Genomic DNA, 225,208 nt, shown 5'->3' with positions numbered 1-225,208 from the left:
TGTTTAATTGTGAAATAATACTGCATTTCACTGATACATGTCACTAAGAAATTATTTTCATAATGAAAGAAAAAAACATATCACAAAAAACTAAAAATGGCCTAAAACTCCAGTAGTGGCCCCGAGAGAGCTGTTCATTGCACCCCACATTAAAGACTTGGACATAACAAAGAACAAGTGGATTTTATTGTCAGACATTACCAGTAGACGGACTTAAAATATCCTTTGTGAACTGCAAGATTAAGTCAAGGGAGTGTTCAAATCAAAAGAGTTTGTTTCTTTCGAGACATAAAAAGGCAGTGAGCATAATTGGGATACATCTGTGAAATTTATGTTTTCCTGTTTTAAGTGAAAGACTCACTAAGTGTCCAAAATGAGACAGGACTGTACACTGTGGGAAATTAATGTGGCTAGCAAATTAAACAAACACACAGACAAAAACAATTTATTTTTCATGAAAAATTGCAGCCTGGTGGCTGCTCTACAAAAACATATTTATCATATTAGCCAGTAATTCTCGAGACAGACTTGGACGATAATGAGAGTGAAGGAAAATGTGACATTTGCCTGCAACAGCTTGTAGACAGGAGTTACTGGGAGCTGACTGCTAAACCTGTTTCAAATACACAGTTGTTGGCCAATTCCTGTTAGTTATAGATGCCAGTGGCAGCCTCTGGAAAGATCATTTATGACAATAAATGTCCACATTTAGTGAGGATAAAAGTACAGCCAGTGGGCTACATGTCAGGATACTATCAGCCAAGTAACAGTAATTCTAGGCTAACAGTGAATCCAACAATTGACTACCACATGTTTCAACATCTGTGTTAAATCCGATTTCTGTGCAGATGAAATTTCTTTTGAGCCACAAACTCAGGCAAACCCACAGCCTACAAAGCTGCTCATGTGTATACAACATCCTCATTTTCTTCTGACGCGCCAGATGCTTCCTGTGCTGTTACCTTAAAGTTACACTACAGCACTGCACAGTTTAGCTGTCTCCTCTCTGACCTGCTGGAACACAGCACGTTGTGATGGGACGGGCTTGGCATGCGGCACCCTGATTCGCTGTTGTCTCCGGATACTAAAGCCTCGCGCACAGTGCATGCCTGCTCTCTGTTCTTTAGCTGTCAGTCCGTCCGGTCGGCTAGCAGCAGTCGGTGCTCGATTGGCTTGGTCTGGAGAAACCATGGCAGACCTGGGAGATAATGTTACAATTCCTGAGTTCAGCTGCCTTCTCCAAATGGATCCCTACCTCAAACCGTACGAAAAGGACTTCAGGAGGAGGTAAAGCACGGCTCAAACGGCGGTTTTGTAAACAGCTTGTCGCCAAAACCAGTCCCCAGGCAAGCGAGCAAGACCCACGCTCGCAGTGGCATTCGTGTCTTGAATTAAAAACATACACACACTAGAAAAAAACCGTTGTTTACAACACAACCTCGTCTTCAGGTTTGACACTTCAAGCGAATAGAGGTCGTATAGAGCTACGTTTCCCACCCGTGCGCAGTAGCTTTACACCCCCGCCCCCCTTTTCTCCTCCCAGTCAGCCGAATAAAACGCGTTCATAGGAGATAAGAGGTGTTCGGCTTATGCAAAAATAATAAACCGCTACCAGAAACTCTTCGTTTTACATGACAAGTTGCTGATAAAGGGCAAGTCGTCTCCTAACTTCCTGTGCGTGATACTTCGAGAGCAGGCACGTATTTCTCAGTCAGCTGACATCCACGTTGCTTCCTGAGGTGATGCTGTCAGATGCGTGCTTGTTGTTTAGTGGGTCCAGCATCTTCAGGGCATCTTTTTCTTTCTGTTGGCCTTGCTCTTCATAACAGTGGGTTTTTTTTTTCTTTCTCCGTTTTAGTATCCCGCCTTTAGTAGCTCTGCAACGTAGGAGGCTTGTGGCTAGAAAAGATGCTGCTGCAGCTAGTGGTTTGTTTATCAAGGTTAAAGGTTCTACAATACGAGTTACCCTTCATGCAAAGTGGACTAGGTTATGCTATGTTGCATGATGTTCTTCTCCAGCTTAGACTTGAACTCCGGACATATATAAGTATGAATGCACGACTTCAGAACTCGCCTTTGTGTGTGTGTGCGTGGTATTTGTAAATGTATAAAGTGTGAGTGGGTTAATGAATTCAGTAGCAGTTTAGATCATGTTACTTGAAATGCACAAAGAAGAAGACTCCTAGAGTTTTATGACCAGGCCACACTGAGTCATATGCTTATGATTTAAAAAAAAAAAAAAAAAAAAAAAAAATCAGTGGAAAGTTTTGACAAATCCTAAAACAGATTAATTTGTTCAACTTTAATTAGCTCAAGTTAAAGTTCAGCTAATTAATGTCATTTTTCTTTTCTAATTAGAGACTGCTAGTTTTGTTTATTCTGTCACTTTTATCACCCAAGGGAAAGGGAACACAGTGAAAATTACAGGGATTTATAGAACGACTGTTTGCTTATTGTGACAATTAAAACAAACCTCAGTTAAAAAGAATAGAAGCTTGCATTTCTGGAGCACTTTACACGAGATGGTAAAAGATAAGATAAGATAAGATAAGATAGAACTTTATTAATCCCTCGGGTGGGTTCCTCTGGGAAATTCGATTTCCAAAAAAGCACAGCACCGACAGAAGTTACAGAGTTATACACACACACATATATATAAATACAGAGACAATATAAATAAAATATACGAAGGGGATAAATAGAATAAATAGGAATAAAAATAAAAATACAAGTGAATTGCACATTTCAAGTATTGAGTCTATTGCACCGTTGACTATTTACAAAAGTATTGCACAAAAGGTATTGCACAGTGAGGTGAAGAGGCACTACAGCTTAGTTGTTCCCTCCTTTGTCCTCCTGTTTCCCCTCCCTCTCCCCTCCAGAGAGGAGTTAAACAGTCTGATGGCGTGTGGGGGAAAGGGGGAAACAAAACCTTGTCCTTCATTGGTACATGCACTGACCTCATGTACATGAACCTCCAACAGTAAATAGACACTGTAAGTCAATAAATTGTGCAATCTTTCTGCTTGCTACTTAAATGTCCTTCTTATTTTTCAAGTGTTTTTAACCTGATAATCCGACTAGATTTCAAAGAAGGGATGGATTTTGTTAAAACAAAGCCCTGCAGAATGAGAGAATATTACACAATGATGATCATAGCATGAACTGTTTTATAGGTGTGACGGCATCAGGCTCATTTCAGTCATTTAAAAACGGTGGGTGGGGGGGAGTCATGCTTATGTTCTTTTTTTAACTTGCTGCCAAATGGTGATGATGATCTACAGCTCAGATTGCTATCATTTCTGCTCACCGCAGGGTCAGAGCCTGAAACTAAGCTTTAAAACTCTGCTTAGGGGCTATATAGTTTTATCAATTTTCATTACCATGTCAAATCTGGTTTCTAATGTGGCAGGTAAGGGACCGCCTGCTTTGTATTTCAAGCATGTAAGCAGGGCTCTAGCCTTGCAGAGAGATGAGCGTGTCAGCTCCATCTCAGACACAGCTTGGGATTTTTAGGCTTCACCGAGCCCTAGACGTGTCTCAAACACCTGTCCCGCTGATGAAAGTTGCACAGAAATTATTTTACATATAGGATCGCTGCTGTGTGAAGGTTAATTCTTGATAAGCCCCTGGTGTTCTAAGGCCCAGAGTCCAAACACCGTATCATGAACGCAGGCACAGAAATCAGGAGCTTTCTCAGGCTGTGGTGTCACGCTGTGTCCCAGTACTAAGAATTTAGCTGGCTTATCAGAAAGAGACCTATGACCACAGAGGCTGATGCTTTAGATTTCACTGTGATGTCATTGCTCAAGGCTGCTCAGGCTGTGGTTTGTTGAACTGTGGTTCAAGACAGATACTGTGCACAGTTGAAATGACTCCAGTAGATTTTGCAGGTCTGCCATTCTAATTAGTTATTCTGTGGTTGCAGGCAGCTCTCATTTTATCAGGATGCTAGTTTCAGATTGATTGTGAAAACAGCCGTTGATATTGCACGCAGGTTACAACCCCAGTGAGCAGTGCCGTGTTGATATCGTTCATTATTTACTCTTCCTGTTGCGCAAGTCTGTAGGAAGTGCTGCTAGGATTTTGCAGCTCTGGGCCCTATGCATCTCTTAAATTGGATCAAATGAAAGTAGGGAGTATTGGGAATGCTCCTTAGTACTGCACAGATTTGCGTATGTCATCAGAACTCTTCTCAAAGTAAAAGGAATAATTCTCAGTTTTCTGCTTGTGATGGTGATGTAATATATTTACAGAAAAGCTAATTATTGACTTTGAAGGGATGACTATGAATGCAGATGCTCTGACTGGGGGAAATGTAAAGGAGGAGTTAAAGCTGGAAAAGGGGATAACATGCACACTTGGTTGGTTAATAAGAATTATTAGAAGAAAGGCTAGAGAAGATTTGGAACACTGCCTGTTGTTTTAAATTAAATTGATGTTTTATGTACCTTCTTTGAAAGTGGCTTCGGAAGCATTTATTGTCTTTGCCTGAGGGTCGACAAAGATGTGAGTTAAACAGAGGAATTTTGCTTTCATCAATCAACTTCTGAGCAAATGTTCAGGTCTCTCTTTAGCCCCATTAATGCTTCACTAGAAGAACGTTAATGACATTAGTTGAAAGTCACCTTGCTCCTGGCCTGTATGGAAGCCCCTTTTTTATGTGAGCGAAGATAAAAAGCAGAAAAGCTTATTCTTGTCTTTCTCCAGGCTATTGCAGACTTTCTTGACACTTCTGTGCTTCAGCTGTCACCATCAGTCATACACAACACAACAGACCTTAACACTCACTCTAAATTTAGATGTCCAATTGTATAACAGTGAGTGTGTGAAAAGGGTGCAGAGTTCAGCTCATCTGTGGAGAGAATTTCAAGACGTGCTTTGTAATCAGACGGAAAATATTAAACTGGGACTTTGATTTGGTTAAGATATCAAAATAACACCACTTTTATAGTCCCCGAATCCATGGCTTAAAGGAACACGACACATGAGATGCCACAAAGTTGCTGCAGAGAATTTTTAATCAGACAAAAAATATTTACTTGCAAAAATCAAACGCAAATAAAGAAGATGGAAGCACCAGCTCGGGGGGGGGGGGGGGATAAAAGGGAAGACCTTGAACCAGCAATGCATTGGACTGTTAGGGTTAGACTTTACCCCTAAATTAATAACAAAAAGCAAAACTAATGAAATCTAGACTGAAAGCAAGACTGTCCATAATTCCCATCTGAACTAATAATTAATAAACAAAATTAATAAAAGGCAGCTTAAGCAAAATCCATTGCTAGCGCAGGAGAGGTGTCTTCCCACTTCTTAAATGTGCCAGTTAATTGAGGCGTGTGGAACTTCTTCAGCCTTAAGTGTTGAATTACAGGGTTGCATTAACCATTATTCAACACCACTAAGACTCTTGTCTTTTCTTCTGTCTTCAGCATTAGAGGACTGTAAAAACAACATCCAACGCATTATTACCAACCTACTTTTCAGTGGTGTATCACCTCATCAGTGCGATCTTGCAACAGGACTGCACCAGAATGCCAGTGAAAATAATGGCACAGCACACATGGGTGTGCAACTCAGGAGGGCTTTAATGCTCTCAAACAGAGGAATAAGTGAGTGGAGTGAGTGGAGCAGCAACAGAAGTTCTTAAAGAAACTTCAGTTAGAGCTACCATCCTCCAAAAAGGACTAAATCTTACTCTTGGAGGAGGCCACTAGAAACATCTTGATTGCCTTTTGTGTTTATTTTTCTAAGATGTACCACTGTTGCTTGACTCAACCAGCCGTCAGCCCTCAGCCACCCAGCGTGCTTATTCTACAACATTAGGTACATAACAGTATCATTTTAGGTACGCTTTGCATTCATGCCAAAAATGTGTTGCTCATTCTTTGAAATGTGGCAGGTGTTTGGAACACATGAAAGGGCATGACTGTATACTGCATGAAAGCATTTTGTTTCACAAATGTAGATATACCTCACTTTGGGAGTCACTTGCGCATGGAATAGACTTTCAGGATGTCTGGCCTGGTCACAAAAGCTGCAAAGCCAATTCAACACTGTCTGCATGTTCTTCCATTTTAAGGACGAGGGTAACAGTTTAACTTTTGTGACACAACTGGCCACCTATACAGAAACAGCCACACCCACTCAGAGTTATCAGCCAGGAGACGAGATGAATGCTGTGACATTCATGCAGGAGGAGTGTGTCCGGCATGAATGTCATGTTGCAGATATGAGTTTGGGTTGTCACATCAGAAAATAAAGAACTGAACTGATACATGATTAGTCCTTCTTAGAATTAGAATTCAACTTTATTGTCATTGCACATGCACAGGTACAGGGCAACAAAATGCAGTTTGCATCCATCCAGAAGTGCTTTAGTGATATAGATATATTACAATATATATTAGCAATAGTATAGATATGTAAGTATATTACAGAAATGGGTCTATTATGGTATGTTATAATGTACACGGTATGAAGTATGTTGTGAATATTCTATAACTATAAGTATGTACAGGCTGTAGTGAGTACAAGCTATGAACAGGATATAAATATGAAAAACTACAGAATATGAAATAAATAACTACAGAATCTGAAATATACAGCTATACAGAAATGGGAACTATGCAAGTTGTAAACGGTTGTAGGATTAAAAATTATTGAATGTACAGAATGATTATTTACACAGAGCTATACAGTAGTGCAGTTAAGATAAGTGAGGGTGTAGATAGTTTCTACAGAGGCTATATAAAGTGCTAGTGGTTGTGAGTGGTGGTTCAGTCCATGTTATTATTGTGTGTTTGAGGGTACAGTTGTCCATTGTGGGTGTGTGTATGTTCAGTCCGTGTGTTAACGTGGGTCAGATGTCAGGAGGCAGAGTTCAGGAGTCTGACAGCTGTGGGGAAGAAGCTGTTCCGGTACCTGGTGGTCTTAGTCCGGAGGCTCCTGTAGCGCCTCCAAGAGGGCAGGAGGGTGAAGAGTCCATGTGATGGGTGACTGGGGTCTTTGATGATTTTCCCAGCCCTTTTCAGACACCGCTTCCTGTAGATGTCTTTTATGGCAGGAAGTGGTGCTCCAGCGATGCGCTGGGCAGTTTTCACGACCCTCTGCAACGCCTTCCGGTCCGAGGCAGAGCAGTTCCCATACCAGACTGTTATACAGTTGGTCAGGATGCTCTCGATGGTGCAACGATAGAAGTTCACCAGGATGTCTGAGGACAGGTGGTTCTTCCTCAGAGTCCTCAAGAAGAAGAGGCGCTGGTGAGCCTTCTTGACCAGCTTGGCGCAGTTGGTCGTCCAGGTGAGATCCTCGGAGATGTGGACTCCCAGGAACTTGAAGCTGCTCACACGCTCCACAGCCGTCCCCTTAATGTGGATGGGTGGATGTGGGTCAGCATTCCTCCTGTAGTCCACGATGAGCTCCTTGGTCTTCTCGGTGTTAAGCAGCAGGTTGTTTCTGTCGCACCACTCAGCCAGACGATCCACCTCCTCCCTGTAGGCGGCCTCATGCATGCATCTTCACCAACCCTCTTTAAAGGATTGACCCGTATTTTAGTTACAGTAGCTATTATCTCTTTTGAGAGGGTAAAACTTACCTCAGGGAAACAAACACACAACAAAAATCTAAAAATAATAATAATGATAATAATAAATTAAACATGGTTAATGATTCACTGTCTGATCTAAAGACACCTGTATTCACTGGGATTTGATCGGATGTGTACTACAAGTTTCAAGCAGTCCACCTCCTCACTACTAAAGTCCAGAAATGCAGGAAAACTACATGGTTGCAGCAAAGGAAATGTCAACACCCGATTACGACACAGCAAAAGTGCAGCAGAGGACAACATCAAGGCAGCTTTACTATTTTTGACAAGAGTTTGAATCAGACACAGTCTTCTCTCGGTAATGATATGCTTTTAACTTATTCACGTGACATTGTCTGCTTCAACACAGCTAATCCGATGTGGTGATAATCTAAATCCGTTCACAGCATAGGGCCTGCTGTAACACCCATGCAGACTGGAAAAGAATTGGGCAAGAAAACTGACACTTTATCTGCTGTTTCAAATTGTCTGGCTTTGGCGCTTTTTTTTTTTTTTGTCAGTCCAACCTTTCATCATCATCTGTGCTGTAGACACATTTTTCTTTCCCAACTTGCGCACCTGGTGAAGTTCAGAACAGCAACGACGTGATTAAGAATACTTTGTGGTTCTTTGTAGCAGTTTGAGAGGCCGCACACGCATACTGGATTCAAGCCAAGCAACTCCTGAACCACTTCCTTCGTGCCAGAAATGAGAAGATGACTGTCTTCAGTAATCTGAACATGAGCTACAGTATAATGTTCCATTCATTCATTCTTGCATGGACACAGACAGCAGTGTCCAGCAGTGATGCCATATTTACAAAAATAATCAGATGCTTTTTTTGCAACCTCGTCCTCGGGCACAGCAAGGTCATACGAGGAGGCAATGGAAGAATCACGATTCTGCTCTGTCATGAGATGTAGTGACAAATGCACATCGCCGAGGCCTTCACTTTGGCCATCAGGCTCTTTAACAGATGATTCAGAGAACTATTTCCATCTACTCCATCATGATTGGGGAGACAGAGAGAAGAGAGGAGAACAAATAATTTATCCTTAGTTTCAGAATTTTTCTACACGCACATTCAGGCTCAGCCATGAAACTACATGAACACATGATTCCAATTATAATCCAATTATTGTAGTTAGTAGATTCATTAAGGACATTCCATAAGGTCAATTTGATATATATAATGAAGACTAGGTAAAGTCTGCTGGTTATCATTATTATGTTTCTGGTCAACACCAGAAAGAAAATTCTGCATTGTTATGCTTTTATAATTAGAGCTTTGAGGCAAGATAAAGGTTTGTGCAATGTCTAATCAAGTGAAGGTGACCCTCACATGTACTTTGAGTTAACTGCTCATTAGCACAACAAAACACAAAAATAGATGGTTGTGTGGTCGACATTAGACCTTGTAACATTAACAAATTAGCATTGTCACTGTGAGCACTGTGAAACTGTGTTGATTTCTGTCAGATAAAGTAAAACGTACTGATTGTGCTCACCGTAGTGCGTTTTCCAAGGCAAGAAAAACCCTACTACCAAAGCATGTTGTTTTAAGCTGTCTTGTTTAAATGCTTTATTAATTTCTTACTTACTTTAACTGCTAAGATATTTCTTTGAACTTGGTTCATTTTCTTAATTTCAAAATTAACTGTCATTGTACAGTTGCACTGAAAAAATGGCGTTTGACACTAGAATCAAAAGAAAGGTGCCATGGTAAAGTATAAGTGTGTTAAGATGAACAACAGCTCCTTGAAAAAGGTTTTCAACCAAGCCCAAGTTTTGTAACTTAATATAAATGTGACAAAATCTCCAAAGAGACCCTCCTGCCCAGCTCCCAAGAGAGAAATTCTAGTTGGCATCCATTCCTGCTGCTGGGCATGGGAAGAGCTTGACTATTCAACTTTTCTTTATGGTCTTTTTGTCTTCGGATTATCCAATCTCGACGTCATGCTGCTCTGCTTTTTTGCCCACTCCACTTCAGTCTCCTGCAGAGTTTGTTTCTTTTGTGGCCCAGAGGAGGGAAGATCTCCCACTGGAGATGATCGATTCTCCACTGCTTCTCTGTGTGCTTCAGAGTTGAAGTCAAGTTTTTCCAGCTGTTTCTGAGCCCCATTTCTCGTATTCAGGAGAGTGTCTCCAGCTGGTCTGCTTTCTTGGACGATATTTGAGCCTCAGATTTCTCAATGGTGAGCTCTTTTCTGGCTTACCTTCTCAAGCACCTGCTAAACCCTAACTCTGATTTTCAATAGAGCTGTTGCCAGCTCATTAGCTTCCTTTTGTGCCTTCTGGACTTTGGTCTTGCTTTCAGCAGAGCTTTATCCAAAGGTCTACGTTTTCCCTCTTGTCCTCATGGTCTCAGCATGTAACTTTGAGAAAAAGAGCAAATATTTTTACTTTATTTTTACTGTTTGAAATCACAGCCTTGCATAAAGGAAGTGGTACCTCAGTGTATTTGAGGGACACATAAAATTAATGCCATACAGTAGTTTTACTAATTTATGACTTCATAAGCACAAAGTTCTGTCCATGTGTAGCGAGACCTTATTTAATTAATGATACTATTAAGTGTTTATTGGCGTCGGTTGCTGTACTTTGGTACTTGGGGTAATTACCAATAAAGTGTAAAACACCCATGTGCACAATAATGTTAAAAAAAAGCCTGAAAAGGAAAATGCAGATTTTTAGTATTGAATAGAAACTACCAAAACATAAACCAAGAGGACTTGACACCACATGGGATTTAAGTAAAAGCTTGGCTGTTTATTTTGACAAGCTTTTGTAGCCTAGAAGACCCTGGAGGGCTGTGATCACCATCCAAGTCAACTGATTGTCAGCAACATTATGTCAGTACCACCTCCCAAGACAGTGAGAGTGAGAACATAACTCTAAAACATTACATTTGATTTACAGAAATGTATTAAACATAAGGTTCTGACTGATCTTTTCTTTGTGTCCGGAGTCATTATTAGGTATGGATGATTGATGAAGTTATGGATTAATACCTAGAACTCACTTTGGTTGTGACCAGTTAGTACTCTAAAGTTGCAGGCAATTTAATAAAGCCAATGAAGACTACTACAAGACTACTAGGTACAGATGCCTGCTGTTAATTAAACCATGTATATCCCACAGATATGCATATATCATATATTCTAAATTAATCCATATTTGCTCATCTTGTACAAAAATAACATTCTTATGGTGTCCTTATGCAGTTGTACATAGCAACAACATAGTTACTTTCTAAACAAACATTGATGAATGAATATTCTGTCTTTGCAGTTTAAACCAAACTTATAGCCTTTAAGGAATATTTGGCCAACTTGATATTTTAAGTGAAAATGTGTTTTCTGTCTAAAACTGTCAGTTATCTGACACGGGGATGAGAATTTTGTTGTATGAAGTGGTGTTGCAGTAAGTGTGATCTCTCAATTGTGCCACAGGATATTTTTCTTTTCCAATATCTTTGTAGATAGAGAAGTTATCTAAACCAAAAGATAAGAGATCCAGGACAGAAATCTGTTCTTCACATCTATAATCTCCCACTGCTCTATTACCACTGAATGGGAGACGGGACAAAACACTTTTGTAATTTCAAGCAACAGGGATTAGTAGTGTCTCTAGTGGTTTGCTACCTCAAAATGAGCAGCGGTGTATCTCTCGGAAACTGAAATATTGCTTTGCACTATAGAGAAGCCTGTTATAAAATTCAGCCATGTACCAGAGGTCTGTCTCATCTCTCTTAGTCCATAATCAATATTTTGGTATTGATAATGGACCCCAGCATTATGTAAAAGGAGTGGATTAGTAAACAGTGTTCTTTCATATCATACTTTAAGCTTCACTAAATATTATATAGAATTTGTTAGTTTGGGCATATTAACAGTGTACAGCTTCTTTCCACTGTGGTCAAAGGGCTAAGAACGGCATTATTTGGGTTCATGGCTCTTAATATGCAAAGAGATCAAGTACTAATAAGATATATCACATTGCATAATGATTATATTTTTTTAACCTCCTAAGACCCGAACTCTTCCTTGGCATGCATTTTTAATTTCTCTGTGATATTTGGGCATATTGGGACCTGATGAATGTAAAAACGAAGAACTACCCGATTTTTTTTTTTTTTTTTTTTTTTTAACCTAATTTTTGTTTCTAAGAAAAATGAGAGCCACATATGAGATATTCATTTAAAATTTCGATAGAACAGTTGCAGTATAATGTCCTCGTAAGTGGATATCAGGCCCTTGTAGAGCAAGATTGAGTATTTTGGTCTAAATAACCCAAAATGTGATGTCCACATATGTGGACGCCAGGTCCTAGGAGGTTAAACATCTGACTACAATTGAAAATATAAAATACACACATATTTTCATTGTCTGACAAATAATCTAGTTTTCAGGGAATGTAAGAAGGAAGAGAGAAGTTGTGGGGAGACCGCTAGTTTTGCAGTCATGATTCTGATCTGCTAGCTTCAGGACTTCATGGCTAACAGTGAAGAAAAGTGGGTGGAGATGGTAGAATGTTTCGCAGACAAATTTTGACTATGGATACCATGTGCAGTCCAGTACTGTAGTAATCTGTAGAATTTGCAACTAATGTAAAACATTTGGATATTTATGGAAATATAAAGCCAGTGTGAGGATTGAGGTGAGGAGAGTTAACAACTTAATCCAAACTCAATTTTTAGATAAATGCACAGGGCGGAAAGGAGAGATATACTGCATGTGTTTGATTTATATTTGATAAGAGTAACATTTGTTTTTGCTGTACCTTTAACCCATCCAACCAAACTCACTATCTTTTATCTGAAGTAGAACCAATGTAAAAGATGACTGCATTCATACACTACTGGATTTTGGCTCTTGAGTCCCTCTGCTCCAACCTCCTTGAACCCATTAGTAATGATAACAGACATGACTTTCATGCCTTCTAATACTGTGGCACTGAAGCACTGCCACAGTGTGAATCCATCCTTTGTCCATTTTCTCAGTATATTCTTGAAACTGTGACAAAATGGCAAAGGAAGCATGTGGCAGCGTTCGTTGGACTTAAAAGGTTTACATTTGGCAACCACTGTCTGTACCCACTATGCTCAACACAGGGAGCAGCTGCTGAGAAATGGCGCTGTTACTTCAGCCCATCATCACTAGCCCCAGGGCATTCATAGGCCAGTCTGAGCTTGGCTTCAGGGCTATAGGGGAGGGAGTGCACTTAACTCTGCTGGTTGCAAGAGGCTTTCTTTACCGGGAGGGGATCTGATATGGACACCGGCTTGGCTGCTGGAACTTAAGTGAGATAAATTGCAAAGTAGTTAGTCTGTCCTTTGCAGTTGAAGGTAACGGACAGGTTTATCTCTCAGGATATGTCTGTAGTCACACATTCTTGATGCTATGAGGCAGGTTTGCATCCTGAGGGTAGACCTTGGAACCTTGTGAGCACAGAAATATTATGAGCCGCTGAATGTGCTTGTTTTTTGGGTCCCTCCCCCAAATATATCTTCTATGGACGACTTTCATATGCATATCGATACATGCATGAAGTGCATAAGAGAATGTTTTAACAGTTATGATGTATGATCTAGCGTAGAGCAACACAAATGAATGGTGAAACCTTCTGACTGTGATTGTTTTTAGAAGAATTTTTGAACATCGACAGAGTACAGCAGAGGGACTTCATTTTCTCATACCTGAATCAGAATCAGAACACTTTATCAATCCCTAAGGAAATTATGTATGATTTTGATTTTATAATTTGGTGCTTAGCGATGATTTTTTTTGTGTGTGTTTACATGCCCTTGCTCTTGTGTTGCTCTACTTACAAGTAAATAATTGAATCAATGTAATTTCAAATGATCTTTTACTTTATATAACTTGGAAAATGTTTATAAAATAATATATGATATTCTGTTTGTTTTGTTTTTATTTATATGTAAATTATGACACTAGAATGAAATAGAAAGCCTTTGTATGGTACCTTTCAAAATACAATTAGCAGAAATTAGGAGAGCTACTCATGGTTAGTGCACAGTTACACAGCTAGCTAAAAAAATAATTAGATAAATATATACACGAATACACAGTTAAATAAAAAATAATAACTGCACAGTGATGAATTTCGCAAGAATGATTTTATTGCATATTTTAAAAGTTACACAACGGTAATTCTTCCACTTACAGAGATTAAACATTAATAAAAATGAAAAATCTTTTAAAAGAAAACCCAAATGAGATAAATGGGTAAGTTTTTAAAGAATTAACCTCAGATTTATTATAAATCCACAGCTGATTCGATCCAGAGAAAGTTAGTGTGGAGAAAAAAAGGGAACATGCCCGCTGAAGTAGAAGCAGAGGAGACAGCTTGATGCAATGGGAGGAAAAATCAGTTGCAAGTTATTCTGTGCAGAATTCCTGAAATCTATTCAGCATAATATACTGTATAATATCAGATATAATCATCAAATGGTACATTAACTGGAGGACTTTCATTCATGCATGTTTTTATGTGTTCTCTGTGCTTTGAAGGTATGAGTTGCTACAGAAGCAACTTTTCCTGCTGGAAGAGGCTGAGGGAGGCTTTGACCAGTTCACACGCAGTTATAATACCTTCGGTGTGCAGCGAAGGCCTGACAACAGCCTGTATTTTAAAGAATGGGCTCCAGCTGCAGAAGCCCTCTTCCTTACAGGCGACTTCAGTAAGTAGCTTGAGAAGAACCGTCTGTTCTGTCTGTGACACCAGGGTGCTGTGCATGTGATATCCGAGTTTGTTTCCTTTAAGCTTAGTGAACTTTCTTGCTGTGTATAATTCTTGACACAATGTGGATGTGGACACCCTTAAGGTGGAAAGTTGTCACTGTCACTTTAATGCTATTTCTTTTTCAGTGCTTCATGTGTGCTGGGGAATCTGCTTTACTCCCAGCAGAAATCCTCATTATCCTTAAAATAAAAAACATTCTGGTAAATTTCTACAGTAGCAATCATTTTCTAAATAACATTAAAATACAGAAAATGCAAATTAATTTGAAGCTGCATAAACAGTTTGACACCCCCTCCCCCCAAAAGAGAAGAGATTTCAGTGCAGAGCGAAAGGTTGCATGTCTCCATAGTGCATTAAATAAAAAATTTGACATTTTTGCGCTCCTGAACACAAAAGGGCAAGAAATTAAGAAAACACAGTGTGCCGTGTTTCAACAGTATCATCACTTTTGAACAGCCGACATGGGAGTTGGAAATGTGGAAGATATTGATTACACAGGATAAACTTGCATACTGAAGGGTAGCTTTTGAATGTTGGGAGTGTTTGTTAATATTTTAGCAGCTAGTTATTTCATCATCGCTTGCAAAGTTGTTGAGAGTGCAACCTCTGTGTTTGCACTGAAATCTCTATTCCCTCTGGTCCCAACTTTGGAAGTAATTTAATGGACTTTCGGATTTTATTTTTAGTTAATGGATGTAGTGGGAAAATAGAGCAACATTGTTTCGTTGTATCATCCTTAAGATGATTGACTGAGACAAGCTCTCGTCTCTCAAGTGTTTTTCACAACCATTATTTTTATTATTAGTAATATTATTATTATTGGTCCCTGTCTCTCCCCCAATCAATCCTTTGATTTTTCTGAAAATCGACAGTGCCCCTTATAATCCCGTGTGCCTTATGTATGAATTCTGGTTGTGTTTACTGACCTTGAAACGATTTTATGTGGTACACGGCGCTCGAAAATCTGTCAAATGTTTTAGTACGACTTTGCTAAGCTACGAAGCCGCACCGCTTGATGGATTGTCGGAGCATTACGGCTATCGTAGGCAGGAGCCTCGCAGAGTGATACGTACTGTGCTTCAACATAATATTACCTTATTGTGTGTGTGTATTAGGGCTGCCACGATTTGTCGACTAGTCACGATTACGTCCACTATCAAAATCGTCGACGACTGATTTAATAGTCGACGCGTCGTTTGAAGCTTTGTAAGATCCCAAAAGACGCAGGAATAAGTAGCAGGATTTAAGAGTGTAATAACGGACTGAAACAGAAGATGGCAGCACTGCATGTACAAGGATGCCAGCTGCCGTTAAACCCCGAAGAAGAAGAAGCAGCTGTGTCCCAGAATTCATAGCGCGGCCCAGCTTAGTTTCCAACAATGGCGGCAGCTAGTTAGTTTTAATATTACTCTTATTATTCTTTCTGGGTCACAAAATAAACGTTTAACATATTTTCAGGCGAGAATGTAGCTGTGTAAACCTCAAATATCGGCTCAGTTTATCAGGACACCACATATTTTCAAAAGCGCTCCGACGTTTTCGGAGACGTCTGTTACCCACTAGCTCGATAGCTAGCCGGGGGCTAGGTCACTAGCGCGGTGAGAACACCGGACTCCCGGCAAATTGTTTTCAAACCCACCGCCGTCTTTCGCTACTCAGGTTAAATATATGAGTCACTTAGATAAATTAAAAATGTTGTTGTTTGGCTTTTTTTTTTTTTTGTATTTTATTTGTTCCTGAGTAAATCGGTTTGTCTGAGATTAAAGTTATAGTTTTTACACAGCTGAATAAACGTCAAGCAGACAGCTGATTATCAGAAGTGTGAGATGCTGGAGAATATACTCCGTTGTCCTGTTATATTTTAGATAGCAAGGAGTTTATTAAACTTCACCGAAACAATCTGCAAATTTCATTAAAATTTAATAAACTATCATCTTGTCTTTATTTTTAGTTAGCACCTTAAAAGCTTAAAGCTGTAAGCTAATGATAGTTATATAAGAGCAGATGCTGCTGGTGCAATAAGCTGTAGTTTTACGTCCAGTGGATGATGATCTGATTAGTCGACTAATCGCATAAATAATCGGTGACTAGTCGACTATCAAAATAATCGTTTGTGGCAGCCCTAGTGTGTATAACCTCTTTTTAAGTTTTGTGGATATTATACAGGGAGTGCAGAATTATTAAGTTGTATTTTTGAGGAATAATTTTATTATTGAACAACAACCATGTTCTCAATGAACCCAAAAAACTCATTAATATCAAAGCTGAATGTTTTTGGAAGTAGTTTTTAGTTTGTTTTAAGTTTTAGCTATTTTAGGGGGATATCTGTGTGTGCAGGTGACTATTACTGTGCATAATTATTAGGCAACTTAACAAAAAACAAATATATACCCATTTCAATTATTTATTTTTACCAGTGACACCAATATAACATCTCCACATTCACAAATATACACTTCTGACATTCAAAAACAAAACAAAAACAAATCAGCGACCAATATAGCCACCTTTCTTTGCAAGGACACTCAAAAGCCTGCCATCCATGGATTCTGTCAGTGTTTTGATCTGTTCACCATCAACATTGCGTGCAGCAGCAACCACAGCCTCCCAGACACTGTTCAGAGAGGTGTACTGTTTTCCCTCCTTGTAAATCTCACATTTGATGATGGACCACAGGTTCTCAATGGGGTTCAGATCAGGTGAACAAGGAGGCCATGTCATTAGTTTTTCTTCTTTTATACCCTTTCTTGCCAGCCACGCTGTGGAGTACTTGGACGCGTGTGATGGAGCATTGTCCTGCATAAAAATCATGTTTTTCTTGAAGGATGCAGACTTCTTCCTGTACCACTGCTTGAAGAAGGTGTCTTCCAGAAACTGGCAGTAGGACTGGGAGTTGAGCTTGACTCAATCCTCAACCCGGAAAGGCCCCACAAGCTCATCTTTGATGATACCAGCCCAAACCAGTACTCCACCTCCACCTTGCTGGCGTCTGAGTCGGACTGGAGCTCTCTGCCCTTTACCAATCCAGCCACGGGCCCATCCATCTGGCCCATCAAGACTCACTCTCATTTCATCAGTCCAGTCATTAGACCACACCCCTTCTCATTACAGAGACGCACATCACCTAATATGCTTAATTGGTAGTAGGCTTTCGAGCCTATACAGCTTGGAGTAAGACAACATGCATGAAGAGGATGATGTGGACAAAATACTCATTTGCCTAATAATTCTGCACTCCCTGTACATGGTTATGCTGAGGATGTGTCGGCCAATTTCCACTGGAAATGCCTTTTGGTTAAACTGTCAGCAAGGAATTTACATTCGCACTGTTACGTTTTTATACAACTTTAATGCAGAAAAAAAACAGCTGCTTGTTTAAGTGAAAATACATTGATGTTTTTTTTTTTTTTTTTAACGAATATAATTGTGGAGTTGTAAAGTATTTTGTCTAGTGTCAATTATATCGTCAGTTATATCATTATCACAAATTTTCAAATGTATATCGCGATAAATATTTTTGGTCATATCGCCCTGCTCTACTACTTAGTTCTGTCTCTGCCACCCCCTCTTTCCATAGTTCTTCTGTTCCGTTTCCTTCTTTAATTATCTTCCCAGGACCTTGGGCAGCAGCCCAATTCCAACATTCAATTCTGTGAGAGATTACATTTTGACACGGCTCAGTTATATTATTTGATTTCAGTTTCATAGTAAATGTGGAAACACCCCAGTAGCCCTAGTCATGAATATGGTGCAGGTTGGGTGCATAATGCACTGTTTTTTTTTTGTTTTGTTTTTTTTCAGAGGAGTTTAAGAAAAGCGAGATAAATAAATTGTTAAAAAAATATGACTTGGCCTCCCTGTGGAAAGTGTTGCTGCAGTATCCGATCACTTCTCGAGCATCTCTTTTGATTTGTTCTCTATCCTGCAACTGTTATTGCTCATGAATAACAAGAAGATGTGGGTTTACAGAATAAAACATCCTAAAATGACATGCCGAGGTGGTCACTTTTCAATAAATGTTTTGTGTCCTAATGTGTTCCTCAGTCAGTGGCAGTTGTGAGTGTGGAATCGGCACATTATGAATATGCCTTTTTGTTGTTGTCTCAGAGATAAAATTCAGTGAGCAGTGAAGTGGTGTTTTATCAGTTTTTCTTTTAGATGACTGAGCCTGCTGCTTTTACTCGGTGTCGCAAAAGTCACAAGATACTGGAGAACAGTGCTGGGGAAAAAAAACAAAACAAAAAAGGGAGGGAGGAGGGAAAAAAAAGCACAACGAGGAATTATGTAAGAGAGTTTGGAGGGCGGGGTGGGAGTGGGGGGGATAAATTGTGCAAAGACAGATTGTACAAGTCAGAGAAATAAAGTGGTGTTTGGACCACAGGGGGGGATATTGAAATGGAACAAAAGCCACAGTGATGACTACAACTACAAGCTGTTGTTAGCACAAGGCAAAGTGGCAACACACTGCAGTAATAAGGAAGACTGAAACTGCTAATTGTTATATTTACTATTAAAATTAATGAAACACCCTGTGGTCTGACTAAAATTTCTCATTGTGCCTCCTAGTGGTTAAATAAAGCACAGACATATAGGACACATGGATTTTCAGTGTCTTTCTTCTGTAGAATGAAAAGTCTGCTATAAGATGCTGTTTTCACAAAAGCGATAATAACAATAATAATTTTAAAAAGACCACAAGCAAAATGGAAGCGAGATAGCGGTATAACATGCAGCGAAAATAATTTGATATGTGTGTACAGTATGTTTACTATTTGGCTACTGAAGTGTCCAGTACTCAAATTGCAATACCATCCCAAAGAGCCACCCCTCATTTCTTCACATTTTTAAGGAAAAGGGGAAATGGGTACAGCAGATTATTGAAATATTATGCAAATATACATGGAAATTTAGTATGTAATGCAAAACCAGAGGTCGTACAATTCTAACAAGCTTGAAAATCAATATTTGGTTTGACCACTTTTATTCTTCAGCACAGGCTGAGCTTTCTTAGGCAAGCTTTCTTGTCATTTCTTTAAGGAGTCTTCAGGAACTCACTACACCAGCTCCTTCTTTGGATGTTGGCTTCCTTTTGTTCTGTTCTCCATCAAGAGGATCCCACACTGCTTCAGTAGTTGAGGCCATCTCATGTCTGTTGGTGTCTCTGTTCGGCTCCACTTTCGTGTTGCCTGTGTGTGTGGTGTCATTGTTCATTGACCACAATTTGAACCAAAAAGTTCACATTTCCAGTCAAGTCCAGTTCTTGTGTAATTTGTCCCACTTCAGCCTCTTCTCTGGGTTTCCCTAAGAATGGCTTCTTGACAGCCACTCTTCCACTGAGACTATTTGTGATGATGGATCAGTTGAAAGGCCACTTGCATCTCTCTGGTTTTTTGTGTCAGGTCTTTGCTGTGTTTTATCCTATTTTGTAAGGACATGACTTTCAGATATTGCTCACCAGTCATAGATAGGATTTTAGGCCTGCCACTTCTTGTGTTGCCCTCTGCTTTTCTTGTTTTTGGTTGTATGTGCATGTGTGGGTGTCATTTTTTTTCTGTCTGTAAACAGGAGGGCCTGAAAATTTTTGAACGATTTATTGGTTGAATAAAGCTTATAACCTTATAATTAGAAACTATGAGTCTTACAAATAATGGTATGCGTTATCAACCAATGCAAAGTACCGTATACAGATTAAATGTGTCACATTTGACGTTTGACCTGTCCTCAAGGTCAATAGAATGATCTTGAGGTAAAAGTGATAATAATGCTATATGTGAAACTATGACATGTTGGAATTCTTAATGTCACATTACTTTGGACCTCTAACCTCTTCTTCAGGCTCAAATAAGGTCAAACTTTCATAAAAGGCCTTTTATCTTTAAAACTATGCTCTACATTCTGCTGCCTTTGTTGGTATTGGTGACACTTAGGAAATTATACTGTTGTATGGGGATTCGCATTATAGTTTGCATCCAAACATGTTCCATTTAACCTCTGATCTCCTCTTATATTTCACGTCTGCCTTTCTTTTAAGTTAATCCTGAAATGCTTTATATCTTTAAAAAGTATTGTCAAGACAAATGGAGTGCAAGAAATGCATCTTGTTTGCTCATATTTTTTTAACGTGACACAAGGCAACCACCCAGAGAGATGCCATGTTTACAGCTAACAGCTCTTTGGAAATCACCATGTTGGTGCGAAAATTCTGTTTTATGCACGTCAAACTGTGGTATCTTTGGAGTTTTTCAAAGATTCACCTAAAGAAATCACAACAACTGATGTCTTTTCAAGATAGGCAGCTAGTATCAAAGTGTCTAAAGATATATTTAAATTTGGCTCTTTGCTAAGTTGTCTGCAGACACAATGCTTGTTCATCCCTTTAGTTGAGTTTGGTGCTTTAAAAAGAAAAGGCCTGAATGATTCATAGTTAAATGTTAAGTTAAAAAAAAACTAAATACCCATCAACGTTTTGGGACTGAAGAATAAAAATTACAAGAAAAAGATTCCAAGAAAGGCTGGCTCAGTGTGTGTGTGTGTGTGTGTGTGTGTGTGTGTGTGTGTGTGTGTGTGTGTGTGTGTGTGTGTGTGTGAGAGAGAGAAAAGTTGTTCAAGACTTTTGCACAGTACTATCTTTTTGCCTTGTTTTTACTTTCCCCAATCATTTGAAAAAATGTATTTTTTCCCAAAAAAGCTAACCTCTAATATGATGCATTTTTAGCTTCCTAAGACTTCTAATGTTATACAAATAAACAATTTGAGACTGAAAACGAATTCTTTACACTGGAACAAATGACACATACAAAATTGTGACATGTTTTTCAAACTTGTTCATTTAAAAATCCAGGAATCAGATAATTTAATGTGAAGAAAATCCAGCTACTCCTACAGGTCTGTGACCAGTTCATGGCAAAAGAAGCCAAAGAGATCCAAAAAAAAGACAGATATACATTTTCTTTCCACTGTATGCAACTTTCTTTATTCCAGCTGCAGCTTATTAGAATTCATGTTTGTGTCCACATTGCAAACCAATTAGAGTGATGTGTGTAAATGCTGTCTGTTTCTCCTATAGATGGCTGGGACAAATTCTCCCACCGCTACACGAAGAAAGAATTTGGCAAGTGGGAACTGATTCTTCCACCCAAGCATGACAACTCTCCAGCTGTGGATCATAACTCTAAACTCAAGGTAGAGAACAAAACATCTTCATGCTTATTTTCACACTCTCAGTAGGTGTCATCTTGCCTCAGTGGCACAGGGACTTGTCACTATAATGTTCGTGGGAGATTCCCTGTCATGTGTGGTGTCTTATGAACCAAGTGAAAACCTGGCGTGTCGCCATCAACAACATGTCATACTCACAGTGCAGAAGGGAGATTACTGTATGTACACAATCTGCACAGTGGAGAGTAGACACACCTGAGGAGCCCAACTGATGGCTTTTATTTCTGCTCCCATCTGTTGCGGGTATCCCTCAGGACATTGTGCCCCGTTTGTTCGGCGCAAAACACAGTCCACAGTGGGTGTACATGATTGGTTTTAAGCTCTAGTAAATAATTCATCAGGGTTAAATGCAAAAATGCACCCTCCCATTATGCATTGTCTCCCAAACAAACAGCGTGGATGAGAAATAACCCAGAAATGAGATGCCAGGCATGGAGTGGATGGCATCGCCGCGGCACTCTCCTTGGGACCGGGTCATCGTTGGCAAACTCCTGCGCCCTGGACAGGCTGCCCGGCTCCCATTGTCAGCGGAGGTCAGTCTAAGGACGATAAGAAGCAGATGGAAACGCTGGCACCTGGCCTTTCGTTGTGCACCCCCGCTGCCTATGAATAGCTGTCTTGCTGTGAGCCCCACTTTAGAATTAGTTCCACAGCACTCCCTCGTGGAAGCACAAGCCTAGCTCCAATCACTCTCATGTAGAGCAGCTTGCCCTTCCATCCCCTTTGTTCAGTGCCCAATTTGTCTCCATAAACAAGCAGTGTCCTTATGCGGGTACAGTATTTACCATGGGCCATTTATGATGCAACTATGCAAGACCGTAGAGAACGAACAGAAGCGTTATCTAACCGATCAAAAATGCTTTTCTGTCCACACCTAACTTGTATATTGCCCAGTTCTTAGTTGTTTTTCCTGTTTATGCACCCCTCAGCCTTACCAGCCATCTGATTTTTCTTTAATGTGCCTAATTCTGGCCAATTTGTGTGAAGGACCACTGCTCTGTCAAACTTTATGCCAGTCCATTTATCCAACTATCTTTTCCTAATCCTATAAACTGTGAAGCATGTCATAAGGGGAGCCAGGCAGCTAACCCCAGGTGGCCTGGCCATAATGAAAAAACCCCAGAGGGGAGTCTGGCCAACAGCTCACAGGCAGGTGGCATTGGAACAGTCATTACTTCACAACAGTAGCCAGAATTAGTTGGGTTATAATGCCTGTTTCTGCAGGGGACAAAACAGGGTGAACACATACTGTGGGAAACACTACAGGATCGATTTCTTGGTGGGTTTTTCCAACTCTCACGCTGGCTTTCTCCTTTCTTATTTGACTGATGGAGGCAAAGTAACTTGTCAGATTTCCAAACTATATTTATTTTACCCCCTTCCAATCCCGAATTGCAGACATAATAGATGAGAGGCAAAGGATAATGATTTAGATTTCCTATTTTTCTAAATTGCTCCCTGGCTCAAATCCCCTCTCAACATGGGTCTGTGGCTTTGTTAAAACCAATTAAAGAGCTGCACCTCTCAAAATACAACGGCATAAATCACCACTGAATCCAAATTTACTGCAACAAGTTTTCTAGTCAATACTGTACTGTGGCTTTCTGTCCCCTACATCGTGCCATGTCTGCAGTGCTCCCAGAGAGCCATGCATAACACTTTTAAAGCTGTGAATTTGGCATTGGAGAGTAGGAACTGGCTTTCTGGAAAAGAGGCAGTTTTCATCAACAGTTTGCACCATCTTTCTTTATAATGGATAGGGAGCAACAGCACAGTTTTATGATGTAAGCATTTCATGGCTAACAGATGTAAATAAATACTGACTTTAATATCAAATACATCCAGGGGCTGCATCATGCAGCAAACAAAGAAGACCTTTTGAGGCCTCTGACTGTGCTTTGCTGATCCTTTCTACTTTTTTCCCCTGACTTCTCTGTAGCTTTGTCTTTTCCATTTCATTTTAGATTACATACAGATATCCTTCATCCCCTTCTGTAGGTTTTTAATCCAGAATGTAGACACCTCAGCATGCATCGTGGTGTCTGTTATCTGTCTGCTTATTAGATGTCCATGTCGCTTATGCAAAGTGACTGTCATGCCCACCCAATTTTTTTCTTTTCTTCAATGCCCTGTCATTGTTTAGGTGCCCTTGCTGTAACGTAAAACTCATTTGTCTTATTTTCCCAGGTGGTGGTTCACACAAAGGAGGGACAGCGTCTTTACCGGATCTCGCCTTGGGCAAAATATGTGACCAGGGAGGAGAAAGCCGTCATCTACGACTGGGTTCACTGGGATCCCCCTCAGCCTTACATTGTAAGTTACAAAATATCCTTTAAAAATGACTTTTGCCTAAAAAAAAAAAAAAAATAGATGCATGAAAACCACCTGCACATTCAGTGTTTTTCATTTCCATGTTGTATTAGTTACTACCAGCTTTGGAGCTCGAGCTGCTTTTTTTTTTTTTTTCATGTACAGAGATGACCAGTGTCTTGTTGCAGTACTAAGTGTAACAAATAGTGAGTGCCAGGAAATGAAAATTAAATGTCTATCATTTTTTAAAACAGCTCATCCCCTTAATTATTATGATTATTTTTTTAAAAAAGCTTTGAGATGATGTTAATCATTGAATATTGTGTTACTAAAACCACAGTTTATGTGGTGCTACCCTCTACGTTCACCATTTCTTCTCGAAATGAGGAACAGTCATTGTAAATCAGCTTTGCCTCTCATATGCAAAGCTGTTGTGGCCATTCTTAATGTGGGTGCTCGATGCTGCTGATTTGAGTGAGGCTGAATGTGTCTCAATGCTACTTGATGTCCTTAGCCCAAGAGTGAACAAGCAAAACACTAAGAGGCTATTAAAGGCCACCTTGCCTTCTTTATCACTTGTTATTTGGCACCATTTTAATTAGAGGGGCCCTCTTACTGGCAGTATATTTGTTTTATTTACAAGTAGTTCAATCATGTACTTGAAATGCTGTGTTCACAAGGCTTGGTGGGTAGCCATCAGGAAATGGGCACTATGTATAAAAAGAAATGCTTCTCCTGTTGTGTAACACTGCTAGCATGAATCATAAATATTTTTATTGTTTTACGTGTGTGCAGCTATTCATCTCGGCGATGAGATATTTGTGCAAAAACCCACACTTTGTCTTTATGGATCATAAGCGCTCAACAGATGTAGTTTCTAGAAGGGGGGAAAAAGCCCCAGACTCTGTTATGATTTTGTGCATGACGTTTTGGTTACCTCTTCAGCATATCCACCCTCGACCCAGGAAGCCCATGAGCCTGAGAATATACGAGTCTCATGTGGGAATTGGCTCTCCAGAGGAGAAGATCGCCTCATACAACAACTTCACAACCAATGTGCTGCCTCGCATAAAAGACTTGGGTAAGATGTGAGATGGAAAAACCCTAGCTCTACAAGATTATTCTTTGCCGGATCCTTCAGCTCTTTAAGTCTGTAAGACGTCTACAGCAGCCATCATGCTGTGATCCCATTCTTCTAACAGTCAGTAAGAGCTTTTCAACTCGAAAATATTTCGTATGTTCTCCAGCCAAGAACAGAAAGTAATGTATAGAGGTCACATACCTGCATACATGTCAATTCTGAGCCGACAGCGTGGGCGAAACAAAACATTTGAGGGGTTTTTAATATCTATTTATTTAGTAACTGTCACCACTAGTCCATAACATAGCAGACATGTCGTACAACTGTGAGTACCACTGTTCCACCAGAAACAGTATTTTCTGTGGCAGACCTGTCACACTGTCTAGATGATACCACATCAGCAAGTCAACATCCTGTTTAAATCAAATCAAATCAAATCAAATCACTTTTTATTGTCACATCACATGTGCAGGCACACTGGCACAGCACATGCGAGTGAAATTCTTGTGTGCGAGCCCCACAAGCAACAGAGATGTGCAAACACAACAACACAAACGAGCAAAATACAAGAATGGCCAACCTGAAACTAATAAATATATGTACAATATATAATAGTGTATGCATTTCTGGATGTGTATACTAAATATTTTCCTACGTGTGTGTGTGTGTGTGTGTGTGTGTGTGTGTGTGTGTGTGTGTGTGTGTATACACATTTTTACAAATTAAATAGTAAAAAAATAAAATAAAATAATAATAATAATAATAATAAAATATATAAAATATACAGAGTTGAATATGTGCAAAACAAGTGGCATTTATATACAGTGTGGAGTGCATAATGTTGAAGTTCCAGTAGTGAAGCTGAGGTGTCTATGACGTGTTCAGCAGTCTGATGGCCTGGTGGAAAAAGCTGTCTCTCAGTCTGCTGGTACGGGACCGGATGCTGCAGAACCTCCTTCCTGATGGAAGCAGTCTGAACAGTTTATGGCTGGGGTGACTGGAGTCCTTGATGATCCTCCCCGCTTTCCTCAGGCACCGCTTCCTGTAGATGTCTTGGAGGGAGGGAAGCTCACCTCCAATTATCCGTTCAGAGCACCGCACTACTCGCTGGAGAGCTTTGCAGTTGTAGGCGGTGCTGTTGCCATACCAGGTGGTGATGCATCCAGTGAGGATGCTCTCAATGGCACAGCGATAGAAGGTCCTGAGGATGCGGGGGCTCATGCCGAATCTTTTCAGTCTCCTGAGAAAGAAGAGGCGCTGCTGGGCCTTCTTCACTGTTTTGTTTGTGTGTACTGACCACGTAAGATCCTCAGCCAGGTGTACGCCAAGGAACCGGAAGCTGCTCACTCTCTCCACAGCAGCGCCGTTGATGGTGATGGGGGTGTGTACTTCTCTGCACCTCCGGAAGTCCACTATCAACTCCTTTGTCTTTGCGACGTTGAGGGTGAGATGGTTGTCTTGACACCAGTGGGTCAGGGCGCTGACCTCCTCCCTGTAAGCCGTCTCATCACCGTTGGTGATAAGACCCACCACTGTAGTGTCGTCCGCAAACTTCACAATGATGTTGGAGCTGTTAGTGGCTGTGCAGTCGTAGGTGTAGAGTGAGTACAGGAGAGGGCTCAGTACACACCCCTGTGGAGCACCAGTGTTCAGTGTGATGGGGGATGAGGTGATGCTGCCCAGTCTGACCACCTGGCGTCTGTCAGACAGGAAGCTAAGGATCCAGCTGCAGAGGGAGCTGCTCAGTCCTAGATCCTGCAGTTTCCTGTCCAGCTTCGAGGGAACGATGGTATTGAATGCTGAGCTGTATGAGCTTTACTGGTATGACCTAAAGGGATCACTGACCAGTGGATCGTGTTCTGTAAAAGGGGCTCCACAGCACAAGCCAAACTGCACAGCAGTTGTGGCTCTAAGTATGACAACTTGGTTTTTTTTTTTCTTCATACTCATGACTCACAAAGTCAATACTAGAGAAACGCTATCTGCCTGCCTCTGCCCCTAAGCATTTTTTCCCTGACAGATTTTCTTTAACAGTGTATGTGTAAGTGTGTGTGTTTCATTCCTCGGGCTTCTGATTAATTCAATGTAAAACTCACAGGTTTACCTAATAAGTAATGTGCATTTACTTGAACTGGAAAAATAATTCCAATGGGGTACATTCACACATGAGACTATAGTGGTTGGAGACCGCAGTATGTCCAAAATTATTCCCACCGTGTATAATTAGCTTGCATTTTCATTGCCTTTGAGAAGGTTTCTTCGAAGTCAGGGACCAGATATTTAACCATTCAGTCAGTCTCTGTCTGCAAAGCAACTTTGGTGCATCGAGATGGGAGTAAAACGGCAATAAGACTGAGTCAGTCTCTGTCAGTAGTGCCACCTATCTGTGAAAATACCATGATTAACTGTGATAAATCAGCAAAAATTGATCTTCTTTGGTCTGTTGTAAATTGGTTTCTGTCTACATATACAAAAATTTATATGGAAAAGAATTTTATATTAGCTACTCATAGTTAGTCCATCTAAAATCTCAAAGATTTGAGCCCAAAATTGAAACATTTCTATTCAGATGGTAACGTGGTTTTTGCAGGACGGGGATGTAACTGCAAAATGACACAGGCACTTGGCAACCTTGATTTTACAAAGAAATATTGACAATGTTGACAACCTGTCATGTCGTTATTGCAGTGATATGCATCTGCACTCACTGGTGCAGACTGACTCAGATTGATTGCAATGTGCTGTCAATTTCTGCTTTTATAAATTAAACAACAATTATTTACAAACTGTTGTCAGTCTGTCTAAGAGTGATTGCAGTCAGGTTGCAAGTGTCTGGAGAGAGGTTGCCTTTCACCAATTGACTTGTGCTATCGCCTTACGATTGAAAGTTGGTCACTGCAACTACTTGAACTCGGTCTAAGACAACAAAGAAAAAAATTAAACGCAGTCACCGAGCAACCCTATATTTTGCTTATGATCTTATGTATATGACCTAAAACATCATGTAAATGTATATTTTTCACTAATTTTTAAGTAGTTAATTTTCAAGTTATCTCAACTAAGAGTAGCGTTCAAACGTTGCTGCAACCTTATGAAAGAAGTACCCATTTTGCTTCTCTACCCCTATGAGCGTTGGTGTTATTTTGCATTCAGGAACGCCACGCTGCACTGACATCGTTAAAAGTACAGACACAACTGACACAGCAGACCAAGAGAAATGTGATCAGTCCGTTTTCTCGGTTGTGTCATCTTGTTTGGCGGATAAGGAAACTGGCAGAGTAACTGCTGCAGCAACTGAGGGGTTCTATACAATAAGGATTCTCCAGGAGGCTAAACTCCACAGTCTCTAGTGACGGTGACTTTACCTGCCATTTCATTTTCTTGACTGAAAGAGAGTATATATATATATATAAAAAAAAAGAAACTTCCTCTCACCCCAGCGCTTTGTCACAATCCTTCAGAAGGCAAAGTTTTGTTTCCTTTCTCTCTAGCCTGAAAAGAGATATATATAAATAAATCTGTTCAATACAACAGTGAAAACCGCAGGGCCTCCCTCTAGAGTCCTCAGTGGCAGTTTAAAAGCCTGTTGTTCTCTTATTCATAGAGGCAGTTTTTGTAGGTCGTTTTGTGGTATATGACCTCCTGACTGATAGCTAGTGTTTCCCTGTTGCCACAGCTTGTCTTTAGGATACTGGAGCTTGTGTCAAAAAGGAAATGCCTGGAGCTCATACATACAGTGTGACTGACACAGGTCAAATAGTATCAACTCTTAAAGATTTCCAGATTGTTTCTGTACCAAATAGTGGCCAAAACACAAAAAGAGAGACGTTTCAGAGAATTTTTCTAAGCGTGTCTTATTCTGTGTGGCCAACCAACCCACACATCATAAGAATTATTTGCATTTTAAATGATGTTTGAAATACAAGCTGAACAGCAGGGGTTTATTAAAATTAATCATTAGAAAAGAAGATGAAGATTTGCAAAATTAATAACCCCTCTAGTTACTGTAGGGAAATTAAGCTATCCAAATACACTTAGGAACAAATAAGCACAGTGTATCCCACTGCCATACACACCAAACACATGTTTTTTTTGATGAATATTTTAATAGTTTCACAACAGCTAGATAAGGTTAGCTGTTTAATCTGGTATAATATGCTTTTTAAGGCATGAAATGGGGATGAAATTTGTAATATGATAATTGCAGTGTCTCCTCTCTTGGTCCAGGTTACAACTGTATTCAACTGATGGCCATCATGGAGCATGCCTACTATGCAAGCTTTGGATATCAGATTACAAGTTTCTTTGCTGCTTCCAGGTAAATGCCATCATTTCACTAGTTTTATATATATATATTGTATTTTGTACAAGGTACTTGTCTCTGCCAAGGAGGTTATGTTTTTGGTAGCGTGTCATCATTCTGTCTATAAACATGATAGCTTGAGGTTTGAAGGAATTCTAATAGAGAAGGGAGCCGGAGATCGACAGTCGGACTGCTGCTACGGCTGCAGTGATGCGGACGCTGTACCAGTCGGTCGTTGTGAAGAAGGAGCTGAGTGTAAAAGTGCTCTCAATTTACTGGTCGATCTACATCCCTACCCTCGGGTCACGGGCTTTTGGTAGTGACCGAAAGAACGAGATCGCATATACAAGCGGCGGAAATGTGTTTCCTCCGAAGGGTGGCTGGCCTCTCCCTTAGAGATGGGGGAAGGGGTTCGGACATCCAGGAGGGGCTCCGAGTAGAGCCGTCGCTGCTCCTCCACATCAAAAGGAGCCAGTTGAGTTGGTTCTGGAATCTGACAAGGATGTTCCTTGGTGCCTTCTGGTTGAGGTGTTCTGGGGATGTCCCAACGGGAGGAAGCCCCAGGACACGCTGCAGAGATTATATCTCTCGGCTGGCCTGGAATTCTGATAAAAGCTGTAGATGCAGTGTCGTGTTATAGGGAATGATATGTTGGGGTTTGAAATTTCACAATACTTTAGACCTCTGACCACTTCTTCAGGGTCAAATAGAGTCAAACTTTCACAAAATGTCTTGGGGATTCTAAACATCACATCATACAGTAGTCTGCATCCAAATATTATTTAAAATCTGGTCTAATTTTTGCACATTTTACATTACACTGTCTCTCTTTCAAGTTGACCCCAAAATTAATTATATCTTCAAAGAAAGTATTGCCAAGATAAATAAATCCGCTGCCTAGTTGGTTAGAAATACAGTGTAGTATAATATTATCATGTCCAGTTATTTACAAATCAATACCCATGTTCCGTTACTTTCTCCTACATAATGTTTGTGTAATCGGAGTAAATCTCTGTCATGCTACCTTCATAAAGCAGATTTAAGGAGAAAAACAACCAAAGTGAGTATATATCAAATGCAATACTACTGCATTAAAAGAATAGACAAATATATATATATATATATATATATATATATATATATATATATATATATATATATATATATATATATATATATATATATATATATATATATATATATATATATATATATATATATATATATATAAATATAAGTCCTTCTTCTAATATATTTGTCAATTAAAAAGAAAGAGGAAGTGTAATCATACTGGGAGTAAAATTGTGAACCAGTAAAATATCTGAAAGACAGACTCTAAAAGATTTCAGCTTTAAGGTATCCAGTATCACACTTTACCACCTGAATGTATTTTATCTTTAAAGCGGCTGCAAAATGTTTTAAAGTTGTTGATGTTTTATTTTGAGGGTTGAATGAGTGTCACAAAAACAAACTGAGTGAGCAACTTTCTCCTCAACTCAGTCACCTCAAATCAAGGTTAGGAAGTCTGACACCAGCAATAATCTCTCTGTAAATACATTTTCTGTTAATCCACAGAGTGGGGAGAGTCGTAGATAAAGGTGGACTAGTCTGAGTCTTTATCTTCTTTCAGAGATCCTCCTTCCTTGCTCAGAGTAGGGCATAGTTATATATATTGTAATTTCACCCTTGATTGATCGCTTAGTGTCATTTAAAACCTCAGTGGTTGAATACCGGAAAGCAGGATAATCCTGTCACTATGTGTCCTATTTTTATTTTTATTTTTAAAGGAAGCTGATATGATGATTGTTGGGAGGATGGGATGTTAGAGATTGGATAATATAAGGTGTGGGTTATGGATGCGTACACATACAGTTGTGTTTTTCAGTGTCCTGAGAATTCCACTGACTTTACTGTAGATGTCCTGTAGAAAAGGTTAATATAAAAACATCTATCAAATGACAAAAGCTCACTTTAGACAAAGCGGCTATGCTTGTACAATAATATACTGCTCAATGCTGTTGTGATTATTTGAATTGCAAACATTTTAATGAAAATATAAATTCAGTGTTGGTTTGCACTTAGTCTTAAATGGGCCTTTTGTCAATGTGACAGCAATTTTAGAAAGAATAAAACCATTGAGTGGGAGTTAAGATCTGCTTGACAGGTTTATTGTTAGGGAAATTGAAACAACTCAGAAAATATATGTAATTTAGGTCCTTGAATTTTTTTTAAGCTTGTGTTTGCATATGTGCATGCTGTTAGTTATGTGCTCAAAATGGTCCAATTATAGGGGGGAAAAAGGTTAGTCTGACATATTCCAGTTGTAACTTGGATGATTTTCATTGAGTGGCAATTTTGAATCAACCTAAACTTCAGGGTTAAGCTTGTGTAGTAACCTAATGTGAATCTGAATGTGTGTGTTCATTTGTAGCCGCTATGGGACCCCAGATGAGCTGAAGCAGCTGATTGATGTGGCTCATTCAATGGGGATTATGGTGCTCCTGGATGTCGTTCACAGCCACGCGTCCAAGAACACGGAAGATGGCTTAAATCGGTTTGATGGATCCGACTCATGTTTCTTCCATTCTCCACCCAGAGGGGTGCACAGCTTGTGGGACAGCCGTCTCTTTAACTACTCCAGGTACTTGTATAGTTTTTATAACTTTTTAATAAGTATCCAGGTTTTTGACAAATTCTGACCATGTCATCTGAATGTTTCAGCAATTAAATAAAGTTTCATTAGACAACTTTTTTCTGGGCTTCTATTGACCAGTCTTGGTTGAGCCAGTGTGAATTGTAGCCTCAGTTTACTGTTCTTAGCTGACAGGAGTAGTATCCGGTGTGCTCTTCTGCTGCTGTAATGCATTTGCTCCAAGGTTTGATGTGTTGTGCATTCAGAAATGTTCTCCTGCAGACTTTTCTCCTAGCCCTTATCCTATAACCTATTGCATTAACACCACATTTTTCCCCAGAGAACTACAACTCACTGGAAAATTTTTATCATTTCAGATTACTATCTGTAAACCCTAGTGATGGTTATGTGGGAAAATCCCAGCAGATCAGCAGTTTCTGAAATACTAAGCTGTCTGGCACAGACAGCCATGCTGCGGTCAAAGTCCCTCAAATCTCCCCTGATACTCAGTTTGAACTTCAGCAGGTTGTCTGACCCTCCCTAAATGCACTGACTTGCTGCCATGTAATTGGCTAATTAGACATTTGTGTTAAAACACAGTTGAATAAGCGTACCTAACAGACTTGCTGGTGAATGTCTGAAACTGAGAGGTAATAGTTAATTCACGTTTATTCAGTCACTTTGATACAGTGTCATTTTCAATTGGTGGGGGGAAAAAAGTGTTGAAGAGTTTCCACAATATAACTAAATGACAATGTGATTACTTACTCATATAAAGTAGTAGTAAAAATGGACATGCTGTGTAATATTAAAAACCATAAACCAAAACCACAGAACCAATTTACTTTTGTTCTTTATACCATTTAAATTTACTGTGATTAACATCGTCCTGATTAGACATTATATATTTTTCAAGATCTTTTTAGCGTGATTTGAAAGCAAACACATCCCTGCTATTTCTACTCCTCCATTATGCTGTACCTGCCGTGGAGATTTGAATGTTACATACTGTTAGACATTGAACTTATGATGAAAAGACACTTTGTCTGCATCAGCTACATATAAATGTAAACACGTGTAAAGATTGATGAATGAGGATAAATGGGAACCTGCCATATCACTTGTTACAGTTTCTCAGACTGCCTTGTACAGAAAGATTTGTTGAAGGTCAAAACCAAGACATGCTCTCAAAAATGGCAGATTACATCGCTCAACCAAACGGCCGTGAAGTAAGGCACTGATATATAGGTGAAGTGTAGTGAATGAGTGGTTGACTGAAAACTCAAGTTTCCTCCTTTTGCCTTGATTTTCTTTTCTTTTCTTTTCTTTTTTTTTTTACCTTTTTGTACATTTGTTCAGCTAGGATCGTCACAGTGTAACAGAGATTTGGTGATGTTCGTAGTTTCAACTAATTACAAAAGTGTTAGAAAACAGATGAAAGGCCATAAATAGGCAGGTTATTTTTTCTGTCTCTGCTGGTGCTCAATGTACACCAAAACTATCGACTGGTGTTGTTGTTCGCCCTGTTAATTGGGTGTCTCTCTTGCCTCTGTACCCTGAAAATGATCCCAGCACACATTAAAGAGGAACAGGCACTGTTGAGTCTATCAAATGCCTTTTTGAACTCGCTTTTAATAAGTGTGTGTCAGTGTGCACCACTTTCCAATACATTATACAATGCTTAGTGTCAGGCAGGGGGGCTATAATAAGAGAACAAGGTTCTTCTTTCATTAGTTATTGAACCCTCCTCGTATCAGAAGCACTCATTAGACATGGTGCAGACATATGCCACAACTGGGAGGCATATGAGGAGTCATTTGTAAAAGCCCAAAGGAGCTCTGCAATGTCATAGCCAGTTCATTTGTCTTCTTTGCCTCTCGCAAGATGTTTGGACACGTCGTTTGTGTCAAGCTTTCTGTTACTTTCTTTGAAAGGAAATGAACCTCAGAGGCTACCCGTGAACCTTGTGGGATACACAGTCTGTTTTTAATCAAGCAGCCTTGCTATCAGCCATCACATTCTGACCATGATGTTCTTATTAGGTTGACAGAAGCTGACTGATACAAGCTATCAGAGCAAATGCACATTTTCCTTGTTGCTGCCTTTTTTGCTTTGCTTCCACTTGTGCATCTTTATCAAAGAACACCTTTTTTGTTGTATGTGTTCCACTTCAGCTTTTCCTCATAAAACATTCAACACAGTCCAGAGAGAATGCTGTTTAGATAGATGCCTGCTATCCAGTTTGTTAACTTGAGTTGCCTCTGAGTCAAATGTGTCTGCATTCGGTATTAAGAATGTCTGGTTTTGCAAACATTGGTTCCAGGCTCTAGGAATGCTAGAAGTGGGTTTGCTGTTGCTGAATACAAACTTGGCTATCCAAGAAGCGAGCTGCATTGAAACTATAAGGACACATGCATATGCTGGTGGTTGTTAAGCCATTTTTAAATAATTGCTAAATTGAACCAAGTAAATAATAAATGTACAAAAAAATATTTAAGCATTCATGCTGTAATGTCATCCATCCACCTGCCATATTTTCAGGTCTATGCTGTATAATCAGCATTCTGATATTGGCTGTGTTTATTAATTTGTTTTAAAGGAAAACATTCTTAACTTTCAGTAGTCTACTTCTTAGAATTGTCTTTCATTTTTTTTCGACTTTAGGCAAAAACAGCCAACTTTTGCTTGAAAATTTCCTTTGATGTCTCAGATTTTCTTAAAACCTACAGGGAATGATTACACTTCATGGCCCCATAATAAAGTTTTTTATGGCTTTTCTTTCATGTAATTACTTGGTGGACACTCATATTAAACATGCGCAGCCATGCATGAGAACACAGCGGTCTCATCCACTGGCTTCCCACATTAGCTGTTTGGGGGGGCTAGCCAATCAAAAGACAGTTAGCTTAACCTCCTAGGACCTGGCATCCACATATATGGACATCACATTTTGGGTTGTCTAGACCAAAATACAAGATTTTTGCTCTACAAGTGCCTGATATCCACTTACGAGGACATTATACTGCCACTGTTCTATCAAAATTTAAAACGAATGTCCTTGAATGTGGATCTCATTTTTCTCCAAAACAAAAATCAGTAAAAAAAATGTTTTTACATTCATCAGGTCCCAATCAGCCCATATAGCAAAGATTTCAAGCATGCCATGAAAGAGTTCGGGTATTAGGAGGTTAAAGAAGGTAAGGTGGTGGCCTGAACGTGACAAGAGCTAAAATGGTTTGTTTCAGTTAACAAAATAAGAGGCTCCCCAATTTAAAGAGAATAAGATAAATATGGGTTTTTATATTAGCGGCTCTAATAGAATACAAATTTGGAGCTGGAATGTAGCATAATAGGTCAATAAGTTGTCAAGATGTGGTGTATGTGAATGTACTAGGTGTGCTGCACCAAACGCATGGGTATGTGTCGAACAGAAACTAATTTGGGGACATCCACATCATTCATCGGTGTCTGTTTCCTTCATGAACCTTTTTAAATACGTCAAAGTCACCTTGACACAGTGACCGGGTAAGTAGAGTGCTTGTAGGGGGGTTGGCAGCCAAAGAAGTCAAGCCTTTTTGCAGATCAGTAGTGAGAGTTCTGAAGAGCTTGCTGTGGGTCCATTCTATATCCCCAACCTCTCTCAGGATCATTTGCATCAATTTTTCATCAATTTTTGTGTGAATTCTTAAGATATGAAAAATGGGCTTGGGGCTAGGCTTTTGAAAATGCTTTTTAGCTTTTCTCTCTGTTGATGTTCATGTTGAAAGGGAGGACTAACTATTTTCACTTTGACAGTATTATTCTACGCGTGCATGTGTGTGTATGTATGCATATATCATTCTTTTGTTTGTTTGATGTATAATATAATGCTAAGACACTGATCAAGTTATATAATTAGACCTGAATCCATGTAACCCTCCACTGTGTGCCCAATAAAACTAGATACACAACAAATGATGCAATTTTCTCTCAAGCATGAGATGACACTACAAAATCTGTTTCCAGCTGTTACCAGCTAAATGCCCTTTAAATTTTGAAGTTCTAGAATAAGAAAACTACACCCAAGGAAAGACATCTAGGGGAGCAAGGAATCACCCTGCTGGTAACTGGCATGCTTTTATTTGAAAGAAATGGAGCAGAAACCATCACAGAAGAAACAACAAAAACTCCATTTCCCTTATGTAAAAACATGAATGCTCCTACTTGGACCAACTTTGTGCTGTAGCTGGGGTTTTGGTACTGTCTGATCAATCACTAAACCCACACTTGAAAACTCAGTCACTCAATCCAAATGCATTCATTTCAGTATTTAACACCCATGAGTTATTTCCCCTATCCCATCAGGTCACACAGCAATGGGAAAAGTAGTTTTTCCCCTCTAGTGAGCTTCGGCTAATGAGTTCAGCTTAGCAGTAGGTGTGCAAGTTGGCTTCTTGGAACTCCCTGTATTGCTACCAGTAGGTGCTTCATGGAGTCACTGGATAGGATAAGATACAAACACTTTACCTTCATGCCCCTTAACCATTGAAAACTAGACAAATAGGAGGAAAATATCTATAGTTTGTGAATTTTTAAATTGAGTGTTGTACCTGGGGTAGCACAGTAGTGCAGTGGTTTGTACTGGTGCCTCACAGTGAGAAGGTCCTGGTTTTGATGTATTTTCATGGTCTCCCTGTACTTATGTGAGTTCACTGTTTGTACCTCAGCTTCCTCCCACAGTCCAAGGACATGATTGTTAAGTAAACTGACCAGAGGTGTGAATGTGAAAATGTTTCCTCCTGTTGTGCTTAATTTATGATATAGTATAGTGTCTCTTATCTTACGCTAATGTGCAGTTATTCAAAAAATCCAAAAGCTTGTTATGGATGACACTTTGGCTACGTTCACACTGCAGGTCTTAATGCTCAATTCCGATTTTTTGATCAAATCCGATTCTTTTTTTTGTCTGCTTGTTCACACTACAAATAAAATGCAACAGCAAACGCTCTCTAGTGTGAACGCTCAAAGCGGCCCGCATGCGCAAAAGAAGTCACACACAACGGCTCTGTTTAGACCCAGAGCAAACAATATTGTTTGACTGATGGCCCTTAATATAAAGACTTCGAACTTTACGTTTCCCAATTTTTGCTTTAAGTTATTTTGTTATTTACATAATAATGTAAATAACCTAATAATTATCCTTATTGCTGTTTTAGAGAGGCGCGGTGCTTCAAAGGATAGTTGCAGATTTCTGTCAGAATCTGCAGATTATAAAATACAAATAAAATGTTCACGTTGTCTTCCCAACAGTTTCACTGACATCTACACTGGATGGCCAGGAAGCGTTCGCGATGTCTTATCGGGCGCTTCTCCGGAGCTGATAATTGGCATCTGTCTTGTGTCGGTGACATAAAAGACGGATTTAATGCGACATGACCGTTCAAACAGCAGTCGCTTTCTAAAACATCGGATATGTATCGGATTCAATACCACATACGAAAGTGACCCAGATCGGATTTGTGCCGTTCACACTGTCATACCATGATCGGATATGGGTCGCATAAGGTCAAAAAAATCTGATTTGATGCGCTTTCGCCTGCAGTGTGAACGTAGCCTATGTATGGGTCAGATCCTAACTGGTTTGTAGAAAAATACAGCATTCTTGGTTTCACTTCAGCTCTTTGCATGTTAGAACTTTAGTCTTCTCCTAGCTGGCAAGGACCAACAACAGCACAAGCAAGAGTAGCCCACAGACCGGTTTTTGTGACTCTTCCCCTTGGTGACAGTAAACCTCTACAATGTTGAGCATGTAAACATGTTGGAGCCCTTAGTGTGTCCAGGTTAAACGATGGATGGATGGAACGGAGGAAGGAGTTTGTGTACTCTGTGACTTTAAAAACTGGATCTCCAGAAAGGCACTGATTGCCTTTGGTCATGCTCCTAAAGTGACGTACCACCTTTATGCTTGAACAGTACGTACTATTCCACTGAAAACTGCTGTATGATTTCTGGGTCGAAGTCCGAGACCTAACTCTGAAAGATTCAAGATTCAAAGCTCTTATTTTTAACCAATGATGACAATACACATGAAGGATGGGCAATTTTGTCATAGAAACGGATGTTTGCTGCACAAATTGACGTCAACATGGCCAGAACAGGGAGTAATTAAAAACTAGCAGGAGCACTGTCTTATGTTACCAACTGTAATGCAGGATCTCTAGCTAACTAGATAACAAAGTTTGAAGACTAGTAATTATTATCTTTTTTTTTTTCTTTTTTTTTTTGTTACTGTGGTTATTTAAATTACTTTAACGGCTTCCTTATGAAAATCACTTCTAAATGTCCTGCAACTGCTGAAATATGGTCCACTGGAGAAAACTCTGAAGAATTAGAACGGGCCTTACAGACAGCCACTGATTCCTGAAAGATGGCAAGTACAAAGTGATACTAATTACAGGTTGCTAAACATACAAACAGTCTCGCAGGCAGCAGAATATTCTTCCTAAGATGCCAAGCAAGAGCAGATAGCTGCCAGGCTGCATAAAGAATGCCAGACAAATGGCAGATATCTAACACAAAGCAAAGCAATACAGGGACAGTCTGTCAGACCTCTAGATGAGAATTTACCCAGCAAGGCAGCCAGTACTATCAGACTCGTGGAATGGCTGCTTACAATGTTCTGCTACACAGTATAAAGATGTAATTTCTGCACAAGTCCAACACAGCACCTGTGTGCATCAAGGCATGTGTGATTTGGCTTACTGAAATCACTGTTTTACTGGAGAGCGGTTAAACTGAAAATAAAAAATCTAACTGTTAGAGAACATTTCAAGCACACACTGTAGTAGCCTCAAAAGTAAAAAAAAAAAAGTGTCCAAGTAAGTCATAGTCTCCCAAAATTGCCTTTAGTTAATGCATGCAAATCTGAATTTGAAAGAAATGTGATTGATAAATAAATCAAGTTTAAGCCCAGAATGTGGTTTCATTGATGTTGACACTCCTGTCAGTGTCTCTGTCCCCTGTTAGATTATAGAAGGTTTTGAAATGCGTTAAACGAGCCACCTCATTTGTCCTTTTTGGTCTAACAAATGCACCCCATACATCGGGTTGTCTGGTGACACAGTTTGGGCATCACACTTCTCGTGGAATGAACTGTCAGCTTCTAAAATTTATTTGGTCTTATCTGCAGCTTACCTGTGATGTTGGTAAAACAGGGACTTAAATCTCTCTCCACGCCAACCCTAACAAGTTGACATGTCACCTAATGCAAAATCTAGAAACACGGCAACTTATGGCTTCTTTTGGCTGGAAACTGAGTGTAAATACACACTGTAATACCGGGCACAGCTACAGCCAGCATGAGGGGAAAATAAGCTCTGATGAGGAGCAACTAAACATGATTTTTTTTGTTATTTTATTTTATTTTATTCTGGCAGTGTGCACTTGCAGGTAGAACAGAAACACCCATGACAGATTACTTTGTCTTACCCTACAAGCAGCAATATTAGGCTTTTACTCTATTAGTGCTCCCTAACCAGGTTTCACTGTCATGGCAGAGCTTTACTATGAGGACAGTGTAATATGCAATTTGCTTTTGTATTAACACCACAGACCAAGTGATAACTTCATTGAACTGCATAGATAAGTGGTGCATTGCATTGGTACAGAGATCTAACTTTCTCACCGTAATTGGACTTGATCATAAATGGCATTGTGGGTCCTAATGTGGCAGTATGGTTTCATCTTGGGCCTCTGGCTCTCAATGGCTATTATCTCCATCCCGTGAGGATACATTGTGTCTGAGCCTTTGTTGGCTCTGTGCAGTGGAGTGGAGGACCTAATCTATTTATCACAGGGTCTGCATGACCACCCAGCCAGCCTGCTATATCGGATCATACCAGGCTCTCTTGTGATCTTTCTCTAGGGATGGAGGAAGTACCGATGTAACATGCAGCTTCACACCTGTCAAACAGTGCTGGTGTTGGTCATCCCTGAGGAATGGAGCACAGAAGGGAATGCATTTAAATGTATTTTTGTGTCATGGCTTTCTTGGCCAAAAGAAACTGGGATTTTGTGGGGGGGTTTTGCCACAGAGGTGTAATCCTCAGGTTTTAGTGTTAGATAAACCTATAATACATTTTAAAGATAAAGCATTATTAAGGACATGAGCTGTCTAGTGTTTGTGTGAAATTTTTCAGTTTTAGATGTTATTGAAGTGTTGTTGAAGCATGAATCTGGGTCTTCTTGCTGCTTCACCAATTTTTTGACATGATGAAATTGCAAAAAATAAAAAGAATTGAAGGGCCCTTGGTGTGGTATTGAGACAGGGGGAAAACTCTGTGTCTGACCTTTGTAATTCAGGATACTGTCATTCAATAATACATTAACATTTTAATTGATGAAGGAAATCAGCCTTACTAGGAGCTTATGTGGTTCACTCTATTTAACTAGACAGTGAAATGCCCCCTATAACACAGCAAAAATACTTTTGATGAGGTAAAACATTTGTCAGACAGGAGCGTCTTTCATGGTGGGCCTATACAGCTGCCAGCCGACTGGCACCATGAATACATACAGTTGAATTATTTCTGTTAACAAACCCTTTACATGCTGTATATTCTGAAGTGTAGCTCAGGAAGTAGAATCATATTTTACGTACTACAAAGACACTCCGTGGATACAAATTTATCGCAAAAACAGAAACCTTCATTAGATTTATATTTATAAACACATAGTAGTCACAAACTATTACAAACCGTTGTTGGAGTATGGAGAAGATCTGGGCCTGGCCTAAGCAGAGGCAGCATCTAATCAGTGTAATGAATGTCATTCGTGTCTCATCCCTGGTGCTTTGCTGCTGCCTCCCAGTTTGGCATCCATGTATGCAGTGTTTCATTTGGTCCTCATTACACACACTGCATATAGACAACCAAATATTGAGTTTTTACTGATGTTTCCATGGCAACACACCTCTCAATGGAAAGAGTTGAGGTGTGTAGTGTACTTTGCCTTGAGAGGCTGTTAGAAATCGGATGACTCGCCCAGTCAGGAACGGGGAGACTGGGGCCATTTATGGAATCCACCTCCTCTGTCCTCCACCGACACAGTCCAGTCAACAGACACAGTGAGCATTTGCATGCTTTGTAGCACACCGTGGGCTGCACTACAACCACAGTTAACGCTTTCAAATTCAAATAGTTTATTGGCTTCTTTTTTTTTTTTTTTTGTACAGTCTTTGACCTCTTGTTTGTAGGACATTGTAAAACAATGAAGATGAGGCCAAAGCAAGTAGAAGTGTAGGATTTATCTCATCCTCAAGAGAGGAAACTCCATTCCTTGCGCAGTGTTTGTTTACCCAAGTGTGGCGTGAAATCCTATCACTTCAAATACACAGAGATGGGCTTGGTAATATAAAACGCTTGCCCAGTGATCGAGTGAAAGCATGTGATGGAAATCAGAAAACTTAACCGTACACTGTAAGCCACTGATTTGTAGTTTGACAACTGGTTATTTGAATTGGTTTTCTCCTCAATTTAGTCACTGTACTTAATGAAAACACCGTTCACTCTCATTTGCGCTCCATCTCCGACATAATATAAGTTTGGTTATCAATATGTGAATGTCCTGTAGGGGTGAAAATTAATCTCTGGTGCCTAAAGTGCACAGTGAGATGTGTGAATAATTCACAGCTTTTGCTTTGCCTGACCTTGAATGTGTGTGCTTGTGTGCGCGTGTGTGTGTTTTTCTAGCTGGGAAGTGTTGCGGTTCCTGCTGTCAAACCTGCGCTGGTGGATGGAGGAGTACCACTTTGACGGCTTCAGATTTGATGGTGTTACTTCCATGCTGTACCATCACCATGGCATCGGTAAGACTGGTTTGTGTGCACCTTATATTTCAGAGCTGTGTGGTGTGAGTAAAGCCTGTCATCCTGCTCTTGTTTATAACTCGCAGTGGAGTGTACACCACACACTCCCGAGTGTTAAAGATTAATTTGAGCTTTGTTGAGAGGTCTAACTTATCCTATCCATCATGAGGGAACTTTTTTTTAATTTTATTTTATGAAAGTGTTAATGTAAAGGCTTAATATAAAGGTGAAAGGTTAATAGAAAGGTCAAAAACGTCATCAAAACAATTTTTTTCTTTTTTTTTGTTTGTTTGTTTGTTTGGGGGTTTTTTTTTGGGGGGGGGGGGTTTGTTTTGTTTTTTTACCAAATTATATTTAGAGAAATTTGGTCTGGTAAAACAAAAAGACTGTTGTCTGAATTGAGATTTTAAATAAACGAAATTAAAATATACTTGGTGTAAAACGTAACCTGTATGCCGTCAAAAGTTGGGATAGGACCATTAGAAATGTTGTCATGGAGGTAAACAATACATTTTGTTTAGCAAATGTTAGACAACATTGGTGAACGATTTTCAGAAGTTGTCTGCATAGTGGATTTTAATGTGCTGAGTGCAAATAGGCCAATTAAAACATCTGATTAGCTACAATTTATAAAATGTGTAGTTTTATGTCTTCTCATCTGTATGTCATTGCTTCATGTGATAACATGTAACATTTCTTTATGTAACAATATATAGCAGGGTTATAAGATAAGAAAATCTTTATTCTATATTTGGGAATTTCCTATGTTATAACATTTGATGCAACAGCAACAGTTATAATGGTAGTATTAGCAACAAAGTAGCAGTGACAGTAACTAAAGGTAAAAAAATAAATAAAGAAATATGCAAAAATATATGTTTAACAACTGAATGTCTTTAGAAAATTGCCTGACAGAGCAGGTCTAGATGAGATGTTGTTTCATGGAAAAACGCCTTACTTGGCAACAATATAGTTTTCCTTCTGCTAGAAATGTCAAATCCAAGATCAGAGTAGAGGGCAAAAGGTCAAATGGAGAGATGATAATATCTGAACTTTGACAACTGTGTCATACTTGATACAAATCCAGTTCAAACAAGCCTAATTATAGCAAAATTAGATTAATATTTTGAGCTGAGTCTGAAAATTAGCGCTTACCTTCATTTTTGCCAAAATTCAGGGGTCAGAATGTATTTTTGGTGTTAGAACTGCTCTGCTAGCATGCTCATGAAAACCAGAACCAACAAATAATTTTAAGTATCATTTTCAGTTTCTGCAACTCAAAATTAGTACAGTTTGACTACTTTTAATTTGGAAGAATTTTGACTGTACACTGTCTTGGATGCACTTGAATAATATTCAGTGATTAATACTGTCCACCTTTTAAAAATAAAACTTTAGTTCTCATTATGCCAACAAAACACATTTTTAAACATGCCAAAAAGTGAGATAAAGTGAGATCAAGAATATTCATCTGTATTTAATCTTAATAATAATTGCTCCAGAGTTTAAATCTCTCCGCGTACCCTACAAGTTCTGGTAAGAGCTGCTCTTTAGTCTCTAGAGGCATTTTTATTAGTTTCTTATCCAAAGGAGCCTTCGGCCTTCATTAAGATTACATTTATTTCACAATTTTAGGACATTTTAGAAATATGTCAAGAAGAGAAAGCAAAGCGGTAGCATCAGTTAAAAAAAAAAAAATCTGTAGTTTGGGTGAAAACATGATGAGTGTTCACTGTGTGGGTGTTTACAGGCGCAGGTTTCACAGGGGACTACAGTGAATACTTTGGCCTACAGGTAGATGAAGATTCTTTGGTTTACCTGATGCTTGCCAATCACATTCTTCATACCCTTTATCCTGACTGCATCACTGTTGCAGAGGTAAAAACCCACTGCCACACACACATCTTTGCATTCACTAACTTTGCAATGACACTGCCCAGAGCTGTTATTAATTAAAAGAACTTATTAGTTAGACATAGCTTACTTGCGTATTCATTGCTGTAATTAAAAGGTAATGCAAAAGGAAATGGGGTGTCGCTCTTTCCTTTTTTTTGCCTGTGGTGTAGGAATTTCACCCCTTAACATGTGAGTTGTGGGTATTGATAAAATCTTTGTTGAAATCTGTGCCCGCAAAGTAGAAATGTGATATTAAATAATAAGACTTTCCTATAGGATGTGTCAGGGATGCCAGCTCTCTGCAGAAAAGTGGAGGAGGGAGGACTTGGTTTTGATTACCGACTGGCAATGGCTGTCCCTGACAAGTGGATTCAGGTAAGGTGATTCTAAATTGATTTAATGTATTTTTATTTATATAGCACCAAATTACAACAACAGTCACCTTGGGGTGGTTTAAAGTGTAAGGAAAGACCCTACAATAGAGAAAAGTCCTGACAATCAGATGACCCCCTTAGAGCAAGCACATGTGGTTCCTTTAAATCTATCTTGGACATATTGGGAAACATTTGCAACTTTGAGAAACAGTTGATATGGTGCCAGTTTAGCTCAGTGGATGAGCAGGCGACTACATGCCGTATGGCCGGAGAGCAGTTGGCCCTTTCCTGCATGTCTTGCTCTCTCTCTCCCCGCTTTCTTGTCTATCTTCGCTGTCCCTATCCAATAAAGCCTTAAAAAATGGTTGATTTTGTGCACTGCTGCGCTTTTATGTATTATAGACAAGGAGAGTTGATGCACCTAAAATGACAAAAAAATTCCCCCCAAAAAACTTGTGATATAGAAAAAATGTGAACAGCATCCAGTGCAAATGTTTAAACTCGGCATTCAAGGCAGCATTTCAAATGTTGAAATTACAAACATTTATTTTTTTAAAAGCCTTCTACTGTGTATTCATTTTAAATTTAATAGCAGAAATAGCTGTATAATTCAGAAAGTTGCCTGCAAGACTGTAAAGGTTGTGTGCTCAAAAGTACACACATACATATACACACCTGTTGGAGCTTCTCACGACTAATTAGGTTAATTAGGAACAGGTCATTAACATGATTGGGTGTAAGAAGAACATCCCACAGAGCCAGGGTTTCTCAGTTTAAAAAAAAAAAAAAGCGTGAAGAAGGGTTTACTATTCAGTGAAAAACTGTGTAGGCAAAGTAGTTTAATTTAAGAACAAAAAAGAAAGAATTTCTGGATTTCGTCATTTATCGTACACAATATCATTAAAAGATTAAGAGAGTAAACATGAATCTCTGTACTCGAGGGATAAGGCTGACAACCAATAATGAATGACTGTGATCTTCAAGGCCTCAGGGAGCACTGCATTAAAACATGATCCTGTTGTGGAAATTACTGCGTGGGCTTAAGAACACTTTTGAAAACAGTTGTCAGCAAATGCAGTTTGTCCCTGCATCCACGTATATAATGATTAAAATTATACCAAAAGAAAAAAAAACAGATAAACAAGACTCACAAAGAATGCCTTCTCTGGTTACAGTCCTAATGTATGATTGACTGAGACACAGTGGAACGCCACACTAGCTCTGATGACTTAAAATTTTAAATTATTTTTGGATATCATGGACACCAGAGCCTCAGGGGAAGGGGAAAGAAAAGGACCATGGCTTGTTGAGAGCAGATAGTTGCAAAACAAGCATTGGTGATGGTATAGCAATTAAGTGAACAAGGCACGGTTACTTTGCACATCTCTCATAAGGCACCATCAGTGTTGACCGATATACAGTCGAACCTCGCCTACTCGCAGTCAAGTATTTGCTGATTTTTTTTCGATTTTTCTTTCACACAGCACATCTGAACTATTCCCTAATTATTTTCATTAGTATGATAGTTTAAAATATATATTTAGTGTTTGAACTATTAAAATAGGTAGTTTTTTGTGCTCTTTTTAAGGAAAAAGCCTTATTTATTTCAAAGTATTACAATTATTATTATTACAATAGAAATTATATTATATAAAAAATGTATATGTTGTCTTTTTTCACTTCCCATTGAATACTATTTTAAATGGTTTGCATATAATTTCCTTACAGCTTATTTACATTTTACATAGCATCCTAACTTTTCTGGAGAAATGATTGTAGTAGCTGATTTCTAAAATATAAGAACCACTGTCACTGGCTAAATCCTTTCAGTGTTTACAGTAAAGCCTAAAGCCTGTGCATTATAAATACCTTCATGATAAAGGTGGCTTTGATGTTAGTAAGGGTTTGTTTTGGTAACTCTTTCTCAAGATGGGCAACAGTCACTAAATCAACCCAGGACTGTAAGGCTTAAGGAGGATTAACGTGAGAATGAAATGTATGTTTTCATATTTCTGGTATTCTTTCTGTTATATAAAAAAAAACAGATAACATTGAACCTAATTCTGAAATCTTTTTTTATACATAGGTTTTAAGGGTATTCAAACTGAAAAAGTTTTTTGTTGTTGCTTTTTCTAAAGCAGTGCAACCCTTTTTATTTTTTTTCCCCTTCTTAATGCTACCCACTGTGCAAGTGGGAAGGTCAGTATTTATCCATGCAAACACTGAGCTATGAATAAATGATGGAAGCGACACAATTGTTATTGAAAAAGAAAAGCTTTTGACTTATTCATTCATAATGACCTTTTTCTTAGATCAGTAATTTTTTTTAAGAGTCCTTTGCATGGATGTGTGCACATTTTTCTTTTTTTTCTTTTTCTTTTTTTTCCGTGAATGAGAAGAAAAATGAGATTTAATAATGTGAAGGTCATCTAGTCACTGATCTTGGCGGAAATTTCTTCTGTGATGTTTTTTTTTTTTTTTTTTTTCTTAAGTGAGGCTTTAAATAGGCTGGCAGTCACCTTTACATTTCACATTATTCATTATTCACTCTGAATGTCTGTCCTTGACGTAGCTTATGATATCAAAGCAAGGGTTATTTTTCTGTCTGTATTCAGTGCTGTTTTGATTTTTCCAAAACGATTATACAAGCTTAATAGTTAAAGAGTGCCACAAGAAAGGGTTCAGCTAGAAGGTTTATCACCCATCGCTGACTGTCAGGGTAGGTAGGCTGAATAAGAGGACGCTTATTGTCATCTATAACCAAAGACAGCTGTGCTGTGAAGATGTGCAAAAAATGCATTTTTAATTCCAACAGTGGCATTCAAATGACACTATGCAGGAAGTGATTGTTTGTAGTGTCTAAATCTGGACATTTATATTTTCCTCAGGTGGATCTCTGCCATTCAGGTTTCAATTGATTTTTATATTTTGCAGTGTAATTTAAGATTATCTATTTATTATTAAAGAAATTAAAAATAAAATGGGTCTAACAGAAATCTTTCTTTTCATAGTACATTTTCTTTAGTTATATATAGCAGTGCACCCCCAACCCCCGGGCCGCGTGGTTTTCAGGGTTTTTATCTGTTTTTAGTGTTTATTTTTTTTAAATCATTTCTTATCGTTAACTCTGTTTCCCTGGGTCTTTTCCCGTGTGTTGTGAATAAATCGTCTATTTTTTTGGTACCGGTACTGGTTTTATTTTTGTTTATTTTGTTAACCGCAAGACCTTAGAGGCCGGTCCGTGAAAATATTGTCGGACATAAACTGGTCCGTGGCACAAAAAAGGTTGGGGACGGCTGATATACCGTAGATATCTTTAGCTATATACTCATTGTAGAGTTTTAATATATTGGTCTACCATGAAAGCTCTGTGTTTAAAGATAAAATGTGAAATTGATGAGTTGGAGGTCGAAATGAGAAGCAGTTATTTTTTCTTGATTATTAATTGCTTTGTGGTCGTGTCTTTTATTTCAATGCAATCCCACTACTAGAATAGAATTCATCAAAGATGTTAATTTCTGTTTACCTTTTTATTTATCCACGTTTTCTGTCTTATTTTTCATTATGACAAATATTGCACCAGATGATCATTGTTAGAGTTTGGTATCTCTGCTACACATATCTTCACTCACCACATATATGATACACACACAAAATTGAGAAGAACATGCAGGGGGATGCTGGGGTGATGGCAGGGTTGAATCAGCAGGAAGTGATACAGGGCTGCAGCATCACTGAGATGTCAGGGGGAGAGAGAAGGAATTTGCAGCATAGGCAACCAAATTGGGTAAGTTTGTTTGGTATATGACATGAACAAAACCAGGCATGTTACATGTGTATGATACAGCAGAGCCTGAGCTGTCTGGGAGAACTAGCTTGCAGGCTTTGGTCTATTTTTGTTTATGCTGCATTGAGAAAAGCCTATACCCTTTACCTTTTTTTTCCTTTTTTTTGTAAAACAGTCTTCATGTTGACTGAAGAGGTTTTACTTTTTTCGTTTTTGGTGAAGCCCACCATCAGTTATCCAATACAGCATGATGCACAGCTCTTTGCTCAGGGAAGGAAGCTCAAACAAAAAGCATGCAGAGAAAAACCTGCTGGAGGAAAGGCATTCATTAGCTTCCTGTCTGGCAGATGACGCTACAAAAGGAGCTGCGTTGTACTGTATGTCTATAGGTATCGGTCAACAAGACTTATGTACTGTATATATTTAGTATGCTAATACTCCTGATGAGTACACAACCAGTAACTCGAATTTTTTACTTAACAAAAGCAGCTTCATGAGTGCTTCCAATAACTCTTCATTATGGGCATAACTGATAACAGTATCACAGTGTTGGGTTTTAACGACGTGTTATCATACAACACTGCTTCAGACTGGATGGAAAATTCTGGGCACCAAATATTCTCATTTCTTCCACAACAACTGCTGAAGCACCCTTTAGTTTGGCACTCCAGCCCAAACTGCCACTGTGAAAGTGCTTGATGGCCCACACTGGAAAAACATTGTTTATATTTGTTCAGCCATCAGGTATGGAAGTCCATAACTATATAATATTGAAGCCAAGTAGCAGAAAGCACATACCCACCCCACCATCCACCCAGAGACAAAATAAGGTTATTATGGATTTTATTAAATAATTTTCTTTTTTTAGTTTTTTAGCCACAGTGACAGCACCAGCATCCCAATGAACATGGACAGGTTCAAGCAGCTATTTCTGCTTTGGAGCTGTGTGTGTGTGTGTGTGTGTGTGTGTGTGTGTGTGTGTGTGTGTGTGTGTGTGTGTGTGTGTGTGTGTGTGTGTGTGTGTGTGTGTGTGTGTGTGTGTGTGTCATCTGGAGGACTTGGATGACTTTACAGTACTTGGAACCAGCACGCAACTTCTAATATATTTTCCTGACCCCATTTGTGCTTGATGACAGAATGTGTTTTGATGAAATCAGCAATTATTACTTTAGAAAGTACAGTTGCAGTGAGTTTTCTCTGGGGATGTGTCTGTCTGTCGGGTTCAGCCAGTAGATGAACGTAGACTGTTTTTAAAAGTAATGTTTTATTTTTTTACTGGTGCACTTGAGCATTTTCAGAGAAAGTAGAGGCTTTTTTTTTTCCATTTGAGGAAAATGTCTGTATGCAGAATGCCTAAAGAGGTTGTCTGATTTAAAATTCATGTAAAACTGTGCCTTTTTAAATGTATCCACTAGCCCACACTAGAAGTTTTATTTACTCATATTTTGGTGAGAAAAAGCAAAATATAAAGAGTCTGACCTCGGCACCGCATGCATCCTCTTGCTCTATGGTTTCTTGTGTTTCTCAGTGGGGGAAGTCAACGCATCGTTAATCAAGTCTGTCTCTCACAGCAGTGGGTTTTACTCAGTAGTAGGGATGTGGAGGTAGAGGAGAGGGGAAGAGGGAGAGAGAGAGAGAGATCGTCCCAGACTTGACCTTCCTCTGTGATACTTGCAATAGGCGTGCAGCAGGCAGTGCTGTACCACCGAGGTTTCACAGGATTATCCTCAGGATGCCTCTGGAGAGGTTCTTGCTGCTTTTACTTTCCAAACAATATTGCTGGCAATGCAATATTTGTTTAGATTCTTCTCCTGGTTGCAATTTTCAATTAAATTTGTTCCCTCCCTCAGGAGACTTGAAGCTGGAGGAGAGCAAGTGAGCAACAAATTTTTTTATTTTTTGTATTTCTGTGCAGGGAAGCATTCATATGAACATGCCTTGGTATAGTCAGTGGAGTGCACTCAGGGCTAGCCTTGCCTCTTCTCACAGAGTGTCAATTAGGGAGGGATTTGAATGGACTGAAGTGGAGCCTCCAGTGAGGTGTGTGTTGCAGAGAAGGAAGACGTGAAGCGCGGAGGGCAGGCATTCAGACAGACGGCGAGAGACAGACAGGCAGGAAGAAAGAGAGGGAAAGGGAGACAAAGACGCAGAGCAACAGAACCGTGAGCTTATTTATAGATTCACATGTGTGCACGGATGAATTTCTCTCAGTTCTTTGGCTGGGACCTCACGCTGTGTTTCGTCCTCAGCATGACTGATTGATATGACTCATTTACTTGGCTGCACAAGGCTGTTAGGACCAACAGACTGTGAAAAATTAAGATATCCTAATGAGAGGACCAGATAAGGCGCGCAGCACAAGTTTGGATGATTCGATCTGATTATCACCATAAAATGCTGTCACTCCTAATGGATAATGTTACAAAAGCCCTTTAATTTAACAAGCACCCTTCCCTCCAGCTACAGTGGATTGAGATGTAATTGAAACAATTAGAGGCGACAGAGGTAGAGGGCTCCATGGTTGCAGCTCGGATAAAAGAAGGTGACACGGAGAATTCTCCAGCAGCCCTCTGCTTCTCTCAGCTGTTCAACTCGAATGACCTCTGAGTCAATTGTTCCAATTCTTGTTTCTGTTCCTCCATTTATTTTAATTGAATGAAAATATCAGTCCGCACACCTCTGTCCTTATTAGTTTCAGGGGGAAAATCTATTTCTAGACCACATACTTTGCTCTGCCCATCATAGCAGAAACACTTTCAATTACAATGGCTTAATAAAATTCAGACTGCCAGAAAGCAAAGATGTTGTTCAGCCTGTTTATGTAAACATGTCAGCGATTTCTTTGCCAGCCTTAAAAGGGCACCCACTCTGTCTGACCCCCTCTGCCAGTGTCACACTCTGCTTGCCTGCTTTAATGACAGCACCATTTCAGGTTCGTCCTGCTTTATTTTATTAGCTAATTGCACTCTGAGGCCACCCTTGTGTGGTGTTAACTGGCAGTGCAGGATTTCTTTAGCAAGGGCTTTTGCAGGAAAACTGTGAGGTGAGCTAACAAGTGTTTTTCAGCTGAGCGAAGCATGCCGATGAGACATTTCTGTGGGCAGAAAAGTTCATTAATTTTCAAAACAGGGAACATATAAAGATGGGATGAAATTAGCTTGATCCACTGGATTGAGAACTGCACACCTTTGTTCCCTTTTCACCTCTGGGGGCGGCACTGTATGTGCAAAGAGAGGATGTGCCCATAGCAACGCAAACTCAAACACACTTTCAGCAAATGTGATTGCAGAGAGAGCAGAGGCAGGATGCTCAGGCCAGCCACAAAATGTAAAACAAGAGCTTTAGACTCACATTCCCCACCAAGTCCTTGCCAGCACTATGTGATGGTGGAAGAGAGCCTCTTGAATCAGTCACAGCATGTCTGTGACAGTGAAATGACCTCATCCTGCGCTGCAAGATTTTTTTTTTTTTTTTAAATTTTATTTTTGGCTCTGCCTAATTAATCTGGGCACTCTGGTTGGCTCCTGACAGCAGGCTTGTAAAGTAAGATTTGTGCACTGCTCATTATCATTGATGAAGTGGAGTGTCAGTGGTGCCAGGAAGCTCGGCTGGTCGGGGCTGATGTGGGTGAGCTGGTGGTAGAGAAGTCGTCAACCCATTCACTTCTGTCTTTGCTCCAACAGTCCCACTCCCAGATTAATTGCTCCCAGACCACTTTTGTGGTTGAATTGAATTGTAATGATTCATAAGGAAGTGTAAAATGTCTGATTGTACGTGGATGTGGAGGCAACTAGGATGATCTCTGGGGCATATCCTGTAGATTCGATTCTCTAGCTGTGATACTCGAGCTGGAGGTGAACAAAAAGATGCCAATCTTTTAGATTTTCATTTAGCTGATGTTTAATGTGTAATTTATAGTTGAATTTATCTGCATGTTGTGTTATTAGACCAAACCGTCCTCCCTAACAAGACACTTTGAATTAAATTAACGGTTTGTATTTAATCTTTTTTTTTTTATACTCACCTCAACATGTGATATGTTTTTCTTAGGTTGACTTCCACTTCTCCCTGAAATGACTGTTTGCCTTACAATTATTATTACCATTATGTTTTCCATTATAAAGCCGTTTATTTTGTGACATTATTTTACAAATAGAACTGGGATTAAAAAAAACAAGAAAAACTTACTTACTTTGATTCTAGATGTTACCTTTTAAATATTATGACGGAAGTTGTTCTCTTTTCTGCCTAAATATTCAAGACCAAAGAGTACCGTAGTTTTCAGACTATAAGGCGCATTAAGTGAAACATAACAGTCAGATAAGTCGAACTTTATTCAACTCATTCACAACAACTCTCAACATTGTTGTAACACATAAAATAGAGAACATTACACTCACTTTTTCAGTTCATTCCTCTTCCACAAATCCATCAAATTCTTCATCTTCAGTGTCTGAGTTTAACAGTTGGGCGATTTCGGCATCACGCATGCCCGGATCCGTCTTGTCATTATCCGAGTAAGTCTCGTTACCGTTACTCAGCTGTTCAACGATGATTCCGGCCTTCGTGAAAGCTCGGACGACACTTGAGACTGATACCTTAGCCCAGGCATCCACGATCCATTGGCAGATAGTGGCTTAACTTGCCCGCTTCGTAAGCATCATAGCTTACCAAAGTCGTACTAAAACATTTTTAATGCATAAGGCGCACCGGATTATAAGGTCCAATTTTTGAGAAAATCAAAGGATTTTTAAGTGCGCCTTATAGTCCGAAAAATACAGTAGTTTAAGAGTCAAAAGTACTAAACAGAAACTCTAAATGAACTACTAATAACTAATTTGTTTTGTCATCTTTAATATACATTGATCAGTGGGAAGCTTAGGTGATAAAAATATTAGATATTGTTTGTAACTGTAAGTGACTTTTAGATGTGCTATTTGCTCAGTTTTGCGGCTGACCTCAATCCAGAGAGTAGTGGACAAGGCTTAGCTCGAGGATCAAGGCAAGCCACGAGCAGTTAAAACATCTGAGAATTTGTAGTACATGTAGATAATAAGCACCTTACTGAGGTTTTCTGGTAGCACTGGCAATGACTAATATGGCCACACAAGGCTAAGGTGAGGAGAAGTGAATGTGAACAGATGGTGATATATAGAGCGGGATAGCCTCTATTTAGGTGGACCAGCCAGTTCATCTCAGACATATTGATCGGCACAATTTACTCTCTTTACTCAGAGGATTATGGCTCTGTAGAGTAATATAAAGGTTTCCTGACATGTCAATCAGCTGTCACTGCCAATTCCACAGAGCAGACCTCAGCCTGTCACTGAAATGGGTTTTCCAACTCCCCCACCAGTCAGACAGGCTGTATGTCTATTGCCAAGGGTTCTTGGAGGGCACTTTTAGAAATGATAATGTTACTGTAGCTTTCTAGCATTTCTTATTTATTAAACCCACTCTCTGCCAACTGCGGTACATATAATTATTTCAGCTCTACTATTATTTGTTAATGGAATGGCAATTACAGCCAGTTAGTACGACTGTATAGCAACATTCTGTGGGAGGATAGGCTTTGGGTGCATGTTTTGGTGACCTCCGTGTTTGCTTCTGACCTCTGTAAATGACTCCTTTGGCAGAAAGTGTGCATGTAGGCAGGCTAGCGGAGGGGCATTGATTCCATGTTTGGATTTATTGTTGAATCCCTCCGTTTGGATGAGAGGCTCTGACCTTGCCCATCTCAGGTGGAGAGAGCTGATGCCTTACTACCCATGGGCTGTAGTGAAGTTATTAAAAACTCCATTACCACCATTCAAAGATAGACATAACTCACAGTGCGGATATAGAGATGTCAAAACAGAGATTGATCTGAGAGAGAAGTGTAACCCAGAGAAAACTCAGGAAAGGAAGAAAGACTGAACTGAAACACTGAGCTTTAGGCATCAGTCAGGGCCAGAACAGCTCTCTCAGCTACACATCTATCACACCCTTTTTCAATAACCCGTCTCTGTCACTGTTTAGATCCTGAAGGAGTTAAAGGATGAGGACTGGAACATAGGCAATATCGTCCACACACTGACCAACAGGCGATACGGAGAGAAGTGCATAGCTTATGCCGAAAGTCACGATCAGGTAAACTTTTCTACAACGTCTTGTGTTGTGCCAGTGAAGTCTGCATTAGTTCAGCGTGAACGTATGAATAATGAAACACGGACTGCCTTTGCAGGCTCTGGTTGGCGATAAGAGCCTGGCCTTCTGGCTGATGGACAAGGAGATGTACACCAACATGAGCTCCCTGATCCCCATGACAGCCATCATAGACCGTGGCATGCAGCTGCATAAGATGATCCGCCTCATCACTCATGGCCTGGGTGGAGAAGGCTACCTCAACTTCATGGGTGAGTCACCATGCTAATCCATAAAATCTAACATTTCATGGATTTTATATGCCAGATTTATATTTTAAGCAGGCTTTAAGAAATATTGCATTGAACTTGTTATCTTTAACAAGATTCTTTTTCGTGTCATGTAGTATAGTTCTGTTATTTTTATTGTACTTTTTTTATAACAATCATAGCAAATTCAAACCTTTAAAATCTTCAAATATTCCTTGCCGTTTATTCAAACATGACAGCTTAAAGATTTCTAATATGCTTTGCAGGTAATATGAGAGTGATTTTGCATAACTAAATACAATATGTATGTCATATAAATTCTCATTTTTACATAAGATAAAATAAAACAGACTACATGACATCTTGCTATTTGATTAGGCAATATTGTTAGATAATCATACCACATAACAACATGGTTCAGCTAACATTGAAATGCTGAACAGTCAAGAGGTGATGAAGGTCATGATTGTGAGGCAGCACCCCTCTGTTTGGCTCATTTTTTATTAAAACGGCGAGGAGAATCATTTCAGATCCCCCTCATGCACCGCATTCTTCCTGAATTTGAACTTCTTCCCTCAGGCAGACACAACAATCCCTTAGTGTTCACCGAACAGATATAAATACGCATTTATTCTCCTGTCCATCCAAGTGTTACGCAGGCAACAAGCAGTAAGAGGCTTTAGGATAAATATTTAATTGATAAGGTTATCCCTACCTAGTGCTGTTATTACTCTAGCTACAGTTATTTTCTGTATACCCTTGTAGCATACTGTGCTTTTTTGTTTGAGCGTGAAATAGAAAATAAATAAATAAATGAATTCTTTTTACCATTTCAATAATGAAAATGCAAATTCATCAAGGCTAAAAATAACTCGATGAATTTTTCATTCGGGGAAAGTGCTCATTTATATGGTTTGTTGTATTTCTTTCATGGAGCTGAAGTAGCTTGCTGCCAATAAGTCAAGGCCGATGATAAGCATCAAAGGGCCATTTTGAAGTGGGGCTGACATCGCTTTGCTGACTTGATCATAAAATACAGGGCAAAAGCCGTCAAACAGGTCCCCTCCCCTTTGCTCAAATGGAGTCGGTTCTCAGTCATTGCTGAAATGCTCTTCATTTTCAACTCATCGTCTGAGCCAGGGGCATGACTTTGTCAAGGCCTGCTGGTAAAGATAATAAAATGATAATTAATGATGATGGAAGTTGACCTTGGTTCAAAGGAAAGGATTTCCTTGAACGTGCCACTCACTAGCTTAATGTAAATACTGCTTGTACGTGTGATCCAAAGCATTTTAGCTCCACCTGGTGACCAGGTGCTCAGGTCAAACAATAAAACAATTCCTGTGCTGACCATTTGAATTTGTTATCAATCCCTGTTCACCAAGATGTCCAATTTTTACCTCGGGAAAAGACTGTCGACTTCTGATAAGTGGATTGATGTGCTTGTTGAAAAGAAGCACAGTCAAAACAGCTGTTCTCAATGGACAATCATAACAGGGCAGTCCATAATGATTAGGATGTCAGAAAAGACAACTGCAGGACAGTTGATAGTAATTATATCTGATTCTCTGGCTAAAGTATAGCTCAGAGGCACTCGTTGCTGCACTCTTGGCGCTTGTCTCGCATGGATTTTGCTGCCACGTTTACTTTCAACCACTCTGGCAGTTTCAGAATCACGGTGAGTTGATGAGACAAAACAATACTTGAAAAGTCGATTTGACAGTGATTTCATTAACTCAATCACTCTTTTGTGGCAAATACTACAAAATTTGCTCACTTGCTATCCCGGCCTAAACCCACCCACGGAGCAATTTTCCATTGATTAGAGGTCGGAATGGTGCATCGATGTGTGGACTCAAAGTGGGTTAAATTTTAGTTCAAAAGGGAAAGTTTAGCAGACATCTAAATCACACCTAGCTGTTGTGTGAACACAATTTCAACAGCTTTACATTGAAACACTGTTGCCTCACAGCAACAAGGTTGTGGGTTGAAATTAGATAAATAGTAAGAGATATAGATATATAGAGAGAGATGGTGTGGAGCACCCATTATTTTGTTGTACATGTACAATAACAATAAATTATTCAAAGAATAATTTATATTCAAAGGATTTTACAACAGTTTAGGAGTTAGATCTGTTTTTTATACACAGACCTCTGTTTTCAGAGGCTCAAAAGTAATTCAACAAACTTACAGTGTTTTAAGTATAAGGACTGGATTTAATCCTTGAATGAAAGTCTGCCCTAAGTCTAGAACCCATGTTTGTTGCATTTGGCTGAATCTGAGCCAGGACTACAGCGGTCAAGAAATTGACTCTCAGATACAAATCATTACTAAAAATTGATATCGGATTAGATGGACTCATTTGCAACAGTATCGATTTGAACAGCGCAGTCTTCGCCTCCTCCAGCTGATACACAGCTTCACACAGCACCTGCATTCAGGCAGGTACGTGGCTCTTCCACTCAGTAGCAGCAGAAGTAGTTCACATTCACTGACACTTAACAATGCTTTAGAAGGAATTTTGAGAAGTCAGTGCTCCCAGTTCATTGTAGTACTAAAGAGCTTTCATATCTTTGCACTATGTCAGTTAACTTAAAAAATAGCATCATCATTTAAGTTATTGTTTGTATTGTTCTAATAAAAATAAAATGAATAATGCCTCTTAATTTTTGGTATGTATGGTTTAGAGTATTTTCCTGGGTATCAGTGTTGCACTTGTACTGATGAATGTAAGATTTCTGCTACTTCAGCAGTCCCATCATTAATAAGCAATAGTGACCCAGTTCTGCTGGCAGCCATACAGCCCATGCCGGCACACTGCTTCCTCCATGTTTGACAGATGATCCAGTATGAGTCACATCATGACTTTTTCCTTTCCTTCTCCATATTTTTCTCTTCCCATCATTCTAGTTAATCTGGGTTTCATCTTTACAAGGCATTTTTTCAGAACTGTGCAGGCTCTTTTAGAGATTTTTTTGGTGAACTTTAAATTGGACTTCTTAAGCTTAAGTGTAACCAGTGGGTTTGCACCTTGTTATAAACTCACTGTATTTTCATTCATGAAAACATCTCTTGTTTTCAAAGATTGACTTACCACCTGAGAGTGTTCTTGAGTGGGCTAGATGTTGTGAAGGGTGATTTCTCAACCATTGAAATAAACCTTTTTGTGTTGCTTATTATTATTATTATTATTATTATTATTATTATTAATAATAATAATAATAATAATAATAATAATAATAATAATAATAATAATAATAATAATAATAATGTACCTTATTACATCAAAATTCGTTTTTAGCTCATATTGAAAGTTCCAGTGGAAAGCTACCAGATACAAGTTTAACACCTTGAATCGACTTAAGGTCTTTGAGATGACATGCCAATATTAAGGGAACTGGAATTTCATTTGTGTTAAAAGTGGCACGCCAGAAAATCATAACCTCAAGCAAATAATTTCATATCACAGATATTTGTTGTGTTGCACACAATTAAATTAATCACTGTTGATAGATAATTTGACAAACTTCATTTTCCAAATTGTTATAATTGTTGCTATAAAATTGGTGCAACTTTGATTCCATTTGTCATGCTAATCTGTCAGCCACAGAGGTTGTAGCATCACTGCTTTGAAAGTGACCAAGCACAATAGTGGAGGTTTTTTGTTTTATTTTGTTTTATTTTTTTTAACCAACCAAGCAAGTGGAATTCCTCTTGAAGGGTTGAGCTGTATGCGGCAGTGTTAATCTGCTGTAGCACTTGCCAACCAGGCAATCTGCCCTGTGTGACTGCTTCTTTGTGAGCTTGGCTGCTGAGTTCCACACATGCATATTGTTAAATCTACCTGGAATTTAATTGTACAAGTTTCAAAGAACACTCTCACCTGTGAAAGGAAATTATTTTCTTGTGACTATGTTTTCTTTTGACACAAATGTCAGTCCATAGAACAGATCTCACCTGGCCATAAAACTGTTTACAACCCACCTGACGAAATAGTTTTCATTATCTGAAAATGGGGAACTGTAATTCCTAATTATTTAACCCCTTGATTTGAACCTGGAAGTCTACACTTCACACATTATTCATTTAAAAAAAAAAAAAAAAGTATGGTAAGTAATTGTTTACATAGGCAAAATTACAAAAACCTATTAACCTAACTGTATATGTCCATAACATAATTACTTTCACCAGCACTGGCTCACACTAGTTGGATGGTCTATATGTCCAATTAACCCCACACAGGGAGTCAATTTGGTTGTCACATAATTGCATTACAATTGCTCAAAAGGTAACGAGTCCAGAAATCCTTTTGACAGGAATTTTCAGAAATGATGGGAAACACAAAGCTAGCTGGCTATATCTGTTTTGACTGTGTCCCAGAAGCTACACCTATAACATTGGGCCTTAATACATTTTATATGGGTGATTTAAAAACAATAAAATATGCTTATACAATGAGGAAAGAAATGGCTGTAGACATCAAAACAGTCACCAGACAGTAAACTATTTTTATTTATTTACTTTTTTTTTTCTCTGTGGCATTTTAACATAGATATTGGCATTTGAAGCTCTGTATAAATCCGTCATGAACGTTAGCCACATCTTCAACTGAAAACAGTCGGGCTGAATTAATGATACACAAGTCATTATTTTGTTGTCCTCTATATTGATTACATTATGCAAACATTTACAGTGTATGTTGGAATAAAATTACTCTAGCTCTAGACTAAAAATGACAATCTTAATAATTGAAGTCACAAGTTCGCAAATCTGGAGTTCAGTCAGTAAATCAACATTGAAGGTGAAAGTTAGAATTGGATATAAATATAGCTAAACCAGTCTTCTGTTCATAAGAGGCGGATGTGACTGGACTGAAAAAGAAAATCGTCTTAGGAGACTTATTACTGAGATCTGACGGTTTTCATAAAGGCAGGAGGTTCAAGAGTATTTTCAAAGAAGGTTGAAGTCATCCACATTTAAATGACCTGTATATAAGTGGAGCTCATACCATGTACCATTGAGTATTCTCAACCCGGCAAAAGGCTTCAAAAGAGTCATTTACGTAAATGCACATGCTTAAAGATAAAAATGAAATCTCCCTATTGAAAATTGTTAGTTATTTGATTTTCTAAATTTAGAGTTTGCAGAATTAGACAAGTGAGACAAACCCAGAATTCAAACTTAAATGTAAACCATTCTGTCAAGTCGAGACAATCCAGTCAAGTAAAACTCAGTGGTTTGAAGAGCAGATATATGAAAGAAGGCCAGTATAAAGGAAGCAGAGAAAGAAATATTGTTCTCTTTTGAAAACTGCTGTCAGGCTGACTAAAATAATTCTGCTATCACATTATGATAAGTAATAGTGGGTGAAAGTGTTTTCAAAAGAACATAAAATGAGGGAGCTGATGAAACATGAAAGTCTACAAAAACACAAGACACTGAAGTTGATTATTACGAACTTTTCCAAGTTCAGACCAGTAGACGAGTGGTAGAAAATGCTCGGGACAAAAAATATCAAGTAAATCTGAGATGACACACCGTGTCAATGGATCAATGATGGCAGAGTCATTTAGCCAGTGCTGAGCAAGAGCAAATTGTTTGAGCAAGCAAATCAATTTGAAGTGCCTAGACTAGAAAAACCCATTTATTTACTCATGACCAAAAGCAAACACTACACAGCAAGAGGACAAAGGGAGCATCCGCATTTGAGGGGCTCAGAGACGGATACTGTAAAGGATGTTGGAGCGTGAGTGACATTAAAGCACCAAGTGGCGTGGCAGTAATGAAACGCTTCAGTGGTTTTATCATTACATCAGCAGGGACAAAATGGAAGTGCTCTAACTTCCTGACTTTCAGTGCTCACAGAGACTTAAGATAACCTTGCAGATTTACAGTCTAAATTATTGAGCTAAAACTTCTCCGAGCACTTTGCATTCATAGAGAGCTACAATGCAACAGGCAACTATTATACTGCAGCCTTGGACAATGAATTGAAAACCAGCTCTTTCTCCTCATACATTTCAAATACATAATCCCACTGAGAGCTAAATGTGCTTTGAGGCCTGTGGTTCGGGATGAATGTGCCAGTCCCATCCCTGCTGTTGGACCAGTAAAGCTTATTTAATGTGCAAACTTGGAGCAGGAGTGCATATTAACACAGTAACAAGAAATCAATCTAGCAGGTGCAAATAATCATTGCATCATGTCTAGCTTTGTTTTATTTATTTATTTTATTGTACTGCATCTAAAACCTTCTGTGACTCGCCTTCTGATCTCTTCTGATTCACTCATTGATCTTACTTTGCCAGAATCCCTCCAATGGAAAACAGATTGATCCTTGGCTGCTTCTTGGGCTGCTAATTACTGAGGGGACTGTGTCACTGTCAAGCCCTTATCTGATGCAGAGCTGTGTAGAGGAGTAATGGAACGTGCCACCTGAAAAGCTGCCTGAGACATAACCTTGTGTAAACATAGTTGCCCTCAATTAATCATATCATTGTTAGGGCCTCCATGAGCTTTCTGACACTGTTCCAGCATTAAGTATGTGTATAAAGTCTTGCCTTAGTACAACTGCTTACATATACCTTTTCTTAAAACATTTAAAGGTTATAATATAAAAATATTTAAGTATTAGATATTTATAAATTTCCATCAACCCACTTATCCCATTCAGGGTTGCATGAGACTGAAGCTTATTCCAGCTGCATCTAGTAAAGTCTATCTATTGCCATTAGCATTTATAATATCTAATAAATGAAAAATGTAATGGTCAAGAAGAAACAGGAGAAACACCCTTCAACCATGCAAGTGTTGTAACAGAAAAATACATATAAATGACACTGGGGAAGACAGGAACAGAGCACTTATGTGCTCGTTACCAGTGTTGGTTAAGTTACTTGAAAAAAGTCATTAGTAACAAATTACTTATTACTTCTTCAAAAAGTAATTCCGCTACTTTACTGATAACTAAGTAACTACTTATTTCAAAAGTAAGTAGTTTCTTAGTTACTTTTTAAAAACACGATACACAACCTGAATAGGTAATAAAGCAATAGACCTTTGAGACCAATTCTACTTTCTCTGCATAATCCATCATATAAATTGCAATCAAATGAAAAAGTCTCTTTTTAAAACTTGTTTTATTAGTTTTAATCTTTTAACTTTATGGACACTGCATCAAGCAAAAATGTAATTATATGCAACAGACTTTGACTTGAAGAAATTTGTTTAACATTTAAACCTATTTTCTGCATATTCCAGCATATAAAATAACATTTTTTGTTTTTACACTCACTCTTTCAAATAAATGCAAGTAAAACACAGCAGAAAATAAATAAAATCAAAGACTCTGCGCCACTAAGTCCTGTCGCTCTTAAATGTATTTTTCTATTACTTTTTCTAATCTATTACTTTTTTGCAATAGTTATCCCTTACTTTACTCGTTACTTGAAAAAAGTAATCAGATTACGGTAACCCATTACTTGTAAGGCGTTACTCCCTATGTCTGCTCATTACCTTATGGTGAGTTGCATCAGATGGCGGGGGAGGATGTCAGCATTGATGGCACACCCAAACAGTTATTGACGTAAGATGATTGGCACCTGATGTGGTGGCAACTGAGCCAGAGCCAGGTGGAAACCAGAGGTAAAGGGAGCCAGCAGGCTGCAGGAGGAGTCCTGTGAAGCTTGGATGGCTTGTGGTTCTGGAGTTGGGTGTGGGAATTCAGTTCTGGGAAACCATGAAGAAAGCGGATGAGATGGTGTTGTTGACTTCAACTGAGGGTGTAGTGGGGTGGTGGAAAGACTACTTCTGTGCTGTGCCATCTTCAGGTCAAGCATAGTCTGCGGACAAAAGGGATTACTTGGCAACTACTCAAACCTCTAGGTGTTATAGGGCTGTCTTGTTTGACATGCCTCTGTGACATTGCATGGAAGTTAGGATTAGTATCTCTGGATTGGCCGACTGGGGTGGCAATTTTCCTTTTCAAGAAAGAGGGCTGGACGGTATGTTCCAAATTTAGTTGTATCCCACTCTTTAGCCTCCCTGGGATGGTCTACGGCAGGGTACCGGAAAGTAGAGTCTATCCATTAGTTGAACCTTGGATGCAGCAGGACCAATACAGTTATTGTCCCAGTTGTGGAACACTGAACCAGCTTTCTATATTTTTCAGAGTATTAAAGGGTATTGCGAAGTTTACCCAACAAATCTAGATTTGCTTTGTGGTATTATCCTTGTAGGTAATCCATCTATATAATACTAAAACACGTCTCCATATTTTATATGAGACAGCGTGCCTTTCATACGTTATTAGGATTTTGTTTATCTGTGTATTAAATGGTAAATGGCATGTATTTGTATAGCGCTTTACTAGTTCCTAAGTACCCCAAAGCGCTTTACACATCCAGTCATCCACCCATTCACACACACATTCACACACTAGTGATGGCAAGCTACATTGTGGCTTATTAGGGTGAGAATCCATCATATTTCATCCTTGAACAGAATGTGTTATCTGGTTTATTTCAGCTGTGAGGAGGTAGAGGAAGGTGATTATCATGGTGATTAATGCGGGCATATGGGAGGAACTTTGCCGTGTTATCGTAGAAGAGAGGAAAATGATTACCTAATGGAGGTGTGTCTAATGTGTTTCTTTAAAGCTGAAATCAAAGAAGAGTCAAAAGCTTCCACAGGTTACTGAATCAATTTCTCCAGGAAACCAATCATCTCCACTAGACTTTATAAAATAATAACACTGGAAAACTGAAAGTAAATAGGCAAAAGAGGCATGTGCACTTATCCCGTTAATGAATGTAGCTCTTTCAAGAGTTTTTATCAAAGCACCAGCCAGTATCCCGGCTTTTGCTGTCTAGGACAGAGCTTAGCAGGCAGATCACGTTTTTTTTCCCTCTTTCTCTAACCCTGGTGTTTTGTGCATGCAGGTGTTTGAACGTGCCCTCGCTGCTTCCATATGGCACCCACGCTGCCAGAGGAAAAAAGTATGACAAAGAAAAGCTTAATGCTGCTGGCTTATAAATAAAAAGCAATTCATACCGAAACATTTTCTCAAAGTTAGTAAAATATTATGCATTTCTGGGAAGATTTCTGTTGTATGTTGTATTTGTGCAGTTTGTGGCAATAAATTAAGTCACATGATGCTGAAATATTGCAAGTGCAGCCTGGTGTAAGCGCTTCTTTAAATTATTTTTTTCCACTTGTGCTTTCACTAATGCTTTCTCATCCCAGCATGTAATATAATGCCATCTTGCCAGATGCCTCCTGCGTCTCCCCATTACGCGCAAGGTGTCCTTTGGCGTTGGTGCCTTGATGCATCAGCAGTATTGGCTGCTTAGCGATAACGGTGCTATTTAAGATACCTAAGTTAGAAGGGTGGAAAAGTGGTGTCAGTGGTCTAAGTTGCAATTGACTGTGGTCCCCTTCCTATTGGGACCTTCGTGTTTGGGGCTTTATATGCTTTATTTTTACTTGCTTTTTACTTTCACATTGACTCGCTTATCAGGTTTAGGCATTAGACAGCTACCTTATAAGGGTATAGAGATTAAGTCACCTTGGTATTATACCCCAGGGATGAGAATGAGTCCTGAGAGCTATGGTTAAGTTCTTTCTGTCTGAAACAGAAATTTAATCCATTGTTTCCTTTGGGTTCTATTCCATTTAGAGTTCACTGTTATTTCTTATAAGCAGACCAAGAGGTGTACACACAAAGTTATCATTCATTTCACAGTTTTGGTGATCTGTTGTGCATCATGTACTGTATGGTACATCTTTGCTGATAATGCGAAAACCAAATATATATTTTTTGCATTAACTTCAACATCGTATTTACTGACTCACATTGTTTGTGAGTCTGTAAACATCGAAAAACTATTGGAAAACCGTCAAGTTATGTGCAACATTTCAGACTGAAATTGGGGAAATTATTCATATTTCAGTTTGATTGAGTCGTCATTTCCCTAAACAGCAAATAGTACAATACTAAAATTGTTTCATTTATGCATTTTGGCCTGTGCATACAGTATATCGTATATGATGACATTAGCTGTTCTATTTACATGTACATATACAGAAACCTTTTTTCAGATGGCTATCTATGGCACACTGCATTCTTTGATGTTTCCTTTAAGAGACGTGGATATCTTGTGTACAGATATTCCGCCATGAGCTAGTTTTTGTTGTTGTTTTTAATTATAATGGTGTTACCAAAAAATCAATATTTGTTACTTTCATCCTGCGTAAACCTGCATTGGTGCTATATAATGAATAAAAGCCACTGAGGTTTCTTTACAATACAAAAATGACAGTAGAGATCATGCTTTAGAGGCCGTTAATGCCTTTAGAATCCTTTTTTCCTCCTTTCTTTCATTTTAATCGCAATGTATTGCAAAAGTGTCAATATTTTATTTATTTTTTTATGGTTTAGTGTCTTGACACGAAGCTAAAAACGTCACATTTAGAAATAGTCTGTAAAGGTGCAGTAGAGCTACCAGTGTCTCTGCCTTGGCCTGCAGGGCCCTAATGTTTTATGGAGGACCCTCAATAATGCATGGTCTTTGATAATAATTTCGCAACCGTGAGTACACTACATACTCAAAACTGGCTTTGAACTGTGACTGTGATACACATTGCCCATGGTGGAATACCTGTGTAAAGCATTTGTAGCTTGTATCTTTGTGGATGTGTTCTCAGTGGTATATGAATTACAACAGGTTCTTTGGCTTTTTGCAGTCTGAACTGTGCATTGCATGCCACTGCATTGATCCATTCCTCTCCCTTTCTACACCAGAAAAATGTACAATGATTCTTTTGGTGCTTTCACTCCCAACACCTACCCATACTGTATGCAACATACTGCAACACAGAGCCATTTCCCTTGGGCGTGTTGAAAATCATTGTGGGACATGTAGGAACTCAAAAGTGCTGTAGATGTTGACGAGCCAGGCTGAGGGTGGATACAGCAAAATAGTACATTATGCATCAGACATAAAATATTGACGTTTGACAGTGAAATAACATCTAAATTTAGATTTTTTTTTTCTTTCTTTCTTTCTGACGAAGGAGTTCCTTGAGGGGTTTAAAACATTTGAGAGTATTGCTTTGTGCCTTTTTACATGTATTGGCTCAGAGATTACTATATGCTTACTGTGATGATATTTGTACAATAAAATATGTATCTTTTCATGAGGGAATGATATATTTCATTCCGCACAGTCTTCTCTTCCATAGTTTACATTGTCAGCTCAGTTACAATGTAATTTTTTTTTTTTATGTTATTCCAGTTCTCGGTATACAAGTCATACATTCTTTACACTGAAAATGCATTAATATGCTTATTTAAAACAACTCCACTTACAAAGCATGGGGATAGCACTATATCTTCATGTGTATTGTAATCTTTCAATTACTCAAATAGTGAAAATACAACATACTGAATGCCACAAATGGGAAAAGAATAACATCTCTTGCATAAAACTGCAAATATGTTGGGATGTCTTATGATCAGTAGTACATAATATCATCAAAAGAGTAAGAATAAGGGACAAGGGAAGGACTCAATAGTAAATGACCGTGATCTTCGAGCCTTCTAGCAGCACAGCAATAATCCTGTAGTGGAAATTACTGCGTGGGAGCACTTCCAAAAAGCATTATATCATTTTGCATCACTTAGTCCGAGCCTTTCAGTTAAATGCTCGTTAGTGTCTTTGGTTTGTTTTTGTTTGTTTTTGAAACGTATGGCGTGTAACTATTGAGCAAAGAAAAACGATTGTGTTGATGCATTAAGAATGGTCTTAAAACTGTCAATTTCTTCCCTAAGACTCATACGACACCTGATCACTGGGGAGATTGGCATTTTAGGTAGCCTCCCTAGTGGAGGAAGAACACTCAGAAGAACTTGTCCTTTTGCTTAGGGGCAGTTAATGCCAACTGACATATCCATTGCCACCTGTGGCCAGGGCCAAGACATAGCCTACAGCAGCTGTAACATCAGTGGAGGAATTGCCCAGCTGTCTTGATAAAACAGACAGGAGGAAAAAAACCCCAAAGATGATGTCCAGAGGAGAGCCTTTACTTCCTGTATTAGTGCCTTCACACAGTCCTAGATTTCTTTAGCTCACAGGCTGATGAAAACTGGCTTCAGGTGTGTTATAAATAAACTCAAGAAGGTGGCAAGGATAAATTTTGCTGTTTATTCTCTTAAACTTCAGAGCACTCGGGAACTTTTCGCACCCACATACAAAATTCCCAGTGATGTAAGGACAAGACTGGAACAAGACTGACATTATCAATATCAGCAATGAACATGAGTAAACAAAGTCAGATGATATCAACATCATGGCCTTCCAGAAGGGTTTTATAGTCTATAGCTCACACAGTGTAGGCAAATTTCAGTTTGTGAAAACAGGGGTGGCGTTTCAAACAGTGGAGAAACCTATCTCAGTAGATCTACAATGCAGGATCTGTTCATTAATCAGTAAACAGAATCAAGATCAACACCAAAAGAAACTAAGCCATCACCTGTATACAATTTCTGGCCACCTAATGAGGTACAGAATAGATCCTCACAAAGCTGCTCATTAACACAGATATCTACTGTAATCAACCAATCACATGGTAGAAACTCAATGTATTTAGGGGTGTGAGTATTACAATGACCTTGTGAAGTTCAAACCAAGCATCACAATTTGAAAGAAAATGTGGTATTGAATGAGGTGATCTGATTATTTCAGAAACGACTGCTCTCTTGGGATTTTCACACACAACTATCTCTAGTGTTTGCAGAGAGTGGTCCAAAAAAGAGAAAGTATCCAGTGAGTTTCAGTTCTCTGGGCCATACAATCAAGCTATCTCTGAATGCACAACACGTGAAGTCAGAGCTGATGGGCTACAACAGCAGAAGACCACAGAGGTGTCATTCCTGTGAGCTAAGAACATGGAACTTAGGCTACAACTCACACTGGCTGAGCAAAAATTGGACAACAAAAGACTGAAACAATGTTTCCTGGTCTGATGAGTCAGTTTCTGCTGTAACATTTGGATAGCAGGGTCAGAGTTTGGTGTCCAAAAAGAGTTTAAGCTGCCTGTGGTGGATATTTTCTATATTTTCCTTTGGGTCCCTTAGTACTAACTGAACATTATTTAAACAGCACAGCCTCTACTCAAATGGCCTCCACAGTTATCAGAACTAAATCCAATAGAGGATCTTTGTAGAATTGGAAATTTGCATAATCAAGAATGTACAAATGGTCAGCCTGCAGTGACTATGAGAATATCAGCATGTCAATATGGACCAAAATCTCTGAAGAAGTTTACAGGACCTTGGTGTCCAAGGTGGCACACTATACTTGTTTGCCACAAAATTAACTAGCACTTCTGCACCCTTATAGTGTTATATGTTCCACCTACTTACTATTGTAATTTGTGACCATGAGATCTGAAAAATGGACTGGTCAACTGGTGTAAAATTAAAAGTTTTGATACACACCCTGTACAATAATACTGAGAAAAATAAATGAATTAAAACAATTAGCAGTAACTAAATCTCATTGAATACTAAAACTGTAGTCACCATTTTCATTACAGTATTCAGCATTAACATATGGGAAATAAAAGGTTTCAACTTTGGTTTGTGCACTTTTTGCACAATAAACACTTAAAGTCAAATCCATGCAGTGCGCAATGTTTGACTTTCTCACTAATCTCCAACTTTATGAAGTATAGGTTTTGTGCTTTTAATATATGAAATATTAGTACAATTCAATAAAGTAGTGTACACAATCCTCTTGGTTGAGTGCAGGGAAGAAAGTCTGTTTTTGACTGGTGGTGCTGAGGTGTAATTCTCTCCTTAACATTTCAAGTTCACTTGTGTGGGAGGCTTGTTATTCATGCAGATGTCAGAAGAAAAAGCACTCTCTCACTTTCTCTCTCACTTTCTCTCGCTCTCTCTCTCTCTCTCTCTGCTGCCCTAATTCCTAGGCAAGTGCTGCAGTGTGCTTGTTCTGTTGGCAGTTCATGTCTTATTGTTTGCTACTACTTTAACACCTACATAATGTATTTCATTAAAATCTGCTGTCAGTCCCTGTCTGTTCCACTTCATCCCATCACTCAGGGTCCCCCCCCCCTTATTTATTCGTTTTTATTTATTTATTTTTGTTGCCATCATCTTCCGTCTCTGGTTTGTCTTTCTTTTACTGCCAGGAATTCAATTATCCTGGCTGTTGTTTTATGATGTTGTCATGACACCCAGTGACGGATTCATTATCTCATCTCCTTTCTGGCGTGTCTTGATAGTAGCATCAGGTCTGTTATCAGAAAAGTTCCACCGAGTGTGTTCTGTTTTGCTAAATGCGCGCAGTCCGAAGATTCCAGCTTGTTTCTCCTAATTAAGTGAAAGATGAGGAAAAGATGAAATGAACAAACAGGCATTTGAAAGGTGGCAGAATAAGACAGTAATTTAGATATTGTTTTCACAAACACGAATTAAACAGCGATGAGCGAGTGATGAATCTGTTTATTATAGTCTCATTTGTGTGCGAGTTGAATAGCTCTTGGTATTGGTTCTAACACCAAGTTGAAACATTCATGTTGTTATGAAGAACTGAGATTTAAATTCTAATGATGAAAATGTATCCTGGTGAATTCATTTTGCACAAATTGAAAGGGCGAAGCTCAAATGAAAGCTACTGGATTTGGGGCAGATTCTTGGGTTATAAGATGATTGTCACTTGGTGAAATTTAGCTCTCTTTAAAACAGGAAAGTAAGTATCTTCTGGTCAGGTTATGAAAAAAGTGTGATCTCTATCTTTTTATTTTTCTATCTTGTTAAAAATTGCACAAAACCCTAAATGCACCTTATATAGGACAGTATAATAGGGTCTTTTGATTCAAAGACTGTGCCTTTCCGTTCATTATGTACCTTTTTTAATAAAACTTTCTGTGTTGCAGGAAATGAGTTTGGCCATCCTGAGTGGTTGGATTTCCCCAGAGAGGGCAACAATCAGAGTTACCACTATGCCCGGCGGCAGTTTAACCTGGTAGATATGGATCACCTGCGCTACTGTCAGCTCTATGCCTTTGACCGGGACATGAACCGTACTGAAGACAAGTACGGCTGGCTGGCAGCTCCACCTGTAAGAACGTCACACGTTGACTGTACAGTAGGCTTTATGCACGCAATGTGATGAAACGGCAAAAAAAAGAAATCGCTGCAGCAACTTTTCAAACACATATACAATAATAGCCCGTCGTTTCTCAACCAGCTGTTTATAAGTCTGATAAAGGTTTATTTTCTTCAAGATTAAATGTAGTCTCAGCTCACTATCTTCACATACCTGTAAAGTTTCCCTGCACACATTAGAGTTCATTTTGTAAATGTCTTGTTTTTCTGGCTGCTGTCAGGTTGAACAGTAATAGATTTCCTGAAGCTTGTGTCTTTGCCTGCGTTTGAAGCCTCTGGGAGAAGGAAAAAAAATGTGTTTTTTTTTCTCTTGAGGTGCTGGTAGCAAAGTAATGGGATAATGCAAATGGAGACTTTGGCTAAATTGACAGGGATTAGAAGTGAGTGTGTGTAATTGATTCAAAAATACCTTCCCTCACATCCCTGGGAATCAGTCCCCAGATTAAAGCTACTTCACCTTGCTATGTTACACTCTGTCCTGCGGAGTGCTGCTCGACAGACATACAAATGCAGCAGAGTAGAAAAAAATATCAGAGGGCATAATTAGAGACATGCCTGGTTCACACGGATAATTTCTGCATATTGGCCTATCAGTCAAAAGTGTGTTCTGAGTTACTGGAGGCTCCTACATCCTTTAGAAGTAGATGAGAGACAGAGCTTTGGAGGTAAGGCAAAGGAAAAGCACAGCCTTACTGATTTGTGTGCTGCCTGCTGGGTAAATGAGAAGGAATGCTGATCGTAAATGATGCTACTGGCAGGGAAAGTGAATACATTTGGCACGAGAGCTGACCTGCGGCATACTGTGAGTGCTGTTTTTCTTGGTTCTGTGCATTTAATGTAAAATCATACAGTAGGTCACAGCTATATAATGTACACTTAAGACATCTCGAACATAAATGATGTTCTGTAATAGCAGTTGTGCTGTGCTCTACAGCCAGATTTAGCAGTATGTGTCTTATGGAGGGTCAAAGAGCATGTATATGTGATTAGACTTTCACTTTGTGCGTTTTGTTGCCAAACAAATATCTGAAAGGTTGTTGAGATGTATTTATGTCAAGAACACTAAGGAACAATCTGGCTTTCATCTGATCTTTAAATAGTCATTTGAGTGTCTCAACATACTATAGCAATCAAAGGAGCTTGCAAAGAAAAGCGTCTGGACTTCTTTAAGTTACTTGAAGACGTTTCACCTCTCATCCGAGAAGCTTCTTCAGTTCTAAGGTCCTGTTCGACTCCCATCACCCTCTGGAACACAAACTTGAAGTAATTAGGACCCTACACCACCGGGCAGAACATGTTCCCTCTAAGCCTGAAGGAAAAAAGAAGGAACACACACATGTAAAGGAAGCACTCAAAACGTGCGGCTATCCTAAACGGGCGTTCTTAAAGTCAGCAAAGAGGCACAGAAAAGAAGATCAGACACCAGCGTGGGAGGATAAGAAAGACAGACGCAACAACATTGTCATCCCCTATGTAGCCAGTGTATCCGAAAAACTCAGGAGAGTTTTCTCCCTGCACGACATCCCAGTTTATTTCAGACCCAGCAACACGCTCAGACAAAAACTGGTTCACCCGAAAGACAAAACTCCAAAACACAGACTTAACAATGTGGTGTATGCTGTACAGTGCAGCGAGGAATGCCCAGACCTCTACATTGGAGAGACCAAACAGCCACTTCACAAGTGCATGGCACAACACAGAAGAGCCACCTCCACAGGACAAGACTCAGCAGTCCATCTGCATCTTAAGGATAAAGGACACTCTTTCGAGGATGCCAATGTTCACATTTTGGACAGAGAGGACAGATGGTTTGAAAGAGGAGTGAAAGAAGCCATCTATGTCCACTGTGAGCGACCTTCTTTGAACAGAGGCGGTGGTTTACGACACCAACTCTCTACCATCTATAATCCAGTTTTGAGATCCCTTCCCAGACGCCTTAACGCCCACTCACATCCTGGGCCATCTGATCTCAGGAATTCGCATGATAAGGTGGGGCCAGGTTTCACAATGAGCTCACCCGAAACTCTGGCTGATTGGGACCCACACCCAGTTTCACACCTTGGCTCAGGCGATTAGAGGATCATCAGGGGGTCCTTTTGTCCCTCTGTGGGGGGTTACTCCCACTAGGTTTATATCTGGGACTCTCCACCATTTGACCTTAGAACTGAAGAAGCTTCTCGGATGAGAGGTGAAACGTCTTCAAGCAACTTAAAGAAGTCCAGACGCTTTTCTTTGCAAGCTCCTTTGACTACGATGACCTGGATGACTGAGAACCTTCACAGACATACTATAGCAATATTATCTTGGGGAAAAATGTCTTGGACTTTTTCATTGCTCTCAATGCACATAACATAATAAGGACAAACATTGAATATAACAACACCAATACAGAATATTACCAGATTTATACATGCAATGGTGCAAAACTGCTAGAATCATTATGGAATAAATAAGGGATGGATAACTGGTTACTGTATATACAGTATTTACATGATGTCTTGAGTTGTAGGTTGCAGAAAGAAACTCTACAGATATCTGATTTTGGATTTGTTTAACTCTTGAACGGAGGGCAGGATGTTAGCAAATTTTTAATCCTCACTGTCTGTTTTAGTCTGGTTTATCAAACGGGTGATCCTGATACTGCGAAACACATCCACTGGCAGCAAACTGACAGATTTGGTGAGAAATGATAGCCTGTCTCTGCTGCTATAATCTAAGTCTATAAATCAACTAATCAGAATATGTACTAACAAATAAACCAGCAGACATCATGCGTTTGAAGATATACGAGACATCGTTTTCAGATTGGCCACCATTGAGTCCATATAAGCCCTATATTTCTCAATAATACAATGTTCTTGTTTTTAGCAATATATACTCATGAATTTGATGCCAGAAATACATTAAAAATAGTATGGGGAAATGGGGCATGTTTATCACTGTGTTGTATCACGTCTTCTTTTCTTACTACTTGTACAGGAAGCCGTTCGAAATATGAGGAGACCACTTGTTTTCAAAGTTTTTATTATTAGATTTGAGGCATCCTTTGTTGGCTCTGGATAATATCAAAATATTTGTCACTGAGTGACAGGTATGAATTTCAGATCTTAATATGGAGCTGTGCTTTTGTAGTGCATGCAAAATGCAGTTTAGCTCTATCCTGCTGAAATAAGCAAGTACTTGTGTAGAAAAAGCAGCGTATGTTGCTCCAAAATATAAACATGTGGTTTAACATTAATACATTTAATTAATATAGCATTAAAATCTTCAAAGTAACCAATACTCTATGCACGAATGCATCCCTATGCCTTCATGGATGCTGCCTTATATACATATGTATGTATGCCTGTCTTTTACTTGTAATAGCATGTAGCATTACATCAGTTAGTCAGTACTTGGATAAAATGGTACACACAGATATTATCTCTAAAAAAAAGAAGTTTCTAAGTAGAGGCGTTAATCAATATAGGCATTATGTAAAACTTAAGCTACTCATAAGATATTGAGTAAGTGCCCTGAAGACCAGACAAGAGATAATAAATCAGCTCTAGTGGTTTGTGTGGCTGACCCTGTGTTCCAGTGTCTGTGCACACAGAAACAGCTGAGACAAGAAATTCTTATTCACAGAATGAAACAATATCACAAAAAGAACATCAGAACATCACTCGCAGATAAGGCCAATAAGTGTTCAGAGATTCTGCTATAATAACCAGATGAGGCGAAATCCTTTGTATGGCTCATCAGTGACATTGCCAAGGTAATTGTTCTTAGTGGGGAAAATTCTATAGCTCGGTTAGTTCAATATTTCACTGTAGTGGAAGGATCCAAGGGCATTTTGTAGTTAAAACAAGAAGCATAAGCTGATATGTCAGCAGTTCTCCTTTTTGTCCCTGGTGTAAATGAACTAAGCAGAAATGGAAACATGCAGGGACTTTGCTGAAAAGTGAGATTTGTGCATATGTCTTTGAAGATGTGCATCTGTGAGTTTTAAAAGGCCAAAGTTTTTGGGCTTGAACTAAAACTCCTCTTCCTTGAGGTGTGCAGCTCTGAATGTATTTTATGATAAAGCAGCACTCACTAGCAAATAAAGCAAAAATAATTTATAGCTCTGACACCAACCATTAGAAATACCCAAGATGCTTTTAATCGCTTGCAATGAAACTTTAGTCAGTCTTTGATGGAAATCGTAAAAATGGTCTATAAATCCAGCAAATCAGAAAAAATGCACTTTGCATAGTTTTTTCCTAATAATAAGGTCATTGGAATCAGCAGTTTGGACGTGAGGCAGTGATTCATTCACATAGTTTTCAATAGAAAACCTTGGGGGCAAAAGTCAAATCATTATTTTTGCCTTTTCCAGCAGCAGGTTACATCTTCAAATGTATTTTCGATGTCTCCTATCTCTCCGGAAACGGAAAATGTTTGCCTGTGGCATATCCAAAGTTAAATCCAATTTTTCTGCCAACTGCGCTGGGTGCGCTGGACTGCAGCTGACTTAATATAAGTTCTAACGAAGAAAAGGGAGCAGAGAAGAGGATAGCATTTTGTGCAAATATTGGATTTTAGCAGTGGACTAGCAAAAATTTACTCATTCAGATTGCTGACTTCAAAAATAAGCTCTTATTGCCTGGCTAAGTTTCAGTCAAAACAGCTCCCAATCAGGGGGATCCTGCTGGCAGTGACAGAAATTTGACAGACTGTGACCTAATGTCATACTAGAGGGTTTTGCTTTCATATCGGGGGACCATTTATTGGCCTCCTAAATAGGTATTTTTCTTGTTCCACACTTGAAAATTATTACATTATAATTTTTATTTTTCCATGAACATTTACAGATTAGGCTATAATCAGAATATATTCCTAAACTACGAAGACAGATGATTACATTGACATTTAATGCTTATTTTTATTTATGACTAGCTCTGTGTTCTAATTTGGTCAAGACTTCATGGCTTCAGATTAAACTGCCGGTCAGTGAAACTTGGCTTTACTTGGAATTTGCAGAGTTCTCATGTAGAAATGGACTTGGGAAAAGACTCCAGACTGTCAGCTCATTTCTTAACCTCCATCCTCTCTGCTGGTCCAGTTGTCGGGGTGCTTATCTTCTCGTTCAGCCGTGAATTTGCTGCCCTGAAATTGGCTTGGGGAACAAGGCACTAAAAATAGGGGGTGGGGTGACATTGATAATCTCTGCTAATGACACGTTAACAGTAGCTCGCTCCACAGGAGAGTGGCGGCTTTATCATGTGCAGCTGTCTAGGGCTGACAGTGTCTGCCTTGCGCTACCCAGGGCCGCTGCTTTCTGCTGATGATTGCCACCCAAAATTTGATGTGGGAATGTCTCTTAGTGTGTTTGGAAATGTGTAGTCCACTGATATAATGTGCTCCATTATAATTCTCTAAATCCAAGATGAGAAAGGTAATGACTATTCATGAAGAAATACTTTATTAGCTTTTCTTTCTCTCTCCTCTCCCCCTCCAGGCCTTTGTCAGTGCCAGGCATGAAGAGGACAAGGTCATTGTGTTTGACAGGTCAAATGTGCTCTTTATCTTCAACTTCCACCCTAGTAAGAGCTTCCAGGACTACAGGGTGGCTGTAGAAGCTCCAGGAAAGTATCCTTCACATGTCTTTTTTTAATTTAATTTTAAATCTTCAGACTGTGGCTTTCCTTTGTTACACCACAGTGCACACTTACAGTGCCTCTCAGAGTAATGTTGTCCTTGTTAGTTAGTTAGTTAGTTCCTTTATATAATAACACGACTAATCTTTTGAGCTTGACAAATTACTAACTGACAATATTTCAACCAAGACAGTAATTGACTGTTAAAAGGGAGACTCAAACGCAAAGCTGGGAAATACACGATCCACCCTGCACAGCTTGACTTTGAAAGCTCACAGAGAATATATGATCTGTTTTGGGATTGTGCTTCTTTTGTTGACATTATTTTACCCTGCTGGATACATCCTCTCAACTCTGGCTATTCTGTAAAACTCAAGCACTGCCAGTAATTCCATTCTCCATTTGTACTAAAAATGGATGTACTAAAACAAACAGCTGGCAATATCTGTATTTTTTTTAATGTCAAAAACTCCAAATCCAAACCAAATAATCTTTGGTCTTAAATACAGTCAATAAATTAAGTTTTAGACTGCTGGGCACTGCAATATTAAACAAATGCCATGTAACAGGAGGAGTATAATGTGTGTATTTTTCATGTGAGTGGGGACTTTATAATAAGCCTCTGTCCTTTTGCCAGCTTCACTGTGTGTGACCTATCCCAAAAAAGTAGTATTTTTATCACACCAGTTCAGAGCTGATTCATCTCAGTTTCTTCCTTTGAGGTTGCTGTGGGTTACAGATTTCACTTGATATATATATATATATATATATATATATATATGTGTGTGTATATATATATATGTGTGTATATATATATATATATATGTGTGTGTGTGTGTGTGTATATATATATATATGTGTATATGTATGTGTGTGTGTGTGTGTATATGTGTATATATATATATATATATATATATATATATATATATATATATATATATATATATATACACATTTTTTAAAAAATTTATTTTGTGTGTGTAGAGAGAGAGAAACTTTCTGTTGTTTTTGGGTTTCTGTTTGCAATCCAAACACACTTAAACACATATTGCTTCCATGGTAGTAACCAGTTTGTGTCCATTTGCTGAAATATAATTTCAAAACTAAGCCATTGATTTAGAAATCCCCTGCACACAGTGGAACCACTGTGATGTTCCTGTAGATTAAGGCAACAGAATAGCCAGTTGGATCCCAGATTGCACATATGCTAACCTACTATGTAGCAGACTATTTTTATAGTTGCTGATTTCCGCATGTTGGCTATGTCGTAGGGTAGTGGAGAGTTTGCATGTCATCTCACTGTGACTGTGTGAGCTTTATGTGGGGACCCCAGTTTTCTCCCACAGTCGAAAGACATGCTTGTTAGCTTAATTGGTGAATTTTTGTCTGTCTGTCTTTGTTAGCCCTATGATAGCATAGCAGCCTGTCTAGGATGTACCTTGTGTCTCACCCAGTGTCACTTGGGGGATAGGCTCTAGCTAGTACACTCACAGCCCAATGACCCTACTGGGACAAGTAGTTATATGCATGGATGAATGGATTATAAGCTGTGCATGAGTTTCTAAAGCTACATCACCTGCAATATCAACTACTGACAATTTTGAAAGAATAACACAGCTCTACATAAAACTCCCATAAGTGCATTTAATAAGAGAAGATTTTAGACTGAGAAGTGGATCAGACTTGTTAAAAGTAAATGCATCCTGTAAAGACTCACAGTTTTAATGGCAGTGTTTCCTCTAGAGCTAGGACTTTTGTAATATAATTTTAGCAGTTGCTGTTGAGGGGAATATGAGTTGGTTGTTTATAGTAGTGTTGTTATGCTATTAGAGAGAAGTAATAGCAGAGCCCAGTGATTCAGAAAGCATTCTCTTTAGCAGTATTGGCTGTCAGAAATTTAATGAGTCCCACAGTTGTGATTACAGCAGGCTTAATGATCAGGAATGTGAGCGGGGACAGGAAGCTGACAGATTTGTATTTATTATAACGGACATCACTCCCTTATGAGGCCCACTGCAGCTCACACCAACAGCTTCCCGGATGGATATGAAGCTCTGGGGCCTGTTCTTCGTACCGCGCTAAGTGAGTTAGCTGGATGAGATTGTTGACGATTTCGCGTGATCCTGGATCGTTCGGTTCCCCGAAGCCCATCCGGGACTTGCTGTCATAGCAACAGAGCCGTAAGCGTAAACCTGCTGGGGAGCAGGTTTACTTTATGTAAACAGGATTAGATCGCGGCCACGCAGGTATGTCCGCGTCATTCATACGAAAGCAACAGCGATATTCCACCACTGTTTCACCATAAATAAATAACATCAATGTAACTAAAGATAATGCAGCACTTGATCCTTTTATTGATTTCACACAGATACATACAGGTCATTCCCTAAAAAAGGGAAATGTACTATTAACATTCTATTACATGTATGTGATTATTACAGATGTAATTCATATTTCAGAGTAGTAATTGTAAATTACTTCGTGTAATCAAGATGAGAGACCACGGCTATAAAAGCGAAGGTGGATTTGGGAAGTCTGTCGCAGTCATATCCTGTCCGTTTACGCGAGCAACCCATTGCGGAAGGTGCAAGATTGATAATGAGAGTCCTCAGAATTCAGCGTATATTGCGGGATAGACAGGATCCTTTAGCTCAGCGCGACAGTGTGCTCATAGAGAGATATCGATTTTCCCGTGAGGGTATTATTCACTTAACCAACTTGTTGACGAGGGGGTGCAGGACCACCACCTGTCTTTTTTTTTGCTCTGCCCTTTTCTTGGTTGCTGTTATGAACAAACAAACAGATTATTCCAGGGTCTCTTTCCAAGAGACGACAAGCAATATAAGTGATAAATATTACCATTCTGTAGAATATTCTTATATTTCACTTTTACTTGTTCCCATGTTCTAGTGGGTCCTGTTGTGGCTCTAATGTGAAAGGGGATATAATATAACATATTATAATATAATATAATGTAATATAATATTGGATAATATAGTGTGATATGATAAATCTACCCTACCGCCTACTGGTGTTGGCCAGAGGGGCCGATGGCGCAATATGGCAGCCTGGCTTCTGTCAGTCTGCCCCAGGGCAGCTGTGGCTACAACCGTAGCTGCCTCCACCAGTGTGTGAATGTGAGAGTGAATGAATAGTGGCATTGTAAAGCGCTTTGGGTGCCTTGAAAAGCGCTATATAAATCCACTCCATTATTATTGTTATTATTGAATTACTTACGAGTTTGATTTGTCAGCAACTTTCTGCCAGCCCTCTCTCCTTGCTTTTGCAGCCTTTGCAGTGTTCCCTTGCGTTTTAATTAAACTCTGAAACTCCTGAAATCCCTCACTCAAGAGTTCTTGCTCTGCTGCCGAAAAATACCGAGCGCGCTCCTTCGACATTTTCGCCGACCAATCAAAGGGTTGCCGATCAATGTTTCTACTATCGATGCGTAGCCCCTGTTGGGCCACCCAGTGATCTCACATTACTTCATCCAGCTATACTAATCGTCAACAACAGGTGTGTTCGGGGAACCGGAATAGCGAGCTCAGAGTTAGCGCGATGATTTGGTCTTGGATGTTTCATTTGATCTTGGATGTAGTAAGCGACGTACAAAGCACAGGGCCCTGATCCATTTCCAGCTACGACTTAAATGATGTGATAGTGAGTCAAAATGCAAGACAGAGTTTGGTAGGTTTTTTCTGTATGCCAGCAGCAGATTACACATGAGAAATTCAATCAGATGGTAATGATTCGATTGACTGGTATTATACAGGAGTTATTCTTATTATTTCTACATCATTTTTATTTTATTTAGATGGATAAGTGGTTGCCTCTGGCTAAATTAAATAATGAGGCTCTGTCAAACTGTAATAGAACATCATAAATAGAAAACACTATTATCGCAATCAAATATGTTTTCTATGCGAATTGTACAGTATTTTGCCAAGCTATGTTATTTGTACTTATTATATAAGGTCACATACAGGGAATGATTAGGTGACATTGTCTTAGTAGCATAAATAACACAGTGGCAATAACGTTTTTGCCATCGAATTGATTGTAAGAGTTAATGAACACATTATTAAATGTGAATAGTAAGAAAAGACATTAATCAAGTTTATTCAATTATTAAAAACCAACAGAAGTGACATCGAATATTTTAACATCATCCTTTAATTGTAAGCGTGTTTGATGTGCAGTAATTGTACGTTCTGCTTTGTGTTTTTACTTTGCCTTGATGGGGTGAATCTTGGGCAAAGCACTAATAGCCTTGCTTCACAGTGTCGGCAACATCGTTTTTGAGGGTTTATTTTCATTTAGATGCAACCACATCTTTTCCTCCTGGTGCTTCTTTTGATGTTTAAGGAGCGGCCTCAGACACTGGGTGGGTTGAGAGGAAATGCAAATAAATGTGAGGGCAAAGCTTTGCCTGTCATTATACAGAGAGGCGGTAAACACATAAAGGCAAATGTGCTGTGTGTGTGAGGAAGGTAAATGTGCCGTGTGTATGAGGAGATGCAGATCCTCCGATGGGAATGTGTGCAGAGGATCCAATTAGGCTAGAAGACAGATGAAAGTGCCACTCAGAGGCAGAGGAGGTAAACAAGACAAGCTCAAAGAGTCCAAAAGTGCTTTTTCATTACACTCAGCCGTCATATACTTAAACTTTCTTCTACCTGTGTGAGGGTCAGGGATGTCACAGTGGAGCTCTACTCCACTGCGGTATCTGGAAATAATAGCTAGATGCAGGTGACCATGCTGTGCACTAGTGAAAATTGATCCAATACAGGATGTCATTTCCTTTAGCAATACAGCAAGTACCATATTATATCAGAGGGTGTTCCTCTCTAGCAAAAAAAGACCTTCTGTGGCCCTCGGTCTCATGTTGCATGGCTGCGTGGCATTTAAATTGATCTTCAGGTGCTTATTCTTTCCGGCATCTTCCATAATTATGTTATTAGTCAGTTACAAAAATAAGCACTATGTTACCTTAGTTGCAGTACTCTTGAAATATATCACCGGTTCTGGGTAACTCTGGGTGAAATAATTACATGTTTCAGTATAGTAATCCATCAAAATCCGAGCCTCTGTAACCGCAAGACGTCGTCAGATTTTTCTTAGACTAACTTTCTAATTGTTCTCTTTAGGATGTGTGTTTTTGTTTCTCTCTCAGAAGAACTGCAGTGAAAGTAAAGCGAAGCACCTCGCCTATAAAATTGTTGGCCATTAAAATGCAGTCAATGTCAGGTTTTTCGACAGCCACTCAAACCGTTTGAGTGAGGTTTTTTTTCTTTTCTCTCCGAATCGTGGTGGACACGTTCTTCAGGCAGTGGTCTTTATCTGGCTGGTTAGAGTATTTGAAATCCCAGTTGGATCCCGTCACGAAAGCTGTACCTGTCAGTGCTGATTGGTCTTTGATTTACACTGTGCCAATAGGCAGTTGCAATTGTGTCAGGTCATCATTTTTACTTTCCTGTCTGAGCTGCTCCTGGAATGCCATTTGGGATAATTCAACTACAGGTGTAGTGACACTAAATGACTAACTATGCATGAGCGAAAATAACATGCTCTGATGTTATCTATAATATTCCAGGTAAGGTTTCTGAAAAAGGAACTATACATCTATTTCTTTTTAATGCAGCTCTCTGCAGACTGCTTTAAGATAAATGGCGATGTGGCTGTGTGGTATTCCATTAGGTTGTAACTCTAACGGATATCATCCACAGACATCCTCATCAGTCTGGTGGCTTAATCTCTGATTCCAGAAGATGTTCAAATGGTGTAGACAGATAGAGGAGCTTCTTTATTTCAGACATTAAAAGAAAAGAAAATCCTCTGGTTTTATTTTCGTGGTGTTGGCCATCATTTCTCATATTTATGATAACATTGTACTCAATAAGGTAATCCTTGAGTTCTGGAAACATACTGATTACTATCAACGGTATACTGAGGCAAGAAATGTGAGCAGCCAGGTGATAAGAGAGGCTATAAACAAGCCAAGCAGTTTGAATAAATTGTTTACAACTATAAGGAAAATAAACTACATTCCATCTGCATCCCACTAAACCTCTTTAACACGTGCTATGGTTTTATGCTGCAACCTTTTTGGGTACAGTTTACTGTATGGGATACACTGACAGGAATACATAAGTCACCTACCTACTGCACTTGTCTGTTAACCACACTTATTTAAGATGTTCATAAAGTCCAGTTAGACAGTTCAGTCATCCAGAATCAATGACTTTCCTGTTCAGTATATAAAGTATTTTATTGTAAAGACTAAACTCTAAAAATGTAAAAGGTGATCCCAGAGTTCAGTACACGACCTGAGTGTTAGTTCAGGTAATAATTGTGTTCTATGGTTCTAAATGAACCATAGAATATGAAGGGAGATTAATAATATTTGAGTACAAAAATGATGTTTTCTTTAAATTGTAAACAATCCTATGCTTCAAAGCCCTTGGGAACAGCGTATTTTCTTTCCAAATGTGTAATAGACATTTCTTTTATATATAATGATAACTTAAGAATGAAAAATAAATCTTTGTCACTTTATTAAAAGTGTGACAAATGTGTTGGATAATCCCCAAGTTTAAGAATGAAAGTAAATGATTAAAAAAAGTACAAAACCAAATTTTGCTGGAGACTCTTTAAACATACTTTTAAGCGCCATGTTTTTTGGGTTTTTTTTTCCAGTACGTAGTCATCAAATTTAAACATAATTTATGATTTTTATCTATTTATTTTATTTTTTAGCAATATTCTTTAAAGCTTCTACTTTGCATCAGATTGGGTTTCAGCTGCTAGTTGGCTCGAGCTGCCTCAACACTTTCGGTCACAAAGGAATAATTTCTTCCACTCTGATGAAACTTACACCAGCTGAGCAGTAAGCAGGGTAAAAATCGACTCTGAAAAGGCTAGATACACTATTTAGAAGGCTTACAAGGCCATGCCGCATTCTTCAGATGTGCACATGCAGCTTGCTCAGCTCTTGTTTACCCTCGCCAGGGTGCTATTACTTTCATATGGCCTGGGAAAAAAAAAAGACGAGTTGATGGAGAAACTAAGTGGTAGCTTGGTCTGCAATCGCAGCCATGGCGAGATTGTTTTCAGGTCATCAATGACTCGAATCATCTAGCTTCAGACTGCCTTTCTGCTCATTGGGCAAAATTGATTGTGTTCTTTAATCTTCTCCTTTATTCACAGAGGCTGTATTGATTAAAATACTGTAAGCTGTTGTTGCAGCCATCTGTAGCCACTAACAAAGATGTAATCGCTCAAAGCATCCAACTACCAATTTGTGCCAGTTTTCACTTCCTTTCAGAGAACTTTGCCAGGGAACTGTGAATTACTTTAACTGTGCATTTTCAGCATACACACTGTGCTGTGTGTGTGTGTATGTGTGTATGTAATTTTGTATGTGTATATAAAGGAAGGAGTACTGCAGTGCTGCTTGCACTCCAACTCAGTTTTGAAACATGCTAGTGGAATATTTACAGTTCACATCCTTATTACATTCACTCACTTGGGAAGTTTTTTGGTGTTATTTGTATTAGAAAGATTAAACTTTCACATCACGTATCTTAGTTTCCTGGGCGCATTATAATGCCTGAGAGAATATGTCTATGTTTTTTCGATAGGTATTGCAACGCTTTTATTGCAAAATGAATTTGCTCTGTCAATAAATCACCATAGTGGCAAGTTGAGCAGAGAAGGTGTGGAGGAAGGGATCTTTCTCTTGAGCAAAAACAATGCACAGAGGAGAGCTTCTTTTTAATCATCACTATCAAAGCAGACAAGCAGACAGCAAAAGCAGAATTTTCCAGGCTCTTGGGCAGAATGAGGCAGCGTTTGAGGATCATGCTTAAACTCAAGAATGTCGCCTACGGGTAGATAAGGTGATTATTCAGCCAGCCAATTAGGGGGCTGTTTACATGTTTATCCCGTTGTCCTGTTTTTTTCCCTTCCCTATAGTACCAATCTTTATAGCTACCAACCCTGCGATATACAATAATATGCACAGATGTTTACAGGTGTTTACATTATGCATGGGGAATCAGGGTAGACATGGTATCTACTAAGGATTTCTGGCTGGTAAGAGTAAGGCTAACCTTTGCATGTTGGGAAGTTTTTAAATTAGAAGCACAGTACTTTGCAAAAATCTTGGGTCACCCCTCATTTCATATTTTGCTAGGAATCACTCACTATGTGTTAATAGACCTCTCTGCACTGAATCATACTTGTTATTCATCTCTGGCTCTCTTCCACAGCGTGTCTTTTTATCCTGTCTTCCTTCTCTCACCCCAACCGGTCACGGCAGATGGCCGCCCCTCCCTGAGCCTGGTTCTGCCGGAGTGTTCTTCCTATTAAAAGGGAGTTTTCCCTTCCCACTGTCGCCAAAGTGCTTGCTCATAGGGGGTCATATGATTGTTGGGTTTTTCTCTGTATGCGTGATTGTAGTGTCTACCTTACAATATAAATTATATTATATTGTTGTGATTTGGCACTGTATAAATACAACTGAATTGATTTGAAAATGGGTTGAGTGGAGCATGAAAGTCAATATTTGGTAGGACCATCACCTCAAGGCAGCCTGAATATTCTTAGGCAAGCTTTGTCGCAATTTCTTTAAGTAGTCCTCAGGAATAGTTTAACAGGTTTCTAGGACTTTCAAAGCTATTCTTTTAATGATGCCTGTCTTTTGTTCAGCTCTCTATCACAACCTGGCATCCACATATGTGGACATCACATTTTGGGTTATTTAGACCAAAATACTCAATTTTGATTTACAAGGGCCTGATATCCACTTACGAGGACATTATACTGCTACTGTTCTATCAAAATTTTAAACGAATATCCTCATATGTGGCTCTTATTTTTCTTAAAAACAAAAATAAGCTAAAAAAAAAAAAATCTGGTAATTCTTTGTTTTGACGTTCTTGGGCCCCAATATGCCCAAATATCGAAGAGAAATTAAAAATGCATGCCGTGGAAGAGTTCGGGTCTTAGGAGGTTAATGTAGAGATCCGGGGAGGCCAATCAGTGACTGTAGTATTCCATTGTGTGTTTTTGTATCCTGATATGATTGTATTGGCAGTGTATTTAGGATCATTATCATGCTAAAAAAAATGTAGCTGTTGCCAATCAGACACTTTGCAAATGATATTCCATGTTGGTTCCAACTCATTCCTGCATTTATAATTACATAGACTTTGACAAGATTACAGATTGCTGTAAATACTCACTGTTGTACCTCTCTTACAGTCTCTTCTGTGCTACTGATGATGATTTGAACCAAAAATTACAAATTTTGACTTGTCACTTAAGACCTGTTGCCACTTCTGGCATACTTTAGCCTCTTCCTCCCTATTCCCTTAAGAATGTTTTCTTGACAGCCACCCTTCCATTGAAACCATTTCTGATGACACTTCAGTGAAAAGTAGATGGATCAACTAAAAGGCCAGATGTATCTCTCAGGTCCTGTGTCAAACCTTAGCTGGATTTCTTTCCCTATTTCTGAAGGATATGGCTTTTAGAAACTGTTCATCTGCTGTAGACAGTTTTGTAGGCCTGCTTGTTCTTTTTGTTCTCTACTTGTCCAATGTCCTTTATTTTTTCAAGGACATGGACAAGTATGCTGTTTTCAGCGAGTGACACTTTAGGAATTACCTTGTTGGTGCAAAAAGAGCTATTTTATGCCTGTCAAACTATGTTGTCTTTGGCATTCAGATTCAGAGAAAAGGAATGAGCTGCAAGTGAAAAGGTGTCTAAAGATACAATTTAGTATTGGCCCTTTTTAAGTTTTCTGTTATGTGTAGATACAACAGTGGCCCATCCCTTTAGTTAGGTACCCATTTGAATAATTCATCAGTTCAAGTAATTCAACAAACAAAAACATCTTTCCACTGAAAATGATCAGGTGCAAGGTGTTCAAGAACACTTTAAAAACTTACAAGAAAGTTTGTCTTGTTGGAAGCAAAATATATAGGAATTAAGGGGGACTAAATTCTAAAGTATTGTATATTTTATTTTGTTCATGCATGTTTGCCAAAGTGCACTTTCTTTCATTTTTTAAATCTAGCTTTTAAAGTATTAAAATATTTTCTCTGACATTAATAACAGCCCTGCAACTGATCCTGACACCCATCCTTAGTCCTTTTTTTTTTTTTTTTTTTTTTTTTTTATGTTCAAGTAACAACATGCTCATGTCAAGTAGTTTAAGAAAGAAAAGAGGAGTTTTCTAAAAGTCATGGAGGATTGATTCTGGCTCTTAACAATTTTAATATCACATCAGACGTTAGTTCGACATTTGTTTCAGCTGAAGGGCATAATTATGCATGTAATCAGTTTAATGTTGTAGCATGTATTCTCTACAAAGGTGACTATCTGCTGAAGTAAATACTGAAATGCTCACTAGAGCACATAGAAAGACTTGCATATTGTATTTCATCCACTATCCTTCCATATTTCTTTGTTTTAAAGAGCATGCAGATTTATTGATGACCAAGTTTAAGCAGCTGCAATAATTCAGCCCAGAAAAGTTTTGAGTCATTTTGTACAAGGACAGCACAGAAGGAAGGTAAAGGATTATCCTCACTTTTCAACAATCCATACATACACTACCTGCAGCTTTCCTCTTGACTATTTCTTTAAGGGCATCCAGACGCCTTAACGCCCACTCACATCCTGGGCCATCTGACCTCAGGATTTTGCATGATAAGGTGGGGCCAGGTTTCACAATGAGCTCACCCGAAACCCTGGCTGATTGGGACCCACACCCATTTTCACACCTTGGCTCAGGCGATTAGAGGATCATCAGGGGGTCCTTTTGTCCCTCTGTGGGGGGATACTCCCACTAGGTTTAAATCTGGGACTCCCCACCATTTGACCTTAGAACTGAAGAAGCTTCTCGGATGAGAGGTGAAACGTCTTCAAGCAACTTAAAGAAGTCCAGACGCTTTTCTTTGCAAGCTCCTTTGACTACGATGACCTGGATGACTGAGAACCTTCACAGACATATTTCTTTAAGGAAATCTGAGGTTTACTTTGCTGTCTTAGTGCAGTAAAACACAACATCTCCTCACCCTCTCTGATTCCTCACCTGATAAAGACTTAATGTCAGTATACAAAAGAATAAAAGATAAAGTTTATCTTCCACATACAGTGTTTGTATACTAAAAAACAGAACTGGTTGCAATGTTCAGTACAGTATTTGTTAGTAGCAAATTTAGACAAGTAGCCTCTTGTACATCTGCTAAATACCAACTTGAGGGAGCTCAACAACTTGGCTAACTCAGTGTTATTTAGATATATTTCAATGAGTCTGCAGTGATTTGCTGAGTACTTGACTTAAATCAGTCTAGTCTCTTGTCAAGTTGTAAAACAACAAAATGTGAACAACTCCTAGAGGAGGAGAGAGTATTTTTTATGATTTGTCATGTGTATCTGTTGTCACTCATTTGGATCACTTTTTCTGATTAAATTCATTATTTATGCAGTGCATTAGATAAATTCGACTGTCAGGCTGGATGGTTGAGCCATGGCTGAATCGCTTCTCTATTTATGTTAATTTCAGGCAGCGTTCTCCTCGTGTATTTGGGCTCCGCACTGTCGCTGTGCTGTGCCGCGAGGAGGAGATGAATGCTGATGGATGTGAGGATTTCAATGAGTATAAACCAGCTGAGCACTGCTAAACCAAATCTGCACGCCAAAAGCACTAGTGCTAAAACTCCTTCTGCACTTCTTAGGTCTTCAATCTCATAAGCTAGTTTCCCACTGCTATTGCACCTTAACCTCAATCTTTGCCAGATACAAAATCAAGCTGGATTCAGATGCGGCTCAGTATGGAGGTCACGGACGGCTGGACCACAACACGGAGTTCTTCACACAGCCCGAGCCCTTTAATGGCCGCTCTAACTCCATCCAGGTAAATACCTACGGCATCACATTCTGTGACTTATAAAAGGTTATCTTTTGTTGAATGTCATTGTATTTAAATGTAAAGTATTCTACAATTGAAAATCCAGGGCTGTTGTATTTTAGAGTCCACTCTCTACACCACTTTTCAAATAACCTATGCTGTATCACCATCCCATTCAGCATACTATTAACATGCTTTTGAGGTTGTCCGTGCTGAAAAAGCGACAAAATTAAGCATTGCTCAAAAATGTCAGCGTGCATACTAAATCACTGTTGAGTGTGCTGTTGATGGACACCATTGTCCCACAATGCAGTGCACATATGTAGGCTAATGGAGAAGTTGCCCACAGCTGCAAAACATCAAAAGGAGTAGTGGGTGGTGATAAGAGAGCTCTACAAATAGAAATGAAGAATTAAAACTTTTGACAAACATTTTTCTTTCTTCTTGTTGTTACCAAATTAATTTAGCCTGTAGCAATACAAAGTCACTTGTCATAGTTCCTTTTATTAGAAAAGTATAACAAATATTACAAAAGTGCAATTTTGTTAAAATTGGGACTCTATGTGAAATGTGGGAAAGAGAAGAATGTGCTGATCATTTAAGCTCTATATGTGAAAGTCAATAGTGTAAGCACGTTAAATAAAGAAGGGGGTGGGGTGATATTTGGGCAGAAAGACTTCACCTCCTGAATTTCTTTATCTCCTCTCTTTTATATCTTACTATAATACACAAAATCTCTGTCTTTGTGTTTCTCAACTCTGACACAGTCATGAGTTGAGCAACTAAACTTGGCACACAGGTACGTGTTAGGCCCATAAAGGTCTTTATCTTTATCAGGTGTTCTGACATCAGCAGTGGGCGTTGGGTGTTGCCTCACACCAACCTAGCAACAGGTTAAAATGGTGTTAAAATTTTGACCATATAAACTATTTACTAGCCCTTACATAATTACATTTTTTTTTTTTTTTTTTTTTTTGTAATGTGATTAAGTATATCAGTTTTTGTCATCATGAACATGCCACACAATACTGGAGCATGGGTGTGTTCTAGTTATTAAAAGATCCAGAGACATCTCTGTATTTAAGGGACAATGCTGAAAACCTGCACTGAATGTTTGAGATGTTTCGGCTCTCTCGAAAGTGGACTCAGTTGTGTTATGGAAGTCAGTGCATGGGCTCAGGAAGATTTCTGATATCCATAGAACACAGTTTTATCACCACGTTCACACACTGGCCCCACTGTAGCCACTGCAGGTGGGGCAGAGGTGAAATGCATAAATCAAAACTAAGTTGAATGAATGTGTTTTGGGTTTTTTTTTCCTTTTGCTTTTTTCGGGGGGAGATTGGGGTTTCATACCAGCTTGAAAAAGCTGTCTGTGTGTTCATGTTTGGTCCTTTTATGTTTTATGTTTAATTTCACAAATCATTTTAATTAGCCTGAAATGGGTTTTGTAGTGAGAGGATCTTTCGAAGCCTTTCTAATGAGGTTTAAGTGTGCTGGGATGAAAGAGGGCTGCTTGTTCTGGCAAAAAGCCATGGTCTCCCTGGTCTGGGACTCTCAGCTTAACAACAGCAGTATAATTTAGTATCTGGTTCATTAGGATTATTATTTTTTTAATACAATATTTAATACAATATCAAGAAAATATATTACAACATTAAAAAAAAAACTGTGCCTCTACCAGGGGCGAGCTCCCATTGTTTGTGGCCTCCACAGTGCTACATTTTGTTTTGTGTATATCATATTTGGCTTCTATGCGTTCACTCCGCTCATGCTGGCAGTTATCCTGGAGTCATTGAACGTTATGTGAATCTGATATCTACAGCTCCTTTCACATTTCACAGCAAACAATGTGCATTATTCATGGCGCTAGAACTTACCTTTTCATGTGCACACCGCTTAAGCTTGCATGGCATCATGGAGGGGAGAAAAATATCTGGGAGAATGAAGCACTGGGCTTCCATCAGGAGGACTGCTTAAGGCTAATACCATGAAATAAGTCTGTCCTTGAAATATAGAAAGAAACACTGATATGCATTTTAAGCAGAGTGCTTGAGGATCTTCCTCTTGTTTACGTCCCCCCTTTTTTCCCAGTTTATTTATTTTTTTAATTAAAATGCTGAAAGCCAATAAGATGTTTATTAATAAAGTCAGGAATGAATTAGTGAGGATCAGCGCAGATGGATTGCATGCTACATCTTATGTTAATGATTTCAATTAATGCACAAGGACAGTGATGTCTCTGAGGTGGTCTGCGGAGTCATCATCTCCTGTTTTTGTTTTTCAGTGTGTTTATTGGATTAAACGTTTTGAGGCGGTACTTAAGTCGTTTCACTTGGTACCAGAGTTGACGTAGCACCTGATGAGGTGTTTGTGTATCTGAACTCAACTTGAACTTCTTCAGATCAATACTGAAAGTGTTGCAGTTAATGGATAGAGGATATTACTCGATATTAAGAGTTGGACGGCGCACTTTAATGCATCAAAAATGTGTTTGGCAAAGCTCACACTGCTATTAAGAGCATCAATTCAGCTTTATTTAAGATTCTGTCGACCCCAGTTTAAAAGCCTCTTCTTCTTTCATGCAGACACTGATCCTCCGTCGTATTAACTTAGGTTTCATCAGTTAAGGACGCAAATTCCACAATCTCTTAAATCTTTCCTAACTCTTATTAATTCAAACACTGCTGCTTCACCCACATCCCTCTTGGCCAAAATGTGAAGTTTAGTTAACAAGTCATCTGCTAATTTTGGCACCATCATAGATTAATGGGGAACGACAGGAAGTGAGAGGAATGGAGCCGACAGAGAGGGAGGAAGAAGGCAAGCGGGGACCCTTCTGTACATACTGTATATGCTTTATAGGCTTCTTTGTGGAGATTGCACAGCGAGACTGTAGTCTTGCATAAAGATGCTTTTCTCCTCCTCCTCCTCACACCTACCTGGTTATGACAAGAATAATCAGACAAGAGCCTCTGCGGGGGCTGCGAGAGGTGCCCACACCATCCATGTTTTATTTAACAACTTTTGCTTTCAAAGTCTGCACAAACTTCTTTTCTCCTGTCTTTTTAATGGGTCTGTCAGTTCTCCAGCTTCCTCGTTACAGTGTGATAATAAACTCTCATATCCTCCAAGAACGCATCACACCTCAGACTGAGAATGCACATAATTGGATTAAGCTAGCAGAGTCTTTTGCATCCTGGTAACATGTTAGGCTGTGGCAAGTACCATGTGGCTGTAATACCCTGTGTTTACAAATCTGCTCCTGGACACTTGTCATCCAGCATCTTTTTAGCGCTTTCAGTCTTGTCTGAATTATTGAATTACTTACAAAAGTGACCCCTTTTGCATTTTCATCATATACTATATTTGCAAGTGATATAGTTATATACACATGTTGAACCAAACTCATTAAGTGGAAAAAAAAAAAAAAAAGACCATGCATGCAAACAAACATTTTTAGGGAGAGCTTTACTGAAAGGTAATAGGAGATAAGCCATTTCTAGATGTGCTTTCCAATCTCTTCTGCTTAGGCACAAAGAAACAGGCAAGGACGGCGACCAGAACCATTAGCCATGTTAAGTGCATTTCTTTCAAAACTGTGTAAGATTGCCATCACCTCACAACTGGCAGAAGACCGAGTCTACTCCACCCATGTACAGTCAGGATCAGACCCAGTCTTTATAGGAGAATTGTTTCCAAGAGGATATTCCTCTGATGTGGAAACAAATAAATTTGCTTTGTCCACCAAAAGGCTAGAAAGTGCGCTAAAGGAGCAGTCCCTCAAGGAAACAGTGAAGCCTTTTGGCTTTTTGCAAACCAAAAATTTTGTGCAACAAGCAATACTGTGAAAGAAGTCTCTTACTGACTCTAAATTCATTCTGCAGACAGAATTTGGCAGCATCACAATAATGTCAGACAGAATCATAAAAAGCTACTTTTAGAGAAAAGACGGTACCCTGCAACGGCATGACCCACAGCACAGCTCTGATCTCAACTCATGAAAAGACATGGCACCTACATCCATCTCTATTTAGGACTTACTTGTCCTATACCATACAATACCATACATCTTGCATGAGTATAGATGAGTTTAGATGATAAACAAATACTATCCATAGCGTTTTTACATTTTAAAAGCACCATCATGTAACAAGATTTTCTTTCACAAGCTCTTAAAACCTTTCCACAGTACTGTATGTTTAAACTGTGCATATTTAAATGGCACATATTTATCACTGAATATTAAAGTACTTCTTTGTTTCACATGTGGGACATCTTTAATGTTGTGTGTGCACCCGCGTGTGTGTGTGTGTGTTTGTATTCAGCTGTATTTAATTTTATCCACTATGTGAAAAGAGTGAATGTTAGAACAGCTTGCCATGAAGCTGAATAAAAAATGATTTTAAAAAATGCTTTGTTCTCCTTATGTGGATTAAAAAAAAAAAAATTGACACCCCGGTATCCTCGGCAGGCTTTTTATGGGAATTGCATACATCAAGAACTACTGCTGTTCAACATTTAGAGTTTATTCATTTAGCGAGACAAATTTTAAATAGTCACAGAATAAAATGTCTCAGAGAGAGGAAGCTTATTTTAGGTGGCCCCCTTTGGGTACGTGTCACACATATAGTTTTGTTTGAGTGTTATAATGTCAAATATGTAATGCTAAGAAAGGCTGGTGAATAATTAGCTGCATCAGAACCTTTTGATAAACTTCATGTGCTTCAAAGGGGATGTCTTCTTTGACAGCTTCAAAAAAAGAAATTAAGCTGAAATGAAAAAGAAAGTAAGAGAAAATAGCGAGCTTGTGGCAAATGATCAAAAGATGTACATTTCCATCAGTGAGATCTAACACCTGATGCTGATGAGCATGAAGTGTGAACTAACAGACAAAAACTGTGACATGACATAAGGGGACCCACTTAACACTTTTACATGTATATAAACTTTAAAAGACAAGCTCACACTAGTACACTTTGGTCAGTATATTTTTCTGAACTGTACCATTGAATATGTACTTTGAGACCAGACTCGAACATATTACATGAACTCTGGAGGAATTTCAGCCATCTTTACTCACAGCCATGTGTATAAAAACCTTAACCCTAAGTATCACTGGCAGCTTATCTAATCAGCCAATCACATGGCAGTAACTCGGTGGATTTAGGCATGTAGACACGTTTATTGTGGCCTGCTGAGGTTCAGAAAGGTATTGTAAGTAACTTTGAGTGTGACATGGTTGTTGGTGCCTGACGTGCTGGTTTGAGTATTTCAGAAACTGCTGATCTACCACACAATTGATTGATTGATTGATTGAATCTTTATTTTGAACATGTTGAAAAAGTATAAAAAAAAAAAATAGAATTAAAAGAGACAAATGAACAAAGCAAACAAAAGGAAAACGAGCAACCACAACTCCAAATAACGTCCATGTTCAAAAAGGAGCAGGAAGAAGCATAAGCTTATTTAATCCCACCCCTTTTCCACTATCTAGTATCAATAGACTACAGAAATACCTCCTTGTAATTACATTATATGTTATGTGTAATTTTTTTTTTTTTTTTTTTTTTTTTAAATATATACACATATATGTTTCTATCTATCCATACCTACGTATATACACACATACGCACATATACACATTTTCAATAACCCCATTAACACCTGAAGGATACACAACCTACAATTTTATATATATATATATATATATATATATATATATATATATATATATTAATGCTACGGCAAGGAGGAGTCAGGACGCCAGGTCAGGGGGGAGATATCATCACCCCCACCCGAGATTGGGTACATAGCCCCAAGTGCGATAGGAGAAGGATCGTTGAGTGCGAGAGGAACTGACCTGAAAAATAGGATCATGGCCAAGCTTGAAACCTGGATCCCGCGTAGCCGGTTACCAAGATTACGTGAAGTTCCCTCAGAAGGTCTGCTAGATGATGTTAATGCAGCACTACGGGCAATACCTACAACCACGATTACCGACACTAACAAGCTGATCTACAATACGGCAACAGTGATCAGTGAGATGCTTGGCTACAAGTTGAACAGCGACAAGGGGCAGTACCCTCCATGGAGAAGGAGGCTAGAGGGCAAGATCAAAGTAGCACGGAGGGAGGTTAGCCAACTAACGGAGTTGCAGAAAGGTGCGACAAATAAGGTGCCTAAGAAATACAGCAAGCTGTCCATACCTGAGGCCTTGGAAACTGCCAAGCAAAGACTCACAGCCTTGGCCAGCCGCTTGAGGAGGTACACCAGAGAGATAGAAGGCAGGAGAATAAACCAGCTGTTCTCCACAGAACCAGCAAAGGTGTACTCTCAGTGGCAAGGGAACAATAAGAGAACAGCACCACCAAGGCTGGAGACGGAGCAATACTGGAAGAGCATATGGGAGAAGGATGCAACCCATAACGGCAATGCTCAGTGGCTAGAGGATCTGAGGGCTGACCACAGCGACCTCCCTGAACAGGGTCCAGTAACCATCACAGTGGCAGATATCCAAGAAAGGGTCTCCAGTATGAAGAGTTGGACAGCACCAGGGCCCGACATGGTTCACGCCTACTGGCTGAAGAAGCTGACTGCACTCCACAAGCGTCTGGCAGCACAAATGAACCAGCTGCTAGTTAACGAGAGACACCCGGAATGGCTAACTGAAGGCCGGACGGTCCTGATCCCCAAGGACCCCAAGAAGGGACCGGTCCCCTCCAACTACCGACCAATAACCTGCCTCAGTACTACATGGAAGCTCCTGTCAGGCATCATATCGGCTAAGATGAACAGGCACATGGGTCAATACATGAGCGGGACACAGAAAGGAATTGGCAAGAATACCAGAGGCGCAAAACACCAGCTACTGGTAGACAGAACAATCAGCCGAGACTGCAAGACCAGACTGACCAACCTGTGCACTGCCTGGATTGATTACAAGAAGGCCTATGACTCAATGCCCCACAGCTGGATACTGGAATGCCTAGAATTGTACAAGATCAATGGGACCCTAAGAGCCTTCATCAGGAACTCAATGGGGATGTGGCGTACAACACTAGAGGCCAACTCCAAGCCCATAGCACAAGTCACCATCAAGTGCGGGATCTACCAAGGAGATGCTCTGTCCCCACTGCTGTTCTGCATAGGCCTGAACCCCCTCAGTGAGATCATTAACAAGACTGGCTACGGATACCGACTACAGAACGGAGCAGTTGTCAGCCACCTCCTGTACATGGATGACATCAAGCTGTATGCCAAGAGTGAACGAGACATCGATTCACTGATCCACACTACCAGGCTATACAGCAATGACATTGGAATGTCGTTCGGACTGGAGAAGTGTAGTCGGATGGTAACAAAGAGAGGGAAGGTAGTCAGAACTGAGGGGATTGAACTACCAGAAGGCAACATTGCAGACATAGAGGACAGTTACAAGTACCTGGGGATCCCGCAGGCGAATGGGAACCATGAAGAGGCCGCTAGAAAAGCTGCAACCACCAAGTACCTGCAGAGGGTCAGGCAAGTCCTGAGGAGTCAGCTGAATGGTAAGAACAAGATCCGGGCCATCAACACGTACGCCCTGCCCGTGATCAGGTACCCTGCTGGGGTAATAGGCTGGCCAAAGGAGGAGATAGAAGCCACTGACATAAAGACAAGAAAGCTCCTTACCATGCATGGAGGGTTTCACCCCAAATCCAGCACCCTGAGGCTGTACGCTAAGCGGAAGGAAGGGGGCCGGGGACTGGTGAGTGTCAGCACCACAGTCCAGGATGAGACAACGAACATCCAAGAATACATTAGGAAGATGGCCCCAACTGACCGAGTGCTCAGTGAATACCTCAGGCAGCAGAAACCCAAGAAAGAGGAGGGAGACGAGGAACCATCATGGAAGGACAGGCCCCTGCACGGTATGTACCACCGGCAGATAGAGGAGGTGGCTGATATCCAGAAATCCTACCAGTGGCTGGACAAAGCTGGACTGAAAGACAGCACAGAGGCACTAATCATGGCAACACAAGAACAAGCTCTGAGCACAAGATCCATAGAGGCTGGGGTCTATCACACCAGGCAAGACCCCAGGTGCAGGCTGTGTAAAGATGCCCCAGAGACAATCCAGCACATAACAGCAGGGTGCAAGATGCTAGCAGGCAAGGCATACATGGAACGCCATAACCAAGTGGCCGGCATAGTGTACAGGAACATCTGTGCCGAGTATAACCTGGAAGTCCCGAGGTCAAAATGGGAGATGCCCCCAAGGGTGGTGGAGAATGACCGAGCTAAGATCCTGTGGGACTTCCAGATACAGACGGACAAAATGGTGGTGGCTAACCAACCGGACATAGTGGTGGTAGACAAACAGAAGAAGATGGCCGTAGTGATCGATGTAGCGGTTCCGAATGACAGCAATATCAGGAAGAAGGAACACGAGAAGCTGGAGAAATACCAAGGGCTCAGAGAAGAGCTCGAGAGGATGTGGAGGGTGAAGGTAACGGTGGTCCCCGTGGTAATCGGAGCACTAGGTGCGGTGACTCCCAAGCTAGGCGAGTGGCTCCAGCAGATCCCAGGAACAACATCGGAGATCTCTGTCCAGAAGAGCGCAGTCCTGGGAACAGCTAAGATACTGCGCAGGACCCTCAAGCTCCCAGGCCTCTGGTAGAGGACCCGAGCTTGAAGGATAAACCGCCCGCAGGGGCGTGCTGGGTGTTTTTTTATATATACATACACACATGTGTGTATATATATATATATATATATATATATATATATATATATATATATATATATATATATATATATATATATATATATATATATATATATATATATATATACATACATACATACACCCATACCAACAAACCCGTGCATGCGCACACACATGAAAATATTAGACAAGAACACCCTATCAAATCTCTACCTTTTCCCTGTACCCTGTAAAAACCATATCCTTAAACCGCTTTTTAAACTGCGCCATGCTTGGACATTGCTTCATATCTTTACTTAGTCTGTTCCACAGCTTCACTCCACACACAGAGATGCAAAAACTTTTTAATGTTGTACGGATACGAGGATGTTTTAAATTTAATTCCCCCCTCAAATTGTATCCCCGTTCCCTTTTAGAAAACATTTTTAGAATATTGTCAGGAAGCAGGTTATTTATTGCTTTATATATAATTTGTGCTGTGAGAAAATGAACCAGATCTGTGAATTTTAGAATTTTTGATTTTAAGAATAGTGGATTTGTATGATCTCTGTAACCAGTTTTATGGATTATCCTTATGGCCCTTTTTTGTAATATAAAGATTGATGATAGCGAACATTTGTAAGTATTGCCCCAAACCTCTGCACAGTAATTCAAATACGGTGCAATCAGGGAACAATAGAGAATGTGGAGTGATTTGTGGTCCAGAATGTGTTTTACTTTACTCAAGATTGAGACACTTCTTGAAATTTTGTTATGTATATGATTTATATGAGACTTCCAGTTTAATTTATCATCTATAATCACACCAAGAAACTTATGTTCAAGTACTCTTTCAATTTCCACACCATCTACATGAATCTGCACTTGTGCATTTCTAAGGGAATTCCCAAATAAGATAATTTTAGTTTTACTTAGATTTAGCGATAGTTTGTTCCTGTTAAACCATTTTTTAATTTTGCACATTTCTGAAGTAATTGTATCCAGCAGCTCCTTTAGATTCCCCCCAGAACAAAAAATATTTGTGTCATCTGCAAATAATACAAATTTTAATATATCAGATGCCTTACAAATATCATTTATATAAATAATAAATAATTTTGGACCCAGTACAGAGCCTTGTGGAACACCACAAGCAATGTCCAAGCATGATGAGGAATGGACACCCAGCTTCACAAATTGTTTCCGGTCACTTAAATAATTTTTCACCCATTGCAGTACAACCCCCCTAATCCCATACCGTTCCAGTTTATTAATTAATATGTCATGATTGATTGTGTCGAATGCTTTCTTGAGATCCAGAAATACTCCAGCTGCATACTGTTTCTGATCTATAGCATTCGTAATCTCCTCAATTGATTCGATTAATGCCAGAGATGTTGATCTTTTTGATCTGAATCCATATTGACTGTCAGAGAGTAATTTATATTTATCTAAGAATTTGTCTAATCGTTTATTAAACAGGTTTTCTAGGATTTTGGAGAATTGTGGTAGTAAAGAAACAGGCCTGTAATTTGTGAAGTGGCGTCTATCCCCGGTTTTATACAGCGGCACAACTTTAGCTATTTTCATTTTGTTTGGCACTTTTCCCGTCTGAAATGATAAGTTGCAAATATATGTTAGAGGTCCTACAATTCCTTCAATGACCTTCTTGACGATTTTCATGTCAATATCATTACAATCAGTGGATGTTTTATATTTACACATGTGTACAATGTCAATTATTTCTTTTTCCTCCACTGATGTGAGGAACATTGAGTTAGGGTTCCTATCAATCAGGTTTTCACTACATTCTACTGATGGCAGTGACTCAGGAATTTGTTCTGCCAGTTTTGGTCCAATATTTACAAAATAATGATTAAAGCTGTTGACCTTATCAGCAGTGTTTTCCATAATATTGCCATTATCGATAAAGTATTGTGGATAACTTTGTTGTCCAGAATTATTTTTAATGATACCGTTTAAAACATCCCATATTCCTTTCATATTATGTTTATTGTTGTTCAATATTTTACTATAATACTCCTTTCTACATACACGTATAATATTGGTCAACTTATTTTTGTATTTTTTATATTTATCTTCAGCATCTATTGTTCTTTGTTTTAGGAATTCCCTATAGAGTGTATTTTTCTTTTTACATGCATTTTGTAAACCCTTAGTGAGCCATGGTCTATCTGAATATTTGTGCTTTCTGTTGTATTTTATTGTTGGACAGTTTTTATCGTACAACTCCATGAATATTCTTAAAAATATGCCATATGCAATATCAATATCAGCTTCTTTGTACACCTTGTCCCAGTCCTGATTTAATAGATCGTTCTTAAATGCAGTCATAGTTTCTTCTGTCCTTACACGTCTGTATCTCAGTTGTTCTTCATGCTGATTTTTCTTATAATTAGTGTCATAAACTGCAAAAACTGGTAGGTGATCACTGATGTCATTAATTAATATTCCGCTCACAATGTTGTTTTCCATATTGTTAGTGAAAATATTGTCAAGTAAGGTGGCACAATGTGGTGTAATTCTGCTAGGCCTGGTTATTTTAGGATGTAAACTCAAACTGTACATAGTGTTTAGGAATTCGTCGGTCATTTTATGCTTTTTTGGATTCAACAGGTCAATATTAAAATCACCACAGATAAACATAACTTTTTGATTTGTTTTAGAGAATATTTCCTCTATGAAGTCATTAAATACTTGAATACTAGAGCCAGGTGTTCTATATATACAGCTAATTATTACATTTTTTTCTTTTTCCTTATAAATTTCAATTGTTATACATTCTAGTAAATTATCAATTACAGTTGTCATACTTTCTACCACCTTGTAGTTTAGGTTTTACACAGCTACTCCCCCTCCACTCTTGTTCCTTCTATTTACAAAATTCACTTCATATCCCTCCAGTCCAAAGTCCATTCCTTTCTCCGCATTGATCCATGTTTCAGAAATGGCAATAATTCCAAATGGATTTGTCAACTCATTTAGATATTCCTTTATATTGTTGAAGTTGGCATACAGACTTCTGCTATTAAAATGGATTATTGATAATTTATTTTCCGTGTTGATGGTGTGCTTAAACTGTTCATCAGTGAAGTAGCAGCAGTTACAGCTGATGTTGTAGAAGAAATTATTTTCCGGGTCTATATCCTTTTCTAAGTCTAGAACATTATGGTCTGTGTATCGAAATGTTCTCAGTTCCAGATTATCACATGTGTATTCATACCTCCAGAGTAAGTTGACCTCAGTATTTGTCCAGCTCTTCCATATTTCTGATGACCAACACTTTGGCTTGTTCCGGTGTTCCATTGAGTTTAATGAATACTTTGCAGTTGGTGGTCCATGTATTTTGAATTTTTCCCTGTTTCTTCAAGTAACGTGCTTTCCTGGCAATGTCCGCATTTCTTTTTATCAGATGTTCGTTCATGAAGACATCGGATCCTTTCAGTTTCCTTCCTTGTTTTAACAGTGCTGTTTTCTGTTTTCTGTTTGCAAATCTCACAATGATGGCTGGTTTGTTACTGTCATTTTTTCGGGGTAGAGGGTGGCAAGCCTCAATGTTGTTATAATCCACTTCCACACCTTTGGACCGTAGAAAGGTAACCACTTGATGCTCCGTGGAGTTGACATCTTCCTCTCCTGGCCCTCCTACATTGTCAGTGGCGACCGCCCGGGCGTATGACCGGGGTTTGATGCGAAGCCCCGTGATGATAACATCGTTCATCCGGGTGTACTGCTCCAAATCCGCCACTCTGTTCTCCAGGTACGCCAGCCGCCGATCCTTCTCGGCGTTCTGGATGCGGAGAGCCTTAACTTCCTCGACCAGGTCCAGGATGGCTTTCTGCTGCAGTTTGACAGTAGAAATCTCCTCTGTCATAAACTCCAGCGACTTCTTAATATCGTCTCCTTCCTCGGCTGACAGAACTTTTTTCGGGCCCATGCTGAGAGACGCTCTCGTAGCTTTGCCGTGACGACCGGCTAGCTACTTCCCACAATCATCTCCAGGGTTTACAGAGAATGGCTTGAAAACAGAAAATATCCAGTAAGCAGCAGTTCTCTGGGTGCAAATGCCTTGTGGATGTCAGGGGTCAGAAAAGAATGGTCTGTCAGGCTGATAAGAAGGAAACAGTAGTTCGCATAATCGGGCCCACTTTTCACATTTTAGCACCGTTTGCATCCACTAGTACCAACTAAGCACCGTTTAAACACTCCAGCCTACCTAAGTGTTGTTGCTGATCATGTCCATTACTTTACGACTGGTTTAAACTGGTTTCTTGAATGTGAAAATCAGTTCATTGTACTCAAATGGCAAAGTCACCAGATCTCAATCCAATAGAGCATCTTTGGTATTTGGCGAAACAAGAGCTTCACATACTGTAATAGAGGTGCAGCAACTGTGTGATGCTTCTCAAAATTAACTAAGTGGCCAGTGAGTCCAGTGAGTGTGTGGTGGACAATTCATTCAAAGATTGTTTCAAGCAAATAGTTTGGCCTGCTTTTTGATATTTCAGGTAAAGGTTCTAGAGATTATCCGACGTGTGTCATTTATTTTTATTGTTATTATTATTAATCCTTTGTTTGCCCAGGTAAAAATCTCATTGAGATTTAAATCTCACATCCAGGAGACACCTGGCATTTTTTTAATCTAATAATTAGAGCCTTTCAGGTTGCAATTGTTTTGGAAATTCTAATATTATAAAATAATACAAAAGCACAAAAAACCAGAGAGAGCCTTTGTTTTGTTTTTTCTTTTTTTAACAGAGGCTTTTTGTTACTGGAAATTTTAGGAATGTAAGCTCTATGATCAAAAGGATTATATTTAATTATGAGCAGCAATATTCTTTTTTTTAAAAGTGATTATCTTTGAAGTACTAAAAATCAATACAACAGTCTTTCAGAAATGATGCTGCTTACTGTGAGGCTCGGCTGAAAATATTCTTTTGAAAATAATGGCCTGCAAAATCGTGTCTCAGCTGAAAACGAATCAGGTATAGTTCTTTAGGTCGTAGTTTCAATTAACCATCCAAGTCAGGTTTGTTTTGTTATCCTGTCAGATCCTTAGACTTTGCCTGAAGTACAACCAACATGTACACAAGTGTTTACAGGGAGCTGATACTTGTTAAGTGAGTAAAGTGAGCCAAACAGAGACATGTCTGGAGAGTTAAAGTGCACAGAGAGCCTATAGTCAGGCAGTGCTCTAGCCTAGGTGCTGGGGTCTGGAGACAGGGTGGATGATATGTTCCTGCGAAGCAGCTCATGAATCCTTTATCGGTGTGTTTGAACATTGATCAGATTTAGTATTAGCCCAAAAGGCTGCATTCAGTTCTGCAAGGGAGTATAAAATCCAAATTCTCATATGTGAGCTTGGTGTGAGGCGATACAGAAGAAGTCAAGAAAGGACAAACGGCTAAGCTGTTCTTCCTACTAATACAATATTTTGTATTGTGTCCTATTGTGTACCACTTTGTCCTTTTCATCACATTTTGTTTTTAACCCCTATTGTTAATACCTACAATAAATTATCAAATTAGTTATTGCATTACAGTAACCATTACCTGATCTGGCAACAACTGCTGGCTACAGCAGCGACTTTGTGGTTGTGATTCTAAGATGTGTGTTGCACACGTGGTCATATTGGCATTTCCTATACATTGCTGCAATGATCTGCAACTTGCGGAAATATTGCATGTGTCGTTATTAGTTTTTATTTTTACGTGATTTTAAGTTTTTCTTTTCATTGCAGTTGAGTTCAGTTGAGTTTCAGCTAATTTCCTGAGTGGATTTGCTCATTTAGGACCATTTTTAGCTCATCCAGCAAAGAACGATGAGCTCATGCCACGGTGAGGCATCCATCCACAATTCACAAGAATCGATACTCCTCCTCATTGTGCGGAAGTTTTATTGAAACTTACACATCTAATGGATCTTCACCTAAATTGTGCTCATGGTCAAGGTCAGATTTGTCATTTTTATGGCCACTTGTCATGGGTTCACATATTTTCATGCTTTTTATGTCCATGGATAATACTGACCATGCAATGATAATACTCCTGAAAAAGCTTTCAATTGATGGTGAATGAGATTAATTTGTATTGGATATGACCGTTGGCGATCCTATTTAAATTCATAGTGGATTTTAATTCTCATTAGTTTGTGTAATACAAACAAACAGTGACATTCACAGACATTCTGGTTATTGTTTGAAAATATTTCATGTTTAGTTTTTAATCAGTTTTGGTCTTAGTTGTAGTTTTCCTAATTATTTTAATATGGAGGAAATTTGTTAGGGTGTATTATTCAGAGATTTAAATGTGTACCAATACAAAGACAACACATGTTGAAGGTCACTCAGACACAAACCAAAGCTTAATCACACTGGTTGTGGTAACAAATTTGATCACACTGACAAAGACTAAATATGTTTCCAGTAATTTCCACAATGTTTTAGCTAATTACGTGAGTACTTGATAAGTTTTCCTTTTTCACAAATTCTAATTTGTTTGTTTTATCTCACTGTTATTAAATTGTGTTTTTTCACAACTAGTTTTATTAATAACCAAATTACCTTGATTGGCAAATGCTATAACGTCTAATAACGCAAACTTGATTTTGTCCTTAAAAAAAAAAGGTTCTGCTTCCATGGACAGGGTTTCACCTCATTTTGTACCTAGTAGTTTAGTTCAGCTGGCCCTGTGTTTGATGAGATAGAAATATAGATATAAATGAATAAGTCAGGAGCTGTGTATATATACTGTAAAGGGAATTATTTTTCACAATCTAGTCTCTCAGTGTTAGTGGATGGGTTCAAAACAGTATGTCAAGTATGTATGTGCCTAACGTTGCAAGGAGTAATATGTTAATTAGAATGTCTTCCACTAATTGCTGTGCCAACACTTGAGCGTATCTGCTGGTCCTTTTTTCACAGATTAATTTATAATTTGTCACTATTTCTGTCTGTTTGGTGGAAATAAAAGCTGTTGACATATTCCAGGTTAGACGCAGTGGTAGCTTTTGTCTAAACAGGTGCAGCGATTCATTCTGCCTTTCCTTCTCTCCGCGGTGCTTCTATATGGAGACTCTCCCACTGTGACTGTTTAATTAGTCACCAATGTCTGTGTCAGTGTTTCAGCGCCGGGCTGTATGACTCCCTCGGTGACAAACTGTTGCCAGAGAAGCACATCCACAGTAAGCTTAGATCCACTGATGCTGAGGGGCGACTTGAAGAGTTCAGGGAGTGATTGAATTGTTTACAGCTCTGCTGGCTTTTTTCGTTTTCTGTTGGGAAATATAGCATCATTTATGCCCGCTTGGCTTTTCCTTTGGCATAAATCTGAAATGACTAATGGTACACAGCAGCTTCCTGCTGCCAAATGACGCTGTGAGTATCAAAAGGATTGATCAAACACTTTATTAGCTACTTTTTGAACTATATATGTGTATGTATATACATAAGGAATGTGACATGCCACGTTTTTTTCTGTTTGTTGTTTTTCCCTGACTTGTTTCTTCTTTACCCCAATGAACTCAAAGATTCTTTTGAAATTACATTATATCTTTACAGAATCACACATTTCCAATTGATTCACAGTCCAGTGTTTAGAGATGATGATGAAACTCACAGCTACTGCATTGATGAGAGAGTTCAGAAATTAAAACTAGCAGCGTGCCTCCACTTCTGGCAAGTTTACTCATTTGCAGATTGTTCAGTTCACTGAACATGCTTTGAATAGATTGCAAATTTAATTATATGTTTTTAGACAGATGAAGTCCACCACTTCATGGAGATATGTTTAAGAAGTTGAAGACACCTCTCCTCATTGCAGATATGCTGACACCACTGCCACCCAGAGGTCTTTGTGCAGTTGCAATTCTGTCACACTTTAAATATTCTTAAAAGATATTATCCTCCGAGTAGTCTTAGACCACCTTTTCCCTTATATATCATTTTAAAATTGCATGTTATCCTCCTTGCATTTCTTTTTTTTTTTTCTCTATCCTACTCGTCTTTTTTTAGCCATTATGTCATCCTTGATTTTGAGAGGTGACCATGTCTAGTCATGATTTCTCCCTCCTGAAAAGGATAAAACTTAACACTCATTAATCTTCAAAATTGATGATCTTATATCAGTTATATCAATGTAGTCTTTGTAGTGCTTGAAAAAAAGGCGAAAGGACTTAAATTTGTGAAGTTGTTTCGCCTCTCATGCAAAAAGCTTCTTTAGTTCTTAAACACTGAGCCCATCCCGTGGTGGATCGATCCCAAGATACTGAACCCAGAGTTATTCCTGATGCATGCAATGGTGTTAGAAAGCAAAAAAGGCTTGTGTAAATGAGCGAATAACATGTTGTATAAATTGTTTTGAGTGCTCAAGTAGAGTAGAAACGCCATATAAGAATCAGTCCGTTAACCATTTAAACAACTGACAGAGTGCCAGATATTTAACCCCTAGTATCAGTTGTCCCTTTGGAGGTGATTGTGTGAGTCCCCACATGGGAATAGTCCATTCTTGTGCTCATGTGTTGACTCACATAATTAATAGCGGGTCAACAACCCTCAGGGCATTTGTTTTAGAACTAGAGAAGCCTCTTGGATAGAGGCAAAATGTCTTCATGAACCTAAAGAAGTCCAGCTGCCTTCTTTCAAACACGCATGAATACTGTGACCTGGATGACTGAGACACCTTGTTAACATCATTAATCTTCAATTGTCATCTCACTTTTCTCCCCACTTTCTCCCCTGCCACTGTGTCTCTCTTTCTCTCTCAGGTCTACATCCCCTGCAGAACAGCTATTGTCTTGGCCAACGAGGAGATAGATTACTGTTATTAGAGGATGATTGTCTCCACAGAGATCGGGATTGAGAATGGATTCCAAACTCTGACTGAGTGTTAACAATCACCTTCATCTTAATGTCAACCTTGTACACCACCCAAACCTACTTTTTTTGTGTTCGAGCCTTTTTTCTAAATGGGGGGAAAAAGCATTGCCGAGCTATGTGCTTTCAAATACCATCTGCAACCTAAGACGCTGTGTAACCCCATTTACCACAGATTGGTCCATTTGGGAAGTGTCCAACCTAACCAGCAGCTAGATGCTAAAACTCCAAACCCTGCCGAGTCCATCCACCACTAGCCAGCAGCCATTTATAGGTACTCCTGCATTTGGCATGACATCTGAAATACATGACCGGCAACTGTGGCAGAGGAAAGTGGTACCATAAAACCAGCATTCATTTATTCAAAGATAATACAAGCTCAGGAATGTTAGGCATGTTTAAATACAGCATACAAGGTTTATTATTTTGTATTTAAATATAAATAACATTGTAGTTTCACAGAGATGGCAAGCACTACAGTATTACTAGCATTTAAAATCAAAATATTCAGGTAGGCTGTTTAATCACTGGTGATGTGTCTTTGTTAATTTGCATTGCGGGACATTATAGGTGTAAAATGTATTGTAATTTGCACAAAGCATTAAACTGATTTGAATTACTGTACTTTTTAATGAGTATCTAAAACAGTTGTGTTGTAATGTTTGAATTTATGCAGCTACTGGGAGCATTTAAGTGGTTATTTATGGTTCAGTTATTAAGCCGGTAATTTGCAGCTAAAGCACTGATAAAATCACTTAATTTGGAGTGTTCACAGTGTGTTGCATAATACACAAGCAACATTTGGCTGAATTAGGCCGTTTTTACCCACTTTGTGTAAAGTATTGCATAGTTTTCTCCCACACTAGATCGCATTAGAGTAGTTTATGAATTGTATGTTACACTGTGCTACAATCGACAAGAAGAACTAAACTACTGAAGACCAGTGTGTCCTTTTGTGTTAGAAAAGACAAGGATGACTAACACACTTGACTACTAGGATATGATTTATGTGCACCGTGTTCATTAGGGATTCCCCTGGGAATATTCCAAAAAAACACCGAAACGGCCTAAATTCATGCAGAGCGCCACACGTGCCTCCTCCAATTAGCAGTGACTTTTGTGACTTTAGTCTCAACACAGTTGATGATTGAACATTTCAAAGAGCAGCCACAGTCCTCATTCTGTGTTATAGAATCCATCACAGTACCTATGTGAGGAGGTTATTAATTAGCTAAAACATCCTACCGTCATAATAGGTGACATTTGTAAAATGTCATAATGCGTTTTACAAATGAGTGATATTTGGTCTGCTTCGAGTCTTTACGTTGTCTTGTTTTTCATCCTCCTGAAAGTTGGCATATCATCACCATTTGAAGCACTTTCTAAATGTTTTATCGAATCAGCACGAGTAAAAAGGGAAACGAGGTTGTTATGTGCATCTCAGATAAAGCTCCGAGGTTGTGCCATCCTCTAGAGCATTATTTCAGATTCGGAGTCATTTAACCACCTATTGTAGCTTATGGCAGGTTTTGATCTGTGTCCCGTGCAGCTGGAGGAGAAAAAAAAAACACATTAATTTTCAGGACCACCCGTCTGTGTGCAGCCAAAAGTGTCATGAACATGTCATTTCTTTTTTGTCTAAAAGCAAATGCGTTCAAAAAGGCCTTTTCTCTCTTTCAAGGAGTACAGAGACGATCACTCTGCATATATTCTAGACAACGAGGTTGTGAGACTAAATTGGAGGGTATAATCATCCCTCATCTGACCCAATGTCATTGTCATTTTAGCACTGCCAAAATGAATTGTCTGCAGTTGTTCTCAAAAGTAAAATTGATGTCTGATATACTGTAACAATTTCAGCATATTTCTTTCATTATTGCTAATGATAATAAATCAGTCCCTGTCAAACCACGAGAATGTGAATGAACTGAATTTGCTCTCTGACTACTGATACTGTCCTATTGCGCAGTTGGGGAAATGTGGAGGATTCCACAGCAGTATGTTGTAATGGTACTTTGTAACCTGATGCAACAAATGTGCAGTTTGGTCTTGGTAGTGTGGGAGGTCATCGTGATATTAAATGTAATTTTAAAATGTTAAAAGTTGATCTACTAATTATGTACAAAACTGCCCATACTTAATAATTTTTCTTAGTCTTCCACCTAAATCAATTTAAAATGGAATTATTGTAGCTTCCAGACACATTTCTTTTCATTTTTAAATTGTAATACTGCTTTGAATTTGGACATAATTTGAAGGTAAGTCAAGTCCCAAAATGACTAGTACCTCCCACAAATTTGTACATTTTTATATTTGCAAGTTGATACCTCACTTCTCTTCACGTTGGTCAACAAACTATGGGATTTATAATAATAGTCCCAAACTAAATAAATAACTGTCTTTTTTGAGAGCAGCTACAAACCTGGATTGCGTGTGTACTTGATACTGGACCAGGAAAGGCCCTGACATCTTTAAAACAACAAAGGAAGGAATCTACTTTTCACTCTGCGCTGCAGAACATAAAGTTTCCATTTCCATTTGGTGACTAGGGGAGCTGTGAAATCTTGTTACATGACTATACAGAGCAATCACCTCAGTGATTCCCACAACATGATGTAAGGGGGATGAAAGACATCTCATCAGACAATAATACTTCAATTTCCATTTCCTAGGCATCTGCAGTTTGTGCTACTTACACCAGATTATGTGTCTTTGTGCGTCGGTATTGATACAAGCAGTAGCTTCTTATTAGCAGCTGCACCATGAAAAGCAGTTTGGGAAGATCACAATGTGGCGTTTATTGAGGCTTTTTCACAAAGGTACTGATTCAGTTATTTGGTTATTTTTGAGGCATGCGTTTTCTGGGTGTTCTCTCTGGTATTTCTGCAATTGGCTTTCTACCCCGCACATGTTGAGCCTGTCTGTCTGAGCAGCTCGCTGGTTTTGGATTCATGTTTTGAACCTGCCCGACATGTCCCATGCAGCTTTTCTGTCTCCAGTAAATTGCCAAACATAATAAGCTTTTCCTTTCTTTTCATTTTATAGTGGATGGCTTTCATAATGCTATACAATAGAATATAATAATCATGCTGATTTCAAATAACAGAAAAATGCTTTATAGACTAACGCTGTGGCACAACAAATTATGGCCTCAGGTTTGTACTGAACCCATCCTGTCATTCCACACGAGCACTGAATTTTACAAGTGACATCAAGTTCATTCATATATATGACTGCTACAAAATATACGTTTTTTCCCGTCATGAGAACGTTTCACAAATAAACCTTGCACCAATTTGTCTTCTTGCATTTATTAGTGGTTCACAAGAAATGGATGTGTGACATTGGCTTGCACAAGGAGGGACTGGCTCAAAGCTATTGAACCAACTATCGTATTAGCCAGTATTTCGTGTTAGCAAGGAATATCTAGTTTAAAGCGATGATATATGAACGGAAGATGTTATTAAATGGCTTAATCAAAGAGCTTTGCCATTGCTTTCTTCACCTTTGAATGACAAAAGTGTTCAACACTAGGCAAACCGCTACCTGAGAATTATGCCAGTGAGTTGTATCATATTTGATTTGATAGTTTCTTAAATCAGCACGATCAGTATTGTATGTCCTAGGGAAGCTGTTGCATGACACGCCTTCTGCCCTCTAGTGAATGATCTGTGCACTACAGGCAGGAACTGGATGCCACATGCAAAATGGCTGCTGTCAGCTTTGTTTTATTTTTTGTTTTGCGTAGTATGTGTGTTTGAAGTTATCCAATAATATCTGGACAAAAATTAAAATATGTTTCTGCTGTACTGAGGCAACTTAAAATTGCTTAATATTTTATATCTCATTAGTGCATAAAAATGTGCCCAGCAAATCAATTTGGGTTATTTAATTCCTGTTTACTGTGACCGAATTTGAGTGTTGCAGTAGTCCCCTACTAAATAGAAATAGAAACACCATGTGATGCGTCTCCCTATCCTGTTGCATCCATGTTGTATTCCTTATAATAATATTTTTAAAGAGAGTGGAAATTGAGATATTTTTGTGTTTTTTATCTATAAAAATTCCTCTTCAGTTATTTATTTACCTCAAGGCAAAATTAAGTTTGTGAAAAGTTCCTGTTGGAGGGGGGAAAGAAGCAAATATTACAAGTGTCGTGAATGCAGTAAAGGAGATTTGTTTTCTGCAGCAAACTTTGCCTTGTTTGATGTGCCAGTCTTTCCAGAGCGCATCCACGCCCTCTGGAGAATTCTTGAAGGCCATCTTGTCAAGCCTCGTCAGGTTTGATCAACTGAAAAACAAACAAAACTTGAACCTACGCTGATTTTGTTGTTCTTCTGTGAACAAATTACACAATTAATGTAGAAATATCGGCGGATATAGCCTATATATTTTTTTTTATTTCTAAAAATGAATAATAAATCTGAATATTTAACATATTCGTTATGACTAGTGAAGTTCAGCGTTTCCATCCTGAAAATGTGAAACAGTCGAGATCTTTGCTGCTTTTGTTCTCACCCTTGTTTTTGAAGAGAGCGAGCCTGTGGCTTTTAGGAACAATCGCCTCCTGTGGGTTTGAACACCTGTGGCACACAGTATGAGACCTGATCCCATTTAGACCAGCTAAGAGCCTTCCACAATCAAACGTGCTAGTATATGGGGGTGAAAGGCTTATTTTTTCCATTTGAGTCATTTAACAATGACAGATCATCAAGATTTAATGACTTTCTGAATTTTAGTTCAAGAGTCTAAGAAAAGAGCTAAATCAACGTTTGCAGTTGCTCCGTGTCTGTCCATGTGTTAGGCTGATTACATGTTTCAGAGCCAGGAGGCTACAGAATCCAGAGACTCTTCTAACCCCTTATTTAAAGACAAGTTGCAGCCATGGACAATATAAATTTTTTATACTGTCTGGTAATGGCCACTATAGGATGAAGAAGATTGTGCCTCCTTCTGATGATCTTAGCAGCATTTCCCGCTTTCTTGAAAGCCCTTGCTTTATGTTGTACAACCTGAACCTGGTCATACTTTCCCACTGCAGTACTTGTTTGGATTGGGAAACAGGAAATCAGGATATAGGTCAAATTTCTTCTGCATTGTGCCAAACAAATTTTTTCTAAAAAGATTATTTTAGACTAATGTATTAATGGGTATTGATTTTTTGCCTCCCCCCCCCCCCCCCCCCCCCCTTTTTTTTTATATCGTGGCTCAGATATAATAGTAATGCACAAAGGATCCAAACGGGTGCTATTGGAGTTAGCGTTATCTTTTTTTTAAGCAAGATCAAGATATTTCTGTACCGAAAGCTTAAAGACATGATTGATATCCATTTGTATTATCTAACTCTTGGCAAGAGAGCAAACCAGTGAATTTGAAGCGGCCCTCAAATGTCACTATCAAATGCTTGAAAAGGAAGGATCCGATGGTCAAACTGATTTGCATCTTTGCTTTTAATGTGACTGATATGATTGTAAAATCTTGGTGGAGCCCTCTGGCATGAGCAAGGGAGAGTGGAATATCAATGCGTGTGATGGGACTGTTGTCAGGCCCAGCAGAGAATAACAGAAAATCCGCTCAGTTTTTCATCTTTATGCAGAACGCTGACAGTGACTGGCTCCAACACAGATCTTTGGGACCCAAAGTGCCACTCGTTTTCTATTGAAGAAAGTAATTAACTACATTCTCCTGGTATCTCATGTCTATTCAATCCTCATTAAACAGCTTAAATGAAAACCATCAGTGCTCAAGCTCCTGATAACCACAGCTGGGAAACACTGGCCTATAGCAACAAACTGATTTTAATACAGATTCCAGAAGACCCTGTTTATTAACGTGGTTAAGATAAGAGGTTTGATTAATCCTGAAGAAAGGGACAAAGCTTGTATCTAAAAGGAGTAAAAGGCCGTGATAGCAGGTTGACTAAGTATTTCTTTTGAGGCACTTCCCCCTCAGTTTCCAAAAAGAACTGCATTGCTTTAAAATCGCCTAAGACCACCTACTCCCATTTATCAAGGGCAGCTACAATTGGCCCACAGGGTGAGCGGCAGTCAACCATAAATCTAGAAATGTCAGATAAGCCAGTGTATAGAGCACTTCTCTTACCAATTATGTTTTAGAGGTTTGCTACATGCAGTAGTTATAGTCAAAGCAAAGGAGGGAGTCTTAAAGCAGCTTGATTTATCAACCGATCTCAAAAACTTCTGCTGCTATTACCAGCAGGACTCCCCAAAAGATGACTGCTCTTCTTGAAAGCTCTGTGTCCCAGGGTAGTGCAGATCTGTAACTTCTTTTTTTTTTTTTTGCTTCGGCTTAAGATGCCTTTACATTGATAATCCTAAATCGCAGTGTACATTTGTATTATGTATTAACATCCAGACTAAAATAAGAGGCTCGCCACATGATACCATGGAGCAGCCTCAGCAGGAAACTCAGAGCGTGGAGTTTAACAGCTTTGTTTTCCCATTGGAGACTTTTGCAACTTCACATGCAAGCCATAATCATCTAGTGTTGATGCGAGTGTTTGTATGCATTGATGAAAGGAAGGAGGAACAGCAGGGGGAAAATGTCAATGTATGCGCAGTGATATAGGGCTAATTTTAAAATTAACACATGACTGCAGGGTGTGTTGTTGTGTCTGATCACCATCAGGGATTCTTAGGGAGAAGCTGCTTAAGCTTTTACTTGTAAAGAGTGCCATCTGGTGCCTGCAAGGCTCCTTAACAATAAGTTCTCTGGGTGGAGCCAAAGTGACACACCTCCGTGGGCGCGCTCGAGTTGTTCCCCGCTGGATTGTCCGTTGTAGGCGGAACATTTTTCATTCCACGGTTGACAGAAATGGAGGGTCTGAACTCTTCCTGAACTAGGCAAGACTTCACGAGCATGCTTTTGCTTATAAATTAATTTATTAGGCTGTGAGAGAACAGCAACATTTTGTTTCTCAGCCTTGACTGTAATAGTTCACAAGGAAGCGGTGCACGTAGTGTTAAAGTCAAGGAAGGCTGATGCAACTTCCAGATGGGGGTTTTATCGGGGAGTGGGCTTTACCTTTCCGTTCATACCAGCAGACCTTAAAGTAGTCCAGTGGGCGAAGTTATGTATTGATCTGCCGTTTTAGAGTTCCGAGTGTTTGTGCGACTTTATAAAAGACTGGTCTTTGCAAGCGGAGAAACATTGCCTTTTATAGCACCGCATTGCCTTTTACAGGAGTCAGAAGTCATTTCCAGCAGTGACCTATCTGGTGTGAACCCACGCTGAAAGTAGCTCAGACACAGACACAGGTACAATGTAATCTCTTTGTATTAACATTTGTTTTAATAGCTTGTTTAAGGTTTTGGGGAAATGTTGCGATTTCACAAGGTTTAAGTAAGCATATGCTGCATTTTGTAACCATAGAAAACTGCATTTTTTTTTTTACCGACTAGTTAAACTGTGATAGGATTAACGATTTAGAAGTAAACCATACAAAACACTAAGAATCTGTTCAGATTTACTTTTCTCTTAATCAGAGGCGGAGGCAGACATTTGATACACCCGGGGCTTAGCCCTAAGGATAGTATGCGCGTGTGTGTTTGTGTGTGTGTGTGTGTGTGTGTGTGTGTGTGTGTGTGTGTGGGGGGGGGGGGGGGGGGTGTTGAAATGACTGAAAGATTAATAGGCTCTGTTTTGAGTTTTGTTCAAAAAAGAATGACTTCATATAGGGAAAAATATATATCACATATGCAGGACACCTTAAACTGGTTTTTTAATTAAGCAGCAAGGCAGAACAAAGTTGGGGCTGTATCAAGACATGTGGACTAAACCCCAATTCAACCAGACCCAGAACTGATCCAGAATTAAAACAGGACTACAACAGTTCAAAATCAGGACTACTTAGGACTTAACCAAGACAGAATCAGAACTAGATGATAGTAGCACTAAAAATAATCATAGACCTGCACTACACTTATTTTTTAATTCTACCAAAGTCCACTATTTAGATTGAGAAAAGTTTATATAATTATTTAGCCTTGTTGTGCAAACAAGCCTGCATAACTTAATAAATGTAGAATTTGAAAAATAACAAACCTAAAAAGAAACACTAGGTATGAGATACATGAGTACCTATGATACGGTGATACTTTTGGTAAACAACCATTTGACTAACATGTCTGTCTCACCTGCTCTTGTTCCATCTCTGTTCTAACCTCTCTCTCCATCTCTGTTCCTCTCTCTCCCTCTTTGTGCTGACAATCAAACCAAACACCAACATCATCAAATATACAGTTGAAACCAGATATTTACAAACTCTTCAGATAAAAACACTTCTTTAATTGTAACATCAAATCAGACTAAATGTTTATTTTTTTAGTGTATATGTACTCCTAAATTTGATGAATGTGATAAAAAAAATAGACAGCTCTGTCTCTCTTTATTCTGACATTTAACTAATTCAAAAGATATTTCAATATTTATTTATCCAAAACAAAACAAGTTTACTCTAAATTGATGTTGTACAGTAAAAAATGTTCTTGTGTTTTCCATAAAGTGTATGTAAATATCTGGTTTAAACTGTGAATATACTGCTGTGTATTGAAATTCCTCTTGTTTTGCATAGAAATATACTGAACAACATACAAAGCATAATATATAAAATAACATCTACCTGAGTTTTTTCTTTGAAGCCCCTTATGTCCATTCTTGTATATCAGTGCATTACTGAAACCGATTTATTTAGCCGTGGAGGGAAACAACTGAAAATATGAAATAAACACACATGTAAGCTAAGACTCTCTAAAGAAACAGCATTGTTGTTGTTCGGCTTTTCATTTCGCCATTTGTTGATTCACTTGAAGAACGAGTAACCTAATATGGGTCAAGTGATCAGTTTGATATCAATCTTTCGTGATACACCGTCATATTTACATTATTTGTACAGTACGAATGATTTGCTTTGGTACCTGGTCGAACTTCAGTTCTCCTCTGTCTGCCTGGCTGCGTTTCTCCAACAGCGCACTCGCAGGCAGCAGCTCCTTCTTTTTGTTCATTTTTGTTTTAAATGTTACGCCAAGTTCCCCTTTATAGAATTTTTATCTTGCTTATTTAAAAAGTATTTACTGTACTTTATATAGACACTACAATCCAACTGAAAAGCGAACTAACCAGCAAACAGGAGTGTGTGTTTGTTTGTGTGTGTGTGTGTGATATCCAATGATATCTGAATTAATCATTTTTTTATAAGCCAGGACTCAAAATTTTTAATACACTTTAGCATTTATTTTCTTTTTTTTAGTGTGAAAGTTATGGTTTAAATGCTGTTTTGGTGTTTGAATAGCACACGATATATGAATTAATGAAGTAAAAAAGCATAGGGAAGGTACAGGATGTCAACAGTGAATCAGTTAAGAGTCTGTAAGCTGCGTTTTAACAAAGATAACATTTATGGTGTCAACATCACATCATTTCATAGAATGTGCTGTTGTTGATTACACTGTTTGTGTGAATTGCGCATACCAAATAACAGTTCCCCAAAAGAACAATAAGTGGACTGCACCTTCAGCTTTTATAAACATTACTTGCTGAAGCTGTTTGCACGAACACAAGAATCCAAATCAGTCGTATCAGACATTAACCTCCTAGGACCTGGCGTCCACATATGTGGACATCACATTTTGGATTGTCTAGACCAAAATACAAAATCTTGCTCTACAAGAACCCTTACGAGGACATTATACTGCCACTGTTCTATCGAAATTTAAAGCTAATGTCCTCATATGTGGATCTCATTTTTCTCAGAAACAAAAATTAGGTAAAAATCTGTTAATTCTTTGTTTTTACATTCATCAGGTCCCAATAAGAGCAAATAGCAAAAAGAAATTAAAAATGCATGCCATGAAAGAGTTCACGTCTTAGGAGGTTAAATGATCTTCACCCTGCCTTCTTGCTAGCACAAGTCTGTGTAATGTCTCATTGAGCCCATGTGAACGTCTACAGAAATTTAGTTATCTTATACTCTTTATTTACACTCATGGGAATGAATTTCATGGTAATTTTGAGGGTTTACTGTTTGAAAACAAAAATAATTCTGGATGATACAGGTGCCACGATTCCCTTGAGACTGACATTCCCACATGCAACAAAGTCAAAGCAGCATAGTAAAACAAAAATGTGAAACGCAGGAATTTTTCTAAAATAGGTTCCTATAGAAATGTACGCAAGGTCAAACATGTCTTTGCAGAATTTCACAGGCATCCATTAATCCGAGAAAGTGGTAAGTCATTCCACTATTATTTTCATCTTTTAGCATCACAGGGAAGTATGATTTATTTAGGTCAAGCGTGAGTGGCGTGGGAGTCCTTCATATCAGAGTTTCTCTGTTTTCTTCCACAAGGTCAAGAAAACCGTACAGCAGTGTTTAAGACATACTTAAGAGCTTCATTACTTAAAGGTATGAACAGCTCAAAACAACTCAAAAAATGTGCAAACTATGTTTTAATGACTGGATGCTGTTGCTTGTTTGTCGTACCTTCAGTGTCACAAGGTCAGATTCTCCTGGAAAGGAAAGTTTGTTTGGCTTGTGCAAGAAAGACGTCTGCGTTATGAACTCGCTCATGTGCCACATCCCCACAAAGGCAGATGGGCTTGTTGTAGCGCTGCAGAATAGCAGTTTAGTGCCAGGTGTTTAGAGGTCACCTGAATTGGCTCTTATGGCTTTTGGCTACTTTCAGATTCATGCAGAAAATTTTGAAATTGAAGATGGTTAACAACGTTTCTCAAATTCGGGTTAAACAATGTCAGGTTGCGTGTTTGGATGGATAGTTTGTTTGTTTGTTTGCTTTTTTGAGAGGAACTTAGAGCTTAGGAAGTTAGGGCTGTTCGATATAACAATATATATCGGAAGACGATATGAAAACGTCTGTCGTTTCATATCGTTTGTTTCGTGGTGTCGCAGAATAAATTGTTTACGGCAGTTTTGGCGGTCACTGTGGTGGCTATAATAATTTCTTAAAGTTCGCTCTTTTTCTTATATTTAAAATAACCACACTACGGACGGACAAGCAACAGTTTTTACGTGTTGTCGTTAGCAACAACGATGGTAAACCCAGCATGTGGCTCTGCCGTCCACTTCTTTATTTTCCACATAAACCTTTCACAATAAAACTGAAGATCCTGTTGAGATTTTTCAAAATAAGAGATTCACAGAATTTAGAGAAAATGTAAAATTTTTGTGATATATATCGCTGTCGGGATGATAAATGTCTTATATCGGGATATGAGATTTCGGTCTTATCGCATAACCCTAAGCACAGTTGGGTTTGCAATAGATCTACCATTTTAAGTCAACAATGAGCCATCCTAATGTTGGACTGGGTACCAGACAAACATATTTCAAGGCTATAATTGACTATGTGCACGAGACAATGCTAACTTCCTGGTTTGAGACCAGATGTGGGGTTGTGCATTTCCGGTAGCTTTACTTTGCGGTCAATCGCTACTGCGAAGATATACTCCAAAATCATGTCCAAAACTCGAAAACGGAAAGATTGCGTTAAGTTACAAAGAGCAGAAGGTGGGAACACTCACCACTGTTGTGTCATAAAAAATCTAATGATCAATTTTGACGTTTGAAGCGTTTAGATCGATCAGTTGTTTACATCACTCAACACAAGCAGAACTCCATTACTGCAGCAGAAGACACATCGTCCACATTCAGAAGCACATCTCTGTATAGTGACTGGTCTTATGATTTAATCAGGCAAATGTTCAGCATTCGTCTCTCCTGTACAGTACAGAATCGCTGCATTGATCGCTAGCAGTGTGACTCTGAGGTGCAGTACTGTATGTCCACGATGTCCACCAAACGTTTTGCACCGTCAAAAAATTAAATTGGCTACTTGATTTCACCTATCGCTGGTTATTTTTAGAACATAACACCCGCGATAAACGAGGGACAGCTGAGAAATATAACATTTGAATCCCTTTTCTCTTTTGCTCTGAGGCGCGGGGGAAAAATATCGACAAGTCGATGAACATCATTTACAGATATATTGGGTAAATGCCCAAGACATCTATAGAAATGTAAATCGCCGCTTGATTCATTCATCTGCTTAACTTGTTTTGGACCGTAAACCAGGCGCGAACAGGACACCGGAAACAAAGCTTCCCACAGGAGTTTCCGCACCGGAAGTAGCATATGCTAACGTGCACATAGTCAATACTATCTTTTAAATCAATGTACACGAAGAGTCTTTTGAGATGTTGTTTCTATTAAAATTGGAATACCAAGTCTTTCCCAGCACCTCAAATACCTAATCCAGTTTACCTGAGATTTTTTCTTTCTTTCTTTCTTGTTTTGGTTTTGACCAGAGTTGTAGTTACTTTGTTAGCTCAAAGTTTTCTTTGAGTTCTCACTGTTTTCCTCCTGTCGTCCTCAAACGTATACCAGTGTCACAGCATTTATCAAAGGCATTTGAAGGAGCAATGTTTTGCCTACAGCCAAAAAGTGAGAAGCATGTGATTGACTTCTGTTCCAAATATACTTGTGTACCCCTATGTGCCATGGGCAGGTGTTGTGCTCATTGATTGGTTGAGAAGAGGGCAGTGTCCTTTCCCGCCCACCCTCTGTTTTTAGCTCAGCCGTTACACGCCACATCATGTGAACGCTTCGGAAGCTCTCTGCAGTTTGTCACTTTTTTTTTATCCCAGGAAAATGACGTTTGTTTTCCTCTAGCAGCTTATAAGGGCAAATTCTTCCATGCCTTACTTATTTTAACATTTTCCACTGATACCAGATGGACTTATTTCCTTTTTAGTTTCAGCCCTGTTTATTTTGGCAACCGCATTTTGGTGTAATCGCACAGAATTGAAATACCTAGGTGACCAGGTCACAACAACCTAGAAAGGCAACTCAGAAGTGTCAAGGTCAGACAGAGGACTTTCTGACTAGCGGTGGTGGTACCCTAACCTGACATGGCAGATGGTTTATTACACAGATCCATCTGGAATATTGTCCTTGTAAAGTGTTTGGAAAAGCACTAGCACTCTCAAAAACACTTGGCACATGATTAGATAAACCATCTGCTTATCACCATCAACTGCAAACTAACTTCAGCTGGTCTGATCAAGAGACTAGGGGTGGGGGGGTGGAGCGTCCTGCCAGAGATGAAGAGCTAAACGCATTCTGGGGAAGTTTGAAACCCAAGTAAGGAGTCATAGCTTTACAGTTAAACAATTCATAACATCTTCGCATGGAAAATGTGCACATTTTAATCACTCACAGGTTGCCACTTTTAAAATAAGAATAAAAAAGAAATACCTGGCCTTCATTTAGCTGCAGATTTATTGAGTACTAGCTCCTTGTGCATACGTTTGGTCTAAACCTGCTTGTTTGGCTATAAACTCATAAAGTAAAGCCTGGATTGTGGATTGTCTTGTGATCATAATCTCCAAATCCAGTTTCTTCTCCAGATATTCAGTTCTCTACTGTTAATGTGTCTGCTTACCAGTCATAGAGTTCTTTTTCTTCTACATTAATTCCTAACACAAGCCAACACAAGTTTCCTTGAATAAATTGCTGTAAGAGGGTGAAGTAATATAATCAGATCATAATTTCCATAGCCTTGCTGTGTTCTTGAATTGGCGAAAACCTGCCGGAGTCTGTTTGTTTAGCCCCTGAGGGATTATATCTAGCATCACAGCTGCTCCTGAGGCCATGTGATGTGTCACTGTTCTATTTGTGAGCGAGACACCTGAATGTTTTGTACACTAAGAGGCATCTGTGTCATATGTCTCAGCGGTGCTTGTAAACGTCTCCCCCAACTCTGTTCTTCTGAAACTGATTCTGGATCTAAAGAGAGAAGTTGCAACTTGGAACTAAAAGCAGAGCAGCTGAGTTCATCAGTAAAGGTAGAAGTTCCTGCTGGAAGAGCTTCATTGACACTGTGTGTTTGCGCACGTGGGTGTGTGGTTTTTTTTGTGTGTGTGTGTGGGGGTTTTTTTTTAGGCAGGGGGAGGGGGTCTTTCTGTCCTTTGATATGCAGTATATTTTGTGTATAGCAGGGATGTCAAAATCATTTTATATTGTGGGCCACATCCAGCCAGACCACATGATAAATGTGTAAAATTACCCCAAAAATCCTGGTAGTTAATTGCCCTGACTGTCCATTTAATTATAGAATGTAAAGTTTTCATTAACATGTATACATTTTATTTATTTATTTATTTATTACACTGTGAAATCAATGTAAAAAACAAACAAACCAAAAAACAAAAACATTTCTATAGTAAATAATGGAAAAATCAGGAGCTTTTTTTTGTCATTTGATTGTTTATCTATTACTTAATTTGGTGGTACTTAGTTTGATGTTGTATGAATGGAAAAGGTGGGGTGGGGTCTTTAACAATAGGAAAAGCTTTAAAACATATTAAAATCCATGTAAAAATCTATTTGCTCCTTAACATTTTCCAAAGCTGTTCAGTGGGCCTGATTGGAGTGTTTGCTGGACTGATTCTGGACCCTGGGCCGACACCGCTGTGTAGTGGTAGACATCTTTGGCTAACAAGTGAACAGGGAAAGTTCCCAGTTCGATTCTGGGAGGAGAAATTGAATCCCCTTAGGATCGTGTCTGGAAGGGCATCTGTTGTAAAAACTCTGCAAAATTAAACAGTTACCTGTAGAGGCAACCCCATATGAAAAAGGGAGCAGCCAAACAGCTGTTTCTGCTTCTGCTATTTCTTTTAGTATGCTTTAAGAGCTTCATAGATTCTATACTTTAGTACAACTGAATAAATCCCAGATCTAAAGTTTCGGAAGTGCAGCCTGTACAATCACGCTGTCACTGGAATTTTCATGCATTCAGCCATTTGTTTGGTCTTTTTATATGTTATTTATCAGTAAGAATATACAGTCAGTAACATTAATTTCACTTTGATCTGCCAACAAACTTTAGTGAATTTCATGTCTCCTGTATTAAGCTATGGAAGAGTGTCATTAACAGGAAAGAGCAAAGAGGCTGAGCCTTTGTACAGATGATGAGTTCAGGTGGAGTGAAAGAAAACGTTTTTCTTACTTTCAAACAGAAGCTCATTAAAACCTTTACTAGGTAAAAGTTGTTATTAGGGCTGTTCGATATAACGATATATATCGGATGACGATATAAAAACGTCTATCGTTTCATTTTACGCAATCGTTTGTTCCATGGTGTCGCAAAATAAACTGCTTACGGCAATATTTTTTCATGGTTTTGATGGTCACTGTAGTGGCTATATTAATTTCTTAAAGTTCTCTCTTTCTCTTATATTTTATATAATCACACTACGGACGGACAAGCGCCTGTTTTTATGCGTTGTGGTTAGCAACAAAGACGGTAACAGCATCGCGTGTCCGCTTGTTTATGTTCCACATAAAGCTTTCACAATAAGCCTCAAGATCCTGTTGAGACTTTTCAAAATAAACTGAATCAAGTAAAAGAGCACGTTTATTATTATTTACGGATGAGAATTAAAAAAAGAGTCGTCAGGTGCTAAAAAATAAACCTTAGACTCAAACGTTAGAACAGGCTTTTTCCCGCAGCACGCCGTGTAATAAATACACACAAAGAAAACGGCGGCCGTTACAACTAAAAATGTATAGTTTCGTGCATCGGTTAAAACACTCGACTCCAGCTACATGACGTGCAGCTGGAAACACTTCCCGCAAGACGAGCTGCCCGAGATTCACAGAATTTACAGAAAATGTTACATTTTTGTGATTTATATCGTTATCGGACGATAGATGTCTTATATCGGGATATGAGATTTTGGTCGTATCGCACAGCCCTAGTTGCTAGGTTGCATTAACATCAATTATTGTTATGTACACCATTAGAATGTCAGTTTTCTGCTGCAGGAAACATTGCAGCAGTGCAATGTTGTTATGCTTGCTTTTCCTCATTGCAGCCACCACAACTGCTTTAAAGGCGTACAGACACACGTACTCACTCATTCACTACCACATTCCACACGTGTTACCACATGTGCAAAAGCACTTCAACACGCAGCAAATTTTTCTCATCTAGAAGATGCAATAATGCCTGAACATTTTTTGTGCCTCTTGCTAATGTAAGAAAGCCTTCGAAGAACACAATGTTTTCTGTAAAAATTTAGATTTTAATATAAATACAATTAAACGATTTAGTTATTTAGGCATTACAATTACTAAAATTCCTACAATTTAAAAGACCTGTTTTTATTTTATTTTTTTGTCTTTTTGTATCTATTTTTGTTCATTAATAAGCAAAAGTATTTGTTATCCAATTAACTAATGGATGACAATACTGATAACTGTAGTCCTACATTAATGGCAAGAATTATGGGATAGGTTTTTTTTCTTTTCAGACTAATAACTTTATAGTTTCTTGTGTTGTAAACATACATGTTATACGTGTTACATTTAAACCAAATGTTTTTTGAATTTAGATCGTCTTCATTTGCTTATTGACAGTTGCGTAGTCTCTTTTCTTATTTTGTCATTATTTCTGTTCTGCTTTATCAACAGGAGTCTATTGACGAAATTCTCCAAACTGTAAACCAAGATGATTCTGTCTTCACTGAAAGGCATTGGGAAGAAACTTCTGAGAGTGAAGGTTGTGGACAGTAGCATAGAGGAGTCCCGCTTGGCTCGATGTCTTAACACGTTTGACCTTGTGGCCCTGGGCGTCGGCAGCACACTCGGTGCTGGCGTCTACGTGCTCGCTGGTGCCGTAGCCCGAGAAAATTCAGGACCCGCCATTGTCATCTCCTTCCTCATCGCTGCCATGGCTTCAGTCTTGGCTGGTCTGTGCTACGCCGAGTTTGGAGCGCGTGTTCCCAAAACTGGCTCGGCTTACCTCTACAGCTATGTTACGGTTGGAGAAGTATGGGCATTTATCACCGGCTGGAACCTCATTCTCGCTTATGTCATTGGTGAGACGCTTTAAATAAAGAGGGAGTTCCCTGCTACTCTTGATTCTTGTTAAGTTTACATACCGGATACTGTTTGCACAGGAACTTCGAGCGTGGCCCGGGCATGGAGCGCAACCTTTGATGAGCTTATTGGAAGGAAGATTGAGCTGATTTGCAGACAATACATGACCATGAACGCCCCGGGAGTCTTGGCAGAATATCCAGACATATTTGCTGTCGTAATCATAATCGTTCTGACAGGTCAGAAATGGATGCATCTCTCGCTTGTTTTGTCTATTGCTTCAGATTATGTTCTTTAATCGTTCATGTTTTTACTGCTTGCAGGGCTGCTTGTATTTGGTGTAAAAGAGTCAGCCATGGTAAACAAAGTGTTTACCTGCATCAATGTACTGGTGCTGGTGTTTGTAGTCATCTCTGGCTTAGTTAAAGGAAACAAAGAAAACTGGAACCTGAACCCTGAAAAGATCCTTAATGCCACCAGAAACTCTACTTCTAAGTGCGTTTAATAAATATCTTATTCTCAAATGTCTATATCCCTAATGATACATCAGAGGTTTTTATTAAATGAGTAAATATTTTCTGTCTGTTATTTCTAGTGTGTCCGATTTCATTCCAAATGAGGATGTTCTTGGTGCTGGTGGTTTCATGCCCTTCGGTTGGACTGGAGTCCTTTCTGGTGCAGCAACCTGTTTTTATGCCTTCATAGGGTTTGACTGCATTGCCACTACAGGTGAGGGAGAATATATTAAATTGGTGACTCATAAAGGAGCTATGTTCTCTTAACATGCTGGATCATGTTCCCTCCCCAGGAGAAGAAGTAAAGAATCCACAGAGGGCCATTCCTGTTGGCATTGTGGCCTCTCTCCTCATTTGCTTTGTGGCATACTTTGGTGTATCTGCAGCCCTCACTGTGATGATGCCTTACTACTTGCTGGACAAGAGCAGCCCTCTTCCTGTGGCTTTTAAGTATGTGGGCTGGGAGGGAGCCACTTACGCAGTGGCCATTGGCTCTTTATGTGCACTGTCGACTAGGTAAGTGTGTTTCCTGCTGCCTCTCAGCATGAGCATTCATGGAGGACTTGTAATTATTTAGCACGCTTTTTTTGTTTTTTAGGAATGAATAATTCATGTCTTTTACACTTTCTATAATTTTATTATTGTCTTTTTTGCTTAGTCTAAGATTAACTAGATCTGAGATTGAATATGAGAATAAGTGGCAGAAACCATCAAAGGTATTATCTTATGGACCGAGTTGCAGAATGAATATTGATGTTAATGAAATGCATTTGCACAAGTAATATTTGATTTATTGAAAGATGCCCTGTGGTGTTTTCCTGTAACAGAAATATATTGTATACGTAGTTTTACTCACTAAAATTCATTGTGTTTATTCTTGATGTCTTACAATTATATTTGCTTGTAAAATATTAAAAGCACAAAGCATATACGTGTTAAAACAAGCCTGCAGTGGGACGTGGTTGGGCTGTATTTTTGATAAGCTGTGCCACCTGCCGATTAACTGAGTAGTGCATCTGTGTTGAAGCAAAGTCCCACACAATAAAATATTATTACATCAAGCTAATAGCAGGTAACTCCACAGGGTGACTGTAATTCAGCTTCAAATACTTTGGGAGAAAATTTTAATCTCAAGAATAATTTCCTAGAAATATTATGATGTATTGTGGATTTTTGCTTATGTCTTAATTATATATTGTTTCATGGATTAAAAAAAACATTTACTAACTGTCTTTATCCTAATTGGCACGCTCGTTCTTAGGTAGTAGTTTGGCTATTATTAAAGAGCAGCATGTTTGCTAATTTGCTAAACTTGACACTGAAATGAAAGGCCTGATATAAAAGTGTAGGGAGCCTGAAGTTCAGTGCCAATGACACCTGTGGGATGAACTGCATTAACAACAATGACCGAACGTCACACTCCACATCACTGAAACTGAATGAGAATGCGAGTAAATCTCTCAGCTGGCTCAGCAATCACGTAGACCTACAGTTTGAATGCATTTACATTAGATCCACTCACTTTTTTTGTTTTAATCTTTTGAAACTTGTTATACATTTTGTGTGGATTGACTCGCATGGCATGCTTTTCTTTTTCTCCTGTGTACTAGTTTACTAGGCTCCATGTTCCCAATGCCCAGAGTGATCTGGGCCATGGCAGAAGATGGCCTGCTCTTCAAATGCTTGGCTAAAGTCAGCACACGAACCAAAACCCCTCTAATAGCAACAATAACATCAGGTCTTGCGGCAGGTGAGGTCACAAACTAAACTAAACTGGCTGGGGTTACTTTGTTCTGATCCTAGGCGACTCTTGGTACACATGGCCTTAAACACACTAACTCAACTTTAATCAAGTTTGTAAATTTACCAGTACAATGCATGACCACAGCAACTTGCTGTCAGGGTGTTGGGCTGAAAAATGATGGTGGACTTGTGTGACACCACACTGCACACACATTCTTTCAAGTTATAAATCTGTGCCTCCTCCTCCTCCTTCCTTTTATCCTTGGCTTAGTCTCCTTGGCTCCATGTTTCCACTCCCACGCATTATCTTTGCTATGGCCCGTGATGGTCTGCTCTTCTCGTTTCTGGCGCGTGTCAGCGCGAGGAAGACTCCTATCATCTCCACCTTTGTGGCAGGGCTTTTATCTGGTAGGTAGCTGAGATGAAGCCAAAGGCAACAGTGCCCCCTTATGGAAGGAGGATGGTGGCAAGTCGTTCAAGCTTCTAAATAATTAAGCTGAAAAAATACAATGTCTGTATTGCTTTCATGCAATTAATGTTCTTTATGGCTTTTGTAACCTTCATATGGTTCACCTGTGTCTCCTGCAGCGGTGATGGCATTCCTGTTTGACTTGAAGGACCTGGTTGACCTCATGTCCATTGGGACTTTGCTGGCCTACACTCTGGTGGCAGCTTGTGTGCTGGTCCTCAGGTAGCCCTCATCACTTATTTAGTAGGCCTTAAGTGTTTTATTTTCAATTTTAATACTGCATACTGGACACTCTGGTCTGACCCGATTTCCCACAATGATATCAACAGACTAGTCTATGATGTCTGGCGAGGATAAATGTAGAAATGGACATAATGAAAATAAAAACATTAAGAGACCACTTAATCATCACAAAGGCAGTTTAACTCAGGCATATTTAAACACTCTGGTTATGAAGCGTGAACCACTGTGAATCCATTTCTCCTGCTTCGGTGCAAATATAAGTGAAGGGACGAGCAATGGAAAGGGAAAAACGAAGACACCCCCCAAAAAGGGAACGGTTTTGCACATGTTTATTATAAAGTATTGCTGTGTCGTTATCACTCATGATTGATTGATTGTAGTCTAGTTTTACTGGTTTTTATGTCAGAAAGAGTTCATGAAGGTGGAATGAGGTTAGGGCATCTTCTAGTGGGGCCTGTGCTCACACACTAGTATCGTGCTCGTATGAATACAGGATGACACGACCTCCTCCCACTGTCTCAGAGTCTCTAAAAGCTCGGTAGGAAGCACGTATGGAAGTAGCCTCTGGGGGCCTGAGCTCTGGCAGGGCTCCTGCTGTTCTTCCTAACACAAAGAGCGACAGCCTGGTCGTGCTCTTCTTGTGTAGCAGACCGTCTCCTGGTATCTCTTCCACATACTTAACTATGCTGAGAGACACAGGAATAGGAGGAGCTCAGGAGCACAAACAAAAAGAAAAAACTACAGTTTTAGAGCTGTTACATTATGAATTTTACCGTGATGATCAAGTGGTCCCTTATTTTTATTAATTTTATTGTATTTTTTTATTTTTTTTATTAGAGTCGTGTAATTTTAATTACTCAGATAATTACTCGGGAATTCCTACAGTACTGTACTAAAACGACTGACCTCCACCTTTTCTAAATCGTGTCAGTGGGAATAATAAGAAAAAGAATGCACATTATTTGTATGTCATTGATTTGATAGCTGTTAGGTTATAATAATGATTTAATAATATTTAATGATGAGATTTTATTGTGTGTTGCAACATGAGCCTCTCTGTTCAGTGTTTTTGTGACCCGGCCAGTTGTGCTTGCGTGTTAGTTTCAGAGGTGAAAGGTGAAACCATCAGCTAGATGGCACAGTGCAGTCTGAGCAGATTTGTGTGTCTTTAATACTGCTTTTCTGCTCTGCTTTGATGTAGAGAGTAGAGAAAAGCAGGAAAACCAGCTGTTGGCGCATCAGAATGGTGTCTTATCTTAGCATAATGGATTTTTAAATGTGCTACTAATTATAGCTCTGTTGTATGCAGACGTTTGAGTTGTGGGAACAGTGGGATAGGGAGTCTTACACTTTCATTTTTGTAATTTTCTTTTTTTGTCTTGTGAAGGTACCAGCCTTTACAGCCCAGTGCAGCCTATGAGATGGCCAATACTCAGGATGAGTCTGAAATTACATATAGGGATGGGAGTGTTGATATTTTATCGCAACCTGATGATCACTTTACTTTCAAAAAACTTATTAACCCTCCGAACACTGTGCCGTCATCTCTCTCTGGACTCATCGTCAACATCTGCACCAGTATACTTGGTGAGAAACTGGATGAAAGTCCCAGAACTATTCATGTGATTACTGATCCAGCACATCATCTGGTGTCATCGCTTGTTAATTTTGTTTTTTTCCCCACCAGGTGTTTTGGTGTGTGTCTTCAGTGTTGTAGCTTCTCAGGGAGGGTATGCACGCTGGTCTCTGACTGCCCTCTGTGTTATAGTGGCTATCTGCCTGGTTCTAATCATTATTATATGGAGACAGCCACAGAGCAAAACCAACCTTGCCTTCAAAGTGAGTGTGTGTCCTTTTGCTAAAGGCTTTTCTCATGCTATCTCATACCCACATAGCAGTGTAAGCTTGTCACCTTTAGAAATTAATAATCAATAACACCCAGATCCTCTTTCAAAGTAACTTCCTCCATGTAAAATAAAGAGTTAAATATGAGATATAATATACTAATGTACTATGTGATGTGATTCTAGAGACAGAAAATGCCAGTTTAGATTTTATTGTAAGCAGATATTGAGAAAAAAGCATTTAGGGCTTATTGGGTAATTCCACAATAAGTCTTAATTTCTCACTCAGGAAAAAAATTATGAGAGTTTTGAATTAAAAGTGCTGCACAATTTTTCAATCGAGCGTTAAAAAAATAACACTTAATTTTGTCAGGGATTTTCCTACATTGCCCGTACGTCTAAGATTGCTTTGCAGATTGTAAAATTTGTTTTAAATGCAAAGTTTTAGCCAGTCTTATACCCAATAAATACTCTATCCACAGGTCCCATTGGTGCCACTGGTGCCGATCATTAGCATGTTTGTGAACGTGTACCTGATGATGCAGCTCGACAAAGGAACGTGGTTGCGTTTTGCCATCTGGATGACCATAGGTACTTTAGACCAGCAGTAACAATTAACGTCTCTGCTGTAATTTTATTTTTTTAAACTTGTTATTATTATTGTCCATTAATTCATGTTTCTATGTGAATTGTAGGTTTTGCCATCTACTTTGGCTATGGTATACGCAACAGTGCAGAGGAGGCGTTAGCCAAGTGTGACAATTACGAAGATAGCTGCATAATAAAGGAAGAGGCCATACAAACAGAGAAGGAAGCCTTCTTACACAATACACAAAACTCTACCCGAGAAGATGAAGATGGTTTCTGAGGAGATAGGAGGGTTTTTTAAAATGTTTATTTAAATAGGGGTACAGGAAAGAAGGTGCAAGTATGTTTCACGGAGCGGTAAGGACAACATAACAAACAAAACAGCCCTTACCTATTGTGAAAACGCCAATCAACTAACTAACTTAGACAAATGAAAAGTTACAAACCTACAATTCGCTAACAACTCAAAGAAAAACGGGGAAAAAATGTTAAAATTGCATTTGCAGCTGTCCTCTACATGTTTTCTATGTCGAGGTGGGCACAGAACAATGTCACAAAGGACCTATCAACACAAGATTATCAATTAAATTGAGCTAACATAAAATCTAACCTAAACATAACGTATTATCATGCAGTCATGACAATGAGCTTAAAAATCCAAAATGGCCAAAGACCTTGAGTCCCTGCAGACCATGCAAGTGCTCAGTCGTCAGCCAACGACAAGAAAGATGAAAACACGAGGAGCCAGTAAGAAGAAAGAGTCCATAGACCAGGAGCTGGTACAGTATATCCTTTACCCCTTTTTTCCCCAAAAAGAATGTAACATCTGTGCTGTGAAATAGCTATTAAGTTTTCTGAAAGACTATCTGCAAGTTCAGGAGACACATGGAGACAGCCAATTGTACTACTAGCCAAAAATGTTGACTACATGATGATTATAAAAAGCCTAATAAGATTTAATGGCTAATTAGCCAAGTATTTTTAATTGAAGCAGTATGAAATTATGTGAAAAGAAGATTATAGTCATATTTTTTTTTTTTTTTTTTTATTGTGCTTTGAAATGGTCAGTTTTACTAAACATAACGGAATCCATCGATTCAAAATGCTTTTGTTTTTACAAAAATATTATCCAACCATAAATGGATCTTCATAAACTTCATTTTGGGTTTTTAACAGTACATTAGAATGACCGCACATCAGATTTTCCATGAATGATGTCACATATAAAGTTCAGAATGTGTTACTGCTCACCTAGCTTCAAAGTGCTCGACATTTGTATATGTTGACCGTGTACAAAAAATACAAACACCGTCTAAGAGACTTGGACGAGGGTGAGAATTTTAATGTACCATCAGTGCCTTTTGTGAGAAAGTTGTTAGCTGAGAAATCCCTTAGTTGTAAATTTACCCTTAAGATGCAGTTTTGGGGGTTTAACCAGTGTTTCTATTACTGAAAAAATACAAGTCACAGGTCTTTGGATGTCTTGTACATTGAATGTATAGCTCATATAAAGTCAACATGGTGCTAAAAGTAGCATTTTCAGTGCATCCATGTGTTTGCAGGTCTTTCTGATTGATGGTACCAACTGCTAATCTTACCAGAGTACCAATGCTATCTGTGGGAATTTGTACTTTTTACTCAAAGAAAAAAAGCTGCTTATTTTAATCTAGTTTATATTTTAACCTTTTAAGACCCGAATTCTTCCACAGCATGCATTTTTAATTTATCTTTGATATTTGGGCATATTGGGGCCCGATGAATGTAAAAACAAAGAATTGCCAGATTTTTATTTATTTTTTTACCAAATTTTCATTTCTAAGAAAAATGAGAGCCACAAATGAGGATATTTGTTTAAAATTTCAATAGAACAGTAGCAGTATAATGTCCTCGTAAGTGGTTATCAGGCCCTTGTAAAGCAAAATTGAGTATTTTGGTCTAAATAACCCAAAATGTGATGTCCAAATATGTGGACGCCAGGTCCTAGTAGGTTAAAGTGCCTATTCCCCAATTTTTAAAGATAGGATATTCCTCTATCACGATTTGCCTTTGTGTGATACTTTATATATAAAACAAAATGTTTAAACGAAGATTGGGAAAAAAAAATCATATATTTATAACTACATGAAACCCAAGTGGATCCTTTTAACTTTTTAATTCACACATGCCTGAAATACAATCAGTTTGTGATTATTGCACACCTGTAGTTTACGTGGTGATATAACACTTCTTTAGTTCACTTTTATTTTGAAATGCCAAAACCTACACTGTATGTTTAGAAACACAAAAATGGTGTAGGTCAAGCAGTAGAGTGTATGTATGCGTGTGTGTGTGCAGATCTTTGATGCAGCTAAAACTGAAGTACAGCAAAGTTTGTATGTCAGCAAAGGTCTGGAAATGCAACTACGTGAAAAATCTCTTCACTCAGTCCGTTTTTAAACGATAATATATATTCAGCAGTAAATGGGTGATGGCAATGACACTGTGAGACAATTTATTTCAGCTTATGGTCCTTTTGAGGGAATCTATTAATGAAACCTGAAGCCAAAATCCATTGGATTTAACTTGATCATGCGTCAGAATAATTTCTGTAGTTTTTTAATAGTTTTAATAGTTTTTTTTAATAGTTCCTATAGATTATTTTTGCTGGAGTGGTATAACAATTTTTAAACACTTACCTTGTAAATAAAAGTTTTGCGCTCCAGAATGTAACCAGGCATTGTTTACCTGGCTGTTTCTAAATCAGTAAGATATCAGCACATGTTATTTTGAAACGATGCATTAATTTTAAAATGTAGAAAACATTTTAACGCTGCCTTTGTAAATAATTTTTTGATGATACTTGAGTTACTGACTGTATGCAATGTTTATGGGAGTGCTGTACTTACTGTGGTTACATGTCAAAAGGTCACATCATGCTTCATCCGTGCTTTGCATGCTGCATAAATGCATTTTATAGTGTTGATATGTGATAATGTTCAGTGTACTGTGGGGGGGAAGGCACACTGTTCACTATATGTTGTTGTCATATTGGTTATGGTTTGTATAGTTCTCGATGTAAATAAATAATCCTGAAAGCTAAAGCTGACTTTGATTTATTTCACATAACCACCTCCCGCTGTATAGATGGTTTAGAGAATCGACATTAATTCATTAGTGTAGTTTCTTCTACTGTTACCTTTACTACTTCAAGTACAGTAATCAGAAAGATTGGAGCCAAAGAAAAATCTAAATTCCTTCAGTTTATTCTGCAGACAAACTGTTTTTAGTGTTTAACACTGTAATTAATTCATAAGACTACTGCCAAATGTAAAATGCTATAGTTACCCTAAATTAACTGTACGTTTCTGTAATGTTTAATCCAGTAATATGAGTAAGCTGTGTAATCAAAATGATCTTTTTAATGTTTGAATATAATTACTGTTATCTTTTTTTTAATCGACTGTTTTACAAAAACAATAAATAAAGCACATGATTTTTTTTTTTGATTGAGGACCGATTACACTCATTTTAATTTGTTTGTATGGTTCGCCTAATAACCATTTAGCCAGACGGTCTAATAAATCTGTTAAGCACTATATTAGTCTGTGTTGCTCTTTCTCTATTCTTTGAGCTGCTCTCTTTAGAGGCCTCCACACATCTGCCGCCCTGTCTCCACCTTCCTCTGTCATGAACCCTTTGCAATGTCCTCCTCCTTTTCATGTGGCAGCTCCATGTCAACATCCTTTCAGTTGATCCACTCTCTCTCCTGCACATGCCGAACCATTTTGCCTTCTAACTTTGTCTCCAAACTGCTCGACCTGAGCGGTCCCTCTGACATATTAATTTCTGAAATTGCACCTCGTGGTCACTCTCAGTGAAAATCTGCCACCTCCGTCTCCACCCCGTCTTTGTGTCAGTGCCACTTTCTCCAAACCAAAGATCACGGCAGGACTCAGCACCTTGTAAACCTTCCCTTTCACTCGTGCAGATATCCTGTGATCGTATCCTGCACTCACTTGTTCCTCTTCTCATGTGCACTCACTGTTGCTTTGGATCATTGACCCCAGCTTTTTAAACTCCTCCATCTCCACTTCCTTTACTCCTTACATCTTCACCTTCCCATCTGCCCCGCTCTCATTCACGCATGTACTGCGTGTCGCTCTGTAGTGGGGAAGAAATGTCCTGTCTTCACCTGCAGGGGGCGACCCGAGTCCATTTTGTTCAATCTCCTCTCGTCTCCTCTCCTCCCTGTTTTCCAGCGATGATGCAGACTGTACCCTCTTCATCTCGGCTTAAACTGGATGTCTCAATCATTCTTCATCAGCTCTTCGCTGACGGGCTCTTCTCCAGATTCACCTGAATTAAACCGGTAAGAAATTTCATTTCACAAGGGGAACAGAAGGCGTTTGCTGTCTCCCTCTCAATCTCCGAACAGCGGCAGTGATAACTGCATTTATTGACCCTGCTGCATCTACTCGAAACTGCGGATGATCCTGTTGTGTTTCTAATAAGGTTGTTTTCAAGTCATTTCCTAATCGTTTCCAGGAGTGCAGATTCTAATATAGCGTTTGCATACCAAGCTTTGAAAAGGTAACCTCAGTACAATTGCTCTCACCTCAAAATGTGTATGTGGAGTCACACCATGTTTTATTTATTGTGTCAACCACATCCTATGTTTTTTGTCTTTTCTAAAATCAGCAAAGCCGGTCCTTCCTCTTTCTGTATTTTTCCCTTTGAACAAAAATAGTTTCCTAGTGTGAGGAACAAGGTACTCAGAGCAGCATGAATGTGCATTAGTAGTGAAGTGACAGATTTCTGTTGGTGTGGCTTGAGTGGTGACATTTATTGAAAAGGCCTGAGTTGTACTGGATTATGTAAGATGTGACCATAAAATGCTGAGGGCCAGTGGGCAGCATGCACAGCCAGTAAGGCCTCGATCGTCTTACCGGAAGCCTGGAGATTCTATAAACTGAACACAAAAGGTGCTGTTACTACATATGTGTTCATTTATGTAAGAAGCATTTGAATTTGCTTCCAAATGATAGAATTTTGTGGGTTTTTGCTGCCTGTGAAGCATTCATTTGTAGTTTTTCAAGGCAAACCTTTGCCATGTGTGTGAAAAAGCAAATCTTATGTGAGCTTTAGGTGGTTGCACAAAGAAGTCAGGGGCACTGAAGCATTAAACTGAGAGGGAGACTGCTGCCTCCATTTTCACTCATCTTCAATTTTTCATGAGGGATCTAGATTAAGCATCAAGTGAGGCTTGGTAAACAAATGAAGGCCCACATCTGTGAGGACCGGCAAGCAGCTGCATTAGACAGCTGACACAAAACAGAAGCTGACACAGCTTCTATTTCACAGAGCAAAACAAGCTGTGCGGGCACATCTTCACATAAGTACTTCTGCGAGGCTTGGATGCACAGATTTTCTCAGTGGCCTTGGCAAAGGTGTTGCCTGAATATGAGCAGGCAGGTGGCAGGGCAGCCAGCTGAATGATGGGAGATGGGGGAAGCATTTTAGTGCTACAACTATAAATTTCCCTGTTCTCTCTTGTACTGTTATGATGTCTGACTGACTGCCCGAGTGTTGAATAGTACTATAAGTGATACCAGGAAACGGAACAGGAAGGAAGTGGCAAATGTCCTTCAAACCCAGAAAACTTGTGAATAGAATGAAGCTGAATGAGAGACATAAAGAAGAAAGTTAGTTCATGTATGAAATCAGAAGATTTTACAGTACATCTCTTGTAACTGGATCTAATCATTTTCAAATGACCTGAACAAAGCAAACTTGAGCTCTAAAGGATTCTGGTGTTTCTTGTAAATCCAACCATTCCTTTTACTTTCACTTACCAAAGTCAGGTCACAGTTGCAGCACACACTTGTCTCTCCATTTCCTTTTCTTTCTGGGGGATCGTGCATAAGCCTCACCAATCAGTTTGTCCATTTCCAGCTCCAGTTTGCCATCACTTGTTAACAACATCCTGAAATACTTACTGACACATTACTGTTGTTCCCATTCCCAACTCCCTCCTCACACTGGCTGCATTTTCAGTGCTGGTCCATAAATATCAAAAACAGGAATGAAGACAAGAAGCAAACTTGACAGCGTCTAACCCTTGCTAAAACGATGTTGGGCCTTGTGTTTTGAATACAGTCACAGCTATTGCTTTACTTATAAAAGAATTGGATGGCTCATAGATACAAACCTTATAGTCTGCACTGCTGCAAAAGACAACAGGGTTCTCCAAACACATTTGAATACCTTCTCTAACTCTATAATTCTATACAAACATGTGTAAACTTGACGTAAAACGAAGAATTGAAAGTCTAACTCTGTAGCCTTCCTGAACTTCTCCTAAATTTTTTGCTTTAGCAAATGCCAAAGCAACAGCCGGTCTCCTCTCCCAATATCTGTCTGTTTTTAATGCACCCCTGGATCAGGTAATCCTGAAAGGCCTCCTTCTTCCACATGATGCCCTCCTTTTGTACTTATATCTTAACAGCAAGTTCTTAGGTTGTTGAACCTTTAACTGCAAGGCCTTGAACACGGCCTACCCAGATTTAATGTCCCTAGCCAGGTGACTGTCCTGTTCCCCAAGCAGAATCCAGAAACGGGTCTCTAAGCTCGGTAGCAGGTAAAGGTAATGTGCAGTTGACCCCAAACCCATACCTGGTAGTGGTCCACTGGGTAACACTTAAATGTGTTTTTTGTGGGCTGTTAAACTCCACTCCCAGGTCTGGCTAGAGGATGAAGGCCCATTTCTCCCTTCTTTTTATAAATGCCATTTATGATTCTTTACACCTAAAATTTCCATTTACACAAGTTATCACTCCCAACATAACTTTGATCTATGATATTTCACTACTTTCTAGATCAAATATTAACAAATGCAGTTATATAAAACTCAACAAATGCACCATATCCATCATGTCACTGCTGTGCAGATAACTGTACCATAGTGTCCATGCTGAGGTCTGCACTTAACCGATTTAGAGCTGGAAATCAATTTAAGGATGATGGCTGCAGCAGAAACAGTTGTGTTAGCAGGTTGAGCCTTTCTCTTAAAAACAATATTTTATAGCACTTGTCTGGAAATATTCGAAAAGGAAAAACATTTGTTAGTAGCACCAGTGTTTTGTCTGCCTGCACTGAGAGATTTTGTGTCTCAGTGTGGTTTAACAGTAAGCACTGCAGTAGATGCAGGTGTGCTGTCTCTGTTGTGCAGAGGCATCATTTAGTGCGATGTTTTAGCTTATGTTGCAAACGGGCACTTCTGTCTGTAGACCCTCTCTGCTTTTCTTGTCAAGTTTACAAAAGTTGACTTGTTCTAAGCATACATCAAACTCTAATAACAGGCAACAGCACAGTTTTGTTTTCTTAGAAGGGAAATGACATGCTATTTCCTGCTGCGTAAGTGAATTTATTAGGACACAAATGCAGAGCAAATGCCTGAGATGGAGCAGCAGGCAGTCAGTTTTCTTCCTAGTAGGTTTTTTTTTCTTTAGTTTAATTGGAAATTTTCTTAGAATTTAATTTTTTGTGCTAGAGGAAGTTGTCAACCACAACTTGATAATGGGAAAGGCATGATGAGGTGATAACAGCATGTGCAATTTCTCTGCAAAAAAAGAGTTGCTGCTTAAGATCAAAGGGCCTGTCAGTGCTCTCTGTCCTTTCCAAAGGGTCCACACAGGACATTTCATTCACATTTCTCATATTGGATTAGTAGAAACTCTCTGAGCAATTATGGTACCTGCTGGCTGACTAAAATTGCAGGGCAATTAAAGGAAGTGGCATAGCTCTTAATCTGAGCATGCAGGTGGCAGGGCAGCCAGCTGAATGATGGGAGATGAGGGAAGCAGATTTTGCAGAACTTCCAGATTTTGGTAACATATCAACAAACTTAAAATTCATGTTGACAGTTTAAAGCTCTTCGAAATACAAAGTTTACATATAGATCTCCCTTAATGAAGGAAAGGGTTAAATATCATGAAGGCTGAAATATTGTATTTATTTATTTGTCTATTTTTGTCAGCCTTAAATAAAATCATACATCAAGCAGCCTATTAAATGATTTTAGAAGTGCAGAAGCAGACAGTTGGGTCATGAGAACTTGTAAAAGCCTCAGTAGTACTTGGCAGTTTAGAGGTGGCCCATCATAAACACTGTAAAAGTTGTGGAGGTTAAAAGTCCACAGTCACTCAGCTGATTGGACAAAAAAGAGGTTCTTGGATGTTTTTTGTTTTTGTTTTTTTGTTGTTGCAAGCAATAGATGGTGCAGAAAAGGGATAACAGAAATAATGTGTATTTTTTAATGCAAGTATCTCAAAAGTATTCACAAAAGACAATCTCAGTAACTCAAGGCACATGGATAATCAGAAATATAAAATATAAGAAAACAATTCCATTATGAAGGTCAAATGTAACACCATCACTGTCATGCTGGTTTGCATCTGACTGTCATAAAGACAGAACAATAATGATAGTGTCCATAAACAAGAGACAGTGTCATTGTATTTTCCCTCCAAAGGCAGAATTAGCTTTTTTTGTCAGTGTACTTAAGCTTGTCTGGTTGTTATTTTTCCCCCCGGATAGTTCACTGTGGCTGGAAGATAGTCATTCCTTTTTTCCCTTGTCCCTAATTGTATTTTAAACTTAGCAGTCTCTAGTTAGATCAGGGAATTATATAATTCAATACAAGTAATTTTTTTAGGCTAATATTTTCTGTTTGTACCTTCTTCTCTGTAGATCTTGTTTAACCACAAAGTTGTTCCCACCTGTAACATATATTCCAAGCAGCATAATATCTTGTCTGCTGAATTCACTCACATTCCTAAAGCTAGAGAGAGACCGGTTGCCAGCTAATTCACTAATGTCATTTTTTTTAAGAGTCAGATTTGTGAATACTGCTCTTCACAGGAGTGCTGCAAAAAATTCTGGGCCCTTGACAACATTTCAGTCAGAAACAAAATAAACAAGATGTTTGGCATGTTTAACATTTAGGAATAAATGCAGAAAAGATTCATGGTTTTCACCACTGTAGGTTTTTGCAATCCTGGGAGCCCAACAGGCCTGAGTTTATCCCACACGGGGCCTGAGGATTTTCTTACAAAAGCTGTAACTGTTAGAGCCAATCTATAGAGAAACATTTGTATGTACGAGTCAGAAATAAATCTGAACAGCTCACATTAAGAAGTGGAAGAATTATTTTTTCGAAGCTTGGGACAGAAATTCGCCACTACAGTAACCAATAAGTTATCATATGACCTCAGCTGTTTCATATACAGAAACACCCATTAAGGTTTTTTGAGCTACAAAGAAGTGTAAAAAAAGAAAAAAGAGGCCAGAAAAAAATTATACATTAATATTGTTTATGCTGGCTAAATCACTCGTTGCTGTGTTTGTAAGAGGTTAACTGTGATTTCTCCTGCTGGTCTAGCCTACATTGCCTTCGGCGCATCTACACATCTTTCACTGCCCCCACAAAAAAACTCACTTTATTTCATGGTTTTATGATGAAACAGACTGAAAGATTTAAATTATTATAAGATGGCACAGTTTTTTAAATATACCTGTTGAATATTGTTTTTAAGTCATCTTCAATATATTTTCTTTACTTGTGATCTGCTGTTTTTATGCAGGATAAGGACCTCAGATGTTATGAAGACCCATGCTCCAAATTAGACATGACATTCAACATTCATATTTCTGACATACTGAAAATAGGCTCCTGCTCTGCCAGTAGGACAGCTTGATGGGCAGACAGACTTTTTGATGCTTGACGATGATGATGATTTATTTTAAGTGCTCTTGAGGCTGCCACAAACTCAGAGCTGATTTCATAATGTGTGAGCGAGAAGAGCCCTTTGGTGTGGGGGAGTTAAGGAATAACAACCAGCAGGGTGGCATGCTGGCTGATGGCGACGCCAATGCCAATGACATTCGGACAGAAGATGGTGGGAGAACTGGGGATACTGGCTGTCTGTCAGGATTGATAACTGAAACAGCAGAGCAAGACAAAGTCATCATCTGGGGCACAGACTCTCAGTGTGATGACCCTGAGCTGGCTGAATTTGAGATGTTAGAGTGTCAGGAGTTGGAGGCTTATCTTGTTGAGGAGGAAGAGGACTTTGTTGGGCTTGCAGAGCGGAAGGAGCTTCAAGAACAGCCGTCATCATGCAGAAAATCCACAGCAGAAGAGGCGATAGATTATAAGGGCAGGGAAGAAAGGAAGTCAATTCTGAACGGTGCCAGTGAGCAAGAATCCAATGGCTCTCATGTCTCTGAGAGCAGAGAAGCTTCCAAGACTGACTTAAGCTCTGAAACTGATGTCTTTGTATCCTGTCTGTCCACCATTTCAAGCATGGCCACTGCCATGGACACTGTTGGCAAGAACCAGATGACAGACTCCTGGCATATTGCCTCTGGTCCTCATTCAACCATCTCAGAGGACCTAACTTCCCAGATTTGCACCACTATCTCTGAGAGAGGCAAGGCCTCTCAAATAGTTGATGATTCTTCTCTTTTTGCTAGAAAAAGCACAATAACCCAGAAAGATGTAGATATGAATTTGAATTCAGCAGTTCAGTCAGATGATGCTGTATCACAGGCACATGATGTCAGTGGCAAACCCGGGACAAATAATAACCATAGAAATAAAGCAAAGGGTAGTGTTTTGGAGGTAAATTGTACTGAGCACAAGGCTTTAACCTCTCCGACAAAATGTCAAAAAGAAAGCAACGCTAAAATAGATAAAAGCACACAAGCGGATGAAACCCCTGATGTGAACTACAGGGCTCTCAGAACAGGTACAAAGGGGACTCAGTCATGTGTTGAACCTAAAGCCATAAAGAAACAAGACTCATTTGATAACACACTGAAGAAACAAAGCTCTTTTGATAAGAGTCTGAAAAAGCAGCCTTCATTTGAGAATGCTTTAAAGAAGCAGCTCTCTTTTGATAACACCTTAAAAAAGCAGGGCTCCTTTGAGAACACCACCACTCCCAGCTCTTCAAGTCTGGAAAGGAGGAAGCCATGGGGAAGCCCCAGTCGACCAGCAACTCCTACATCCCCTAAAACCACCTCCTCTTCGTCACCTAAGAGACGACCTAGTGGTTCTCCAGCTAAGGTCCAGGGCATCAGGGCACCGAGCCTGGAGCACAGTGACTCCTCTCAAAGAGGAATAAGTCAAACTATCAAGCCACATGCTAAGACGAGTTTGAGCAGTGGAATCCCCAAACCTATCATGCCTCAACAGAAGGAGTCCGAACCCAGGAGATCTTCGCCCCCTCAGAAGCCCAAAAACGTGCGGCCAAAAATCATCACGTATGTTCGAAAGAATACTCAAGCAAAACCACCACTCACCGATGCACTAAATGAAGCCTCCACACACACATCAAGATTACCCTCTTACTCCAACCCACCAGCTCTCAAAGATCCAAAGGTTGCTTCTCAAACTAAATCCACACCAGTGCTCTGTTCCTCAAACCTGCTATTTGACAAATATCGACAGGAGATGCAGAAGACAGCATACTATCCTCCAGGTGTCGCTGTGACTGGAGTAAAACCTCCAAGCAGCAGTATCCCTCAAAGGAGTGGAAAGTCAGACAACTTCCAGGAGGCATCAGAGAAATATCTTCAAGAGGTGAGAAGCGGACTTTTGTTTTGATATGTTCACACAACTCAGCTTATGGTGTGGTACAAGTATTCCAATTTAGCATGATGGTGGCTCAACCTGAAAGCATTTTTAACCCTTTAATTGTTCATGCAGATTGGTCCGTTTCAGCTGCACTGCACATGCTGTGTTTTAGATTATTTTGGTCACGTACTGGCTCACATTGCACCACAAACAGTAACAGAGTGGTAATAGATTAGATGTATTATCACACAAAACCAAAGTGCCTAACTTAATAATACATGAATCAAACCTATCACATGATACCTTGCTGTCCATCAGTCTAGAATGTGAATGATGTTATAGTAACTGGTTTTGTTGGTGATGTCCTTCAGCAGCATGTTTCCCCTGAAGGAGGTAGTGTCTACCGCTCGCCAAGAACCCTGAGGCCTCAGCTTGGGCTAGGTGCAGTCACCAGGCAGCCCGCAGCCAAGCCAAGAGTTCAGCAGGCAGGTCAAAGGTCAGGTCCCTCACAATATCTGGCTGCCAAAGTGTCCACTCCAGGCCAACAAGATCTGGCAGGTGAGATTGTAACGTTTTGGCAAATTGACTCAAAAGTGAACTGAAATGTTAGTTGCATTTTTAGTATCAGAGACAGCTGCATTTTCAAAGGTTGTTTTGGGAATGTTTAAAAGTTTAACACAAGATGTATTTGTGTATGCTTACGTTAAAAAACCCTGTGTGGTTAGATGATTAGGTCAAATCTTGAGAAATCATTTCAACAGATTTCTCTCATCTCTCTCTACCTACTTCAGTATTCTCCACACTCTCCCATCCCGTAGATGTTGAGCTGTAGAGTTATTTATTCAACAAGCTTCTTGGGCTTGCTGAATGATTCACCTAATTTTTTTCCTGTCATGCTTATGGATGAGCCTTGGCTTTTGGCACCTCAACTCTTTGAAGTGCAAAGCATTTGAAGTTAGTGTAACTTGCACATGCTACCAGCTCGCACTGCATAATTTTGCCTTCTTACATTATAAATGATACTCTTGGCTGGTTGCACATATGCTGCTTTCTTATTTATGTGGAATTTAGTCATTGAATAATGTTTATATATCTATATATATGTAATCTTCCTCTTTTATTTATTCATTTTATTTCAGTATAAACTAAATCAGGTTTTTAAAGTTTTTTTTTCTTGTTTTTTTACTTGTTTTTCTACCTTTAGGAGAGCCCAGGAGGGCAGGTCCAGAAACCACCCCAAAAAGCCTCCTGCTCAAATCAGGCCAGTCTGGCCTTCGTCCTCCAGGCTTCTCTGCCCTTCCAGCTGCCCGTCTGGCTTCTCTAGGATTTGTCCGGAGCTCCAGTGTCTCATCTGTATCCAGCAACCAGTCTAATGAAAGCACCCACAGTGACCCAGGCCGAGGTTCTCAGTGTGAGTTATGTCCACTCAACTCATTTTTTTTATGAATTAGACTAATACTGTTTTTACTGCTACTCTGCCTAAATAAAAGGTTACCCCACACCAATGTTTTACTACATCTGCATCTCCTTATTAGTTCACCAGCAGGTGTGGCTGGTCTATCCTCAGTTACTATAGTAACAGCTGCTCATTTTGTTTCATTTTCAATCATTTGTCAGAATTCTGCATTTCTAAGCCGCTGCAGCACAGAGCCTCAGAGAAGAAAGGATTTCTTTAGGAAGAAAGTTACTCTCTCTCCCTCTGCTGCCTGTGCTCAGCCTGCATACTGCAGAATTCCCAATGCATATTTCAGTACCATCACTGAAATATTCCCCAGTCTTCATCTGCATAAAGGAATGACAGCAAAATTCACCTGGCAATGCAATTATCTCTGTGTGTGAACGAGATGTCAGCAAAGTGTCAGGAAAGAAAGTGTCGGTTAACAAGACATTGTTTTATTACCAAAAACGGTTTTGCTAAATATGAGCAGGCCATGTGTGTTGTCTGCTGATTCAGAGACGTGACACAAACTGACCATTGTTTGGAAAATGTTTAGATATATGGTTATGGTCTGGGTGTAAAACCAAAGCAAATAATGCAATAGCAGCCACTGAAAGTGATTCACTAAAAGTAGTGATAAGTAATGATTCTTATATTTTAAATACAATGATTTTATTTTCTTTGTAATAATGTAGGGCAGGGGTGTCCAACTCCAGGCCTCAAGGGCCGGTGTCCTGCAGGTTTTAGATGTGTCCTCAATCCAACACAGCTGATTTAAATTGTTAAATTGCCTCCTCAACGTGTCTTGAAGTTCTCCAGAGGCCTGGTAATGAACTAATCATTTGATTCAGGTGTGCTGACCCAGGGTGAGATCTAAAGCATGCAGTACACCGGCCCTTGAAGCCTGAAGTTGGGCACCCCTGATGTAGGGTCTTTACCTTACAATATAAACCGCCTCTGGAGAAGCTGGAACCAATAGCACCCAGTTTCATAAAGGCTACCCCAGAAACCTGAAACACTGAAAAGAAACACATAAACAAAGCAACAGCTACAGACCAGTCATGGTAAAAATAATAGCAACAGTAACAGAAAATATAAAGAATATCAGAGAAAGCGGCTCTTTAAGACAAGCTTGCAAACTTCTCTGGTAAATTTAATTTAAACTGATAGACATCAGAAGTAAATAAGATTTCGCACTCTGGTAAGGTCATTAATTTTTATTCATTTTTATCTATGTATGTAATTATGACAATGATGCTCATTGTCATAATTACAGGTTAATGTTGTCCTTTGCTTAAACATCACTACATTTATTCCAGTCTTTGACAGCTGAATCCTGGCTGTCCTTAGAAATAGCAATAGTACTCTTAATTAGTTGGTGTATACAGTACCACTGATTCTCAAGAAAACAACAACAGTTCTACTCAACATTAATATGAGGATGCCCAACTTGACTGCCAGTGGCTCTGTAATCTTTTTAGATATGTAAACTGAAGCAGATTTGTGTACATTTTAACAAATTCAGTATCTGCCAGATTGTAAAATACTTGGAAGCAGCTCAGATGGCATACACAACTGTCTGCTTGCACCGCAGTGTTTCCCTTTAGGCTGTTGGCTCAGACTGCACCACGCTATAACCATAAGCCCCAAATGCAGCTACAAGCAGGAACAAGCAGCTCCTTGTCATCATGATGCTCAGGTCTGGTGAAATAATTAATTCACTGGTGTAGTTCAATCAGAAGGAACGTATTACACAGTATGCTGACTGTAAAGTAACGCAGTCCTTTCTTCTCATTTTTCTGTCACCAGTTCTTCATCACTGCCACATGGCCCAGAGGCACATTTGTTCTGAATGTTATTAGCTTGTCTATTCTCGCTGCTTGCGAGTTAGTCACAAGCAGAGTCCTCATTGGTGCTGATCAGAGGATTCTTACTACAGGGGGTGGATTTGTATTGTACATGCACGCTAGAAACAAGCATTTAGCAGTGTGAGTCAGCCTTCGGCCGTCTCCTTTAGCCAATCCCTTTCTTGGCTTCATCTCCATTTCAGTAGGTCACCTTTGGGAAAAGGAAAAAAAAAAAAGAAAGGAAAAAAATCTGCTGACTCTCCCTGGTGTATTCATGCTGCTGCTTTGGAAAGCATCACTAGATGTGTTGCACAGAGCCTTGGCATTTTTACATCAAAAGTGATTTAATGTTCTCCTTTAATCTGTTTTTATGCTATACTGTCCTTTGTATCAATAAAATGTGCTTATATATATATATATATATATATATATATATATATATATATATACACACACACACACACACACACACACACACACACACGTATGTATCACAACAGCTTAACGTTTTTTGAATGTCTGCAGCCTCCTTGGGTCACAATTTGACATTATTAGATCAGAGTGATGGTATTTTAATTCAAGGGCACAACGCTATCCTTTCCTCTTCAAAAGTGTTATATTACCAATAGTTAGAGTTTGTGTCAGCACTACCATTGACTGAGCTGCTGAATATTTTATGATTAGTAATTAGAGCTCTCTGGTTTGACTCTTCACTTATAACGACGAAGTAAATTCCATCATTTATGCACTGATGGAATTTTTTTGACTATTATAAAGTTAAAGGTTTATATCTGAGAAATGCATACAGTATACAGCATGCAAAAATATGTAAAAACTATCATAATTTCATTGTGATTATTTGGAGGATGTTTCAGCTGCACTGTTCCTCAGCCTTTCATTTCCATAAAAGCTAGAGGCATAACAGCAGCTCTTATGAATAATTACTATGTTTACAGCACCCTGTTTTTTGCGAATCTTGATGAGAGTGTGCAATTTACCAGAAAAAACAAAGCAAAGCAAAAAAGAACCAAAACTCCATTAGGAAAGAGTGTAATGATCTGAAACGTGCATGAAATTGACAGTTAAAAGCTTTAATGCCATCATTCCACAGTTTTTCATTTTCAAATGGCGCTGAGAATTCCCTCAGTATTACTAAACCAAATCAAATCTTTTGTGTTAAGAAACAAGAACATCGTTTACTATAGGCCATGGCTGGCTCTATGCCTATTAGTTTGCATAGTCAGGTATTTCCCAAAATTGTACATGTGTCTGTACCGTAATCCACTGAGACATGGAGTGAAACAAAAAGCTGGCAGTCATAAATTAGCCACAAAGATATGTCATACCTGCAAAACATGAATAATTCAGTTTTTGTAGTCAACGTCAAAATATCTACGTTGGCCAAGGTGAAATATTTGATAGCTATCTTGGCCATTTCCTCAGAATCGAATGTTTTTCTTTCTTTTTCGTCATTAGATATGCAACATAATTCTTAGCACAACTAGAAGTTATTAAAATACAGGTAAAGACAACCTTTTAAATGCTATAACTTGTTTTGTCCATGCTGACTTGCTTGGTTTTATTACAATATAGTAGACATTATATTGGGTTGAGTTTTCTTTTTAAAACTGTGATATAACCCACTGAGTAATGCTCAAAGTTATAGGGAGAAAAATAGGTAAAAAAGTAGAAAAGAATTTGTGTGGTAGCAGTGTTTAAAGTTTATTTTAGTAAGAGGGTTCAGAAAATGCTGGAAAAATATGGCGACCTGAAGAGCACCAAATTTCAAACAGCTTGAAATTTTCATAGAATGAAGGGAAATTTTTGCATGCATTACTTAAATATGAGGAAATTGTCTACAAAATCTACAAAATAAAATTCACTAATCCTGTGGCGGTCAGGTGAGACTCACTCACTGATATTCTTAGGAAATGGCCCATATATTAAGAGTCAGCGCTAGAGCGAGCACACTGACTGCCTTACATAGGCTTAATCACATTCGGGAGGTGAGAAAATTGCAGCTTTTAAATAAAAACATATTTCGTACATATATAAATAGCAACATTGTGTGATTTTTGCCACAGTCCCTGAGCATGTTTTTCTTTTCTGATGTAGATCCCAGCAGTGGCAGCGATGACACACCTCAACATAAAGCCACAGCACCAACCAGAGAAGCCTCCCCTGCTCAGAGCTGCCCTCACCCTCCTAATGCCCCCAGCCTCCAGCGGCGCAATCTGCCACCACGGCACTGCTCCCCACTAGGTACAGCACTCTTGCACAAAGCCAGAGGAACCAAACGATTGTGCTCAATTTGTGTATGTGTGTTTGATTTCATTCCTCAGTATAAGCCCCACCTATTCCCACACAGCTGCTTAGAGAAATGTCTGAGTTTTAAAAGTTATTGTGGAGTTTTAAGTAAAAGCAGGAAGACAGAACAGTTTGTATGTGACGATTTGAGCTACAGTCCTGTACATGGGCAAGAAGTTGAGTTAGAAACAATAAACACAGCTGTGCTTTTTGTACTCAAGCAATGATTTTTCTTTTGCAATGTTGCTAATTGTGATTGTAGTTGAGAGCATAATGACTACGATTGAGTGTTTACTCATTCATTTGCTTTTATTGTCCATTGTTCAGCTCAGTTTGCTTATCAAGCTTCTGATTTAGGACTAAAATGAGTAGAAAATGATAAATAGTATTTAGGATTACTTATTCATGTGCTGTGTTTCCAAACTGTTGCCTAGCATTGCATCACAGCAGGGATACAGTATCATACAGTAGCTTATACTCCCCCTCTGCTCTTGTGGGCGTCTTTATTGTTAGCTAATGCACAGTGGTGCTCATGTTGGCGTCTTTGCAGTGAATGTGGAGCATCAGCGCCATCCTGTGGCGACAGTTTGTATTTCTGGGTGAACCACCAGTCGCCCCATCTTTCCACAACAGAAACTGTGTCAACAAGTGAAGCAGTAACTCCCGCTAGTGGTCACTGTCCTACACTATCGCTGAGTCTTTATTCCAGCCATTTTTTATGCTTTCAGTTATTCACTGATTTGATTAATTATAAGGAAAAAACAGAACAAAGTTGTTGTTTGTTTTTACTACCAGTTTCCATGCCTAGGCATTAAATCTGTTTTTCCCAGGAACTCTGTTGGAGGGATGAACAATATTCTACAAAAAAAAATCCCTTTATATTGAGGGTTTCATTTGATCAGTCTGCGCATGTGTATCATATTTTATTCAATATAAAAAAGTGGTGTTATTTTATAATGTTATTGTTTTGTGCCAAAGTTTTGTCTGTAGTAAAAAAACAGAAGTAGTGTAGCAGAAGTACAGGTTAACCAATATTTAGGCAAATACTTCCTATGAGATAAAACAAACAACAAAAATGTCTGTCTTATGTTTTAATTCTGTGTATTACAAAGAAAATAACACCTTTTTTGTTACACAGTGACTAGGAGAGATTTACAGAAGGATGCAGAGGCTGAGCTGTCACCAAAGTCCTCCCCTAAAAGACTTGCAGTGGTTTCTCCCAAGCCACAATCCCCTGGTGAGTCAGCCCTGTCACACCGCATACATTTAAACACAAACTATAGGCACATAAGGTGTGCTTAACGTACCATGATGTGCTTAACATACCATGATGTCTCTTTGGTTTTTTTCCTAACTGGTAAAAAGAAGGGGTTTTTGTTCAGGACCATCAGCTGCTACTGTATCTTTAAAATTTGCAGTGACTTTTTCATTCCGTGTCGCTCTTGCTCTCTTGCCGCACTTCATCCCAGACTTTACCCATAGCACCATGATGTTGCCATAGCAACAAAGCACGGTAGCTCTAATGCTAGGATGGCTCCTTCAGGAGCAGTACTGCTGGCTCAGATTACAGCAGCACAAATCAGCAACTTCTGCTTTTCTCAGAGACCAAACAGGCCAAACAGTGCAGGTGATAAGGGTTTTCATACTGCACATATAATCCACTTTTACATCAGCAGCATCCACATAAATTGACTTGTTTGTTTTGTTTGTCTATATATTTCTATTTCTATAATAAGTCTGAGGAAAAGTACATCAACATACTATATTCTTCTGCCTGTTTTGCGTATCTGCAGTTCGTGGTCGGACAACAGCAGTTCATGGAGCCATTCAGACCGAAAAGGCACAGGAGGTGGATCGCGCTCAGATCCAGCAGCTGCGGGAGCGATGTGAGCGGCAGGCCCTGCAGCTACAGACTCTGCAGGCTCAGTTAAAGAAAGCCTCGCTGTGCCTGGATGTTTTCAGCATCACTACCCAGCACTTCTGTCACAAGGTAAGATTTAGCAGAGTTCTGCAATCCCGGCAAGGTCGACCGCAGACTTTGAAAGCCGAGTAAGAGTGCAGTGTTCCAATTCTTTCACTCTTAATCCTAAAATAGGACTACGTGTGTATGACACATGTGATTGTGGGCGATAGTGGTTCAAGAGTTGGGAGTTCGCCTTGTAATCGGAAGGTTGCCGGTTCGAGCCCCGGCTTGGACAGTCTCGGTCGTTGTGTCCTTGGGCAAGACACTTCACCCGTTGCCTACTGGTGGTGGTCAGAGGGCCCGGTGGCGCCAGTGTCCGGCAGCCTCGCCTCTGTCAGTGCGCCCCAGGGTGGCTGTGGCTACAATGTAGCTGCCATCACCAGTGTGTGAATGTGTGAGTGAATGGGTGGATGACTGGATATGTAAAGCGCTTTGGGGTCCTTAGGGACTAGTAAAGCGCTATATAAATACAGGCCATTTACCATTACCATTTACCATTGTAATGCTGTGACTTTATTTCATTCTCGTTAAACCTCCTCCTGGGGTAAAAGAGAAAATATACAACGTCATCATTATCAAAAGGCAGCATAAATAAAAATATTTGTCAACAAATCACCCATGTCCAACTACATGTGTCCAAATGTCTGTATAAAATTTAGCAGTTTTACACTGTATAACAATATCCTTAATATTAAATATTACGCCATCCTAATAACATTTGGTCTCAACCTAAAATACACAGGCAGATATTTTTTGTCTTTGCAAATTAAAATTACTGCATTAATAATTGAAGCTAAACCAGTATTTGATGTATTTGAGGGATTTGATGTTTTCTTGCATAAAAATGTTGGAGTTTTAGTTGAGAGTTATGAAAAGAGAGCTTGCTTGTTGCTGCATGAGTCTGTAACGGTAACATATCTTGATATGTAGCAGCATTCAAACTATTCTTTTAAAATCACCCTGCAAGTTTGCTTTAATGCGACACAGAACAAGTTCCTCATTAAAGTTGCATCCTTTGCAATATGTTTGTAGATTCATTGTGTTACTGAATGGCAGTGTTTTGTAGGGTTACAGTCAAAAACTGCAATGCAAATGTTGCAGTGAGCTCCAGAATGCGATTACACACTGTGTTGGAGTCATTTGCACAAACCTGTAGCTTCTGTCTTTTGTTGTCAGGATTGCTTTGTTCACAAAGGGAGCCGCTTGCTTTAACCCTCTTGTGACATCTTTTGAATGACTCTAAAGGCAGCCTCTTTTGATAGTTGGTAGTGAAATGCTGAGGATTTCCAAAGGTGCTTTTTTCTAGTATAAAGAAAGAGAATGCTTTTGGGATGTGTTGTGAGTTTGTATACATGCAAGTATATTGACATGCATTTGATAGGGGGGTGTGGTGTATCTTGTTGTGTCTGTTCTTCTGGTGCTGCTGCTGGATGGGTGACTCGGTGGAATCGAAACACATTTGATATTTAATATTCTTTTTAATCACTCTTGCTTTTCCTGTATGCTGCTCAGATGAGACTGACAGAGTGTTTTCTGTTCTTTCAGTCTCTATTCAGCACTTGGTTTAACCTTTCCTAGTCCTCTGTTTGCATTTAATATTTGTCAGCCCCACCCGCTGGTGGTGCTCTACAACCAAAGATTAATGAGATTAGAGCTGCCTGTATGGCCTGCCTCTGCTTTTGGTCAGACTGATTGCAAGACAGAATCCCCTCTAAATTTTAACAGTGGATCTTTCCAAGCATTTCCAAGCTATCTACACACATGGGTGCATACTCTGTTTTAGGATGCGTGACAACATGTGCTGATGTGGTTTAATTATGTTGTAATGAGTGCATTGAAGAGGTCACTAGATGGTTAATATTGGGTTAAGCTAGCTGATTTGAAGTGTTTTTGTTTTAATGAGGTATTTGTTCATATAGATATTTTTGCAGGACAGTTTTTATTCAAAGCAGTGTTTTGGTTTCTAATGAAGTGTGTTTGTTCTGTTATGCACATCAGTGTCTGTAGATATGATCTTCCAGCTGAGCATCAGAGCTTATCATTCTCTACTCACTGATCATCTCCCTCCCCATCTTCTTTTGCTAAATTTTTTTCTCATACATGCAAAAGACTGTGTGTGTGTGTGTGTGTGTGTGTGTGTGTGTGTGTGTGTGTGTGTGTGTTGTTCCCTTCCATCCGTGTGAATGTGATACGGGGCGTGTTGGTGGGGGTTTAAGAGGAAGGCAGGCAGAGCTGGGCTGGGGCCGGCAGTCTTTGTTCCAGCAGGGATAAATGATGGTCACGTACCAGGAAACGAGGTGAGGCTTTGGTCTTTCCATCTCTCCTCCCCTCTCTTTCCCTCCCCCTCTGTCTCCCTTACTGTTTCTTTCTGGAACTCGCATCTGTCACTGCTGCCTCCCGAGCCGGCTAAGGGATGCTGCTGCTATCTGCTAGCCTAGTATGGGCCACTGCTGCTGTAGGCTCCATTTCTTCCGTCTGTTCTGTCTCGACCAAACGGTAAAGTCAGTCAGTCTTCTGCAGGCAGCGAGCTTGTTTGAGCACCGAGGATTCCTCTATGTATATGTGGCTGTTCGCAAGTGTTTAGTGTTTGGGGGGGTCTATTTATATGATGATTATGTTCACTTGTTTGCTAGAGACAGAGCCTGATAGACAATGTAAAGCTGTGTATGATTATGCTGAGTCAAAGCAGGCTTGTCTTTCACACTGAGCATGCTTCTTTCATTTTTATTTGTATGCTGATTTTTCTTTTTTTGGTGTTTTCATTGCATCCTTTTTATATCCCTACTGGTTAACTGGGTTTATTATATGTTATTATATATTATATATACATACATATATATTATAGTTTCCTGTGTGTTAACTATGCACTCTTCTGCTTGGGACAAAGTCTAAATAAAAAAACAGCTGCACACTGAAAGCTGTTTGTGGTACCACTAATTAGATCAACTAACTTAGTAATATTTTGTACTCTAGTGAAATTATTGTAATAATAAGTTGATTTATTAGATTAAAGTAATACAGACTGAAAAAATTAATTAATACAGACATTAATAATAAACAAAACTATAGACAATTTGTTTAGGCTTCTCTAATTTGAGAACTTGGTTCTTTTTTTCCTCTTCTATATGAGTGGAAACAGGATATTGTTCATATCTGAACTTTTTGAGGGGTTTTGATTCATTATGATGGTCACTTTCTATATTTGATGATTAATAAAGGAGTTTGTAAAAATAGCAAAACAGTGTAACTGATAAAGAAAACCATCGTGATGGGCATCCTAAAGATGGATTATATGAAGATCATATGGGGAAATTAGAATGCATGTCACATAACTCCCCAGAGATTTGAATTGGATGTCTTGTGGGCAGGACCGTGGATCGATGGGTAGGAGCAGAGGTGGAGCTAAAGCGTATGAAGTGAAAAAGCTGCTGACCCTCCTGAGGTCACTGCAGAGACTTCTTGATGACTTCATGTTCCCAGTAAAACCTCTTAGAGGGTGACATCATGACTGCTGTGGCATACTGTTTACTGTTTCATACATTTTTCACCTGCCTCTCTCCTTTTCGTTGTATCTCCTGTGTCCCCCCACCACCTCCTTTTTTTAAAGTCTTCTGCAGTCATTTCACATTCTGGAGAGAAAACACATGTATCACACATAGCCTGTGCAAGTGCTGTATGGTATAACTTGCTTAATTATTTAGCGTTAACCTCCTAAGACCCGAACTCTTCCACAGCATGCGTTTTTAATTTCTCTTTGATATTTGGGCATATTGGGGCCCGATGAATGTAAAAACAAAGAATTACCAGATTTATTTATTTTTTACCTGATTTTTGTTTGTAAGAAAAATGAGAGCCACAAATGAGGATATTCTTTTAAATTTTTTATAGAATAGTAGCTGTATAATGTCCTCGTAAGTGGATTTTAGGCCCTTGTAGAGCAAAATTGAGTATTTTGGTCTAAATAACCCAAAATGTGATGTCCACATATGTGGACGCCAGGTCCTAGGAGGTTAAAGCTTAATTAGAAGCAGAAATGTGAGAAAGAAAGGCCTGGTAAAAATAAATAAATAAATCAGCCTAATGTTAACTTTTCCTTCATACGAGCTGTTGTACCATTGCATATCAATTCATACATTAACTTCATTTTTTTGTTCTTTATCCCCCTAAGACCAAAGCTCTTTTTTGGGATGCATTTTTAATTTCTCCAAGCTATTGGTGAACAGTATAAGATTTTTCTTTTTCTTTTTTGGCTGCTCCCTTTAAGGGATCATCTGCCTCTAATCCTATCCCTAGCATCGTCTTCAGACACCCCACTTTAGACAGTGAAATTTCTCGTCTTTAGTCTGATGTGTCGTGGCATATTTTAAGCCAATGATAGTAAATAGAAGTAGTTGGTTATGGATTTGTTACAATGTAAAATGCATACTGTTTTTTATTTATTTGTATTTATTTATTTATTTTACAACTCTGAGACGTAGCAAAAATATGCACGTCATTATCTAAGATCCCTAAATGCTGTTTTCCACACGACACATCACATCGGTGAAGTCCTAATATCCAGTAGCACTGCACTGACGCGTCCTGTTACTCTGTGTTCTTGAGTGCAATATCTACATGAAACGGTTGAGTAAATTATCTTGCATCATTTGCTGAAAGAAAAACAAATCTTCCAAAAGGGCAAATTTTTAACACATCCACATTTGATTCACCCGAGCTTCACAGCATAACAAACTAGTGAAATTGGTGGGAGCCGGTTTAAAAACCCGACCTGTTAGCATTGTTTGTCATGCTCTCTTACAGCCACCATTAGCATCTATGACAAAGATCTTGCATTATTAGAATTACATGCTTGATTTTTGCTGCTGCACTGACAAGAAACACCTAAATCCATTTGCACTGTCTAGAGATGTATGTCGCTGTGTGTCTTTTCAGAGTGAGAGTGCCATTGTGAAGGAGAGGGAACTGTCCCTGGAGCTTGCCAGAATCCGTGATGAAGTGGGTAAGTGGAATACGGCGTTACAGTTATGGCACCACAGGGAGGAGAGAAGGCAGTGAGTCACTCATCGCTTGCAACCCATGATGTATTACCGAGTGTTTGACCACATGGCCCATGGGAATTCACTTTGCAGACAGCAGTCTAGATTTAGTCTTAGACTGAACGTTAAGGTGTGTGTCTGGTCAATAAAGTAAAAAAACAACAACAACAACAACAAAAAAACTCCTATGTTGACACAGTTCAAGTCACACTTTAGAACAGACTTGTAATACAATTAAAAATATATTAAGAATTTTATAGATTTACCCTTCTTACTTTTAAAACTACCCTTGTTACATATAACACCAGAAGAGTGAAAAAAATAAAGAAAAACCAAGACTGTGTGGAGTCGAAATGACTTGCCTGTCTTTTTAGGATGTTTTTTTCTTTTGTCTGTGTCTCTTCTATTCTGTCTCTATTCCAGCTGTCAGTGTTGCACACTGGGAGCAGTTGCAGCAGGAGAAGGAGGAACTGGAGCGTCGTTTTGAGTCTGAGCTGCAGGGATTGCGGGCTCAACAGCAGAAGGAGCTGGGAGCGCTGGAGGAGCGGCTGAAAGCACAGCACGTGGATGAGACGAATAGTCTGCAGGCGCTGCAGCGAGCTGAGCTGGAAGAGCTACACTTCAAACAGCAGGAGCAGGTCTGTGCTAGGCAGCCTGGATATGAACTGCCATGTTTATCTAAATCTCATATGAGAAGTGAGAGTGCAATTTAACTAAAAACACGAGTTTATCTAAAAGACAAAAGTAAATCGCAGCGGTTATTTTTATCTATGAATTTTTTAAAATTTATAAAATATTAACAGAAACATTTATTAAAGAGAAACAAAAATGGGAGAAAATAGTGTGTTGCATGGTGTTCATATATACGCATGTATGTGAACAGCGGGTAGCACTGATGAGTTATTTTTGTAATTGTTGCCTGCAGCTTGAGGAGATGAGTCAGAACCATGAGGCGTCCTTGATGGAGATGGAGACGGCTCACAATGATACACTGGCCACTCTGCAAGAGGAGCATGCCAGGACTGTGAAGAGTAAGCACCCCATTTAAAACCTGTTGCCACCCTGCGCTGAATCACTGCAGGTCAAGAAACATGACGGTGTGTGTTTCTCGTGTCAGATTTGAAGATGGCCCATGAACAACAGAGGAAGTCTTTGGAAGAAGAGTTTGAAAAGATCAGACTGTCACTGCAGGTTAACAGTTCTCCTTAAAAATTCATAATATGACCTAGTTAATAGTTTAAGTCACTAACAGTTTAATATCCATGGTCATCAGGATCAGGTGGACACACTGACATTTCAGAACCGTAGTCTCAGAGATCGAGCAAAACGATTTGAAGAAGCTCTCCGCAAAAGCACAGATGAGCAGATCGTGGTAAGAGCTTCACGATACACTGCTTACTGCTGATGTGACAGTAGCAACATTAACAGCATAAAACTTGTTGATTGGTTTTACAGCTTAGTGGTGTTTTTTAATGCTTTTTAAAAGGATGCTTTGGCTCCCTATAAACACATTGAGGAGGACCTGAAGAGCCTCAAAGAAGTTCTGGAGATGAAAAATCAACAAATCCATCAGCAGGAGCTGAAGATTTCAGAACTGGAGAAAATAGTAGGTTTCAAGTTTTTACCAGAGAACATCTGGAGTATGTTGCAAAATATCCAGTGCATTAAAACTTATTTTAAGTTGGTATGATTCATGGCAGCTTGCTGAGATTTATGAATGATTTCATTAGTTGTCAAGTGTATCGTTACTGCAGCCTTCCCATTTACCTCCCATCTACTTTCATTAGCGCTAATGTTTCCTTTGTAAACCCAAATCATTTAGCCTGCACCACTGTTTCACTCGTTCCACAAGTATTTTAGTGTGGTGTACTGTGTTACCTGTGTTTTTTGAGCAGGCTGCAAAGAATGTGTTCCTGGAGGAGAAACTACAAGTGTTACAACAGCAGAATGAGGACCTGAAGGAACAAATAGACAAGAATCTCGCTGTGTCCAGGTCAGAGAAAATCCATACATGTGCTGATTAAAGTTCCAACCACGAGATGTAACTGTGCTTGGTGCTTTCTTGTCTTAGAAGTGTTGCAGTTTTCTGGATACGTCATCTATGTTATACAGAATATTTTTGTTTATAGAGGTCAGTTAATCCATCCATCCATCCATTCTCATCCGCTTATCCTTTTCAAGGTCGGACTGTAGCCTATCCCAGCGGTGTTAGGGCGAGAGGCAGGGTACACCTTGGACAGGTCGTCAGTCTGTCGCAGGGCTAACACATAGACACAGACAAGCATTCACACCTATGGGCAATTTAGTTTCCAATTAACCTATCCCCACTAACTGCATGTCTTCTGACTGTAGGAGGAAGCACCCAGAGAGAACCCACGCGAACACGGAGAAAACATGCAAACTCTACACATAATTAATGTTTAGAAACATTTACAATAATGAAACCCATAATTCTGAATGCAGAAATTCAATACTTTATAGAACCACCACTGGTAACTTGGAATAATTGTTTTGTGCATAATATTATCAGTCTCTTGCATCATTTAGATAATCACAGCACACAGTGTTAACACTGGGTGATCCTATCTTAAGAGAGCATAAACGAATGCTGGTGAAGCTCAGTAAACTGATGCAACAGAAAAGGGATAATTCACCTAAATGATGTGATTTAGATGGGCCATTCCTTGACTGGATTCTGTGTTAACACTGAATCAAGCAGTGGCCCAACACTGGAACACCTTGACTCTTTTCTTTTTCAGCCATTCTGTTGCAGATTTGCTGCTGTGCTTGGGATCATTGTCCTGTTGCCTGACTCAATTTTGATAAAGCTTGTTTGGCTGTCAGACAGATGGTATAAGAGGAGCTCACGGTCAACTCAATGATAGCAAGGTGCCTGGGTCATGTGGTTAGAAAAATAAGCAGATATCGTCGCTCCACCACCGTCTTTGACACTTGATAGGAGGCATTGATGCTATGCTGTTATCCTGTGTTTGGTTTTCATCAAACATGGTGCTGTGCATTATGACCAGAGGACATTGTTCCAGAAGTACTTTTGAAAAGTTTGTTCAGATGGATTTTTGCAAAGTTGAACTGTGCTGCCATACATTTTTTTTAGAGAAAAGGTTTTCTCCTGACAGTTGTTCCAAACAAGCCATACTTGTTCAGTCTTTTTCTCCTTGTGTTGTGATGAACTTTAACAGTTAACGTGCAAAAATCAGTAAGAAAAAAAAAAGTGACCACACAACGTGACCTTTTCCTTGTCACTTTAGGCAACTCTCTGAAGAGAATGCTAATCTGCAAGTGAACGTGGAGAAGGAGAGCAATGAGAAGAAGCGCCTTAGTCGCACCAATGAGGAGCTGCTGTGGCGCCTACAGACCGGAGAGCTGAGTCCTCGCATGTCCCCCAGCTCCTCCCCTATCCATCGGCCACCCTCTGGACCAGGCTCTCCTGCCCGTCCACACTCGTATCACCAGTGATGCTCTTCTGGAAGTTCTCGTCACCAAAAGCTTTTAGCTGGAATCAGAAGGCCTCATTTGTTTTAAACCTCTTGGGTGAATGTTTCTCTCAATCAGAAGAGGGATGGATGTTACACTATATAAACACAAATAGGTCTGTTTGTTGGGAAAATCCACTTGCCTATGTGATTTAAAGTTTGAACCCCACTGACCTAACCAATTGTACTGTTAATCACACCTGTTACTAAAAGAAGGAATTCTCTGCCCTCAGATTTTCCTACTCCACACGAACGCAACACACAGCAGATGCACTGAAAAACTCCCACAGATTGTAGATTGATTGGAGAGCAGAATGAAAATCACGGTGCCTCATTTCCATGTTTTCGCCTACATCTCCATCTTCTCATCCAGCGCTCAGGATGATGGATGTACAAGACATAATGATAATCAAAAGTGCAACAACAAACACAAAAAGCGCCTTTTGCCATCTATTCTCTCCCACCAGCAGCATCCACCAGGACAAGGAAAATTCTTTTTGTGAGTAAAATCACAAAACTACCTACAGTATTACTCTCAATGTTCAGATTCTTCTCTGGGGCTTATTATCCTTTTCATCCTGAAATATTGTAGGAGTTTATGAGTGAATATCAAGCCGTTTAACCTCAATCATCCATGCTACTTTAACTTGCATATTAGCATTGACCTGAAATGTGTGGCTACAACAACAACCCAACTTGTATCTTCTGAACTGCCAACACAGTCAACAGTTTTCCTGACCATACTTTGTAAAATCTGTACATGTATTGCTCTCTTTAAAGCATGATCTGTCTTCCAGTTATAATTAACTATATTTTAGGATTGCCTACAGTGTGATGAAGTGGCACGGAAGGGCAGTGGAGCATCGCGATTTAAAAGGAATTTCTTATTAACTTGAACAGGATTCATTAAAGGTAAAACATTGCGTTATACATTTCACACTAGGTGAGTTGATGCCCTTCACACCCTTCAGATGAATTAATATAATTGACTGCTCAAAAGGTTAACACTTGATCATCGCAGTATGAAGCAAAGTCAGTTAAACTTCAGGAATAGTAGTCTGTCCGGTTAGGAAGCAAAAAAATTATTACTAATCAATTTAATCTGCCTTTGTGCAAATGAAACAACAAGAAAATCTCCAAGAAGGTAAAGGTTTAACACGTGTTCACATACATCTTTGCTTATTCCTGATCCTTTCAGAATGATTTTTTTACTCCAAGAGTGTGGAGAAGACCCCAGGGGTGATGGGCTGTTGTATGAGCAGACCTGGACAGGCCGTAGATCTGCTCCTTTGTGCCTTTGTGCAGATTACTAGCAAAGCCCTAGAAAATGACCTCCAGTATGCCATTGGTAACGTTGCTGCCTGTAACATCATCCAGCATGACTGGGTTGACAGTAGGTCAGTGATGGTCTGGGGAGGCAGAATTGCACAGGTCCTGCAAAAAGACATATCGAGACTGTCTTGTGACAGTATGTTCAAAAACATGTACATGAGTAAACTGCCGGAGGTCATTTTGAGGGGTTCTGGCTCCACCTGTTCTTCCTTGCACTGAGGAGCAGATACTGGTTTTGCAGCTAGGTTGATGCCCGTGCTTTAGCCCCTGTTCTCTCTTAATATGACCCCTCTTTTCCCATCTTCTGGTGCCATCCTGGAGGAGCTGGGCTACTTGTGCAGGTACAGTCTCATGCTACCAGTAGTGACAGTGACACAAGCAAAGAGCAAAACTGCAGAAAAATAAGAAAGGATAAGAGAAGACAGCAGTGTATGGTCACCACATGCAGCATCATTCAGTGTTTGGTGGATCTTCTTGATGCTTCTCCAGTGCTGCTGGTTTTGCTTCCTTACTGGACAGTCTAATTCCTGACGTCTAGCTCAGTTTGTGTTATGCTGTGATGATCAAGTGTTCACTTTTTTTTGTTGTTGAGCAGTTTATAAACATGTCCTACAAAGTGAACATGCAGACTACATAGAAACCACCAAAGAGGAAATCATTGAATACAGCAGTTCATTAAGTACTGTAGCTGTCATATGGTTGGACTTAATTGCTGCCGAATCAGCCATAAATGGTGCAGACGTTGCAAAACATTTATCTGTTTTGTTGCATTTTAAGATTATACTGTCAGGGCTCTGGCAGCTAGCTGAAACTATTGCTGTTTTCTCTGTTGATGTTTATTATTATTTTGATTGTTTGTGTGTGTTTTCACCACAGAAATCTTTATAGAGAAAGAATTAACCGCATTTGACAAAAAACCCCAAACTGATTACATTTCCATCAAAATAAGCACGAGAGTCTGATTGCAATGTTACCTCATTTCTCATTGTAGAGAATAATCTCAGGTCTTGAGGAGAATTAAGAGTCATCAAAAGGAAGCAACTGCCTTTTTTTGTATTGTATTTTTTTTCATGTTTACATATAACCACCTGTCTCAAATGTCTGTTTTGCCAGATAACATTTCTAGAAATTTTATTTGGATGTAAGCGTTCTGTAAAAAACTATTTTAAAGAGCCTAACACAGTCAGGAAACGCATAATAATTAAGTGAAATGGGATTTTATGACATTAATACATTGTAATAAAGCAGGCTTTCTTTTATCCATTCCCTCAGACATAAAGTATGGAAATCTGCTGAAATAGGGATTTGGTTCTAGGTGAGTTAAATTTATTGTTAATACAAGTTGATTATGTTTAGCTTCATCGCTGGTGGGTGTTTTGAAAGGAAGTGGAAATGATGGCTCTCTCCATCAGGTACTCTGATTGCACTGAATGCCTGTGTCCTGTGGACATGACCTTGTACTCATTTACCGAATGTTTGTCCGACACTAGAATAAGAGGTTTTGTTTACAGTTTATGTCCAATGTCAGAAAAGGTTGCTGCATCGCCTTGCTTCTGTTGTTTACATGATTTTTGTTCCTATTCAGTATTTCAGAAACTCATGCGCTGGATACGGTTGTCTGAAAGCATGCCTTTATAAGGTTTACGTGCATTGTTTTGACCTTACACTTCCTGCACATTTATTTATTGTCATCCCTCAAAACTGTAACTGTAGCTTAGCTGGTTAACATATTGTGGTGAATGATGAGAAGTATTGTCTATACTGTATATGTTGCACTTTGTATTTAAGTATTAAATCACAGCAAGTATACACAAGAAGGGAGAGCCTCTTTTTAAGGTTAATAAGTAATAATGCAGAGCAGATTGCAGCAATAACCACATTAGGCCTGCATTTAAAAAAAGCTCTCACTGGAGCTTTCTAAATGTAAACATGGTAATATTGCAAAAAAACAAAACAAATCTGCGACAATCTGACTTGATTTGAATTATATGCAACTTGGTTGACATGAGATTCATGCCTTCCAATGCATGAAATGTTGTATTATATCTATTGGCAGAGGGAAGATGATGGTGGAGTTCTTCTCTGCTGCGATGGTGTTGAGAGTCTGAAGGTATCTTAGCTGGAGAGCTGAGGGTGAGTCAGCCATTACCAGAGAGGCTTCTTTCAGAGCCCTGGAAGCATTCATCTCCCCCTCTGCAGCAATGATCTGAAATATAGGCAGACGATCAGTATCTTCTGATGTTTCATTTCTGGGCCTGAATACATGAAAAGGAAATTGAATTCAGTCTTCCATTCCTCTCATTACCTTGGCCCTGGCCTCCCGGCTGGCTTCAGCCTCTGCTGCCATGGCTCGCTGCAGCTGATGAGGCAACTTCACATCTTTGATCTCTACACGCTCCACTTTGATACCCCATGGATGAGTGGCTTCATCCAGGGCTTCCTGCAGGGTAACATCCAATATCAAACACTCTAGTCACAGTTATAGTTTAATAAACAACAAATCAAATACTTTATACTCTACAGTGAGAAAACCAGTGGCTTCTACTTGTTCTAGCATTCTCCTTGTGGCCAAAAAAAAAAGTGTTCTTTGAATGGCGGGTGGGAATGAAGGAGCTCTAAAAGTATCTGTAATAAGGCTTTTCTTACCTTTTTTAAAGGGTATGCTTATATATAAATGTAAATGAAAATTTTTGTAATAGGTGTAACAGCACTTTATCCTCACTTGCATACTGAGTGAAATGCCCTCTCTGTCAGATAGAAGTTCTGCAAGGTTTTTGGTACCAAGGACATTCCTCAGAGTGGTTTGAGCAAGCAGTCGAGTAGATGAGTGCGCATTGGTCACATTAGCCACCGCTGAAATGGGGCAGTATACACGGAAGTAAACCACACCATCCACAGACACTGTCACAGAGTCTTTCGTTAGGATCTGCAAATGTTTACAAAAATTGCAGTTTATTTACTGACAGAAACTACAAATGGCTTGTGATGCATGAGATAACAGAGACAGAGTGCTTTCATAATAAAACAAAGCAAGAATATACCTCTTGAGGAGGGATATCAAAGGACACAGTTCTCAGATCTACTTTCACAAAGTTATCGGTGCAGGGTAATATTAGGAAAAGTCCTGGAAAAAGATAAAAGGCAGTTCAGATGATAATGTGGAGTCAACTTCCAAAGCCAACCGTTTTATTTTTCCTTTTGGTTTCTGGGATGGCTTAACCAAAGTGTTTGTTGTATATTTAACCACAAACCTGGCCCTTTAGCTTTTCTGTCTGTGATCCGGCCGAGTCTAAAGATGACAGCTCGCTCATACTCCTTCACTATCTGAATGTTGGAGACAACCAATCGCACAACAGTAAATAAGAAATACAGAAATATAAATGGAGTATTTTTTTCATGGTATGTATACACATCTATGTGAAGAAATAGTGATTAAATCCTAATAAGCAGTGCTCCGCAATGAGAATATACTGTACCTTGACACACATAAATATTGTGAGTGGAAAGGTTACTATTACAAAGATGATGGATATGAAAACCAACAGCCAACCACAGCATCCCAGTTTCCCTGAGTTTTTATCTGCAAAAAGAGCAGAAGCACTTTACAAGTTTTTAAAGTGCAGGGTATGTACAATATCTTGCTTTTTTTTTTTTCATAGCTTCATTTCACATTTAAATTCAAACCATAAGTTCTTGGTGTTACTTTGATGACATAATTATCCAGTAATATGCTCCACTGGGACGCCACCTTTTATTAAAGGTGACATAGAACATTAGTGCCGAGAGATGTAATGGATCTACACTGCTCCTATTTCACTAATGATGTAAATAATTTCTAAGGGAAGGCACGTAGCTTAAAATCCACATAAGTCACAAAGTGTTGTGCAAACTCACTGAGCTATTCAAATATCATCATTAAAACACTGAGATGTCACTCTCTGTGTCATATACAGGGTGGGAGAGAAAAAAAAGTCTTTTCAGGAAGACTTTCAGGTGAATCTTTTAAACAAGACACAAAGCTAATACATAACTACGGATAATTTAATTTATTTACTTCTAATATTAAAAATACGCCAGCCAATTATGATAAATGGTGACGACTAATGCTTTTCTAATGAAAGGCCATGTTATTGAAATGCAATAAGTGATGTTAAAATAGAATGTGATTAAGATGTATATTAAATTAATATGCCAAATGATTATGTAGGTTAAGGATATTTGGGTAAATATATGGTAATTATTAATTCACTGCTTTCCTCCTTTTCACAGTTTTTGGAGCTATGATTAATGTGTTAAAATATTACTATAAAAATAGCCCAGTACAAATTATAGGCAAAAAATAAAATATTTAAATATCTATGCTGTGCACTGAAGAGCCGGTATTCATATCAAATTTACTTACAAAAGTCTTGAGCCACCCATCATTTCTTTATATTTTGTCCTGAGAAACATTTCACCAGGCATGTGAAGGCATGTCTAAGGTTTTCTTTGGACATTGGCTGCTTTTCCTCTCATTTTCTGTCCAGTCCTCATTTTTTTTTCTTTTTTGTCATGCTACATAATGCTAATGTATGAATTATTCAAGCATAAAAAGGACCCTAACTCAAGGGATGGACCAGTGTTGTACCTACACATGAAACACAACTTAAACCAAACACTTGGCATATTTCTGCGTAGTGTGTCCTTAAAAGTGAACAAGTACAAAAGAAGAAGTGGAAAATCAGTGGCAACAGATCATATGGAGAAATGAATCCAAATTGGAAAATTGTGATTTGAATTCAGTGTCTACAGCCATCTGTTAAACATGGTGGAGACTTTGCAATAGTTTGGGTCTGCATTTCATCTAGTGGTGTTGGAGATCTTGTCAAAACTGATGAATGCATGTGAAAAGTACTATCAGATTTTGATCTAAGCACAGTGTAAATGCACTAAACGTGTTTACAGTATGTTTGGCTTAAATAGAAAAATGCACAATTCAACCCTACTGGTGATGTATTGGCCTCCCCAAAGCCTGGACCTCAATATCACTGAAGCAGTGTAGGAATGGAACAAAAGACAGCCAGCATCCAAAGAAGGGCTTTGAATGTCCTTTACGAAGCCAGGATTCCTGAGGACTACTTAAGGAATGCTGAAGAATAATATATTTAGGGGTGGATGTTGCTCAGGATGTAGAGCGGGGACATCTGTTAATCAGAACGTTGGTGGAGCAATCCTAGCTGCTCCAGGGATGGCTCCCCCGGCACAATACTGAACCCCGAATTGCTCCCAATGTTAAATAGAAATAAATCCCTTAGATGTAGAGAAAAGTGCTTTTGCCTTACAGTATATACTATACTCCCACTGTACTTTCACACATTTTTATATCTTTTACTGTACACATTTCCCTAGCAAATTAGAAAGAAATGAAGTGAGGCACAAGACTTTTACACAGCACAGCTGTCCTATGCAACTCCTACAATTCTGGACTCTTTAACATAAGGTTTCTTGGAAGAAAAATCAGCCCTTATTTTATATCCCTTATTCTAAAAATAAACATTCAGAATGGGTTATAAAAAGTATTTACCTTCAATAATGCCATCATTTTTCTGCAGTTTATCCTGTGTGACCATCTCTGCTGTGCTGGATGTTGTAGAAATCATTGGTTGTCTGTGATCGAGCAAGCTAGAACAGTACTGCACTTGTTTACGTGTCTGTTCTCTCTGTGGGTGCGGTCTTTTTCCCTTAACACCGGTTGCTTTCTACAACAGTGAGGCACGCTTGCCCTGTAAGTCACCTTTAGGTTGCTAAGATGTAACATGAACCATTTTTGTTTAACCAGGATCTTTGTGGCTCTTGTATTGAAAAGCTATCTCAGTCCTGCTCTTGTGCTTTCGTACATTTAAGTTCAGCAGTCTGTCACCTGAGTCCGTCACATGAATAAATAATTGTTGTATCCAAGTCATGAAACATGAGAGGTGATGTTCAAAGAAGATGATACGTAGTTTTCCTCGCATTTTTCCCATGGATTCCCCAAGTTTTTACAAAATTAAGGATTATTTATGAGGTTTAAAATTCTATTTCATGGAATATAGATTATATTGAACCTTACACGGAAAGTCATTAGTCTGGCAGTGTTGGGTCTACTGACTTTTTGGACCCTTCATGAAAAGATTCACAGGAGTTTCTGATGTGTTTATTTTTCAATGTTTCTCCTGTTTTTTGTTTTCACATGTATAACTTTATGTTCTGTTTTTTTTCTAGGAAGAGTGGGTTTTTTGGTTTGGGGTTTTTTTTGGCCGTGGAGATCCTGAAGTTTTTCACTTTTTTTACATTACATTTTTATAAAATTGTAATTTAAATGCATTTGCACTATCTTATGACACATGCTCCAATTTTATTAAAGTGAATGGGCCAAAAATACAACTGTAATTTCTTTTTTGACTTGACAAAAGAACAAGGTCATTTTCAAGTGCAGTGTTTGTACTGCCTCTTTTTTCCTTGAGATCTTAGTCCAAATAACTCACATATGATTCTGTTTTTATTATATTTATATATTACAGTGTTTCATACCACTGGGTCACACACACTAAAAATAAAAAAGAGTTGGCAAAAATAAAGGTTTTTTTTTAATTAAAATATTTGCTTTGGTTGGAAAGATCCATTGCATCAGGCACCAGCGGCATCCATCATTAACTTGCGACTAAACTCATAAGCCAGGAAGAGGGCTCCGTTGGCGGGGAAGGTGCGCACCATTGTAGGAGTTAAGCCAGAGTACAGAGCAGTGAACCCTGTCGGGACAAAGAGGAAAAGCTGCACAGACTGTTCTCTACAGATTAAAAAAAAGAGCATGGACCAATTAGCAATATTTCAAAATGACAGTCTGTCAATATACCCTTATCACACAGATAACAGTTATTAAAGCTGCAATGTCACAGAACAGTGTTTTATAGTGCATTTATCTCTGATATGTTACATAAGGTTATAAAACATTGTCTCTCACAATAATTGTTTTCAGTTTTTACTGTTACCCACCTCCTATGAAGTGGGGAGGTTTGTCTGCTTAGATATTGTTTTCTGATTCTGAATATTACAGCCTGGCATCAAGATAAGGGCCTACTTTGAACACATGTGTGTCCTATTCTATAAGCCAGTAGTAAAGGGTGCCAAAAGCAAGGGTTAAAGTCCCAGTTTAAAGTCCACACCCCACATTCTTTAAAGATTAGTTACATGTTGTGGGTCAGAACCATCCCCATCTTCAATTGTGGCCTTCAATCGGATCACAGCTACACACTTGTAAAGTTTTGTGACCTACTGCTGCTTACACTGCTGACACTATCATATTTTTTAACTTACGTTCACAGACATAAAGAAATATAACACATGCCAATATATTCAAAATGGCATTTGGGATGCATCCTGCAAAAGTATGTGTTCCCAAGACTACAATCATCACACAGAGAATCAGAAAACCCACTCATATTCATCTGTGCATACATGTTCAAACCTTACCCTCAGTGCGTATAACACCCATGAAGGTCTTGATGAAGCCCTCTTGCCTCCCTGCTAAGGAGTACACCTGGATCCTGGACTTTATACAATCTATTGGATAGACCACCAACCAAAGACATCCTCCTGCAAATCCCCCACTGAACATCAGCGGAAGAATACCTGCAAAGGCAGAAACTATTTTGAGTCAAACATACTACAAACTCCAAAAATACCATAAATACAACAAGAAGATGATATAACCATACCTATACCATCTTTGCTTGTGCCCATGTGTCGCGCAAATGTGGACCGACACCACTCATAGGCTCCAAAGAAGCAGAAGTAACCAGGAAGTTCCCTCATGAAGGTGGACATCAGTCCTTGGTAGAATCCTAACGGGCCATCTGTCTTCAACACGGTCTTAACCACAGTCCACACTGTGCTGAAGACATCCCAGAAAACAAAGTCTAGCACAGCTTTGGTCAACTAAAACTTTTCTTGTCGTAACAATGTCAGGTTTTTAATTCCACTTACCTTTTCTGTCCTCTTGCCACCTTGCCAGATGCTTCCATTTCATGCATGGCCTGCAAGCGACATTTCACCAGCTCCGTGGGGCATATTGCCATGGAGGAGAAGATGGAAGCTAAAGACCCTGCAGATGCCTTCTGAAGATCACTGACGAGCAATGACAAGTACAACAAAAGATAAGAGTATGAAGAGGAAAGGGTTTTAATGTACATACATCCCCATCTTCAATTTTTAGAACTACAAAAAAGAGACTGTTTTATTTCTGCCTCATGCAGCCAGTGCTAAGGTTTGCTCTGACCGCTGATACACAAATAACTGGCATGTGTCCAACGATCAAGAGCTCTTAATGGATATCGATTTAATGACTGTTCCCAAGACGGTTTTCCAGTGTTGTGATTATATCACTCATTTGGTACGGAGATAAATGCGCTAAACCTTATGGATTTTTAATGTGATGAGTCTGCTTCTGACTCTACTATGCAAAAGGTTTGAGTCACACTCATTTCATTTCATATATTTTGCTTCCAAGGTGCCAGGCTTTTTTTGTAAATTTTAAAGTCATGTTGAGCAATAGTTTTCCAAGATTCTTGTACCTGATCAGTTTCACAGGAATGTTTTTTTTTTAAATTTCCTTAACACTGAGCTATGAATCATTCAAAGATAAAAAGGTACTTAACTCAAGAGATGAACCAGTGTTGTGTCTACACATATAGCAGACATTCTTAGCAAAGAACCAATTCTAAACTGTGTCTTTAGGCAGAGAAGCAGCCTGTTACAAAAACACAATCTGTTTCAGCTTCTTTAGTTGAATTTATGAAAAATCACAAAGATAACAGAGTTTGACAACCAAAAACAATGTTTTTGTGCAGCGAAGGCGATTCCCAAAGAGCTATTAGAGGAAATGCAAAGGTTATACGCATTTAAATATGCCTTACTAAAACATATACTTTTACAGCATTACAGATTTCCTGCTTTAGGAAGCTCAAATCCAAGTTCAGGCAAGAGGCTGAAAGGTCAAATAAAGATAATGTAAGCTGTATTTCATACTTGATACAATTCCAAATTCCATTATCAAAATTAGATGAACAGCTTAGGAAGAGAGTGACCATCTGAAAATTAGTAGCTACACTCATTTGGGCCTTTTTTGCAAAAAAAAAAAAAAAAAAGGCTCAAATGAGGAAAAAGTTTTCCTTGCAGTTACATCAAAGAAATATTCTCATCATTTCTAGTTTTTTCTTATGCTAATCACTGTTTACTGTGACATAAAATAAAGATTTAGGTTGTGATAAATGCAATGTGGCACAACTGTAGAAAAAGGTATTTCTTAAAGTGATCAGACAGCTCAAAATACAAAGCTGCTTAAGGAAAGTTATTTTAAAATTGCAATTAGTTTAAAGCCCGTTTGGCTGAGCATGATTTCAGTGGGTTCAATGTGTAATATTAATGGCAGTATTTTCATTATAGTTCATTGAATGACAAAAAAAAGCTTTTTCATTAAAATCAAAATGAATATCCCAAACAACTTAAATCCTTTAAAAATGCTCCATCAATTTTAACATTTGTCTCTAAAGAGCGTCACTGAAAACCATTTCTCTTCATTTAGTTTCTATTTCTGGCTGCAATAGATAATTATTATTGTGGGGAATTTACTTAATTATTATTCACTTTATTATTTCATTCTCAATTGCCAAGAAAGACACTTAATCTAAAGTTTTAAACTGTGTGAGCACACCCACTTATGATTATGATGTTGCATCTCAGTACATGATGAAATGCTTTTCTGCACAGGGAGTGAAAAGAGGAGGCAGCAAATCACAGAGCGGAAAGAAAATGTGGAGGATTGAACCCCCGAAAATGTCTCAAGACACTGAAAACTGAGAGTCCTGGTTCACATGAACATTTAACATCAAATTGTGCTATACCCAGCTGCTCCTCACTGAAGTCTGTTACATATTATGCAGGTTATTATGTAAATAAATAGTCAGAAATATCTTCTTCCAACCTGAGATCAGCGCCTTTGTCCATCCTTGACATAAAGCGGACGGCATCCTGGCAGAGCCCATAACTCAAGAAGAGCACCGCGTTCTCAGCGATGTTGGCTATCAGGGCAGGCGTTGTGCCTTTGTAAAGACCACGGAGTCCCACCTGCCGGAATGTTGAGATGAAGCAGTGGATGAAGCCGCGGTACATTGTGGGAAACGTCTGCATCTTCACCTTTGCTGTGTCAAATGGCTGACCGCTCAGCACGCAGGCTGTGCCACCTGAGTGGGCATCAAGACGTGAATAACTGAGAAGAACTCAGAGATTAAAAAGTATTGGAAATCAGACTATAAAAATATATGTAGATGTATTAAGATACATATGTGTGTGTGTATAATATTTGATCTTAAGAAACTGTATTTTTGAGGTTTTAATTATTTTTTAACTGTTCCTTTTTCAGGGTGGAAGAATTGTACAACATACATCATTAAAGACTTTAAAAAAACAAAAATTGGGTGCACAGGTTTGAATTTATTTTCATGTTTCTCTAATACACACAGTGTCAAAAAACATATACAAGGTCAAAATCTATACACATACCCCCATTAGTATTTGGTAAGCAAACAGTGCAAGTTACATCTCAACCAGTTACACCTTTTGGTAGCCATCAGCAAACTTCTGGCAGTTCTGGCTGAATATTTGAGCACTTTTGTTGGCACAATTTGTAGAGTTCACCTGGTTTATTGCTCTTTGTGGATTTAGCTATCTCGGATTATTTCCATTCCCTATACTGACAGTATGCAGTATGTATAACTCAGTGAATTGACCTCGCCTAACCTTGATGTAACCTAACACTGACCATAAACACCACAGCCGCTGTGCACCAGTCCAACACAGTGCTTTACTGTAAATTCACAGTATGGCAAAGCAAACTGGTTTATCCTGCATGAAACTGTGTTGTACTTTCATGCAACCTTTGAATAACACGAAGTAAAAAGTACACACTTAGCAGTGTTTTTTTTTTTAAATATATAACTTCAAATCATATACAGATCCATTATCTGATTTAAAATTAAGAACATTACATCTAAGCTTTAAATTTCCAGTTTATCAAAGGCCACTGAGCAGTCCTTACCTTTAAATATAACCTGTCTTCTTCCTCTCCCTTCTTTTCTTTCTTACATCTTTCTCCATCTCCGAGTGAAGTTATCTCTCATTCTCCCTGGGAAATACAGCAGCTGTACCTTTAGCTTGCAGACACACTGTGTGACAGACTGCTCACAAACAGTTTGTGTGTTTGCTGATATTTGTTAGGCCGATTGAAACGTTGCATTTGAAGTTATCTGCCACTTAAAAAAATGTTACTCCCTTTATGATCACTAGTTAGATGCTGAAGCACACATGACATCTGCACCAATCAGTTACAGATTACTGAATCTAATGGGTGCTGTCAACGAAATCCTTTTTTATGCTGGCAAAGAGAAACAACCAGTTGTAGTCAGTCATGATCACTAATGAAAAGTTAATAGGCCATGTCCTTGTCAGGTTAAAAGACATTGTACAACCTTCAACAAGTCAGATTTTAGTGGGTGATTTAGCATATCACTCTCTATGTATACTTTTGAACCTGTGCAGATAAGAGAAACTCCAAAATAAACCCAAGCCTATCCATATAATTACTGCTTTATTAAAAAATCATTAAATACATATGTTGTGCAGTTATTTCACCCCAGAAAAAAACCCAGCTCAAATAAATCATTAAAAGCTGAAAATATCCATGGCATTCATGTCAATGATGAGTACAGCATATAAACCCTCTGACCTCTGACTAAACTTTAGATAAATAACTGGACATATACAGCAAATGGTGTTAAAGACGATCAATACTGAAATAGATGTGGCCTGCTTCCAATCTTTGAGCATATCCCAATTTTTGAATTTTGCAAAATTAACCTTCCTCACTTCTTTACGTTAATAATTGAATGACAGCTTGGACTAAACCGTTCACCCCCACACTGATGGGATCAGGTAGGTGTTATGCTGTGATCCTTTTGCTGCCAGGGTTTGGGTCACTTTTAAAGCAACACAAAGCTGGTCCAAGTGATTATCTTCAATCTGATGCGAGTGGCGTGAAATACGGCCGTGTCTTTACGTTAAACTCACCTGCAGCTCCAGCTGAGAAGTCGATGATCGCCTGAATTACAGGATGTGGAGCCATCGTGACTTTAAGGACACGAGCCTGAAAATATCCACATGGTTTTCATTCATTTCACCTTTCCCTAATCTTTTTTTCCACACGCAATCACAAAACATGACATTATTCGCAAAAGAGATTAAAAACGAGCCTTAGATGAGAAATAAGTTGTTTTAACAGAGGAAGTCAGTAAAATGAAGCACCTAGAAGGAGCCCGTGGTGCTTACCTGTAATCTCTTTAGCGTAGGTTAATCCTTCGCAAAGAATAGTGGGAGCATTTAACGCGTCGCTGTACTTTCACTCCACCTTACGACACAAGTTCCCACATGATCTGACTTCGCAGAAAGGAGGTAGCTGCACATTCAAGAAACACAGGACATAACTCAGACGTAATATTATTCATCCGTGCTGTTGTCCGTGGGAGCTCAGTGTTAGTTGATGCAACAACATAAAGTATTACCGTTTTGTCGATAAGTTCATTTCATTGGCGGGTATTTGTCCCGTCCTACCGAGCGGAAAACGCTCAAGGAGTTCACGCTACAGAGAAAAAGACACACTCAGTTAAACACACGGTTTCATTCTTAAAATTAAGTAATTGGATAATAGTTTAATTATATGAGATATAGATTAGATATATGATACACTACACCGAGTTAAAGTCATATTTGGCAACAGGCTCTATTTTTTTTAACTCAGTCTTGTGACATTTCGCTGATTAGAATGAAATAGCTTTCTGCATCGTAACATCATCTGTGAATGATGTCTCGATAGATTTAACAGAGGTATGAATATGCGGACCGGCGTGTCTATTACAAGTTTTGTCGTGATATTAAGAGGAAGACATCCCAAGATTCTAGTACAGTGGAGTACTTTATGTGATAACGTAAATCCATCGTGTATTCATTCCACTCACGTACTCGAATAATTGCGCAATGTTGACGGAATTATCTCCCCCGAATTTACTCATCTTGTACTTCCGAATTTATGCCAGTAATGCCCCGTCTGACTGTAATACCCGATGAAGACCACAAGGTGTCCCCCTACTCCACAGTTGGCTTAAGACACCAGACAGCTTCTGCTCCAGCAAACAGTCTCAAAGTGGTAGAGCCACAGATCATGAAAGGAACGAGTCCATTTACTTCATTTTTTTAACCCCCAAGTTTGTATTTTCCTTTTTACCATTTGAGAACATTTTATAAAGACCTTACTTTTATTAGCATTTTTGCTCATGAAATGATAATTAAAACTATAAAATGTGTACACAGCGCAGATTCTGTGACAAATCTAGCTTATTACCAGGTCATCCAGGGAGGCATAAGTATCAAATTAATTATGGAATCTTTTTTTGGTTAATAGTAAAGTTTAGGACGAGCTTGAGCAAACAAAAGTACCGCCTGCAGCCGACAAGCATTAAAAATAGCCCTGTTTTAGCCATCAGTGCAGCCATTTATATACTATTTATATCCATCCATCCATCCATTCGCTTCCGCTTATCCTTTTTCAGGGTCGCGGGGGGCGCTGGAGCCTATCCCAGCTGTCATAGGGCGAGAGGCGGGGTACACCCTGGACAGGTCGCCAGTCTGTCGCAGGGCCAACATACAGGGACAGACAACCATTCGCACTCACTTTCATTCGCACATTCACACCTAGTGACAATTTGGGTTATCCAATTAACCTATCCCCACTAAGTGCATGTCTTTGGACGGTGGGAGGAAGCCGGAGTACCCGGAGGGAACCCACGCAAAGGAGAACATGCAAACTCCACACAGAAAGACCCCGGCCTGATGTTGGAATTGAACTCAGGACCTTCTTGCTGTGCGGCAACAGTGCTAACCACCGTGCCACCGTGCTGCCTTACTATTTATATGCTAGTACAATAAACATATGCACATATTGAATTTAAAGTAAAAGTAGCTGCGATATGTGCGAAAATACGAATATGCATCAGGTAAGTAATTCCCCTGCTCCTTGTTATCACAGCTTGCACACACAGCACATGTAAAATCTACCCACGGATTCTCAGTAATGTTCAACTAATGTGACCGTCCTCGTGGATTTTTGAGGTCTGCTTCCTGACTCACTGTGTGACTTTTGGATCTAAAACTTGCGGATGCTCGGTGGAATCCATTCATTTCTCTAATCACGTTTCCCGAGCAACAGGCAGCCACACAGCCCGCAGAGCGCGATATTTCCAGTTCAGTGCTTAAAAATTGGCATCGTCCAGTTTTAGTGTGAACCAAAAATGACCCCAGGTTATAAAGACGCTCTGATGGTGCGCCAGTGTAGACTCTGGCTGTATGTTACTACACACGCTACAATTACTCTTACAGAGTCTGTAGTCTGCTTTCAATACTAACAGAATATTTAGTTACCATTGCTCTTATTTAATCGTAAATAATGAATGATTTAGAGTTGCTAAGTTTTGACCTAAATACAGGATATTTAGGGGAAAGCAATGGATATAATTCTTCTGTAGAAATTACGTTAAAATTTTTAAAAAAAATCTTCCACATTTGCTCTCCACAGGTTTACTTTTTTCATTTAGTCTTTCGATGCAGTTTATTGGTGCTTTTCGGCTGTCAGTCAAATGTGGGCGGTGTCAGCTGACAAATGATACTTCCAGTAAGTCCTCACAAGCTGTATGTACAACAGAGTCAACAGGCTGTACGAGGAGCAGACGGAACGTCTATAGGACTGGACAAAAACAAACCAGCGGGTCAACACACTGTGACCACGTACTCGACTTTACTTGAAAGACGTTTTAGAATCATTCTTTTAATCAGCTGATTTTTTTTTACATTTATTTTTTAATTTTTTATCGACTTGGGATGTAACTTTCAGTGTTGTTTCCTGCGCCCAAGCGGAGCTCTCTTTTCCCGGTCAGTTTTATCTTGCGTTCGCTCACGTCTCCGAGGCGAAGTTGCTGCTTTTGAGGAGCGACAGGTTCGTCACAATTACATGACATTGTAACACTTTTCTCACTCACCTTTCGACCATGGCGGAAGCGCCTCAGCAGCCACACCCGGTGGAAATCGACCCGGATTTTGAACCGCTGTCGCGGCCCCGGTCGTGCACTTGGCCATTGCCCCGGCCGGAGTTTATCAACCCGGGCGACTCCAACACCTCTTCACCAGTCCCATCTGTCAAGCAGGAACCCGCCAACAACACAGAGTTCATCAACAACCTGAGCTTGCTGGAGGAGACCGAGGACTTCACAGAGCAGAAACCCATCATCCTGTGCACTGATTTCCAGTGTCAGGAGAACTGCGTCCACCAGCAAGCTCCACAGCAGCAGCAGCAACATCAGCAGCATCCGCAGCAGCAGCACCCGAACCCGCAACTCCCGCATCAGCAGCAGCAGCAGGTGCCTCTGCTCTCCACCCCGGTCGGCTCGTCGTCCTCAGCGGCCGCGGCCGCCGCTGCTGCCGCTGCCCAGAGGAAGAGCAGCTCCTCCCGGCGAAACGCATGGGGGAATATGTCATATGCAGACCTCATAACCAAAGCTATCGAAAGTTCTCCCGAGAACCGACTAACTCTCTCTCAGATTTATGACTGGATGGTGAAGAGTGTGCCTTATTTCAAGGACAAAGGAGACAGCAACAGCTCTGCAGGATGGAAGGTAACTACTTGTTTTCTTATTCTTAACTGTGTGTGTGTGTGTGCGTGTGCGTGCGTGCGGGTGTGTCCGATAAAGCACTTGCTTGTGGTACTTCTTGTATAAAAGGAAAAATAAAAATGTTATTCAGTGGGGAGTTTTGGTGTGTCTGTGGGTACTTAACAGTGGGTTCACAGGGGCTTCATTGTGCTTTATGCTATGTTTTTATCTCCTGTGGTATCACTGTAATACCCCTCCAGGGATTTCTGGCTTGTCTGTGGTGTTCAATAGTCGGTTTATTGTGACTGTATAATGCATTTGGTCAGGGTTGTTTATTTTTATCATCCATAATCATTTCGAGGGTTATCATCATCTGCAGAGACTTGTGCTAATACATGATTTGCTCCCTATGCATACTTTTCCCCGGGATTGACAAAAAGCGTGCACAAAGAGTTGCGTAGCTGCTATGTGTTAGTCCCATTCATGCTCACATGTCCTCTTCCATTGTTATCCATCCACTTAACGACCGTTTATGTCACTATAACTTTAGGCAGTAATCTGACTTGATGATTTATATGAATATCCTAACTAAACTGAATGTTTCTTGTCCCCAAATTAATGCTTCCCTCAGAAAATGTTTTGAGTTGTGACTTAAAATCATTTAGAAAGATCTACTCTTTCAGTTTTTTTTTTTTTTTTTTAAGGCTAAATCACAGTTTTCCATAACAGAGTGTGTGAGCACTGAATGAAGCTTTATTTATACATCTGTGTTGTAAGGAGATACCAGCATTCATGTGTCCTAGGAACTGTCCCAAACATTACGCAAGAGGGGACTTAAAATTTCTGATGTGGTGTGACAGGCCCTCCCACTGAACACTAGTGAAGGGCGTAAACCTCTCTTTGGAGACACATAGTTTCATTGGTGTCTGACAATAAATTAATGACAGTCTACTCTCACAGCAGGAAATCATATTGCGCCTGTAGCCACACAGTGGCCTCTGTTGTAGTGTTGTAGGCTGTCTGGGCTGCCGATGAAATTTAAAGCTTTTGTTTTTTTGTGTTCCCGTGTCAGCAGGATCCCATGTTTGAGTCATGTGCTGAGAGATGACACATTCAGATCAGTCACAAAGGCTAAAGAGAATTTCTTTTTTTTCCTTTGGTTTGCACTGAATCGGACTTGTAGACAGATATTTTTCCCTAATTAATCATTCACACGCGACCTGCATACTTTTGCCAAAAACTACCACAATAAACTGCCTTCCGCGTATTCATCCATTCATCTGACTTTAGTGTTTGCAGAAAGGACACAAACTCATGTTAGGCTGTCAAGTGTAGTCCTGTGAAGACAAATTAAATGAGAGTGGAAAAACCCCTCCAGTGTAGTGAAATATCCCCCAGTAAACAAAGCAGGCACTGGACAGATGTGTTGCTAGGGTGGTGATATTGTCCCAGAAGCCATTTTTCCCCTTCACTTCTTCTTTGTATGCCTTCATACTCTAAAAGGTTCCAGCTTTGTGCTGCTCTCTGGCTTTGTTGTGATTTGTAGGCAAGGTGCTTTTAACATAAAATGTGTGTTTTTTATCGGTGAGACAACAAATGAAACTTTTGAGTGCAATGTGTCGGTGTGTTTGTGAAAGAGGTTGCTTGTTGATTTCCTCCGTATTTACCATGCTTTTAAGCATGTTTTCCCAATGAGCAAGGGATGCTAGTCATCCTTAATACTCTGTAGTTTGTTTGTAAAACAAAAATCCAAATGCTGCATTTTTATGGAAATTAAAAGAAATAATCAAGTCAAGAATCTGTAGGCAGTGTGTGGTAAGCTGAAACCTCGAAGCAGAAACACCCACATGGTGTTAGTCATGTTAAGTCTCAGGTTGCAAATTATCAATAAACGCACACATAACCATTTACTTGGTTATGTGTGCGTCATCATTAGTACTAGTACTCCAGTGACCATAAAACACACCCTTTTTCTTAGAGCAAAGCACTGTATTGTAATGTCTTTAAGAAGTTGCGTAGCAGAGACTGGATATGACAAGTGACTGACTGCAGCAGAGTTGCAGTGACACAGTCTTAATACGTCCTTGTGACTTCATTAATAAAACTAAACCAAAAAAAATCAACGTTCTCACTTTTATTGCTTCCATTTAGCGTGTGACATTTTTGCGTGTGACTGGCGGCTCAGCCACCGCTTGGGCTCACGGCTTATCCTGCCATGGTGGGGGTGTAAACTGAGTAATACTGTGGGAAAGCAAAGTGCCATTCATGGCTGCGAGGGGAGTTATTCATAAAGCTCTCCTCTCACTTCCACACAGGGGGGCCATTACACATTGTCTCTCCAAAGCAACCACACTCATGAGGTGGGATAGAGAGAAAGTATCTGTGCCAAAGACGATGATGTTTAAATATAGCGTTTGAGAGTCATGCGTTTTGGGGGGGTTTTTGTTTATTTTTTTAATTTTATTTTTACATAGAATCATCTTTTAATCCACTTAATCGGTATTTATTGTCACTGTTTCCTTTTAAAATGTGCAAAATGTCTTTTTTCTGAGACCAGGCTTTGTGATCTTCAGTCCTGCTATGTATTATCTGCCAATGGGTGAAATGACCTGTTGGAAGTATGAAAATATGTAAATTGTGTGGCAGATGTCATTCCAGAAGGACTGTAGACATACAAACAAAAGCGCTCAAGCTAAATATTGGACTGTAGTTAATCAGAGAACAACTTTGCAGCTGAAACTGTGCCTAGTCTTTAAACAACTGATTCATCACAGGGCAAAACAAATCTGCCCATTGGTTTTAACGAATAATAAATAACCATAAAAAGCTTGAGTCAACCAGCGCACCTGTCTATAATTACGAGTTTTGACAATAGAGCTATATCAGCACAAAAGCTATTAGGGAATAGCTCTAATCGGCCTCGTGTCAGTGGTGCTAAATTGCATTTTTTCTTTTCTGACTACACGAGAGACCAAACACTGATGTTCTCATATGTTAACACTTAAGTGTTAAGCACGAAAGTTTGCATAAAATCTTGAGGCAGAGCTTTTAAGATACTGCTTTGGGTAATATGCCTCATTAGTCGTTGAGCTGCGAGATGCAAGCTATTTGCAAAGTCTCCACACAACTTGTGGCCATTCATTTGAACAAAACGTGGCCATAATTTGGTGCTGAGTTACATTTGTTAACATTTGTAAAGTAGACGTGGCCATCTCGATTAAGTTCGAGTTAGGTGTGTTCAGACCATTCTGTTTCTCTCAGGTAGTCTGTTCCTGTTCCTCCCCCTACCAAAAAGAATAGATTAATCCTGAATGGCTATTGATGTAGCACTTGTATCCTTGGAGAATGACACCAGCAATTGTCGAAACAATGAGAGGCTATATTGGATGAGAGCATATCGATCAACCGGTCAGTCTGATGACAACAGCGCTGCCAAATAACTTTTGATTTTTATCCTTTGAGGTTTCATGATAATATTAAAACACTCAGAATAAGAACATATTCTGCGGCTTGTGGGTTGAAACACTGGTTGACTAAGTCGTGAACTAAGCTTTTTCATGGCCTCTGACGTAGATAGATCTCAACAACAAAAGCAAAACCCGAGTTCTTTGTTTCTAGGAAGCGTTGACTGCTCAACACCTTAAAATATTAGTTGTAATTTACCTTTGGATCAGTGTCTCAGAACCTGTTAAAGATTATTCCTCAATGTTGCTGATCTTTCAGGTAACGTGGCTCCCCTAAAGTGAACTGGTTGAAGCACGTCTCTATGATTAGAGCTATCTACTCTTAATTGTTTGACGCTGAGCTTGATTCTCAGCGCTGCTGATCCTACACAGTTGGTCGTGTCTGAACTGAGTCATGACAGCCTCCACACTTCTCAGGCCGTCTGTGACAGTGTGAATTTTGAGGACAGTTGTGCCAGGTGGGACCAGCTTGGAGAAGCTCTCAGAGTGGACTGGACATTGGCCCTGGCACAGGATGCCATCCAACAGGAAGACGAACAGATGGCACAAATGATGCATCCCCAAACCTCTCTGCAGAACTGCTTATTTTTTTTCCTAATATGTCCAGTTCTCCAACAGACTGCCTAACTTAAAAAAATCATGCTCCTTAAGTCACTATAAGCATAACAATCAGGATTTCATATTGCTGCATGCACACAAACATATGCATGCATTAGGTGGGCAATATTATAAACATTATGTATGCAGACACTTGCATATATGCCAAAAGTCTGTTCTTTTGTGTATTTCTCTACTATAAGTACGTCACTACAGGATAAATATTTGCTTTTCACTGATGGAGCTGGATGGCTCAGGTACACTTTGATGTCAGTTACCAGATCAGTTTGGCCATGGGTGTTCTCTGTGCTCGATGCTCTCTTGACCTGAAATTCCTCAGCCTACGCTGGTAAACACTCCCACGGGTCTCAAAGCAAACTGTGCCGAAGCAGACAAACACGTAGGTCCGAGCAGATTGTACAGCGAGCGACACGAGGGTCATTACCATGTAAATGCACCTGTTGACTCCAATCCCTCTTACCGTCTTAGTCTTACAGTAAGCAAGGTTAGCACCACATAGGTTGTGTAGTAGTTAAGTAATCAAGGGTCATGGATCCCATGTACCTGTTTAGAGTAAAGAATAATGTAGATTGTGAAACTTCAAATAGCCCAGTTTGACAAAATAAACATTGTCACTTTTTGCTTTTATGATCAGAGAAACTTATTCTGTCACAAAATGAACCTCAAAAATATCAAGACAAAAAAGAAACCCTCCATAAACTCTCTGGAACACGTGGAATCATTAACAGTGACACCTGGTTCTCTATACTACTTTTAAATTGTTGACATAAACAACGGCAAAGGATTCAAGAATTCTCTTGGAAAGCTCTACTTCTAGTTATTATCTGATACCTTTGCAAACTTGTATTGGCTAATCTTTAAATTATTAGTTTAATCTCATAAGTAGAATACGTAAATGAAACATAATGCTGTTGAAAGCACCTGAACAGATCAAGTATATTATGGAGCCTTTCAGTTAAAATTACTTGAGCTTGAACTACAGTGTGATGTAGAATATATGAGATATAACGATATGAATGAAATCTGATATTATCTTGTGTTTCAGCAGTCATGATATGACTGTAGTAAAAACTGCTCTGCACTCAAATTGCTAGTGTGTGTGAGTGTGTTTTATTCCAGTATAATATGAGCTCCAGCTCATTGCTAAAAATGGTTTAACCCAAAGCTGGTTTCTTAAAAGAAACGAATTACTGGTCTGAGAAATGTCTTTTGGTTTGCAGTATACAACGCCTTTAAGTTTAATTGATCAGTAATAGGATTTAGAGTCACATTGCACCCTTATTTAATGGTCTTAACTTTTGCAGATGATGCAGAGGTGAATCAGATTGCTGCTTGCTATCTAAAATGGATTTACCAGGAGTGTGGCTCAAAGAAAGGGAGAAGCTGAGAATTTAGGTATTCTAGCTGAGTGAGCAGAAAGCTGGTGATGCTTTATCACCATTCACAGGCGGTTTGTTTCTCTGGGTCTGAATGTGTATTAGTAGGACAGATAGCTGGATAAAACAGCAGTCCTCCTGTGTTTGCTGGTTGGAAACAAACACACATGTACACACACACACACACACTTCTCACCCCCCTGAGGCAATCAGGGAGTCCAACCTTGGCATTGCCCCAAGACATGAGGGGCAGCTGTGTTTCTCAGGCATAGAGCTGAAGGAGCTCTCCTCACCCTCCTCCCCATTTCCTGACTGCGCCGCCTGCCTCTCCATTCCTGGTTTTCTGCCTCAGCACAAAGCGGGCCACACTTGGTGTTTTGAAGGGTTACTAACTTCCATCTCCCACCCCACTACCCGAGCCCTGCCATGGCAAACCCCCAAGGAGCTAACTGCTTACTGTCTTTAGGGGAAAATTAAGAAAAGGGAGAGAAAACACAGCAGTTCAGTCTGGGTGATACTTGTTAGGAGTTGCATAACAAGACATTTACTGGAATCAGGGAGCCGCAGGCCAAAGTCTGGTGCCACTGGTTAGTCAGCGGAACTGTGAGGCACTGTGTTAGAGATATGTGGGACGTTAGTCTACTGTGTGTGCGCACATAACCTGGGCCTCATAATTAAAGCCCTGCTGCTGGCAGATGCGCAGACATGATGGCAGACAGACAGGCTGACACAGGGAACATTCCAGCGCAGGCTTTTATATCTTTTTTTATTGTGGCGTGATACTCTGCCTTTCCTTTTCTCCCCAGCTGATTTTAATCCAGTATCCACTTACGACCGCCTCTCCCCTTCACTTTTTGTATCGCTTAGTGCTTTGAAGTTGTGAATCACCATAGCTGGCGCACCAGAGGTGTTAGAAAGTAGCTGTGAGTATTGATGATTGCTACCTGTTAGTCTTTAACCGTCTCTGCCTAGGACAGCAGTAATTATACCTGTTATCAGTTAACATATCAGTCATTTGACCCTTTAATTGCCCATTTTGTCAATTCAAATTGTCCTCCAAGATTCAAAGGTGACACTGGTGAAACCGAAGGCTGTTTAGAATATCTAATCCTGAAAAAGAATGACATTTATCACATTTCAAAGAGGCAGTAAATGTTTGTCCTTTTCGGTTGACGTAAGTAGATCCACTTGAGGTGGTTTTGGCTGTGCGTAGTATAGCAGCGTGATACACATGATGTGATGTAACTGTGCTCATCCTCTCAAACTTGATTGAGCAACAGTGTGAAACTAGTAGTTCCACACATTGTTTCACAATGCCATGTTTTCCTTCTGTCCTGCTCCATATTTGTTTTCTTCTGAGACCCGACATTAGCATTACCCTCTGTTGTCTTTTATTGCTAGTAAGAAACACTTTGTGATATTAAGGGGTCACCAGACTGAAATAACAAGCAATGTGGTGCAACGTTGCTGTCAAATGATTTTTGGATGTTTAAATCTGCACGTGGAGCACGTGTGTTTTTATTTAGGAGTTAAGTAATTCTGTTTCTATCGCATCACATCCTTTTAACCTCACATGAGTATCAACAATTGATCCTACGTGGAGCTTCTCTCTGCATTCACGTCTGTCTGTCTCAGTCCAACAGCCTTTACAGTTTGCTGCTCTCTGTAAAGCAGAAAAAAAGCAACATTTTTAAGTGTTTGGGTTGGCAAGATGTTCCAGATGGTCTGGCAAAAACTATGCAGCCAGGAATGAGCCTATAATGAGAAATTTTACTGAAAAACTTGAGAAAAAATAATCCTTCCTCAATGCATTTTATGACAGTAAGTGCAACTTTTGAATGTGAATCTACACCTACACCGGTTGGAAATGATGTTTTTGTCCTCAGTTAGTGACGTAGCCAGGACCACAACTGGTAACTTATTGCTAAGTTACTTACAGAGCCTTTATCTCGCTGGAAAGGAAACTGGAAAACCCCATAAAGAGCCCCTTTCATTTCGTGATTTCAAACAAATCATGCCAAATGTGTACACGGCTGTTTCCACCGCCTCAGACACTGGCATGACAGAGCTCCGCAGCACTCCTGCCAGAGTTTTGTTTTGTCAGTTCTTTTTCTGGCTGAGGACCAGATCATTCAGGAGAGAGATCACTCAGTGATTGTAGTGTCCAGTAACTGTGAGTAAGTAGAAGTGATATACAAAAGATACCAGTAAATACTAGAGCTTCATTCAGCCTTACAGAGGAGTGGCGCCCACGCAGGTTGCTTTACGCTAGAGTTGAAAATATGAAGTTGACATCCAGTGTCGTTGTCAGGTAAACAGTCATTTAGGATGAGTCAGAATGTTTTGTTTTTAAGATTATGGGTTTGGTAGTAGCAAGACAAAACCACGTGATCTTTTTTTCCCTCTTCTTTTCACAACTTCTCACCAGTCAGGAAAATTGAAAAAAATCCTCTGTGGGGTTACCATTAAGACCTCAGCATTGTTTTATGGTGTGAGAAGAGGAACTGTGGTATGGATTAAAAAAAATTTCACCGTAGAAATAAGAAGTGAAAACCCACGGTGCTTCTTCACACTTGCAAATTTCGCATCCCGTCCGTTTCTCATAGCTTATATATGAGTGTGAACTAGCTACAGACACACAAGGAGTGAACAGAGCAACACTTTAATGGGAAGGCTCACTGCTGAGGGCCCCAAACCACAGGCATTACCCAGACCCACATTGTTGTGCAATTCCTGCCCTGAAGCGATTATGCACGGTGCCTGTCAGGCTGGACTGGTATTATCACACCATCACACATCCATTTTGGCTTTCTGTCACATACATGAACACTCGTTGGAACTGTACAGCTGGCTGACATGGGTGGAAATTAAAATCTACACTAAAATCAGAAGTGCTGTTATGACTGTACATCTGAAGGCAGGTTTCCCGCTTCTTTGTCATAGGAACATAGGTTATTTCAAGGCCAAAGAGCACAAACCTATAACTGAACTGCCTTTGGGAGTGTTCCCTTTAGATTTGCATTGGTGTTGCAACATTGTTGCACTTTTGTCTGTTTTGTATAGAAAGGCCTTTGTCTGATCAAGTGCTTATGGGTGCAGTGGGTAGGGCAGTGGTTACTTGACCTTAACTGGAACTGGATTAAAACCTGAAATGTACCAACCAAACCCTACCAAAGAAGGATATCAGTTTGTCATTGTTGGCTTATGTGAGAGGTGCAAAATGCGTTTCTCCTGTAACTGCCTGTATAAATAGCACGTCGTACGTCTGCTCAAAATAAACATCAGTGTTTTTTGCTTTTTTTTTGGTGGAGGTGAATATTGCTGTGCAGTCTGTGGGTAACATCTCTGCCTCCTAGTGCGGCTCAGCTTTCAGGGTTGCTGTGTTGGATTCTGGGAAATTTTGCCGTGTAAGTCGGGCCAATTTGATGTGTAATGACATGTCGACACATTCTGCTGTCAGTGATTCATTCATACTGTGGTTGATGTGATTGACAAGCAAGTTTTCATTGAAAAGAAAATGGTTTGTTTACAACACCGGCATTTGTTAGCAATTCAGAAGCGTTTTTGTTGTTTTAAAGAGGGAGCCATTGGGAAAATGGTGGGAAATGTTACGATGCTCTATGAATCAAAAGAGAGAATCCTTCCTTTGTCGTCTTTCACCATCGAGCTGCTTTTGTGATATTTTGCGCTGTACTAATATTGACGCTTTAATACTAATTGTTTGGCATACATGTCTTAGGCAGTTATTAATTTCCCCATCACTCTAAAAAGTCTGAATTGCACAATCTGCTTTGTGCAAACATTAGACTCTCAGAAAAAGTGATTAATGTATTGTTGCATAAACTTAAAGTAATAAAAGGCAGCAATGATATTATGTCAGCTGGCTGCCGTAACTATGGAAAAATAATGTTTTTTTCTAGAAACTCTTATCTCTGCTAACCTTTCTTTTTAAGAGGTGCAAACTTCAGCCTCAGACTGACAGGAAGTGGGTGGTTTGAAAGCACTACAAGGTATGCAACACAGATAGTGATGTCATCAGGAGAGGAAGCAACACTGAGAATGACGCCAGATTCAGTGGCTTCTTCCTCTTCCAGCGTTTCCTTCATTTTTCTCCTTTCTTCCGCACTGCTCAGTGCTTGGAAGTGAGTCAGTGTTATTGCTGATTATCCTTCAACACAAACTTTTTACATGTTCTTTTCAAATACTTAAATGTCGTGGTTTGTTGTGGTTTAGACTTAATATAATAATAGACACAGTATAAATGTTGACTTGCCCTGACCTGTACCGATGCCAGCTTTTTAATGATCGCCATGACTGAGTCCAGCCTAAGCTGACTTAATGTCATACTTGCCATCTCTCGCTGTACCTAACAGTGTGGGACACATCAGTCTAGTTTCACTTTATACCTCATGAGAAAACAGAGCCCTTCACAAACTCTCGTTCTTTAACTCTATCTGTGGTTACCTCTGCTGTCTTCACAATGCTTTTATATAGCATAAGAAGATGCTGATATTGAAAGTATACAGTGTGTGTCTTTTAGTGGTCTCTCTGGTTTAATTTTCAGAAAAGATGGAAATAACTTTTAAGATAACCATGAAAATATTTGGCTGCTTTGGTGTCTTCTTAAAGTTGCATTGTTACAGTTTTTGCATTCCTGCTCCATTTGCATACTGTATGTGTTTATATGTTTTTTTCATATGTGTCACTGTAATTTCCTTTTTAAAGTGAGTCCATTAAAACCCACTTTGTGACAAAAAGAATAACTGTTCCAGCGCATCTTTTAAGGTTTTTTTTAGCAATTTCCTTTCTCTGAAAACAGTCACTCGTGAATCACGCCAATTTTAGAACTAGAAAACAGGTAAGTGCATTACAGATGTACAGAGTCTGATTGATGTGCATATTGTTTTGTTTTGTTTTAGATTTTGTGTATAAAGCTAAAACAAGAAAAGCTATCAGGACCTGCGTTTTTCACCGTTAAACTGTGATCAGTTAAAAACATGTTAACGAACTGTAGTCAGCTATGTGTTCGGTACAGCAACTACATTTTCTCGACGATGGAAAGAGATCTAAGTAAAAGTTTAAAAGACTGCTACTGTGACTTTAGTTTCAGCCTAAGATGGTAGCAGTGATTTCCCACAGTAACAGTGCTGACATTATGCTCTCTTTTGCACTCTTGAAGTGTTAACCTCCAAGTGATGTCCTTTAATTTTGGTGACATTTTTAGTGCGTAACAGGAATCTCCCTGCTGCTTCAGAAGGTTACTTTTGAGAAGAGACAGTGTTCAGACAGTGTGGGCGGTCATTTTTTTTCTCAGATTTTCTGCTGATGTTTGAATTTTAGCAGATGTAGCTTTTTTTTTTTTCTCCTTCCACATATTGCTAAATCTTCTGAGCGGAGACTCCAGTCCAATGTATTTGTATGCAGCCATTTTCTTAAAGACATCTTAGAAATGTATCAGTGCTTTACAGTCTGATTATGCACCACTAAGGAGACCTGTGGTAATGAGTAATCCTCTCAACTATGTCACTGACTTGAGATTTTCCACTGGAAGCCATAAAATAGCTTTGGGATATCCCTGTGTTTGCTAGTTTGAACTGGGGTAAGAAGCATATAAATATAACCCCCAAAACACTTCCCCCACCCCCTGTCAATCCAGTGGTGGGCCAGGCCCATGGAGGCAGGTCACCAAACAGGCACCCAGCAGTGGTCCACACACTGCATCTTTATCCATGCAGAGCAGGCAGCAGCCCAGCCCAGTAGTTGTGCCGATCAGAGGCAAAAAATATCCTCGCTCCACAGACACTGCTTTGTGCATTTACAGACTCGCATTGTGTTGCACATAGCAACACATGCACATATTTTAGCATGGTAAGCTTAGCCAGCACAACCTAGTCCCTGTCTATACACATGAGCAGCATGCTGCACAAGCCCGAGTCAAGAAATTAACGAGCACAAGAGAGAGCACAACATGTAAACAGAAAGCTGCCATTGCTCTTTTTGCTGCGTCATTATTTTCAAAGTGTCTTGTGCCCATAAATGTCACCTAGACCCCCATCAAGTGTTGCTGCCAAGATTTATGTTGGATTTCTGCATCCTTTGAAATAATGGAATTGAGAATGCATGCTCGACTGTGCTCGTTCGATTGTTAGAGTATATAGTTTAAAGTTTGGTCACTCACTCAGATATTCCGCAAAGTTTTCTTTGGAGTAATTTGTCCAAATATGAGGCCTGTCCAAAGTAGAGGAAATGATAGATGATATGTTATTCTCTCACCAAGCTATGTGTGTTTGGCTCCTTAATGAGAGCAAATCCTAAGTGGGGAACTGCTTCTTAAATGTGCAGTAAGAGTTTTATCCACCATTGTGATCCTGTTGGAAAAGCCTACCTGGATAAGGCTCCACTCTTTCCTTTTTCCTCTTGTTTTGTGCAGTCAGACGGGAAAGTTGTGATTAGGAAGTTGTGGCTCTTGAACCCACTGTTTTCTCCAGCTGGTCCATTGCTTTTGTACCTACCAGGGTCTCATTTTGCGGTGTTTTGCATATAAACCAGAAGAATCAGTATCAGGACTGGCCAGCGCTTCCTGTGCGGATACAATGCAGCAGGAAGTTCACTAATAGCCACTCTGCCACTCATCTCACTCGCCACTTGTCTCACACTATCGGACGGTGATGAAAGATCCTCGAGTGTCAGTAGCTTTGCGGTTTCTGCCTCTATGCACAAAACCACTCACAGACTATTTATCATTTGTCTGCAGCGTCTGAGATCGATCAACCTTCAACTTAACCAATCACCATCCACTCGGGCTTCCAAGCTCTGTATATGTGCGCGTGTGTGTGTGTGTGTGTGTCTGGACGAAGGGGGGTGGTTGCATTAAGATTGCTCGCAAAGGATTGAGAAAAGGCGATCCTGCCAAAAGGCGTCAGTAAATACATTTGCAGACAGATTTTCTCCTGCGTGACTCGCGTTTTCTGCCTTTCCTTCTCCACTTTACGACATTCATATAAGTCAGCATCTGACAATGACCATTTTGAAGAGGTACTTTCCTGGAAGACATAGAGTGCTACTTGGACTCATAGAACTCTAAAGTGAATTTGAGGAGCTGCACACTGAGTGCTCTGTCTATTGGCCTTCTCACTCAGCTCTCTTTGCCAAATTGATTTATTGAAAGTTGACGTCAACGGGTGAGCAAGGGACTGTTCTTGCTGCAACATGAGTCTGCGATCAGCTGTGGCAAGTAGCATGCATGCATGATGTCCCTGGGGAGCAAGTGAAAAGGACAAGGGAGGAATAGAAGACTAGGAAGGGGGTAGGATGTTGGGAGAGGGCAAAAAAGAAGCTATTTCTAGCTAGAACCTTATCCTGGGGTCAATTTCCATTTTTAATCTGAGACTCGTTTTTTTTTTTTTTTTAACTGAATTGTGGCAAGATAGATTTCCTTTTATATCGCTAGCAACAGTAACACGTTTGTGCTTTCCTTAGCTAGTTTGACCTAAGGTGTTGTGCCGTGCCACTTGCTGCTATGCAAAATAAATGGCAACAATCATTTCCTTTTCCTTAGAATATGTTTTCTTTTTTAAAAAGATGCTATAAATAATGAACCCAGTTCTAAGGCTTTACATTTCCTGTGCCCTGCTTTTTATTTCCACTGCCTTTTATAATCATCGCTTTATTGACTTTAGTAAATAGGTCAGTGATTATCACTGGTCAATTCAATATTGGTGCTGAAGATAACATATCAAACTGCAAATACATGAAGTCATCACGGTCTGGTCAGATTGCTCTGCAAATGTGGCAATGTGAGTTTGTATTGGTTTATTGTTGTATATGTGTGTAAGACAGAGACAAACAAATTCATTGTAAGTAGCTTGACAATTTGGGCAAAAATATTATCATATTTTTATCATCTTGATGTAAAGAATGGTCTTAATATGCATGTAATAGCTGGAATGAAACTCATTCACTGTGTTTGTTAGACCTTAAACGAGAAGACTTAAGAAGGAGCCTCCAAAATTTTAGGTTCAAGGAGTAATAGCTGACTTGGTTTAGAACTAAATCCTAAATGAATCCAATGGTGTAAACTATTCAGCACCTTAACAGAGCACCAAAACAACCACAAAGTATTACATACAACTAAATGTCTTGATAATATGCAAAGACATAGATAATGAGCTATGAGCCCAATTCTTAGGGGAGATGTGGCTGAAAAGGAAGACACAAGCATTCGATGCTGCTAAGTGGGTCATTTTGGGGACTGCAGGTTTTCTTTCTTGTACTCATGGGATGGTAACATCCCCCTTTGGAATGGTGGGAAAAATTATCTTGTGGCAGATATTGCTCTAGTGTTTATAGTTTTAGAAATCGAAACTATTTCCAGATGCTGCGAGACCACTCTTTACCACAGATACTGATGTCTGACTCTCCATTTTCACTTTGTTCCGTCTCCATGCTCTACTTTGACTGTGAGGATAAGGTTAAGCAACCCAAAACGAGCATTTATCGGTTTGATGATTGGCCCCTGCAGTGAAAAGTCTAGTCCTCCGTTCACAGGCCTCCTGCTCAGCAAGGTGAGCTATAGCAACCCAGTTTTTAAACACTTAAAAGTATTTTTCAATGATAATGATCAAGATCACTTAATTGCATAATACTAGATGGGACAAAATATAACCTTAGTAATTTATTTTCTGATATTTTAACAGTTAAAAAAAGTGATTATGAAGATGAAAAATCCTTGCATTGTTTGGAAATTTGTGACAATATTTGAGATACTTTTGGAAAAGCCTTTTGTAGGGAATGTGGCTTTTATATGCACATAAGGAAACACTGATCAGTTACAACTAGAGTAGAAATCTCCCCAGGTATTAGATGCCACCCCACCCATTCAAAGACAAAACCAAAACAAGAAAACCCAGAAACAAAACAAAAAAACAAAACAAATGAGTCAGACTCTGGACGAAAGAGTGCTAAGTGTGTCTGACACAGAGTGGAGAAAGTTATCGCAAGTATATATTTAGATGACTTCATCACAGCAAGCGAGAGTTCATTCGGTTTGTTGACCCATCACCTCACCTAGAGCTGTGTTCTCAACCCCATCCTGTTGTTAAGCGGGCAGACATGCTAAGCTGGTGTTAGGCTAATAGCTGGTTTACACATTTTCTGTCTTGACCATATTTCTCGCCCTTTGCCAGACTCAGCACAAGGCTCCAGACGTGACCCAGCTGCAGCTTTTAGGGCTACTTATCTTGGTGGTTTGAAATTGTGCGCATACTCTATAGGTTGTCGTCTCACGCACAGGTGCAGACATTACACATACAATAGGTAGTTACAGTGAAGAGCTCCTCTTAAGGCTGAAAATTGCGTAACAAAAGGTGAAAATGCACGGTAAGGACAGCACCGTTTCTCTAATGAGTTCAGTGGAAATAGTGCATGGAAACCACATTTTCACTTTCATGTGTTCCGTATCTCTGGTAAATGTGTGTGAAGCTATAGCTGCTGCGTGTGAGATCATAGATGCTGCACGCTTTCAGTCAGTGAGGTGGGAGCAATGTTGCACTTTATACGTGTAGCTATATGGCCTTTGCAGCTGAGGTTTCACTTGCGGGTTTACATTATTCAAAGCAGCACTGCATGTAGGTGGTGTTGCGCTCTTCTGGGGATTTTTTCATTAGACAAGTTGACATTTGAACGACTCGGAGAGCTTCCAGCACATTGGTCAATCGGAAACACCTGTGTGGCACAGTGTCTAGATTTTTGCAGGTATTTGGCTGCAGTTTGCAAGTAGAAGGAGAGGTAAGCAAGCAGGCTGAGAATAGGATAGGTAGGCAACAAAAGAGCAGAAATGGAAACAAGATAAAGAGGGGAGAGAATACTGGAAAAGAAGAGATGAAAGGAGTAGGAAAGAGCAGACAAGGCGAGAGGAAGAGGACATTGAGGACAGAAGCAAAGGGAGGGTGATGTACCGAACAGTGTGGCCTTTCAGTAGTGCTGCCAGAGAAGGAGTTTTTAAATCAGCACAGTTTGTTCTTTACTGATCCAAGCCCACTCTGTCACACAGCTCCTCTTTCTGCATTTCTCAACAGCCTACATTCAAAACACATTCTCCTGGACTCAAACCGCCCAGACAGCCACGCTGCAGCCTCTTGCCGAGTCGTGACGTATTCAGTCATGTAATTCAGTTTCAGCAGTCACACGACAACGTGAACTTTGCTTTCGTTTAATGACTGTGGTGTGACATCAGACATCAGGGATTATCGCCTGTTGTCAAACATAAACTCTTTTGGCAGTGGGTTTCGGGGAGGCGATTTTTGCGGTGTCCACTTGGCTCACGAATTCACATTCCATGCCTTTTTCTCTGCTTACTGACCGCCATGTTTCCTGTGAGACAGGAAGTCAGCTCTGCTTCCTGTCACAGTCCTCTTTCATGTGGTCACTTCCTTGTGTTTTGCCAGTACGGCTGTGCAGTGTTGACCGTGAATGGAGGTGGTGCTCCTCACGGCGAGCTCGGGAACAACGGAGAGAAGGCTACAGTGTGTGCGCGCATGTGTATTTCAGTCAACATTTATTATGATTACTCACTGCAAAGAAGATTAATTTCAAGCACATATTAATGTGTTAGCATTGTAAGTGCAGATGGTGGGGTTTTTTGTGTGTGTGTGGCAAGAAACGGAATGTTCTGCTTTTGAAATGACAAAGTGTTATTGTCAAATTTTCATGCAACATAAGATAGGACCGTCCTCCAGCGACAGTAATCAAGAGTTCACTTCTGCGAAATTATGGGTTTTGTAACCTTGCTGAGGAATGTTGATTGTGATGGCTGCCTGGCTGGGAATCCTGCCTTTACTGTTTCCTAAGAGATACTAACAAGTTGGCTGTGATTACAATTGAACTTTGCACACAGTGATTAGCTGGAATGTTTAGATTCCTGTGTACTGCAGCCAGAGATAAACCAGTGTCGCATTCAGTCAGAGGACCCCACAGCCACCCCTCCCCTACACACACACATGGACACACACACCTAAAAAAAACGCATACTTTTAATTAAAAAGATATTAACAAGAAAGAAATAATACTTGCCTGGTCTTAAAGAAGAAAGGCTTCATAATTATGAGAGCAAAGGGATTTCCATTTGTACATCTGCATTTCTGTCTTAGTGGATCACTGTGTGCGTGTCTGTTTGTTCCCAATAGCGTGTGTTTAAAACCAATATATCACTGGTTGCAGCGGAGTGAGCTACAAAATCAAAACCATACTGTGCTGCTGTTTGTCCTACTGCCATTCCACTAAAAACATGAGCTGGCACTCTCTCGCACACACACTCGCGCACACACACAAACACAGTGTGAGACGAGGCTTTTCCACTGGCCCCACCAGACGCACTCAGCCACACTCCCCACACGGCACACCAAGTTCTGCCGAGTTCTGGCATTTCCCATTAGAGCAGCTTTTATGACCCTTTGCTGGTACTCCCTGCCTTGCATCAATATTTTTAAACTGGGTTTTAAAATGTTTTGGATTATTACACCCCGCGTTCTAACCGTGACATTTGACAAAGCAGAAACCTGGGTCACTAAAGTAAGAGACTTTAGCTGTGACTTTCTACTTTCTGTCACCGGGATGATATAGGGCTGCAACAGGACATCCCGGCGTCGATGCACACATTGCGTTCATTCCTTGTCCCAGCAGAGCTGAAATCAGCAGCACTCGTCGCAGTCATGGGAAAGAGAGGCTCATGACCAGACATTACTCCTTGAGTTTTGTCATAGCTACCGATGTGCAGGAGGGGGAGGAGGGGGAGAAAAGCATTTACTTGGAGAATCACGGAAGGGCTGTCACGTACCTCAGATCGTGCAAACTAAACCACAACTATTGGCTGAAGCAGTTGGGTCATTTGATTCAGAGGTAATTACATTTATTGTGAAGCACCAGTGTTCATGCAGGCCCTCATGTGCCCTACAGGCTCAAGTCCTCCAGTGAGGAGGGGAAAGAGGGAAAAGTACGACACGGAACAGAAGATGTTGAAGGAAAATAAAGGACAGGGAAATAAAATATGGCGTGTTTTTTCTGAAGTTATCTGTTTTCCAATTAACATATCCAGCAACATTTATGTTATTTAAAAAAGAATCACTTCATAATGAAGCGAGTCCAGCTGTGATGGGGGAATCATACTTGTCCTGCGACTAATGTATTTTATGGCTCTAACGGTTTGAGAAAATAATCAAATTATGACTTTGCAGTTTCATGAGGATGAACTCAGTCTGGGCTTCAGAGGTTGACCCATATTACCATCTCAGCGTTTGATCATTCTTTTTGTTTCAGTCTTGCAAGCATCTCAGCTTTCGCCAAAATGACCAAAAACCTTTAGTCTTTGAACCTTTTAACAACAGATAAAGACTATTGTGTGTTTCCTGCACTGTCTAAATATACATGAAAATTGGTCAAATTAGCCGGCTGACACTTGAAAAAGTGTCACATGCTTACACTTATCATTTTTACATGTGACTATGCTCAATTGCAATCCAATAGGTGATGCTGAGGCTGTAGAAAGCAAAGGACAGGTACCACTGAAACAATAGTAAGCAGGTACTACATGCTGCTTTGCAACAGGGATCATTGATAGTGATAGTCTGCTGAAAGAAACCAGTAATAGTGGCAAAGCAGAGGAAAATGCATGAAATGATAAACCTAAAATAAGCAACTGTGTAGATTGACAATGAGAAGACTGAAATACTGCAAATCCTCTAGACTGTATTAATATTTAGTCCTGCAGTCATCACCCCAGAGATCTTTAATAACTGGAATACTTTTAAAATATTAGCCAGAACTTAATTTAGACCCCGAGTTCCTCCAAGGGTTACCAGTCAGATCTGTAGTGCACTTTAATTACAGAAAAGCAACAATATGAGTCGTTTGTTTGTTTGTTTGTTTCATATCATTGTAAACTAAATGCTATGAAATCACATGTGCACTTTTTCAGTATTTCTCCAACAGATAAATTTCAATGCTGAGAAAGTCCTGTATCTCTTATTTTAAAGAAATAAAAATCACTAGCAATAAAAACTGTGTAATAGATTATACTGGTTGTAGATTTTAGTGTCCAGACTCCAAAGGGATGGTAGAAATGAGGAGAAGCGGAGGTGAAGGCAGAGCAGAGGGCAAACTGTGAACCAGATGTGAAGCGGTGACTCACAGCAGGAACAGCCTTGATGACGTTAGACACCATGCATGCTAAGCCGTGTGTGTGTGCCGGGAGTTTTAGCTTTTCTTCCAAAACAACAAGCTTTACGCATGCACAGTAATGTCTGGACAAGGCTCATTACTTCATGTTAAGACCTGGACAGAAAATAATGCAGAGCCTAGAGACTATAAATTATCATCTGAGGTTAAATGGTCACTTCAGTGACAGCTTAGGCTGATGTAGAGTTTTAAAATCATTACGGGCTGAACAGCAAATTCACTCTGTGATGTTGAAGAGCCAAGCGTCCCAGTGCACTTCCAACTTCCAATAAAGCAGGGGCGACGTGCTGTCTTACTCTCTGCGCTGTGCTTAGCAGACATTTGTTCAATATTCTCGCTCTTTTGTTTGCTCTGTTTTAACAACGCTTCACTAGCTTCCTGCACAAAAATTAGTTTTTCCACTGGTGGTGTCACTAAGCAACGTTAGAGCGCAGCATAAGTGTGTCTGTAAGGAGGAAAGATTAGTCTATTTCCTCCCTTTGATTTTGAACTGGTTTAAACAAGACACATAGTTAGGAGGAATGTGGTATAATAGCGTTTTACAATAGGCCCTTCTGTTTTTGTGAGGGAAAGCCCGCACCTACAGTGAATTTGGAGAAAAGAGTGTCTGCAGTTTAATCCCCGCTCTGTTTAGGATATTGCTCATGGAGTAAACTTACTGACATCTATTGTCTGTTTGCTTGTGCACATGTGTTTTTTGAATAGCGAGCGGCATTAGATTGTTGAGTGACATTAAAATCTCCGCTTTCTCCTTGTAAGTCGGCTGTAAAGGTGAGCGTGTTTTTACAAAGGACCACCTGTACAGATGGATTTGCACTTGTATGATGAATCAGATCTGAGGTGTTGTCGGAAAAGGGCATGCTTAAAACCCTCTGTTTGTCCGCTGCTCACCCAGCTTTTCTCTTTCTCCCTCTGCTCCAGAACTCCATTAGACACAACCTGTCCCTCCACAGCCGCTTTATTCGAGTGCAGAATGAGGGGACGGGCAAGAGCTCATGGTGGATGCTAAACCCGGAGGGCGGGAAGAGCGGCAAGTCCCCGCGACGCAGGGCAGCCTCCATGGACAACAACAGCAAGTTCACCAAGAGCAGAGGAAGAGCAGCAAAGAAAAAGGTAACTCATGCTTGCGAGGTCAGAAAGAATTCTTTATTGATTTACATACTGATTTTATTGATTTTTTTTCAATACTTGTTTACTCACTGTGTATGCAATGTGTACAGTACCTTGAGATAATGTGTTAATCTGCCATAGTTTAAATAAAGGTTAATTGAAGCTGATTAACATGAAAAATATGCTATTGATTGAAAAGTAAAGTCACATTCTTCATGTCTTTAACTTTGTTCTTATATTACAATATATGGACACTGACAGCTTAGTAATAGTCAGCCCTGTGTTCAATGGTTTCTGCCTCACTTACAAACTTAAACTGACGTCTCTGGCATGCATAATATTACTGGTTCACTGACAGTCTTCCTGTCTCCCCTCAGCTGTCCCTGCAGGGCGGCCCTGATGGAGGTGCAGACAGCCCAGGCTCCTACTCCAAGTGGCCTGGCAGCCCCAACTCCCACAGCAATGATGACTATGATGCATGGAACAGCTTCAGGCCTCGGACCAGCTCCAACGCCAGCACTCTTAGCGGTCGCCTCTCGCCCTTTGTGCCTGAGGATGACCTTGGAGAGGCAGACGTGCATATGGGCTACCCCGGAGCCCCCGGGGCCAAGATGACAGGCACGCTGCCCAGTCTCACAGAGATGACAGGCTCTCTGGGACACAGTTCTGAGAATGTCATGGAGAACCTCCTGGACAACCTGAACTTGCTCTCTCCAAATAACTCTCAGGTTGGAGGAGGGGCGACAACCCCTGGCTCCTCCCAGTCCTCCCCTTCTCCAATGATGCAGCCGAGCCCTGGGTACCCCTCTTACAGCTCGCCCAGCATGGCTTCCCAGTCTCAGCAGGAATACCACAAGTGTGTGTATGGCCAAGCAGGAATGAACAGCCTGTCATCTATGCCACTGCAGACACTGTCAGAGAATAAATCCAGCTTCGGGCCCAGTATGAGCCAGTACTGCAGCACCGCAGGGCTTCTGAAGGAACTGTTGACATCAGATACGGACCAGCACGGGGAGCTAATGCCATCAGTGGACACTGTTGTGTCTCAGTCCAGCGGAGGCTGTATGCTGCCACCATACAACAGCAGCCAGCATGCGGCCAAACTCATGGGAGGAGGAAGCAGTCATCCACATGGTCTCCCTCACACTCATCCCCACAATGTGCACAGCCCAGCCTCAGCCACATCATCGGCTATGAATGGCCGTTTGCTCATGACCTTGAACTACAGCGGGGGCGCCGCACGTTTACCGACAGCCAAAAGCCAGATGCAGATGCCTTATGACCTCTCTGCCCACCTCGGCGGGGGAGGCATGCCCGGCGGCTTCTGTCCTCTTAACACCAACAGATACGGTCGACCGGGATTGTCAGCACCCTCGCATCAAGAAAAACTGCCCAGTGACCTGGATGATATGTCCATTGAGAAGTTTGAGTTTGACATGGAGACAGTCCTCCATGACACTCTAATGGACGGGGACTCATTGGACTTCAACTTTGAGCCAGTGGTGACCCAACAAGGTTTCCCACATGGGGTGAAGACCACCACGCATAGCTGGGTATCAGGTTAGAGACTGTGATTCACAAAAAAGTTCTTTCTACTTAAATTCCCGTTGCTGACATGGTCACAATCAGAACTGACATCGGACTAAAAATGTATCTGAAGATACATTCCTCATCTGGACATAACCTGCAGTCACTGTTCCACCATCATTTCTGTTTCAAAAAATACTTCTCAGATCACTGCAGCAGACTTGACCGGTCCTGATCTGCTGAGGACAAATGACCACCAGAGTTCTTGAAGGTGATGTCAGGATTATTTTCTGAAATAAGTCAGTGCAAACTAAGTGCCAAACGTTTTGCCTTAACATATGAGCCAAACTGAAACACACGTCTCTGGTTTACTATACAGTAGTTGTAATCTTTGCAGACAATACTGCCAACTACAGTACCATCTCATCATGGTCATCTGCAGAAGCAGCAGCAGAGCAGTCTGTTTAAGAAGTTAAACTCACACCAAGCTGTTTACTGTGTCACATCAATCAAGATTTTTGTAATGGTGATCGATTACTGCTGCGGAGAAATCAAAGAAGGTAATCTGGCGAATGGGTTATGTTGACAGACATGATTTAAAACAAGAAAAAAAAAGAGAGATCTTTCTCAACGGATCCTTGAGTGATGTTACATAAAAACTTACTTCTTGAATGTAGATATTGTAATCATACAGTTTGTGAAATCATTTCTTGTCATGTATTTTTCACAATTGTAAATAGTGTTTACAGAATGGAAGCAAAAATCGAGGCAGCAGAAATGAGCCCCACAGAGAAAACTGGATCAGACTCTTTTCAACCGTGCTAAGTGGACAGATCTGCGCTTGAGATCAATCGGGCTGTAAAATGAAAACACGCGTTTTGATTTCTTGTAAATACATTAAGAATGTCTATTAAAAATGATGCAGTTAGATGTTTACTAGATTCAGCATAAATTATTTGTGGTTAATAGAGATTTATGCTGGTGCATAACCTGCACTCAGACATGAGAATTGTTCTGGGTCATTCGTCACTCTGAACCTTAATACCACAGGGGCCTATTTATTGTGCCTAACAAAGTAAATTTAGACTGCAGGCTTGAAGGGTTTTATATTGTAAATGTCTACGGTCCATACGATACTCAAATCCAGCAGTCTTGAAGAACGGTGAACTCTTTCTTGTCAGTTTCCTACTTTGACTTTTCTTTAGAAGTCGGGAAGAAATAAGTGACTGTAAATTGTTATTGTTATGGTTTCCTGAACACTTTTCGGCGCTGTGAATGTTACGAGGTCAAGACGGTTTGGATAAAAGATATTCTCAGCGCTACTGTTGTTTTCACACCAAGGCTGCATAACACCTGCAGAAGATGCCGCCAGTAACCAGCCTGTGCCCTGCTCAGTTTCACAACTTTTTTGTATTTTCTTCTGTGTCTTAAAAGGTTACTGTGACTGATTTAGATAGCACAGCGTCCAAAAGAGCCCTCTCATGCTGTCAGTAGGAACAGCCTTACTGCTTTCACTGCCCCTCCTACCTCTACATATCATCGTGTCCTTCTAAACATTTGATATTATGGTATCACGTGACTTGATAGCGCAAATTATCATTTCCGTAACAGGTCTGTTTTAAATTATTGTTCGTTTTCCAAGCAAACTGCCACTAAGTGTTACGTGTCTGATTCTTTATCTCAGCTTGTATATTTGCATTTTCAAACGGTCGTTTCCCAGTCGTTGCTGTTCTAGCGACAAACTTTTCAGCCCGTCGTTGACTTTTATTAAGCAGAATCAAAAGTAATACTCAAGATTATATCTGTAAACATAATTGGTTCTCATAAAATTGACTGGTTAGGTGGCAGAGAGACAAAGGCAAAAACTGAAAGTCACCTATTTACATTAGTCTTGATGTTATGATGGAGAAACCGCACACAGCAGCAGGCGATCCTGTGTCGCTAATGAATTTACCTTCAGCCACAAGTGAAGGTTCTTGAATTAGTTTAAAGTTTTCTCTGGTTGAAATGAAAACCTGCAAACTCCAAACCAGCAAATGATCCGACTCCAGTGACGTAGATTTTTTTCTTTTCTTTTTTGAAGCCAGGGAGTAAGCAAGTTTATGTAGAGTCAAATTAAATGCTTAACATTTCAAAAGGCAGAGGAGCCAATATAGAAGCTGCTTTTGGGCTTTATTGCCAGGTGTTGCCTTTTCTTATCCAAACATGCCATAATGTACTATAGCCAAATTTGCCTTTGAAGTCAAAGTGATATATTTAGCATTTTTATCATGTTATATGTTCAGAACTATATATATATATATATATATATATAAACATATATATATTTGTGCCGGTCACTCAAGTCAGGATAAACTGTAATGAATCCACATAGGTTCACTCTAAAAGTTAAAGAGTTGTACTAAGTAAATTATATCTTTACATTTTTAAATGATTTAATCTATGCATTGTATTCTTTAATTTTATGTTGCTATTGTTCTATTTTCCTTTTCTTTGAACTTTTAACAGAGATATTTTATTGTAACATAGTGCTGTGAGATGTTATGGTGTTGTCAAGACTCTATGTTTCAGATAGTCTATGGGGAAAAAAATGAAGTTTATTTAGAAAATAGAAAATGCAGTGATTGATATGCTAAGCTTTTGTAAACTGACAATGTTGTTTTTATTGTATTCAGCTACAGTTTTTAGAAAATGGCATCAAAAAGCAAATTAATGAAAAAAAAATGTCAAAGATTTATCGCATTTTTAAAATGAAACACACAATATTTATTCATTAGAGAAGTCCTGCTCAAAATGCAGATCCTGGACCAATTCAGATATTGCACTTTCACTTGTATATTTAATAACTAAGGGCTCCTCGTAACAAGAGGAAGAGTTCCTATTACATATTTTAAATGAAAATCTGTTACATTTACCTTGAGCAGGTATACAGGAATAAATTGGAATTGTGCTGTGTGATATGCAATCAATACAAATATGTAACATGTTCAATATTAATGTATTAAAACCTAAATAAATGTACTTATGTGTAAAGGATGTGTCATATTTGTCATTCGTCAATATATATTCATATAAGAGAGTCTTCATGCAACTCTTTACAGTCCCACGAAAAACAACGTACACCCCAATATCCAGATGCTTTTAGACGCTTTACCGGTTTCTCAAATCACTGTGGGGGGATTTTGGACCACTCTTCTTCACAACATTACTTCAGTTCATTGAGGTTTGCAGGCATTTGTTTATGCCCAGCTCTCCTGAGAACTCGGTGCAGCGCTAAAGTCGGGTTGAGGTCTGACCCAATTTCGGCCAAGCTTTAGATGTCGGAGGGATGGCCTCACATTTGACTCAAGAATACTTAGACTATTTCATGGTCGACTCGATGACTGCACCATGCCTAGGTTCACTAGGGGGACCAAATCGTTACCCCATCCACTACTGTGCCTAAAATTTGTTTGTTCTGAAAACATGGTGCTGTGCATTATGGCCACACATCTCTGCTTTGGTTGTTCCATCGTTCCAAAAGTGTTGTGGTTTGTTCAGATGCAACGTTGCAAAGCTTTCTCCTTGTAACCCTTGCAAACAAGCCATACTTATTCAGGCATTTTCAAAACGTGGCGTCATGAACATTACCATGATGACTCAGCCTTACGGATGCTGAGATGTAGCTCTTAAGTATTTTGGAAATTCTTGGAGCATTACATTGTCTGATTGTAAATTTGATAGGATGTCCGCTCCTGGGAAGATTGTGGCATTGTGTTAAAACACATTTGAATTCAAACGTCTGCTTTTATAGAGAAGTTATAGATGATACAAGCTGCCATTGCAATTGCTATGGAAACACTTCATTTTTTACAGGACTGTGTAGGGCCCTGCAAAAACTTTTTTTCACATGGCTGAAAATGATAATGCACGAAGCAGAATTTTTATATCAGAATCTTGGACTTTTGGTCATGAGCATGCACGCTAAACATTCACACAAACTGTCAATGTTTCTTGGTTAAATAAGGTTAAACAGCTCGAAAACCTCATGCTCAATAAAGCTCAGAATTATACATTTGACCCCACAAGACTGTTTTTTTTTAATATAATTTAGGTGATTTTCTAGTAATATGCCAGGTGGATGGATGAATGGATCCCTGGTGAGGAAACTCAGATGGCAAAAACTACAGATGAAAATGTGAAAATAAGAGTTGCATTTCCCAATGCATCTATGTGCAATAATGACAAACGATCAGACTTAAAAACTGCCTACACATTGCCAAAGGAAGATAAAAGACCCTCAGAAGAGAAGATTGATGCCATACGCAGAGACTTTTATAACTAAGATTAAAAATCTCTACTCATCTTGTGCTGCACTCCCAGTTCTGGCGTCTCATTTCTTCCCTATAATGGTTCCTCCTGGCTTTTTCTTACAGCCACATTCCACACCATGCACCCCCTACCACTGAACCCAGTCACCCCAGAAAGAAAACTGCACAGCCTCTCTGCCCTTACTGTCTTTGGCTCTAAATTGTAAATAAAACATTGAATTTAACACTAATGAAAATTTCTGTGCAATAACCATCATCACCTACATAATCAGCTAGCAAAATGTTGGTTTACAAAAGACACATGTCAGGAAGAACTGGAACTAAACTTAACAGATGAAGTGGCTCTCTAAATGTCACTCCCCCTGTGTCCAGGAAAAAAAGTGTTTGCCAATGTGGGCCAAGTTTTTGGTGTCAGAGCAAAGTGGGAGGGAGATGAGAGAAAGAGAATGCCTGTGAGCACATAGCTGAAGAATGTGGGTGTGGACGTCTGCCAAAGGCATATGTGATCCTTATGTTCCCCTGGGTGCCAGAAGACAAAATGTGGTTAAATAGTTGGGGCAATGTCAGGACACAGATGTAGTGTGAGGACGTAGTAAAATGTCATTGAGTTCATTCCTATTACTGTGCATGATTTTGAATTCCCCTGCAGTTTCCACTCAGTATTTCATTGAGCCCCAGTTTTAACTTGAAGACTTGAAGGGCTTATGAATGTATTTAAAAGAAACTGTACTGTTAAAACTGAGCTGTTATTATATAGCAGGGTTGTGAGATTTGCAGTCATAAGACTCTCACAACAAAAATACCACAGCCGACATGCAACCTTTTATCGAAGCCACCTTGTGATACCTTTACATTAACAATGTCCTTGTTTGTGCTTTCAGACACTGACATTTATAATTTTGTACTATTTTACAATTCTATTAATGCGATACGGTGTGTTAAGTGTGCTATATGCACTGATCAAACCGGATATAGAAGAAACACAAAACACTACTAACAACAAGGCTGTATCGTCTTTCATTTATCATGCTTATCCTTTCCGGCTATCAAGCCTGAACACGCAAGTGTGCGTGTGACTGTATATTAGAGGTTTGTCCTTAGGGCTCAGTAGGTGATACAAATGAGTCTCAGAGAGACTCTGGGCACAGAGCACATTGAGCAAAGGGGCATGTAACTAGTGAAGTGCCAGTGTGGATGACAGACCCATGGGCCACCAGTATCAGCTGAGCCTGTCTCCTACATGTTGAGAACTTATCGAGCAGTTGTAAAGTTACACATTATTTTCACCGAAATTTACAACCAAGGCACACTTGTTGTTCTAAGTGTCCACTGGTAGGCCCATGTGATCTCAGAGATAGATATAGCAGCCCAGCCACCTATGACAGCATCTAACTGTCAGTTAAAGCAGCCACACCCATAATAATGACTCATTTTAACCTTTATTACAGTTTATCTATCATGTTATTATTGTTTTTAAATCCACAAAGCCTGTAAAATTAAACATTTTCCTTTATTTTTCTTTGATTTCCCATCTGTCCTTATTGTTAGTTTAAATTCCTTCTAGCTAGCCCAGATCTTCTTTCTGTTCTCTTTGACCCCATCTGGCTGTCTTTGGTTTGTTCCAAATGTTTCCTTGGTAAGGGCAAGAAACTTTGTTGTTAGTGTTGTCTTGGTGACCAAAAACGATTCTGTGGTTTGTTTAAATGCTATTCTATTCTAACCTTTAGCCAAATAAAACTTACCTCCCAAGGTACATGATACAGCTGCCACTTTTTCCATCTTTGACTGAAAAAACCTGTGCATGGCATCAATTACATCACTAGTTGTATTCCTTTGCACTTCATCACATCGAACTGTATCAAAGCAGCTGTACTTTGGGGCCCATAAAAATCACTATTATAAAAAAAAGCACACTTCCATGAGTGCGAAGAGAGGCTGAGAAAGAAAGACAGGGAGACGCAGAGAGTAAAGGAGAAACAGATGTAGCTTAACTGCTGGGTAAGTTGAGAAGAGACAGCAGCCTGGGGGGTGATTTGTGTCCTGACTTGACCCTTCCATCAGCACCGATAAGATACCCAACACGAATGACACACACGCATGCTGCTTTCTTTTCTCCTTCTCTTTTTATCTTTACAGTTTCTGCCCGTGCTGCTGACCATCGCTGGTCCTCCTTTGTAATTTATGCATCGCTGGAACCGATTAAGCCCATATGACTTCAGCTTCCAGGTTAGTTACATTCCACATCAGTCTTTGCTCCCTGCCCCTTTGTACTGTCACATATTCTTGCTCATGAAGACCTCGCTAAACACCTCTGACATTATTTTCCACCTCATACTCTATTTTAGTGTCTATTATGGCAGTGCTAGATATATATTCTGGGGAGTTCTACTTATAGCAAATGATGTATGAAATCTGGAGCGTGGGCGCTAGACAGAACAGTCTGGAAGTGTTTTGTTGAAGGCCAACATGTGTCAGAGCCGGCCCACTAACATCTCAAATATGGTGTGTTTTTGGTCATGTTTTCAGTCTTGCAGGTGCTGGGAGTAACAGCCTTAAGTGAAAATTTTAAACATTTGCTTCTGGTTTGTCTGGTAATACAGCACTGTGCAAAAGTCTTGAGCCAATCCTCAGTTCTTAACATTTTACTAGGAAAATTACAAGTATGTCTGTTAAGTTGCCTGTTGTGTGCAGACAAACAGTCAACCATTGAGTTAAGGGCATTTTTATGCTTCAATGACTCATATTTAACCCTTGTATGGTGTTCGGGTCTGTGAGACCCGTGTTCAGTTTTTTTCAAAAGAAAAATTAAACAATTAATTATTTTTTCACGTGTAAATGTGTTGTGTCTTTCCACTCACTCCACTTGATTATAACTGATTTATTTATAATATTTTATATAAAAGAAAAACGAGAAGCACATTAATTCATAAATGTGATCTAACAAAGGTAAAGGGAAAAAATTAACCATGTTTGCTGTTCATATGTCTTGTAATTGGGATGAAGTAAACATCTGTTGAGTAATTTAACATAAAATTGTTTGATAGTGTTAATTTGGAAAGCCAAAACTCTAGCGGGTCCACCAGACCCATGAACACTGGCTGAGTAACAAAAATACGAACACCACACAAGGGTTAAGTGGCTTAAGAAACATGTAAAAATATTCCTCTGAATATGGTCAGGTACGGGGACTGGACTGATAATGAGCGAAAACACGGCCAACTTCCAAAGAAAAACTTTGAAAGAACTTTAAAATTACTGGAAACTATTGCCCAAGACCAGTTTAAAAATGACAAGAAAAGCTGGCCTTTTTGGAAGCAAGGTATAAAGAAATGAGGGGTGAATCAAGACTTTTGCACAGTACTGTATCTTATGACTAACCCTGCAATGCACAGAAACAACACGAGCCCTTCTTCCCAGCTATACCACAGGCAATGGTTACTACAGTCTCTCTTTGTGTTGCTCAAAGCTGTTACTACATGCAATGGGAGTCTATTTGTGGCTGTTCACTCAGCCTGCAATGGCTCGCCCACAGACATATTCCATGATTTACATGAAAAATGCCCCTCTCCACCCAGCTTGGGTTTGTGGTTAGCTGTGACTGGCACGCGACTCATGGTATTTCCTCCAGAATGATAGTAAGAGAGTCACACACCGGCACGCTCAAGAATAAACAAAGTCTTGAAAGGCACACAGGATGTAAACATGAAAGTTTCTATGGCAAAGTTGCAATAATATGAAGAAGAAGAAGAAAGAGAAAGAGAAAAGAGACAAAATACACGGAGTAAAACATCTACAGAAAGGAGAAAATAAGTTACATGAAAATAGAAAAAATATGCAAAAAGAAACATTTCTGACATTTAGCAGACAGAAAGACATTACAAAGCACTTTAGAATAGTTCCTTTTTAACATTTGCAGGCAAAGAAACCAGGCAAAACTCCAGACATCTTCTTCTTCATTTTGGTCTTCATCTCGTGATTCCTTAAAGGTCTTCCTCTTTTCCTTCTGCCTGAGCTCTTCGTCTCCACTTCTATTGTGCACCAATAGAAGTGGAGATGACTGAACATTGGTATTTAGACTCATCTACCTTCACTATCTCTACGCATTGCAGCTTCGTTGTTACGTGTGCCTACCTCTTAGTCACACACATGTATTCTATCTTGTGCCTACTGACTTCCATTCTACCTTCCTCTTCCTCTCCATCAGCACTGCAAACTAGAAGGGACTGATTTAATCCCAACCCCACCTTGAAACCATCTGTCACTTCTACCACACACTTCACCGCTGTCTCATTGTCCCCATGCATTCTGCATCAGCCTCACATACATCTCTGCCACTCCTGACTTCCTCATATAGTACCACATCTCCTCTCTTAGCACCTCTATCGTATGGTTTCTCTAAATCCACAATGACACAGTGCAGTTCTGTCTGATCTTCCATATACTCTTCCCACTCTCCAAGCAAACATTGCAATTCTAGTGCTCTTTCTCAAGAAGTCATTTTGCTTCTCACTAATTGTCACCTCTCTTCTTAACCATAGCCTCATGGTATGGCTCATTTCTCAGGCATCCACGCAAGATTCTGTTAAACAATTTGATTTAGAAAAAGAAAAGAAAAGAAATCTGTCCTCTCTCCACACCTCCACAGGTATCCCTTTGGATTAGCTGTCTTTCCACTCTTCTTCTGGTTCATAGGTGCCCTCACTTTATCCTTTCTAATCAACTGCACTTCTTAATTCACTTTCCTCCATTTTTCCTCCTCTTTTTCATTGTATTCATTCATCAAGAACTCCTTCAACTTTCTCAACACACTCTGCTCACTCCTTAGCACATTTCCTCTATATCATTAATCATCCTTAACTGCTGCACATCCTTTCTAGTTTGATCTCTACACCAATCAACACAAGTCCTCGTCTCCTTCCTTAGTGTCCAGTCTCACATACAATTCACTTTTCATTTGCCTTTGCTATGTCTCTCTTTGTCATACAGCTGGCCTCCCAGCACTCCTGTCTACTTTCTTCATCTTCTTAACCATCCCGCTTTTTCTTTTATAACCTTTTCCTTTGAATACTTTCCTGTACTTCCTTATTCCACCAGTATGAGGTCTGTCACACAATGAAAATAATTTGTTCAAATGTATTTTATATCAAAGAAACAAATCCTCAGTGTTACAGACAGATCAGGGCTTTGTATCTCTACACAGCTTAAAATATAAAAACCACAGGATGCTGTAACTGTATTTTTCTTGGTTGCAGTTTTCGGCATAGTACATTTTTATTGTTTTGGAATAATAGCACCAACTTGCAAGTCATAACTTCATTCCAGTGAAGCCACAAAGATCATCTGCTAGTTCTTGCGGATGCAGCACATCTGCTCCAGACTGCTCTCATCTATCAGTTATGATTCTCTGGTTTTCTCTTGTAAGTGAGCGAGATTTTCATCCTAACAGATGTTAACTGGTCAATCTAGCTAGAGGATTATACCACTTTTAAACTTGTTGTTTCATAATCTCAGATTTTATTAATAAAAGAGTTGTCTTCAGTGTACGAGCGCAGGAACAAGTGTGTTACTTTGCCATAAGTCATGAGTTTCAATGGCACGGGATAGGACAATGTATCCTGAACCTGCAGTTTCTCATTCAGTTAGCGATGCAGTTATTCATTAGCGCATTTGATTCAGTGTCCCCTTTACTCGTGCGTGTCATAAAGTGTTTCAGGCTTGTTTACGTTTTATCTAGGAACATATCGTTTACCTGAGCCCTGACCTAATAATATGCATCCAGGGTACGTGTGGGCGAGAACCTAGTATCAGCAGGACATTTGAAAACAACACCATCAACAGCACTCAGCGTGGCTGACAAACACCGATTGCTGATCCTAACAAAGCAGCATGTGTGTTTGGAAAAATCTGGCGCTGAGTTGCAGGTGGAAGCAGTCTTTCTCTGTGTTCCAACCACAGGATTTATCTCATGCTTGTTACACTCAAGTTTTGTGATTGCTCTCTGATGATACGATCAACAACATCATAGTGAGGTTTTGGGTTTCAGGATGACAGTTGGGCCTCTGAGCTGTCCCTTTGTCCACAGGCTTCATCGATTTATTTTGTATAATCCCTTTCCATTAAATTTCAGAAATTTAGATTACTGTATTGTCAATACTGCCTTGCAGAAAGAGCATATTTTGAGTTTCTGCTTTTTGGACTAATTTCTTCATCCTTCTAGTGGTGAGGATGTAACCACATGGAAAAACAATAAGCGCTAGAAAAAGTAGTGATACATGCAGCAGAGATCAAAGCAAAAGAAATGGGAGCCAAACCCGTCTTTTTCCAAATTTACAGCATTTTTTTCCAAAACTATTTTTAAAAATCTTTCGAGCAACCAAAAGTATTTTTCTTTCATGCCGCAGCTTTGTTGTGGTAACCGCTTTTGCATTTACATTTCAAGTTATCAGTTATGTAGGCTCAGACTGTAACCTCCCCATCGTCTTTCATCTGAAAATGTAAAATGCAAATCTTTATTTTTGAAAGCTTTATGTGCATAAAAGGCTATAAAAGTGCATTTGTGTAAACACGGAAACAGAATGTTTTCAATTAAGTCCAAATATTCAAAGGCTCTGTTGCGTCTTAAATATGTGGAATATATGTATCGTTTTTTTACATTGAATTTTTTCACTCGCTGCTCTCTGACTTCCTGTTATTATACTTCAACCAATTTTCTTATTCTATTATTGCCATCATTTGGAGATTACTAATAAGATTTCCAGACTTTTACTTATGCTTTAATGGACCCTTTTACAATTATGATTCAAGTATTGCTACCTATAGCGCACCATTGTTCTCTCCTATTCTCCTTTCAAAGTCTGGTTTTTGGTTTGACCAAATATAGCAACATCTATGACTGAGTCAGATCATTTGAAGCATTTCTTTGAGCATTAGAGACACATTTCATTAACTGAGCGATCTTTATACTTATCTGGTTATTACACAGGGGAGAAGAAAAAATAATTAATCTGACCAAGAGTCACTCTTTAGAACTGTGAACAACCACACAGTATACCTCATAAGGTCTCATTCTTGCTCATTGTAACACATGTTGTGGTATTAACTTGTAGTTTCATGTAAATAAGAGACAAAAAAAAGCAACTCCTATCCAAGTCCTTTTGCTATTGCCTCTAACAGTGTTACAAGGTTAGCCCTCTGTGGCAGGCGTTCTGTGTGTTCTGAGATACTCAGTTATTGACTTAGAGAGTTCAGGGAGGAGCTCATGTCAATAAGCAGGCCTGCCCCATGCTGGCTCCAGCATATCGAGGTCTGGTTGTAATTCGTGGGACAGGCCAGGGCATAGTGCCAGGGAATTAGAGAGGCGGGTGGCAGGAGACATTTTAATTTGTGCTGCCATGTGCAAAGGCATGCACCTCTAGCCTGGGTCGGTTCCTGTGATTAGGCCAGCCAGCGTATTCTTAGAAGAGGGGAGGAGCACAAAAACATGGGGAAATGAAACAAGACCCAGGAAAGGCTATTGATTGCTTGACATGGTCTTTCTTAATATAATGGCGTGATATGGTCTGACAGCAACATCCAACCAAAACAAAAATACCACCGAAAAGTTTTAACCACAAATATGTCTTTTGAAATCCTTGTTTATGTTTCATCAGCTCATTATTTGATTGTCAGCAACCAAATAAAGCACTCTCATTATCGGTTTAACACAGGTAGCAATTTTCCTGAAGCAATTGGCTATTATTATAAATAACAGATAAATATAATGTAATTTGAATATCACTTTAAGCTCCATTAATCATTGTTTTTTACTGTGTCCAATTCAATTCAATTTTATTTATAAAGCGCCAAATCACAACAAAAGTCGCCTCAAGGCAGATCGCACAATAATAGATACAGTATTAAAGAGAGGTATTTATTTATTTGGTTTGTTTTTCAGTTGTTGCTAATTCATAAATGTTGGCTTACATATTTGTAGCTTTATGCTGTTTTGGAGCTGGACAGATTGGATGCAGAAAGTTTTAAAAGACACAAGGGCGAAATACATCCCGAGTACCAGAACCAGCCGCTGAGCCATGTCAATCTACAACCAGAAGCCCTTAAAAGGAAATTAAAGAACCTGAGCTAATGCTATTTCATGTTCTGTGAACTATAACACCTTCTTTCTAATGGTAAATTTATATACAGATGAAAAGCTGGTGTAGCATTTAAGTGGATTCTTAACAGTCTTATTAAACAAAGTCTTTTGTTTTTTAAACAACCAAAATTCATGTTAAGCAAATTTTGATTCAATTGTTTGAATTAAAACTTTATTCACTATGAAATATTGCAGTGCTATTTATCTGAAAATCACTGCCAAAAATGACACTAAGAGCAGTGTGTGTGAAACAATAAAAATAAGAGCTATGCAGCAGACCACATAGTTTAAAACAAGTGTAGAGTTTGGTACAGCTGAGAGTATCTGTAGATTGCACAATTACTTTGTGTACATTTATAAATATGAAGGTCAAGTTTGAGTTTGCCATTTTGTCTCCACATTGTTTTTATGTTTATAGCTTCTTCAAAGTGATAACCTAACTCATGTTTCACTACTGAAATTGGAAACAGCTTTATCAAGAGGCTGATTTAGAGTTTTGTACGTTTCTTCTTTCTGCAAACCAACATATCTAATAAAAGCTTTCAGAATAAACACAAAACCTAAAGCGAGCATTTATGGATCCATTCATGGGGGTTTAGCATGTTCTTTTTGATAATGAATGTTGGACATCTGTAAATTATTTATGTAAACATTCATTGTTATTTTTAACGATTATTTGAGTCCAGGTTTTGGTACAAATTTCTTAGAAATTCAAATTTAGATTCTGCCTCTATTTGCTTGATGTCATGAATAACAAAAAATGTACAGGATTTGTTGATGGTAAGTTAGTTTACTCATAAACTATCCCCAGCTGTTTGTTTCAATGCTTTTATTGTGGTGTTTTTGTGACTTTCTGAAATTTGCATCAGGAGAAGCATAACTACCATGTGTCACATTAAGCTCTACACCTTTGATTAACTCATCATGAAGATGAACTGGTGTAATTCTCAGGATGGATTTGGTCCAGTGGGATGTGCTGCAGTTTCTCCTGGATCTGGCAGGGTGGGAGCACCTCCACATCTCCACGGTGACAGGCTCCCATGAAAGGAGCAGAGCAGCACACCAAACAGCCGCTAAAGAAAAAGAGTTCTGTTTTACAGCACTTCAAAAACCAAAATACTTATTAAATAAATTGTGGAGCCACTTATTTTTAGGGGAGATGGAAATATTTCTTTCAGTTCCTGAACAGATGGGATCATTGACAGTATAAAATTATGTATTTTATAAAGTCTAAATGCAAAATCCTGTATATTGGCCGCAAATAAAAAAGTGTGTTTTTGTACACTAAGGTACATAATAAGTTTTTAAAACTTTTACTTCGCTCTGAGTTGAGAGCACATTCACAAGAGAGCTGTCAGGTTTTAAGCTATAAGCTTTCCTCATTTTCCTAGACAGTGGGGTTATTAGACATACAACATGAGACATGCTGGTGCTGGTGGTAGCCTGGGTATAAGGAATGGCTTTTCTCTCATTAGTGAGCTGGGAAGAGGATAGCAATTACCACTCTTGAGTCCCTCAGGAAGACAGTGGCAACTCTAAAGGGTGTTGTTAGGTGTGCTACACTGTATGTAAAGGTGAAGCTTTGTCTTCAGTGTGAAAGGTTCCTTATGTGGGTTTGGTTTGGTATTATATGCTCTATATACTAAAGGGGAATTGACCATGTTGTATTTATTGTGGCTTTTCAACATATAACCTCAAATCAGTTGATAGACAAGGCAAAATAATCCCATTTAATATTTTCTTCTTTACCTTTCAGTTTAAACGTGGTAAAGGAGAATGAAAATGGAGACTGGATTGCAGCCACATTAGAAAACCAATGATGTTAACACAAATACATACAAACACACTTACTTGACCTTATATATACTGCATATTTCAAGGGGGGAGGCTATGGAGAGTACTCATTGTTCCACTTCCATTTAATGTGCTGTGCTTTTGAGTTGAGTGCTTGAGTGGTATAACATTTATATCCAATAAATGTGAGAAATAATGCACAAAACAGGTTTTTGCACCGTTGTTTAGCAAGGACAGGACAAGCAGTGTTGGTGCTGCCATTAGAAAAGCATTTTTTTTGTTCAGTTTAAGCATCCATCCATCCTAGCTGGCATGGTGCAAAAGGTGGTATACACCCCAGGCAGGTTGCCACTCTATCACAGTGCTAACACAGAGAAACAGATAAACATTCATGCTCACATTCACACCTATAGCCATTTTAGAATTGCCAATTACCCTAAGTTATGCATGTCCTTAGGCTGTGGGAGGAAGTCAGAGAATAATCAGAGAGGACCCACAACTGTACAGGGAGGATATAATATAATTCCAAACAAAGGGCCCAGCCACCTGGATTCATGCTATGATGCAACAGTGATGACTGCTGCATCAGTTTCAAAAATGCAATATAAAATGTACCTGTTAAAAAGAAGCACCAGAAATATGTTTTATTTTAGTTGTATTTTAATGGTGATTCCAAATATTTTTAAACTAAAATTTTAAATTACAAAACAGAAATGCGGGTATTGTGATCCTGGGAGAGACCACTCATATCAGGACAGATATGTTTTCTGGGATAAAGTTTGATTTGTGCTACCCTTCCCTCTAAGGGGAGAAAAGGACTCAAATTCTCCCCCCAAAAGACCCACAACAGCACACTGTATTTTCTGCACCTTAGCACTTAAAATCCTTTAATTTTCTCAGATTGACAGCGCGCCTTATGTATGAATTCCCGGTTGTGCTTACTGACCTTGAACCGATTTTATGTGGTACACCGCGCTCAAAACTGTCAAAAAATGTTTTAGTATGACTTTGATAAGCTACGAAGCCGCACCGCTTAATGGACTGTTGGATCATTAGCCTAGCGAAGTAATCTGGGTCCAAGACTCCGTCCGCTTCAGGTCCCAAAGTCAAACAAACACTGCAGCATCACTAAGAGTTAAAAACTGTCTAAATTCTGTCATCTTTAATAAAATGATCAGAGTTGCTGCTTTACCAGGTGTAACAATTAAGTTTTACATCCATGCATCCATGAAAACAGAATTTATTAAATTTAACAGAGTTAGAAGTTAGCAGGGAATTAGCTCGCTAGTTTCCAACTAAACATGATTTGACTGAGAGATTTCTGAAACAAATTAAAACGTACAGCTCTGCTATCACTTCCAACATAAATGAAGACAGAAAACTAAACAGCAGTGATGTTTGTAGGGTTACTGAAGTTGGACTAGCTGGTATATAATGATGTGTAGCATAACATAAACACAGTGAAGCTGTAGGATGAATGCTAACTTTTTTCCACTCGATTAAAGTTAACATGAGGGTTCCCGATGGTTAGGGACAAATACAATCGCATTGCAGGATGCTGTAAACGGACCAAAATTCAGTCAGGAGAACAACTGAGATAATCCATCCACAATACGAAATTAGTCAATAATATACTGCAACAACACGGAAATAGAGCAGCTGTGAGAGAATTCAACATAATCAATGGTACAGAAGTGGAGGAAGCAAGAAGAATGAGCTGAGTAAAGTTTGACTTATCTGACTGTTTTGTTTCGCTCAATGTGCCTTATAATCCGACGCACCTTATCGTCCGAAAAATACTGTAGCAGAACCACTTGATTCACTCAGTGTAGGGCTCAAGGGTTTGGGTTTTTACTTTCATTTGTCTCCCAACAGTGTATGAGTGCTATCAGACCTACTCACATATCTTTATTATTGTTACGCAAACAGAAAAATGTTCCTGTGTGTACATTTTGAGGGAAAGAGAGAATTGCATGTGTGCGAGAGTCAATTCAGTGTCGCTAATGACTGCCTTCCCATGAGCTTAATCAAAGATTTGTACATTTAATTGCTGTCAAGTCAGCGCTCGCCACCTGCCACGGCTTGCCACACATGTTCACCCCCTCTCTGGGAGCCTTTCCAGCTCCATCTATCATCCACGGCTGAAGGCTGAGACAACACAGCCTGCTGGGCAACCTGTACTCAGTCGTCCAGCCGAGCCCAGCCAGGCCTGCACAGCATGGATCCAAAAAGTCTGCTCAGCATTGAGGGAGGTCTGTCAGCACCTGGACCGTACAGCTCCAAACCATTCCTCACATTGTTGACAACAGACTTGCCTAAACTCTCCCCAAACAAAGTGAGTAAGATACCATGTTTTTGTTTTCTTCTCTCAAAGAGACATTCACACGGCCGTGCGCAACTTAGCCGTGAAATAAGATACGTAATCAAAGCGCAGGAGTTTTGTAAGATGCTGCCGACCTTGCACCTCTGCAGGCCTCACACTTACTCTCATGCTTACAGGGTGTGTGAGAATTGGTGGGCTGTTGTGTCCCTCAGCAGGGCAGAGCAAGGAATGTGGAATGTGGGCCTGATCTGTTATCAGCCTCAGCTTGTTTTCCCAGCTGATGCTCACAGCCCCGGTGTATCGCGGCCACACAAAAACGAGGAACAGCTCTCATTTTTGAGGTAATATTATACAATGCATGCCCGACATTGTCAGTCCCTGTAGGCCGTGTCCTAGGAAGCAATACCATGATTTATATCATCAGGTGGATTTTGAAGGTGTGGAGAAAAGCTATTCTTTGCTGTTGGGATTTTTTTTTTTTCACATTTTACATCAATTACAGTTTCATATTTACCTTTATACAATAGGACAGCCTTATAAAAAAATAAAAGTGACACTTTATTATAAAAAACAAACAATCAAACAAGACTAAAATAGTCCACCAACCCAGTCAACTGCAGACTCAGTGGATAATGAAAAAATATACATACATTCTACCAAAGTGACTGCACTTATACATCCAACCGAGCCATCTCAACTTTCCTTCCTTTTTTAAATCCCATCCGGATTCGAACTCACTGTATTCAATTCAGTTGGATTTTCACTGACAAAATCCAACTGAGGACCTCAAAAGTTGTGTAATAATGTTGTGAAAAAAGATGCTGGACTGGTTTTACACATATTCTATCCTGCACAAGATCACATATATCAAAGCAGTGGCTCAGTTGTTACAGTTAAGCCAATGTTATACACATTTGAAAGTTTGCTAATTATCCCCTACAAGGCTCCAGGCTAAGCAGAGGAAAACAGGCCTGACTTGTACTGTGGGAGTCACTTCGACTGCAAGCTGGCAAGTCTGGACAAGGTTTTCTGTATAGCGGAACATCTCCTGAGACTAGAGAGCTTCATGCAAGGCTTGATCCAAACCTGCTCCCATGGGTGCCTGTGCCAGGGAGCAGGTGGAAGGCTACAGCTACCTTTTTGACTCCCTGAGCTCATTAGTGTCCTGAGATTTTTACCGACTAGGAGATAATGGGCCTTCCAACAGGATTGTATTTCCTGCACATTCTTTAAATCAGTGCATTTCTTTGATTGAGATTTGAAGTAACAGAAAATTTATTATTCATGATAAATATTTTCGTCGCTTGAGGTTTCTAATTGAAGTTTCTTATCTTTGGAACAGGCATTCGAAACTTTTACACACCCTGCGTAGTTTATTGATATGATTTTTCAAATAATTTCTCACCTGCATGTCTGACTGGCTGAACAGATGATGCTGGAACTGGAAGTCACACTATTCCAGCCACTTGGTTTGGTGCTCAGGGCCTGTTTTTGTGCTGCCATGGTCAGTACCTCTGTGCTGTTCTTTGAGTCGGCCGTTTCAAGGCACTGGTAGGATTTAATGATGTCAGCCATTGCTTTATGTGTCAGTGGTATATCCCATGTAGGAGCTTGGTCATTTATGATAGTTCCTCTTCCTGTAGTGTCTGTCTTCAGCTGCTTGACGCATACTTCATCTCAGTGGGTCATCTGATGTATTTGCAGATGCTTTGTGTTTCATCCTGGCTCTGACGCTTACTAATCTTCACCCCTGCCTATTTCCGTTGCTCCTAGAGCCTCAGGGTGCTGGATTTCGGGTGGACATCACTGTGACCTCATTGTGAGGAGTCTTCATGTCTTGACATTTCTCAGGGGCAGATATCTTGTTCTGTGGCCAGCTTATTATTTCAGCTGGAGACTTTGATATCTCGTAGTGCACATGTATTGATGGCTTGGATTCTATTTCTATTGTAAGCGCCTTGAGGCAACTGTTGTTTTGATTTGGCATTACAGAAATACAATTGAATGGAACTGAATTGAAAAACTGAAGTTCAGCTGGCTTGTCAGCACCTGTTGTTTGGATGTTTTTGGCTGTGGTTGATCTTTTTCATGGTTCCCGTTGGCCTGTGGGATACCCACGTCTAGCTGTCCACCTCTTCAGTCCATCCTTCATTTATATTCATCAATATAAATACGATATTATCATTTGCTATTGCACCTCATTGATGCAGTGTTGTCTTACCATCTTCAAAGTGACTTTGTGTAAAGACAGTAATAAAGAAAAAAAATAATGCAGAGTCAGTGTGCTGTTAGTTTGCAGGTGAATGTCATAAAGGTGGCAATTACTTGCAATCTGTGAGAAATTGGCCAAAATTGCAAAGATGCAATTTTGCAATCTGTTGCGTTTTGCATTACAGATTAACTTTACATTACAAATTAACTTAGTACTACTTAACTACTTACAGAGTCAGAATCCAACATCATTCAAAAATTCCTACACAATGGCGCTGTAGCCGTTGCAGGATATATATTATATAACCAGAATATAACCAGTTGGCAAGCAGTTGAATTGAGTCCCCTAGTACAAAGCATTATCCCAGATGGGCTATCCTCATTAGGTTAGACCAGGGGTGTCTCCAGGCCTCAAGGGCCGGTGTCCTGCAGGTTTTAGATGTGTCCTTGATCCAACACAGCTGATTTAAATGGCTAAATTACCTCCTCAACAAGTTCTCCCGAGGCCTGGTAATGAACTAGTCATTTGATTCAGGTGTGTTGACCCAGGGTGATATCTAAAACCTGCAGGACTGAGGCCTGGAGTTGAACACCCCTGGGTTAGACTGACCTTCATTGTCTGCAATGTGTTAGCGATCTATCTGTGTTCATGAATTAGATTATATTAGATTACAAGTAGCAAGTCTTCACTGTTAACCTGAGTTAGATTGGAATTGTTTGGAGATAGGTTGTTTCCTACCAGGCAACCTGTGCAATCACTAGGTGATTGAAAGTGTGTGAAGTATGTTTCTTCTTCACTCACAGTTTTGAATCTCTGTATGTTTATACACCATTTTTAGTCATTAGCAGTTATTAAACTCTGTCTCCCACTCCTTTTCTCCTGTAGCTCTCTGCCCGCTTGTCTTTCACTTTCACCCACAACCAGTTGTGGCGGTTAGCTCAGTCTGGTTCTGTTGGAGGTTTCTTCTTGTTAAAAAGGAGTTTTTCCTTCCCACTGTTGCCTAGTGCTTGGTCATAGGCAATCAGCTGATTCATCTGAAGGTCATTAGTCTTTGGGATTCCGACACAGTGGGCATCTGCAGTAAAGATCTTGGGTTATTGATGTGGTAGGCACTGAGACACTTGTCTTTTAAAAAACATTTTTCGGCCTTTATTAAATAGGGTACAGTGATGAGTGACAGGAAAGCAGAGGGCGAGAGAGAGAGAGGCATGCGGCAAAGGGTTGCGGGTCAGATTTGAACCTGGGCTGGCTGCTCTCAGCCTCATGGAATATGGTCCCCTGCTCATCCCAGTGAGCTGAAATAGCCCCCAGTACTTAGACACTTCTGCTAAAACACTATAAACATGAGTCTACAGAAAGAAAAAAAATCTGAATTTCATGTATTTGTTTTTGTCTAAATTTTTAAAAAAAAGTTTTTTTATAAATGACAAAAAATATGCTGTATTCACATTTGTTAATTGTAGGATCTCAAAAGATTACAAGCAAGCTGATATTAGTGTCAGGCTTGGTCTACCTTATTTAAGTTAAAGGACTCATGTGACTGAAAGCATGTAAATGTAAATTTTTGAAAATGACCCATGCACTTGAGGTTAAATGTTTTCTATACTCAGTTTTGTTTTCACTTTCTGTTATCTAGAAGTTAACAGCTGAGCTGAAAAGAGGGTAATCAGCTCCCATTGGTTGGGTCAGTCCAAGGTTATCGTCAATAAATCAACTATCAAAAGCCTATTGAGAGGAAATGAAGGAAAGGAAAATCTTTTTGTACTGGGATTCCAGTATTGAACTGCTGTCATAAAGGACACACTATAGATGATTTATATAGCTGCAATACTCACCTATTGTTCTTTCTTACTACCAAAACTCGAGCCTTACTGTGTATAATGTAAGTGCACATGCCTTTTTATGATTCATTTCACTGGGTGTTTGCTCGTCTTTGAGATGAACCTAGAGAAACCCAAACCAAGCAAAGTAATTTTGAAGGATGCACCACCCGAAAAAGAGGCTCGACCATATGGCCTCCCATCAGGGAATAAAAAAATACATAGAGTTCACAATCTCTCATATCGTGACAGCAGATGCATTGTGAGTGGTCTATTTCGCTGACTCACATGTTTGGGCCACCCACGTCTGAGCACGCCAAGCTAAAAATCACACACTGTTTCCACGACAACCATAATTTATACCCTCAAAACAATTTTTTCTTTCATGTTGAGCAAAAAAAGTGCAATTAGAAACTAACTTTCAGGCTGACATATATGGTGCAGTTTTGCTTAGTTTGAGAATGAGCATTGTTCACCTGTTATGCACAGCAGAACAGGTGAGCACCACAATGTTGCTGAACGGTGTAATAAGTTCTATCTTCAGTTAAAAATATTGAAAAGCAATTAATTTTTTCTTAATGATTTTAGAAAATAGTCTCATATGAGGTCAGTATATGTGCAGTATGTGGAATCTGTTGGAAATCAAACTGAACTTTGAAGCCTTGTGCAAAAATTATAGACCATCATCATTTTCACATTGACAGAACTATGATTTTAACATATACTGAGTATGGTTTGTCCTTTTTCTTGATGCCATGTCTTAGATACTCGACCGTCAACAACAGATAACTTAAGCAGGCTGATTGGTGAGCCAAAGCTTGTGTTGTTTTGAAAAAATGTCAGTGAGTAGTAATGACTCTACTGCAAACTAAATCTACCTAGGGGTACAAGAATAACCTTAATCTGAACCAACAAAGCCTTGTATGTCAAAACCTTTGAAAACAGATGTTTGTAATAATTTGGCATTATGCCAAAACAGATGTTGGGCCCCGACAAAGACCAGAACAGCAAAAATCCACATAAATCACACTGCAAGACATACAAAATAGTGCTTCGTGACAGTTTGATCCTCCATTCTTTCATTTTATCTGACTTCCTACTGCGATTTCCTATTTCAAGTCAAACACAGTTTCCTACTTCTTGATCAATCCGGAGAATTTCGTAGGTTGGAGCCAAGATATCATTTAAGAGAAAGTCAAGACCTTTTGGTGTATGAATGGGAGGAAATGGCTGGAGAGTTTACCCACCAAGTCAGTCATTCAATAATAACACCCTTTCTTTGCTTCTGGGCTCTCAGGTTAAATACCAAAGCTTGTTTTCTCTGTACAGACTTGATTTGCTTCCATGATATGAAAGTGACCCCCCCCCCCCCCCTTCCCCCCCACCCCCACTCACTGCCGCCGTTGTGAAAACAGGGCCCGATCTGGCCCCAGCAGCCAGCTTGTTGGGACAGCTGCTCAGATGATCTGGACCCGCTGCAGGTTCCATGATTCATTTTCTGAGTCAACACCATGAACTTGAGCTTCAACCTCAATACAGCAGTGATTCACGCCAGATTTGTAAATTTGAATGATTACTCAGTTTTATGTGTACACCATAGATACTTTGTGCGCATCTAACATTAAAGCCGTGAAAACGTTATTTTTAAAAAAGAGATTCAAAAGAAAAGACAAGTCAAGACTTTCCTTCCTCATTTTTTTAAACCAGACAAAAGGTATACATATTTTGCTTTCTGTTTGCTGTCAAGAGCGCATGTGTCATGAGTGCTGGGTATTTATTACTGCTCTTTTCTCGCAAAGAGAAATCTGAATCAATGTTGACCACAATGCTTGTTAATTAAAAAAAGAAAAAATCCCTATAAGCTCGTTTTTTGCCTTATTCTTGGTATTGATGACAGAGAGAAGATCAGCACGTCAGAGAAAGTGTAAGTCTTTATCTTTCAGCTATTTTCCTCTTTTTTTAAAGTCTTTGTCTTTTCTTAGTCTTAGTCAGTAGGAAATTTCCCAGCTTCTTTTTCTTACCTGCTTTGTGTCTCCCTAATATCATTACATTCACAGCTTCACAGTTTACTATCATTTAGAGTCCAGTTTATGGGTCTCTGTTGGGTTTTTTGATTGGTCGATGCTATTCTTAGGACACATTCCTATGAATTTATCCCTACTAATTAAAGTCGTCACTGTCAAATGATGCGTTTGCATTTATGCCAGCTTGTGTGTTTCCTTTCTTAACTAATATTAGAAAGAATGTCTCACTACCAATGAAATGTTTTTATGTGTTCAAATTCTATATAGTGATTTTGTACTTAATAATAAAAGTTTTAAGGACCTTACAACTTCCACAAGGCTATTGAAGTTTTGGATAGAAATGCACTGATTTCACAGTCTGACTGTGCATGTTTTTTCCCCTAAATTTGCTTGGGCTATAATAAGTCATGCCATTCAGACGTCTGATTTCCATCATATTGCTGCAAAAACATAGTTACCGTTTTCCATAAAAAACAGCACATGACTCATCTGCTTGATTGACAGAGATGGAGATTTTTGGAAACTTTATTGGCCGAAATACATTCACAGGCCACTTCATTAGGTACACCTTGCTAGTGCTGGGTCGCATTCCCTTTTGCCTTCAGAACTGCCTTATTTCTTCGTGGCATAGATTAACCAGGTGCTGAAAAGATTGCTCAGAGATTCTGGTGCATGTTGGTATGATAGCATCATTCAGTTGCAGCAGATTAGTCAGCTGCACATCCATGATCTCCCGTTCCACCACATCCCAAAAGTGCTTTATTGGCTTGAGTGACTATGGAGGCCAAATTTTGATGTGCAAGGAACCAGCCTAAGATGATTTGAACTTTGTGGCATGAGCAGCTATCAGAAGATGAATACACTGTGGTCATAAAGGAATGGACATTGTGAGCAACAATAGTCAGGGAGGCTGTGGCATCTAAACCAGGCTCAGCTGGTACTAATGTCCCCACACACCCACATCATCAGACCACCAGCCTTAACCACTGATACGAGGAAGGACTGACCCATGCTTTTAGTTACTGTTGCCATCCTGTCAGGTCAAAGCTGTCTAGACATTCTCATCTGACTTCTGACATAAACAATCGATTTTCAAACTGTGAAATGCCACTTACTGGATATTTTGTCTTTTTCAGACCATTCTCTTTAAACTGTAGAGATGGTTCTTTGGAAAAATCCCAGTAAATAGTCAGACTAGTCTATAAGGCACCAACAAGCATACCATGTTATGGGCTGATTAGATATTTGTGTTAACAGACAGTTGAATAGGTGTACCTAAAAATGATATTACTACTAACATAATACCAATAAAAGTACATTTCACATGTTTCTATTGGGGTCTTTTTTGTTTTGTTTTTTAACACCAGCTCTTTTTGACTCATTCAGAAATTCAAACCATGCATGTAATGACTTTGCAGAAATCAGTCTCTGAGAACGTATACTCCTCCCCCCCCCCCCCCCCCTGTAAAACATCACAAAAGCTCCCAGTTACCCAACACCAAAGATTTCCGTGTGGCCAATCTGGATCTTTCTGGTTCTGTTCCTTACCCTGGACTGAATTACTAGCCTGTCTTTCGGCCAGCACCTCCCTTACCAGTCTAGCGTAGAGAGTGTGTGGGTTGGGATGGATTAATGATGTCAGGCTAGCAGTTTTGTCACAGCCACTCCCAGTCTGCGTATAAAGCCACTAATCACCAATCTACCTTCGCAGACAACTTCGAGTTCATACTAAATATTATTGTTGTGAGTTGTAGGTCTAGTGACTAATACTTTCCATCAACATCTTAGTCATTCAGCCACTACAATGAGAAGGAGTGGCTTTCTGCTGACACACATTCCCACACATTGTTTCATCCAGTCATTTTCAACTGTTGTGTGTGTTCCTCAAATTTCAGATGTGTCGGGATGGGCCTCAGTGACTAATTAATAACAAAAGTAAAGTAAGCTTCAGTTCAAATTAAAAGAGTTAGGTCATTAGAAAATTAATTAGAAACAGAAAACAACATAGTTTTATGACACATTGGCACGTCATCTGGGTTGTGAACACTCATAGTTGTAATGTTTTGTGACCTCTGTGACATATAGCACTCTGTCAGTATAAAGCTGGATCCAAAGCTGAAAACAGAAGTGCCTGGAGCTGGAATGTTGAAAGATGTAACACTGACATACACCAACGGATGCATCTCTTCATGCATTCAAAAGATGCCCTTGATCTCGTTTCAAATTTATAATTTGTTTCCATGGAGGCAGACTTTTGTGTAATTATTTCTAAGTTGTCCTGAGCAATTGGCTAAAGACTAAGCTTCAGGTCTTTATAAAGTTTTTCGTTAGACATTGGCTGCTTTTTTATTTACCCATTTTCAGTCCAATCCTTTTATCTGATCATTTTCAGAGGAATGTTTTTTTTGTTATTTGCGAAACCACTAAACACAGGCTTACAAATCATTCGAGCATGAAAAACAGCACCTAACCTAACACTAGTTCATCCCTAATCAAGGGATGAACTAGTGTTGTGTCTACACATTGCTTAGTATAAAAACTTTTTACAGTTTTTCCACCAACAAGGTAATTTTCCAAGAAATATTAAATGAAAACTTGGAATATCTTGGGATAACATGCAGTATGCGTGTCCTTAAACTGTACAAGTAGAGAACAAATATCACACTACAGGACCAAAACTCAGATAAACGGTATCTGAAACAGTCTGAAAGTAATGGGGAAAAAAATCTACAAATACCTGACACATGACAGTAGAGGTGCATCTGGGCATTCAGTTGATCCACCTCCTTTTCACTAAAGCCTTAGAAAAAGCCGTGTTAGGGAGTGATTAATCCAAAGCTTTGGTTCAAATTTCTGAAATTTATGTTTCAAACTGTCATCAAAAGATAAGAAGAAAGGTGCAATAGTATCGACAGCCATCTATAAACCAGAGTGGTGGATTTTTATGGTTTAGATCTGCATTTCAGCTGGTGGTGTTGGGGATCTTGTCCAATTTGATGGAATTACAAATTCAGAAGTACAGTGATATTTTGATCCGCCATGCAATATCATATGGAAGGCGTCATTAGCAACTACTTCCTTTCCAGCATGACAATGATACCAAACACACTGCCAACGCAGTAAAAGCATACCTGGATCAAAAAACACACAGTGGAGCATTGCCAGTCATCAACTGTCCTCCCCACAGTCCAGACCGCAACATTATTAAAGCAGTGCAGGATCATCTTGACACAGAATTGAAAAAAGAGCGGTCAACATCCAAAGAAGAGCTTTGAATGACCTTCAAGAACCCTGGAGAACTATTCCTGAGGAATACTTAAAGAAATTACAAGAAAGCTTCCCTGAGAGAGTTCAGGCTGCGTTAAAGAACAAATGCGGTCATACCAAATATTGACTGCCAATCTTGTTTTTGTTTTCTGTGATTTATTTTTCATGTGTGATAGCGAATGTTTCAATAACTGCACCTATTTCCCATTTTCCCAGCAAAACATAAAGACTTTTGCATAGTACTGTACATAGAAAAAAAAACAGTTGACTATAGGTGATGTGACAGTCAGTTGAGTGTGGCCCTAATGGCACCTAACAGCTTGGTGTTTTCAGCACACTAAAGTGTGTGAACATGAGCTTTAAAACAGAAATGTCAGCACAGTGTGGCAAGCGATGAGTCATTAGTGCTGACCAACAGCCAAATTAAGACACATTACAGTACACTCTGGTCATTTTATGTTATATGGCAGCAAAAATAATGCACTCCACCTTCAAGCTATTTTGTGTGTTCTTCTGTCAAGGAAAACTACTGCCTAATGCTCTAGTGTTTTCATGTTCTGCTGTGATGCTCTCAACGGTTTAGCTTTCTTATTGAGTGAGCTGTGCGTGCGTGTGTGTGCACACTATGGGGAGTCAGCATGCAGGCTCATTTCACGTGGTTCGAAAGGTGAAGGGCTATTAGGGGAAAGGTGAGCATGGGACTGCTGCTCGGGGTTACTCAGTAACTGGAGCTCTGTTCTTTCCCTCTTAGACCTCTACTGCTGCTTGTGCACAACCACCCCCCCGCCGCAACCACATTACAGCTGTGTCACTGCTCCTTGTGATCCTTTTCTGAAAAAATGAAGCAATACTTTATTTCTAAAATTCATTTTCTTCCTGGAAAGCATGAAGGCTAATGCAAAGCTACACTATAAACTGGTGTGCAAGCGTGACTAAAAGTTACAGTGCACAAATCCAACTGTAAATAACAGATTTTGGTTTTAGGCAATCAGGAAAAGAAAAAATTTAGCAATACATTAAGAAGAACCTGAATGAGGAACATCAGGGGCAAAGCCAGGAGAAGCTAAAACATCTTCCTCTTAACAGAAAACGATGGGATTAATGGGAAATTTACTCATCTCTTCGAGAGTTTCATTTCCTTTCCCTTCAGCAGTACTGTAGCATTTATCATTCAGTGAGGCGCTCAGTCCGCTCTAGGCAGACAATTTAGATCACAAGAAATTAAATAATTTGGCAAGTGGTTCTATACATAAGTAACCTTTGAGAATTAAGTGGGTTAATTCTAAAAAACACAAGAATAAAGCAAATGAAAATTCAGCAAATGTGACATACAAGCAACCAGCTGTTGGTGTTGTTTACTAAATGTGTGTGTAACCGATCCGTAATAAGATACAGATGCTTCAAGCTTCCACGCAAGAAGCGTGGAAGCTTGGGTCACCAATGAGGATGTTGCCACTTGTCACTGGATAAAAGCCTCACGGTGCTGCATTACCGCCCAGGCGTCAAAACAGTCGCATGTAACGCAGCTCCAGCCTGTCCTTGCAGCCCTGTTTGTTTACAGTTCCTGAGCGGGAACACATGAATTTAGGTTGATTTGGTCTGTAGCCGTCACCCCAGTGACAAGAACAACCCCTGTTCATATAATCACTACTTTTTTTCCCCTCTTCTGCACACACACACACACACACACACACACACACACACACACACACACACACACACACACACACACACACACACACACACACACACGAGCACAGCTTGGCCCAATTCTTTGCCTTAGGATGGGAGTCACGGGACTGTGCTTTGACAAAGCGCACAGCACGGCTGCCTGTGGACCAATGAGAGCAAAGACACTGTTCTCGGTGTGAGTAATGATTGACAGCATGTTGGATTACTCATCGAAACATTAGTCATGCTAAATTTGTTACATGTTCTTGTTCTCTATTCTGTGCGTGTGAATAGGTCTGTCTGTCTCTCAAGTCCACAGAGTTGGTCGTATGTTGGTGGCAAACCTGGTGATCTTGACAAAGTTTGGCAAAAAAGCTTCTGCTGTTCTTCAGCACATCAGTTACTTAATTCATATAAAATTCAGGTATATAAAAATACATTAAATAAATAAATGCATCACCAAAGTTTAAAAAAAGAAGAGCTTAGCTATTGTATCGTGCATAATTTTGCAAAATGTTCTTTGTTCGTGGAGAGGAAAAAAACAGCATGAGTGACTAAAATCCAACAACAACACAGGAAAAATCTGGTCATTAGTGACACAATTTGGAAATCACTGCCCATGCTTATGTTCAGATCAGGAGTCTGTACAAAGTGTTCATGCCGGCTAAAGCAAACATGTTTCTGCTGGGAGGGAAAGCTTACACAATGAAGTATCTCAGCCACACGCAATACTGTACAAGCATTCTGGGGCACCATCAGGGGGTCCAACCTTTTCTAACAGTGCGAGGGCAAAAGCAGCTCCATCATTGGCTAATCTTTGGATGGAGCAAGCCAGTCAGCTCTGCGCTCTCCTCTCATCCCACAACTATCCAAACACTGTGCTGTTAGCGTCTCTGATATGCTTTGTTTATCAGGCCACCTGGACATGCATCTGGTCAGCTAGGGAGCATGCCTGTCAATAGCAATAGCCAGATGGATGCGCATTAATAACCGTGCCTTGTGTGTCAAAATCACAAGTTGCAAACGCAGACTTCTGAGGTAGTTTTGAAGTTCCTGACGCCGTGTTATGTTGAGTGTAGTGAATGAAATGCTGATTAGGGTAATGGGAACAGCAGACAATCAGAAGAGAAAATTAATTACTGTGCACTCGCGTTTCAGGTCAGTACTTCACAGTGTTCCCCTTCCTGTGCTAATAGACAAATTACATAATAGCCTCCAAACAGTGAGTGAGAGAGAAGTTTGACACAAGGTAACCTCTCAAAATTACAAAAGCAAAGTAGAGAAATAATTACGAGTAGCACTAATATGAGGGAGGGCATAGTTAAGCTTCATAATAAGATGGTGATCATACCCTGGGCTTGAAGTAGCGAGGGAACAATGCTCGGAGAGCATGTTACATAATTTATGTCTTCAGTCAAATGAGCTTAATATGAGGTGAGGGGTGAGAGGCTCAATTCAAACCAAGAATTTGGCTGATGGGAGGGAATCCAGAAACAAAGCATTTTCCAAGTACTACTTATGTTAAACTATATTACTGATAATTTAGATTTCTGGATTTTAAAAAAAGGAAAAAAATGCTCCCTTTCTGCAGCCAGTTTGCATTTACTATTTAACAGGTGCACAGGACATGATGCAACTGTGTACAGGTCAGTCTGGGAAAAAAGGTGCCTGAACAGATAATTCATTAACACTGTTGTGTGCTAGCTTGGTAGTGTTGCAAAGTCCATCACTTCATCCCTGATCTCCTAACAGCTTCCAGCTGGGTGCTATGTTGTCTTTTCAAAAAGACAGTAGAAAGTGTCTTGTCTGAGCCATGCCTTTTTTCTCCTCCAAAGTTTAATATGTTCCAAATTAAAGACTCTATATGAGGTAAAAAAGTATGGACATAATCCGTGTGTAATGGAGGTTAACTGCTGTGACAGCTGACCTAGCATTTTCTGCCTAAAGGTTAGAAAATTGAATGAAAAGCTTATGTATGGAAGTGGTATTGATTTATTATTTAACTGTTGTTGTTGCTGTGTTTTTGGAGGGACTATCTTGCTAATAGGGAGCTCACTACGACAATAAAAAAGAAAACACACATAAAAAAAGAAACTTTGGTGTAGTTGCCCCCTCATTAGAAACACAATTCCTCCAAACACGACAACAAAAGCCCCCTCCAAAACATGTAGGAACCTGGCTTCCACTTATATATTATGTAGGTGGTTTTAATTGTTCTGGCTTACTGATTCGTCTGCTTGACTGAACATTGCCTCGGTTTCCAAAAAAATCATCTGGAGCGTTTCTAACACAAGACTTTATTAATCTGTAATATTTGGTTTTATTTTATGTGAAAATTAAAAACATGAATACAGCCACATCCACCGTTGTTTCACCTTGCAAAGATATTAGTCAACATGAAAGTTGAAATCTCATGTTCAAATCTCTTCTGCATGTTTGACAGGATATATGAGAAATTTTATGAGTCTGCTTGTTCTTGCTAATAAGGAAATGGGTGAAAAAATAAAGCCATTAAGAGTTACTTGACATTTAGCTATAGGTGAGGTATGTTCTCATACATCCAGTACTGTATTTTGTTAATAAAGCAAATCATGCTGTGCATTTAGTTTTCTGAAGAAAAAGGCAGGAAGTAAGATTTTGTAAACAGCATTTATCCCCACTTTATCCTGTAATAACTTAATAGTTTTTTTCCTAAATACAGTGCATTAGAACAACATCACGACACCGTGACAACTCTCACTTCCACTATTTACTAAGCCTTGGTTGAGAAAGGTAAGTCAGTTCCTAATAAGGAAGTGACAAAATTTAGAGCACAGATTTGCAGAAGGATTTCCACAGCAGCTTGAATTTCTCATTTTCCTCTCAAAGTTCCTCCTGAGGCAATATACAACTGGTCACCTGATGTCTGTTGTTTGTTGCCAGTCACTGGAGCATGAGGAAGAAAAAACAAAAACTCCATATTGTCCTTTAACCCAGATTCTTTTATGTGTTACGCTTCAACTGGCAAAAGCTTGGTATCTGCTGCCAGTGATGAGATGAATGCCTTCCACCAGACTTACTGCTCCCTGCCTCTAAGTGCTGACTCATTTATTTCCAGGTGTTTCCACACAACTTTCCATTACATTTTCACTCTCAAATTTCCAGATTTCTCTGTAGATTTTTGGACACAGCATAAAATAAAACTTTCAGGTTTATTATGCAAGTAAATGTGAGTATGTTATTGCCACACGATTGCAGTTCTAGGTAGTGTAGATCATGCAGATCAACCATCTCCCAAACCGGAGAAGGCTGGGAAATTGTAAAAACAGCAAATTTTTTCACCTATGCTTGCACTACCTGATATTCAATGCTTATTATTTAACACATATTTTTACGCCCTTACGAATAACAATAAAAAAAAAAAGTTTTAAAAATCTGGTTGATTTAATAGTGTCTGTTGAGCCTTGTGAATTCACTTTCTGTAAAAACTGCAGTGAGCACGGCCATCTTTCCAACTCCAGCTGTACATGGGCCAGAGCTATTTTACCAACTATGCCACTCTTGCCTTGCTTTCTCCACCACCAAGCTTTCTCACAGACAACATCTCGCCATGAATTGTCCTGCTTACATGGTCTCTTCATTTTTGGGAATTCTGAATTTTACATTTTACAAAACAGAACAGGAGAATGGGTCTGAAAACAAATATTTCTCAATAGTACTTTTATTTCCCATGCTTACCCAGACCTAGAAATCACTAAAACGAAATGTCATCCTTTTCTATCCTGTGTAGGAACCCTGTAGCTCTCACATCTGCTTTCTCATTAATACAGCCTTTGGAAGGGCAAAGCTCTCACATGCTGAACTGTGCAGGCCCACATATATTCACATACAACTTATCTGCAGGTAAGTAAGCGAAGGCAAGCACTCAGTGTATTGCCACACACAAACAGCGATTTGTTATTCAATAACCCTGCATCTCAAACATCAGCGCACTTTCTGCCAAAGACTGCTGTGTAAAAACACTCAAGAACCCAGCTTTCTGTTGAACTGGAACAGAGAACTGGGCTATTTAAAAGGACTTAAAAACGCTGTCCAGATGCTGAACTTTGTGGTATTCCATTTATTCCCAGTACTCAATGTCCTGGCCAATGATATCTGAGTAACATCCGGTGACTGGGGAAATCCTGGGACTCAGTGCTGGCAGTGCTGCCAAGATCAGGCTTGTTGCCATGAACCCTGATGTCAGATAGCAGAAATGAAATGCTCCCTCTCAGACCACAGGCACAATCGATTGTGGAGATTATTTTTGCTGGGCGGAGTCAACGTTTTGGCGATGTGATATTATATGACGTCGCCAGCCGTGAAGTTTACTGTGGCAAGAGACTAAAAATACTACAAAGATCAACTGTGCTGTGCATGCGTTTATAAATAACTAAGACTGAAGTTAACTTAAGGACAACTCTTTTCACTTGCACAAGTCTGGCCAACTGTATTCCTTAATCCTTGGGTTTTATCAACAGAGAAATCCTTTGTTCAAAAAGTTAAATATTCTCTGTGTCAAACCAAAACCCAGTAAGCCTTTTATTTCTACATTATACTGAGAAAGGTATTGGCCACCTACACAACATTTTATGACATCTCATTCTAAACCCACTCGCATTTTTATGGAGTTGGTTCACCTTTAAAGCTACTGCAGCTTGCATGGAGTGTGTCTATGGGAATTTTCAT

The 225,208-nt window shown here is 39.5% G+C and overlaps 6 protein-coding genes across 14 annotated transcripts; 4 read left to right on the top strand and 2 right to left on the bottom strand.

Annotated features, from left to right (window-relative positions):
- Window positions 1-1,163: 1,163 nt before the first annotated feature.
- On the top strand, window positions 1,164-106,414 carry gbe1b (glucan (1,4-alpha-), branching enzyme 1b). The gene is made up of 16 exons (XM_080889059.1): window positions 1,164-1,287; window positions 14,122-14,291; window positions 21,420-21,535; window positions 23,759-23,884; window positions 24,827-24,962; window positions 29,190-29,280; window positions 31,697-31,906; window positions 41,626-41,741; window positions 43,492-43,619; window positions 43,914-44,012; window positions 53,817-53,927; window positions 54,022-54,193; window positions 69,152-69,336; window positions 74,866-74,996; window positions 86,813-86,930; window positions 104,398-106,414. Exons 1-16 carry the CDS (start codon window positions 1,190-1,192, stop codon window positions 104,458-104,460), a joined length of 2,070 nt encoding a protein of 689 aa, XP_080745185.1. The 5' UTR covers window positions 1,164-1,189; the 3' UTR covers window positions 104,461-106,414.
- A 4,855-nt stretch (window positions 106,415-111,269) lies between these two features.
- On the top strand, window positions 111,270-129,906 carry LOC308401372 (high affinity cationic amino acid transporter 1-like). Of its 4 annotated transcripts, XM_080889557.1 has the most exons (13): window positions 111,289-111,369; window positions 111,710-111,783; window positions 121,017-121,423; window positions 121,505-121,663; window positions 121,748-121,919; window positions 122,020-122,153; window positions 122,233-122,455; window positions 123,550-123,689; window positions 124,271-124,373; window positions 125,782-125,981; window positions 126,082-126,233; window positions 126,721-126,829; window positions 126,934-129,906. In XM_080889557.1, exons 3-13 carry the CDS (start codon window positions 121,054-121,056, stop codon window positions 127,104-127,106), a joined length of 1,935 nt encoding a protein of 644 aa, XP_080745683.1. In that variant the 5' UTR covers window positions 111,289-111,369; window positions 111,710-111,783; window positions 121,017-121,053; the 3' UTR covers window positions 127,107-129,906. The 4 variants fall into 4 exon arrangements, with proteins under 4 accessions (XP_080745684.1, XP_080745683.1, XP_080745685.1 ...); XM_080889558.1 differs by lacking the exon at window positions 111,710-111,783 and having other exon boundaries at window positions 111,270-111,369; XM_080889559.1 differs by lacking the exon at window positions 123,550-123,689 and adding an exon at window positions 123,954-124,090 and having other exon boundaries at window positions 111,298-111,783.
- A 1,138-nt stretch (window positions 129,907-131,044) lies between these two features.
- mtus2b (microtubule associated tumor suppressor candidate 2b) lies at window positions 131,045-157,337 on the top strand. 5 transcript variants are annotated; one of them, XR_013972624.1, is made up of 16 exons: window positions 131,045-131,174; window positions 136,447-138,449; window positions 138,815-139,001; window positions 139,648-139,854; window positions 143,844-143,990; window positions 145,174-145,272; window positions 145,829-146,025; window positions 150,931-150,997; window positions 151,458-151,672; window positions 151,960-152,065; window positions 152,152-152,225; window positions 152,308-152,406; window positions 152,521-152,640; window positions 152,927-153,027; window positions 154,304-154,644; window positions 154,762-157,337. XR_013972624.1 is itself a non-coding variant. In XM_080890303.1 (15 exons), exons 2-15 carry the CDS (start codon window positions 136,650-136,652, stop codon window positions 154,509-154,511), a joined length of 3,624 nt encoding a protein of 1,207 aa, XP_080746429.1. In that variant the 5' UTR covers window positions 131,045-131,174; window positions 136,447-136,649; the 3' UTR covers window positions 154,512-157,337. The 5 variants fall into 5 exon arrangements, 4 of the variants coding, with proteins under 4 accessions (XP_080746429.1, XP_080746430.1, XP_080746428.1 ...); XM_080890303.1 differs by having other exon boundaries at window positions 138,818-139,001; window positions 154,304-157,337; XM_080890304.1 differs by having other exon boundaries at window positions 145,847-146,025; window positions 154,304-157,337.
- Window positions 157,338-157,474: 137 nt separating this feature from the next.
- Window positions 157,475-162,257, bottom strand: stoml3a (stomatin (EPB72)-like 3a). The gene is made up of 7 exons (XM_080890307.1): window positions 161,424-162,257; window positions 159,337-159,440; window positions 159,112-159,184; window positions 158,902-158,984; window positions 158,583-158,786; window positions 158,166-158,300; window positions 157,475-158,066 (listed from the first exon to the last, which is right to left on the bottom strand). The coding sequence occupies exons 1-7, from the start codon at window positions 161,497-161,499 to the stop codon at window positions 157,872-157,874; spliced, it is 870 nt and encodes a 289-aa protein (XP_080746433.1). The 5' UTR covers window positions 161,500-162,257; the 3' UTR covers window positions 157,475-157,871.
- An 87-nt stretch (window positions 162,258-162,344) lies between these two features.
- Window positions 162,345-168,396, bottom strand: slc25a15a (solute carrier family 25 member 15a). 2 transcript variants are annotated; one of them, XM_080890305.1, is made up of 7 exons: window positions 168,257-168,396; window positions 167,999-168,074; window positions 165,858-166,116; window positions 163,862-164,002; window positions 163,594-163,769; window positions 163,349-163,507; window positions 162,345-162,627 (listed from the first exon to the last, which is right to left on the bottom strand). In XM_080890305.1, exons 2-7 carry the CDS (start codon window positions 168,051-168,053, stop codon window positions 162,506-162,508), a joined length of 912 nt encoding a protein of 303 aa, XP_080746431.1. In that variant the 5' UTR covers window positions 168,054-168,074; window positions 168,257-168,396; the 3' UTR covers window positions 162,345-162,505. The 2 variants fall into 2 exon arrangements, with proteins under 2 accessions (XP_080746431.1, XP_080746432.1); XM_080890306.1 differs by lacking the exons at window positions 167,999-168,074; window positions 168,257-168,396 and adding an exon at window positions 166,971-167,096.
- A 2,282-nt stretch (window positions 168,397-170,678) lies between these two features.
- foxo1a (forkhead box O1 a) lies at window positions 170,679-195,991 on the top strand. Its single transcript, XM_080889980.1, has 3 exons — window positions 170,679-171,648; window positions 191,234-191,425; window positions 191,800-195,991. The coding sequence occupies exons 1-3, from the start codon at window positions 171,025-171,027 to the stop codon at window positions 192,985-192,987; spliced, it is 2,004 nt and encodes a 667-aa protein (XP_080746106.1). The 5' UTR covers window positions 170,679-171,024; the 3' UTR covers window positions 192,988-195,991.
- Window positions 195,992-225,208: the final 29,217 nt, after the last annotated feature.

The sequence above is a fragment of the Rhamphochromis sp. 'chilingali' genome, assembly GCF_963969265.1.
Source record: "Rhamphochromis sp. 'chilingali' genome assembly, chromosome: 8".
Taxonomy (NCBI): Eukaryota; Metazoa; Chordata; class Actinopteri; order Cichliformes; family Cichlidae; genus Rhamphochromis; species Rhamphochromis sp. 'chilingali'.
Note: the sequence above shows the minus strand (reverse complement) of the source record. Positions and strands in the feature narration are given on the sequence as shown.

Bases quoted from the DNA above. Each gene is read 5' to 3' on its own strand.
- gbe1b (XM_080889059.1), top strand. From the start codon at position 1,190: ATGGCAGACCTGGGAGATAATGTTACAATTCCTGAGTTCAGCTGCCTT. The intron at 23,885-24,826 runs GTAAGTTACAAA...TTACCTCTTCAG, and splicing joins ATCCCCCTCAGCCTTACATT to CATATCCACCCTCGACCCAG. The intron at 41,742-43,491 runs GTAAGACTGGTT...GGGTGTTTACAG, and splicing joins GTACCATCACCATGGCATCG to GCGCAGGTTTCACAGGGGAC.
- stoml3a (XM_080890307.1), bottom strand. From the start codon at position 161,499: ATGATTTCTACAACATCCAGCACAGCAGAGATGGTCACACAGGATAAA. The intron at 159,441-161,423 runs GTAAATACTTTT...CTCTTTTTGCAG, and splicing joins AAATGATGGCATTATTGAAG to ATAAAAACTCAGGGAAACTG. The intron at 158,787-158,901 runs GTATATTCTTGC...AAACATTTGCAG, and splicing joins TTGATATCCCTCCTCAAGAG to ATCCTAACGAAAGACTCTGT.
- LOC308401372 (XM_080889558.1), top strand. From the start codon at position 121,054: ATGATTCTGTCTTCACTGAAAGGCATTGGGAAGAAACTTCTGAGAGTG. The intron at 121,920-122,019 runs GTGCGTTTAATA...TGTTATTTCTAG, and splicing joins ACCAGAAACTCTACTTCTAA to TGTGTCCGATTTCATTCCAA. The intron at 123,690-124,270 runs GTGAGGTCACAA...TGTCTCCTGCAG, and splicing joins AACATCAGGTCTTGCGGCAG to CGGTGATGGCATTCCTGTTT.
- foxo1a (XM_080889980.1), top strand. From the start codon at position 171,025: ATGGCGGAAGCGCCTCAGCAGCCACACCCGGTGGAAATCGACCCGGAT. The intron at 171,649-191,233 runs GTAACTACTTGT...CCTCTGCTCCAG, and splicing joins ACAGCTCTGCAGGATGGAAG to AACTCCATTAGACACAACCT. The intron at 191,426-191,799 runs GTAACTCATGCT...GTCTCCCCTCAG, and splicing joins GAAGAGCAGCAAAGAAAAAG to CTGTCCCTGCAGGGCGGCCC.
- mtus2b (XM_080890301.1), top strand. From the start codon at position 136,650: ATGTGTGAGCGAGAAGAGCCCTTTGGTGTGGGGGAGTTAAGGAATAAC. The intron at 138,450-138,814 runs GTGAGAAGCGGA...GATGTCCTTCAG, and splicing joins CAGAGAAATATCTTCAAGAG to CAGCATGTTTCCCCTGAAGG. The intron at 139,855-143,843 runs GTGAGTTATGTC...TTTCTGATGTAG, and splicing joins CCCAGGCCGAGGTTCTCAGT to ATCCCAGCAGTGGCAGCGAT.
- slc25a15a (XM_080890305.1), bottom strand. From the start codon at position 168,053: ATGGCTCCACATCCTGTAATTCAGGCGATCATCGACTTCTCAGCTGGA. The intron at 164,003-165,857 runs GTTGGAAGAAGA...ATTGCTCGTCAG, and splicing joins GACAAAGGCGCTGATCTCAG to TGATCTTCAGAAGGCATCTG. The intron at 162,628-163,348 runs GTAAGGTTTGAA...TTGTCCCGACAG, and splicing joins GGGTGTTATACGCACTGAGG to GGTTCACTGCTCTGTACTCT.